Below are 227795 nucleotides of genomic sequence, written 5' to 3'. Positions count from 1 at the left end.
TGTAGCACATTATCCAGCTCACAGGAGCCACGTGTGGATAGGCACACTGTGATCAAAAGGAGATAGATATCGTCAGCAGTAATACTCAGCTAGGCTGTGGCATTTAAACGATGTGCAACTGAACAAAGAGGCGAGAAGTGTGCCAAGAAAATATTGTCCACACCATTAAACCACCACCACTGGCCAAAACCAATGGCAAAAGGTAGGAAAGAGCCATGTTTTCAAGTTGTTCACAGCACATTCTGACCTTCCATCGGGCTGTTGCAGCACAAATCAAGACTCAAAGACATCAAGACTTAAATCACCCTTTTCTGCAATTATGATGCTCAGTTTGAACTTCAGCACATCATCTTGAGCTTGTCTACATGCCTAAACGATACTGCCATGGGATTGATTAATTACATATTTGCATTAACAAGCGTTTGAGCAGGTGTACCTAATAAAGTGACTGTGAAGTGTATATATGCTAGAAGCCTACAACACAAGGAAAACATTAGAGTGGCCCTTTAAATGCATCTCCCCTCGTGGTTTTTTTAAACCAGATAGGCTGTTAAAAATGTAACTACCTTAAAATGTGTTTAAACTGGGGGAAAGTTACTGTTTTTGAGACAAAGGAAGTCGGTTAGCGTTTTAGAAGACAGGCTTGTTTTTTACAGTGTAACCCTGCTGGATAAATGAAGTGTTGTAGGCGGCCACTAGGTGGCGATAGTCACAAAGACTGCTTTTGAGGCGTTGCTTGGCGCCTTTCAAAAGCAAACAACTGGTTTACCCTTTAGTTAAACACTTCTTGGCCATGGCCTACATTTGATGCAATATCAAACGTGTTCGCTTAAAGTGTTTCATAGGAAACTGAGTTGAAATGAGAATAAAAATAAAAATAAAATAAAAAAGTCCAAAAACCACAACCAAAGAGCAGCAGGAACACATGAGGAAAGTCTAGTCAAGCAGGCCATTCTTCTGCTTCTGCACCCTTTACTCTGATGAGGCAGTGTGGGAGGTCAGAGTTCACACTGACAGATGTGTGGGAGGTTGTGACCTGTCTGGCCAGTTCTGCTGCCTGTGACTACAGCTCTGATGTTGGATTTCCATATTTTAAACTGTCAGTAGCATCAAGCTCAGAGTTACTGAGGTGTTTGTGAATCAAATATATTCCCCTCCTCTGATTATCAATCTTAACAATACTTTAGATTAAATTTTTTCCTCCCTTACACTCTTTCTTTTATCTATGAAAAAAACAGTATACATTGTATCAACATGTTAAAAGACTGCCTTTTCTTTTATATATGCAGCAGCAGAATAATAAGATGAACTGAAATAATCAGCGGCATGGCCCTTGAGGGCAGAGCCGTTTTCTCTTCCCACTTGTGGTTTTTGGTTTCTTGTTGTCCTCCGCTGCCCCTGACGCCTCAGACTGATTGATTGTTTATGACGTCCGTTTTCTACAGGTCACTTCAGGCCATTTTCCTCATCTGAACTTACTCTGCAGATATTGTGGAATCAGCTGACAGGGTGACTAATAGTAAAGTGGCTTCATGTGAGTGGATATTATTTCATGTCAGTTCAGATTAGTCCTGCTGGGTCACAACACAGAACAAATATGGTTGCTTGAATGAAAAGCATTCAGCATTCAACTCTAAATTGTGCCTAATGCTGTAAATTTGTTATTTTAACAACGAAATGTTTTACCTGGACGTTTTTTGGTGTATATCTAGCAGAATACATGTTAGAAGTTGTCATCTACAAAAATAAATAAATAAATAAAATAAAATTAGTCATTAATTAGCAGCTTTGTTTGTTGGGTTTTTAAAGACATATACATATTTTAAAACATTATGAAAATATGAATAGATTTTTTTATTAAAATGGCACAAATGATTTTTTTATGCATTATATGTTTAAAAAGTTATTTAAATCCCCATACGATGCTGCTGACTCTAGCAAAACTAATCTGGTTTAATGAGCCTTTGGCTTAAGTTAATGAATTGGGTAATTTATTAAGTTAGGTAATAACTACAATACACAAAGTGTGACAGAGACATGCAGAATGTAAGGCGATTGTTCAGGTTGGGGTCTCACATAATTGAAAAGCTATTATTCATTTAAATCCACTATAAAGTAAAGTGTTTTCTTTAATGGCTTTTTCGAACTAAGCCACAGAAAATATCTACATGTATAACCTCACTGTTTTCTGTAGTAAATCCCAGGTCTTCATATTCAACTTTTAGATTTTCTTCAGCTAAATAATATAAATTAAATTAAACAACAATCCCATTAAGACGAAAAGTTATGCACAGTTTCTCACAAGCACAGTAACATACTTATACATTTAATCTAAACAGAGACAGCTGTGTTCAAAGCCACACGTCACTGATTCCACCTTCTCGTGTACATGAGTTGCATGTCTCCTGTTCACTCAGCTAATCACAGATTAGTGTGTGCATGTATTTTTCATAAGCGTGTCTGCAGAATGCATGCATGTGACGTGAGCAAATGTGTTCAGTGTGTGCGCGTGCGCGTGCATGTATGATCACACATATTGTAGATTTACAGTACAGTAGGTCAGTTGGAAAAGATTTGCTCACATGCTCATGGAGACATATTTCTAATACGTCTTTTGTTGTGTTCTCCTGCGTGTATGTGCTTTGCTAGTGTCTTAGCGTGCGTCCTGCAGAGCTCGTGCATCAGCAGGTCTGTGCTGTAACGGTGGACAGATGGGAAACATAGCTGAGACTAATCCAAAGGGGTTAATCCCTTAATAACCAACTACAAATGACTGCAGGTTACCTCACTGATTCCAGCTCCAACATGTTGTTTGTAGCCTGTCGGGCTGCTGGAGCGCCATTAAAGTTTGAGTGTGAGGAGAATGCTGACTGGGCATTTATGTGGTTAAATAACACATCGCCAGCTTTGTGCACTGTATTGTGAGTTTTTTTGCAAACACTGCAGAAATGTAGAAGAGCTCAAAAAAAACAAAAGAAAAGAAAAACAATGTATGGACATGACCTGAAACATCATCAGAAGTGCAAAAAGTGCATTAAGAGAACCCGTTTGAACAAATGAAGAAAAAATAATATTTTCAGTAATTATTTTATAAAAGAAAAGACGCAATATTGCATATATAAAAGGGTCAAACATATGTGAACCTTTTCTTTTGGTGGCTGACGTGACTCCCTGTGTACCAATGTTTCTGTCATGATTGTATTTGAGTTTCTTTTGTTCAGCTTTTGATTTTATCGATTTTTTTTTTTTGATTGTCTATGTCTCTCTTTGTTTTTACACAGGGACAATAGATTTTATTATTTTTGGTAATAACTCAATTTTGTGTCTCTGGTTCCTTTGTTGCCTCTGTTTTGTTGTCTTGGAGGCATTTACCCAGACTAACCGTTTCAAATCTGTGATTTTTGATGGTTTACTGCAATGAACTGCAATGAACTAAATCAAAGACATTTAGTGGAGTGAAATCAAGACTTCGACTCGACAGTGGTGTGTGTGCGTGTGTGTGCGTGTGCGTGTGTGTGTGCGCACTAAGTGTTGCTGTCTTGGTGCACGACCCGCCAGCACGTGGATAGTGCTGGATAGTGTTATAACGCTTTACTGCAAGCTTCAGCTTTTCCCCCAAACGTAATGTCTTATATTTAAAACAAAAAGCCAATTTTGTCTCATCTGTTTATTCAGTAAAGTGTAAAAACTGTGGTTACACCATCATTAAGCATCATTCTGATGGTGGACTGATGATTGATAATAACCTGTGTAAAAGAGGCCTTTAGCTTCTTCAAAGCTGCCCTGGGCTCCTTCATGACTTCTGAAGTTGTTGCACATCTTGCCTTTGTGTGAGGATGACAAAACTCTTTAATCTTTTCATCTCTTTCACTTTGTCTGATTGTATATTGAATTATCAATGTATTCAATTACTGATTGAATTATTTCTAATGGCCTGAAGAAGGCCATTAGAAATGCACTGGGCTGCAAAAATAAGTCCACAACAGTTGTACAACAGCCCTTGGCTCCTTTCTCTCGCTCTCACTAAACACTTTCCTGAAGATTATGTTCTTGCTGAATTCAAGCCATACTGAAAACAACATGAACATTTTGAAGTTTATTAGTGTCCAGAAAGCCTGCTTTGTGACTGACAACCCACTACTGCTGCAGGCCGGTAGTCTTCCTCGGCTTCACAGCCAGATCCATTCTTTTGACATCTGGTTTCAAAAAGCTGAGATAGCGATAAGGAAAACGCTCACCCACGGTGGCATCATTCATTAGTACGCAGAGTCTCTTTTTAAAACTTCAAGTGATTCCTTTTATTTGCTTTGCAAAGATCATGCTTTGATAGTTCACCATTCCTTAAATAAAAAGACTTAAACCTGAGTCAGTCAATAACGGGAAACCCCCTGACTCCAATTTATCATCAAATGAACTTTTAATCATAGAGGTCTGCATGCTTTTTAATATTTCCTCAATACAGAAATGCCAAATAATGGAGTTTTCAGTTACCTTCTGCTCCCTTTATCAGCTTAAAAATCTCTTATGAATTTATGCAGAAATATAAAATGCTGTGCCAAAGGGCTTACAATCTCTTTCAGTCTTGCAGCTGCATGATTTTGAATACTTGCATGCCTCCATGAATGTCTGTTATTATTTTTCCTTTCTGTCCTAACCTTGATTAAATCTCTAAAGCAATGGGGGATACGATCTAGTCATTTTGAGTGGAAAGGTACTCTCAAATAAATCTGAAAATTAGCACGTTGAAGCAAATCAACTGGATATCTTCCAAATAATCTGAAAAAAAAATCACTTTTTCTATTTCACTATATAGCTTCTTTGCCACGCACATCAGTGGAAAATACTCCCTTTATTAAATAAACCTGCTCTCGTGAGCATAACTTGAATTTAAGCTGTAACTTTGTCCTCCTTAGATCCTATTTCTATTGATTTAGAAGGGATGTGTACCAAGAACCATTTGTCTCTGTACGTGGACCTGTGAGTTTTACTTCCCCCATCTATACTGTTTGCTCACACTCATGGCTAAACTATGTATTTTGTGATGTGCTTCAGTAAAGATTACACAAGAATCAGTAAACCAGAACGTTAGAGATGAACATCACATTCCAGAGTATCTTAATCATGGTGTGCAAACCTGGCTAACAATTAGCTGGATGCATCCACACGCCGGCTATTTGACCAGCAGGAAACATGTGGGCTTGTTTCAAAATGAAAGTTTAATAAAGAGTGGAAAAGTTTGGTTTTTCACTGGTCATTAAAAAAAAGATAAAAAGATAAAACTTACACACCTTGGTGCACTGCGGGGATATTAAACTGTTAAACGTCCTATCAGTATTGAGCCAGTTTTAATTACAATCAATATATAAGCCCTTATTGCCATCCTGCAAATTGTTACTAGAAAACTTTGAAAATGCAGGTAGCCTCCTCTTCTGTGTTTAATTAACTTTATTGATCGGCGATGTTCCAGTTAAAATATTTATGGAGCACTGTAAGAGCTCTGATTTAAAGCTATGGACTCGAACCAACGTGTTAGAGGACCATTAGAGTTCCTTAGATGTCAGTAAAATATTTGAATTGTCTACACACAGCTTACAAATATGAATCTTTTTTTAATGTGGAAACAGGGAAGAGACATGCATAATGGCTGAGTCAGAGCTCTCCAACAGCTAGGTGGGAAGCCAACATGTCTAGACTGAATCAGGAGCTGTTTCTCTCTTAGGTAATGTGAATCTTTTACTGTGCAGATCTGCTGAATAACGAAAGGTTAAAGAGCGTGAAGAGTATATTTCTGAGATTTTGATCAAATAAGAGCTAAGAGCTTAGAAACAGTGTTGGGGATATTTCCCATGCTCTCAACTCTGGAAAACCTTTCTGCAATTGGATTGTGACAAGTGGCAGAACCAAGCCAGTTTTATAGTGGTGGCCAGGATGAGATCATTACTTACGCTGAGGTTAAACATAAACAGATGATTCATTACAGTTTTTCTGCATGACAAATCATTGGTGGCCAAATGATTTGTGGTCACTTCCTGTTACCGGGTATGAGTGCCCTGTTGGAGTAAACCATTACCACGACAATCTTTTTGTGAAAAGCTGAACTGATTAACAAAATGTGGAATTGTTGAATGTTTGGTGATTTGAAACTGGCCGTGGTTTGAACGTGAGCACAAATGTTTGTATGTCTTACAATTAACTCGACAACAGACTGCAGGGCTGTCCAGGATGTAACCTTGTCTTTCACTGTGTGACAGCTGGATAGCCTGCAGCCCCCGCTGAAATGCATAAGCAGTTTAAAGAATAAATGGATGGATATTTGTGTAGGGAAAGAAATGAAACTACCATACTACATCGGACAGTGAGAGAAGTTCAAAGCTGGCTGTAGGATGGGGACAAATTTCACAGTGTTACACAGTTTATATGATTGTAGCATTAAATAATGCACAGATCATGGTGACACCTGGCATTCATGGAAAAAGAAAGACAAATGGAAAAGATGGAGGTATCTAGTTGAGTTGTGGCATTAGTTCTATCTTCCAGATCTTGTGATCTGCGTAAGCAGGGGGTAGCATGGAAACAAATACGGAAAAAAGACGTGAACCTCTGCTCTACATACTTGAAATTTAATGCCCTCGCCAAGTTTCTTTTTAAAGACAACACAGTGTTCCTGAAATCTCAGTGAGCTGGCAGTGTAATGGGTTTCACTGTTGATTGTTTGGCGTGGCTGTTAGTCAGTGGTAGCCATGGCCACCCCTGGCTTCACCTTGGCTCCACCGGGGATCATGACCACGATTCAACATCGAAGAGCAAAACTGAATTAAGCTTTAGGAAAACAAAATTACAGCCCATTAAATTCAACGGGCACATGATGCATCGCTGAAGTCAGAGTGAAAGGGTACGACTCTCTGTACCCTCCGTTTGGACAAACACGCCTACAGCCTTCTTCCTGTAGCACAAGGGCACAAGATATGGTAATACGTGGTTTAGCATTGCATAACATGGAGCTGATTCATCTCTCACACATGCGCATACCAACACGCACACAGTTCTTCCCTGTGGCCTACTTTCATTTCAGAAGTGCACAACTTTCTTGTGTCCTATTTTAAGGCTATGATGTAAATGCTGTGTATACAGATGTGTGTCTATGTGTGTGCTAAAGTGTGTCACTGAAGTTGGCAGTCCTCAAATCATTGTTCTACACACATCTGTAGAATTAGACACACATACATTGAGTGACCTATTTTACAGTGCTCTGGCGGTCAGAGGCAGCAGAGACTGAATGGGTCATGGCAAGCAACATAACTCTGTCCTGAACGGCAGCCAACCAAGCATGTTCAACAGAGGAGTCATTTTTCTCCCTTTTTCTCTCTCTGGCTTCCTGCAGGCATGCACCAACTCTAAGCCCCATTTGTTGTGTTGCAAATAAAATATGCTACATTTTGTTGATATCACACTTTTATGTTGATTTAATTTAATACTTTGAAGGTGTAACTTTCAAGTTGCAAATTCACTGTCAGCAGCTAATCACGACCCCAAATCTGAATTCAGATCATTAGAGTAATCATAACAGGAAAAGGCACAGGATGTCAATAGCTCTAACAATGCTCAGAGAAGGAACTTGAGACTCTCCTGGCCACCATGTCTAGTCATGCTTCAAAGAGTTTAATAATTGATTAGCTGAATTCCAGAGTTTCTTCAACAATCTCTCTTCTGTGAACCGAGCTAATATCTGATTGTTTTTGTAGAAAAACAAAATCTAACCAATTGCAATCAAATCAAGACTTTTTGGGGGGCTTTTAGCTCATAATGGTGCTATTTTTCTTTTTTTTTCAATTTGACATGCTCAAATCTTTTTATAGGCATTAGAACATTCAAACTTTTGCTATTCAAAGTTTATGAGGACTTGAAGGTAGGTACATTTGTCTTCACTGCAACGCAGCAGCAAGCTTCTTTCATCCTCTTGGCTTGTGAATTTCAGCTCTTTAAGAAGATTTTTCTGATTCTGATTGTATTGGATACCAGCTTGGCATCATTTAAAAATTTGCACATCCTCTTTATGTGGAAAAGGGTTTAAAGAAAGGATTCAGATCCACACATACCAACGCGGAAGCTGAAATACACACTCTTCAGCTTCATCTTCCTTACCCGATCGCTGCCTCTCCCTGCGCTGCTGACCTACATACTGCAGCATCTGAGTTACATAACCAGCCGGGGCTGTTGATCACTGCAGGCAGAGCAGGGCCAACACCCCCTTGCTCACTCTCTTTCATAAACACGCACATATACCTCTCACTACAACTTTTAACTTCTTTCATATTTTATTTTAGCAAAGTTTCTGTCGTGGGTCATGTAGCCACTGCTACTGTGCACACATGGGGGGCAGGTAGGTGAGTCTGTGGAGTTTGTGTCAGGTAAAAATAAACTATAATTTGAAATGAGGTCAACTCAAATCAGAGCTGAGTATCTAGCTCATGAGTCACTATCAGATGTTCTGACTCGGTGGGAATGTTGCAGTGACATTTATCATGGTGGATATTTACAAATTCCTGCAGGAGATTGAATCTCGCAGACAAAAATATCCACCTGCTCAAACTATGGTTATGTAATGAAGTAAAATATATGTGTATCAATTACGTCAAAGAATGGATTAACTGTAATATAATAAATCTCTCAGAGCTTTCCACTGTGTGTGCATTTTATACATATATATATCTATAAATTTCAGCTGGAGCAAACGCAAACTTGACTCCAGTGTGTAACTGTGCATTTGTGTACTTGTGTGCTACTGACCTGCTGCCTCAGGCAGTAGCAAGAGTGCTTTTTATGAGTAGTTTGCTCAAGTTTATGCTGTAGAGGAATTTGATGTAACTCTATTCTATTCCTTCCCCCTTTCTCTTTGTCTCCCTCCACTCTGAATAACCCCACTCTTTCTCTCTCTCACTCCTCACCCTCTTCTCTTCTATCCCTCCTCGCTGACCTACTTTTACTCTCCTGGCTTGTTTTCACAAGCCTCTGCACAATACAAAGCAGTTTTTACAGCTCAAAGATGTGCTGGGGAAAAAAGGAGGGGATAAGAGAAAAAGAGCAAGCGATATTGATGACAGGGATGAGGGAGGAGAGGAAGGAAATTGGGGGTGGATGGAGCGCGAACTACAAGGCACTGCGGTTTTCTCGGGAATGTCACCTTGTTAGAGTCGGTTGGTGGTTGGTTTGGATAGCTGAAATAAAAACACATCAGTGTCAAATTGCTGAAAACAGGAGGTCACTCTGTGGTCAGCTGCCTACATCCTTATTCCATTTTTGTGAAAATCACATGGAAGCATTATGTGCTGTGGATGCAGCGAATCTGCGTCATAAATTGCACAATGTGAACTACTTAGAGGCTGAAAACATGTTGATGAGATATTTGTTGGGGTCCCTCCCATCTTTGTTGACCTTTTCAGACCAGAGTTGCTTTCCCTTGAGATTCTTTAGCAACTTGGGTGTTCCTTTCACATTGCAAAACCTCTCTATCTGAAAGGTTCTCCTTTTTGTTATGGCTCTTATGTAACCCATGTCAGTGGCATGCACTCAGCATGCCAGCCTGCTGTTCCCATTAGCTTGTGTTTCATTAACGGCAGGATTGCTCGGAGATGTCAGCATTTAGTCTGATGCAGTTTTCTCCCAAGAGACTTGTGTAACTTGTTTTGGCTTGTTGCACGTTAAAACGCTTTTTTTTTTTCTCCCTTTATTTCTGCAACTAAAACAAGAATTGAGCAATTCTGGACAACACCAGAAACAGAATTTATCGCAACCTCGACTTTGATTTTCTGATGAAACACAACTTAATGTGCAGTATGAAAATTAATTTCAGCTGAGTATCTGTAAAAAGTCTGACTTTTGGTTCAATCCATCAAGTGAGGCAAGGCTGTACTGGTGACACATACTTGCTAACCAGTACCTATTTACATATACAATAGCATCATCAATTTGACCTGTGTTCTTTGCAATATTACCTGCAATTCTCTTTTTAGGATTGTTTTTGTGGTAAATTCTTGGCAAAAGTGCCGCTAAATGCTCCATAGTGCTCAAAAGCTACTTGCAAGTTTCGTCTTTCCTGTGGCACACATGACGTAAAAACAGCAACCTCCATGTAAATGGGACCAATAAATGGGCAAAAACCTCAAACATTTAGTCCCTAAAACCAAAACCACTGAGCTAAAAAGCTTAAAATGAACTGAGGTTGCAGAACATAAGATATTTCTAGGTATAGCTTTACTAAATCTCTTCAAGACTATTGCCTAGTTTTGGTTAAATGTTACCTCCTATTAGTTGTTGCATACAAACTGTAATTGCACTGACACTGTATTCCTTGTCAGCTTTATTTCCTAACAGGTCTTTAAATGAAATTAAAGCAATAAGTCTGATTTTATTGTTATATTGTTATATTTGATCTGCTGAATAAAATACTCTCTGGGAGCAGGTGTGACTTTGAAAGGTGATATTTTTGGTTTCCATCGCAGTCATGTTTAGTTTGTACCTGTCAGTATAAATACATCACATGAATATTCAGACCGAGATCTGGGTTAGCCAACAGATGCCCTGCTGTACTGATGTGCCACAGTCAGTAAATGTTTGCCAGTCGACAGTATGAAGTGATGACGTGTTGAAGTGGTTCCACACCGAGCTGCGCTGGCAGACTGGGAAGTGACCATCTGAGTGCTGTGAATCAGCTAGTTGGATTTCTCCTTGTCTGGATAATTTCCTGTCAAATTTCATAAGAACTCCAAAAAAATCCAAAAGAGACGTGTATAAATTCAACAACATTTTATTTTTTTTTCCCCCCATTTTGAATCTTTCACAATCGAAAATGAGTGTTTTTTTCTAACCATTTGCATATCCACGTGAAGTATAGCATTACATAATCACTTCTGGCCAAGCTTTATTCATTTTTTTTTCTCTTCTGAAAAAGCTTTTCAGCAAAGGTTATACAATAACACAGAGTACAAACGGTAACTGGGGCAAAGGGTAGCATGAATAAATACACAGCACAACCAGAAAGAGTTTAGAGCAAAAATGACACAAGTGAATGACAGAAAAATACACATAACAGCGAAAAGAATAACCGAATACAACAGAAAATAATATTAATAAAACAATAATAAAATAATGACAGCAGTATACAAGAGATAGACAACTTTACATTTATACATAGTGGCCAGAGGCAGGCACCAGGAAGTGAAACAGTTAAACTTGTACATACTTTATGATCTACTGCAGCTACAGTTGCTAAAACTCAGTGCGGAGGTGAGCGGGATCGTTAAGACGCTGCCAACGTGGGGACAAGGAACAACACAATAAAGAGGCACCTTATGAAGAGAGAGAGCAGCTTTGCTGGTTGTGACTGGAGAGCCATTTCATTTACTGGACAGACGATTTTTGTCTTGAAATGAAGACGTATTGATTTCTGTTGGATGGCCGGCAAACAAGGTTCACCTTGTGCTTGCCAACAGGAAAGTGTGACTGCATAGCCTGGACTGATATGCGAGTAACTGGCCTTCGCTTGTTTTGACAACTTTGAGTGTCAAAGAGGTCAGATCCTCTAAATAAGGACCCCGATCTGAACTCAAACTTTTAAAAAAGAAGGGTACCTCACTTATTTGATTTTTTTTTTTTTTTTTTTTACAAGTTGTGGCTCATACTTTTAGTAAAAGAGAAACTTTGAGGCGTTTTTTGTTTTTTTTTTTAAACAAAAAAGGACTGTACAAGGTGTCTCGAAACAACAAACAAGCCGATCGCTTTAAAGTCTACGACTTCCACATCCCAATGCTTTAATTTTTATTGTTTTTGCCACAGTTTTCTTCTTAAAATATATATTCCATATATGCAAATTTATATGTCACAGTAATATACAATCTAAGTGCTTCAATAGTGAAGAGGACTTGTGTGCAGATCGTTCAGAGAATGGAGAGGAAGAAGAGGGACGAGAGGGAGGAAGAATGTAACTCTTTGCCAAAAGGGGAGATGTTAAAGGAAGGATGTGTGTCTTTGGTTAAAGGAATGTTCCCATAATGCCACAATAAACACTGGCCAGCCACTAAGGCAGTTTACAATAATGAATAATTGAATAATGTTTGAATTTTCCATGAGGGAAATATCCCAAACTCCAGCTCTGAAGAGTTTCATTCTGTCACATCCCTCGTTAATCTACCTGGAGGGATAGGCGGGAGGTAGGAGAGAGTACAGGAAGGGGTACAGGTGACACAGTGAAACTTGGTGGTGAAATCACATCCTAACTACATCTCACACTGATCACTGGCTTCTTTTATACCTCGCAAGGTGCCAATGTGAGTCACAGTTCTTTTTTGTCTGTCCACCGCAGACGACAGCTGCTCCTATTTGTCCTTAATCTCGCCTCTTATTGCGCCCACCCCTCCCACCGCTGGATCCCCTTTTACCTCCCTCATTTTTAGCCTCTGGCCTCTCATTCACCTGACACTTGATGTCTTCCACATACTCTGGCTCATTCTCAGCATCTTTGCTCTCCCCGTTGCCATTGCCACTGTGAGGGTTGCTGGACAGAGCTAGGTAAGGATGCTGAGGCAAAGTGGGAGAAGGGGACATCGAGGTCCTGACCAGTCCCTCCACCTGTGCTCTCGATGCCCCATTGGACAGAGCTCTGTACTTGAGGCGGAGCTTGTGGGGAAGGGCAGTGCCTTTGACCTCGGCTTGGCACTCACCGTACAAACCACCAGTTCCCTCAATCTTCTGGTGGTAGCTGCTGATATCTGAGGAGGATGAGGAGGGGGATTCATCATCTGTGGAGCCCTCCTTATCAGAGCTACGAGGGTCTCCGTCACTTGAACAAGTGTCTTTAGCAGAGGAGTTCTCCTGATAGAAACCATCAGCTTGGGGACCTCCCTCATAGGTGAGCACCGGGGGCTCTTCATCCAGTGTGTTGAGGTAGCCATTGTGCTGTATGAAGGAGGACCTCCGCTCCTCGTTGTTGTGGATCAGATCAGGGGCGAAGGGGTTCTGGTGGTTTTCAGTGTGCTGAAGACTGTGGTTGTCATGCTGCTGATTATACCTTTGCTGCAGTTCCTCTATTGACTCAGAGTGACTGTTGGTGTACTCATACTGTGGAGAGTCCAAGGTCTTCGTTCTCTCCAGCTTCTCAGCGACCTCTGTGATGGTCATCGAGCAGTCGGAGAACTTGGAAGTCAGCGTGTCCTGACAATGTTGAGGAGCTCTGCTCTGCTGGGACTGCTGCTCCTCCGACCTCTGGCTCTCCATGGGATAACAGCCACTGCTGGAGCGATACAAAATGACGCTCCTTTGAGCTGAGGTGGCCTGAGGAGCGGGGTTGGAGATCTCCATGTGGCACTGCTGCTGTTGCTGTTGATGATGATGCTGGAAGTCCATGACATTTTCAGCCAATGGGGGGCTTTGCTGGTGAGGAGAAACCAGAGCACTGTGGCTGCCATGGTAAGCCCCATTCTGCATTCCATTGGGGATCCCATTAGTGATCCCACTGGGAATCATGTTGTTTTCCAGAACAGCCATCTCCATGCTTGTGGGCTCCTTCTTTATGTTGTAGCCCATGGGTTCAGGGCTGGAAGAGCTGTCAGACATGTCAGACACGGAGCCACGGGGGGAATATTTGGGGAGCGTGGAGTGGCGCTCGCCGAGACTCGACTGTTCAGCTTCTGACGAGTCTGAATTCAGCATCACCTGGGACGCGCTGGAGTAGCCGCTGCTTGAAAGGTATGCGTTACCATTCGGGGTGCCGTTGGTGCTGCTCCCATTGCCGCCAGTGTTTCCATCAGCGGCGCTGTTGGAGATTTGCTGACTTTTCTCCATGTAGGAGGCTGTGCTGATGAGGCCAAAGCGCAACTTGAGCTGAAGGAGCTCCGTCTTGAGACGAACATTCTCCTCATTCAGTGCCATCACTCGGTTTTCCAACACCATGTCATTGAGGCGACGCTTTTCTCTTGAGCGCTTGGCTGCTTCGTTGTTCTTTCTCCGTTTTTCCCAATAGCAAGCATCTTTCTTCTCATCAGAAATGAACTCTCTCTTGCGACGGGAGGTGACGGTAGGCTTGCTACCTTTAGACTGGCGGCTAATGCGCGCCGATCCTTCGGGAGAAGGGGATGGCAGGCTCCCATTGTACGGGGAAAAACTGTCACCCTCCTCGTCATTGTTATTGCTGGTGGATGGGAGGTGTATACTGAGACTTTCCATGTTTTCTTCCCCGCAGGGTGCTAGAGTATCACTCTAGCAAAGGGCAAAGGGGGAGTAGGGAAAAATGTAAAACTATATGAGCCTTCTGCTTTGTTACTAAGACGTCTGACCTATGTCGCAGGTTCAGCGAAAACTTCTGGATGAGGTATTTGTGCTCCTCGAAACGATAGCCTCATTGATTTCTGTTACTTAAATTATAATATCGAAATGTTCAAGTGTCTAAATTAGCCAGGAAGATTAAAAAAAGGTGGAACTCCACAAAAACCTCAGACATTGAAGTAGTGTTCCGAGCAAGAAAACTAAAACAAGAAACTGTATTTTGTGCAAACGGTTTTCCAGCTGTCTTGGCAAGTAGTTCAAAGTAGTCTCTGGAGGTTCGTTTGGGGTGACTTTGAGTTTATCAGTGTCTTCCTCGATCTTCAGCAGAGCTGTGATGTCTGTCAGACCCGCTTCTTTCGGTGTCTTACATGGGATGTAGGTCGGTCTGTCTACTTTTGGGTTCTTTAAGGATCCAGCTTCAACGCCGCCGTTAGTCGACCACTAAATGGGTTACTGAAACAGTGACAGAGGAAGGGAGGGGAACAGAAGCAGAGAGGGAGTTAGATTAGCTGTAAAATTACTCCAGTTCATTGTGACATGTATTTACATGCAAGTCAGTTCAGGTTATATGTATTAACTGTAGTACAAAGCTTTACTCTGTGTGCTTTTGGTCTAAGGGTTGAGATCAATACACCGCCTATTCAGTTCAATTCAGCCAGCACAGAAAAAACTATGACATAACCCCCGAGGGTTTAGACAGTGTTTTTCTTTCTTGTCTGTGTTTGACTGACTTCAGAAAGAAAATGAAGCTGGTTGCAGAGTCTGGGTAGCCACACACACACACACACACACACTCAGGGCTGAGTCTGGGAATAAACATGTGTATGTGCTCCTGCTGCAGAGCTCTTGTGTAAGACGGAGCTCCATCACATAACTAGAGCCGAGGCAGGCTGACCTGCTGCCAGCTCTGCAGAGACTGACAGATAAAAAGCTAGAGGGGGAAGGATACAAATGTGATCTGCACACTGATTCGGCTTTACCATAGTTGTAAAATGACAACAAACTGTGCATTTATGGTTTCTACTTATAGATTTCATTTTCTAAAATATGGGGAAGAGGGCAAAAAGGGGTTTGTCTTTTGCCACAGCTTCTCTGGTAGTTCATCTCACTGACTGAATTTACTCAACACCACAAGCCGCTGAACTTCCTTGTGCGGTGTCAACATCTTATCAACAGGAAGCCTTGCCCACCCGACCTGTCTTGCAAAGTTAAAAACAATGGCAAACGCAGCGCAGGCGGATGTTGACAGTCGTGGTGTGTTATGTAATAACTAGATCTGCCCTTATTTTTCTTTGCCTCACTCACTCCATTGGATTACACAGATGATATGCATTAATTAAGAACACGTCATTACACAGGGCCCTGAAGTCCTTTACAAACATAAAAACATCCTTTTTACGACACACACGCACACACACTGAGCAAATGCAATAATCTAGGTCACTGTGCCTGTGGGCAACAATGGCTCTGGTGTCGCTTTTCATTTGCAAAAACGGAATTAAACAGCGCACAAACATGACCTTCTTCTATCATTAGGAGCGCAGGAATCCCCGCTGAATATTCTCTGCTGCTTTTTGACTTGATTACTGCAATTCTACTGATTACGTTTTTATTATGTAGATTTACAGATTTATTATCGCTGCCCGTCCTATTTGAGTCCTTCTGTTAGTAAAAATAAGACGTAGCACAGAATTTAAAAAACAAAACAGAAAGCAGATCCGGTTTTGCTTCGATATTCGCCTTGTGCTCTTTCAGTGCAGTGAAGCCTTAAATGAGACAAAAACCAAAAGAAACAGACTGTTCCTGTTATGTAAACGATGGACCGAAGTCAATGAGAGGAGAACAAAAGCTCTCACGAACAAGACAAGTTCATATCTACCTCTGCTATTGTGTTTTTTTGTTTTCCTATAACAAACCACTCATTTTGTACCAACAAGACAGTGCTGCATAACTATCTAATCTAGTGATCTCTTCTCCCGACCGGTGACTGCATTTCTTCTTCTTCACTGCGAGTCAGTCACCCTGTTACATAATCTCACTTTAAAAAAAAAAAAAAAAAAAAACCCACATTGTGACCTTGGAACAGCTTGAAAGCTGCCCTGAATAACTAACCATTTATTTAATCATGTGTTATGTTGTAACTCAGGGGCAAGGTCTATTGTAGATATGCTGCAGGCTGTTCTTATAATTGAGTTGGCTTTGTCTTGTTGGCTGCTTCTTCTCAAAAAACTTGTGTAAAGCCCCACTGGACCATAAGCGCTTTGATTACCAATAGCAACAGATGTGGAAACACGTAGGATGACCCCTCCCCACCCACCCCTTTCCAATCCTGAAAATTTTTTGTAAAGACATGCAGGAAGAGTGTGTGTGTGTGTGTGAGGTGGTGGTGCGAGGGTGGTGCGAGACAAAGGAGGGTGGGAAGGAAGCTCACATACGTCTATGCTGTCCCAGTGACCTAGAAACGACGCTAAGCGGTAAACACTCCTCCTGTCTTTGACGGTGCGCCATAAAATAGGTCAGTGGGACTGCAACGAAGGGAGGGCAGGAGAGGGAAAGAGAGTATTAGAGTGCACTCTAAAAATAGAGCAACAGAAAGGTGAGGGAGTGAGACGCAGAAGCAGAGAGAGATTTCTTTTTTTTTTTTTTTTTTCTAAAGGAGGGGGGGGGACATGAGAGGAATTTTACAGAATCTGCAGCGGGAGCAAAAAAAAGAGCCCCACTTGAATACGTCATGTGCCTAAAAATCATATTACGAAAGCCTCGGTGATTTTCACGCAACATTAATTCCTGTCCGCTCCAGAAACGTTGCGACGCCTTTTGCTGCACACAACAATAAGAATCGGCAGCAAAATTGATAGTGAGCGATACAGCGCTGACGTCAGAGCACACACCCATCTCTGCAGCCAAATTCACATATAACAGGTTCTCTCTTAGGACTGCAAGGGGAGGGGCTGCTGTTGTTGCTCGTAGTGTACGTGCTCTGAATTTCTCTTGCTACAGAGAAAAGCTTGTGTAATACATGCGTAATACACAGAAGCAGGAGCTACAGGTTAAAGTCTCTGAATGTCTTCCAATCTCTCTTACCCAAGACTAATGCTAGAAAATAAAGGGATACTCAGCGTGGTATAATCTAACTGGCTTTTTCTGCAGAAGCTAATTTCCCCCATTAAGAAGAATTATTCACTCCAGCTACTGTACGGATTGTTTCCGTGTTTTTCACTGAGACACAACTTTGAAGTAGTTCCCAGACACTTGCCGCTCCAGGAGGAATGCTTCACCTCTGACCCCTCTGAGGCAAGCGTGAGTAAAACACATGCCGTCCTCTTCCTCTCCCCCATCTTTTAAATGATCCAACACCACACACGTGGAGGGGCCCCAGCTAGGAACCATTTTGCCCTGCGGCTTTGTGTTAAACAAAACTAAGAGACGGGAATCCAGACATTCCAGGTCAGCTACGGGGACATATATACGACTACGTGCCATTTAGCAAGTACCCAAAGTAACAAGTGACTAAATGACACTTTGAACTGTGGGCTAAAGACAACAAATTATTCTTGATTCACTTATCTGTGAAAATTCTTTATTCATATGCATTTTAATAGCCTTCTGATTTGCATTAAAGTATGTGTCAAAAGTTTTTGTTACTTACATTCACCAGATAAGTGCGGTGCAGATTTGCAAAGTAAAAAAATAAAAGTTGCCAAAACCATGGAAATAGCTGAACTTAGATAAGTCTTCTGCCATCTGTGTTCCTGTATTCCTCAGAGCAACAGACAGAGCAGCCAAAGTAGTCCACCGCTTGCCCTGTTAAACCTCATGTCTCCTCACCCAGATACAAGTCTGACCTATATTCAGAAAGCTGGTCGGGACAGAGAGCAGTGGCTCTGAAACCAGACCAGCTGGCAGTAGGTGGACTAACCAAAACTGTGCCTGCTTTTGCCAGACAGGGGTTTCCACACATTGCATCACATCCTGAATGCTCACTTGTTATTCTAACTTTACAAACGGTCTCCCTAAGCCCTCACTGGAATCTTGTTTGAGACACAAAAATAAAAGAAAACAGTGTTATATCTGGTTCAGCCTTCTGCTTTTTCTGCTCGGTGCTTCCTTTGTGGTGGAGAAAAAAAAAAAAAAGACTAAGCAAGTTAAAAATAGCTCGCAGACACTGAGTAGCTGGGTTACATCACTGATAGCAGCTTTTCTGGCTAAATGCCTTCTTTAGATACAAGAATTTTGTTGTTAATGTAGATATAAATGACAGGGAAAAAGTGCAGGGTGGGAACGAGAATCAATTACAAAGCGTCTCTGTCCCAGGAGGGAGCTGCTATTTATTGCTTTTCCCTGCTGTGTGCTGGTTATGTCATAGCCTCCAACTCCCTCAAAGCAAAGCTCTGTGCTTTACTTAACGCACCTTATGAGTAAAAAAAAAAATCGCCCAGTGGCCCACTTTGAATAGAAATCAGACATTTCCCCCTTTGCATGTGAGCATTTATTTAATAAATCCCCAAAACCCAACCAAGTAATCTTTCTCAACGGAGAAAAAGCCCTAACATATGTTTACACACACACCCTATCTGCAAATCATTTGTCCAAAACTCGCTTAAAAAAATATGATTTTTTTTTCCTTTTATCATTTACTCTCACATGAGATTCCCACAGATGTCTGTGATAGACCTTCAAATTAATTCATAACCTCAAAACAGCCATGCGTTAATCCCAGCCTTTGCATTAGCTGGGCTGCCAATATCTGGGTAACTGAACTGATCCAATGACCTACATAAAAAATATCATGCCAATATGCCACGTGCAGGAGCTAATACGGTGTATTGACCGCACAGCACAGTCCGAGCCGAGCAGCAGCAGTCCCCTGCTCCCTGGAAAACACCACCATGAGAGGAAATTACATCGCTTTGACATTGACCTCGTAGTGTGCGGCGATACGGCCAACCACGTTTTTACCAAGCGGACTCGGTGTTTCGTAAAAGCATCAAAGAAACAAAAAAGGCAACAAAACGCCAACTGAAGTATCACACTTGCCCGGTGAGCTGCGTGTTTTACGTGACACAAAAAGAGCCGCATACGGCTGAAAGTCACGGAGGGACGCGGGATCTGCCGGCGCAGCCGAGAGTCGCCATGTGAACAATAACCGGCCATGAGCATCACGTCCTCGCCTCAAAACACACTCACACACACCCAGAGACGTATCTACCCGCACAGAATGATTAAAAAAAACATGCAAATAGGCAGATAGAAACAGCACACGGCAGCCAGCCGCTCAGTTATAACCTACCTTTCCACGCAGGAGAGGGACGAAAACATTCAGGCTTCCCCGACACAAAAGCTGTCTCGCTCCCGTTTCCTCCTTCCCGTGTCCCTTTAGAAGAAACCTCCCGACTGAGAAAAAAAAACTTTCTTCTCCTTTTCCTGTCGCTGCTCGGGTCAGCTGTCGTTGAGTCAGTGGGTCGGCTGGATGTCCTTTCTGTCTTTTGGCTCGGACTGCCCGTGTGTTGTGCGCTGCAGGACACTTTGCTCCAGTTTCTCCGGTTCCCTTTCTAGAAATATGTGTTAGTAGGTCAGCAGTTGCATAACAGCTCTTAGGCTGCCTAGTCACGTTTCTGTCCACTGTCTCTCCGCGCGAGACTCTCTCTCTCTCTCTCTCTCTCTCTCACCCCCTCTCTGTGTGTGTTATTAGCCCCTCTCTTTTTGTTCTCCTGCCCGCCCCTTAATCTCCGGGTTCTTCCTTACTCCACGTTGTAATGTCATCTCATTTACAGAATTGGTTAATTTTCTAACTAGGCCACGAATGCCTTTAAACAGACGCCATGGCCCAACAACAGCACGACCTGTTAATCATCAAAAACACCCGTATAAATAAACGAATGACACCAAGGAAACGAAAGAAGAGGGAGGAAAACACACTCATTGTTAACTGACAATATATAGGATGAAGCGTATTACACATACCGGGAAACAAAAGTTTCATTAAAAATCATAATAATAACTGATGTTTGTTTACCACTCTGGCTTGTTTATTTATTTGTTTATTATTAATATTAATTTGATCCAAAACTATTTCTCACAAAATAAGAGCACATTGGGTGCTTTAGTAAGTACGTTCACTTAAAGAAGTAAAAATCAGTTTTCACGTGCTTTTCTTGTGATACAAAATTTAATTTTAGGGCTAACCTGGACTTCATGGTATGGCAAAGGAAATACTGTACACTAGTGTTTTTTTCTTGGTGTTTTTTCAATTATTTACAGAGGAAGACTTTGGATTTTGTCACTGATTGCCTGCAAATATGGGAGTTTGAACTCAATTCCAACACGTTGTCCTATTACTACAATGCACTATTACATTTAGGTATATACTAATATTCTTTGTGGAGTATGAAATATGAGTGAAAGTAACAACTTTACTATTTTCTTTTTTATTCATCTTTCTTTATCTACCTTCCCATATTTTTATATATGTTCTAATTTAATTTTAATTTTATTGAGTGACTGTGTCTTCTTGTTCACTGAGAGAGCTCCACCTCTACAATGACAGATAAGATTCTGATTCCTTCCTTCCTTCCTTCCTTCCTTCCTTCCTTCCTTCCTTCCTTCCTTCCTTCCTCCCTTCACTGTGGAACCATAGGCCAGTGAGTTTAAATCCAGGCCTGTAATTATTTCCCTCTTCTACCTGCACATTCTCCCTATAATTTAAACCCACATAAATGCATGTTCCGTTTTTAAGCATATATGCAACAGATTTTTGCATAAAGGCTATTAATATGAAAATTCAATGCTTAGATAGCAGTTACAATACCAGGGTGAATGAGTCTGTGTGTATGTGTTAGATCTTAGGGGTCATTTGTATCTGGGTATGCATGGAGGGGCAGTTTGTTAACCCTAATCTTAACCCTTCAATCCAACCAGATTTTATACTGTTTTACACATTGAGGTGTTAGTTTTATTGTGATAAAACCTGCGGTAATTTTTCAAATTGTTATTATTTTAAAGGGACCATTCAACCCCAAATGGCCTGCAGCACTGTTATTCATGCTGCTTTTTTCTTTGATGTAAGCATTTTTATGATACAATATACCTGGATGGCTTATGCTGCACAAATGGATGTGACAAACATAAAAATGAGAGATTTGGAAAAATATAACATCAGTTTGTCCTGAAAAGACACTGAGTTTAATGTAGAATCTGCTTTGTTTCTAACTGCAAGCACTGACTTTAGCATTAATATACATTTCTCCTGGATGTAGTAGTAATTGATTTTTACTATTCTTTATTATTTTTTTTAAAGCTTTACATAAATTCTATATTCATTAAGCTTTTGATTGCATTATATTTGATCATTGCACTAAGATTTTTGGAATAATTACTGTTATTGCAAAACCCTAAAGTGAAATAATCTCACTACTCATGGCAGTAAGGCAGAATTTTATTCTCACAGACTAAAAATGATCATAAAATTGTTTTGTCTGCATTTTTATTTCTCTATACAGGAAGTGGAATCTGCATAGGAGCTTTTTCTATTATCCCACAAAACCCGTTGTTCTCATCCTCACCATTTTTCATCTACCGTTACGTCAGCCCTGCTTTGTATCAGACACACAGCCACTTCCAAGCCACTTTCACACTCGTGTCCCTTCCCCCTGCTTTATCTGAATCCACACATGTACACCAGTTACACACACACACACACACATCATCACCACCACCACCATTACCATGCAGGGGAAACAGCGGCCTTGAACTTGTCTGGCTCCTCCCCCTCCCACCACCAGTCCTCATTTAGAACCACCAACCCCCAACACACTCCTCCATTTCTCTAGCTGCCTCTGCATGCAGGCATTCCCCTGGCAACTGTGGTGTGGTGGTGTCTGCCTAGCAACCCTTCTACTCCATCTTATATGGCTTATGGTATGGGTGGAGTGGTGGTGGTGGGGGGCGGTAGCAGTCTAATCACAGACAAAAGATCTCATAAGTATGTTGTGGTTTTGTTGGGGAGAAAGCGAGAGAAGCGGGACCTAAAGGATGGGTCTCTGCAGCTGCACAGGTCTGCAGAGAGATAACCTCATATTTCAGCTTTAAGCCACAGTTTTTGAGGTCAATATGACTGTTATTAGTACTGTTACTGTTTGGTTTGGTCCTTACTCAATCACAACTCCACTTACCAATTTTTGCTGGTCTATTGTTGTCTTAATTATGATCTCTTTAAAATCATATTTCTTAAATTGATTTATCTCTTGAATCCAATTTACTATTTTTGTTTTTTGGTTGTTTGGGGGGGGGGACAAGTCATATGCCACACCTCCCTTCCCTCACCTTAATAATTTCTATGTATTTATTCACTTATGTCTGTTTTCTAAATGATTTTGTGGCTGTAAACTCCATTATAGCTCATGCTTTGTGCAGCTCATTGTGTTTCCACCTGAAATGAAATGTGCTTTTAAAAAATGAGCAAGCAAATTTGTCTTGTTCAGTTTGTTTTCATTTTGTTTTCTTGCCTCATACTCGCACTGTGCTTTGTGGGGTGAAAGAAGTCAGTAAACAATGCTTTGCAAATCTTGTTGTTGTGCGTGTGCAGCATGTGTTACTGTAGTAAGCACAAAGGAGTAACACTGCTGTGAATGAATGGAATGACTGAATGAAAGTCATACAGCATGCTGCTAAAGACACTTGGCGCCACCTGGTGCTGGTAAAAAACAAACTAAAAGTGAAAATGGATTTTTCCAAGAATACAGAATTATGCCATTCAGTCATCTTCTGAGACAAAATGCAATCATTCATTTTATCTACAACTGCATTTCTGGCTCTGTGCTGTTCTCAGAGTGTGTTTTACTATTACATTTCATATGTCTGCGAGCTCATTTCTATTGTTTTCTTGTGTTACTAATGTATTCTGAACCTATATCCTTCACTTCCATGTGGGTCGTTCAGTCTCCACCGCAGCTGCTTCGAGGCTAAAAATAGCTTTTCTGCTGCTGACGTGATAGATGACTCATGCAGTGTCACACTGCTCTCCCTGCATTCACCCCTCTCTCCCCAGCACTGTCCCACACACTCCACTGTCCATTTTTTTCAGTATCCTTAACTCAGTGCAAATGGATCAACAGTGAGGTGGTGTTTACAGTTTTAAAGTCTTTGTTGAAGGAGGAAAGGCCATAAACAAAACTGAAATGATATTAGTTTATAGAAAGAAGAAAACTTTGGTTGTTACACCCCTCTGCAGCCCCTAATCTCTTTGCATTGGCAATGCAAGAGTCTTCAGCTGCAGCTAATTGACTACACCCAGTCAGGTGTGGATAAAGGCATACCTGAGGCAGGCTTTCATGGAGCCTCACTAGTCTTTGTCTTAGTGGTACTAGCTTTTTAGCTAACTTGTTATGTTATTTAAAATAAAATCTCGTCTCTGTGAAATTCTGGTGTTAGTCTCCATATTTATGTTGCGGCTTTTGAGCCGGATTGCAACATTCAAAGTCTGGCACAGTGGACCCTACACAGGTCCAGTGCCACACCATAGCTCCTGTTGTGCCCAGCATTAGTGCCAGATGTGGCTTAAAAATCATTTTCTTAAAAATATCTGTCATTCAGAAAAATGCAACACAGTCATTCACTGTTAAACTATGATCAGTCTAAATTTATTTGGAGTTTTCAGTGTTTGTGATTGTGCATATGCAGGCCGATAGGTTGTCCAAACAACATTTAAGTTGACTGTCTAAGGTAGCCAAAGATAAAGACAATTAAATATCAATTAAAGACAATTAAATTATTAAATACCTTCAAATAAACCCTTAAAAACCCCTTTAAGGTGTGTTGAGGGTTAAGCCTTGGTTTTAGTATTAAAAGCCAACTTTTAGGTTAGGATTAATGTAAGAATTTGACACTTATTTGTGATGATTATTAAACAGATGGGGATGTGTGTGAGTGCAAAACCAAATGCAGATTGTTTGTGATTTTAAATTGTAGTAAAAAAAAAAAAAAAAATTGCAATTTCTTATCATGAAAAATGCTCACAGTGGTTTACATAAAGCAGGATTTTATTTCCACACAGTTGAGTGCACTCACAGTTTTGAAAAGTAACATCGAGGTTACGATAGTGAATGGCACAAAAACCACAGTACACTCCAAAACGTCATGTGAATAACAGCTTAATTTTACACACAAAATAAGTGCCAGGTGTCTCGAAATATGACGAGATTGAAGATGAGGTTGAATCTGATGAGAAAGAGGTTTTTGCAGATGATGGACACATTCCTGTGTTTCAGTCCAGTATATACAGTGTTGCGTATACGTGATGACTTTCTTTAATTCTGCTCCTGCTGTATTGTTCATCACTGGAGCAAACAGGCCACTAAAAAAATGTCATGCCATTTCAGAGGTAGCTGCTTATGCTCATCCCACTCTGGGAAAATGAGTTTGATTATTTGGGGAAATATGGTGTGGATCTGACCGTCCCCTCATCTGGTTTTAGGCCATCTTAGGAAGCAGCTGTTGAGACAGGAGCTTCTTGAGCTGAGCCACTTCCTGGGACAAACTGCTGATCTGCGACCTGAGGCTGTTGTCCTCTGCTGGATATCTGTGGTCGCTTGAATTCTGCGGAAAAGATGAGTTATTATATCCTGAAGGTGAACCCTGATACTGCACACCCCAGGCATCCTCTCTAGACCAAGAAGCCTGGCTCTCCACCTGGCCGTCCCACCCTACTTGCTGGTGGTTTCTCATTTGGATGTTTGGTCCCACCATGGCTATAGGCAGGCCACTATTCCTGCTGTCAGGTGATGCAGAAATTTCCCCTCCATTGCTGCCTCCCCCAGGGCTTTTGAAACGAAGCTTGTGTGGAAGACTCCTCAAACCCTCCGATGAGTCTTGCCTGCTTAAATACTGACTCTCACAGCACTGCTGCTCCTCCGTCACATCCCTCGGAGAAGGCCTGCCACTCTCACCCAGTGTGTCATCAAAAAACACAGGGCTACCCACGTTTGAGCCACATGAGGTCACAACCCCAGTCTCCTGCGATCCACTATGACTCAACTCAGCTGTTCTTGCACCATAGATGGCGCCCTGCTGCGGAGCCTGAGAGAGGATCTGGTGAGTGTTGGCACTGGCCTGTGTGCCGACATATGGGGAGCCATCGGTGTGAGCCTGGTAGTGATTTGTTGATCTGGGGGTGGGATGAGGACAGAAGGGCGCAGTCAACGGTAGGATGGACACATTAGAGGGGTCCTTAACAAGCCCAAAGCGAAACTTGAGGGCCAACAGCTCGGCCCTGAGGCGGGCGTTCTCCTCCAGCAGACCCATCACCCGCCTCTCCAGCACCATGTCATTCACTCTCCGCTTTTCTCTGGAGCGTCTAGCTGCCTCGTTGTTTTTTTTCCTCTTGTCCCAGTAGCCATCATCTTTTTTCTCATTAGGGATGAACTCCCGTTTGCGACGTGCATTATTACCGCTGTCTTCGTCACAGCTGTTGCCAGCCATGGCTTCAGCGTTGTTAAAGCTGTCTTTGCGTTTGAAGGCAAACGTGTGACCCAGGAGGCTTCGGGCCAGCTGACTCGTGGAGGTCAGGATGGAAACAGCCTCCTCGGTGAAGGAGCCGGTTTCCCCCTGAGGCCTGGACCCCACACCCAGCAGAGAGGGCACCGACAGATCCTGGATGACGCCTCCCACAGTCTGACCCGTCATGTTCACTCACTCCTGACTGCAAGGAGCTGTAGGGCTGGCAGCTCCCGGTGAAATATGCTGTAATGGCTCCACCTAGAGGAGAGAAAAAAAAGAATCCACGTGGTGAGATGAAAATTTGTAATGTAAAATTTAAACTGATTGTCAAATTAATGTTAGCAGGAAAATATTTTTAAATACAAGATTTAAAGGGAAAAGCTTTCAAAATGAATAATTACAAACGTAAAAGCTGGATGAATCTTCCTTCACTTAAACTTAGAAATACCAGATGTCTTATTTGATTCTGTCCAAAATTATACATGAAAACTTTGATTTACTGCCATCAAATGGCCATAAATGTGTAATGGGTCATTTAGTTCTTCATGTTTACCCCACACAGAATAATAAAATATAGCACACGTATCTTAACAGGTTTAAAATAATGACTGTAAAGGTTACTTTAAAAGCCGCAAATGTATATTACTTACAAATCAAGCAGCTGCAAACTGATAAAAACCTTCTGGCTCGGAGAGGAGACTGCAAATCTCTGCCGGTCATTCAGACGTTTCCGCTCCTCAACACACCGCATCTCCCTGCCGTTCCTTCCCCCGCTCACTGGTTCAGCCGGGGTCGGAACCTCACCCCGGGTAACACACTCCTCCTCCTCGTTCTCTTCACCCTCCTCCTCCTCCTAACGGGAAGCCAGCCGAGTCAAAACAGACAGGCAGGGGGGAAAATAAGTCTGATGGGCTTGTTAAATTTATACTTCCACGGCAGCTGTGATCTGCGGCGCTTTTAACTCTCGTGTGACGTGTCTGACTGACACGCAGAGATGGGACTCCGATCATAACTGACACATCTGAGGTTACTAGAGGACAAAAAAGGAGGACAAATTAAAGCGTCATCATCAGAAACACATTTACGATGATGTACGGCCTTAATAAGACAGAAGCTCTACGTTCAAGCTTTAAGTACTTCAATTATAGTTTAATTTATCTCACCGAGTAATATTGAGGGGGCGTGGTTAATGGCTTGTACTGCAACCAGCCACCAGGGGGCGAATAAGATTTTTGGCTTCATGTTTGAACAGAAATAAGATGAAATGTCGAAATGTTTTTAAAGTATAAGTAAAACTTCTCATATTCAATTAAAATACGTTTGGTTCTGATAAGTTTCATCATGATTATTGATAAAAGAGTTTGAGACAGTTTGGAGTTTCTTTTTATGGGCTTAATTTTTGTAAAGTACCTTTCTATAAGTATCAAGTTGATCACCATGGGTCACTTGACATCGTCTAACATTTTGATTTTAGGCATGAAATATGCACTTGGATTAATAATGTGGAATGATGTCCTTCTTTTTACTCACAGACTGTATATAAAATATCGATGTAGTTTCCGGGCCTGAAAAGTAGCAGACATACCTTAAATTAGAATTTTTTTTCTCCTCCCAGGAGGGTCCAGTTGTTCAGAAGTTTACCAGAATTTATCAGACATATTTTTTTATTAAGCTTCAGCAGATACAGCAGTAAATCCCACACCATTCCTTTTTCCTCATATTTTTGGTCCCCTCAAACCTCCAACTAAACAAGGTAAATGGCTTCCCCTATGGGACCCTGGTTTTGCTGAAGACCCCTTCCTGTTTAAAAGGCATTCTCCTTTCCCACTCTTGCCAGGTGCTTTGTCATAGGGGACTGACTGAACTTTGATGTTTTCTTTCTAAAAGTGTCTTTAACCTACTAAAGCAATATTTAGATAACTGTTGTTAAGAACTGGCACTATATAAATTTATGAATCAATCACAGTCAGCAGGATTCCTCTAACAGATTAAAATGATACACTCCAACAGCTTTGACCTTTGGAGGCACACAACATCTAAAAGTGTCTTGTTCAAGGGGATAGCAGCAGATCCTTTAAGTCCTGTAACCAGTGGCCGACATACTATACATAGATGTTTGATCTGATTGAATCGAGGTCTGTGGTTTCTCTTTGGCATGTTTAGACCATGCTTAATCAATTTTGCAATGTCACATTGTCCTGCTGAAAGAGACCACTGGGAATAATGTCACTATGAAGGGCTGTAAGGTCGTACAAAACCATGTTAAAGAAATTTCACCAATTAGAGAGGGCACCAAAAAGCTGAAGACCAATTTAAATGTGTTTTTACTAATAGGATGTGACAGTAGGTTGAAAAATAACATAGTCAGTGGAATAAATAAACAGTAATCCACAAAAACAGTGGACTAAACGGGGGGGGGGGGGGGGTCAGTCAGGACAATTAGCAGACAAATAGGAAGCATAACAAACGCAGGACAGAAAGAAAGAGAAACCTTCAAAATAAATCAGGAGATAACCAAAGGCGACTGAACAAGTACAAGATAAGGAAACACACTGAACATGTAGAGAAGAAGACTTACAGTAAACATTAAGACAAAGACTAAGCAACACTGGATGATACACAGCGGCACAGAGAGAAGAGCAGATAGGGAAACACTGAGGGAACTTTAACTACTACCAACAGAAACCAAAACATGAACCAAAACATGGGATACAAAGCTGAAACTCATTACTGGAACAACCACATACTAAAACAGGAATTAAAGACTCAAAGATGTCACTAGAAACAAAACTTGCATTTTACCAGAGTAAAGAAATCAAAATAGAAACCCAGAAATCCAGCAACCACAAAAAATGAAAATTTCAAACACTTGGAGTGACAAAACACCACAGAAGCCCAACTCAAACATATTAACCAAGAATAATAAAAAAATAAAACAGTAAAAACCTGAGGCCAGTGACCTTGTCATCATATTACCTCCATAAGCTTGTTCTCGTCACATAACACTTCCTGTTTCTACTATTTCACCAAGTAAATTATGTTCCCAGTGACCCACATCATGTAAAAGCCTCTCAGACTAGGCCACCTTGTTCATGGTACCCTGGTCCAACGTCATGCCAGGAAACACCTCAAAAGACCCGAGAGTCTCTGACAAAGAGACTGAATTAAAATGTTTCTAACAGAATAACTGGAACTATTGCTGTGCCTCAGGGGTAGAGTGGATTGTCTGCTAATCAATCAATAATCACTAATCAGACAGGTTTAAAGGAACACTGTTTGTACAGATGGCAGCTTAGACACATTGTCAGTGGAGAGCTGTCAGACTTTTATCTTCACACACTCGACTCATGTCCAACCCCCGTGCTACAGCACAGTTCTGCTCTCTTGTTCTAAAGCCGCTTGGAGGCTTTCTCCAAGTTTCAAGAGCAACGCTTGCTCTAAATACACAGATGTTAAAACTAAGTGCTGCTGTGGATAAAGTCAGTGAGAAAGTATGAAAGTGTTTGAGATATTGAACGCCAGTCTACCCCTGATTCCCATCGGTGTGGGTGGGTGTGTGCAATGCTTAAAGTGCACATAAAATAGCACCGTATGAATGTGTGCGATTGGGTTATGCGCTTTGGGTGGTCAATAACATTAGAAAATGTCCTAAAAATTTAGTACCCATCTGTAGATAAACACTCTTTAATATGGCAAAAAACTTGTATAGTTTACTACTCCTTATTCTTTGCATCCCTGGGCTATGAGTCATAGACTCCTAGGAGTCCCCAGACCCCACTTTGGAAACCATTTCTGTAGTTATCACAGTCTGGGCCTCATCAGAGGTGCTCTGATGTATCGAAGTCCTATTATATTCAGATAATGTTATTCACTCTACCTTTCAGGGGCTTTAAGTGTTGAATACTGTATGTTCTACAACAACATCAATTTTACCCTTATAGCTGCGCCTGGAAGTGCTGCTTTAGAAATCTCCGAAACTGCATGTCATTTATCAAGTAAACAAAATATTTAATTTAACTTGATAGTTTAGGTTTCCATAAAGGCCTCTCAAAAATAAGAATTGGAATGGCTGTGTAACCTAGAAGATATAACTAAGGATAAATATTTGTTATGGAAGCTTAGGGAGAAAAGCAGATTTTCATTAACTGCTTTGTTTCGTCTAATTATATTTTTACATGAGGTCATAAGGTTTGCCAAAGCCTGTGCGGGCAGTGCTCGTGGTTGCTTAAGTTGTCCTCATTTGCTCTTTCCAAGTAAGCACCACTAACGGGCAGTTCAAGGTACACAGAAACATGGGAAAAAAATACTGTGCACATGCTTTTTTTTGTGTCTCTTACATTCAAATGAGCACATAGACAATATGATTCTGTTTTTCTTTCCATTACAACATCAGGTTATTAGGCAGCATAGTTGTGTAATGTAGCTCACCATGTATGTTTTCTCTCTTTCAGGACTATAGCCTTGCTGTGTTAAGAACAAGAGAAGCTAATCACAGAGTTACTACACCTATGAGCTAATCTGTAAATTATTTAATCCTGTTAATGAAAAATGTAAAGACATCTTTATGGAGACTGTGCCCTGAAAGCTAGTGTAAATGGAGAAGCAAGCTGTTGCATAATACTCAGAGAAAGTGCATGTGAGGACTGTGCCATGCTGAAAGTTCAGTTGGGGTGAGTTTTTGCAGAAAAAAGGAACACTGTTCCATAAGCGTTGTGCCACAGTGATACTTCCTCCTTGCACATGGGACTTCTTCACACTGAACCTCTCCTTTTTCTGTGTCGGCCTCTTTAGTTTCCATTAAACAAGGCAATACTTTTCATTTAATTTATGCAGATCTACGCTGGGTGTCAAAGACTCGGCCCAGAGCCAGAAACGACTGGTCAAAGGGTTCAATCAAGGCAAAAGTTGGATATGTAAAATGGGAAAAGAGCAGTGCATGAGAGCATCATTTTTCACTGTATTTGGCACAAAGAAGCATCATGTTACAACATCACATCAAGTCATGGGAACTGTTGTCCAAATTTCATAATTTCATCCAAGCCAGAGGCCTGAATTATTGTTAGTTTTGAAGTTTTCTCACAGACATAAATATGACCTATGTCCTGTTATACCACATCAAAGCAAGGTAGTCAGGCCAAGGAGTTGTGTCAGTGTTTGTGTTTCTTTGTAATATACACTGACTGAATATGGAAAGACTGAGACATACAGCTGGCAATGCATTTATTTTTCTTAAGATTTCTCATGCTGCTGACATGTTTTGTAAATGAAAAAGCAGTACTTGTATTCCTTTACTATAAAATCAATGCAAAAACTGAGTGGTGTTTATTTCTCATAGGGTATTATGCAACGCAGCAACTGGATGTTCCACTTTATGTAGGACTGTACAGCACTTTTTATCCCTTGTCCCACTGTCCCAAATATTGAGACAATGTTCCACATTCTGTTTAGCATGAAGACAGACACTGAATGACTTTAATGAGAGGATGCTATCATGGTTCTCAGGCAGGTTGACAGACCATCATTGTACACTATCTGCACAATGTACAATATGGAAAAATGCAGGTCACCACATTGCTTCGGTGACGTTACTAAACAAAATAGCAACTTAAAGAGTTCACAGCATTTTTATCCATCCATCCATTTGCTTCTGTTTATCCTATTTCAGAGTCACGGGGGGTGCTGAAGCCTATCCCACCTGTCTTAGGGTGAGAAGCAGGGTCTCCCTGGACAGGTCGCCAGTCTGTCGCAGGGCAAACACATATACACAGGCAGCCATTCACACTGACATTCACACCTATGGGCAATTTAGAGTTTCCATGTCTTTGGACTGTGGGAGGAAGCTGGGGGACCTGGGGAGAGCCCACGCAGCTCCATACAGAAAGACCCTGGCCTGATGGTGGAATTGAACTCAGGCATTTTTATTTTGTGGAAATACTTTCAAAAGTATTAGAAGAAGATTATTGCACAAAACTAAAATTTACTTTCCTTTAATAGTGTTTATATTTACTTAGTGTAGTAAAGTTTCTTGTTGTATTTACCCATTTCCTCACTCTCTCACGCCTCACTCACTGTCTTGACTTTCTCATCACTGATTGGTTTCTGAGTTTCTTTGTACCTTAATTGAACTCAACTGGCACACATTATATATGGACTGTGCTTCCTGTTACCCACTCTTTTCACTCCCACAGTGGGTGACAGCTGAGGTGAGTTTGATTTGTTTTTCTGAGTTTAAACCTTTAAGTTAATTAGTTAACGTCCAACTTTGTTTTGTCTTTCAGAGTTTAGCAGCCCCTGTGTGTCTTTAAGTTAAAGTGAAATAAAGACAATCCCACTGCACAATCATTGATGGCTGTTTTCTTTGCCATGGTGACAATAACTTTATCTTACCTTCGAGCTTTCTAATAACACTTGGTAAGGTTGCATTCAAATAAAACATGACCTTTACACGTCAAATGCCTGTCAGCATTTTTAATGTGTCCAGCATTGTCAAAACCAAACATACTTTTTGCCCCATACTCCATTTGCAAGGTCCGGTCACCCTATTATGTAACAGGTTTGCTGTTCCCCGCTTGAGAGAAATGTGGACTCATGAACTAAAATTCACTATTTGGGGGTTTTTTTCATCAAAAGTTTGGTGACAACAGTGTGACTGTGGAAATGTTTCTACGAACTTTACAGAGCAAATACGATCCAGGGGTGCATGCTGCAACGTACCGTGGAGGTTTTGGAGGCTGGAGCAAAAAAATTGAGCTGAATGAGCAGCAAACTGTAAATAAGGTTAAATGATGGATGTGCAGCACTCTTTCCCTATGTTAGAGCAGCAAGTCTGCATGCTGGTATGTTAACTGGCTCCTGAGGGATTCTGGAAATGTTATATCATGTTAAACCTGGTGGTGGTTCTAGATGAAATAAAAGGGGTCACAAGCATTACTATAATTCACACAGAAGGGGAGCTGAACATGAGTGTCAAAGTCCATGGTAGTCTTCCCAGCAGGTATTGGTACATTTCCATGTAGGCCTGAGGTACAGCTCTGCCATCACAAGAGTCATGATGGATATAGAATCTGTAATGTAAACTGTTTCCAATTTAAATGGAGCTTTTTGGAGAAATGTCCAAAGTTAAGTGTCCTTTAGAATTAATTCAGCACTTTGTGTTCTGCATTTTCAAAACAGCTGGATTCTTCAGTACCAAATGGATTTGCTTTAACTCTCTCATGTCTGCCAGAACAAAGTAATTTCCAATAAAGAGGAGAGTTTATAATCACAGACTGTGTAGGTGTGCATACACACTCACCTCTGAACACCTGCTCTGATCCACCACGACTCTTACCGTGTCCCTGTGTATTGAACTAAAGATTAAAGTCATAACATCAACCAGCATCAGTGGACATGCTTCGTTGGCGACGTGTCCACTCTGCACCGGGGATTATGTAACCGAAATATTGTGCAAAATATCAACGCGCGTAATAACATTTTGAGTCCTCATTTGAACCTTGTAAACCACCTGATCTAGCATCACAGAGTTCACCAGTATAAATTTACTCATAAAAATGTCAGCGTTAGAAACCAGTAACACATGTCCACTCTTAGCAAAGAGTGTAGGCTTCCAGAATCTTACAGTATTGATTCTAAAATACTTTTACTTTGATACAAAATCTTATAGTCTTGGGTCATCTTCTATCTTATAGTTTGACGACCCCTGCCAAATCATAAGCTACTAAATACTTTAGCTTTTGCAGTTCATGCTCTCAAACTCCAGAACAGCCTACCTCAAAATCTTAAGGAAGCAAACTCTGACAGCAATTTCAAGATAACCCTTTTTTATTCTGACATTTAAATACCATTTTAACTTAATAATACTACTGTACTGATAAGAATCGTCCCCATTCAGGAACATGGCAGATGCAGAGAACAGTTTTGTTTAAAGGTCTGTCAGCTTGATATGTTTTTATGCCTGTGATGCCCTTTTAACCTCCACATGTGACATTGGGGTATAAAAATAAATTGAAGTGAACTGAAATCACATAGCTGGTTAGCACATTTACACTATTATGTATACTGTAAGTAACCAGCAGTATGTAAAAGCAGTAAAAAAAAAAAAAAGCTAATAAAAATTACATTTATTTCCTCTTCAAAAGCATGTTAAAAAAATGAATAAGGGGCATATGAAGCTTTCTGAGAAAACTAGAGTTTTGCATTACAATCATTAAGTGCAGAATAAATAATCTGGGATGCTTTTAGTTACCGATTTCTCCAAAAGAACAAGTATGCTGTATTTAACAAACTCATCTGGTGACCTTTTTATTTTACATGTAATGTTTTACTGTTGGTTTTAAGTTTCAAAACTTATTGTTGTTTGACCAGAAACCAGGGACCTGCACGGAGGCACAGTGGAAGATAAGGATTATTATAAACTGTGAATCATGCAAAGCTACCCTGGAGTTGGAAACAACTGTAACAGGTCAATGAAAAGTCTAAAGACTAAAAGAGGATCATTTTGCCTCTGCTGCGGCCATTTTTATTGTAATTATGAGTCTCCTGGTTTTATCGAGTTGCCATACTAAATGCATGTATTAAAATTTTAAAACAGGCAGTTCATTATGTCAGCGAAGCCTCCCTGTTGCATATGCATTCATGTGTACGCAAAGCCTCATTAGCTCTTTGAAAAACAAAGGTACAAAGTAATTGACTGCCGGTGCACAGAGTGTTCTGTGGCCTTGTTTGACTCTGTGTGTGTATGCTCAAGTTCAAATCAGGCGGATAACCCCCACCCCCGCTCCGTCTTTCTCCCTCTTCCCTCTCCCAGCTTTTCCTTTGATTCATTTGGACTCGCAGTCCCTCTCAACAGTCTCAGTGCTGCAGCGGCTTTCAGCGCTCTAATCCTCATCCTGCTCTCGGACAGCAGGCCAAGATTCTCATTATGTGAGGTTGTGTAACTGCAGACAAAGAGTAAATAATTCCACACATTCATACTGGCTTAAAATAATCAAACTGAATTCGATGAGAGAGAGAACAAACGCACTGAGTGGGACTACTTTGTCATCATTTAGAAATCCTTATATTATATACCATACGGACAGTTACCAGTCCAAAATCATGCTACATTTTTTTCATAAAAAATACAGATGTTGTAGAGGCCTGAAATAGCGGGGTTTAATAATGCAGAGAAAATCCATTTATAAAATGCTCATTGGAGAAGCAGTTATCCTAAAATATTAATTCTATAATATACTGTGTGTATATTGCATGTGAGAATGTTTCCACGTGTTTATTTTAGTGATATGAAGGGTTGCAGTACAGTTGATCTGCAGAGTTCAGACAGCGTTACTATTCAGATGATGTGTTTTACCTTTCCAACACTGCAATTCAGTTGCAATTTAGTGTTTAAGTGTCTGAAAATGTCCCAATTTTTCTTGACTTCTGACCGCACATTTTCAAGGAAGCTGAATCTGAGAATCTGTGCAATAGAGTCTAGAGCAGCTGTCTAAGGAGTTTATAATTTTGAGTCTTAATACATTAAGACTCAAACTCCTTAAAAGCTGCCCAATATTTAAAGCAATATAAAAGGATGTAAACTATGAAAAAAGCTTAATTAAATATATTAAATGCAATTAATGAAGTATACAATATTTAGATGTGAGAGGGAAATCAAGTAAAACAGGTATAGAGAAAGTATTTGTTTTTCTGGTTTGAGTTCTAAAGTTACATTTTGATTCTTGTTAAAATATAACTGTCAGTACTTCCAGATGTGAGCTTGCTTATCTGGAAACTACCCTGTTTCCTTCTCCCTCTCCTTAACTTGATTAAATAAGTGACTGAAATGACGTATCTTGTTAGGGGGGGGAAACAACAAGAAAGAGGAGGATTTAATTATGCTTCTGTCGTCAGTAAACCTTCTTCCACTGCAGCATTCAAATTGTTTTCTGTGGTTCATGTGGGTGGTGGGGAGGAAGAAAATATCCTTCTTTATATAAAACAATCAAATCAAATTATTTAATGAGTCTTTTCCATTAATGACCTGGCATTGGGGATTTAGAAAAAAATGTGGTGGAATAAGCTTAAAGAATCAAATGCACTGAAAAACATTACATTACCGTCATTGTTTATGCCACATGGTGTTTAAGCCTTGGCCTGGTCACATGCATTATAATAATGTCTTTGTTTAGTACACTCTTGTCATGCTCAGAGATAAGATCACTCCAATCAAGGGGTTAGCTATAACATTATGTAACCATGAAAGGAGGAAGTAGAACATGGAAGTAGAAAGCAGATTTGTTTCAGAGTTTGTTTGTTCTTTTAGGGCACTACAGGCCAGAGCCTCTATCCTCATGTCACCTCTAAATCCCAAATCACTTACCCTTGAACGCTGCACTAAAATAGACTGCAGATGGAGCCTCATGACCATCACTAACATATTTGTGATTTATCTGATGATGTGGAACATCTTTTGTATGAGTGAAGAACAGATTATTATTAGCTCTAAAATTATCATGATTGCTTGAGGGCAGTGTGTGAGTAAGTGTATGAGCCCTTGATTATGTAATGACATACGGTCAAGGCCAAAAGAGGCCTTTTTAATATTGGTCATATTTTATATGTTAATGAAGCTGTGGTCACTAGTTTAGATGCACTTATCATGGGCATGGATGAGATGGTAATTTGGGGCTTTGAATTATTTAATTGTTCTTTCACAACTTAAAAAAGGGTGCAAAAGTTTGAATTTATGCATATACATTCCTTCGAATACTTGGTTAAGTGTCCCTTAGCAAGCTGCACCATGGCCAGAATCTTTTTGGTTGCTGTCTGCAAGCTTGTGGCATAATTCTGGTTGGGTATTTGACCTGTGTCTTGGCAAAATTTCTAGAGTTCACTTAAATTGGTTTGTTTCTTGGTGCACATCTGGATGGAGGCAAGGCCATTCCACAAGCTTCATGTTAGCTTGCATTTTGAGTCCAGCCTGCCTCATTGGTTATGACAATTTTGATGCGTGTTTGGGATTATTGTCCTGTTAGAAAATCCAACTGTATCCAAGTTTGACTTTCTAGCTGTTGATTTGAGGTAAAGTTGAAGAATTTGGAGGTAGATCTCCTCTTTTATTATTTCATCAACTTTGTGCAATGAACCAGCACAACTGGCAGTAAAATAGCTCCAGAGCATGATGATGCCACCACCCAAGCTTGTTAGTTGGTGCATCATTTTTAGGTTTGAAAGCTTGACCTTGATCTTTCTGAAACATACCTAATGTCTTTGTGGACAAATGGTTCAACCTTTGTCTTATTTGTTGTCCATGTGGGCAGCTGCAAATTTCAGTTGAGCTTGAAGGTGTTCATTTTTAACAGGGGCTCCTACTTGGTTGAGACCCTTTCAGTCTCAATCCAGTAAGTGTATATATCTCAATGGATTTCTTCAGGCATAGGAATCTAGAATCGGCTTCCAGTAGTCCAGTTCCTTGGAACTGTTAGTATGCTTGACTATGATCCTGCTTTCCAGTTCCAGTTGCACTTGTGGTTCTTTGAGCTGATTTCAGTTTGTGTGTCTGAGGAGGTAAATAGTGTTTATGGACATTACTTTTATTTTTACTGCACAAAATGATGAGTAAAGTGCAAATTGCATCCAGTACATCAAGCACAACAGTCGCATTATGCTGCTAACATAACTTCACCTCGCTGCAAGCATCTACACCAGTGATGTCCAAACCTCTAGGCCTCGAGGGCCGGTGTCCTGCAGGTTTTAGATGTGTCCTTGATCCATCACAGCTGATTTAAATTGCTAAATTACCTCCTCAACATGTCTTGAAGTTCTCCAGAGGCCTGGTAATGAACTAATCATTTGATTCAGGTGTATAGACCCAGGGTGAGATCTAAAACTTGCAGGACACTGGCCCTCGAGGCCTGGAGTTGGCCAAGCCTGATCTACACAGACAGCATGCTAACACAAAGCTAGCCAAGAACCCAGCGCAGCCCCGGCACAGGAGCCAGACTCTGAACTTCAACAGATAACAAACAGATGAGCAGTCAGGCTGCAGCCTCTATTTCTACCTGAAAAATGTTCTGTACAATATATTACCTTTTTTGAGTAATGACCCCAATGGTGATCACAATAAAGAGGGGAAATACCTCCAACATGAACAAACATTTGACCCACAACATGTCATTAATTTGCATGAATGTCTTTGATATGCTGCTTAGCGATGGTGTTTACTATCAAAGTAAAGAGAATAAGAGAATCAATAATGAATCGGAATCACTAAATTCTTATCACTTCGCTTCTGTAGTTCTCATTGGCTCTGCTCATTTCATTTCTGACCTCATTCTGACCAAAATTTCAAATAATGCATTAAGTGTATCTGCAAGAAGTCTCCAAAATGCTCATCTCAAGAACACAGCTCTGGCTGTGTGCACAGAAGCCCCGCCGACCTGCTGTTCAAGCCTTCTGTTTTTTGGAAGGCAAAACAGGTTATGGTAGACCATGATAAACTGGGAGGACTGCACCAAGACTAAGCACAAGGTAAATAAGGTTTATTTTGAACTGTTGGTCATGCAAAGCTACCCTAATAGAGTCCAAGAACATAGTTATGGAACTGGAAATGAGCATATTAGGTCCCTTTTAAGGACTTTCTAGCTCTTAGATTAAAAGGCATCATTTACTATTAACTTCATGTAGCTATTTCAGGCTCTGATTAAGGCATTTATGTGTTGATGCATGTACTAGCTAGTTAACATCTCTGCTCAACATTCATTATGTTGTCCCCGATTAGCAGGATTAAGAACCCAGTTTTAGCCATGATAGCACATCAAAGTGGACCTAGCTGCAGCAGCTCAGTCTTAATCGCTAGTACAGATCAAACTCTAAAACTAACCCTTGACTTGGTTGGGCTCCTGCAAAACATTTGTATGATTGCATAACTGGTCTCATGAGAGGTAAAGATATAACTGTTCCTGTTCACATACCAGAAAATCCAGAACATGTGGGTTAAATTAACTGTACGTCAGACTTCCATATTATTAAAGAGGAATTTCGTGGATTTTATTGAGTCTGTCGAAGAACTTAGTATTTCCATGTAAGTTTATAAAAAGTTACAAACAGGCTTTTGTACAAAATTACATCACTTCAGTATCACGCTCTGGAAGTTAAATCCATTTACAGAGTGGAAACTTGCAATTACAATAAATGATTTTAAAATGAATATCTCTCATTTTAAAATATGTTCATGCACCAAACCCTCTCTGTTTTTTGGTTTGTTTTTGTTTATTGAGGTTTTACTAAAGCCTCAGAATCTCTGTGATCTTTTATGCAACTAAAAATACTGTCAATATTAATGCTTTGTTTTGTGGATCACATTAGGCCAGCAGTGGTTTTTCTAACTTTGTTTACAAAGCAGTGCAGATTCATTGCTGAGTGTGTATGCTTAAGCATGTGTTGTAGATGCTGGTAAGTGTGTGAGGTTGTGAGTCTGTTTGTCTTCCCTGAGGGTATGCAGTACACAACATTCTATATATTTGTTAGATGGAGGGAGAGGAAGCTTCTTAATGTGATGATGAACTCCATCATCTGACATAATCAGGATGAATCAGTGCACCGTGTTACATAAGCAGATCCCCATCCTTACCTCACCCTTACCCAGATTAGAAACACAGCAGACACAGCCGCCTACAGCCTGCTGATACCTGCCTGCAGCCTGGAGGACCGACGTGATAACAGAACACTGACATCTAGAGGTCAAATGCTGATATCAAACATAGTGCTTTCTCTCTCTTGGAAAATGAAAAATGTGTTTTCACTTTCTTTGAAAACCCCAAATGACTTGAAACGGACAATTCTTCCTAATCTTGCTGTAAAGCAAACAATATTTAAGGGCAGGGGTATAAAACATTCAGCCCACGGACCAGAACCGGCAACCTGGAGGGTCCAGTTTGATGTACTAATGACTGAAAAATGCAGTTTTGCAGTACTGACAAAAAGAGTAGTAAAGTAACTAATAAACCATTAAATGGAAAAAAATAAATACCATTGCTGACAAATATCATAGTATTTCTCAATAATTTTGAAGTCCCAGCTTTATGGTTTTGTGATTTTATTTGTATTTATTTTTTATTTATTTATTTATTTTTAAATCAGGCTCGACTGACCAACAGTTTTACAGAATTAAAAGTCTTTATTGTTGGAATTAAAACAATCTTAAAAATTCTTAACACAACAATGCTAACAACGCTCTTTTGAAATAAAAATATTTTACAAATAATATAGTATCTTCTGCTGTTGTAAAAGATCGTGACAATAAATATGTTGCTTATTTTTAATGACAATAGAGAGCTCAGAAAAATACTGATTATTTACAGCTTTAGCAAATGCTTATTTTTAAATAAAAATATGTTTAAAAAAAAATAAACCAATATTAGTTTGCTTCACATATAATTTAAGTCATATTTCTATTACCATTTTGGACACACCAGCTCATGGGTATGGGTCAGTGTTTCTCTTTCTGACTGCATGATGTTTAACTGTTGTGTCACATCAGTTTTGTGGTCCTTTTAAACTGTATAGAACCCAGTGTAATAGATTTATAGTTATCAGATACTTTGTAAGGACATAAAATCATACTGCAGTGCAGTATTCTTTCTTCCCCTTGCACAAAAAGGGGGAATTTAAAAAAAAAATATTAATTAAATTAAACATTGATATTTGCACTTGGCCAAAATCTGCCAAATATCAGTACTTCATCTTTCTTTGCCTGTAAGGGGAACAGAATTTGAGATGACTATATCATCTCAGTGCTGACATAATTAAGCATGGCTAATAAGCACTCGTGGCTTTGTTCGTAAGCTGTGAGTTCTGGATACACTGTTGTGTCATCTTGTAACCAATGTTACAAACACTTTTAGGTCTTTTGTTAGTGTTTAAGTCCACTGTCTGTAAACCCACAGTGTGTACAGTGTTTGTAAAAGCGGCTCTTATAGTTTTAGACATGCTTATTTTACAAAGGTTGTCTTCTTCTGGTTGACATGCTGCCAGGTTAAGTTAGGACTTTTATTTAAGGTTTAAGGTAACTGTTGTGCTCAGATATGTAGATGTGATGGTTAAAGGGTACCCAATATTATCTGTCTATCTAATATTGTCTGTCAACAACGGTGGATGCTCATGTTAAATAAGGCTAAGGTTTCACGTATTGAGGTCAGTGTATGTGTGAGTAATCCTATCAGCTAAATGTTCAGGTGTCAGACTCTCAGTTTCTACAAGTTCTTTTGTATGATGTCACAGAGGTAGATATCTCTAAAACGGTCATCTTAGCACAAAAGCCCCACACGAGCAGCCAGTCATGGTAAAGCTGGCTTCTTTGAGACCAGGGATAACATGAGGCGTTGCACCAAGATTTAATATAAGATGAAGTTTTGTTTTGAACTGTGACTCATGCAATGCTACTACAGCAGAGTTTTATAATAAAAATAGACGTGGTGCCCTTCAAGAACAGGGAAACACCACTGAAGGTTCTCAAAATTAAAATATGTGTAATAGAGAGAGACAAAGGAGATAAACTTGCTACAATGCCTGCAGCAAGTCCCCTGCTCCATCTTTTTTCTGTGGAGTACTCCTCTAATTACCGGTGCTTCAGCAGTTACTAATGGCCACTCTTTAAGTGACGGATATCAATCATTTCTGAAGCTGAAGGGTTTTCAATTAGATTTTGAGTTAGACCTATCTCATTTGTTTTGTAAGTATACCAAAAACATCTACACCGGATGAGTTTTGAGGTCCTACATTCAGACAAAATTTGTCTACTTTTTAATTAAAATGTCCTATAATGGCAGAGGTGTAGATTTGTGTATATGCGAGAGCGTTAGTTGTGTCTCTTCATGTGCAGAGCCAGGTGGTCTGAGCGAGAGAAGGCTCTCTGACAGAGCATACACTGGTACGGTTTCTGACCCGTGTGCTTGCGGTAGTGACGTGTCAGCTCATCCGAGCGGGCAAATTTCCAGCTGCAGCCCTCCCATGAACAGTGGTAAGGCTTTTCACCTGATAAAAGATAATAAAGCAGATAGCAGTTTTTAAAAAAAGCATCATTCAAACCATGAGTTAAGATCAGTTGTTTCTGTTGTTGGTTACCTGTGTGGGTGCGGAGGTGAGCCTTGAGGTGCGAGCTCTTGGTGTAGGTCTTGCTGCAGCCGGGGTATTCACAGCTGTGGATGGCTGGTCTCTTTTTCCCCGTAGCTCTTCTGCCACGCTTCCCTTCCAACCCACTAGGGGGCACCTGTTGTCCAACCAGCAGAGGCTGCTGGTGCAGGGGCAAATGCCCCTGGCTGTGGTTATAGTCACAGTAAAGGCTGGCAGTGTGGTTAAAGTGGGGCAAGTAGCGGTAGTGTCGAGGGTCAGGAGTCACAGGCTGAGGTCGGATGAACCTGTTTTCAGGGATGGCCACCACGGGAGGCTGCTGCTGTTGGTGGTGGTGGTGATAGTAGGGGTTGAAGTCCCATGATGCAACCTTACTGAGGCTTCCTCTGCTGTGTCTTTCAACACTTCCTCCTTGGGAGAAGTCAAACTGATTTACGTTATGCACATTAGAAAATAAAGTTCGACCTGTTTGATCGTCATTAAAACTACGCTGGTACAGCTCTGGCTGGACTGTGGTGGTTTCAGCAGGGGACATGAGCTCAGCCATGAGGCTGCTGCTGTTCATCTGCAGACTCTCCTGTCCTGATGGGTCCTTAAGCACACTCGTCTCTTGGTATGCAGTGTTTGGGTCAAACTGCGGAAGCAGTTGGTTGCTGTTGTTGAGAGAGGGGCTAGGGTCGGGGGAAGGGCTGCGCCACTCTGACAGCAGAAACTCAATGTCCCATGATGCTTGGCTGTCATCATCCAGGAGCTCCTCTGCCATTTGTTCAGAGACCTGCAGTTGCTCAGAGCTCTTTGGTGACAGTTTAGTGCTTGGGGAGTCCAAAGGGAGAGACCCATCTGACTTACACACCTGTTGGAGAGAATTTTAAGATCATGAAAACTAAGAACATCCTTAAATGTTCACAGAGGGTATTTTCCAAATATACAAACAAACTAGATTACTTATTTTGTCTACCTCAGAATAACCAAATAATAATATAAGCCCATAATAAATTCAGCTGCATTTCATCGAATGAGTAGATTTTCCTAGCATTTGCACCAGTGAGTCAAGCTTCTTGCTTAGGGCCACAAAGCGCCTAATCTGATTTAAATACAGACCAGACCAGTAAAACTGTTGCGTAATAACCACTGTGACATGGTTTGAGAAAACTGTGCAATTTCAATAATATGTCTCAGTTTTTCTATGTGCAGACAGACTTCTGTTATCACATGTACATTACAATTTGTAGATCACAGTGGATCTGCAAAGCCACAAATCCTCAAGTGTAGAGTATTTTTGAACTTCAACAATATTATTTTTAGTTCTGTATAAAAAGAACAGCTTCCGTCTCAACATACTTGTATCTTTATGGACATTTCCACTCTGTTCTGTTACAAATTTGAATTATTAATGACTGTTATTCAATTGTAAAACTTTCAGACTTTGCAAAGTCACTGTTCTTTATTACTGATTTCATTTAGTTTAGTTTATTTCACATAATAGTCATTTTTGTTTTTCAGATTGCCAGAAATAACAAAAAAAATGAATTAATTTCTGCCCACTGTGGTAATAGATGCTGGTGGCTCTCACACACGTGTATTATTCTAATACAAATCCAAAGCTATCGTTAAAGATATTCAATAAATTATTTATTAAGCCAAAAGTTTTGCTCCCTGCAGACTTTCTTTACATTGTGATTTCATTGCTTTTTCATATAAAGCAGCACAATCCACAATACAATAAGCGAACTCAATTGGAACAACGGCAAAATTTTACAAAAAGCTACCAAGTGTAAATAAGATTTCATTTAACTTCATCTTGAAACTGTATGCAGTATATTTTTAGAGCCCTTTAGAACAAACAAAAAAACTTACAAGTCATTTTGGTAGCAGTTTAATTTTGAGCATTATTCCGTCACTTTTGTAGTAAAAGCAGACACATAAATATTAAATGGTCACACTACATGAAAGGTGAGTCACTATATTTCGCTAAAAGAATCAAATATTTGATGTGAACATGCTACTTACTTTCATATTGTCAGTGGAGTGAGAGAGGTTGGAGAAGGAGCTGAAGGAAGGGAGCACAGCCTGGGTAACAGCCATCAAGCAGTCTGATATGGCAACAGGTGTAACAAGAACAGGAAAGTTTCTCTTTTCTTTTGGATACTTCTGTATTTTTTTTTTTTTTTTTTTACATGCCCACCTCACCCTCAGCTAACAGGAAGTCAGACTCCAGCTCACCAGGCCTCTCATCCCAGTTACAGTCCACTCAGTGCAAACAGGCCACAGAGAACTGCCTCCTTTTCGTCATTGCTTGCCTGCTATCTCTCCCTCCTCTCTCTTGTCTATCTCTGTCAGCTGCAAGTCTAACTTCAAATCTCTCGTTTTCATGTAGGTTTCGACCGTTAGGAGGTGGAGCATACGTGTAAGTTACTTCTCTGGTTCCTTTAAGACCGGTCATTTATAAACCCTAAGAAACTCTACTATCTGACCTCAGCACACTGTCTTCCAGTTGTGTGGGATTCAGAGCAATAAAACCTGAAAAAACATTGAGCGTCAGGCTGTTCTCTCACCTTTTACATGTGAGGAAAGACCAAACAACCTTCGCTTATGCAATTAAAAGCTAAAATTTGATGAATCATTATCAGTGAAATGGTCACTGACGTGAATATGCTCAACAATCATTTTACACTCATGTTTTTAAAATTCTTAAAGTATGTTTTTACAGATGTTTATTTCACAGAGGAAAAAGTTGGGATCAAATAGCAACACACACATTTTTTAAGGCTTCACAGGGAGTCAAATGATGATGAGGATTAAAGCAATAGTTGTTAACTGTTTACGCATTAAACACGAAAGAAACATTTTTGATTTGTCACTGGAAACTTTTATTTTGTAAGTAGAATATGTCAAAAAGGGAAAGGGGGGTTTTACAAAATTAAACAATAAATTAATATAAATTTGCGTATGTGAGTTTTAATTTGTATCATTTGGCATTTTTGTAGCACTGCACGTGTCTGACAGTGTACATCAGGTATTTCAGGGAAACAAAATCATGCTAATGATGTAGAGCTAAAATGTATCAAATATGATACACTAGCCTTAACAGGATTAAACAGCTGCTCCATCAAAACTGAACGAGTAGTTTTAAAATGATACACAAAATAATAAAATCATGATAATTAGATGGTAACAGTCACTGCAAATAGTTGCAAATAAATAAAAAAAAGGGGATAAATAATGCTGAAAACATCTTCTAAGTTTACTGAACTACCATCCATACTTTTGAATGTCTACACAAATGCCTTTAAAGTGCAGTAAAATTAAGCCTGTAGACAAATGGCGCACACTCAGTTATTTTTCATTCACAAGTAAACAGATCATTGGCTGTTATCAGATGAAAGGCCGCTATCTATTTAAGCACGCTTTGGCACAAAGTCCAAACTGTGTGGGCACACATACAGAGACGTTTTATGCACGTTTAATGTTGATAGACATGTTAATTGAAAAAAGAAAGCATACATGATTTGAAAAAGCAGCTTGCATACTTTTAATATGATTGTGTAAATACCTAAAAACAGGTGACTGGCATATAAACATATACTAAAACAAATAATGGATATGTAGTAATTTTAATTGTTTGACTCTACAGCAGAAAGTGAACCTCTTCTGTTTTTGCTGCTTATAGTTTAACACACTTGTGCACACAGGTTGTGTCTGTATTCCCAGCGAGGACGTGTGACTTCTGAGAAGACCTATGTGTGAAAGGTGATTATATTCTGGCTGCTGTTTATCTGCAGACATTCAGCAAATGCAGGCTGCTGTATTTCCACAGATAATGATGCCCTGACTGCTGCTGACCCCCGATGACTTGCCCGCCACTGATAAAGACTCTCTCTTGAGAGTCTTCCGAGTGACGACTACACATAAGACATTCACTATGCAGGTTGAAAAAATATGCAGTGATCGACTGCTTTATAGACACATTGAATCGTACATGTACAATGACAATAAAGGGCCATTCTATTCTATTCTATTAAACAAGTTCAATTTAGGCTGTTTATTTGTCACTTTCAAAGGCATTGACTGAAAATGCATTTGTTTGAGTCTCACGATTGGTAATTAGTTTGCGTTACTCATAATTATTTTTTTTTTTTAAATCCCTTGTAGTTTTAATGATAGAATGTCAATATCTTAGGGATCCATATGAGTTTTTTGTTCTATAAAAATGGTATTTAGCTATTAATTAGCTAGTAATTCCTGACTTCCTCTCTGTGTATATATATTTTAACAGAATAAAAAATGTTTAATAGACTCTTGGTGACAAAACTAAAATAAATGAAAATAAAATCAATAACTGATGGAAGCCATTAAAACGGTAATAAAAATAATAATCTGTCTCCCTCTAGTGGCCATAGTTGACACTGCACCACTGTCTTAAAACCATTGGTAAGCGTAAAATATCTTTTAAAAAAAGATTTTAAAAACGTGGAGTCTTATAGTAATAATTTTCTGTCTTCTTTTTTTCTTTTTCTTTTTTTTTAAAAACATATTTCAGTGAGTTAAAACAGGGCTTTTGTTATTTAGTTGCTATAGCAACATAGTGTTACTGCCGTCTTCCTGAGTTTGAAGTTGGTCTCCTTTTTTAAAGACTGGCCTTTCCTTAAAAACCAACGAGGTAAGCTTTAATAATGTTATTAGTGTTTAATATTAGATTATTAATATAATATTTAGTTACAATATTTGTCTCGTAGATTAACGGGTTTTTTCCGAAGCTTTAGGTCATGTTGAAGTCATTCATAGATCACAGCGATGAAGTTCACGTTAAATTCAGGAATAACAGCATCATAAATTGAACTAAAACAATGGTTTTCTGGGTTGTAATTTGTGTGTTTTAGTTTGCAGATGGAAACTTCCTCACAGGCTTCAGCTAGCAGGGGATTGTGGAACAGCCCCAGAGCCACACAGTTCAGCAAGGAGACCCAGGACATGCTGAGATGTAAGCTGTGCTCCAAAAAATCTGAGCTCACTAAAGAAACATTAATAAAAACCTTAAATTTTGCTCTAGCATATTCTAGCATGCATGATGATATCAGTGCAGCAGTTTGAACTAGAAATGCAGTGTTGACAGGCTGGAATCAGCCCGCCACAGACTGCCCAGCTTTGTTCAACCTTGATGTGTTGATAGTTTTGGATTACTTACTACGTCTTCAAGCAGTTCTTCCAAAGGTTTCAGGCATGTTGGAGTTCAAACCTCAGATAAAGTGTCCTGGGTCAGAGGGAAGTTGGGGTTTCCAGATTTGAATATACCCACCAGCGTCTTTCACTCTGAGTGTGAGGCACTTCAGTGTCATTGTCAGTCCTGTAAACACACCATGTGAGCTTTTCGTGGTCAGAACATTTGTTCTTCATTTTGCATGTCCTCAAATTTTATGAAGATATGAGAGATTTTCAGCATGGTCTCAGAATTTATGATCCCGCTATAGAGCTGTGTCTGTGTTTCATTTACCGTTGCTGAGGCCTGTGCTGTGTACTCTTATTGTTCTGTTTCTGTGCTCAGTGTTGAAGCAGGAATCAAGGGTCACCAGCCTCAAGAGAAAACAGATCAACAATCAGCCAAAGAGTAAGTTTGGTAAAGGTCTGATACTGTCTCATGGAGTATTTTCTTATATTTATACTTAAAATATAGTTGTACCAGAAGTCAAAATTTTAGAAGTTAATAACAATATTCCACTCTGTACATATGACCTATTGCTAAATACCATCATGATTTTGGCCCTTATGGTGCCATATACTGTTACTATTGGACTTCAGATTGATTTAACACTCGGGCATGATGTCCTGAGAGCAGGTGTACCTGATATGGTTGCCTAAATTATGTGGTTCACGTTGTAACTCCCACCTGCTGTTCAAATCTGTTTGTAAGGAGCAGACACCCAGGGTCTGGATTGGAGGGACAGTGATCTAGGCAGAGATGCCCAGATCTGCCTCCTCCCAGCCACCACCTCTTATTCCAAGTCATTCCCTGGCAAGCCAAGTGACACAATGTCCATAGCTTGTCTGTTCCGGGTCTCTTCCCAGACACTACCAAAACACCTCTCCGTCCTATTCAGATCCCCAACCTTCCTCAGCTGACTCCTTCTAGTGTGGAGAAACTATGTCTATACTCTGTACCCCTATCAAATGATCGAGAACCTCGGCCTAGCCCAGTTCACTGTTCAGTTTCTTTAAACTGTGAATCATGCAAAGCTTGTCGGGAAGAGTCCCACACTTCAAATATGGGGTTTGAAAAAAAGCATCCACAATTAGCAACGCTTCATTTTTTGTAAACAAAAAACTTTTGCTGCTGTAAAATTTTCTCCTTCAGATGAAACAGCTTTGCCTTTCACCTCTGATCCGGCACAGTCTTCTCCTCCTGGTGAATCTGTCCAGAAACACTGGCCAGTCCACACTCAGAAACGCACCGCCGAGGCATGTCGGTCTGGGAACAGCTACGAGAGAGAAAAGTTTCGTCCTGGTCCAACACGTACGTTCTTGAAACTGACATAAATTTCAGTTTATGTGTATATTGCATGTCATTGATCCCTTCAATTTTCCCCATTTCTTTCCTTTTCTTCTTCATTTATTCCATTTTCTGCACTCTGAGAAAAAGTCAGGCTCTGTTTTGCGGAACTTTTTCTTCATGTCACCCAAGGAGACCTAGAGAAAGAGAAGAGGAAGCTTCAGAACATCTTTGCACATGGGACCGAGCAGCCCGGAGCGGGATCTTCTCAGAAGCCTCCTCAACATCAGAGCTCAGAAATACCAAAGAAGATGGATCGCTATCAGGAAGGTGAGGCTGACTGCAGAGCAAAACAATGAGGTGGAGCGGTTACACCAGCACCATATTTGAATCTTAAAGGGACAGTTTAACCCCCAATTTTTCCTCTTGCCTGTAGCGCTGTTTATCAATCTAAATTCTTTTATTGGGAGTTGTTTTGAAGATTTCAGCTCCAGAAATGTCTGCCTTCTAGATTGTAATAGAAGTGCATGGAACCTTGGGGTGTTTTTAGTGCAACAAAAGATACATTTGAAAAACGGAAATTTGTTTTTGTAGGGAATATTTTCTGAGCCTTATGACAAGATCAATATGCTCACTGACCCTCAGAGTAAGAACACGTTCTGTTTTTCCTGCAGTTCTGAATGAAATACAGGAAAGACAACAGTTTCTGGAAGACATGGCCTCCCTGGGCCAGGAGAAAGATTATATCGACATCATCAACACTGAGATATCTCAGGTAAACGTGCTTTCAGCCACTATTATGTTCATTTAGTATTGTATTTTAATATATATATATTTCAGTGACGAGACAGATCAGTAGCAGTTTAAATTGAACTAAGATATGATCAGATTCACTTAAATGTATCCTGACTCTAATAACAGAAATTGCGAGAATTGGAGATAATGGAAAAATCCCAAGTTCCCACATCTGATACAAACACAGAGAGGGACAGAAAATGCAGCCAACAAAGAAGACTGACTGTTGTCTGTGACGGGGCGGTCTGCTTCTCTTCAAGCAAGCGACATACCTTCAGTCAGAGCAGAGACACACGCGCACGCCAGTGAATACAACACACATCTACCCAACTGTGTGAATTTCTTTTATTCCTCTGCCTCCCAGTGTCAGTATTTCACACAGTCCTGCTGCCGTTTTAGGACAATGTACAAGATGACAAAAATGTGGTGGCACAGAAGCCCTTTGTTTCAGCTGGACAGGAAGTTAGGCACAGAGCAGAAACAGACAACAGACACAGCCACACAAGACAAATACATCATCTAAGAGACGAGAACACGAACAGAATGAGTAAACGCGTTTACATTAGCTCGAACTAACGATGTATGCAATAAAATAAATGGCACTCGATATAAACTACTTTAAGGCAAAACACACACGCACAAAAAGGCATAGTAAAATATAAATTAATGATTGCATACCTCAGGTCCATCCTTCGATAGTTAAAACCGTTATAAACTGGGCTTTTGCTACAGTTGATAAAATACTGTATATTTTCTTCTTCTGAAATTCAATATTGCATCTGTTACCTTCCATAATAAAAGGACACCTATCCTGCTTTTCCTTGGAAAATGAATAAGTCCCGTTTAAAACTAACCGGCAGTTTGTTTTTTGTCTGCAGTTCGTTACTCGTCTAATTTTCTCCTCCAGTCTAACCCACTTATAAATACTATATCTATGTTTGTGTAATGCTTTGATGACAAGCACCAACACAATTGTAAAACTACTACTGAAGAAACTAAAATCCACACAAACACAAATAAAATATGTGTGTATATATAGCAGCTAGAAGTCTTTGATTGAGCTTTTCAAGAGTAGATGCTGCAGTTTTAAGCAAGTTTCATCGGGAAAAAACAACAACAAAAAAGACAAACTTATTGCTACTAGTACCATGGGCTCAACCCAAACATGATATAAAACCTCAAATATGTGCACCTTTGAAGGAGCAAAGGAGACCACTACTCAAGAGGGTGTAAGTAAAACTAAAAACATTAAAAACTCAAGGATATCAGGGATCAACGTAAGCTGACATATCACATCTTTGCTGAAGGCCTATAGAGCAGAGTCACTGTGCAATGCAGGGATGTTAAAGCAAAAAGTAATCAGTGCAGTAATACAGAAACCCACCCAACATGCCACTAGTTTGAATATTCAGAGCCTAAACTTTTTAAAGCACTTGCTGTCAGACACTAAAAGGCAACTGAAAATAGTCACTGAATGAGTCTTGGTGCTTAAAAACTGTTTGAGGAGATGTCATAATCTTCTATCAAAATTCTTTAGTCTTCTTAAAATAGTAGTCCTTCAAATCTCCTCTTGAGCTAGACGTGTCCTCTGCTGTTCAGCTCTTCTCCTTACGCGGGCTGGGACTCTTTCCCGGTTCTCCTTTATGGCTCAGACGCTTGAGCACCTTGATGGGTTTAAACTTTGCCCCTTTTTTCTTCTGGTGATCGCTGTCTGGATCCTTCTGAAAGTCTGATGAGGATTAAAATAAGAAATAAAACTGCATTAAAAATTTAAAGGAAGGAAAAGAGTGCCTTCATGAATCTAATGAATCTAATCATCGCACCTTTTTTCTTCAGCATCTCTTCCATAAGTTTGTCCTCTTCTTCCTCCCTGTGACAGAACCACAGTTAGACTCCTGCCAGTCTCTACACAACACAGATGCACATGAACTGTCTGTACTCGATTACCTCTGCCTGTCCTCGTCCATGCTGTTGACTATTTGGTTGCGCTGTTCAATGATGGTAACCAGCTCAGCCATCAGCTCCTGCTCCCGACTCTTGTCATCCTCGGTCCAGTCTTTCTCTGATGAGAGGAAAGAAGAAATGGAAGAAGCAGAGCATGATTAATAATTTAATCTGTTGTTTTATTTAAATTATGTACACTTTGTAGGTGTTCACAAGGTTTATAAATTATTGATGCAAAAGCAGAGCAGCATTCACTATAAACTAAATGCACATCCACCATCCTGTCAGGTCAGCAGGGAGTCCTGATTAATAAGTCTTGGAGTGCTGGAGATACTGACATTTCATTCATTGCACAAACTAACCAAGAGATTCTTAATAATTCAAACTGAAGATTGATTTTTTTTTTTTTATGTTCTTTGAGTACTTCAATAATGTAAACAATAATTTTACAGAATATAGTTACTGGGAGCCACTGAAATGAAACTGGATTGGGCATTTAATGGTTTTTACCTTCCTGTACCACATGTGAGAAAGGCCAGTCTGGATAACGTTCTAACCCAGTTATTATACAGATGATACTAGGAGAGAAAAGATAATGACTGAGGACAGATGGAAATGTCTCAAATACCTGGTTTGTTGAGAAGACACCTCAACTCGTACTCCACATCAGCCTGCCTCTCCTCCAGGTTCTGCTGCTTCGCCCTGCAGAGAGCAACACATTAAGCAACAATAAGTTCGAAAATATAACTTCACGCTTACTATTCTGAGCATCTGTCTAAAGGGTTTATATGTAAAAATAAAAACCAGCCATGACGTTCCAAAACTGTAAAATTTATATCTTACGTGTAGACCAGCTCAGCTTCCCGTCTGACAAGAAGGTGTTTATCATGAATTAGGGTGAACCAGTCCACCAACAAGTGCTCCTCATCTTCATCTAAATGAAGGGTGAATAACAAATATTAGTACTCCTGTCATTTCTGACAGAGAAGCAGATTTGCTTTTATTACTTAGAAATGACTATTTTAAAAAAACAAAACAAAAAGAACAGAAAGCTGGTCTTCACTGGACTTAAAAAGTGCTGTAATGTGATACCGTTTGGATTGTCTCTGAGCTTCTTCTCCAGCTCCACTCCCCTCTGCTCCAGCTCATCCAGCTGCTTCTCCAGCTGACTCATCTCCCCATGGATGTCCTCAACTGGGATGTATTGATCTGACTGCACCTGGAAGGATGTTTGAATCACATGACTACTACTTCATCTGTTTTACTCTTAAGTGATGATGTCATTTCTGTCGGGTTTATTTCTGTTTTTAATTAGTCCGTTTTTATTTTGGGGGGTTATTTACCTTGCGTTTAATAAGTGGGAAGCCATGACCGGGAGCCGGGGGTCTAGCAGGACGGGGGCCTTTTGGCGGTCTGGTTTTAGAATTGGCAGGAGAGGGCGAAGCTTTTCGGTTGAAGGGGTTCTCTTTACATATCCGCTAAAAAGAGAAAAGATGCAGTTGGATTTTTAGTATGTGCAAAGTGTATTGATATATAAATTGTCTTCTGTTTGGAGGTGGCGCCATTACCTTGTTTTGTGACTGGGTGGCCTCTGAGGCCAGTGGGCTGGGGTTGCTGGGTCGTGGTGGTGGAGGTCGAGGAGCCTTGGTCACTGGGTTGCGACTGGTCTGTGGAGTGGCTGGAGCTGAGCTGGCATTTGCTGGTACTGGAGAAGGGGCGGGGCTTGGAGAAGGCTGACGGAGATGCTCAGTCGAGGAGGAAGAAGGGGAAGGCTTGGAGTCGTTCGGTGAGCAGATGGAAGGCTCGGAAACGCTTTTGGTGAAGTTGTGTTCCTGGTCGCTGCTGCCGACGCCAGCCAAAGGGAGCTGAGAGGAGCTGTAGTCTGAGCCTGAAGACAAACTCTCTGTACTGAGAGCTGGAGAGGGGGAGCAAGAGGAGGACTGAGAATGAGAGAGAACTGAAGAAGAGAAAAGGTTTTGAAAAAATTTAAAAAAACAGCAGGGACAGAAGAAATTCAAGAGGAATAAAGTAGTTGGGACAGATTGAAATGTTGGAATAAAGAGGATAAGGGGAAAGAAAACACAACATTATTTTTAGCATCTATTAGCAACACATCTCTTTTCAACTATTTTTAGTCTGTGACTCTTTAGAATAATTTTTTTTTATTATTACTATTTTTATCAGCTGTGTACATTGTTTCCGCTCACCTCTTTTGAAGTGACAACTTGTCTGTTAAATTAGAGGTTGTTTAATTTTACATCAGACAAACTAATCTAGGATTAAAGTGACAAACAACAGCACACACACTTCACACTTCTATACTGCACACATTTTTGAAGATTGGATGCTCAAAGTTGGACAAATGTGCTTTGTATCTATTAAATGGATAAAATGGAAAGTAAAGCACAATATTATAAATCACTGGGTTGTAAACTTGTAAACTTCAGTCTTGATCAATGACGATCAGGCTTTGCAACTGAAAATCAAATATGAATTTACTTTTGTCCTGTTACATGTAACTCCATATACCTGGCAGTTTAACTAGAGACATAAATAGAGAGTGAACAAATAAACTGAGGAAATTCTGTTGCACAATAGTGCTTGCACCCCTTGCAGAGCCAATCAACAACAAACACTTTGTCAGTAGTTGCAAATATCTGCCCGAATACATTACCAGGATGGCTCTGAATGGTGACCCTTATGTTACTATGAAAATCCCGTACCACGCACTGCGTGTTCAGTGTCTCTACTATTGTTCAGCATATTTAGACGCATCTGTCTTTTCCAGACACACTAGTTAGCTCATCACCAATCACTTCCTGAGAGCTGTGTTACAAGTTAGAAGCACATTTCCATGGTAAAATGACCTCATTCACGATGAGTCAAGTACTGATAAATTACAAAAATATGGATAAGTGACGTAAACGTAAGAGTATGCCCCCTGAAAAAGTCAATCCTAGTGCATAATTTTGGGCACAGCCATGTTTCATAAGGGACTCTGCTTTCATACAGTTTAACTGCACAGTCATATTGGTGTTTTCATCTATAAACTTCAAATTTCTCAGCTGTTTACACTGAGTTTAGAAACCCACTGAATCAGGTGGCACTAAAGAAAATAACCTATAATGTTTCTTTCTGTAATTTCTTTACAAACATTTGATAAAACATCAAATAGTTAAGTTACTGTTTGATACTTGTAAAGCACAAAGGGGATGCTCTTGGTGTTTGTGGTTCTGATAAAACCGACCTTGGTTACCGGTGGGTGGCCGAGGAGCACGAGGTGCAGGCCGTTTCTTGCTCTTGGTGCTTGCAGGACTGACAGAGCGGGATGAACTTCGTTTATTAGTGGGAGTGTCTGCACCCACTGCGTCTGCTGCCTGAGTGATGCTGTACCATGGGTGACTAGACACCACCGTAGGTGGAGGTGCTCCTCCCTCACTCCCTTCTTCCCCATTTCCCTCGTTATTTTCGTCGTCGTCGTCGTCCTCGAACGGGTTGGAGGACTGGGGGGGCGTGCTGGGTCTGGAGCCCTCCCCTTTGAGAGAGGACAAAGAGCCTGTGTTTGGAGGTGTTGCCAGTCCAGCAGGGGGAGGGGGAGGGGCTGGTGCTTTCTTCTTCTTGGGTTCTGACTGAACCAGTGCGAGCCAAGGTGGGTCTTTGGGTTTATGGGTGCCACTGAACAGTGAAACACAGATAGTGATGGAAGGGAGGGTCACACAGAGGAAGACAACAAAGTACATCCACATGGAAGCATGGAGGGTTAAACAATTACAGCACACACTGCAACAACATGACAAACACTATGGAGGTGTGATTAACGAACGTGAAATGGCATTTAAGATAAATTCAGCTACCTTGCAGGAGACTGTGACCTTCCTCTGGGTTTGGGAGGAAGTGGAAGCTTCTGAGTTTCACCTGTGATATTAGGAAAAGCGTTGAGAATGACTATAAACAAATGATTCTGCTATTTTTAGAAACTTACTGTGCAAAAACTACTTACCGACTGCAGGACCGTCTGCTGTGCGGGAGAGTCGAGCCCGTGGCACAGGGCGAGGTGGAGGGATGGGATCAGAAACCCGGCGGGGTGCAGGCACTGGCCGACCGGTAACCTCAACATAAGGTGTAGAAGGGAGGTCTCCATTTGCTGTGTGTTTGGCTGGTGTTTGAGTTTCTTCTTCTTTCTCTCCCTCCTCCTCTTCATCGTCGCTCTCATCGAAAGGGTTGGGAGGTGTGGCAGATTGTGGTTTCTCCTCTGCTTCGCTGGTACTGTCTTCATCTGTTTTTTCTAAACCGTCTTTGCTTGTTGTAATGGGAGCGACCGTGACCGAGTCATCGGCTGGAACGTCAGAATCGTTCGTTTCCTGTACTGGAGTCTTTGCCTGGCAGCCATCAGAGGGCGCCGTGTGAGGAACTGTGCTGCGACCGGTCCTAGCAGACTGTCCCGACGCTGGTCTCTTACTAAGATCGGGCTGGCCATTCTGGTTGGATAAAGCATTCCTATTAAGGTGATGTGCACAGACAAGTGCCCCAGAGTTGCTTTCTAATTTGTAGGATCCATGAAGCAGTGTCCTGTGACACTCAGTGCACCTGAGAAAACAAAGAAACAAAAACAGGAAGTGTGACGAAAAATAAACAGTTGTTTTTTGTGACCTGTTTGCAAAAAGGATTCACGCATTATTAATGTATACCAAACACCACCTACAGTAGATATATGAATTGAAAATGTTCAACAGGTGAAACATAAACATTTCTTTCTCACGATGTCACAGGAAACCGGACACACCTGTTCTGACACGATAGCTAATTTTAGCTGTAGTGTGAAGCCTATGTGCAGCTGCTACAACTCAGAGTGAAATATTAACTGTTGTGTCCACCAAAAATATGTGACCAGCTCTTTGAAAAGCTGAACTTCTTGCATCTTCAATCAGAAAAATAGCACCCATATCATAGTAACTAACACTAAGAGTAATCAAAACAAAAAGATTTATAAACAAATAGCTAAGGGGAATTTACTGACATTAAAAGAAATAAAAAATAAAAAGTAATGCAATGGCAAATACAGATAGTAATAACTGTTATAATATGTTATAAATGTGTAATAAGTTGTAATAAATGTTTTCTAATTGACAATTTTTTTTTTTTTTTTTTAAAACAAAAAGATAAAAAGCATCCAGTTCAAGCGTCTTACTCACACACAAATCTGAATCCATCACCCAATAGTGCACAATATCCTCTGTCACGGCTTGACTCGATAATTCGGGGTCTTATTTTATCAAGTTTTTAAATTGTTTGGCGGCCATACCCAGAGGGAGGGAGTAAGCCTTGAGGAGAGGAGGTGAGGACGTACAACACGAGAAATGAGTAGAAAGGGAGCGCTCACTTGAAACAGTTGCGATGGTAGAGCTTGCCGTCCACCAAAAACCTCTGCACCAGGTGGACGTGTTTCTGGCAGGCGGCGCAGGTGCTGCTGAGAGTGCTCCGCTTGACTGCCGCAACCGCTTCGGTGCCTGTCTGCACGGACTGGATCGGCAAGTACATGCGACCGGGGACGTTGTTCGCAGGAAGGGGGACAGGGAGGAGACATCAGGGGAAGGGGGAAGATGGAGAGTAATGGGGGAGGGGGGAGATCATATACGGAGTCAGGATTTGAGGATGTGGATTGTTCATTCTGTTTAGCTAGCTACATCTACTTGGTTATCTTATTTTTGGAGTTCAAGTGAAAACATAATTTGATTGATTAAAAGTGTGTTAAAAAAAATCAAAAGAATGAAATGATAAAAAGATGTTTATTAGTAAAAAACAATCCAAACAGCTTTGGTTAGTGGCTCTGGGAGTCACACATTTGGGATACAGTTACTCTTTAGGGCTGAGATATTGCGGGGTTTTTTTGTTTTTTTTTCTAGGTGTTAAGTAAATATAGGGGTTAGAAGCAGCATATTTCAAAACTTGGCACACAGTGTTAAGAAACTACAACTGTTAGTCTTTTATCCATAGGAGACTGTTAAGAAAGACTGACCTAACAGTTCTCTTTCACCTCCAAGCCCACCCTCCCACCCCCACCCTACTGCCTAGGCTCAGGACCAGAGAGCGGAGGGGGGGTGAGATGTGAGGACGGAGAACAGGAAGAGGAGGGAGTGGAATGAATTTCCATCTGAAGAAGGGAGGAAGGGCAAGTGGGGGAGTGATGAGGAGAAAAGCAGTACATGGGAGTACGGGATGGAGGAAAGGTGTTGAAGGGCATGCGAAAGAAAAGAGAGACAGGATACAGAGGCTATCTTTATAGACTTATTCTACCGCCATTGTTGGGCTTTTTCCCCTGCTGTGCAACACATAGCTCACATAAGGAAGTTGACATAAAAATCCATATTTGGATATTCTACACTTTTGTAGTAAAAATAGCAGATTTACACGATGTAATAACTCCACATAGTACATGCAAAATGATTGTTAAATCTTTCAAGGCTTCAAATGTCATTTCAGTGGGATTATCCACTCCATAACAGGCCATCATAATCAAAGTATTTTGAGTGATCTACAGCTTGCTACCATGCAAACTCTAGTAGACACCATGTCAAGCTCCTAGACGTTAATTAGGCCTAATATTCCCAAACAGATAAAAGAATAAAACGCTTCTCCTGGTGCCAAGTCTTATATACTTACCTCAGTCTTATCTTCCAGAGGAGTTACAGGCCTTTTCTGGGCTGGCTCATTGAGACCAGCAGTACTGAGCCTCTTCATACAAGGAGGGTTTGCTGTGGTAGAGAAACGAGGGGAAGCCAGTTAATGGCTAATTTCTTGTATACATTAACACAACATACATTCTAGTTTGTTTTTTCCTTTACTGTCTTTTGTTTTTTAAACCCGTCATAGTCCAGCATCTTTGACTGCAGCTGGGGATAGTAATCTCTGATATGCTCTGACAAGCCGTTTCATGCTGGAGGGCAACCAAAACCTGCTGCAGATAAAGAACTGGTGCATGTGTCACTACACTGAGCTCACGAGGCCGCAAAGGAGAACAAGGACTACTTTGACAAACTGCAGTTCAAGATCATGGAAAAGGAGTCAATCCAGGGATAAGGAAGATACTGGAGAGACCGCTTTTATATAATCACATTTACCGCAGTTTGCCACAAATGCAAAACATCTCTGCAGGAAACACTCATACCTAAAATATATCACTGAAAAAAAGAGCTTACAGAGTCTGTAATAGCATATACATTAACAAGTAAAAGATTATATATGTGTATGTGACAGAATTCACACAGTTGCACGCACCCTGAGACTTGTTGTTGAAGAAGTTGTAATACTGCGACACGTATGTGATGATGCTAAGCCGGTCAGGCACTTTCATAGACACCATGTCTTCTGGGTCCAACAGGGCTGGAATCCCCAGTTCAGTCTCGGCCACTTCAAACGCCTTTCAATGAGGAAAAGAGGATAAGGGGAAAGGAAGTAGAAAGAGCAGGAAACAAAAAGAGATGTTGGCAATGAGACAGGAACCAGTGAGCTTAGATGCAAGGCAAAACTTGAGTAACAGCGAGGTAAACTGACCTCTTTTTTTTATTAAAGATAAAAACCTTGATAAGCACAAATTTGGTAACAACTCAGCTTGTTCTTTTGTTGAGACCTAATGTGGTATTTTGGTATGACTTCTATCAGTATTTCATTTCTTTATTATTAGGAGTTGTAGTGGAAACTTGTGGGAGTGTGGTCTCTGTATTATTCAGGAGAATGGAAATGATTAGTGGTTAACCTTTCAATGCTTTAAGCACCTACAAAAAAAAAAAAAAAAAAATCCCCTCACTGCACTGAGCCTGCAGGAGAAATCTTATCTCAAGCCGAAATAAATAAAACCAAAACAAGTGGAAAAGCTTGACTGGATGTGGGTGAGAAAGTATGCAGTGAAAAAAAAAAAAAAAAAAAAATCCGCCGTTTGCATGATGTTTACATTTATTCCTTTGAGAAAAACCAGCAGTGAGAAGAAAAAAAATTCCAGTGAAGAAATGATACTGCAAACAGCATTACATAACAACATACCAGCACGGTTCTGAAACAACGAGGCCTACAAATGCTGCACATCACTATTAAAGTGAAACTAAATCTAAAAATCCCCAAACATGTGATTTATAAAAATCAGTCTTAACCTCCCCACACCTACTATTAGATAGTTAAATTGAGAAACCTTATGAACACAAGCACGCTCTCACACACACACACACACACACACACACGTACTCATAAATGCACACCATCTTGGTCGGCAGCTGCCTCCAAACACGTGTCATGTATCATTAATACTGTGTGCTGCTCAGTAACATTTAATATCTATTTATTATTATTATCATTATTATCATCATTATTATTATGCTATTATAGGTATTGATTTTATTGCAATTATCCACTTCACATGAGTACATGGTGATTCTTTGCAGTGATCAGACTCAGAGTAGTGAGATTTAATGCTGCAGAGGCCTTGAGTCAGATACTATCCAAGTGATGGATCTTTTAACACTTTTCAGCCCAAATCGGGTCAGGAAGACTTTTCTCTTGCATTTTGCACTTTGTAAGGCCTAGGATTTTTTATTTTTTGTTATTTTTTTGAGCATGGTGAGCGAGTGAAGTGAAACCAATATAGTTATTCCTGTAGTGGCAACCCAACAACGAAAACAGCTACTTGAGGGAAGCTAAAGTAGTTTCCACCTCGTGCTGAAAAATCTGTGGCTCACCATGACAAATACTTCTAACATTTTATTTTTGGATTTGAATCTAAAAACAGAGACAAAAACTGGGTGCACTGGATGAATGGCAAAAATGAGGTGACACAAAAAGTCTGCAGCTTCCTTCTGGCTCGAATTCTCCTCACCCTGTCACCTATGACTTTCCTAAACAGACCACTCTAAAGTCTGTGACCTAAAGTGTCACCCAAGTGACACATCAACCCTGACCAGGCATCATCAAAAACCTGAAAAGATTGTGTAACACAATAAAAAAAAAAAAAAAAAAAGGAAAATGTTTGCAACATTGACATTTGCTACCAATGTAATGTAATCCACAGTGATTCTAAAGGTTAACAATAACTTGAAACCTGCACAGTAGGAGCTCCTAGCTTGAGTCTCCATGTGACAGCAGTAACATCTAAACAGTGATTCAGCATTTAGTGAGTCTATCAGCACCTCCTACATGAAAGGGGACTCAAAAGTCATTCCAGGAGACAATCAACCCCAAATACACTCATGAAACTTACAAATTGATCTTACATGGTCAATCAAACAGAATGCTTTCCACATAATATTCACTCCAGACTAGACGTGACAATTACTTTCTTCCTTTATAAGAATTCTTTATAAGCTTTTCACTTCTCCTAACGCTGCAGGAATTGAAAAACAAACATTAAAAACAACAATAAAGAACTGCCAAAGCTGAGCTCAGACTGAAAGGAGACTTCCATTTCAACCCTCAATGTTCTCCTGGCTTCAAAGCCATGTGGAAAAAAAAACAGCCAAGAAAATAAGATTTTTAAAGTTTTAGGCTGTATTTGATGTACTGCTTTACAAAGCTGCAAACTCTGCAATTTTGCACTGAAAATCTTCACTTCATGGTTTCTCCACAGGCTTATGTCAAGAATTTAGTTTTTTCTGACACAGAGTGCTCTGGCTTCCTCCCTCTGACTCTCTGCCCTTCAGCAGAATTAAGTAAGAGTCTCTCTTCACATCACGCACACACTCCACTTACACCCACAACATCTATGAGGAGTCAAACACATAATATGTTTCTGGCTACACATAAGCTAGGGATTTCCAAATGACTCAGGTTTCAAAATGACATCATTCAACACAGAACAACGTGTGCACAAAACATATAGTTGTAAACGTGACTCACCAGGCGGTTGTTCTCATAGACATTCTCCTTAGTCAGTGAGCCAAAATCTCTGCAATGACAGAAAAAGGTTACAACAACATTTAGGATAAGGCAGCCAGCATAGTTCTATAGCAGCCCTGTTTCTACATACAACTTGCTCAACTATTTGCACTCATATTATAGACTATAAGCTATAATCGAAATAGATTATAAGCTATTATTTGCCTGACAGCATAACAAACTGCAGTGGTTAGCGGTTACAGCTCCCACCTACCACTGCTGACAATCTCAAAAACCGGCCTTAAATGATGCCTGATGCCAGAGCAAAAAGAAAGAAGCAGCAGGAGCGATGGGCCGATAATTACAAGGCTCTGCTCTAAAATGCCCAGAGCAGGGATCTAAAGCCAGTTTCTCACCAGTAAACATCCTGCAGTAAAACTGGAAAAAATGTCTGAGGAGCTGTGGGATGAATGTGCATAAGTAAATGTGTGCAGTGGTCTTAGACACAACAGTATGGCAGGGGGAAAAAATAAGAAAAACCCACCATGAACCCAATGAGTGCTTGTGGAAACCATGTGGAACTTTCAAGAAGGCAAAATCCTGTGAATGAGCTCCGTGTTGGAGCCACACAAAGTGACCTCTGTTCTCTCTAATCTAATTCCCGTGGCCACAAACGCACCGAGCAGCAACTTTAATATCAGGGCTGTGTCAGCCCGAGTCCACCGTGTCAGCATAACAGACATTGCCAAAATAAAAAGTGCAGTAACTCAAAAATAACAAAGATTTTACATTTTCATACCTCACAGAAAAAAAAAAAAAAAGAACTGACTGGGACGGTGAAATGCTGTGTGTGATCAGCATGCACATCTAATCCACAATGACTCAGAGTCTCACTCCAAGGTTTATTTTAGGTGAGAGCGAGAGAGAGCGAGAGAGAGCGAGAGAGAGGCGGTAATGACAATCCACATGATCAAAACCTGGCTTGAACCAGTACATCCGCTAAATCTGGTTTAGTCAGTTGGAAAAGCTTTGCAGAATAAGATTATCTGATGTTATGACAGTGAATAATTAAGCACTAATCAAGGAGCAGGTGAGACATCAAATGAGTTAGAGATTTTAAAAATATAAAACAAAAGCAGCAATAAATTAACAGAATTTTATTTAAATACAAGTTTTAAAAAGACACTTTATGTGCACTTCCATTAACTTTGCCATGAATGACTTCTGGGGCTCCACATCTACTCCATCTCCACTGGTCTGACTGACAGGAGTCCTCATCCAAAGGACGATAAGGCCATCCAAGTCTCATCTGCATCAGTGTGCCATTTTTCAATGAAGCTTCAGTGGCTGCAGAGTAAAGGGCAGCACTTCTACTACAAATGACCTGCACATGCATTAGAGCTAAATCCAGTTCGACAGGCAGAGGTCTCAGCCGCAGATTAGTCTGACGGGCTGTCTGTCTGGATCAGAGGGAGTTCAGCAGGGCCGCTGCAGCTAGAAAGAAAGCTGAACAGCGAGGCATGCTGGGACACAAATTAAAGAGGCAAAGCTTGAAAGCTCCCAGTTTGCAGAGTTTAGGATTTGTCTAATTCCTGTACTTTCAGCATTACTGCTGTGCTGTTTATGCAGATAAAGTCCACTTCACTGTTTAAGTGAAAGTTTGCTCTGCTTCCATTCAGTCCAGTTTGCTCACCTGAGAGATGAACAGCACGAGCCACATGCTTACTGTCCAAAATCATTTATCAGACCACTGGGATGACACGTGGTTAACGGTACATTTTACTGCAGTCTGTGGGAAAATTCTAGCCCTTCATAACAATCTGTTCAGAACAACGAAGCATCCATAGTTCATTTTTTCCCCTGATGTTATAAATCAAGTTCCCTCTTTTCCTGTACATTGGTGTGCCTTTGCCCTACCTCAGGAATTCAAATTCAAGGCTTTCATAGGTGAATCTATGGAAGAACCTGCCTTTGTCTCTGGCTCACTCAGGAACTCTTATGGCGTATGACCATTTCCAGTAACCTGTGACAGTTAGCTCTCAGCTTTCTGATGCTCACAGGTCTCTTGAAGCATGAAAGTCCTTTTTATCACCCCTGTCTGCAGGTAGGGCACTGATGACCACTGTGGACTGGCAGTTGCCCTTGAAAGACGGGCTTTATGGTCAGAAATGTCAAACTGGGCAAAGGGTTTATCATCTCTATGATTTGCTTCTTTTGTAAAAACGCTTGCTAATCGCTCATCTGTGGGGCTTCTGCTTTTTTTTGTAGCACCTTCAGTGGTTATACAGCATACCACCAGTGTTGGTAGGTTACCATCCTGACTGATTTTGTGTTTGTCAGACACCAGTGAAGACTTTTCTTATTTTTTTAAGCCAATTTTCCCAAAGAATAAACTCAATAAAATTGAATTGAAGACAGAGTGCTTCTGTGGTTTAATACAGTCATACTCGCATCACATGCCTAGCAAGTTTTCATGGGTTTTGTTTTTAATAACTTATAGTTGCCACAAAATCTCCAAGAAATCTGGACTTTTCTCAAGGCACACCATTGTATTGTGTGAATTCTGATTGAAGAGAAAAAAAATTAAATAAACACATTCACATTTAGTGTACAGCAGCATACGTAAAACACAAACAGGATAGCTTGTGTGCACTGTAAAGTTTCAGGCTGTCATTTGTACAGGTGGCTAAAGGTGGCTCACTGTCACTCAAGTAAAAAAAGAAAATTACTGTTTTGAATCTCTACTAAAAAGATGGCGAGTCATCATGTCCTCCTCCCTATACCCAACCCTTGTAAATCACATATACACGCTGTGGTGTTTTGTGGTAACCTCTGTACTCAGTGTGTAGGTGTGAAACACAGATAGAAGGGAAGTGTTGTTACAGGCAGAGCGTCGCTTGTCAGGATGACTTTGACACGCCACATTGGACACTCGCTCACATCGCAGAACTCACAACATTACAGGAGGCTTTTTTCTTTAAGTGGCTGTGACAAAATATAATTAAAACATAGAGAGTTGAAAAATGAACAGTGTCTTCCAAGATAACACTGCCATACTTAGGTATGTTAGTATGGTGCTTTTAGATTTTTACTTAAATACAATGAAAACATCTAATTTCACTGCAGTTAAAGCATTAATAACTGGATTTTTGTCTTTAACCTACAACACTACTCCTACTGTGGCAATGCCATCATTACTACATGGGAGCAGTAAATGTGAAAATGTATGGAAAGTTAAAAAGTACAAGTTGTTTGAATCATAGAGGCAAAAAATATTATTATAGTTTAGTCACAAAACCTTGACATGTGGTTTTGCATATTACTTTCTGCTGTGAGTTGAACTGGTACATTTTCTGTTGGAGAAGTGGGATCCATGACCGTACTCTAGTGAACCACATTATGTATGCATATGATCTTGTGGTATTTAGTTCTAGCAGTGCTGGTCTACAGGGGCACTTTACCACATGTCCTGTTTATGGTACAAAACAGGATACCACACAAAGTGTCTGTAAGAATGCGGTCATGATTTACAGAAGCAAAGAAGAGAAATATCTAAGATTTCCTGATTTCAAACAGTCTCATAACAATCGTACAGATTCCATTAAAGTAAAAATATCCTGGGCATTCTATTACAGATGAAATGACAGATGATGGAGATAATTATAGAAAATGATGTATGGTGTATGCACAAGCACACGCCCTCTTTTGCAAGTATGGATAGAGTGAATATGTCTCATACTGTACCCGTCTCTGTAACAAAAAAAGTTACACAGACTTCAAGTAGCTTATAATGATACTGTGGGATTACACATGTTCCTTAAGCAATCACAGATCACTAACTACATGACAGAAAAAATGGTTGGTTGGCTTATTTTAAAATGAATGGGGTAAGGATTGTTTTTCCCACTTGGGTTCGTGGTTTCGTCTCCATTTTTAATAGTTTTGAATATGGTCCAGTGTAGTTATTAAGATTATAAAACTTAAGTTATATGTTATTACGTAATGGTTTTACTTGAGATCAAACTGGGCTGTACGTGTATATGGCCTTTGAGTTTAAGGAGTCTGACAGCTCTTCTTTAGAGCACAGATGAGTTCAGATGGCTCTGTCCTGACAGGTTTTGTTCTACATTGGTGTTTTGAATGGATGAGTTACCCTTAGTAATCCTGAACCTCAATTCAGTCACAAAAGAAAACAGTTAGCAGCCTGTCACGCCTCAAAAACCAGTATACCTTTCAATGGAGGCAGCTCCTACACAAAAAAGAACCAGTGTACCACAGATTAACCTTACCGTTAACTTAACCTGCTTCTAACTTCCTTTTACAGTAGCGTTTATGTTACACTTGTGGTTACTTACATCAGATCTGGTCTGAAGCGATGAATAATGGCACAAAACGCCAGCCCGTCTCGAAAGGACGTAGACATGTCCTTAATTTGCACATCGTTGTAGTTCTCACACTGTATCCGACACCACTCCTGGAGAGCCTTCAGAGATCCCATCATGCTACAGACAAATCCGACGGGGAAGGTGGTGAACTTGGATTGATCGACCTTTATTTGTTGACGGGACAGAGAAAGCGACGACGGCCAGGCAACACCCGAGCTGCCGATACGTTACCTTCATGAGCAGCCACTGAGTCACATTGGAAAAAAACGAGCATGTCTTAGGAGCTAGCTGGACGATGCCCAACTTTACCAACTGCAGCAAGCACCGTGTGAAGTTCACCTCCCGTGTGCGGTTATTCAGACTGCGGTTACTGCGGAATGAGTGAAAAAACACGGCTGATTTCCCGAGCTGATAACGGGAGCTCGCCCTCAAAAGTTCTTGACGTAGCCGAGTTAGCTAACTGGCTGCAGTGGCTTGCTGTTTGGCCCCACTTTGCAGGTTTGCTGTATATGTGTAAACTGTTGTTTCACGCAGTGATGCAGTTTCAGTCGAAGCAGGTGCAGAATTTCCTCTGTGAAGGACCGCAAGACCCGCACTAGGCTTTTGTTTGTAAGTGCAGTGACTACAACGGCTAAAAGACTGGTTTTAAAAAAAGTCTCTTTAGTCCGTTGCCCGCGACGCCATCATTTATGTACCAATACAATTAAAAGTAACCTATGAAAAAAATAAAAATCCCGCACAGGAAGTGCAACTCCAGCCGAACAGCGCTGATTAAAACACTGACAGCCTGGCCAAGCTGCCAACCTACAATATCCCGTTTCTCTCCCTGCTCTTATCGCCCAACAGGGGGTGCTACACCCATTCAGGGGCTGCTGTCTTCTTCTTGTATTGGAGTCGACGGAGACATGCATCATCCCCGCATTGCTGCCCTCCTCAGGTAACTTGTATAATACAGGGTTGCTGCCTCCTACAGTGGGGGAAATAGCTATTTGAGCCCCTAAATTTGTTGTAAGCTTTCTTATTTACAAAGAAATGAACAGTGTCTATATTCTATTGTAGTTTAATTTCAATGGAAAATTACAGAACATCAACCAAAAATCCAGAAAACACATTTAATCAATGTAATGAATTGAGTGAGTTAAGGATTTGAAACTCCACAGTCCTGCCAGAATTCTGGCTCAAACAGATCAGCTGTGTCCAGTCAACTGGAGATAAACATATGTCCACGTGGGTCATAATAGAGCACCAAGGCAACAAAAGGATGGTTAAAGAAGAAGCATACTGAGGTGATGGAGTGGCCTAGCCAGTCTACAGACTACAGTGTTATGGAAAATTTGTAGAAGGAGCTGAAGCTTCAAGTTGCCAATTGAAAGCCAAGAAACCTAAAGGATTTCAAGACAGTCTGTAAATAGGAGTGTGCCAAAATCACTCCTGAGATTTGTGCAAACCTGGTGACTAACTTTAAGAAACGTCTTACTGCTGTGCACCCCAACAAGGGTTTCTCCACCAAATATAAAATCATCTTTTGATCAAATACTTATTTCACTCAATGACATGCAAATCAATTTATAACGTTTTTGTAATGAGGGGTTTGTTGTTGGGTTTTTTTTTTGTTTTTTTGGTTGATATTCCATTTCCCATATACAAGCTTATTTTGCCATTCAAAGCTTTTAAGGTTAAACCAAGAATTTGACTTCGAAATTTGAAAGCTAAAGCCTGGATTATATTCGGTTGCAGACACGGCCAGCTGGAGACCCAATGACCAAGTAGTGATCCCAAGTCAATACCAGACACTGACTTGCATAGATGGATCTTCTCTAAAATCACTGGGATATGTGTCAGTCTCCATCAGCCATTGAGCCCCAATGTACTCAGTCAGTCTAGTTATATCTGTCACTGCCGATGCACTAAATTTGAGCTTTATTGTTACTGAAATGTGGGTACAAATGTAGCATTTTTAAAATATTTCATTAATATTTCACTGATTTTGACTTAATTTTACTTATAGTTGTCAAAGCTTATTAGTATACAGTTCATTTGTGGGGCCGTGTTGACCTCTTTGTACAGGACTAATCCCCCCCAGCCCCGTCATTAACACAGACTCTGGTAGAATTTCATCAGAAACGAAGAAAGTATTCATGCATATCAACACTTTATAATGCTACCAGTAATATACCTAAGAGAACCTGTGTAGGGAAAAGAATATGAAAATATGAAATTGTTATCACAGTCAATTAGATAAATGGATTTGTGTTTGGCACATGTTTTTTCACCACCAGAATCAGAAAACTTTATTAATCGCCAATAATAAAATTAGTTGTTAATGATCTGAGTTCAGCTGAGCTGTAGTATCTTTCCCACCGCTGTTTGATGAGATCTTCTCAAAGCCCTTGAAATGTTTCGCTATTCGCGCGATATGTTACAAAAGTCTCGCGATAGCTTGCTTCTTGTTTAGAATTCCCGAAAGATGGCGGCGGCGGCGCCTCCAGATGAGGCCAGTCTGCAGTCTCGCATCAGTAAGTTAGCAATTTATTACAATACTCGATTAGGTTTTGAACGTGGATAGATAACCGAAATGCCCCTGAGGTACATCGACATATTTAGTCATTGTGAATTTTTCGCTGACGCTTATAGCTTCCTCCCCCGGGAGCAGAGAGGAGTCAGCGAAAGCCATTAAATTAAAAAGTGCAGCTGGCGATGAGGAACAAACTCTAACAGTTATATACGGTTTCATAGTTGCTTCATTATGAGTTTAAAGGTAGTTTACTGTTGTCCGCTTTAGCTCAGTGATACTACAGAAAGGTGACATTTAAATTTAAAGGTGTCAGTAACGCTCAGCTGAAGGCTAAAAATCAAGCAACTAGTTAGCTTCTGGTTGTTTCCTTGAGGACCAAGTTTAGCAGGAAACCTGTCAAACCTGGGCTATAATCTGACACACGTCTCCAAAAGCGAGCCACCCTCTTCATCTGCTCCAAGCAAGAGAGCTGATTTACATATTGCACACGCTCACAGGCCACAGCTGCTGCACAGAGTCAGGTGTAAAGCGACAGGTTTGACTGCCTTCACAGATCTACAAATAACAATCCGATTTAAAGTGGTTCTGTCCCAGTTTTCAGGTCTGAAATTCAAAAACACGCCAAGCATTTAAAGCAAGTTGAGGATATGTTTGTTTGTTTTCAATTTTACACAGATAAGGCCACCAATCCTCTGAATAAGGAAATTGACTGGGACTCAATAAAGGGATTCTGTGATCAGCTCGAAAATGAACCGGAAGGGTGAGTCGATGATGATTCATTTGTTTCACAATTTCACACTGAAATGGAGACTAACGTGGTGTACCAGCGGTTGACATTATCATCCTGACAACTTGTGTCCCTTTGCTTTCAGTTTTTTAGAGTAGTATTGATTTAAAGGATTGTGATGCATTTTTTTAACAGTTTGCTTGTATGTGACATTTTTAATTAATTTTAGGGATGCAGGGATTTAATGGTGAAATGTCTATATTGACTTTAAATAATTTTACTTGGAGCACTTCGGAAGTCTTGAGCCACCCCTAATTTCTTTATATTTGGCAGGAAAATGGGAAGCGGGTGTAGGGAGTTATTAAAATATGCAGAAATAAATGGAAATGCAATATACAAGAGGAAAAAAAAACAAAGTTTGTAGAATTCCAACGTGGTTGAAAGTGACCACCTTTATTCTTCTATACAGGCTTGATGACTAAAGAAGAGAGATACTGTTGCTCTTCTTTAGTTATCAGGAACAGCTCTCCATGCTTTTTGAAGAACATTCAATGCCTCTTCTTTGGATGTTCCCTGTAAAGATAATCCCACGTTGCATCAATAATGTTGAGGTCTGGCATCTGGGCAGACTATTCCATGATAGTTTTCCATAGTATGTGTGTTTTTTGGGTTTGTTTTTTCTCTTTTTATCCAGGAAGGCTTTTACTGCATTAGCAGTGTGTTGGGATTATTGGCATACTGTTGATCAGATGCTTTCCAGATTGTACTGTGTGTTGGATAAAAATCTGACAATAGTTTTCTGTGTTCATAATTACAAGATCTATAAATGCAGCCCCAAACCATGACAAAGCCTCCACTGCGTATTATAGATCCCTGTAAACACTCACTGTTGTACTGCTGTCCTGACCGTCTATGTATTGATTTGAACCAAAACTTTTACATTTGGATTCATTGCTCTCTGTTGTCACAGGCTTTTCAGTCCAGTTCTTGTGTGATTTGGCATACCTCAGCCTTTTCTGTTTGTTTCCTTTCCTTAAGAATGGCTTATTCCCTGAGTCGGGTGCCTTTTTAATGCATGAATTCACAAGTCAGTATAAAGTGACAAAAAACATCCCTGAAAATATTCAGGTATGAGGACTGAACTGAAAATGAATGAAAAAGCAGCCGAATGTCCAAAGAAAGACCTTTAGAAAGCCTGAAGAAGAACTGCTCAAGATCACTTTTAAAAAAAATTACACTGAAATTTTCCTCCTTGGAAGAAAAATGTAAAGACACGAGGTGGCTCAAGAGATTTCCACAGTACTGTAAATTTGCTGATGCCAGTGGCAGATGTTGGTTCAAAAAATTGGTAGTGTTTAAAACCAGAGTTTTATAATTAGTATATCACTAAAAATTTAAATTAAGGTGTTGTACAACCTCCTAAGTCTGTCACTGTAGTGAAACCTTTTTGTTTGTTTTCTCAGGCCTCAGCTTGCAACCAGACTTCTGGCACATAAAATTCAGTCTCCTCAGGAGTGGGAGGCGATGCAAGCGCTAACGGTAAGATCGTCCTGCACACAGCATCAACAAGTGCAAAGGTCTGTAGGATGTCATGTTAAACTCTGCATGTCTGTGCAAATGTAAAACCAACAACCTTTGAACACAGGTTCTTGAGACGTGCATGAAGAACTGTGGAAAGCGATTTCATAGTGAAGTGGGGAAGTTTCGCTTTCTCAATGAGCTAATCAAAGTGGTTTCACCAAAGGTAACGACTGTTGTTCTATGTTTTGCCTCACCAGTTTGGCTGTAACCAAAGATCCATGAGAAGGTTTTTATAGTTTAGTATAACTACTGAAAATGACAGCTATTTGATGAATCTCACAAAAGATTGAGCTGTATTTAGTTTACAGTTTGTTTGAAAACACAGCCTGGATAAGGTTTTAATGTTAAATCTTGTACCAAATAATTACTTTCTTCTGACCCTTCTGAACCCTGTTTTTCTTTAGCAGTAGTTAATACCCATTCCCCCTCTCTCTGTAGTATTTAGGAGCCCGAGCTCCAGAGGCAGTGAAGAAGAAGGTCTTAGAGATGATTTACAGCTGGACGGTGAGACTCCCAGATGAGACCAAGATATTGGAAGCATATCAGATGCTGAAAAAACAGGGTGAGCTCTCCTGGTGTTTTAGAGTTTTATGTGTAACCATCAAGACAAATGACTTCTACAAAGTTTAAAATAATGAACTTATGTGAAAGCTCAGATTCAGCCACATTTTTCTTGTCTTGATGCTGTATGATGTTGGTGACACAGATGTCTTTAATAATGGTTGTCACAGCAGCCCTTCCTGTCTGCTGTTCAGGCCTTTTGTTTGTGAGAGGCAGCCAGTCAGGAAAAAGGTGCAGTGTTTCTCAAACTGCAGATTGCAAAGAGTAAAATTAGGCTGAATTAAAGATCCTTTTCTTGAGAACAAATAAGTGTTTTCTTATGATTCTGACTTTTATTTGACTTTAATTCTAGTTTTAATCATGTTAAAAAAAATGTGGCTTGTGGGTCGATGGATTCTTTTGGTTTCTGACGTGTGGAATACCAGAAAAAGTTTGAAGGGAAGGTGGGCCTAAAGGTAGAGGACAGGGCTACTCCACCTGTTTGAAGAATGAAAAATAATAGGCCCCCTTTAACAGTCTATTGTTCTCCATGGTTGCACATTAGTTCATCGTACATGTTTTATGGATGTTTTTAGTTCCCCCCTTTTTTAGTGTTAATGTATTTTTTGGTTCCCCATTCTTTTTGATTAGTAGGGAGAATGTGTCAGTTCTCCTTTCTAGCACAAGCATGAGACTGATGTCCTTAGTCATGGTCATCTGAACCCAGTCTGATTGCAGAAACAGACTTTCCCCTCCAACAGCTGTCATAAGTTCCTGGATTATATTAGCATCAAACTTGTTTTTTGTAGTTTTTTTTTATATTTGAAGACTCATTTAAAATTATTTAATGGGTGTAGAGTATTAAAGCAGTAGTATCACAGGCATCGTAGTTGAAACAGAGGTCAAGGTGACCGCGATTCTTTATCTGTGATTTAGAAATAGAACCGATATTTAAAACGCAGGTGGCCCTCTCAATAGATGTTGTATTTTTCCAAGGTTAATGAGTGTTCTTGTTTTTTCCAGGCATTGTCAAGCAGGATCCTGTGCTTCCCGTTGACAAGCCCCTCCCACCCCCTCCACCCAGAGCCAAAAGTGCCATCTTTGAAGATGAGGAGAAATCCAAGGTGTATATATTACACAAGTAATCAGGACGCACCAATCACATTCGATAGACTTGTGAAATCATGGATGTGTATTCCTGCACCAACGAGTTGACATTTCAGGTTTTAGAAACAAATCCGTCATTCATTTTCTGTCCTAGGATGGGCTTTGTTCCAACAGAATCATCACGAGTTTGTTTCCCATCAAATGATGTAAAGTTGAACTCCTGGGAAAAACTGGGGGAGCAGCAGTTTAAAGAATTCTCTTCCTCTTTCCTTTCCTCTCCTGCTTCTGTCTCATCCTGTTTTTATAGACGCTGTCCCGCTTGTTGAATAGCACTCACCCTGAAGATTTAAGAGCAGCAAACAAGCTCATTAAGGAAATGGTCCAAGAGGTGAGTCATCAGCTTTGTTTGCTGCGTGAGGTTTACAACATGTGCTCTCACATACACGTCCCTTTGTTTGACTCGGTCTTCTTCAGCTTTTATGGAGATGGTGTATTCATTTAATATTTATGGCTTTAGTGAAATGATCAAACATCAAGGCTTAAATGTTTTAATAAATTATTGAGAATGACTGTGCAGAGTAATAAAAAACTAATACTTCCCACTGATCAAGATTAATGACAGTCAATCAGATGCCACGCATGAATTTTGGTGAAATAAAACTTAAATTCATTATTAAATGACTTAATTATAGGGTTTTAAAATGTGCACTTGCTTTACTTTCATATTTTGTGGCATTAAATATTAGTCGTGAGCTATAAGATGTTATTTATTATCATTACATCTGTCCTTCATGGCCTGATTGAGTGAAAAAATTAAGGTCTGCAAAAGTTTCTTTTGATCTTGGGCACTGTGTGATCTCACCGAACGTTTCGTTAGGACCAAAAACGAGTGGAGAAAGTGTCGAAGCGAGTGAATGCCATCCAGGAGGTGAAGGAGAGCGTCAGCCTGCTGAGCCAGCTGCTGGAGGGCTACAATAAGGAGAGCTGTTCCCAGAGCAACCAGGAGCTCATTAAGGTTTGTAGGACGCAGCACATTAAAAAGAGCTGCTGCAGGTCTCGTGCTCCCACTGGTACTGCTCAGCGGGTGTGTGATTTTAGGGTTTCATGATGTATTTTTTATTGCAGGATCTCTACAATCGCTGTGAGAAGATGAGGCCTACCCTATTCCGATTAGCGAGTGACACTGAGGACAATGATGAAGCTTTAGGTAAGATTGTTACCTATACAAACAGATAAAAATTAGGCCTCAAAGGGTAAAATTTTTGTCTTACTGATTAGTTTTCTGCTTACAGCGGATATCTTGCAGGCCAATGACAGTTTGACGCAGGTCATTAATCAGTACCGACAGCTCGTAAAGGGAGAGGATGTGTCTAAAGATGTCATAAACTCGTCTTTACAACCAGGTGTGTGCCTTCAAAGTCACAGCTGAAGATTGCAATAAAGTCTTATTTACCATCTATTTGAGTTTACCCTAATTCTCCCTCAGTTTCTGAGTCACAAATGAGTATTTTCTTTCCAAATCAGGCAATAGTAGCTCAGCACTTGTGGATCTGACAGGCCTTAACATATCAGCCAACACCGCACCGTCTAACACAGACTCCTCCAGCCTGCAACTTCTGACTCAGAATATGGGCTTGAGCCTCTTGGATGATGAGCTCATGTCACTTGGTAAGCAGGAAAAATCATGTGGTTTGTGAGCAAAAAGTTAGAAAGCCAGGAAGCACATTCCCAGTCTGCTCAGCACAATTCTGCCTTATTTTCCACTGATTCAAGCGCAGCATCCTGCAGAGACAGACCTCCTCTGTGATCCTGACCTCATTTTCCAGAGACACCTGTGTATAGACATAATTAAGGAAAATACGAAAGAGTGAAACATAAAGTTTTTAGATTTTTGTTAGCGCTCATTTAGTTTTTAGGCAGCACAATTGGAACTTTTTTTTCATTATTTGAGTCAAGTTTTTCTGCATTTAACGTGAATAATGGCTACAGCCAATGTTAGAAAGTCACGTCACTTGACATGCCAAGTGCTGCAGAGCAGAGGTCATTGGGCTGTTTTCAAGTAGACTTTTTTTTAAATAAGAATCATGCATTTCTGCTCCTTTCTCCTTTATAAGGAGGACAATCCTACAGTTTCATTTAAGACTACAAAAACAGATGAGAAAAGTCACCTGTGATAAAATGCAATGTTCTGTAATAAATTTTGAACAAAATTATACACTTTAATGTGATCTAATACCTAGCGGAAAAGAAATGTGTTGCTGGCCAGATCACAAGTCTAGTCTCTTTCCCTTAGTACAGTATAAGACTGTAGTGTATGTAAAAGATTGATTTCACCATTTTCGATTCATAAAATTCATCAATGTTCAACAGGGCGTGACTCTAGTTAGAGCACATTATATGTGATCTGACTTCTTTCTGCACCAAGTCTCTTACTTAGTATATTATATTACACGTAACACAAAAAGGATGATAAAGCAGGGTAGTGTGGACATACCTTGTGTGCGTGTCTTCAGTTGCAGTGACTGTGTCTGTATACAGTGTGTGCGCTCTTTGTTTTTCCTTTAAAAAGGCTTCAGTGATTCCAAAAAAAATGACCTTAAATTGGATGTAATCTAACTTTTGTTGTCTGTTCTCTCAGGACTGAATGTAACCGAAAACGGTGACTCTCAGAACACTTTTCAGGTGCGAAGTAAGATGATACTTAATATGCTCACAGTAAAATTGTGTGACATGTTTAAAATCTTAAACTTACTTTACTGTTACCCAGCTGTGGTTCTAAATAAATCATAGCATGTAAGATCTTACACAGTGGATTCCTGCCACTGGTTTAATTTTCTGTTTTTATGCCATCTTCATCTCCTTTTACACTAAAATAACTCTGTTTTTCTCTCTCAGTCATCAGATATAACAGAGGTATCTACTCAATCTGCACCAGCTTCAGTGTTGCTACCAGCTGTAGTTCAGAAACCACGGGCTCCACCAGTAGAGGGGGCTACTGCTCCTCCTAAAGCCATGGAAGAGCTGGACCTGTTGGGAAAGGCACTGCTGCAGCAGTCTCTGCCTCCAGAGAGCCAGCAGGTCAAATGGTAAGCGCTTTTGTCATCACCTTTGTAGTGTAACGTGCTGTTGTTGGAATTTGACATGCACAGAGCTGCCATATAACATGTGTCCTTGTTCTTTTTCATGTAGGGATAAGCTGCAGCCTCAATCAAGAGTCCCTTTACGAGATCTCCAGGCTAAATCCAGCTCAAAGCCCACACCTGCTGCGACTTCCACCTCCACCTCTAGTTCTGCTACTGCTCCTGGGGCCAGTTCCGTCATCCATTCAGAGCAGTCTGATGCTGTGCTGCTCTCCAATCTTACACTCACAGTTACTGACAAAGCCTCATTACCTACTGCTGACACTTACGACAGCATCTCTCTAGCTGATGTTACTGTGCCTCTGGAAATCATCAAACCTAGTAAGCACTGGAACAAAAAGTTAGCCTTAGTCATGAAAGGTTTTGTGAGCTAATATGGAGGTAACATAAATTGAAATCCTTTCTTTTGATTTCTTTCAATCTATTTCAGGCACCGTGTTACCAGTCACTGTATTTGATAAGCACAGTCTCCGGGTTTTGTTCACCTTTGCCCGCGACTGCCCTCCATCACGACCTGACGTGCTGGTGGTGATCATCTCCATGCTGTCTTCAGCTCCTATTCCCGTTACCAACATCCGCTTCCAGGCAGCTGTGCCCAGAGTAGGTTCCTGTTTCCTGAAATTCGTACTGATGGTAGCAATGGCCATGTCTCATGCTTTTGATCCAGAAATTCTTCTTTGTTGAGATTAAGTCAATCTCTGTTATTAATTTGAGAGCTTTTGTTGTTTTAGCCAGCTGGAAAACATGTAGGTTTTAATGTGTCAATGGGTGTACATTATCTAGGTGATGAAAGTCAAGCTTCAGCCTCCCTCCAGTACTGAGCTGCCCGCCTTCAATCCCATCTTGTCTCCAGCTGCCATCACACAGGTTTTACTGCTAGCGAACCCTCACAAGGTAATCTACGTCTTCAACCGCCTTGTTTATACACTGCACTTTGCTTGAGATCGCCTCTGGTCAGAATATGCATTTTATTCATTTTATACATTTACCAGTTACTCGTCAGTGTTTTATCTACAGTAGATCAGTCAGCATGCCCCTCCACAGTTCGAGGTAGCAGGCAGGACTACTGTCACAGAAGCAAAGCTTGTGTCGTTTCTTTATGTGTACTGAGAATATTTTTCACTGCTTTAATTTGCTATAATTTCATTTAATTTGATAGCTTTCATTTGCAACACGACACTAAAGCAGTTATTTCCTCTAAAGGCAGACTCTTTTGGCAAAAAATGTACATTTATCTCAGAGCACGGGTTACTGTTTAACGTTTTAAAACACAAGTCGCAAACAAACCGATGAATGCAGCAATTGCCACGTTCTCTCAGGTAAAATTACTGTTATTAAAGGAGGCTGGTGGCTTTAAAGAGAACTTCCCTGTGCTTAATTGGTGTTTGTCTGGAGCTGTGAAAATACTGTAAATAAAACTGGAACACTTTAATTGACATTGTGTTTAGGTGGCTAAAATATATATATTTCTTTTTTACCTTCCTTGCAGCAGTATATTGCTCACCTTCTGTATCTGATCAAAATAAACTATGCCTTTTTAAGGAGAAATGTTGATGATTGTATACTAAAAGTGCAAATGCAGCAAAGAACAGTGATAGGAGTGAAACTGTATATCACTGATGAGTTAACCTGTTTGCTTTTGTGTCGTCACAGGAGAAAGTCCGTTTGCGGTACAAACTAACTTTCAACCTGGGGGACAAATCTCACGATGAATCTGGTGACGTCGACCAGTTCCCACCTCCAAACACTTGGGGAAACCTTTAGTGTGAAGGACCAGTATCCTGTCATGTGATCTGCTGCTTCCTTTACATTTAGGTTGAAGCTTTCCCTCAATGCTGACTGAGGCCCGGAGACCTTTACGCTTCAGTGGTTTCAAACTCTGGAAGCAGTTGCGGGAACCAGCTTCCACCGCGTGCCTTGGTTCACAGCCTTTTTGTCCTTTTTTGATCATATCCATGTTTCCCGAGCGGTGTTGCTGATCGCTTTTCTTTTCCTGTCCAACAATCAGTCCAGCGCAGCGACATAAAGCCGACATGATTCAGTGCAGCGGCTTTTGGTAAAACATGTTTTAAAAATTGAATGTGTGCATTTGTCCAGTATACATACTGCAAAGTGTTAACATGTAATAACAGCTCATATCTGACATTTATGTTAAAGGAGATGTTCGATCGGAGACTGCATTTCAGCAGATGTTTGAGCGTTCATGGCAGATCTGTCACTTCATACTCACTTAGGTCAGCTGAATGTTTCAAGTGAGGTTTTTAAACAATCTTACCAAAAGCCAGAAAACATTTTGGGATTTAGAATATTCTTTGTTTTCTTATTCATTTCTTATCAAATGATGGAATTTAGCACAGCTTTGGTGCAACGCGTTAGCAAACCGCCTCCAGTTTAAATGAAAACTTGAAGAGGAAAATAAGACAAACGTTCATCTCCCACTTATGACACCACCGAAGACGTTTTCCATTTGAGCCAAGGGGTAGAGCTGTTTAGCGTATGAAGATAATGATCTGTAATGATGCAGTAACTAATTCAATGATGAATTGGAATGTGATTTATTTTTTTTTCCTTTTAAAGAATAGTCTGAGTTTTAATGTATTTGGAGGTATTACATATGGTTGGTGTGGGTGTCAAAGCTGTGAGAATGCGCCTGTTTTCATAGCAGCAGTGTTAGCGGGTCGTAGTAGGAAAAGCACAGGTGTGACTGAAAACTCGAAGGAAAGCTTTGCTTTGTTCAGCTGGACCAATAAGTTCGGATTTGTGAGCCAGCATGGAGAATACCAGGACCCTGAAACTGAACCGGCTATTGTTTACTTTTTTGCTTTTTAAGATTATTTACAGCGGTGCTTTTTCTCCTGTTGCGTCAAAAGGCCCACAAATGAAATCGCTGCCTCTAAAAATATCTGCACTTTTGTGTTATTAAAAGATTGGGACACTTTATCACCTTATGTTACACTCAGGATTTTGAGTTAATCTTACATGCACTTATTGTGTCTAAATTTGGCAAATGAAATCATTCCCGTGTACACTACATGGTCCTTTCGTTTTTTTTATGCCTTTATATGGTTGGTTGACCCAAAGATTGACCCGGTCTTGAGGTGACGTCACTGGCATCTGGTTTGATTCTGCCGTGTGCCTGAGATGAAACCTTTTCTTTTTTTCCCTTTTGTACATATGTATACAAATGGCTGATCTGATCTTTGTTTTCATTTGTTCATATACTTACCGGGAAAGACTTTGTGAAACAAATGACACACAAAAGTGAATTCATGGGATTATCCTGATAACCACGGCTGTTGAGTTGATTGGAGCACAGTCTGTTAAGAGGCAATTTAAGAAATCACTCACTGTGTAATATTGATTCCGCTGTACATGTATTAAATTTAATTTGATAAATTGACCCATGTTAAACTGTGCAATTTTCCCTTTTTAAGATGGTTCTATGTTATAAATCTGATGTTTTAATTTATCTACAGGCAGTTTTACTGCTAACATCTGGGATTAAACGGAAGAAAGCAATAATAAAGGTAAACACTCCAGGTTTTGATGCTCTAGCAGTTTGTCAATAAGGTAGATTTCATCAATTACGGGTAGTTGGTGTGAAAAACGCTGAAACTGATTTGATTCCATTCAGATTTGCATTATAAAAATACTAAGGACAAGCAGGACTGCCATAACGGTATCAAACATAGTTTGTTTTTGTTTTTTTAGATAATTTTTTGTCTTTACCAGTGAAGGCAGATAGGAAAGTGGGGCCAAAGAGAAGAAGACTTGAACACAGGCCGCTGCACTCTGGTTATGCAGCATATGGCTGGCTGCTGACCCACTGAGCTAAACTGGCACCCTTCTGCTACTACTACTGACATGTAGGTGTGGAGGAGGCTTTCCACTCGAAACAAATTTAATAAATTAAGTCGATATTCTACTTTTTGTGGCACACTCTGTAAAAACTAGAGTTCACAACTGTAAGTCTTATTAGGCTCATCCATGCTCCACATGCTGTGGCTTTGTCAGACTTTTGAGAACTGCTAGGTTTGGGTATTAATAGGCCAGCTAAGATTTGTTATTATTGCCACAGCTAATTGCACGTTTTCAACAAAAAGGAATAAGTAAATGCTAAAACCGAGAGAGCAATTTGTGGTATGGTTATAAGTAGATCAGAGCGGATTCCCCCTTTACCAAACCTGTTTCAGATATAAATACTAGGCTGAAGTTTCTAGAAACCATTTTCTACAAAAAAAACTGCATGTAGCACATTCCTTGTAACCCATGTCCATGTTAGTCATAATTTTGTGCACCAACTGTAAACAGAAGTCAACTTCCATCCCCACCAATATGCATTTACTGATCAAAAAAAAAAAAGAAAACGTGCATAATCCTGAGAATGTACTACAATAATGTAGTGAAGGTCATCTTAACAGGGAAGTAACCAGGTGTACACGCTTGATTAATCATTTGAAAAGTAGGAAACACTTTATTGGTTTGATTTATTTAGGAAAACGCAATAAAAAGAACACGTTGAGGGGGAAAAGGGAAACGAGCAACAATCTGCAGTTTAGTCAACAATGTGCTTAGTAATGCTGCGGGACAGCAGAAAGGAAAAGCATGCGTGACAAAATCTGAGTCTAGTACAACGATCACACTACAAACTCAATGATTGACTGGTATGACAACTATCGGAGAGAAGAGACAAACTTCAATGTTGCTTCAGAGAATAAAGCTATAATGTAAAGAATAAATAAAATGCAATGCTAGCCAAAATGTCTCAAACTGAACAAGTGTAGACTAATATAGCGCTCAAGAATGATATGAGCCTGGAATGTGACTATTAATGAATTTATAGTAGACCGGCCCAATGATCCACATAATACTGAGGCCTCAGTCTAACGTCGCTTTCATTTTAATCAAATCCTTTAAGTAGATCACATCCTCTGAGGCATTTGTTTGGAATAGAAACACAATACTTATGGTTCATGGTGCAGGTGCAGTGGCAGTCTACTTTAGAAAACCCTTGGTAAATTTTGAAGATTTCCTTTTCTATCAGACAATTTAAATTCCACATTTTGGGTGTATTAAAAAGTACAAAACAAATAGAAAATATAAGCCCTTACCTCCTTACACATATGCCTTTGAAACCCCTGCCTCTACATGATTTCAAGAGTTTTTAAAAAGCCCACAAAGGTAACCTGTGGATGCACAAGTAGCACAAATGAACTCGGTGCTTGTTCAGTTTACTTCCTGGGAGGTGGCAGGCCTGGGGGAGGAGGGGGAGGCGAAGGAAACTGGTACGGCGGTTGCCCCATGAAGCCCATGAGTGGGGGCTGTGGTGGAGCAAACTGCTGAGCCATTAGGGGCTGCAGGCCCCCTGATGGTGGAGGAGGAGCCTGGCCAAACTGACCCTGCGGTTGGCTCGTCTGATCCTGACCTCCGATGCTCCCGGCCTGGCTTCCACTGCGAGAGTTGTAGCTGCCGCCACTTCCGCCGCCACCGCCCCCACTGTTGTAGCTCTGGTACTGATCCGAGCCTGAGTTGTAGTTGTTTCGGTGATCCCGGCTTCGGTCCCTGTAGGAGGAAGAAGAGGAGCGGTCTCCGTCACGGTTGTTGCGGTTGTCACGGTTGAAGCCGCTGCGGTTGTCTTTGCCCCCGCCGCCGCTGGAGCGCATACGACGATCACACTCTTCCTGGTACATCAGGTTCGGGTTGTTGGAGTTGCTGCCACGGTAACGCATTCTTCCACCTGAAAAACAGCAATTCAACAATTTTCAGGTAAGAACATACTTAGATACATTAACACACACAATATACTGGAAAACTCTTGTTTTTTTATCCACCAAATCAAAAAAAAAGGTGAAATAAAGTAAAGTAAGTCAATAAAATAGAATATGATAAAGTAAAAAAAAATACAGAGTAATAACTTTGTAAATATAATTAAGCGAAAGAATAGAAGGCCAACCTGTGGTGGCCAATCCATGTGTGAGAATAATGTCGCCTGAAGCACACTTTCAGCCTGATAAATCCAGGCATTATCATGTTAAGAGTACACAAATAGGAAAATATCCATTGTTAGGAAAAACAGGTAATCTGACATATTTAGGTAGTCAACTGACCTCATTTTTAGGAACTTAATATTGCTGAACCTAAATTTGACCACCACAGGAACCCCAGATCGAAACACTAACCCTACAAGCTTATATGAAGACACTAAGCATTATGGGGGCATCGTTTCATGAGGGATGCCTTCTTTCCAGTTAGCATCACTGACGAGTGGTTTTCTTAAGGCCACACAGGTGTTTCACCCCAATCTTATGAGTTTACTGTGAGTTCTACTGATAATATTTAACAATCTGAAACGTTTAAGTTATCACTGATGGTCATCATTCAAGATTGTTTTCTTATTTCTTCCTCAAGCACCGTGGTTCACCATTGCTTCCATGTGAAACATATTAATCACTGCAGTAGTTATTCAATAGAACATTCTTAACTGTTTGCTTATTTAAATCTAGGCAGCGACTTTCCTTGACCAAGCTGTGTGTGAAGTTTTTCAGTAGTGTTTCCTGCACTACAATCAGGCTAGTCAACTGTCACTGACCATACTGAACAGGTACCTGTGTTGCTCTATTGACTTACATATTAAAACTTAAACAGCCGCCTAGAACCAAAGGTGTATAAATATGTAAAGCACAATCAGGACAAACAGATTCACAGGTAACAAATACGTTTTAAGACTGATTTCAGTACTAGGAGTCTAAAACAGAGTAACAAAACTCATTAATCATCATTAAATGATAAAAAATAGCACCTTCTGTTGTATGATAAATATTTATGGATAGCCTTTTCACACACACAAAATTTGTGTGATTTGACTGAGGTTTAAGAGCGTGACAGAGTCCTTCTTACCGCCTCCTCCTCCACGGCCCGAGTCCACAAGCTGAAGTAATTTAGGATTGATGGCCTGGTGTGCCTCCTCCAGCACCCGGACAAGGTCTCGTGCCTGTCGCAGGTTTCCTGGGGTGAAGAAGGTGTAAGCAGTGCCCTTGTTGGTACTGCGAGCTGTACGTCCAATACGATGGACATAATCCTCAGAGGAGCTTGGATAGTCATAGTTGATGACGAACTTGACATCCTCCACATCTTTTGAATTAAAACCAATATTAGAGGAAGGGAGAAAGTAAATACATGAGAATCTCAAGATCAGGACTTCTGGAGAAAAAAGGTAATTTTATTTTAGCCCAAATATATAATTACAACTAAATATTTTCCAAATGCATTATTAGGAGAATTTCTAAACGAATAACTTACCTGCTTATTTAGACATCGTGCAAAAATCCAAACGACATTCAAAAATAACTGAAAAGTAGCTTTTTGTGCTCAGCAGATTTAAAGTGAGCATGGCATTCAGCTGAAATCATGATTTGGATTTGTAATCTTCACATTAATGTGACTGCTGCTCAGAATGTGCGAGGACAACGAGTCTGTTTCTCATTACAGAAGATGTGGGGCTCTGACAGCACTGCTGATCAATAAGTCTCCCTTCTCCCCTCCATCGTGACAGAGGGAAGCCACTTAATCAACCATTACCTACTACATAGGAATAATAATGTACCGTGATTGAATGCTACTGATTTTAATGAGCACTAAGGCAGCACCTGAATGTATGGTGAGCTCGTGGAGGAGTTAGGACAAAGGGGTGGTGAGGTACTTACCCCCTTCATGTTGTGTTTACAAAGGTAGTCAGTCCCCCCTGATCAGTCCTGGTTCACAAGGAGGGGCTGAGGGAGAGGGAGACAGGATTCCTCCCTCACCTTCTGCTCACACCAGCAACGTCAGACGGGAGCAGAACCGTTAAATCTCCAGAGACACACCCACCCCAGCAAACACACACACGTATACACAAACACACACACACAACGGGTGGTTCTGTTGCTCTCTCGCCGCATTGCAGGGCCCTCCTCAGACCCTGGCCAGGACTGGATCCAGACGAGCCCGTCTAACTCTCTCTCTCCTGTCTGTCTGCTTTTTGGGACGGACCGATGGGCAGACATACAGGAACCTCAGGCTGCTCCCAAGGAAGGCTCGTTGGATTTACAAACTCTGACAATACTGGGCAGGGGGGATCTTTTTTAGTCGAATAAGAGGGGCTGTAATCCCTCTAAAACTAGCGAAGCTTCTATTTTAACGTGAATGAGGGGGCAGTGACAGCAGCGCAGATTGTTACAGCTGCCATGTGCTGCCAAACCCTGAGAGGAGAAGAGGGGAAAAGAGAACAAGGATTCGGTCATGGGGATTTTGGAAAAATTAAGACACTTTCACTTATCCCCCCTTCTCAAGATTATCCTGTCAACAAGTGGATCTGAGAAAATTCATCTGTCTTTATTCTACACATATGCATCTGCAAAACATAGCAAACTTTAACATTTTTGCAGAATAAAGGGACAACTACACAATTTATCTTTTAACGCTTAGATTTTTAAAAAAAAAGTGCAATATGTGCGACATCCTTAGTAAATTTGTACTGACACCACAAAGGAGACATAAGAAAAGGTGCACAGGAGCATCTGTCCCACACACCCCTCCTTTCAGGCAGCGTGCCAAAGAGCCCCGTTTGAAGGAAGCCTTTAAACTGCAGTAACAAGAAACAGACTATAAACCCAGTGGACCAGAGGGCCTGCAGCCTCCATACTGGACAAAATGGTCCGTTAGACTGTCACATTATTACAGTAAGGGCGGGCGCTTTAATATAAAGCACTGATTTGTTTCATTGTTTATCACTAAATTCATTCCTGTTATTCCTTTCAGTTTATTTTCACACTTGTGGTTAATTGCAATAGTACATGTACACACTGTATAATACAATTACTGGTGTATTAATCTATGTAAAAGCTCCTGTAACTAATGTGCTAATGTCCTGTTTAACCGAGTGACCACATTAATAGGTTAAAACCAGAACCAGAAGTGTTATTAGTTTTGTATTTAACTTTTTTTTAGATTTTAGTATGGACTTACTCATTGCAGGTTTTTTTGATAACTTTTAGTTGTAGTAAATTTTTATTATTTTAAGCTTTAGCTTTACAAGTTTTTTTTTAAGTATTATACATAATATGGAGTGTAATTTTCAGGAAGAAGAAGAAGCTTAGAATATATTTCACAATACAGACACTGGTACACAGTGACATAAGTATGACATAAATACCCCCATATCTCAATAAAGATCTGTACCAATACCGGCTGTATTGGTAAATTTCGGCCAACCTGAGAAATACTAAAACTAAGGACATTTCTTGGATATTTTTATTTTGTTTTGTTTAGTTTGGTATGTGCAAAATATAGTTTCAGTTAACCTTTTTCAAGAGTTTTATTTCAGTTAACTACACTTTAGCTTTTATTTTATTCATTTACTATAATGACACTGACTCATAATAGAAACATAATTAAAATGAATTTTTAAAAATCTATTAACCTTAATTTTTTAAATGCAAAAATGTTAACAGATCAAATGACATACTTGTGATCTTCCACTAGAATTAAGTACATGTACTGAAAGGCAAACAATGAGTTTTTGCAAAATATTGGAGCCTTTTTTTTATTTTTATAGCAGATGTGTACTTAGTGTATTTAAGTGTTATTTTGTAATTATTGTTGACCCAAATTAATACATTCCTAATAACAAAAAACTGACATAAAACCACCTGAGTGTAATTGTTGGAGGACAATTCTGCAAGAAAATGTATATTTTGTGTTTTGATTTATATCTGCCAATTGCAAGAAAGGTTGTTCTCCAGCTGTCCACTTACAGACAATCTACTGGCCTACTTGTAAAGATATTTAGCAGAACAGAGGTCACTTTAATAGGAACCCACCAACTATAACTGTGTTATTCTTTTATGTATATATTATTTAAAAGTTATTTCTGAAAAAAAAATAGATTTAAAAAAAAACAAATCACAATGACACAGTGAATACAGAATTACATGAGATATTATGAATTATTAAGATAGTGAGATGTTATGAACTATTGTGTGGTGAGACATACCCAGACCACGAGAGGCAACATCAGTGGCAATCAGAATGGGGGCTTTGCCACTCCGAAATTCTGTGGAATAAAATCAAACACTTTACAACAGAAGAACAAAATGAAACTGAAGAAGAGGATCATTTTGTAAAATAATGGTAACAGATGAACGGGAGGAAAATAACCCACAACAAAGACAAGACAGAAGGTGGCACCACTTTATCCTCACCTGTAAGTACCCAGTCTCTTTCAGGCTGGCTCTTGTCTCCGTGAATGCACATGGCCGGCCACCTAGAAAACAAAACCACATTAAAGTAGCACGATTACTCCACCTTCAGTATTTTAATGTTCAATATTTCTCCTAGAAATACTTTGTAATTATCACAAGAGAGAGTAACTCCTCACCCATCACGCCTCATCCTCCGTGTAAGATCATCACAGCGTTTCTTAGTCTCCACAAAGATGATGGTTTTGTTCTCTTTTTCAGCCATTATCTCCTCCATCAGCTGAATGAGTCTTCCAACAAAGAAAGAGCTCAAATTAGACCTATAATGAAAGATTACAACATGCTATTTTACTCTAGTCATATTTTTGTTTCTTACTTGTCGTCCTTTTCAGTCTCCATGCAGACATCGACTATTTGCAGGATGTTGTGGTTGGCGCTGAGCTCCAGAGCTCCGATATTGATCTGGATGTAGTCCCTCAGGAAGTCCTCAGCCAGCTGCCGAACCTCTTTTGGCCACGTTGCACTCCACATCAGAGTCTGTCTGTCAGGCTACGAGACGGAGAAGGAAATAGATTTTAACTGAAAAACACTTCTACGATAGGGTTTTATCCAGAATCTTAATAGTAAACCAGCCCTCAGCCTTACCCGAATTTGTTCTACTATCTTGCGAATCTGCGGTTCAAAGCCCATGTCCAACATGCGGTCAGCCTCATCCAGCACTAAGTAGGTGCAGCGGCGCAGATTGGTCTTCCCTGCCTCCAAGAAATCAATGAGGCGACCAGGTGTGGCAATGCAAATCTCAACCCCTAGAGTCAAGAAGACCAGAAAAAGCAATACACATCTTGAAAGGTGCTCAGGCAAAGTGACAATCGTTCTTGTGGGATATAGTGAACAGAACATTTCATAGATTTCCTGGATTTTATAACAGTTTTCAATAATCCACTGCATATCCTTATCTACACCCAACCATACCTCGTTCAAGGTCTCGAATCTGTGGTCCTTTTGGAGCTCCACCGTAGACACAGGTGCTTTTGATACGGGAAGACTTCCCATAGTCATAAGCGACCTGTTGTACCTGCTGAGCCAACTCTCTGGTTGGGGCAAGTACCAAACACTACGAAGAGATGAGGATAATAAATAAGGAAGGTTACAGAATGACAGAAGACCTGCACTAATATCATGATTTAAATAAAATCTGTATTATATTATGGTATTATATTACACATTAAGTTTAAACTTACAATTGGACCATCTCCCCTCTCCAGATAGGGTTGGTGGTTGATGTGTACAATAGCTGGAAGAAGGTACTGCAGGAAAAAATGCAAAAAAATGAGTAAAACCAACTAATGCCCATTTGAAAGTCTTTTGGTATAAGCATAAAAATTATTTTCTTCCTACTTCTGTAGTTAACCTAGCAACATGTGCTACATACAGAAATTATTATTAACTTTTGAATAAAGCGTTAAAAATTCTGTCATGGTCCCAAATGATGAAGGATTCTCACAGCCAGTGTCTTTCCCGATCCAGTCTGTGCAATCCCCACCATGTCCCTGCCACTCAGGGCCGCAGGAAAACCCTGGGACTGGATTGCTGTGGGCTCCTTGAAATTCTGTTGCATCAGCACATCCATCACGTACTCTGTCAGGAAAATGAGGGAGACAATCAACAAAAAGTTGTGCAGATGTTTTGATCTTCTTTGTTTCCTTTCATCAGAAGAATTGTTTGTTTAAATATACCTGCAGTATGTGTAAGAAACATTTTGATAATGGCTTTAAAACAAATTTATGAGATTTTATAGTCACTGGATGTTTGAGTTTGTGAAAGAAAAAATTACTAAAACTAATGCTTTGCTAATGTTTTATAGAAATGATCTGTGCCAGCATCATAGTTTATGCAGTGTATTTTTTACTGACGAGGAAACTGCGCGTGGTGAAAAGCGGTGACAGGCTTTGGACAGCCGGACCCTCTGATTGTGATCTCCTTTCTTTTGCGGAAGTCTTCCACTTCATACTGTACATAACAAGAAAAGAAGGGGAAAACATACATGAGGGGATGGTGTGTAAATTGGTCACATTTTTCAGAGTATGTTCTAAAGTTTTACCAAAGAATTACAATTTTTGCTGCTTTTATTGTATGTTTCCACTTTTTCTCACACAAGCAAAAGCACTATTTGAAACAGAACTTATTACCAAAAATACCCTCCAAAAATTAGGTCAATCACGTTTTCATATTACTGATGTAGAAGAAAAACAGTAAACATTTACCTGATTCACGTGTTGCACCTCAAGATGTTCAGTGTAGAAGTTCTTCTCAAATTTTGGCAGCTCATCCAGATTCCACCTCTTCTTTCGAAGACGCTCCCCTGGATTCCCAAACTTCATTGGTGGAGGTCCACCGCGACCGCTCATGGGCCCAAACCGTGGCCTGAGAAATAAGAGCAATGAGATAAAGAGCACTGAAGACTCAGAACCGCAAGCTGCAGCAAAGGATTGACTGTTGAGCTAATGCTGCAATTATGATCCTGACCAAAATATGTATGGCTTACTGAAAATGCATGTAACAACACTGTAATTTTATTATAATCATCAAGTCTACAGTGCCAATCCTATATTAGTCCACAAAAACTGTAGGACTTAAACTCCTCTACACCAGTCAATAAATGCTCTGTTGTGCTTTGTTTATATAACCTAAAGCTTTAGGGTTATTTTAAGATAGTTATAATACCTTTAATCCTTTACAGAAATTATGTAATGACTGCAGCAGATATAAACCTAGGGTTATAATGTTCAGTTAAGTTCAGATGTACAAACACCACCGAAGGTGAGCTAGTAAGTGTAGTGTGATGACACAACGATTACTTATGTACACCGGTAGAAGTAACAAACCCCAACACTTTACCTTTATAATTTCCTAAGTAATAAAATTGAATGTTAAAATACCAGGTAGCCCTAAGTTGTAGTTCCTACTGATATTTAAACAGCGGATACTGGCGACCTGAACTTTATCATAATTTATCATGAAATTATCATAATTTCCCTCGGGATTAATAAAGTATTCTGATTCTGATCCTGGCATCAATTCAACACCATTTTTAAGCAACTGTTGCATTTGTACTGCTGCAAATGTACTATAACCCTCGACTCTGTGCAATCATTAATAATGAAGTAAAAAAATAATAATAATTATTATTATTATTAACAATAATAATAATAATAATAATAATAATAATAATAATAATAATAATGGAGTAACAATAAAATTAAGAAAATATTGAGGAAGTCTAGGCTTTATCGGTTGTGGGTTTAATAAAAAATAAAAAAAACAGGGCCTCAGGTCGAACTTCCTCCCAGGTCCAGGTCTGTAAAGCTAATTGTGTGTAAAATATGTTGCTGTCACATATAAACTAAAAACTCACCTGTCTCGACCACGGTCCCTGTCTCTGTCTCCATAAGATGAACCCCCTCTCATTTTCCCGTTCTGTTGTGTTTGTTATGCTAGCTTTGACGTCGGAGAGCGGTTTGTTTTCGTTTCGCTCGGCGATTGACGGCAAAATAAGCGCAATTTACGAGAACAACAACAAGAACGTCGCAACCTTCCGTTATTTTTCTATTGGACGATAATTACGTGTAAATGTCGGGATTATTACACAATTATTGTGTACGTCACGTAGCTAAACGGCTAGCTCGCTCCTTTCCTCCCTGCCCTCTTTCTCGACGTGACTTCAGCTAGTAAGTTTACGTAGCCTCGTCTAAAACGAACCTTTACTACGTACGCATATTCACTGGCCGCAATGGTGAATATGATAAGTGTAAACAATGCGCTTTTTATCGCTGTGTGGCGTCAAAACCTTGGGCCCTATTTCACGGTGAAAAGGCAAAGTGAGATGGAGGGACCTTAAAATGATCTCCACAAAGAAGTTAAAAAAGCTCTGTGTTGACACAAATCTCATACTTTTAACGAAGAACATAAGGAATCTCTAACTCAGCAGTAGGGGGCGCTAATGCTTCACCTGGTGCATCCGACTGTGAAGCGACGAAGAAAAGTCTTCCAGGAAGTTCAAGCAGATGGGTGGAACCAATGACTGTACTGAGTAATGAATTCAGTATGTGGTATTTAAAGATAGTAATATGAAGTTTTTGCTCTTTGTGACAACCACTGTAAAGTTCACATAGCCTGAAGAAATGCCTTTGTTCATTCAAAATAAACCGCTTGACCGCATAAGATCGACAGCGGACCTGTTCGACAAAAATCCACATTTACAGGTTTGTTTTTGCAAAAGTGTGGCTGCTATAGTTAGCTAATCCTTTTCATTTAATAGGAATTGTCTGTATATCGTTATGCTAACAAAATCGCAGTTGATAATTTACTAACATAGCAGATTTAACTGTCTCTAAAGTAACCAAGTAAGTGTCAGTGGTTGTAAATCTGTGCATGAAGCAAAAAACCAAACCTAATAAGTTACACAGGAATGATTTATAGAACTGCACTACGACTACGTTTCAGGTACCTTAAATATAGATTTCGTTTATAGATATAGATATCCAGTGTGGACTAATAACGAACATGAAAAAGATTCAAACCCTCAATAACAGTAACATCCACATAAACAAATACTTTACACATAAATGTCGCTTTGCCAAATCCCAATTCCATCCCAAATCCTCGAGATGGGTAGGATACCTGTGCTTAGCTCAGAATAAGATTCATTCTAGCCTTCTTGCTTTGTTCCTTTATTTTGGTAATCTAGTCTTCAAATCTTCTTTAACTGTATGTCATTAGTTAGTTGTTTTTTGTTTTTGTTTTTTGGTAAGGGGAAGTTGAAAGATAAATAAAATAACAAGATAAATGAAAAAATAATAATTAAAAAATTATTCACTTCGTTTATTGCACTGGTCTCATTTCAGCTCAGTGAGAGAGTCTTCACTGCACCTTGCTTTTGTTTATGGTCACACTATTGTGTCTCTCAGTCATACTGTGAGAGTGGAGCAGACAGTGAGAGGAAAAGTGAAATAATATTAAGCTGCTGAAAATTGCAAATTGTTGCAGGAAGTGCAATAAAACTACCCAACTAAAGTTTCACCGAACATAACTACTAGTAACCCCCTGTAAACCTGCTGGCCTGCATCCCGTCGTCCCCAATAATTGATCCGGCTTTACAAGTCAGGATCAGAACAAATATCCCAGTCAAATACTAACCATTTAACTATTTTGCTTTCATGTCACAGGAAAAGGCAGAAGCATTTCGGTCTAAGCCGCTTGTTGATGTTGATCCAAAGTGCCTCCTGTATGTCCATCAGAGGGAGTTTGCTGCAACAACACCAGCAGACAGTGAGTAAAACGAAATACTGGAAACAGATGACCTCATCGCAAGGCTGTATACACACTGATACCTAAGACTTTTATTATGTCTACACGTTACCCTCACACAGCTTTGATCTTTTAGGGCCCACATAACAGAGATGGGTGGAGATGCTGTTGAACCAGTTTTAGCTTGAAAACTCAAGGGTTATGTTTTGGGAGGCAGAAACAGAGGCTACTGAAAAAGAAGACATAGACATTTTCACTTACCAGTTTTGTCATATCAGTTACAAAAATGAAGCCGAAGGCCTTGCAGCTAAGCTCTCACACATTTTGTAATCTTACTCCGCTTGTGTCTGCACTTTACTTTAATTGCCAAAGCATTAAAGTGATGGATGGATAACGTGCCTGGTACCCACTCTAATATGTAGCAGTATGTGGAATAAATCCCAGTCTATGTTTTCTGCCTTATATTCATGAATTACTTTCAGTGACAGTTCCACCTCATCATCACGCTAGGTGAAGAAATCTTTGGGGTTACTTTTTGCCGTTGCTGCTCAACCTCAAGTGGGAAAACTCTTGGCTCCATCATGTTGATTGGTTGCTTGTTGTTAAAACTTGTTGTTCTACAAGGCATTCAGCCAACAACAGAAACCTTAGTAGTGTGTGATGAAGTCTGACCACTGAATAGCTTTTGGATCAAGAATTATTCTAAGCGTCACTCTGCTTTTATTTATTCATGGACTATTTGTTATAAAATTCAGCACTTCAGCATGTTTACTTGGTCTTCCAGATCATGTACTGCACTATAACAGTAACATGCTTTGTTGTCTTATTTTTAACAGAATGCGTTTCAGTCATTGGATCTGATGATGCCACAACCTGCCATTTGGTTGTGCTGCGGCACACTGGTGAGAAATCCTTTACCATATTTGGGGCGATCGTGGCTCAAGAGTTGGGCGTTAGTCTTGTAATCGGAAGGTTGCCGGTTCGAGCCCCGGCTCCAACAGTCTCAGTTGTTGTGTCCTTGGGCAAGACACTTCACCCGTTGCCTACTGGTGGTGGTCAGAGGGCCCGGTGGCGCCAGTGGCGCCAGTGTCCGGCAGTGTCCGGCAGCCTCGCCTCTGTCAGTGCGCCCCAGGGCAGCTGTGGCTACAATGTGTAAACATCACCAGTGTGTGTGAATGGGTGGATGACTGAATGTGTAAAGCGCTTTGGGGTCCTTAGGGACTAGTAAAGCGCTATACAAATACAGGCCATTTATCATTTTACCATTTGTGCTAAGGCATTATAAAAGGAAACTGTATATTGAATTTGTGGTTAACAATTACGTTTCATTATTTCTTAGGAAGTGGAGCAGTTTGCCTAGGTCATTGTGACGGTTCCAGCACTTGGTCTGAAGTACCACTCCTCGTGAAAGCGGTGACATCACTGAGTGATGCTTGTAAGGAGGGCAGGTATGACACACACATAAAAAAGCAGTAAAATTCCAGATTATTCAACTAATTAATTAATTTACATTTCTCCTCTCCTTTCCAATATGCAGACTTGAGCTCCATCTTGTTGGGGGATTCAATGACGACTCAAAAACATCCCATAACCTCAGCCTTGATATATTGGGTATAACCTTACAAACTTACTTCATGTTGGACTGCAGTGTAACGCAGCAGCATAACTTAAATGGCTTTTTATCACTTCACAGCAGCGTTCCAGGTACAGAAGGAGGATATTCATCTGGAAACATGCTGCATCACAGGTAACTTTGATGTTTGTTTTAACTGTTGAAGACTGTTTAGATACACCTGTCAAAACAAAACCTTTGCTCTAATCGTGCCTTCGATTCGCTGTTGTAGAAATGAACGATGTGGTTGTTAATGGAACTCACAGACCTGTAGTATATGGAATTGGTAAGTGATACCGTTACAGAACAGGATCCAGTGCTTTCGTGGTATTCAGCCTTTAATATGTTGTGACTTTGTTTCTGAACAGGTGTAGATGTTAAAACAGGGGACGTTTACCCCGCCTCCTTCCCTCATAAAGGCCCTGCGGAGGAGCTGCGATCAGCACGGACCTTCACGGGAGGAGAGGTGCTCTGCAAACATGACATGATGGGATTTTTTTGAGAGAAAAATGCATGTTTGGCTATACACAATTTTCAGTTGTCTACCTCATTTGTAATCAGTCTGTTAATTTTGAAAGAGATCCTCAGATTACATCATCACTGATTTTTTTTTTTTTTCTGACTTCCAGTACTTACTGAAGTGACTTAAAAATGTTTTCACAAGTCTGTGTTTTAATGGATAACGGATCTGGGATCTTGAAATTGTTGTTATTTTTATGTTTAGTTTTTGTTTTTTGCTGGCAAAAAACTGAAACATACCAATTAAAATAATCATCCCTTGCAGATGGTTAACATATATGACTCGAGTCGGGGACTTTTTCAAATCGGCCCGTGCACATGGTCTCAGAATCTGGATATTGCCTTCTGGTTGTCACAGAATGACGACACAATTTTAAAGGTAACGTTATTGGAAGTTATTGTCTTTGGTTGTTAACCAATGACAAGAAGCTTTTTTTGTGAGTATATAAAACAGACTATGACTTTGGTATTTCGTCCTCTTATTTAGTACCTGTCCACCTCTCCGAGGGCTGAGCCACCGCACTTTGTCCAGCATATGAAGTCCACTATTCAATTCCTTTTAGACCACCCCAACTCTGAAAGCCTGTTTCCAGGGGGTCAACCACAGTTCTACCACAGGACGGAGACTGGGGACTGGGAGAGGGTTGTCCAGTCATAGAGTCCAACTCTTTTCTTGCTGAACCTTAACCCAGTAGCTGACCTTTTTTGTCTCTCAGCTCAGTGGGATGCACTGTGACCCTCTCACCTGATTTCTGTTCTGTGTTTATTGTGTCTTAAAATGGAGTTTACTTTACTTGAACATGTATCTGTTGAATTGCTTTCCTGACTCATCTGGCTGGTCCAGTGGAATGAGTAGAGGCAGTCTCTTTGTTCGTGCCTCTAATAGTTTTTCTCACTTTCAGGACTTCATACGAAGTGTGCTTTTCTGCAGCAAGTTCAGGATAAGGTCCTACTGCTTCTCTGTTTTCCCTTTTTAAAGGAAATCATTTACAGTGTTTCACCAGGTGTCCAAGTGCTGACCTTTTCCACATCATGGGTCCAGTATTAGTCAAGTGTTAGAATCAGTTTCAGATGTGACACAGCTCTGATTGATTACCTCCTCTCCCAAAGCCAGAAGACAGTAGACATATAAAAGTTAAGAAATCGATGTGCAGCAACAATTTCTATCATGTATTTTGATGAACAATTAAATTCTTCATTGTGTAATAGTTAAAGTCTATTTTTTGACTAAAAACACATCTACCATGTAAAAGATATTTTATCATAAACTATATTCTTTTGCAGACCTGGCTAAGAATATGTTTGTTTTACAAACTGCATGTGTACATGTGTATGGTATTCTGCAGTGTGGATGTTATGGATTGTTTTTTAATTAAAGAAAATGCGGTTTTACTAGTTTTGCCTGATAAAAATTTCATTCATGGCCTTTTCATCAGTTGTGTTTTAAGGTGCTTGATAAATTCAGTGTAAATTGTTGGAACTTGTGAACATGCTGTATTTGTTGAGAAATAAATGTGAATGAGGAAATCTGTTTTGAATGCTCGCATTGTTCAGATCGAAAAATACATTTTTGGTTGATAATTTGCAACAGTTTGCTCAAATGCCATTTGTAAAAAGTGTCAATGTGTTTTATTAGATAAAATGTGTGTGTCTGTGCTCTAGATGCAAATCAGTACATTCCATTATCATTTTAAAACCTAGAAATCCCTACATGACCAGGTTCCTGCTCCTACAAATCTTCTGAGACATAAATTCCAGCAGTCGGCACCTCTATTCATCGGATCAGGACCTTTTTCCGTGATCTAATTATGAATCCATAGCAGAACACGTTTGGGAGGTGTTGGCATCTAAACTTTGGAAAGGCATTCTTCCTTCTGTCAGGTTACTTAAATAAATGCTTCATTTTCATTTTAAATGAGCTTTTCCTGCAACATACCCCTTGGGTTACACAGTAGGTTCTTTGTAAGTATGCCTGTGTGAGTGCATGTACTTATGATTGAATGTGTGTTTGTGTGTACTTTATGCCTAGGTGTGTACTGTGTGCTGGGTTATGTGTAGTGCTTAGGTTTTTTTTTTTTTTTTTGGGGGGGGGGGGGGTATCCTAAATGGAAAGCTCCTTATTAGTGGCTTCAAATGTGCTATACAGACTAAACTGTTACTTTCACAAGAACTGATGAACTGGGGTCTGACAGTTCACATTTCTTAAAGAATCTGTGTCTTCTGCTGGACTGCATTACGCATGTATTGCAGGGGGGGGCAGTAAATATAAGTCCTCATTCCTATAAATTCAGCAATATCTACAGTTGTTTGTGTCACTTTTAGATCAACTTCTTGTAGGATTGGTTTGATTCAATTCTTCTTCTTCTTTAGCTGTTCTCCTTAGGGGTCACCACACAGGACCATCTGCCCCACCTTATCCCTAGCATTCTCTTCTGTCACACCAACCCTATTATGGATTAAACACAATGGAATTTAGTATAATTAGTCAAGTATTTTACTGACTTACCCTTTACTTGACTTTTGCATTGTGCTACTTTTATACCTCTACTCCACTTTATTGTGGATGTAAATCTTGTACTCTGTTCTCCAAACGATTTATTTGAAAGCTTTAGTTACTTATTATTTTGCTACCTATTAATGTTAGACCGTCATAGATTTAAATTAATATAAAGTTAACGTTATATACACATTTGTAAAATCATACAATACATACATAATTCTTCGATCCTGGGAACTGAAAAACACAGTTGTAGTCTCCGTCCTTGGTAGCCTGTGTTATTATAGCCTGTGTTATTATAGCCTGTGTTATTATCCCCTGAACGGACCCTGTCAGTACTGCCAGTGATTTTCTGCAGAGAAGATTTAGGTTTGAAGTCGAGTCTTTGATCTGTTGCCCTTGAGATGATGGATCTATTAGCCTTGCCATGATGTAAAGAAGACATTATTTGACAGAGAAGCCTTCAAGTTCGCACTTCACGGTCTGGTTGTTCATAAAAGCGTCACTTGAGGTAAGATCCTCGCGGTGAAGCGGACATATTCCTCTGGACGTTCCAGCCCCGCCCCTTCAACGCTGTTCTGTTTTTCACGTAAAAAAGGGGGCGTAGTAAATTTAAGCAGAAGGAAGCTACCTTTGCGCCGGCTGTCAGTCCAGTGCCGGTGTTACAGCTGTATGGTGTTTGCCAAGCAAGTATCTTAGCTATGATTTTGTGTTTTTATAGCGTAAATTACACGAGAAACGTAAAGACTCGGTGGTAGGTGAATACTGTGATGTGGAGAGAGTGAAGACCCGTGTGTGACTGTTAAAGTATACGCGTTTAGCTAGCACATCACAGTCAGTCGTTTTGTGGTTAAAAGGACTTGAAATAGGTTTTTATTTTCACTTCACGGGGTAACGGCAGCTAAAAATAATGCTAAAGCTGTTTTTAAGACATGCCCGTCGCTTTCCGTGGGTTACCAACGTGACACTGTACGGCTGCCTGTTCGCCGGGGGGGACTTCGTCCACCAGTGGTTCTCCGGGAGGGAGACCATCGAGTGGAGACAAACACGGAACGTCGCGGTGGTCGCGTTTAGTTTCCATGGCAACTTCAATTTCTTCTGGATGCGTTTCCTGGAGAGGAGATTTCCCGGGAACTCTATCGGGATGGTGATGAGGAAGCTGTTCCTGGACCAGACGACGGCGGCGCCCCTCGCCACCAGTGTCTTCTACACAGGTCGGTGGGCTGTGGGAGGCACAGGCTGGAGGATTTCTGACGGCGGTTAATGGTTAATCTCACAGCTGATCGCCTCTCTGTCCATTTGTAATCAGACCCATGCCCTCTCTGTTCTCCTTTCATGTGGCGTAATATCACCGCTTGTTCCTTGTCTCGTGACACAGACGAGCAGAGGTCAAGTGAAAGACATGAAGGAGTGGATTATTACCACTAACTGGGCGGACTACGACTGATACTGCCAGCAGATATTGCTTCATTACAGTGGTTTACTTTAGATGGGAAGTGATAAAATTCCTCCCTATCAGAACCCGGATCACAAAGGGACCTCAATCCTAGCAAGTTTTTAATAATAAATCCACAGAGGAAAAAATCAAAGAACACATGCTTATTTAAACATTTGACATATCTGCTGTCAAAGCTTATGATTACAGCTTTGAGAGTCGAGTCAAAGACTTAAATAACATTTAATTAAAATAATCGGATGAACAAAGACTTAGAAAGCAAGCAGAAAAGGAGAGCCAAGTCAGATTAAATGGAAAACAAATACTGAAAATAATACAAATATGAAAAATGAAATCAGAATTGCATACTTTTTTGCTAGATTTAATTAGATTTTTATTATTCATCCAGAGCTCAAAAGAAATCCTCCAGAATGTACAAATAAGATTATAAGCGGGTTGTAATTTTCCTTGCAAAATACATTTTTGTTCATCAAATGACTAAAAATAACAGGAAACTGATTAGAATTTGATTTAACATGCAGACCATTTGAGTTCTTGTATGTAGTCACTCCCCTAGAATGGCTCATTACAAACCAAAAAAACCCCTGATTTTAGTAGTTATGTTCCCCAGTATGTGCTGATGTCGCGACATAATGCAGGGGGAAAAGACTTTTTGGGGGGTACCGTAGAAATGGTTTTATTCAGCAGAGCAGAGCAGCTCAGTTGTTTTACAGTATTCATTACTGCTGAGCAAAAGTTGTTGTGGACTCGGGCAGTATTTTCACAATAAGTTATTGTGTAGCTTGTGCTTTCATGAGGTCCAGAAGTGTCAGTAAGGCTCCAATCCACTCAGATACAATCATAACAATATACAGCAATATTGCTGGTATAAATTTATCAGAACTTGTTATTGCAGTCTGTCACAAAACCTTTCTTTTGTAACTTCTTCTCTAAAATTGCTTCTACTGCTCAAAAAAACTACAGATTTTATAACTATAACCTTAAATGTTGAAAGTGGAATAATCGGTTTTGGACATAAACTATTGAAAGTTAAATTAAAAATTAACTAGAATCAAGATAGTATAGTAAAATTAATATTTTCCCTTTTTTGTTAGGGAATAATAACCAATACATGCAAGACAGATTAAAGAATTTATTCAGAAATGGAGATGGATGGATTTTTTGAAGCCAGACCAGCACGTTTAGTTAAACACTTAAACGACCTAACATGGACCTATTTGACTCACTTCAAATGTGGAAACAGTTGAATCCTTAAAAATTGAGATACAGAAATTAATGTATTTGGGGATTAGACTCAGATGACCCATCATGCCAGAATGAAATCCCAGCGGAGATATGATTTAGGACAGCATGCCCCGGAGTCTAAACGCTGCTGGTGGTGAAAATGAATACAGAAGCTTTAATAGAGTTCTGGCTGAGGGGTTTAAACAAGATGGGGTAGAGGTGGGGTCTGTGGGAACAGAGATTTAAAACATGCAAAGCAGAGGCTGATTGGCAAAAAGAAGGCGGGTGAGAAAATGATTGGACTAGAGTAATGACGTCAGTATTGAGATTGACGGTACAGGGAAGCGGTAGCCGTGTAGAAAACAGAAAAGCAGCTGAACACTCACGGAGGCAGGCAGATAAGTGATTACAGATCCTCATTGAACTTACGCATACGCTTCATAAACTCCATAATGATAGTGGAAAACAGTGTACACTGGGTTATTGTACTAATTTTTGTTTCAAATGTGGCTATATGTTTATCAAGATCTTCAAAAAACATGACATGATTATTTAATATGTTTATACTGTACAAACTGCATTGATCTTCCTGCACTGCTTATAAATCAGTCAAATCTCATGTGCCTCCAGGTGTCAGTTTCTTGGAGGGCAAAGAAGACATCTTGGAAGACTGGAGAGAAAAATTCCTGAATACTTATAAGGTGAGTCACAGACACAGGCTGTTGTTTTCTAAAGTCGTGACAGTTAACAGTACCTGTTTCAAAGCAGAAGAGTCCAATGTGTTGAGTGCTCAAATCCCAAACATCTGCAGTTTTATTGGTACAAACCGTTTATTAGGTGCTCTTCTGATTATGTTTTCTAGTTCTTATTTTGTGCTTTGTTTGTATCTCTCTTCTCAGACAGGGCTAATGTTCTGGCCATTCATGCAGGTAAATATCAGCATCATCATTATCAGCTTATGTCCATTAAAATAATTGGGTGAAGCTATGTAGAGTAATTGTGCAATAAAGTTCAGGGATGAAGGGTATTGAGAGGGGATTTCTTAAAATCAGCCCGCAATTCTTCAGCTGAGACACTTGAGTTAGAAAACACAAACACTGCACTTGTCTTTACTCGCAATGACAAGTGACAGAGCGCTCCTACACGTAAGAGACACTCACGGACTTGTGCTCTGTCACCGTCTGCTTTCTTTATTTATACAACAGGAATTAATACATTCGTTCAGTGACGTGTGTGTGTGTGTGTGTGTGTGTGTGTGTGTGTGTGTGTGTGTGTGTGTGTGTGTGTGTGCGTGTGCGTGCAAGGTCAGAAGTGCTTGTTCAACTTCTTACTATCGCTGTGGAAAGATTCATATATATATATATATATATATCATTTATTTAAAATGTTACATATTCTGAGTAAGTACAGTATAATTAGAGGGACAGCTCGCTTGGAGCAACTGTGACCACATATTTTTCTCTGGGAAACATTATTCTGACTCTGATTCAATGATCTGCTTTGCTACATTTGAACTATTTTCATCAAGCAAAGACCAAAAACAGATACCATCAGAAATCAAAATCCATACAGTGAGATCAGCAGAGCAAGCGGCACATGAAGGTTCAGGTTTAGACATAACAAAAAATAAGGACAATGCCAAGGTAGGAAGTAACACATGAAGAAAAACCAAGCTTAAGAAATAACCAAAAGACAAAATGGTAAATGTGGAGAAATGAAGGCTCACACTAAACACGAAGACAGAGACGAGGGAACTTGGAGGACAAATGCATTAGCATTAAAGGATGAGGCAAAGGAGAGAACTGAGAGGGGAATCACTGACACTTAGCACAAGTAATAAACTCAAAGTAGAAACTGAAACTTAAACAGAAACCCAGCTAAATGGGCATCCAAAAAACTCCATGAAAACCAGAGAAGAAACCTAAGTCAAATACCACAATAAAGTTACAGTTCATTGTACTGCATTAGCAGCAGAAACATGAATCAAAACACAGGATTGTAAAATGATAGTTTATTATTATGAAACTATGAAGTAAAAACAGAAATAAAATATCCTGTAGTATCACAAAAATCAATCTCACCTTCAAAAACGGCGGTGGGCTCAGTGGGTGAGCAAGCGACGATATGCCGTATGACCAGAGAGCAGTAGGACCGGGTTTGAATCAAACCCTTAGCCCTTAGCTACATGTCTTCCCCTCTCTCTCCCCGCTTTACTGTCTATCTACACCCTCTCTATCCAATAAAGGCTAAAAAAAATAAAGGCTAAAAAAAAATAAAGGCTAAATATGTATCTGGGGAAGTGTTTTTCTGTGTTTCTTACGTACTGTATTGGGTCATTGTCCACACCTTTTACCCTCCAGTTGCTATCCATACCACTGTGTTAAATAGCAATCAGTAGACATTTATGACATAATAGTGATGACGATATGCTGTTATCTCAATTTCTCTCAGTTTCTGAACTTTGCCTTGGTGCCTCTGTATGTGCGGACCACCTTCACTGGCTGCTGTGCCTTCATCTGGGCCACTTTCTTGTGCTTCTCACGTCAGACCGGTGACGGCACAGCTGGTGCTGCGCTGGCGTGGATGTTCCCTCATAAAGACGATGATGCCGAATACACTAAAGAGAAAGACAAGGTGGATGCCCCCAGCAAAGGGGCATGACTATGTAAACCCACACATTAGCAGAGTCAGTCGTTTTTATGGAAGGTGACAAAACGTCAGCTGGACTAGTGGACTGCGGTCTAACTCAGCTGATGTTACACTAACACTGCCAAGGTCACAGGTCAAAGACTCGGTGAGATAAGAGTGAAAGTGCTGAAAAAAAACTCCAGCATCTTGAATGTATATGCGGAATATTTTTATTATTTATGCAGTATATTAGCTCTGTGGGAAAACATTAAGATCTATCCTTCCATACCACAGTGACTATGACCATTGGCTCTTTTGTTCATTTTTATTAATGCCATCTTGTGTTTGTTCCACAAGTAAGGTCCTTTTTTTAAAATTTTTTTTAACTTGATTTGCTTGATTTGCATCAAAGTGAAAAACTGAATAGTGTACAAACGATTTCCACCATGTGGACACTGGCAGCTAATTTATTAGCTTAGAATTTTAATTAATGATGATTTGAGTCACATTTTAAACATTTAAATCTCAGCTTAACCTTTCATCTTTGGCTGAAAGAGTGCCTGATCGCTAAGAAATATCCCAAATGTTTCCAGTTTACATTTTAGTATATGATGTATCGAATACAGACATACCCAGGTACCAGTTAGGATTGTCACAATGTACGATTTTTACCTCGCATGATTTTCATGGTCAAAATAATTCACTGATATTATTACAAAATCCATAAAAAAACATCAACAAAAATAAAACTAAAGCAACAAGAAAGTCTGTAGGAATAGCTGTACAAACATGAAACTAATAACAACTACAAAATTATCATAATTTCAGTTTTAAATATCACTGTTATTATGAATAACATCTATCATGACACCTCTAGTACCAACAATATGTGATATTGTTTTATATGTTTGTATTATCAATTTATAGGTGGGTCATTTTTACATAAGAACGCTAATGAACTGAGTGCACAGTATGAATCCATTCAAGCACAAGAAAAATGTAAGCAGATCTGAAAACACAGTTTTGATTTGCACATTTTCAGTTATCGTCATTTCACTGTTTAATATGCAGTACTGAGAAAGTTAAGGGTTATGCCGTGTTGGTCTAATAAAAACTGGGAAAGCTTGTCTCAAACATCCATTTACTTGAAAGGAAGAAATGTTGCCTGCCTGTTTTTGTAACCTTTCTTAATATTATACCATCGCATGGGCTCAACCATCTCTATAAATATTACTTTATAGATACTTTATAGAACTTGCCTGCATAAAAAATGTTAAATCACACGCCTCTGGCTTTTATAAATCGAGTGCAGCTAGAGTACAGCAGTTTGTTATGTTATATATAGACTTTAATGGCATACTTCTCTTTTCTGTTTCACACAGATAATTAACTTTTTCTTTCTGTTTCCATGTACTACTGGAATTTATGGAGAGCTTTTTTGGTACGCACATTTGGTGCGATTACATATTCATTCTGAGTGTGTGTGGCTATAGCATTTCATCTGTCTCACAAGACGAAATTAGTGCTGTTAATAACATATTAATATATGAAGCACTGCTGGATCTGAGGTAAAGAAAAACATTTTAATCACTACTGTATCTTTTATCAGAGATTGGAGTGTATGTTTCTTAATAATAACTTCCGATTTCCTGACTATATGTGTGCTGATACCCTGGAGCTGAAATGTCCAAGAAATGAATATTCCTTTTGTTTCTATGCTATTTTTCCACAGTCAAAACCTTCTGTTTTTACTGGTTTTGTTGTCACAGAGCACAAATGGCTGCTGTTGACTGTGAAAACTCATCTAATTACTTCTGCACTAACCGCTGTAAATATAGTAATAATATTTATTGTTGAATAAATCGAGAAAATTTCATTAATTTATTGTTGGATTTTTTTTTCTTTTTACTGAGCACAGTGACAACACCATTGTAGCTACACAAATGAAATGGACATTAATGAGCTTGTTCTTGTACCTACAACAGAACAATGGTCAATAGCCTCACAGGTTTCTTCACAAAAGGTGCCTTTTGTTTGTTTTGGCTTGAGTTCAAGAGGAAAATCCCTCCTATGGATTACTTGCCATTTAGATGGACTACAGGTATTTTGAAAATCAAAGCTTGTAAATAAAGCACTTCCCACTCACAGTCGAACTCTATAGCCTTTGTACGCAGTTTTGCAAGTTAGTAAACTTAAAAAATGAAGCTTCCCTTTTTTCCATTAAAGTGGTTTCTAAATTTGTAACAGATTGTTCAAAAAGATGTTTGCCTGATTTTCCGTAAAGAAAACTGACCAACTGTGTGAAAACACCAGCTTGCAATACACTGAATACAATCATCAAAAAAATTAATGTTTACTAGGAAATTGAGTGGGCCTATTGTTTTCAGATAACGTATCCTTTACTTATCCCTTAAGTTGGGAAACGGATTTATTACAACAGTTCACTAAGTTCATCATAACGAGTAACAAAATAGCTGAAAAAGCAGAATAATAAAAATATTTCAATAAAATGACAGCGTTGTTCACACACACACACACACACACACACACACACACACACACACATATATATATATATGTGTGTGTGTGTGTGTGTGTGTGTGTGTGTGTGTGTGTGTGTGTGTGTGTGTGTATGCGCGCGCACTTCTATTCAGTGGAGAGCCTGCATTTGCGAAAGACTGATAAGTGGAAGAAGAAACATAAATAAATTTGTATATATAATTATATATATATATATATATATGAAATTTCAATTACTAAATAAAACATAGGTAAATATTTAGATTAGGTTGTGTGTTTTATTTTTTAATTTATTTTTCCCTCTTCTCTCAATGCGTTCTCGGTGATAGTGGGTGTCTCCCAGCCTTTACATTCCTGGCCGCACTGCGCATGCTCTCTACATCCTCTCCATCCACACGTCGAAGGACTTGAAACCTCGAATAAAGATGCTCAACGTCTCGGGTCGCTGGAGCCTTGTCACCGGGTGAAATTTGATTTATCTGAAAGGTCGCACAGACTCAGAGACGAGACGCAGAAGGACGACATCGTTTCTCGGTTTCGGCGCGCGTGCACTCCACCGACATGGAACTGAAGAAATCTATATCGGACACCGAGCGCGCGCTCAGGAGCTACGGAGCTGTGTCGGAAACGGCGTGGACAACGGACAAAGGTGAGCGTCGTCAACGAAACACAATAAAATAAAAGGGAATAAAGACAAAAACGGGAGGTGTGTGGCGGGAAACGGGCAGCTGTGGTCTCAGCTTTTCTTCAGTGTGTGCTTCGCTGTCAGGATGCCCAGTCAGCACTTAGAGTTTAAATGGTTAAAGCGTGACTCACAAAAGGTTTGGGATGGGATCAATAGCGCTGCCTTGGTACTAAAAAGCGTATTACGTCCCTTATGTGCAAACCGTGGGTAGCATATTGCGCCCTTTGTTAATGAATTTTAACCACTAAAGGTCTCGGACGCAGCGCATTTGCAAACTTGTGGATATTTAATTGTGAGCTGATAAGATGCAGCAGGAGCACTAGCTCTGAGTGATCACCCTGCTCCTCTGCTCTAACCAGTGTACGTATATCTATATGAAAGGGCTCAAGAGGCAGCTTTAAAAAAATGTTGTTATTAACTCTATTCCCCACTTTCAGTGATTATTCATGGGATTTATTTTGCGTAGCTGTGTTGGTGAGACTCACAAGTACCAATAATAAAATATAACAACAACAAATTAAGGCTAATTTGTTGTTGTGATAATAGAGCATAAGCTGCAAAAACGCCAAACAAGACATTAAATTCAACATCACACGATCCTGTCTTATTTGTTCTATTCAAGGCTGCATATAAAATGCACACTCTCTCATTTATTAAGTAGTGTCTGAAGTAGCTCAGAGCTCTGTCTCCTCTTCAGATAGTTTTTTTTTCTTCAGCAACTGATGAAAATCTATTCAAATTAAAGTGATATGGAAAAAAAGAGGAAAATCCTCCCCATGGAAAGCCAGAATCAACAAAATATTTGCTTGGCATTCATGGTTGTTAGATAATTGATTAATCTATTTTTATGTCACATGCCTAATGGATTTCATCGTTAGTCAATACCACGCATGTTAGATGATAAAATGAAATGGTTGTTTAGTTTTAATGCTGATTTGGATTTGTGCCTGTGGCAATATTAATGCACAGTCATGATCAAATGAAATCATTCAAACGCAAAGCTTCGGGATGGGCATAAAGCAGCAAAAACAGAGTTTGTTTACATCGTCTTAGATGTTTCTGTTATTTTGTCCCGTTCTCGTGTGATAAAAAGTGTTTTAGTGACGTAGCTGAATGACGAAGCTAGAGAAATATAAGAGACTTCAGAAGTGTCCCTCCTGATTCCAGTCATCATCATCACAGGGGAGTAGTGTGTGAAGAAACTTCCAGATTAAGTCTGAGAAGAAAATGCAGAGGATATTTTTAGAAACAGATCCAGCCATTGCTCTCTCGCGCTCTCGTTCTCTTTCTGCTACAAAGACAAACATACAGGCAGAAAACAACACAGAGGTACAACAAAGGCAGCTCCCTGCAGGTTTGTGTCCATCTATTAGGCAAATAGCACACGTGTTTGCCTTGCACTTTCTATTTTGTGCCCACCATCTGTTTTTTTTTTCTTCTTTTTTTCCCACTGGAGGGGGGTGTGGTCCAGCAGCAGTGTGTACAGTGTGACTGCAGCATGTGTCAGGGGGTGTCTGCATTCGATGTCATACAGGCACTGACATTTCCCTGTTGTTAAACCCCATGTGGCTGCTGCAGTACACACGATCCTGACTCTCAGGGTTGTTTTAGCCTCATTAAGTCGTAATCCTGAAGTACACCAATGAGCCAGTTAGTTTTAGTGAAACTGGGGTAGTTCAGGTGTGGTTTACATTGGCTGGATTTTGTTGTCAACCTTACCTGTCTCTGAGGAAAGCGCCACTTTTAATTATATTAGCATTTAATTACTTATAGTGTTTTTAGTGCTCAGTAGGTGTTAGCGGCATGTTGGGTTCAGAGAGAGCTGTTAAGACATTATTGAGCTGGCACTTTGCCACTTTTAATGGTCTGGTCAGGACCTAATGCAGCTTGGTGTTATTGATGATGAACACGTGGCTGTAAGCGAGGCAGAGGAACGTGCGAGGAAGAAGCAAGAAACAGTAAAAAAAAAAAAAAGAGGAGATAGAGGAAACGCGTGTAAAACTTTAGTTCGTATCTCGCTGATACAAACTTTCGCAACTGCGTCTTTTGTCAGCAGACGTGTCAGATGGTGATTCAACATCAGCAAGGCACAAACAAAGTGCGCCCTCCTGTGCAGACTTCTGTCTGCTGTGGTGAGTCAGCTCCATCCTCAGCAAGCATCCATGAAAAGTATCACAAACGCACACTGCAGTTAGTGTTGCTGCAGGAGGACGGAGGACTGATCCCAACCCTCTAATATTACCGTACATACTTTGAATAAATCATGCGTCAGAGTGTGTTACAGACGCAAATAACTGTTTAATCAGGTGTATTGTGACGTGGCGTCTGTAGACTGGACATTATGTCCTGTTGTCCTGGCATCACTTCACAGCCTGAGTGGGAAGAAGGAATGACAGACACTTAGAATCCTTGTAATTTCTATATGGAGAAGTGAGTATTCATATGAGAAGATCAAGTAAGGTACACTATATAACTGTCTTTTGAGACACTTTTACGCAATAGTATTTTTATCATAACAATACTTTTATGTAATTTCCAGCTTAGTATGTTTATTCATTCATTCTACTAGAGTAGCTTTGCATAATTAGCAGTAAAAAAAATACCTTTGTTTACTTTACACCGAGCTCCCCTTCAGCCAGGTACAACACTTCCCATAATGCAACTTTGTAAAGTTCTTCATTGGTCCCTTTGTCAAAGCCTTGGTGAACCAGGCTTTCTCTTCTGAGGAGGGAATCAGCACACCACAGTGCTAAACACTTTCACACACAGAGAACATAGATAGGTTTTCCACATTGGCTCGATTTATGCTGTTGTCCGTATGCTGAGCCGCTTCATCAGGTGTTGCGGCATTTTTGTGGTCGGTGCATTGACGAGTGCAATAAGTGGTTTGTCTGCATAGTAGCTGCAATGTTTCTGCATGTTACTGGCAGAGATGGAGTGTGAGGTCAGTTCCAGCTTGGGAAGAAATCAACGAGAAGCCACATCTGGTCATCGGTCCGTGCTGAAAGTGCTTTTTCTGTCTCTTTGGAAAATACTTGTGATATATTCCTGGTTAATTCCTTTCTTATGGGCGATTGGGAGCTTTCAGAAAAAAAATCTGTAATTTATGGCTGAAGCACTGCTTTGATTTTAAACTTCAGATCACTTAACTCAATTATCCACACCTCTTTCTCACCAAATATCATGCTCTTGGGTGCAGTGATATGACATGTCACACCCAGAGGAGGTGAGAAGTGAGTTTGCCAAGCTGACGGTATGAGAAAGTTTTCAAGGATGAAACGAAAGGAGTGAACTTTCCAATGCACATGTGACATCAAATCAAAGGAATGAGGATTTTACATTTTAGAGCTTTAATTAGATGCGGCCAATGGAAGTAAGCCATGTGTAGTACTTGTTCTCTGTAATTTAAACCAAGCGGGCATGGTTGAACTGTGAAGGAGTGTCCAGAGTGAATAAAACTATGGTTCAAGAATGTCTTGTAGGTCTGTCTTCTTTTATTGCATTGTTTTTCCTCTGTTTGTCTTCCCTCCCTCTTCCTCTCAGGTCACTCAGATGTGTCAATGGCAGAGAGCACGATGTCTCCAGAGGAGATCGAGGTGGAGATGGCTCGTATCCAACGCCTGCGGGAAGTCCTGGTGCGCAGAGAGTCAGAGCTGCGCTTCATGTGAGTGTCTGTGTTTTTTCTGAGACCAGAGGTTCGCCTTTTTTTGAGGTTTTTTTTTTTTTAACCGAGACACAGTTGATACTCTTAATACAACACAAAGGCATGCGTGTTACTTCCTTCACACATACATTAAGCTTGGTGCTCAATATTTAGGGAAGCTGTCGATTTGTCCATTGATTATTCCGAAGGCTGGACATGCATGTAGCAGCTGAATGAGTCATCACTGATGGACTCACTGGCCGCTAAGCTTAAAGGATTATAGATCACTGCTGAAAAAGAAGTTTTAACAGCATTATATACCCGCTCAGTGTATCGTTTTAAAACTAAAAATGGAAATACAAGGCTTTGTTTATTTTTGTGCAAAACTATTTCCAAATTTCTCACCAATGAACCATGTATTTTGGGGGGTAACTGCATGTTTAGTATCTGCCCAGTGATGGTCGAAGTATCAGATGAAGCTGATAAAGATTTAAAAATTCCCACAGTGTTGCACTGTAATAAAAAGCCTACTTGCAGGGCTTAATTAGGCCACCATGCTGCTTATTGTTATCTCTCTGCTGTCCGTCCTCACGTGCAGGCACAGACACACCAAGTAGCAGATGGCGTGTCAAAGGTTGCTGGAATCTACTAATACCGATGAGAGAGTAAAACACAAGGCAGAGGAGGGAGATATACGGAGCGAGGGATCTAGGAGGGGAGAAAGGAGAAGGAGGGAGGTGTAAAACACAGCAACTGGGATACATGCAGGGAGGAGGAGGAAGGAGGCAGGAGGCTGTGGATGAGTCATCGTCCTGATCTATCACAAGGAGAATTAAATCTGCTACACACACACACACACACACACACACACACACACACACACACACACACACACACACACACACACACACACACACACAGACAGGGATTTAGGTAATAAAAAGGGAAAATGCCGAGGCCCCAAGGGTGAGACATGAGGGCTACAGGAAGCACAGAGAGCATGCAGGATTGATTTTTTTTGTCGTTGTGTGTTTTCCGTCTCGACACACTTAACACACTCACTCCTGATGTGTGAGCTCGAGGCTATGAAATCTTAATGACAAGAACAAGAGCGGAGTTTATTCAACAACATCCAGCTAATGGTGATTATTTAGAGATTAACACTGAAACTGTTTGCTAATGAATTAATAAGTTCAGTGACAGAAATGAATTGAATGTGGGTAATTTATTCTGAATAATAAAAACCATTCAGAGTGCTTTGGTGGGCTCGCTTTTTAAAATGTTTGTTAACTGAATGTGTTTTGAATGGCTTTTTATATCAAGAGAAGTGATGTGAAGACTCTGTGTTGTACTGTGTGTTGTGCTCGAGGAAATTGTGGCAATCGTTTTTGTGTAGCAAAACTGATAAAATGGCAGGTTCGGAAATTGGCAGCTTTAGAGATAAAGTCAGAAAATTAGTTGCAGAAAGCTAAATTCTTCACCTCATAAAGACTTAATAAAAAAAAGCTCCGCTTGTTAGATTAGAAAATCCTTCAAACTAATTATCCAGCTCCTCTACATCAGATTATTATTTATTTTCTTCAAGATTCCTTATTATACAGTGTAGGTCTGCCTGACGTCATGTCAATCAGATAAATATGTCAGAAATGGAAGTGGAAGCAGCTAATAATATCAGTTTGTCTATAATCTGATGGAAGCCAGCGCTTTACTTTTATTTCTCCCTTTTATCTTTTCAGGATGGATGACATTCAGCTCTGCAAAGACATCATGAGTTTAAAGCAGGAGCTAAGGCAGATTGTCGCAGTACCAGGTACAATTAACAGTCACTCATGGAAATTCTGCATCAAAATCAGGCGATAAAGAACTCACAGTTGTTCCTCTGCATGCAGAACTGTCCACACTCTCTGTTTAGACTTGACCAAAAATAGATCTTTTGATAGAAAGTGCAGCTCACAGGAGGCCTATCGCCTCTGCGAGTATCACACTGATTTATAGGACGTGTCGTAACAATAAACGACGCAGGATTGATTGTAAGTCCCAGGGACACAGTGAAGTTATGAGGGAGAGATAAGCATACACACACACACACACTCACAAACACATAAACATCCATGCATCATCACTTTGAAGGAAACACAAGCTGAGGGAGGTTTTCCAGGCAAAGAGTCTAAAATGAATTTCAGTAAACACTCATTTACTGCCTGCATGTTTTCATTGTGCAAAAACGGAATCAAATATTAGCCTACAGTCACTTCCAGCGTTGCCTGTATCAGAAATGCAGCGAGAATGTGCTGAAGTGGCTGACTGACGTCAGCTGCATCGCACATAGCAACCCAAATGCGTACATGAGGCTATGCATAGAGAGAACCTGGCAACAGCAGGAAAACACGCCTCCTCCGAGCGCATGTACATCATGTGTCAGTGTGTGTCAGTGTGTTTGTGCAGGAGGGGCTGGTGTCGTGTTCAAGGATGCACACATGAGGATCAGGACTGACCTGTCAAACGCTGTCTGGATTTTATTTTACCACTTTGACAACCCAGCAGCATATACGAAATAACAGAAACACCCTGACAATACAGTAACACATCCAGCATGAGTAGTTCTAATTTAGCCTGTGTGAAGGCTAAATTTTCCCCGCAGCTTGAACGAAGTAAATCCCTGAAGGGAATCTGGTTCTCGACTAGTTTGATGTGTTTTTTTTAAAGAATTTTCTCATTTAAATTCCTTGTGTATTTGTGGAAAATTTATAAGGAATCTTCAATTTTGAGATCCAGATAGACTTAAAAAATAATCCCTTTTAATGGGCTCGGACTCACCTCTGACAGAATTACTTCTTTGGGAATGCGGCTAAGAAACAAGAAACCAAATCAGTCAAATAGCCCCCTTTGGAAGAATTGAAAAAGTACAGCACAAACGTAAATCAGATAAAGAGTAGTATATAACTAGTTTTGCCAACATTGATCAACATAGAAGGCTGCGCGAGAAAAACAGAAGTGTCTTGAGTTGAGGTGTGTTTTATTTTTTTCTAGCTTTAATTCATAGGAGAGAAGATATGTTACTTTCTTATCACATAAATTATTAATAGGATCGCATTATAACATAGTGTTCCTTTTATTTTGTCCACTTGCCACCTAGTCTGCACTGTCCTGTAAAATCTCCCTGACATTCCCTTGTGCCAAAAGTGTTGCGTATGCTGTTAAGGGGGTTCTGGTATCCCGTTACTCCACTCCAGGACAAAAGGAGTCATGTGACAGACCCAGCTACCTCTCCTGCGCCTGCTCCTCTGACTTTGGATTATGTGTCTAACCCGTGCATCCTTCAGGCTGTCCTGCCCCCTGGGAGCTTCGCTCTGTAGCTGCACTGCTCCATGTTAGAAAAAGCTGGTTTTAACAGTCATTTTTCATCCGCTTTTTCTCAAATAGCCTAGATATCAGCATTGCCAGACAGCCTACCTCTGCAGCCATGTGTCGATGTGTCCTTTTCTGTTTTTACATACATCTGATTTGGTCTGTTAGTGTATATACTGTGCTTTGGAGTGTGAAGGTTAGCTCTTTGAGGCAGGACAATTCTGATGCTTGCAGATGCTTAATCCTTCAGCCAGCAAAACCAAAAAGAAGGCTCACAAACATTTGCATAATTGAGTGAGTGCCTTATTTGTTATAAATTATGCATGAGTCAGAATTAAGGATCTGTTTTGTGACGTGACTCAGTGTTAAAGAGAATCTGACATTCCTGTAGGGTCGGTCTGTAGACATCAGATGAGTTGCTGCTGTCCGTCTTATTTTCTTCCTTGTTTTCCCCCCAGAGAAAGAAAAAACCAAGAAGCACAGGCAGCGAGAAGAGGAACTGATCCTGAAGATCCATAAACTGGTGCAGAAGAGGGATTTTCTGGTCGACGATGCCGAGGTGGAGAGATTAAGGTACGGCCCTCCTAAGCTCTGAGCACAGCTCATATCTGGGATGACGTCTCTGTGTGCTGACTGTCTGTTTACTCAGATACCGCTGGCTGTTTATTTCTTCATTTGATCCTCATAGAAGAGTTGAGAAACAGCAGGAAGGAGACTCATTAGAGTAAATGTGTAGCGCGAATGTGAACTTGACTGAAGACGGCGAACAGGGGTCACTTCATCATCACAGCAGTGTTTAGCTGTGTGTGTGGGAGGGAGGCTGACTGATGACTGTGGCTCTGCATTGTCTGCTCCCCCAGATAACCCACAGAGTGTGACACAGAGATAACTTTCAGATAGGCAAGATAATGGGTTTAAATCACAGCGTGAACAAATGTCTGTGGGACTCAAAAGATTAATTTTGAAACTGTGCCTTCAGATTGTTCTGGGTTATTTCGGTGTCATTATAATCATTTTTTGTGACAGTACTGAGTCACAACCAAAGAGTCTTAAAAGTGATTATCTTCTATCGAAATCAATGCCACATGTAGCATTAGATTACTTTCAATCGTGTGTTCTCTTTAATTTCAGGTAACAGAGCTGCAAAGAGAAATCTCTTTAATAATTTTACAGTCTACTGGGAGTTTCCCCCCACAGACATCTCTAGAGTTTATTGAGAAGATATCCAAAATGCCTTGCTGAAGCCCGAGGTCAATAGCCAGACTGCTTTAGGCTCATAGGAAGGCGAAAGTAATTCAAATAATAACTTGTTACAACACTATGCTGAAGAACATGTCTGAACATACAACATATTGAACCTTGAAGCAGATGAGCTGCAGCAGCAGAAGACCACACCAGGTGCCACTACTGTCACCTAAGAGCAGGAATCTGAGGCTACAGATTGTCAGTTGGGCTGCTGCTGGTTATGTAATGATGTGAGGGATATTTTTATGATACTTCGGGGCCATTAGTACTAATTAAACATGGTTTAAAATGCCACGTCACCCGAGTATTGTTGCTTACCGTGATTTCCTGAACTTTACTCAAATTGTCTCTGCAATCACCCGATCTCAGTCCAAAAAAACACCCCTGGGATGCGATAGCATCATGGATGTGTGATGCCATCATGTCAATATGGACCAAAATCTCTGAGCATCATGTTGACAAGCTGTTTGTTGTGCTACAAGAATTAAAACAGTTGTTAAGGCAAAAGAGGTTCCATAATGTTACTAGTAAGGTGTCAATAATGGCGTGGCTGGCGAGTGTATGTTTCTATATTTCCTATAAATTTGTTCAGAGGAAGCATATTGAAACAAAAGTTCTCATTTAGGTCAGCAGATGTCATTTTGTTGAGTGTTTGAAGTCCTGTACAAAACTAAATGGTAGCCAACAAGGGTGCAGAGCAAGCTCCTTCCTAATATAATTTAGTGAGATACATGATTAAGTGTCTGAAAGACAGAGCAGATACAGAACCTAATAATAATCTTAATTTGTACTTCAATAAGGATGAAAGCACATTTATAGATCCTGATGACCAAAACGTCTCTGAATGTAGACCAGAGAAGGACAGAAAAACATTTTTATTATGCCTCTCTAGCTTCTGTATTCCAGCCAAGAATCTGTTTTCTTTTTTCGCCTCTTTTTGTCTTTAAATATATTTAAAACTGACCTCCGCCTCAAAGTGAAATTAACAGAAAAAATGGATTATTTGTTGATTTCTTCATCTTCATATTTTATTGCAGTTTGCAGGTTACAAGAGCTCATGACTGCTTTGAAAACAGAAATATTGGATATATAAAATGTGCTCAGTAGAGCTTACATTTTATTACTAAACTAATTATAGTTAATTCAGGACCACTGTAGTCCAAGGATTATTATTTCACTGAGCAGTAATTCATGTTTAGCAGCGTAGCTCTGTTCTGGAAGAGGCGCTCAAAATATTCTCAGCTTAGCTGTCAGCTGATCGGGTCTGGACTGTATTTGACAGATTTCTTTTGGACTAGTGTGAGTCCAGATACTGGTGGAGTTGATGTAGTTGGGCGACCGTGGCTCAGGGGGTTGCCTCTCTGCCCTGGTCGTTGTGTCCTTGGGCAAGACACTTTACCCTACCGCCTACTGGTGTTGGCCAGAGGGGCCGATGGCGCGATATGGCAGCCTCGCTTCTGTCAGTCTGCCCCAGGGCAGCTGTGGCTACAACCATAGCTTGCCTCCACCAGTGTGTGAATGCGAGAGTGAATGGGTGCCTTGAAAAGCGCTATATAAATCCAATCCATTATTATTAGTAAAGTCATGGAAACTTTGGCATCTAGGAGGATGAAGTGATGATTGAGGAGGTTAAACGTTGGTAGGTCTGAAAAGGAAGATTGACAGAAGGAGCAGAGAGTGATTGACCTGAAGAGTGTGAGCAGAAAGATAACATGACAAGTACAGTGATGTCAAAAGAGTGAAAGAAGCGATTTTGACAGAGTGGGAAAAAGAGGCAAGAAGGAGAAAGCGACAAATAGAATAGAAAGAGACAGAAAGTGTTCATACATACTCGGATAAAGACAGGAAGGAGCTGAACTGACTCCAAAGCTTCAAAACAAGTATATATGTTCCACTAGTGTATGTAGGCAGTGAGAGTGGATAACCCTGATATGATTCTGACTGAACACGTGGCAGCCAGTTAGATCAAAGTCTGCACAAAGGAAGGGGAAAGGTAACAGAGATGAAGCCTGTTTTTATGAAAGATAAGTCTGTAGCTGCTCAAAGTAATAAAAAAAACCCTGGTTGTTTCAGACAGTAGGCTTCACCAAGGCCCACTATAAGATGAGGATTGTGTTGAACTGTAAAGCATGTGTGCTCATTTTAATAGAGATTAAGAAGAAAAATGCAGAGCTTGAAATGAACAGACGAAGGAATTTTAAAAGTTGGTAGTCTCTTAAAACAAAACACCCCCCCAGATGTTTAGCTTTGAAAATACCAAAAACTGTGGCGCAGCCATGCTGTCCTGTCAGTCAGTCAGTCCAGTAGTGCTGCTTCAGTCAGATAAAAGCAGACATTTTCTGAATTTCATTCAGACTAAGATGTGGATGTTTTGTACCTCAGGGAGAAGGAGGAGGACAAAGAGATGGCGGAGTTCCTCAGGCTGAAGCTGATGCCTCTGGAACAGAAGCTCAAAGTCACACAGAGTGAGTGAGAGGTTAAAAATAACTCCTGCACACCATCTTAAAGAGACAAGAGCATTGTATGTGATTATGTCTCTTTTTTCCCCTCTCCCTTTACGACAAGATCCTCCAAAGCCCAAGAGACAAATCCCTGAGCCGCCTCCCAACAAGCCATCCATCACCAAGTCAGGAGCGGCCATCATTAAGGACTGCTGCGGAGCCACCCAGTGTGCTGTAATGTAACTGACCCAAACCTGCTTATGGCCCCGACCCTGTGTCAGACACCACACTTACATCACACGACATGACGTACATCACTTCCTGTTACTCGGAGAGTCACAGTCAACCACGAAACTGTTCAGGTATCAGATTCGTAGCTTAGTTTGCAAGAGGTTGGGAGCTGATCCCCGGTCGGTATTTAAGGGAAACTTTTATAGTAAGGAGCTTTTAACCAAGACCATGAAATAAAGGGAAAGGAAGCTGTGAAGAGAACTGTAAATAAAAACTATGTTGAAAGTGTTGATTTATTTATTCAGTCAGTTTTCAGATTGGTTAATTCCATCATGACAGGTTCAATGAGGATGGATCTCATCTGCAGAGCTACAAGCACAATGTCCATAAAGTGAACTGAATGCTGGGGTTCTCTGACAGGAAGAGAAAAGCTGATGTCTGACGACGGGTATTCATTCATTTAGTGCTTAAAATCCAACCAGTGAATCTCTCAGTTGCTACATTTTATCATTTTCCCCAGATGGGACAAACACAAGTGGCTCTGAAAAACAATATGGCTCCCTGCTAAGGGACTTATGCAAACTGATTTATATATGCTAATGAGGAGAGGGAGCCAGTGGATGATTTTTTCTACAAGTGCTGAGCAATATTATCAAACAGCAGTTTAATTCTTAAGGCATTTACAAATTAAACAAAGACTCAATGCTGAACAAACTAAGTTGCCTCTTTTCCACTGACGTGCTGCCAGTGCCCGTGTTGAACTGGTTCTGTATGACAGAGACTGAAGTCCGTGCCAAAAATCTGATACAATACTGTTGCCAAGCCGGAAGTTGAAACCACTAACATCGGGGTGGAGATACAAGAAATATATAGCATCCGGTTCATTCTCAAACCTGTGGAAATGTCAGCTGGTTCGCAAAGGCTCTACGCAGCACGGCATCAGTGGAAACCAGATTAAAAATGAGCTTATATTAGGCTCGGTGCTAGTTAGCAATGTGCGTCCTATAGGAGAGGTCCAATTATGTTTCTAGAAGTCTTCGAAAGGACAGTTTTCTCTATCCAATCTGGAGTGAGATCACCGAGAATCATCAAAAGAAAACTCTTGTATATCAGAACAACATTTAAATGAAAATATGATGGGAGAAAAGTTTACAATTCATTTTGAGATAGAAAAAAAAAAATCCATTTACATCTTGAGGTGTTCTGGGGAGTCCTCTAAATCAAATGTTATAGATGGTATTAGAATAAAACTGGAACAAAAATGCATCTAAACTTTTTCCAACACAATTTATAGAGAGTGCCAACTAGCATCCAGCCTAATGACTCACCTTTATAGTTTTCAGGAACCCCTTTCATGATGACTTTAATGCCTGTATATGCCAACACTTGATCTTCCATCATCACATTTACCCTCCTCCCCAAATCAGCACATCAGAGGCCATATTAAGATCTGCATCATCAGCTGCCAGGAAGTGTTCACTGTGGTAGTGAGACATCATTCATCATCATTCTGGATATTGCAGAGAAACAACATGCATCCTTTGAACTTAAGTCTTGCGTTTTTAAAATGATAAACTCCAGGAAATGAATGCAACTCTGCTGTAAATGCCTCCAATAGATGGTGTGTGTTTGAGTGTATTTAGGACTTTAGTGTGACTCATGTCAAGCAAAGTGTTGCTCTCTGTCACTTTACCTTTGTTCTGATAACTTAGCATTCTGTAGTTGTAGTGGATTTACGAAGGTCCTAATGTCAAAGTATTGAACAAATATGCAGAAAATAAGCTGAAACTACCTGTACATATATGTTTAAATAAAGAGCATCTTTCAGGAACTCACCGTGTGTATGTTTGAATAATGAGAAGAGGCAGAAATGATGCTTGTGAAATTTATTAACGCAAATCTTTTTTGGTCCCTTCAACAATGTGACTGTTACAGCAACTTTAGGTGCAGCACAGTGGTAAAACAGTGCAGTACAAGGAAGGGGAGGGGGAAATTAGTTGGGCAGTTTAAAAAGAAAAAAGGTTAAAGGACACTGCTGAATAAATCAACTTCCTTTGAGAAGAAGAACAAATGTGCAATATTAAAGTTCAAAGTAAGACAAGGTGAGATACACAGGCAACGAAGAAACTTGTTTAAACCACCATGCAAACGCCTCACATTCATTAAACCAAAACTATGCATAAGTGCATATGTTGACTGGTATAAGAGCCTTTCATTGATGTAACTGAATCAAAGTGAAAACTAAATAAAATCAGAGGTAGTTGTCACTGCAGTACACCGAGGAGCTGCTAGGGTTTGCTCAAATTCACTAAAAAGTAATGTCTTCATTTCTCGTACGCATTTTAAGCTCGTTTCTATCATTACCACTTCTAAATAATGATTTTGAACCAATGAGTCTTTAATCAAAGTGGCTTCCAGACAGTCAACAAAACCCTGCAGGAGAGATAAACAATAACAGCCATAATTAAAATCATTTTGACTTGTATGTCAGACATTTTGGTGAGTTGTTAGGGGAAATCTTTCAATTCATGTCTGACAGAAAGACTCATGTTATGCTTCTAACACTGACTAAACAGGCAGAGAACGCAAACAAACTGATTAAATGGGCTGCTGCCCATTCTCTAAACTTTTCTCTGAACAAAAACAGCTTCAACCCTCTGACTTCAGTGGCACCCTGGTCGTGCTCGACGTCACAGGCAGTCAACATTGTTTGGTGGCAATTCAGTAGCCAGCAGCCTGGTAAATGCTCAAGACAAACGAAATTTGAGAAAACTAACCCACAACAGTAAGTTAAAACTGCTATTAAAGTGGGTGGGGAGGTAAAGATGGCGAGTCCTTTCAGCACCGGGGCAGATACAAACCATTGTAAAAGCCCGGCAGATTCCAGAGAGCCTCAGTGGGGCCTCTGTGTGCACATCAATCTGTTCAGGAGGCTTCCCAGAGCCCCCTATGCTGTTCCTCAAACCCATCACCGATCACCTTCTTTCCCTAAAAACTCAACTATTCAGTCTCATTAAAAATCATAAGCTCAGGAGTGCTCACCGCTCCCCTCAAGATCTCAGACCGAGTGGATCACCAGTGATACAGCGGCGACCAGCTCCAAGGTTAAAGCAACAAACCTTGAGCACTTACAGTATACAGCAGCTGCATGGGGTGATGCCAACTCTGGGATCTAAACATCACGGTGGAAATAAAGACTGGTCTTAAAGAACGTCTTTACAATCCTTCTGTTTGCCTCTGCTTCTCCTGGAATTACACCATGCATAAACTCAGTTATGCACAACATGCACATTTCACACCACCTACTCCAGTGTAAACCACACACACACACACACACACAGACAAAATACTAAAACAAACACACAAACCCCGGCTGCTGACTAAAGACAAAGCTTAAGTCAGTTTCTGCTGCCTAAGCACGCTCATGGCTGAAATACTGAAGTGCCTTTTTTTTTTTAATAACTTTTGAGGCCTTCGTTAGAGGCCCTGAAGACACAAGCCAAAGTCTTTGCTATAAATTAAGTGAACATACAACAATAAAAAGTTCCGGAGAGCAGCAATTGTTGCAAAACCAAAACTGTTCAAAGACCGACAGCTTCCATCAACACAGTCTTAACAGTTAAGACCTGGTTTCTCTTTAGTCCCAGCATTTAATTGCCACTCAATCCGCTACACATTTAAGCCAAACTCTTCTACCGGTGACCAAATACTCTACACAGTACAAAAAGGAACTGAAAACACTATGCTGAGGCTACTTCCTTACACAGACAAAATACAGAAGAATACCTGATTAAAAAGCAATTTCTTTAGAAACCTGAAAGAAACAGGTGGATGCTTCAGCTGCTAGTTTGGGTCAACATATCTGGGGTTAGCTACAAAGAAAGTTCTAAATGAAATTTTATATCTTGGAGATAAAGCAAGGAAGTATTTATGAAGGTTTCTCAATGTGGTTCATTAACAAAAATCTCTTTAAAAACCTTCTGTCGTGTATTTTTGTAAACAGTGAATACCTACACTTCTTTGATGTAATACAGAAAACCTAGTTACTCATCCCTAGCATTTCTCCCATTGTTTTCTACCACTTTGTTCACAGTGACAACAAACTCAGCTCATTCACTGAAAGTGTTCGACACAATATGGCTCTAAACTGAAAATGCACATTCATGGATATTAATTGCCCTTGGGAGGAAACTAAACACATGTTAGAGCAGATGACATTTGGCAAATCAGAATTGCAGAAAGTCTGCAAGAAGCAAATCAGTTTGGTGAACTTAGAAGACTGAACTGAAAAAACAAACCAAAAACAAACTAAAATGGCACAAATGTGATGACGAAGAACGCAGAATGCAACAGCCTGTTAGGACATAAAGGGTCAAGACCAATGCTCTTCTGTGTTATGTGTTTAGTGTAGCCGTTCAACTCTTTTATTTAGAGTTACACTGTATGTAAACTTGTATTGCTGTATGTGAGACTGTATGTGTATATATGAGAGGATCAGAGGCCTGCCGTGAATGAGAAGTTGGCTGCTAACTTGATTCTACTACGTGAAGCTCTTCTGCTGGGACTGTCCATGGACAGGAGGGTCTTTGTGTCAGGTGGTGGTGGTGGTTCTCTGGGGTCTGCAGAGTCATCTGTGCTGCCATCACGCTTTGCAGGTAGATCAGCTGTGACGTCTGCCAGTGCCACCACATGTTCAAACAATACAAACAAACAAGCTCACACTTAACTACAGATGGAAAAGGTGCAAATAAGACTGAGCCTTTTAATTTTATACCACAAAAACAGTATAAACCAGATGGACCACCTGTTGGTAGTGGAGGAGTTCTCTCCTCAAAGTGAATCAGATCCGCCTGCTGGACGACAACGGGGTCGGGGTGAAGCTGAGGCGACGGTAGGCAGGATGGAACAGGGCCACACAGCAGGTCCACTGGAGACGACAGACACAGCAGCTCTGACTCTGCAGCTGCATCAGCACCTGGAAGGTAAAACAAAATAAAATCAATTAAAAAGGCTGGCCAACACATGAGGTCTCGACAATAGCCAATTAAGAGGAGGAGAGGATGATGCAACATAAAAAACTGAAAACTGAAAAAAGGCATTGAGCTTTTTTCGCCATCATTTTTTTTTTGTAAAGCTAAGAAAAAGCTTATTTCAGAACTCCTGATTTTCTTCAGTATATCTTTAAAGACTACAAAAACCTTGAGCAGTCATGTATGACTTCCATTACCTGGACTCTGAGCTCCAGATGTTGCACTGCTAATCGGGCTGTCTCTCGGGCTCTCAGTGTTCTCCGGCTGGGGGCTGTTGGAGACTGAACAGCTTGGTTTTGCTACAACACACAGACAAAGCACTTTAATTACAATTTTCTTACAATGCACAGCCGCCATCTCATGAAATCACAACCCAAAAATCACCTTTTAGTTTGATCACTTCAGTCAGCACAGTGGAGCATGTCAGTAACCTAAAGTTCAATCTGAACTTTCAATAAGAAAGACTCCCAACACCTTTACCTTTCATATCGTTCTTCAAAACGATAATCCTCTTGTGACCATGCCCTTTGATCCAGATCACCTGATGAGAACAAATCAGAAACTGAATGGTGAGAACTGATAGAAATAAACAATTATCACAAAAGTTCAGGACATTAACAAAAGCGATCAATAGAGAAAAGGTTTAAGAGTTTATTTAGATCAGTGTTGCCCACACAAAGATTACTTGGGCTGGTTGCCCATGTCTATTATCAGCCACCAAAGTATATAAGGTTAAAAATATTTTCTACTATGAACACAACCATGTGCCATCCCTTTACTAGTGAACTGCTCTTCCTGTCTTGCATTTTTCCCCACCACTATCTAGCGTTCTTGTCCGGTTGCCATACGGTGATATTTAATATTTATAACCTTCCCTAAAATGGATTTTTAACTCAAGCTCCACCATCTTAGACGGTGCTGGTGATATTAGTCCGTCTCCTACAAACTGGAGGTCCAATCTCACCAGAACCTGCAGCAGGTGGAGAACTACTTCATATATGCCCTGAACTCACTAAGCTGAGTTCAGAACTTTGACTACTATCATCAGTAGGTGAAGCTGAATTCATCCACATAAGGAGATTCTTGAGAGGGAGCTGAGTTTTTGAAGGAGAGAAACAAGTAAATACAAGCTGTTTGGGAGTCCACACTCATATGCACACATAAGTCCATGTCACATATAAGGTGCAAATCTGAATGAAAGCCTGTTCATGTTTTAGAATGATTCCTTATAGAGGAGCTCCAGTCTCTACTGCAGTAACTATACCTGTGGAATCGCACTGAGCAGCTCATCAACGCTGGTGTACCCACAGAAACGTGGATCAAGGCTGCAGCCTGTGAATTTGTTGTATGCTCCCTGGAACTCAGTCAGGAAGATCTGGTTGTAATGGTAGGTGTGGAGCAGCGCGCGTACATTACGAGCAAACTGGTAAAGCCTGGTTAGCCTCACAAATTCTTCCCCATGACTGCTGGCAGCTTGAGTGGCATCATCAGTTTCCTCGTGGTACAGCTGTGAAAAGATGATGATTATGGATCAAGCACAGTAAAAGTATTGAAAAAAGAAAAAAGAAAAAAAACCCACCAAAGAAAACTCTCGTACTCACCTCGACCAGGTATGGAAGGCTCTTCAGTAACTCGCTGAGAGAAAGGAACCCATATTCACATGGGTTTAGCGCAACTCCGTGAACGCTTAGGTAATACTGGCTCAGCTCCTCCACCTTCAAACCTTTGGTGATGTTCTCATCTTCTTGGGACATGAGCAGTGCCAGTAGCTGTGAGGTCAGAGAGCGCAGAGACTTCCTGTTGATCAGCTGCACTTCCCGACCATCCGCGCCATCCACCACCTTTCAGAAATGCACAAAGTGGGTAGTTAAGAATATCTGAAAATGTGTCTTAAGTTATATGAAATGAGACTTTTCACCGTTTACTGTGATTTTAAAAACTTTATAACCTCCAGCATGACTGACAGGACTTTTGTGCGAGACTTCATTTTGTGCGTTTAATAAACTGGCTAATTTATAATGAAGACAAAACCCCTGAGACAACAAATCTATTAATTTTATTTTTAGCAGACATGACCACATGCTTCTGCCTTTACAAAAAACATCTGACTGTCAAGTGAAGCTCTATTTTTATTATTTTATTAAACTAAGCAACAGCGAGCTTCTCAGCAGATAGATTTACACAGCTTCCCCTGGGGATGTTTTCTTCTTTACCTTGACAACATGGCAGAGTTTGGTCAGCAGAGCAGGCAGGGAGCTTGCGTCGAAGTCTTGCAGGCGTAGCCCGTAACCAAAGGTTTTGCTGTACTCTGTGAGCAGCTGACTCACAGGCAGACTGGAGTTTTTCTGAGCCCGCAGCAGCTTGACCAGCTGAGCTGCCAGAGCTTTGATACGTTCAACCTCAGTGAGAGACAGCGCTTTCTCCTCACCGCACTCCAGCACCTGATGAAGGACGAGGGCATTAAATGGTAAGTTTGTTTTTCATGAAGACCAAGAGTCCCAGACATCATAATTATATTTACAAAGACAGTTCTATCCAAGCACTCAAGGGAGATGCAGGAAAAAGAAACCTGGCCTGATCCACTGACTGAAATCAAAAGGCATGGCAAATCCTCTTAAGTGAAAAATAACCCCATGCCATTCGTTCCCAGAAGTCTCATCACCAAAGCAGCATCAGTTCACTGTGACTGATGCTGGCAAAACTTCTTATGCTGTGTACATACTGGAAGTGATTCGATCGTCGTGCATCGCCTTGAAGCTGCCAGTAAAAGTTTGTTTAAACTCCCTTGTAGCTGAGCACTGACGAGTGCACAAAAGCAAAAAACCTACTGCACGCCACACTCACCATCAGGACATCAGGGATTGCCTCAAAGAGCTCAATGAGCTTGGTGAACCCATAGTGGCTGAGCTTACACTGGCGACCAAAGTGGTGGTGGTAAGTTGGTATAAACTTGCTGAAGGGCATTCGACAGTGAGGCTGGTGGCGAAGCAGGTCCACCACCTCCTTCCCAAACTGCTTGGTACGCTCCAGTTCTTCCATAGTACGCTCTAGTAAAGAAAAAAAAGAAAACGACTTTAGTGATAGGCAACCAAAAAGAAATGCATCATTAAAATAAAATAAGGTTTCTATGGTTAGCAGTTTCTGCAGGTAAGTAGATCCTTTTTTAAACTCAAGTCTAATGCGCTTTTAAATTCTACTTCCAAATTGACAGTTATGCACTCACCCCTCTTAGGAACTGAGATGACTGTGTCGGTGGGCTGTTGTGTGATGGTGATGGTGGTGTCAGGGATCTCCGTCAGCAGATCCATCAAGTCACATATCCCATAGTCAGTTACTCTCCAGTCTCTGGAGAAGCACCTGATTCACAAAAGAATGCATTACAGCACCCACAACACTAATAATTCAAATAGTTTTTCCGCTCCCACAAAACTAACACATGTGTCCCATTTATGTTTAATTACCAATGGTATGCCTGCATGAAGTCCTTGATTGCCACTTGTTTGCTGGCTTGAAACTTAAGCAGTTTAAGCAGGTCTTGGGTGAAGCGTTTAACTTGAGCTCGGTGAGTTAGAGTCAGTAAACGCTTTGTACCCATACCCAAGATCTGTTGGTTAGAAAAATGAAAAACGTATAAAATAAACAAAGACAACATGAACAAATACATTTGTTCAATCGGAAGATCATCACTGGGTGGTCCTCATTAAAAATACCTGCAGAACATGTGGCACAGCCTCGAGGAGCTCCAGCAGCTTAGAGAAGCCATAGTCGGAGACGCGGCACTGCTTGGCAAAGTGATGATGATATGAGGGAATGAATTTGCTGATTGGCATTATGCATGACGGCTGACTTTTTAAGAGGTCAATAATCTCCCGGCTAAACTGGATGAGCTGTGGATTGCCGACTGGACTCTTGCAGCGTTGAATCCATGGCTCTGTGTGACAATTAAAAAAAAATAAATTAATTGTTAAGGTGAAATGGGCTGCCTGAGCTAAACGCAAACTGCCTGATAACTTTACAAGAACTCATATCAGATGGTTAAAGAGTTTAAAACAAAAAACCAACAAAAAAAAACCCCAAAACACACCCAAGATGAGAGGTCTGAACAGCACTATGGAAAATGAAAATGAAACTCCAATAAAAACCAGATTTGTAAATGTACCTACCAGAGTTTGGCACCGGAGGTTTATTGTTGATCCACTTGATGACTTTGAAACCATTTTGAGCTGTGACTACTGTGATACTGGGAACACAGGTGACGAGGTGCTCCAGAGGAACACCACCTTCCAGTGACTCATTGCCAAGCTGAAGTGGTCTGAATTTTGCTGCATAACAGTCTGGAAAACTAAATGGAAATTAAACTTTTTAATAACTTTATAACGACAGAAAATATACTCTAACATTAAAAATGCGTACACGTAACAGGTAATAAACCAGTTCTTACCTGAGGAGTGGAAGTGTGCCCTGATGTGACTGCAACAGACTGTGGACCTCTGAGGCTAGTGTGCTCAGAGACATCACAACAAATGGGATTTTATAGGAATCAGGGTCAAAGTCGGCCTCACTGCAAAAAAAGAACAACAGTCAGTGATGGAAAAAGGTCAACTTACGCTACAATATAAAGGTTTCGAACTGTTGTATACCTGAAGTCCTGCAGTGAATAGTGCTGTCTGCAGACAGGCTCATGGTACTCCAACTCCTCAAACACAACAGGACTCCCACTTGCTGAGGAGGAGCCCTCCTGGGATTGGGAAGATCCCAGTGGACTCTGACGTATTTGGCTGTTGGACAGAAGGCACACAAACCTTGAGCCTCCCTGCTCCCGCACTGCAACCAGCTCTGGGAGCCGATACAGATCGCCAACCACGAGCTTACGGGAATATCTGGAGAGAGCAGGGCAGAGTTGGAGTATATACTTTTACTACATTTTTTTGCCATCTCATTTTTTGAATGCTATACTCAAACACCAAATGTGTATGCAAAAATTAGACAATAACGAGTTTAGAAAGATACTGACTTTTTCTCATAAATCTCAGTGAACTTGAAAAGAGGAAGGCAACTGGCAGGAGCATCTTGAAGAATGGAGATTATCTCTGGGCTATAAAATAACAACCACAAATGTCACCACGATAGACCAAACAACAATTTAAATTTTAAAATTTCACAATGTAACCAACATATTAAAGCTCCAAACTAAAATATATATAAACTGTACCTGAGCATGGCAAGAGATTTGCTGCTGCCACCGGTGATCAGAGACACCTGAATGCGTTTGCCTCCGATCTTGTAACGGTGTAGGCCGCTGACTGCACTAATGGCCTGCTGCAGGGACATCATCTGAATTGTGGCCTTCAGCTGGTAGTCAGTGTGGGGGCTAAGCTCCACACTTTTTACCTAAACAAAACAAGTTACACCACAAAGTGATTTTGAGAGGAAAGGGTAGGTAAAACATATACAAACTACTTAGATGTGAGCAGAACACAGATATGCATTGCATGAAATATTGGCATAATTTGACTACGCTTTACCCTTCCGTATCGGGAGAAGGTGTCATTTAAAGTTTGCTGCAGATCCTTGCGAGACATTCTGTAGTCCAGGTTGGCAACCTGGATCTCTGCTCCCTCTGAGAAAGGCTCAGAAGCTTCAGAACAAGGGCTACGAGGGGCAGCAATCAGAGGTGAGGAACGGCTGGATAGGCAAGGGGATGCACTCCTTATGTTAGAGAATGGAGAGATGCAATAAAAACATAATTAAAATTACATTTATCATTACACATGGTTTATAATTTGCATGCAGCAGTAGGTAACCTGGAAGACCAGGAGCCCTGAGATAAGACGAGGGGGCTGAAGCTTCTGTGTAGGTTCAACTTGCTGAAGGCGGAGGGTGTGCTAATCTGGAACTCCCCTGAGTTCCTGTCCACTTGGTCAACAGGGGATTCAGTTGCACTTTGAGGGCTGGAGTCCTCTCTGCTATACAGAAAGATGAACAACAGGCACATGCAGATAAACAACATGACGCAAACATGACAAACATTTTATTTTCAGTTGAAAATTTATTCCCGCCATCTCTGTGTGTACCTCTGGCTGTAGATGGATTCTACAGTGAGACCAGGCTTAGTTAGTTGCTCCAGTGCTCCAGCCTCACCATTATTCTGGGTCGAAGACGAGGCAGCACATCCCTTTTCCAAGTGCTGAAAGTTCATTCTGGCCTTCCCCTCCAAACTGCCCAGCTCCTGGATCAAGCAGGGAAGGCAGAAGTTAAGTTGTAGATATTGACCTGCTAGATAATGGTGGTATCCATCCTGTCCATGTGTGGAACAGGATGGTCAAGCGATTAGTTCAAGTTGTTACAAAATACGAATACAAGCAGAACAGAGAAAGTCAGAAAAGACCATGGACTGCTGTTTAACTAGGGATGTACATTCAAAATGCCAAAGAAAGGAAAAACTGCTTTACTGTAGAGCTCATTTTCAGGGAATTTCTTACATATTAAAAGCAATAATAATAATTTATAATTAACAAAAAGGTTTTAGATTGGCACCAAAGAAAATCTCCAGGACTATGATCAAATATTTTAGACATTTTTTATTATTTTTCTCCACAATATATTTTTGTTTATCAAACAGAAATTTCATAGACGTCAGTTAAGTAACGTAACTACGTAACTGTGCTTGCTTATGTTCTAAACTCACGAAGGGCCCATACTGAGCCAAGGAGAACTCTTATTTTTTTAAATTAACTTGACTGCATTAAAGGGTGTAACACTGTAAATTGCTCTGATATAAAAGGAATACTGAGACAGTTCAAACTTTTCTGCTACTTGCCCTCGCAGCAATGAGAACAGCACACTGAAAATACTGTGGTAGTCCCATAGCGTTTCTTTGTTTTATTGTGAGCCTCAAATATAAAAACCTCTAAGGCTTTATATAAAAACAAACAAATAAACAAACAAAACTAACAAAAAACCTAGGCTTTAATGTCTTCATCCAATTTTGGTGCTTAAAGAGAAATTTTAAATTACATTTTCTCCTTACTGTTTAACTACAAAGAGACTTAAATGTCCATCCCAGTTAATTTATGGGTCAGCTCCCCCCCCAATTTGTCACACTGGTTACAAACAAACCAGAAAAAGACAAACCAAATCAGCCACTAGAGGTCATTTTTAATCATAGTAGAAATCAGCACTGTCCAAATTTCTCCAAAAGTAAATTCATTAATTTGAAAAATAGAAAAGAAAAGAAAGAGCTTATAGCAGCACATAAAGCAGAACCTGGACAAAACACACAAAACGGTAGCTCACAAACTACATCAGCACTGATATACTGAGCAAAACCACAGACACAAAGCTATATGGCGTTCATGCAATAACACGATGACTGACGAGCAGGAGAGGAGTGGATTAATGAAGGACAAGCAACACATATTACATGCGCAGGCAAAAGGCAGGAGCTAACAGTTACAAGCTGTTAGTTAAAGCAGCAATTAGAAGGTCACTGGGGGGAGGAGAAGCTACAGTGATTTACAAAGCAGCCCAGACAAAGAGAGATGGCAATGGAGGCTGAGGGGAAGCAGGCACAGATGAGTCTGCTGACCTGATGGGGCTTGGCTGGAGCACCACCGGGAGGCCCACTGCAACCCCTCCTGGGGCTATAGGGCCTTTCAGCCACCGGACCAGGGGTGTGGCAGGGGCGGGTTGCTCGCCGTGGCCTTCTGGGTGACCTGGGTGTCTCCAGGGGCAGAAAAGAGAAGGAGGCTATAGATGGGGGAGGGCCGAACAGTGAATCCTGGGTTTGAGAGGTCCGGGCCAGAGTCTGAGGCAAGTGATGGGGCTGAGAACGAAGCTCAGACTCAGGACTTGCATCGTCTCTGGGCCGCGGGGAGAAGGAGAGGCTGATTCTGTGGCCAAACACATCCTCATTTTCCATTCGCTTGCGGGCACGTGTAGCTGCCTCAGGGCTGCCAAAGCGGAGGACTGCTGTGCCCTGGGACACACCAAGTACTCTGCCGCCACAGTTGTCTGACAGCCGGCGGAGCCTGAGCTTCACAGCGTTCCGCATGTTCTTGTCACAGTTGAGAGGGAGGTTGTGCACATAGAGGTGGTTGAAACTGGGCTGAAGGAGGGGAGGAAAAGACACCGCGGCTGCCTGGTTTGTATTATTTACACTCAGAAAATAAAACGTTTATTTATTTTTACTTGGGAAAAAACAAGTGGGAATGGCCGACAATATTAACGATTAGCAACAATTAATGATTTCCAATTCCCACTATTAGATTAGTAACTCAATCGTGTGTGAAATTCACATTCCAGCTGCATCGCTCTTCACATTTGGCAAGTTTACATTAAAACGAGATTGTCCTTCGTTAATTTTGTTAGCGTATACTTACCTTAATAAAAGGACAGTTTAAAAAGTACTCTTAAAATCTTAATGAAACATTTATGAGGCCTACCTGCGCTTTGACAAGCATGCGTGGTGGCAGATCTGCTGTTATCTCCTGAAAGGGCACATGGCTGTTGGCATGCTGCAGTAGAGCTGAAGATGTATGGCTGCCATGAACCAGGATTACATGGAAACCATGGCGATGACGCAGGTCACTCAACTCGCTTGCAAAATTCACATCAGCTGTTAATAAAAAGGTGACCTGTGTTATCACAAATGTATGTGTGGTAACATGGCTGTAGTTCATTACAGGTAATCAGAGGTGAACTTACAGGATACCAGTACAACAGTTGCAGGTGCAGTGTGCGTCTCAGCAAAGCGCCGTAGGCTCTGACGAAGTTTGTCATCTGCAGCATTCTTGGCTGTGGCATTAATATGTGCAACAGTAACCTGTAAAAGTACAATTATTAAGCGTCTGAATTATTCCTCCTTTTAGGCAGTGACTGAATACACACTCAACAAACTGTATGGATATTTTAAAAGTGTGTGATGTGTTAAGACAAAAATCACAAGCTGATCAGTCAAGCTAAAAATACTGAACGCACAACTTTTTTTTTTTAACCTCTCCAGGACAAGCTATACTTAATGTTATAGAACCAATTACCAGCATGAAGAGAACTCAGTATTTGTATTGTCATAATTAGGGTAATTTCAGACTGCTTTTATTGTTTGAATATTACTGATACCTGGCAGTTGTTGAGCTCTTGGATGACAGCTTTACTCTCCTTGCTAATATCACAAACGCAAATGAATTCTGCCTCACGATGACCCTGGAAGAAGCGGTTGCGAATTCGTTGGACCACAGCTCCAGCAGAGCGTCCACTGGGGACACTGCAGTTCTCAATGTCCCAAAAGACCCCGACCGGAGGGATGTTCTCGGGACCAGTACCCTCTGGTGATCCTAGCAAAGCGATCATTTTAAAGCACACTCAGGTTTCTTGGAAGTTTATAGTTAATAAAATCAGTTCAGTTTTGTTGCCGATTTGTACTGCTGCATTACTGACTCCACTAACCATATTTCTGTCCAGTCTTGCCAAGACTGGTTGATGGCATGAGCATTTTGCCATCGGAGAAGGTGCCACAGCCATTACAAATAGGAATAGGAATAGGAGCAGTCTGAGGAATAGGAACACTTGGGTGCACCTTGTCGGACTCTACCATCAGACCATTCATAGGCTGCAAAAGGGTACAAATTCAAGATGCTCAAACACACAAAAAAGCAATAGCAAGAAATATGAAAAGCGATAAAAGCTTAAACACACATGATTCAGCTCAACATTTTGTAAAAAAATACCTGCATCTTTAGGCCACACAAATTGAATGAAGAGAGATCAACCAACCTTAAATAAGCACTCCTGACAGTAGTGTGCCCCCTTCACACAAACAGTGCGTTCAACATTTAGGTGCATAGGATTAGAGAAGAAGTGTGCTGAAGTGGCTGTAGTAGTGATGGTGCTGGTGCTTGGGTGACCACCGAGTATACTTCCTTGGGATCTTCTGGCTGATGCGCTGCAGTCCACACCACATGTGTAAAAGCCAGAAGAGGTCAGGCAAGAGCCATGCAAGCTAGCAGGTAGAGAGGAAACAGAGGGGAGAGAGGATGCCATCGGTGCTGAAGAGGGAAAGAGGCTGGCTTGACTGAAAGAAAGAGGTACAGCTGGGTAGGTGTGGAGAAGCCCTGAGCAGCAGGGGAGGTAGGGGTGTGATGAAATAGGTTGAGAGGTAGCAACAGAAGAGGACAGCTGAGGTTTGCAACTAAGACTGAATAAAGGATCAAAAGCTTCACCTCCAGTGCCACAGCTAAATTTATGTTTATACTGATGAACAGATGAGGCTACAGAACAAGGCCCAGACCTACTAGTACTGATCGGTGCTCCCAGAGACCCTGGGGCCATATAAAGCGAAACAACTCCTGCAGCATTGCTGCCGCTACCAACAACACCTCTGCCACCCAACAACCCAAAGCCATCTGTGTTGTTGTGGTCACAGTGCTCGCAAATGCTTACTTTGGGGCTAGCCCCCTCTTGTTGCTGATGAGGTGGTGGCGGTTGTTGGAAGGAGTCTTGTGCAAGCTGAGGGGGAGGCGGCGGCAAGCAGGGAGGAGGCAATGGGAGAGAGGACAGAGAGAAGGGCTGGGATAACTGGGAAGAGGAAGTATGGTGCAGTGGTGGAGGAGGGACATCTTTCAGATCCAGTACAGCCTTTCTGTTGTCCATGTGATTGCTCTGAATAAGAAAAGAAGAAAAAACAAAATCACTTCACATTAGTTCTGTAAATTTCTTGTGACTTCTCAAAGCCATAATAAAGACATATCTATATGAATTAAAAAATATAAATAAAAGATTACGATATTTAAAAAAACATCTAAAAAAGATCAACAAGCAAATGTTATTATTGGAAAAAGACAAGATGAACTTTTTAAATGATTATTTTTATTCAGAGAAAAAAAAAAGTTATCTAACACTACCAGGCCCTATGTGAAAAGGCAACTGTCCCCCCTTCTTAAATTAACTGATTAACCACATGTTTTGGAAAGCTGAATTCAGTTTCACTAGCCAGAGTCATGCCTGATTATTCTCAGGTCAGATGAATTGGCAATTTCTTCAAATAGAGCATGTCCGACAAAGCGAAGTAAGAAACTAGATCTCAAAAAGCAACATTATGCCACAGTCTAAAAATACTCGAGAACAGATGAGAAAAAGTAACTGACATCTATCAGTGTGTAAAGGATTACAAAGCTATTTATAAGGGTTTGGAACTCCAGTAACCCATGACAAAATCCATGAAGTGCAAATGGAGAAAACTTGGAACAGTGGTGAAACTTCCCAGGAGTGGCAAGCCTCCCAAAATTATGTCTTCACCCAGCATGTATAAAATAAAATTTAAAAAAAAACAACCAAAAAAAACTGCAGGCCTCACTTGTATCAGTTAAAGTTACAGCACACATAAAACTATCAGCATTTTATAAAAAAGGATCATATCAAAAGGTGTGATGGCCCGGGGCTTCTTTGCTGTTTCAGGACATGGATGACTAGATGTAACTGACAGAAAGTCCTGAATGAGAATGTCCCCCAATCAGTTTGTGCTCTGAAGTTCAAGTTTACTTGTTTTATGCAACAGGACAACGATCCAGAACACAGTAGTGAATCCACCTCTAAATGGCTCAAAGGTTTTGGAGTGGGCTATACAAAGCCTATATTTAAATTCAATTTAGATTTTTTTTGGCATGACCTTAAACAGCCACCAATGGTTTAATTAAAACAATTCTGCTACAGAAGAGTGGGACAAAATTTCTCCACAGTGATGCATCTCATTCCCAGTAAAGTGTTATCCACAAACACTTTACTGCTGCTCTTGCTGGCAAGGGTGGCACATAGGGCCTGGTAGGTTAGCTACCTCTTCCCTCACTTAATAAATTAACTCCTCATTTTAAACATTGCATTTTGTATTTACTGTTATCTTTATCCAATATTAAAATGTGATAGATATGAAACATTTAAGTGTGACAACTATTTTTTCTAGTACTCAGTAAGGGGGTAAATAACACTGCGCAGCAAAATAAAATAAAAAAATTAGTTTACATTAATGGTTTGATAACATACCTGAAATATTTTCATTTTAATCTCTCATTTAGAAAACAGTTCAGTTTCTTCATTAAGCTCCATATGTCTGTACTGATAAATACATACTTTGTCTGTCTGATGAGGGGAGCTTGTTTCATGTGCGGAGAAGCAGTCCTTGAGCTTCCATAGCAGGGTTGAAGCCTCTGTTTCGGTGTGAGCGAGCCATGGGAAGGATCTAGCGCCACATGTTGATCTCTCCTTTCCCAGTCCTTCCATCATACGAACCACAGGAGTCTTTCACCATACTTGCATCTATCTCTCTTCTCTCTCATGCTTTCCCAAAGAAACGAAAGTTAAAAAAAAGTTTACTACAGTCATGCTGAATAATTCCCATATGCGATGTTGACACCGTGGTTAAAGTTCGTACCAACTCATTTATGATGACACAGATCGCAGGTGACTAACCGTGAGCCCGACAGCACAGCTTCAAAACATTACAGATAAATAAAAGGGTCATCTCCAACCCCAAACCTTTACAAATTCGACGGTTTTAACAGTTCCTCTTAGGCTAATGTCAGAAGCGAAGCAGTATGTAAACTAACCGATAAGATGATAACTTAGCTCGAGCTAGCTAACGTTACTTTCATTTAATTTACTCATTGGCTACGTCGGAACTGGCCTGCTAAGCCAACTAGTCTCACTACCTAAATCTAGCCATTAAAATAGAAACTTAATGGCTTGTCTTTAGCTATTTAAGCTAACAACTGGGTATTAATGTTTAGCTTGTTTGAACGCACCTGCACATACTTGCTCCCACAAGCTATCCTTCGAGATCCTTACGAGAGAATTGATACTATTCGGTAACAGCGAGGTAATGCCAAACAAGCTGATTATTTACCTGAGAAGCTCGCGTCTTCTACATCTTCCTCAAAGGACCATTCCCTATCTATCTCCCTAGAAACGCGCACCTTTTTGTAACCTACTTCTGCCGGAAAGCAATTACTGCTGTCGTAAAATGTGTTCCTATTGTCCGAATCTGGCTGTTTCTCAATACTCAAGTACGCAAGTCCGTACTCGCGTTCTTGCTAGTCCGTACTTCGTAAGTTCACGCGGGAATCTGGACTTCCCGAGAACGTCCTCGATCATCTCAGCGCCAGTTTTTACTGCCATCCCCTCTTAATTTAACTGCGATTAATATTTGCAATGGAAATTAGACATAGTATAAAAAGGTAAACATGATGTAGTAGATTTCAGATAGTATAGAAAGATAATTTAAAAAAAAAAAAGTATTTTAAGCACTTTGGCAAAATTCACTTTTACATATGATTTGTTTCATAATGTCTAATAAGGCACGATGGTAACAAACAGGTCTCATGTTAGAATGCTTTTATTATTATTTTAGTAGACACTCAAAACTTACAATAGGCTAATGGGGTTTGGAAGACAATTGAACAAATATTTAAAACATAATTTGATTATCTCTGGAGCTGCCTTCAGGATCATCACATATTAATATGCTGTTTCCACTCCCAGTGAAAATGTTTCCTCCTCAATTAAAAATATTTTTAATGTTTAATTCAGAGTCTGCGAAGTAAGAACGGCACATTTTCCATCAGGGGATATGACAGGTGAAATATTCAGTTCAAAATATAAACTGTAAGCTTTTCAAGTAAGACTTAAAGATTAAATAAAACACCCAGTTATGAAGCTTAACTTTCATTTCAGCCAAACCAGTTTGCTCAGGAGCAAATAAAGCACAGAAATAAACCAAACATTAAGATTTAGAAATGATCTAAGTGGGAGATGAGTGGATGATGGGGTGGGTGCAGTTTTTCTCTGTGGTTGGGTCAGGTGGGCTGCCCCGGGCTATGTGGGTCCGGGCAGCGCTGCTGAACTGGGCCCCGGTCCGGATGGGCCTGGGTCCCCTTGCCTTGGTGGGTTCCAGAGTGTGGGGGTGCCTACTGGGGTCAGCGGGTGAGTTGGCCAAAGGAAAGGAAGGGAGGGGCCACTTGCCCCTCCCTTCCTTCCCTCCCCATCTCCAGCTGCCTCCCTCTTGCTGCTCCACCACAATCACCCACACATGCAGGGCCTTGGGGTGAAGGTGTATCACCAGGGTGCAGGGGAGGCATCCCTCACCCCCCCCTCTGTCCCCTTCTGGCTGTCTGTGCCTCAATTTTATCCCACAACTTAGACATTCACATTACTCACACTCTCATAACACATACATATAGGACCTTAGGGGTGGGCACGCTACACGGCATCCAGAAGACCGTCAGGGTGTACAACCTCACCTCTGGCGCCGTTGCCCACCTCTCAATTTTAAATACACGTATATATTAAGGGCTCTCGTGAGGGGCTATGCGCTTACCTGCTGCTCAGGTATGCACAACCTCACTCCTGGTGGCTGCTTGTCGGGGCCTGGACCCTGGGGCTTGCTCGGGCCCCTTCGGGGGGTGGAGTGCCCTCGGCCTCTGGGCCTAGGGCTGGGGCTCCCCCCCCCCAAAAAAAAACACGAAAGAAATGATCTAAGTGACTTAGGAAGAAATCAGTTAAATTTGGACACTTTTTGGCAAATCGTTTAATAACCTGCAAAAAAAAACACTGAGTGAGTGATTTGTGTTTTTGTTGTTAATATGGATTGTTTTCAATATGTAAATGTTGAATTAATTCAATAAATTACAATTACTCAGGCCCTATAGCTTTTGAAACACCTGGAGCTGTTGCACATTTTTGAGATGAGCAGTGTTCAGGTAAAGTGGGCCTGATGAGCCACTCATCAGCTAAAATGAGTGTTGAAATCTCCCAATTCTTTTAATCTTTGGGCTGAAGGAAGGACAATACTCGGTGTATAAATGCTCAATCAACAATCATTTATTTCCATACAATTCAACACTTAAGAGCATAAGAACGTCCGGATGGGAGAGATGCTTGCAGAGGGTCACAGCATGTCTCAAAATGGTGACGGGCTACTCCGCTTCTTATAGCCTCTAGTGGCCCCCACCTAGTCGTAAAAGCCTAAACATTCACATTCTTTCTCTGTTACGGCGCCTAAGTTATGACCTCAGCTCCCTGTCTTTCTGCTCTCTGTAAAGGTGGGGGTATGGAATGTGGTCTGTGTCCCCTGTCCTAGACACAGAGTCTCCTGCATACAACCTTTCTTTTCATGATTCAGCAGTAAAACATGTCAAGAACACAGTGTGAGACATTCACAGCAGATCAAGGATACAGAGTGATGCACACTTATCTAATGAACTACTAAATGAATATGTTCTTTTAACCCAAAAGTATAATGAGAACTAAACTACATACACAGCACACCATCTAAACTAAAGGATAATATATGTCCCACAGCTGTTATCATAATTCAACTACTACAGATATAAGATAACATATGATAACAGAATAATCTCACATGAGCCATTTAAATTGTAAGAGAAACCAGTTATTTCTTGTAAAACAATTCAATAACAAATCAATCAGCTTTAATTTGAACTCATTTTCACAAGCATAACACATTCAAGTGTTGATTTAATAATTCATGAATAACAACACTGGCATTACAAAAACAACAAGAATTAATGAATTATTAGAGTATTTTCATAACAACTGCATCTTCCATTTTCAAAAAGACAGATTCTTAAAGACAGTCTTTAGAGAAGAATCCATCATCAGCACAGATGCCATTTTCTTCTCCACAAGTCTCATGGAACCAGGTGCTGCAGTTCGCAGCTGATCCACTCCTCAGTGGCCTTTGGGTCACTTTTGTCTCCATAGACTGCTTTACATGCTTTGCAGGGCAGGTCGTCCTTCTTTGCGCCTTTGCATCTTCTAGTCTTTTCTTTCTTTTTAGATTGCACTGCCTTGATGGAAATATAGTCTACATGTTCATGACTCGTGAGGACCAATGATGGAGGCTTAGCCCTCTTCCTGACAGTCCTCTGTCGTTTTGGCAGGGGACACAGATCACTGAATGTAACACAAGTTGAGGTTTGATGTGAACAGGTACGTACAATGAAGCTCTTTATATCTTATTGTTATAATCAATTTATGTCGTAAGTGACTATTTTAAAGATATGATTCTTACCTCTGATTTCTTTTTGTTTTTTTGTTTTTATCCTTTGGTGTTTTTTGAGATTTATATCTTTAAGGCTAATATCTCATACTTACACATTTGGGTTTTATTATTTACTGCACAAAGTGTATTGTAGAGAAGTTTGGGAAGTAGACTCTTACTGTTACAGGATATTATATTAGTTTTACAGTATTTTTAGGCTAAAATTGGAAGTGGAAATTTCTATGATAATATAAAAATGGATAAGATAATGTTTCTCATAGTTATGTAGGCTATTACCTGCAGATGAACTCTTCTAACTCTTCTTCATTGACTCCCTTTTAAATCTAGAATTTAATTTAAAATCCTTTTCCTCACATTCAAAATCCGATGTGCGATATTCTCATTGCTTTCTGGAATTTATCGTTAATCATTTACTTATGTAAATTTCATAATCTGTCAAAAAAAACAAACAAACAATATAATCCAAAGTACATCATTCTATTGTTCCCTTCCACATGTTTACAGCCCTCATATATATACATGTTACACTGCTCAAACAAATATAACGACTCAGTCCTACCGTGCAATATACCATTTTTCAGTCTTATTATTTACATCCCACATATGTTTATGTATCATGTAAGCACGTGCAGCTTTGTGATTTTGTTTGGTCAACGTATATCAAAATTCATGCTGGAAATAACTTTTACTTCCATGGCATGCCTTTACTTCAAAATATAACACTGTGCAACAATATAATTGAGCTTAAAAGATTCAGTCACCCTGGACCAACCATTGCATGGTCATAGACTCTAACACACTGACTGTTATTGAGCTAGACAAGTAATCATTAAATGTTACTTCTATAAGTGCTTACTTTTCTACTTACTGTTCTACAACGCAGTGGGTCGTAAATTTCACATGCTCTTATTCCAGCACATGCCCACTAAGACTATGGTAATATTTTGTGTTACACACACACACACACACACACACACACACACACACAGTTAAGAGATATACTCTAAAACACTTCTTCAGTAGAGACTCAGAGAAGAGAAACACACAGAACTTCTTGCTAGCAAGGGCAGCCTCCAGAACTGAGACTCGCCCTGAGGACTGCCCTGGTCTTTATTTATATGCTTCAGTGAGCATTTGTTCCTTACATTGGAATGTGGAGGTGTACGTGTGTGTATGTGTGTGTGTATGTGTGTGTCAGAGTGTGACCCCATAAACGACTTCCCTTAACCTGCTGGTCTGGAAAATCCAACAGTTCATCTATATGTAAAAAAGCACTTAGACTAAAGCTGACATAGCTACATTAATCCTACTGTAAAACAATAAGACAAGGTACAACCTCTCCCATGCTCCTAGGATGTGGGGGTGAACGCCAGAACACCCTGGAATGTTACAGACCTCCTAGGATGAGACATTCTTTCAATATGCCACCAACTATATACTTCTAAACACAAATGATTACATGCAGTATTCTACCATATGCAAACTTATATCATTAAAAGATTATACTGACTACTAAGTACAATTTTCCATTGACACACACACACACAAAAACGACATATAGTCACAACATCCAAGGATACATACTCAGACCATATACCGTCAGTATGCTTTTTATGTTATTATTGCTTATCATTTATTATTGCTTTTATAGATTAAACATTCAAAATATTAAGCAATGTTTTTTGTTGGTGGAGCATTATGTCTTTATGAAAACATAGCAATGCAGTGTTCTAATGGTGGTATTACATTCTGAAAGGAAGCACTGTTGAATTAATGGTTGTTTTCATTTGCTAGGAAGTATCTTAATAACATTGTTATTGATAGTCTTACTTATCTTCTCATGGAAACCCTCAGCCTGACTATCGTGGGCCTTTCTGTGGAGTTTGCGTGTTGTCTCTGTTCCTGCCAGAATTCTTTCCAGCTTTCTTCCAGAGTACGGTGATGTGGGTGTTAATTTAATTAATGATTCTTAGTTGGCATAGATACGGTGTAATGTGGAGTGAATGTCTGTATAGAAGCCCCACCTTTCCCCCCCCCAAAGTTTTGTTGTTGGTTTAATTTGTTTGTTCGTTTTTAGAAAAAGAAGCTTTGAGCGGTCGAGTATAACGGAACAATAGCGCTCCCTAGTGGCTGGCAGACACCCCCCTCCCCTCCCGTTGATGTCTGGGGTAGGCAGGGAAACAGGTTCAACCATCAGCCCCGTTGTGAACGGACGTGGGTCCGTTATTTTTGTCCTTTTATACATACACTATCCACCGTGAGAGCGACTCGACATCGTTGAAACACCAGAAGCTGTTTGCTTAATTGAAAAGAAACGGACTCTCCCATCAATTAGACGGCACCGACTTTTTGTTCCCGTCTGACATGGCGATCGCACACGTAGCCACCGAGTACGTCTTTTCCGACTTTTTGTTAAAGGACCCGACGGAGACCAAGTACAAAGGCATCCGTCTCGAGTTGGCTGTGGACAAAATAGTCACGTTTCTGGCGGTGGGACTGCCTTTGTTCCTCATCTCGCTCGCCTTTGCTCAGGAGGTCTCAGTGGGTGAGTTAAATGTGTGAAGAGACAGTTTCATTATGTGGGAAAATGCAATCCCGGCAGGGAAACTTATTGTTCCTTAAATAAAATCAAACTGACATAGAGTGTAGGGTGAAGATGAGTGTTTTACTATGCAGAAGGACAGAGGTGTGGAAGAAGGTGTGGTTTGAGTCTCCACCCGTCTGCTCCTTTCACTCCCAGACAGTGAGGCAAGCATCCTGCTGCCTCTGCAGCTGCTGCTGGTGCTGATGATGATGATGGTGAAAACCGTGGCATGCTGACACACGTGTTCTTTTCATGGATGAGCTTGTTTCTGCAAAGAGTGCGAGAAAAGACACAAACACATATGGAACAAGTTTGATCTGCATACCTCCCTCTGGAGTGTAAACAGAAATCAAGCTCCATCAGCAGTTTCACAAATCTACATAATCCCCTTAGGTCACAATGCTCATAGTCCAACACACTGTCCAGTCCTGCAAGAAAGCTAAGATAATCAGACCAGATAGATCATTACTCTGCAAGCCTTGTGGGAACTACTGTTGTGCTTCTGAGGTTGAAATGCAAAGTGGTTCAAAATCTATTATTAATGTTCCCAATTAAAAACAGTGTGGCAGTCACAAAAAAATAGCTGCAGGAAGGAAAGTCTTCTGAGCTATAGAAACACTGAGTTGCGAATTCGCTTATTTTTAAGCAGAAATGGGATGCCATAGGATGGGTGTCAAACATCAGCATGCCACAGGGTCCCGTGTGGGAATTTGGGTGGCTTGGCTAAGTATGAAAATTGCAGAAAAGCATTGAATTTACTTCTTAGTTCCAGTTTCTTAGTTCCAAAGGTTAGTTACATAAATAATAAAATACCAAACAAGTGCGTGAAAAGATGGGAGAGGTAAAACCCAAACAATACAAGTTAACGCATGGCAACAGGATCACAGACTGTATTTAAAAGAAGTCAGGACACCAAAATGAAGACTGTCATCTTACATTTTATTTTGTTTTATTTACAAAATTTCAAAATTTGCACTTTTGCTAAACATTAAAAGGTCATTGCTCTGATGCTGGAGCTCAAATAACTGATAGTTGGTGTGGTTGTATCTAGTGAACAGAAAACACATGGAAGATGTTCCTGTCCATTGAGTAGGAGGGGCATTTTTTTCTTAATTGTGCATACTTTGAATCCCTGCCACAACAGGCGATGGCGTAATTATTGGCTCAAAATATGCTGAAAGCAATTCAAAGCAACTGGACCATGAGTGCAGAAAAAAGAAGGCTGCATTTATTTTTCTGAAAAAACAAGCCGCCCATTAGCACTGATTCTTTGTTTTCCTCTGGGTCCTCAGGCACCCAGATCAGCTGCTTTCCTCCCACTAACTTTTCCTGGAGACAGGCTGGATACGTGGACTCTTTTTGTTGGGCAGCAGTGCAGCAGCAAGCAGACAGCTCGCCACTGTGGCTACACAAGGTACACACAGTATAACCAAACACAGACAGTAAATGCACTGGACACGTTTATAAAAAAGGTGCAATGTTATGTTAAAGTGCAGGAATTTGTATTGAAACATATACACACCTGTGCAATAAATCTTTTACACATATAGTATGCTCATTTATACCTGCACAATAAACATAATACTATGCTGAAATCGAATTATACTAGAAATCGAATTTATAACTAGTGCATTGCTGATTATATGTCAGTTTTAATTTAATGAAATGCTATTTTTTATCACTTGTTTTTTTTTTATCAGTTGTTAATGGGTATTTTTATAATTTATTGGCAGATTAATACTTCTGTTAATTAATTACCTCTTCATTTGTAAAACGGTCACATTAATTTTCATTTTGTAGGTCTTCGAATAGCTAAATTAGATATTACATTAACCATAATGAAATAAGTCTCATATTTTCAACAGATGCTAGGCACATTACAAATTTATTTAAACAACTACTTAGTAGACACTGAAACGAACTACAACCTTGTATATACCCACATCATAATCTGGTGATGATCAAATTAAACATAATAATAAAGTTTTGCCAAACGAGTGCTTCCTAAAACATCTGCGAGGGCACCAAAGAACGGCAAAGACATTATTTACTTTATAATATTAAAAAAAATAAACATTATAAAGTAATATTAGCCAAAATAAAGCTACTAATACATTTTTCTTCCTTTCTGTGACTTCCACAGTTCTTCCCATACATCCTGCTCTCACTGGCCATCCTCATGTACATCCCCGCCTTGTTCTGGCGCTTCACAGCAGCTCCGCACCTCTCCTCTGATCTCAGCTTTATCATGGAGGAGCTAGACCGCTTTTATAATCGTGCCATCAGACTAGCCAAGAATTTAGCCTCTTTAGATAGCAAGGATGCACCCGAAGGCACACAGAGGTAAACACCTTGTTATCACCTACAGTCAATGTACTCAACTGCTTTACTCTTGTAGATTTTGGCAGGTGATTAGACTGGGAGACTCCTTTTTTCAAAGTCTTCTGAAGGTATTTATTTAAAATGTTGGTCTACCACTTTTTTATTATAGTATGAGCTAGCTTGAACTTTGACGACAAACTACACATATGAGGCCATTAATTTACACATGCAGCCAGTTTATAGAGACGTCATTTAGAATAGAAAAGAATAGAATAGCCACTTTATTGTTACTCAGAACATACAACTGTTAGTGCACACCAGAACGAAATTTCGGTGCATTTACTCGCCATCGGGCTTTACAATATAAATAATAAATAAATCCAAATCGAAAAGGTTGAAAAGAATCTCAGATATGTACAAGTAAAAATATAAGAGAAATGTACTATATTTGTATTCATGTAGAGAACATTTAGTCATCCTACACTCACATTTTTAAAGCTGCTAAATGCTTCATTTATTTTATTGTTGCTAACTGGGTCTTCCTGCTATTTGGTGAAAGGTAGGCAGCAGTACACAGGACATCTGAATTCTTTTCATTTTGTATCTGCTGAAGAGTGATGGCATCTTTGGTGCCATCTTGTGGTAGTGTTAAAGAAGCAAAGCTGGCAGGGAGAAATGCTTGTCCTTTCACTCCTGGCATACAAAGTGGGGCATTTTTTGAATATTAATGATCATTAAAAAACCCAAAATGTAGTTTAAAAACTATTTTCCACAAAGTGCTATGAAACTGAAGTCATTTTTATCTCATGCTAATTGTTCATTTACCTTTTTCCTGCTGCAGTGCTTTGGACCTGACTGAAGGCTGTTTTAAATACCCTTTAGTGGAGCAGTATTTAAAGACCAAGCGCTTCTCTCACAGACTTGTGGTCAAGTACCTGGCATGTCGGGGACTGACTCTGCTGATCCTCCTGCTTGCATGTATCTACCTTGGCTATTACATCCTGCTAGCTTCTCTCACGGATGAGTTTCCGTGTGACCTGCGGACAGGAGTGCTGAAGAACGACAGCATGGTGCCGTCTCCTGTTCAGTGTAAGCTTGTTGCAGTTGGTGTTTTCAGGCTTCTCAGCTATATCAACCTGGGAGTGTATGTGATTCTTGCTCCATTAGTGGTGTATGCTGCTCTTGGGCCAGCACGTCAAAGCTCCAGCTTCCTTCGGCCTTATGAGATGCTGCCAGGATTTGGTGCTCTGGGTCTGGTCACCCCCGTCTACAATGACCTCAGTATCTATCTGCTGTTTCTGCATGAGAACCTGAGCGCACTTAAGTCCTTCAAGTGTCTGCAGGTGCGTCTCAACACTAAAACTGTGGGTGAAGCATGGGCACTTGTTTGTGTTGTTCCTTTCTTCTTAGGAAAATTAGAAAAATGTCTCTTCCACAGGTGCTTGAATTGTTGCAAGAGGCTGATGATGAGGGGTTTGACACCATGTGTCTACTGCGATCTCTGGGGCAGGTGAAGACTGATGTTTTAGACAGTAAGAAGACGTGCTCTCACAAGGACAACAAAGAAACGGATAAGGCTGAAGAATAGTTACTCTCATGTAAGGATAAACTCTTGAGTGTTCTGATGAGAGCCAAAAATAAATGTGTTGTATTTAACATCATACTTATTTTGTCTTCCTCCAGTGCCTTGTTACTTCTGATGAGATGACCTGATGAGGATAAACCCTGCTCTGATGGAAGAGAAGCACTGAGATGAACTCCTTTGGACTTGTTTTTATTGGAGCTGTTGTAGCGTGTTAACCTACAAACCTGTAGTTTGACCAATTCAGTTTACCTTACCTTCTTACTTTAATGCATGGAAATACTCCAGAGATAAGTGGAGCAGGTGTCGCAATTTTTTCTACATAGGATTTCCTATTTTATATTTTTTTTGTACACGTCTTTGCTCAGGATCCAAATTGCCTTTAAATCAAAGTGAGCCATGTTCTTCGGACAGCTGCTTCCTACCTTTTATTATAGAATGAGGGAAGCTTCGTACTACTTTGTTTTTATTCGTTTACATGTGTAATTATTGAAAATAAGCCACAATAAATTAAGACCACTTGATATTATAAAAACTGGAACTTTTGTTTGTGTTGTAAAGCATTTTTGTCTTCTAATGTGTAGCATACTGTATATGATGTACTTTGGTTTGCACTCACTAAAATTAAAATATAACCTAAACTGTCCAAATTATTGCACTAAAGCTTTCATTTTACATGAAAGGTACATTTATATTTTTCCAAGTACTGTAATACTAATGGTATCACTGCCAGAATGACCATTTTGGATTATTATCCTTTTATTTCTAACTTAATTAATACACACTCATGGCCACTTTAATAGGTACAACTTATTAGTAGCACGTTGGACACCTTTTGCATTCAGAACTGCCTTAATTTATAATGACATCTATTCAACAGGGTATAGAGATTTTGATCCATACTGAAATCATAGCATACATCAGCAATATTGAAGGTAGGCTGTGGTGTTTTATCAATGCCAAACTGGTACTAAGGGGACCAAAATGTGGCAGCAAAATATCTTCCACACCATTACACCACCAGCAGTGTGAACCATTGATACAATGTAGGATGGAGCCATGCTTTCATGCTGTTCATGGCAAATTCTGACCCTACCATCTGAATGTCTGAATGCAGAAAATGAGACTCATCAGAACTTTTTTCCAAACTGATGTCCAGTTATGATCAACCTGTGTGAGTAGCCTCAGTTTCCCGTTGTAAGCTGACAAGTGAGGCACTCACTGTGATTTTATATAGTTGTAGCCTGTCTGCTTCAAGGCTGGACATGCTGTACATTCAGAGATGTTCTTCTGCATACATTGGTTGGAACAAGTGGTAATTTGAGTTATTTCCTATTAGTTTAAAGTAGTATAGGCACTCTGTAAACCCTAGAGATAGTTGTTTGGAGAAATCACAGTAGCTCAGCCATTTCTGAAATACAGTTGTTGTTGTTGTTTTTTATAACACAAAGCATCAGTGGAGCCACTACCATTGTATGTTTCCCATACATAAATGATGACTGAATGAAAGCTCAAGAACATTTTACGCTTTATCATGTATTAAGAAAAAAGTGCTTCAATTCCATTTCACTTTCCCTGTCAGACAGTCGGTGTAGTAATACTGAAACAAAAAACAAACAAACAAAAAAGAAAATCTAAATCTAAATGTGAGGGCTATACAATAATTTCTTTTATTATAAATGCAGTGTATGAAATATCATAAACGCCTTACAAAGCAGAAACAACGGACTGTGCTTGAGGCTCCGCCTTCCCGGCCTACAGGTCTGCTAAATCATATGATTGGTTAATCTTTAAAAACGTCATCTGTGTTGCCCAATGAGCTTCACGAACTCAATGTTCGTATTTATTTGGTTGGCGAGACGATCGACGTGGTAACGAAGGATTAGTTTGTGCAATTCTCAATACGTATACTCAATAAATCCGGAAAAAATATCATCACATCGAAGTACATTCCCTTAGCTGTAGCATGCTTTAATCGTTCCTTCATATGCAGGTGAGTGTGTTTAGTTCCGTTTAGAATCACATATCGAACTAGATCTGTTAGCTGCCTATATTAGCTTAAGTTAGCTAAAAACTTAGCCGGGCCATATGCATTCTCTGACATTGCATTTAGATTTAAAAGTTTCCGTTTCATTTTTTACTATTCTACAAATAAACTTTAAAACTATTTATTTGGTTATCCCTTTTTTGGCATAAGTATGTGAAGGAAATTGTTCGGCGGAGGTAATTTGTGTTAGCTAATAAAGTTAGCACTCGCTAACGGTTTTGTAATGATGTGTCCCCAAGTGAGACAACCACGTAATTTAAGAAAGGAGAAAGCTATAATTTGATTGAATCCTCCCTCCATTCTTACTCGGAGCAGCAGACATGGTAGAGCCGACAACACGCAAGTTTGCATCCCTAGAAGAGGAGCTGGGCTTCTGGAAGGAGCAAGCAGAGAGATACGAGCAAAGGTACTAAAAAAAGGCATACAATCGGAGGACTTACTTTTAGGAAATTACTTTCTGCAGTTATTGTTATATAATTCTTAACATGTGCTGAGCTGATATTTTGGAGGTGTTGTACATTGCTCTGTCACCAGGGCTGAGGAGGCTCAAGAGGAGCTGCAGGAATTCCAGCAGATGAGTCGGGACTATGAGGCTGAGCTTGAGACAGAGCTGAAGCAATGTGAGGGTCGAAACAAAGAGCTCCTGCAGGATAATCACCGGCTTCGTGTAGAACTGGAAAACATAAAGGTAGACAACCTTGATTTTAAGTAGGCTGTGGCCCCTTAATAGAGGGACACAAGCACTGATGCTCCACTTAGTGACATTGAGGATTTGGAACAGACACACCCCACACAAGCAGCTTTTAGCCTACCAACATTCAGCTTGTTATTGCTACTGCCACTAGGAAAATTGCTGCCTGGGTATAAAGCAGCTGACTGCTATTTTAGTCAGTGGTCCATGGGGAAATAAGCATAGTGGAGAAAGTAAATGCAGTTTTGTGTTCAAAAAAATGCTCAAATGTGGGGAGAGGGAACTTTTTAAAGGGTTTATTGTCTCAACATTTAATAAAATAGTCAGCTTTTCTTATTAAAATATGAACGGCAGCTGTGTTGATTAATTTGCCATGACCTTGCCAAGCTGACACTGTCAGTTTCAGTTTATTTGTTCTTGTGCTTTTTGTAGGAGAAATTTGAAGTCCAGCATTCTGATGCTTTGAGGCACATATCAACACTTGAGGAAGAGCTGGGAGAGACCAGAGCAGTTAGAGATCATCTGCAGAAGTATATCAGAGAGTTAGAGCAATCCAATGATGACCTGGAGAGAACCAAAAGGTCAGTGCTTAAAAGTTGGTACATGTTCACACAGCCATGCTGTGCCTGTTAGACTTGCCAATATATAAACAATATTGCATAATATGTCCTCTCTGCTTGTCTCAGGGCTACCATCATGTCTCTGGAGGACTTTGAGCAGCGGATGAACCAGGTCATTGAGAGAAACGCCTTTCTTGAAAGTGAGCTGGATGAGAAAGAGAACCTGCTTGAGTCTGTTCAGAGGCTCAAGGACGAAGCTAGAGGTACACACACAATCATCCACTCAAAGCAGCTTCTCAGGTTCACAAGAACTGCTGATTTCTCTTATCACTGACTCAGTGAATTTTGATAGTTTGATTAATTCAGCAGTTCCTGTTTTTATTTATGTCCTGTTCTTCCCGTTTATTGTACATCTGACTGTTAATATATAATAATTTTATAGGATATGTTTTAACTAGTAACCTAGGTAAAATTATTTAATGGGTTTTATAAGTGTTTATGAGTCTATGCTTAACTGGTCTTCACAGACAGCTATAGGCATATATTTTAGTGTTATATGGTGTGTGGAAATTCACTTGGTGAATCTTTCTAAAGTGTGGAACGCTATCACAGTTAATATATTGTATGTGCTTTTAATGTGCTGTGAGAAACTGAACCGGCAGTTGGTTGTCAGGTTTCATTGTGCAACCAGCGTCACCTTTACTTTTGTTTTTGATCATGTTTGCCTGCCCCATATGCCAGCTTTTTCCACAAATATAAATTACTTCTGAAAAACTATGATAGGTGGTTGGTTAGAAGATGGTTTAAATTCTGTTACTTCTGTAACTTGCGGCAGACCTTCGCCATGAGCTGGCTGTACGACAGAAGGAGAGACGGCCATCCAGCAGCCTGGGCAAAGACACAGATCGTCCTGATACGATGTTACCCTCAGCTGGAAATCCTTCCATCCCCGTCACACCCTCCAAACCTATTAGTTCATATGTCACAACCCCAGCTTCCAACATCCGGAGAGGTAATATAAAACTCTGACTATCTTAATAAGTACCTCTATACTAAAAAAACCATGTGTTTATCAGCTTATGTGTGGTTGTTGTTTTAGGTGATAATCTAACAGGAACCCCGCTTACTACATCGGCTAGAATATCTGCACTCAACATCGTTGGGGAACTACTCAGAAAAGTTGGAGTAAGAAAGTTAATACTTGTACTGAAAGTGCTATGTTGGTTTGTATGTCGTTATTATTGATTTCTGTATTTATTTATTTTAATCCTGCCAGAATTTGGAGTCCAAGTTGGCATCTTGTCGAGACTTTGTGTACGACACATCCGTCAACAGACCGGCGCTTACAGTTGGTCCTGGCAGTCCTTCGGGTTTAGATGCAGGTGCTGAGCTCCAGGCGGTGGGCCTGAGCCCTCCTTCTCAGTATGACAGGTGAGGGAATGTCATCATGAGTTTACAGTAGAAGATCTGTTTTGAGTAATACACGTCTAGCTATCTGCATACTTTATGATTGGCCTTCTTATGGATCCAGATTGCACCTTGTTACTTCTCTGTTTGCCTAATTTCCAGCTCTTAAAGTTGCTGTTTGGTATTTTAGAGTTTTATTATTCTATTTTTGTTGATTGTCCCTGGAAAAAAGTTTAGTAGCTTATTGCATGCTAACAGAATTTAATAAAACTTAATGGCTATTTGAATATTTCAGAATCTGCATGATACTTTAATTTTACTTCCTTAAATTAGGTGCCTTTTATCTTTACCACTTTGCCAACTGGTAGTGATAACTGGTGATAATGGTGTTTGTAGCTAAACAATGTAATACATGAGGTAATGTGTAATTGAATGTTGGCATATATAGGTCTCTACACCAGTTATAACCTGTATAGACTATGCATAGTCTTTACCTTCTCCTAGGAGAAATTATTCAAGCTGTTTTATGATCTGAGCAGTTACTGTCATATTTCATGCCTACATATGGAACAAAATGGCCGGGTTTGCATCAGAAGTTGAGGGGGTGAGCTCTGCCTGTCCAGCTACCCATCACAAAACCTGGAAACTATTACAACGGTTGTTTTTCCACGTCTATCAATATATACTGAGGTGTCAAAACACCAGCACAGGGGTGCCGTCAAATGTCATCTTTATGGGGAACAGAGTTAAAAATGGATGTGGCCTCTGGGCCTGAAAAGCCAGATGAAGTTGGGCTAAACCCAAGCAGTGACATGTGTAATGTCATGATGTAATGGCCAGCAGGGGGCGTCTCCGGGGGTTGCAAAATGAACTCTGTAAAAGGTCGATGGGAGAATGATGCTCCCCTCTTTACTTTTATGACATGAGTAAAAATGTTCCTGATGACTTTATAAAGTCATTCATTAATTTGAAGTCTTACTGAACAAACATGATGTTTATTTTGTGCATTCTGGCTCCATTCAAGATGTGAAATGAATGATAAAGCAGGATATGCTTTAGGGTCTGGCTGCCTAACTTTGTTTAATAAGCCACTAACTCACAAGCATTGTTATGGGTCTCTCAGTCAGAACCACCCTGTGCTTGTTAAACACAACAAACAAAAAACAAGATGGCAACAGTCCAAATGCAAAGCCTTGAGGCTTTTGACTGTAACTACATTTGAAAAAAAGATTGTGACTCTGAATGTACAGCTTTAGCTCATGAGTTGAACTTTGTTTTTCAGTTTGGTGAAACGGTTAGAGTTTGGACCAGCTCCTCCAAGAGGGATCTCCCATGGTGCCCAGTCTCCACAGGGAGGGGTCAAGATACTGCTATGAGAGGGGAGGGGAAAAAACCCTTCCTTTCTCTCGCCCTCCTGACCTTCCTCATACGACACCCCTGGACTTTGAGCTGAGCTGTCTTCCTTGTCGCCGTACGTCCTGCTGATTGTCCTTGCACCGTGCCCTCACTGAGCAAAGAGAGAGGCTCCGCCCATTAACGCACGGACTTCTGCTCTCTCAGGCTTGTACCACACCATATCACAGGAGGCAGCACTACATCCTGTGGACCCTACCATTCGCAGCATATCTTCCACTATATCTCTAATGCTGTGGTGGCTAACTTCTTTAAAAAAAAAAAAAAAAACTCATGATGGACCTTCTGTGTTTTCTGTGGTTGGATCAAGCACAGCAGGGCTTTGTAAACATTTCTGCTCCTACATCACTAATGTAGTGCACTAGCCTATTAATCATTATCCATGTAAGGAACAGTTTTAATAATTAAAAGCACTGGAAAGTGACCCTGGTATAGGGACCAAGAATCTGGAGTATTGTTTATGGAAAAGTTGAGCAAATATTGTGTTTGTGACCAAGTCAAAACCAAAGCTGTGATAAATGGGAAAACTGAAAATAACAAAAGCAATAGGTTTGTTTTTCTTTGAGATATATATGAAAAACATGGTTGAGCTTTGTCACTGGCCTTTTCTGTGTTTATCGTTTCCCATCATGTCTTGAAGAACACAGATTGATATTTTGGTTTAAAAATATTTCAGACTGGGTGAATGAATGAGCTGACAATGAATTACTTCCTGCCATGAATTGGCGTTAGTATTTCAGCCAGCGCTGCCTTCATCACTGCTGTTACTTCTTCAGTTTGTGGGCTCTTGCTTTGCTGCAGTGCCACGGCTGATCCAGGTGTTAAAATACCGAAACAGATCATCGTCTCTGTCAGATTTTCATCGAGAAGGGTGCCACTTGACTTCATGGTGGTTAAAGTAATAGCATTTAGTATACCCCCCGACCCCATTTCCTTATCATTCGGGTCCTTCCTATTACCTCCCTCCAACCATTTCACACACCAACTATTTTCTGCTTTACTGGGCTTATAAAAGATAAAATTTATCATGCTGAAGATTTATGATCTAATGTTATCATAAACCTTTTTACTGATGGTAGCTGACAGTATATTTTAGACAGGCACTTGAATGTATAGTATCTCTTTCTGCCACTTAGACTTACATGGTGGACATATGGTAAACATGATAAGCAATAATAGATTTTGAAATGGTCAAATTAGCACTGTTCGTATATTTGTGTAGGTATAAAGAAGACTTTGAAATTAGGAAATGGAGCGATTCTGATGTGACAGCTATGCTTTTCCCTGAAATGTTTCTGTTTAAATGGATCTTGTTACTACTGCCATCCAGCAGCTCATTAAGCAAATATTAAAGTTGCATATCTAAATATGACCTTTATACAGTAGCTATCACTGTATACTGCACTGTAGCCTTTGTGTAGGAATTAACTTGTAACATCTGAAATCTGGAGGTCCTCCTGTTTGCAGGACAGTTTAAAGGGGGCCTGTAATGCTTGTTTCTACAGTCATATTAATGTTCTTGAGTGTAACCGAGGCGCTATGAAGGTCACACAGTTAAAAATAATCATCATTTGTCTCATTCAGGACCTTTTTACAGTCCGAGTTTATCCACTGCCTGAAACAAGTTATTGTAGGTCTTAATTTAGGCCAGCTTTTTTTTTTCTCTTATGTCTGCTCCCTCCTAAACGGAAGTTTTGAACCTCACTGAAATGAACACATTAAGGATATCCTCTTTAACGACATACAGAGTAGACAGAAAATAGTCTTTAGAGCAGTCCTAACACATATGCCGACCTCATGATTTGAAACTTTGGCCTTGTTTCGTCTACGAGTGTGACAGAAAGTAAAGGGAAGCATAACTGGTCCCCTTTAATCTTCCTTGAGCTACTTCCAGTTGTAATCCTTGTAATCACTGTGTACTGGCTGTTTGTGTTTAGGACGCCTGCAGCTGCTTCTGTATGCTGACTTTAAACTGTTTGTGCCTGAGGTACTATACCCAACTTTCGTCCTGCTGGTTTGCAGTCGTTTTTTCTTTTTCTACTAAACTGAGCAGATGTGAATAATGTGAGTGAGTTACTGACCAAGACAGAAACATTAAAAGGAGAAAGTCAAACTATTTTTTTTTTTTTTTTTTTTAAAGCTCTTTATTTCTTGTGCAGGTGGTTCAACAGGTAATGGATACAAAAAGTGCCATGTAAACATTTGTTGAATACAAAGAAAATTATAAAATGAGATTGACTCAGTTTAGGGTGATCAGGGACTTTTTGTTTCTAAGTACAGTAAATCTGGAGAAAGGAAAGCTACTGAAAGAAGATCTGAGCGTTGCTTAGTGCTCCATGTTGATATGTGACTCAGTTTTCTGGTTAACAGTAACCGAAAACCTTGTCTGACCTCAAACATTTCATAAACCGCGTCTCTAAACAGGTTTGGACACATGAGAGGCACAAATAATATGACGGAAGCTAAAAATGTTTTTCCTTGGTGGGGGTAATAAACAACACCGCTGACTAGAAGCAGACTGGGGCTTGAAATATCTGTCTATGCATCCAATCTGAAACCCTAGAGTGGTGCTCTGGAACAATAACAGCAGTCACAGGCAACAGAACGACGGTAACTGATAATAGTTCTACATCTGTAGATTTACACTTTGTCACTGCTTTAAGTACTAAGTGGGTGTTAATTAGAGGCTCCTATGTTTGTGTCAGTGCAGTAAAAAAAAAAAAAAAACCCAGTGAAAATAGAAAAGGAAAAAAAAAAAACCCAGCAAATCACACAAGCATAACCACTAGACGACCCCACTAAGTTGAAATCATGTCCTGATTGTTTTTGTGTCAAGAAAAGGTGCTCTGAAACAAGAGGACAGATAGATAGATAGCATAATAGGCTTTTGAAGTAATTCTTTAAGTGGCAGGCTTTGCCCTGAACAGTATTTCTCATATGTTTTTTTTAAAAAGTCCCTTAGTCAGCGGACTTTGTCCCATTGAAGTCGCTTTGGGAGTCGGTGTCCTCCTCTGAGGCATCCTCGACCACCCTTCGGCCTCCGCCTATGCGCCGAGGTGTGCTGCTAAAGGAGGGCTCATTTCCACGCCTAAAATAGGACAAAAAAGTACACAAGACACAAACACAAAGAAACATTGTCACAGTGAGGGGATGCAATAGGCTCTGTGCTGGTTAAGTTCATTTGAAAACCAGTTGGGTGTTTGCACACTGCAAAAGGAGCGTTGATGAAGTACAGAATGTACAGGTTGTGCTTCGGTTACGGGTAAAGCACGCTGGTTATCTTTGTAACTCATTTTAACTCCTTGGTCAGGAAAATGAGTTTGGTTTACGGCAGTTAAACCAAGCACTGAGGAAAAATATGACCCCAGGAAATGGGTACAATGGAAACCAAATGGTGTAATATGACTTGGGACTCAGAATTTTTCAGTTACATCTCTGATAGCCACATTTCCCTCAGTTAGGCTCAGTGAAAGAAATGAGAGCATTAAGGGTGTGCACGGGGAATGAAAAGTTATGGTATGTTAATGAGAAATAGTGATGGGGTAACTTTTAGGCGCAGAGATACCTGCTGCGTTACTCCTTGGGTTCAGGGTTGCCTCTGGAATAGAGATGGACATGATTGTTTTGTTTCCGCTCATCAAGTTTAGAAAGAATGTGAATGCTTCAAGTGTTCATTTACATCCCTTTGAATGACATTAATTATGCTCTGTAGCACTGAAATGTAGATTAACTGAGAGCATTTAAAACTAATAAATGTGCTTTAACCTGTCTACAGTTTGGCAAATCTGTAAACTGTTGTTTGTGTACAACTGTGGCTACAAAAAAGTTTGGATGCTTTATAAAATGTTAGAGCAGAATGCTAAGATTTGCAAATAACTTGAAACCTGTTTGACTGAAAGCAGCAGAAAAGACGGCATTTAGATTTTTGAAACTGAGCAATTTTGATAATTTTGCTTTTCAAATATACAGTTTTTTCAATTTTGATGCGAGAATCATGTCAAAAATATGTTTAACAGGTTTAGTTTCTTCTTCCAACAGCACAGTTTGAGACTCGAGGGTTTTACTACGAAGGAAGTTCAGCGAAGCCAGAGTTTCTTTGTGTTAGCTGGCTCGACAAAACCTAAAACCTCATTCAGAGGTAACTGGTACCATGAAAATTACTTAACAGTCAACTTTCAAGTGAAAGAGTTTCTGCTTCAGGCTCTGAGTGTTCTTGCATATAAAGGGAGGGGGCTGGTGCCATTTAGCTTCTTTACTTGCTCTGCATAAAATTAGATACATTGAGTACCACCAGTCAAAGGAGCTGGTGATAAAGGCCTCACTAACACTGGGGCTGCAAATAAGATGAGCATAGTGCTGTGTACAGTTGAGCTTCATTCAGGGGTTTTAGTAAGGTATGTATATAAAAACATAGTGCTTTACCACAGAGTCTATACTGCAAGCAAAGTATGGTTTAAAAAAACGTAATAATGAAAATGTGGTTCCTCCAGCTGATTTTAAGCCAAAACTCTGAAGTTAATCTGATCCCGACCAGGTTATGTCATGTTAAAACCTAAGTTACCATGGAGACCTAGCCTGTTGTCTTTGTATTTCAGGTTAAACTGATCTGCAAACCATTACATTCAGTTATTTACATTTTACACAGCATCCCAACCTCTTACTGCAATGTCTGTGTCCTGTTGTGGCATCATGGAAATAGCAGGTGAACATCACCTCCATCAGCAGAACGACCCTTTGGCGTTTTATCCTACCTGAGTTTGTTCTTGAGAGAGCCGATCTCGCGGGTCATGGCGTCGTTGGCCTCAGTGGCTTCATCCAGCTCCCGCTGCAGCTTCCTGCGGGCTGCTGTGGCGCGCTGAGACTCCTCCTCCGATTCCTCTAGCTGCCGCTTCAGCTGCTTCATGCGAGTGTTTGACTTTTCCGCCTGGTGAGTGAACAAAGCGAATATGCTAACTCAGCACTGACAAGCACAATCAAAGCTGCATTTATTTTCTTGTTCGTGCACGAAAACGTTTCCGTGACTGTACCTGGTCTTTGTACTGCTCTGCCTGTTTTCTTTCGTCTTCCACCTGCAACATCAGGTCCTTGAGCTTCTTGTCTTTCTGGCGCATATTCTTGGCAGTTGTCTGCTTATCCCTGAGACAAGATGGACAAGAGTTAAGAGGAAATGAATATGAGTACAGCTGATACAATTTAAAGAAGGTAAAACCACCAAAAAAAGTAAATATTTTTTTATTCATCAAACATACGGTATGCTCTGTGTTTATGTGTCCCTGACCTGTTCTCCTGCTCCAGCTGCTCCTCCAGCTGTGCCACTTTAGCCTCCAAGGCAGAGATGGAGGACTTGAACTTGGACTTGACCTGGTTCTCCATCTCCTGGAGCTTTCCCTTCAGCTCCTTGTTCTGGCGGTCCAACTGCTGCCGAGCGCTCTCGTTCTTCTGGGAGGTGGTGCGCTCCGTCTGCAGCTCATTGTTCAGCTGATCCACCTGTGGGTGGAGTACGTGCAAAGAGAGGGATGAGAACTCTGCCCAGTGCTTTAACACTTCATGAATCATGTCTGCTACAGTCTTATCACCTGTTGAGTGCTCTTCCTCAGCCTGTCATTGAGGATCTCCATGTTGCTTTGCTCCTCCTCCAGCTCCTCCTCTAGCTGGGAGATCTTAGCTTCCAGGCGACGCTTCTCATCTGACAAGGCTGACCTGAGCACAGAGAGCATGGTAAGAAATGCCACCATCTTTTTTTCATGGTTCACTTCACAGACAAAGCAACAGAGTGAACTCTCCACCTACTTTCCAGAGGCGTTGCTCGCCAGCTCATCGGACAGTTCGTCTCTTTCAGCCTCTGCTTGCTTCCGTCCTCTCTCAGCTGCAGCCAGTTCCTGCAAACACATACATTCATTATTTTGAGCCCCGGCTCCCAGAGAGGTTCTTGCCTTGTTAGGAATCGACAGCCTTACCTCCTGTAGCTGCATGAGCTCAGCTTCCAGACTCTTGGCCTTCTTCTCGCTCTCCTTTGCGGTGGTCAGCACCTCTTCTCGAGCAGCACGAGCATCTTCCAGCTCCCTCTGGTAGTCCTTCATCTGGGCCTGGAGGGATGAAGAGAAACAGAGAAAAGACATCAGATAATGTTTCAAGTATATTTACGATACTTGAGGCAGATGATCTGTGTTTGATGATACCAAGTCCTGTTTTCAAGTGCTTCTCTTAGTGATCATATCTTATTTTAGTGTTTTGACATTTCCCTTTAAAGTCACAGTTATTAGCCAAAACCGGGGAATTTTCCCTTAAGAAGATGTTTGTCTACATATCTACAAGTTTATTTCAAGAAAACAACAAGTTAAGTTTTACATGTGTTTGCTTCCAAGTTAAAAAAAAAAAATCCAAAAACATTTTACCTTTAAAATAAAAACCTTCACTACAACATATGCTTTAATGTAAATATGCATCTAAAAAATTACAGTGAAAACTAAAAGACCCATACAGTATTTATATAAATTCTTCTGTGCTGAATTTTCTCAGTGTCCTTTGCTCTGACCTGGAGCTTGCGGAGCTGCTTGATAGCCTCATCACGTCCCTTATTGGCTGTCTCGATCTGTCCCTCCAGATCTTTCATGTCTATCTCCAGCTTCTTCTTGGCTGCTGCTGCTGTGGCCCTCTGCTTACGTTCATCCTCCAACTCCGTCTCCAACTCACGGACCTGCAGCCAGTGTGCATCATTGCAATGATTACTGACGCTGAAATAGCATTCTTTGATAATAAATCATTCACATCCTTCTGGTATAAGAATGAAGGCTTTTATTTACCTGCTTGACCAGCTGCCTCTTCTTCTCCTCTCCCATCTCATCTCTTCCCTGGAGGTCTCTCTCAAACTGGGCCTTCAGAGCCTGCATGTTGACCTCCAGACGCAACTTGGCATCCTCAGCCGCCTGCAGTTCGTCCTCTAGCTCCTCCAGCTGCGTCTTCATCTCCTCCACCTGGGCTTCCAGGCCTCGTTTGGACTTCTCCAGCTCATGGACCTTCCATCAATACATTTTAAATTAACTGGAAAGCTCTAGACACTGTAAACATATACCTGTAACTACAGACTTTCAGCCTGCAGATCTATTGACCAGTGCCAAGTGAGTGAAAGATGTTCCAACACTAACATTTTTTCCCACATCATCCTTGGAGCTGATCAGGTCCTCCATCTCTGCTTTTAGGGCCTTGTTGGCTCTCTCCAGCTCCTCTCTGGAGTCCTGAGCCTCTTCTAGAGCCCTTGCCAGGGACAGAGCTTTGGTCTCCTTCTCTCTGGCCTCAGCTTCAGCACGGTCTCGCTCGTCTGCATATTTACTGGAGACACTCTTCTCTTCGGCCAGCATCTGGAGATCAAAGAAACAAATAACTATGAATTTAACAAATCTGTTTTACTGTGCATATAATCTTATATAATAAAGTCACAATCTTGACTTCAATTAACCGTGAAATTCTAAAAACAGGCTCAATCCCATGAATGATATTTAAAAGCTTGTTTTCTGGTTTAGCAGACCTGGTCAAACTTCTTCTGTTTCTTCTCCAGGTTTGAAACGTTCTGCCTCTGGTTGTCCAGATCCATCAGCGTGTCCTCCAGCTCCTGCTGCAGACGATTTTTGGTCTTCTCCAGCTTGTCGTATGCTGAGGCCTTCTCCTCATACTGAGTGTTCGCTGCCTCCAAATCTCTCTGCAGACGCTTCTTTCCTTCCTCCAGCAGCTCAATGTTGCCTGACATTTCATCCATCTTCTTCTTTGCATCTGATAGCTGCACACAAAGCAAAACTGTTATGTAACAGAGAGGAATCTTCTACATGGTACAAGAGTGTTTTCTTGTTATGAGCTTTAGCTTACAGTAAACCTTCACTCCAATATTGCTCCAGTTTTTTCCCATCATATTATCTTTATTTTGCTCCCGCCAATTTCTCTTAAAGTCTTAATCAACAGAGTTCGGCCTCTGACCTGGATGTTGAGAGTGGACACGTGTCTCTCCACGTTCCTCTTTGCCTCCATCTCCTCTTCAAGCTGCTCCTGTAGGCTGTTCTTGTCGTCTTCCGCCTGTCGCAGCTTTGTGGAGAACTGCAATTTCTGGCGTGTCTCCTCAGCCAGCAGCTCCTGTTAGACACAAGAGTTCAGTAGTCAGTGCTTTTGTTCTAAAGTTTAATATATAGCAAAGACTAAATGTTTGTGTGGTGTTATTAACAACATGTTAAGAGTAAACGTTCGGTTACCTGAGAGTCTTGGAGTTGGGAGGTAAGGCTGGCCACGTCTTTGCTCAGTTTGATGTTCTTTCCTTCTGCTTCATTCAGTAGGTTTGTCACACTCTCCAGTTCAATCTGTACAGGAATAAAAATGATGTGTTTGTTACTTTTTTAAGCGTAGTTTTGCGGCATTCTTTTTTTTTAATGATTCACATTTTTTTTCCAGTAGTTAAATAATTAGTGAAAGTGATTTACAGTGATCTTGGAACAGCGCTCTGTCAGCTCAGCCTTCTGCTTCTCGCTGTCGTTGAAGCGGGACTGAAGATCCGTCACCTGACCTTCTAGCTTCTTCCTCTTGTTCTCCCCATCTTGCTTGGCCTGGGTCAGTGAGCGCACCTCCATAGTTAGCTCTGACGTTTCCTTCTCCAGAGCTTGCTTTGCTTTCTCCAGGTTTGACTTGACCTGAGCAGAGGAAAATAAAGAGAATCCTCAATACGAAATTAAAGAAATAAAAAGCTAAATGACAGCTGGGTATTAAGAATGATTCATAAAATAGTGGCCTTACTCGTTTTGACTGTTCCAGCTGCTCACTGAGCTCCTCAACAGCCTGAGTGTGTTTCTGTCTCATCTCATGTATTTGAGCCTCGTGGGTCCGGTTCTCCTCCTCAATGGCTCTCTTCAGCTGGGTCACTTCATGCTCACGTTTGGCTCTGTAGGCAGATACATGGATAATGCAGGTATTTTTTTAAGCATGCACATTTTGTTTTTTGGTTATGTTTTGTTAGTCATCTTTTTCTTCTCTAAGATAGCTTCATCATCTAAAAGGTAAATGTATATACACTTTATAAATTCCTCTGAATACATATTTGTGTAACCTTAGTTCCTGCTGTGTGGCAGTGGTGTCCAGAGTGTCCTCTAGCTCAGACTTGAGGGCCTCCAGCTCCTCCCCAAGGTCCCGTTTGATCTTCTCGGCCTTGTTCCTGGCAGCCCGCTCAGAGTCTAGGTCCTCCTGCAGGTCGGAGATGTGTCCTTCCAGCTCTCTGATCTTCTTCAGAGCGTTGTTTTTCTGGGCAGACTCATCTTCCAACCTGTGAGAATCAAGAGTACATTAAACTATTAAAACTGATAGAACTTAGTGTTGTTTTGCAGAAATAAATACACCAGTCTGACACTACCTGGCTAAGGCGTTCTGTAACTCCTCCTCCTTCTTTGCAAGCTGAGCTTTGAGGTCAGCGATCTGGGCCTGCAGGTCAGCGATCTGTTCCTGTAGGTCATTTGACTCCGCCTCCAATTTGCGCTTAGCTTTATCCAGCTCCTGACGGGTCTTCTCCTCTTTCTTCAAGCGGACTAGTGCGAGAGAGATACCACTCAATGATGTGTATGAGAAATGTGCTATGAGTACAGTTCAAAATGCATACAAGGTGACTACCTTCTAATTCAGAGATCATGGATTCGTGTTTATTTTTGAGCTTAGTGAGATTCTTAGATTTTTCTTCTTCCTCTGCCAGGTTAGCACTGAAGTCTGCAACTCTCTCCTCTAGCAACTTTCGCTCCTACAAAAACATCACAAAGCCGGTGATGTATTTAGTTTCCCAAGTGACTTACTTTGAAAAATGCTGATTTCCAGTACTTACCTTCAGCAGCTTGTTGTTCTGGTCCTCCATTACCAGAATATCATCCTCCAGCTTTTTGATCTTCCCCTCGCAGGTAACCTTCTCGAGCTGCAGTTTTTGACGAGCGTCTTCCTCCTCTTCCAAATGTTCCTCCAACTCCTGCATGAAAAGACTGAACCCTCAGTTTCTCCAGCAGCTTTATCACACTGTGAAAGCACAGCTACCCGAGCAATAACAACTCCAACTGAACAACAGTGCGAAACAGACATGTTGACCTGCATCTGCTGCTGCATCTTCTTCTTTTCCACTAACAGCCCCTGAGAACGCTCCTCCTCTTCATCGAGCCTCGCCTCCATCTCATGGAGGATTTCCTCCAACTCCTGCTTCTTCGCCGCCAGACGGACCCTCATCTCCTCAGCCTCAGCATACAACTCTGTCTCTGCCTGAAGCTGCTCCTGCAGTGCGTTTCTCTCCTCCACAATCTGACAGACAGGCAGAATCAGCAGACTCTCCATAACTGGAAACTTTATCGAATCAACGCTGAACGGATTCATTAAAAGAAAGCAAAACAAGGTTTGTGTCATTGATGCGCATTTAATCCCTTACCTGTGTATGTTTCAAGGTGATTTCTTTTAGCTCTGACTCAAACTTTGTGGCAACTTCTTTGGCTTTCTGTAGCTCCTCTTCCTTGAGACCCATCTCCTCTTCCTGTCGGGTCACTTGCAACAGAGGCTTAACCTGTTGTTCAGAAGGAAAAGGCAGAATTTGTCATTTCAAAATAATTTTGTAGTATCTGGAAAGTTTCTTTCTCAAAAAACACACAGATGTACTATGGTGTTGTTGCATTTATATGCTTCTAGAGACTGATTAGCTGACCTTTGTGAAAAGCCTCCACCACTGCCAGTTCCTTAGTTTGAGGTAGGCAGCACAGTTCCTCTGGATCACTTTCATAGCTGTCAGCTGCTGCTGTCTCTTGGCGAATGCCCTTCAAAAAAAAAATACATAGTGCAACATGCAAAGTTTTATTTACGGTGATAACAGCAACAAATAAACTGCTTTAAAGGGGGGGCTTCAATTTTCATACTTTCTGGCCAGGAAGCCTCTAGCTTGGGCCTGGAAAGCAATGATGATCACAGTGATCTTCAAATCTCTCTCCTCCTCTAGTTGAGCAAGCACTCCCGTGCGGAAGAAGATTTTACTCTGTCCGATTCTGTACAGGTTGGGGTCCAAGTCCAGATGCTTGATCTACAAAGACAGGAGATCAGTAAATGATGTGATATATTAAGTTGTCACACAGGATAATTCTACCTTTGGTGTGTGTCAATGTTAATGAACACGGATGACAATTTTGAAGTTGTGAACTAACCATGAGGCAGCAGGCTTGTTTTCCGTCCATGAAACCTTTGGGAATAGCGTTAGCAGCCAAGATCTCATAACTGCAAGAAGCCAGAGAGATGTTACACTTAATATGGTGAGAAATTTTGACTGAAATAGTATAGTAGTAGCTAGACCGACCGCTGGCGGAACTCCTGGAAAACGATTCGGTTGGGGAAGCCTTGTCGACAGATCCTGATTCCTTCCAGCACACCGTTACACCTGAGCTGCTCCAAGACCAGGTTAGCATCCAGCTTCCCTGCCTGAGTAGAGCAGGATTGCAGTTTTATTACATAAAGTTTTCAAAAACTAAATACATACAGTATAACTCGCTTATGCTGACCAGTTAGTAGTAAATTCATTTTGTCTATGTTATGTGTGTGGGTTTTTTTCATGACTTTAGAAATACGGCCACATATGGAGTGAGATCAATTGCTAATTTATATGATGATGAAAAAGCTTTCCTCTCAATATGCATCTATAGTCATGTGAAAAAAAAGTTCTTATAGGGTTTTACGCCATCCTGTGAAATACTAAGTACACTTTTAAGGTATAGGAAATTAAGAGGATAGATAGCAGCCAAGAGCTGATAATCACACACACTTGATTAATTGATCATTGACCACCAGCAACCACCTCTAAAATTATGTTTTATTATTGCTAGTCTAGTAGTTTTGCTGCTAATTGTCTTTACCCTCTTCTCATGGTTCGGGATGATACATCTGACGAAGTTGGGTTGGGTGTTGTGCAGCGTGGTCATGAGTTTTGCCAAAGACTCCTTGTAGAGCTGCCCCACTGTGCGGAACATTCCCTTCTTGGTCTTTGAGGCGCTCGGGCCGGAGGTGTCTGACATCTTAGCTAATGTGTCAAGGCCGACGACTCTGTCCGCTGAAAAACACAAAACAGTGTGTAAAATCAGCTTGTCTTTGCCTTAATGCCTATTTCAGTTTTAAGAATCTAATTGCATATCTTTTGTGGGACAAACATATGGATAAAAGCAGGTAAAATGTGTGTGTTGCTTTCAGGTAATTTGTTTCATTGTGTACACGTCAGATTTGCTTTAATGTTCTTAAGGTAAAATAAATCTGAGTTGTCCCATCTAAAAATGATCAATATGAAAGAATCAAGGTGATATCTTTAGTTGTGGCTCCAAAATAGTTCAACAATCATTAAGGTTTCTTTTTTCCCTTTTATTTAACCGGGAAGTAAATAAATAGTCTCTTTTCTGAGTGCCTCTCAGGGCAAGATAGGAAGCCCTAACCTAGAAGTTTCTCCAAAGACAAAGGCAAAATGTGCAGAAAAACATTTCTAGGATTTCAGTAAAGAAGAAAATCTAGTTTAGTTGTGGCAGCAGAAGCTTGTGCTGTTTTTATGCCTTATCACTGAGGAGAGTTTGGTCCTTGTCTCAGAGTGGCTTGCAATAAACTTATGAGACATGTAATAAAATCATATGCATCTCACCATCTTTCCAGAGGTCTTGGACAAACTGGTTAGAAGAATTGGAGAGCAGTGCTGTAACGTTGTCATTTAGAGGGTCCATGTTCTTTGTCAGCCAGGCTGTGGCGTTATAGTCTACCTAAAACAGCAAGACGACAAAGTTATGTGAGCTTTCATGAGAATGCAAGATGATTGTCTTCAAGTGAAGATAAACATTATGAAGACAGAACATTTTTCCCTTCTCCTAACTGTCATCATTCTCACCTTCCCAGCATAATGAAGAATGGAGAACTCTGTTTTGTCTTTAAGCTGTTTAGGTTTGGCAAATTTCATGTGGTTGCCCTGTGTGTTTAAAAGTTTCTCCACAAAGGAGATATCTGTGGCTTTGGGGAACCAGCACTCTTCATCCAGCAGGGCCAGGATGCCTGGAGGGTTGTTCTGCAGAGAATATTTATGTGATTAAGAGGCTGTGTAGGATTTAACTGATGCTGTTATTTATTATTAACACTTACTGGCCTCTCAATGAGCTCGATGCAGGGCTGGAGGTCAAGGCCAAAGTCAATGAAGTTCCACTCGATGCCTTCTCTCTGGTACTCCTCCTGCTCCAGGATGAACATGGTGTGGTTGAAAAGCTGCTGTAGCTTCTCATTGGTGTAGTTGATGCACAGCTGCTCAAAGGAGTTATCCTGCAATAGCCAGAACACAGAGATGAAGACATGCAAATCACATCCACTATCTTTCCAAGCGCTCTGCACCGTAAAAAAAAAAAATCCTAAAAAACCAGTAATATTCTGGCAGCTGGGGCGCCAAAATAATACCAGAAAATACCAGAAAATAACTTTCTCATGAAAATACGGTTATTTCCAGTAATGACAATACAGTTTGTTGCCCTTATTTTACATGGGACTTTACCTTTTTCATTTGTGAATGTATTTTAACAATCTAAATATGCATATGTACAGACAAATACATTTAAAAATCAAGAAAATTATGTTTTATTACATTTACAGTGATTTTACGTTAATTTACATTTGAAATGTAAAATCGCAGTCTATTTATGTAAATTTAATGATATTCTAGAAGAACAGTACAAAACTGTAAAATACACAGTAAAATTCTTTTATATTACAATTTTTTTTTACAGTGTGTGATGATCTATACCTCAAAGATCTCAAAACCGGCAATGTCAAGGATTCCCAGGAAGGAGGCTCCTTGGCGTTTAGTCTTATCCAGGGCTTTGTTAACCCGGCCCAGGATCCAGCGGAACAGTCGCTCAAAGACAGCTTTGGCCAACGCTTCTATAGCGAAGTCAGCCTAACAGACACAGACACACAGAAGAACACAGACCAGACTGTGATTAACACACAGTTATTCCTGTGTTTTTAAACAGTTTCCTCCTTGCAGTACCTGCTCTTTGGTCTGTGCCTTCTGCACCACCTCCCTGCCCACTTTGATGCGAGGGGTGAGGATGGCTCGTGTAAAGTCTGTCACATTGATGCCCTGCAGGTGACACACCTTCTGCGCAGCTACAAAGACAGAAATTTTGTCATGTTGGACACAATATTATTTCACCCAGGTGTTCTTGCTGCTATAGATAATACATTTTTTAAGTTACAGCTGGCTTTGTAAAAGTCAATAACCCCTAATGGGATTTCTAATGGCAGGAAGAAGTTGTGTCTAACCAGTGTTGTCTGGCATGGTTGCCTGCTCCTGGTTCCTCTCTTTCTTGAATTCAATGTTTCCCAGCTGCATCACTGTGGAGCACACCTTCAGGATATCTGGAACAAGGAAATCAAGTGGTTGACTTCACGGGGAAACACTAATAATAATGTTCTTCTTGTTTTCTGGAACATTTCCCAAAAATCAGCTTGTTTTCTGATTTAAATGTAAATGAATGTTGCCTCTTCAAAGCAAATTCACAACAACAGTCCAGATTCAGAAGGTAAAGACCCGACAGTATTAGAGCGATGCTAATGCTATGCTTATTACTACGCTGATACCAATTCTGTCCTCTTCTGTGATGCCCATGATATTCATGGCCTCCATGGTTTCCTCATACATCTCATCGTCTTGCTGGCCAGGGATCTGGACGTGGCCTGCGCTGAGGAAGCGGTAATTACTGAAGGGCTCCAGAAGTAGCTCCTCTGAAAATAAAGAAAAACAGCGACTTATCATCATCATCGTTCTGTGGTCAGTAATCTGTGAATCAGTGAGGCTTAACTTTTTATGAAGATTTTGCTCTCGTGAGAAAGTAGCACGAGTGGTCATAAATAACATGCAGGAACGCTTTACTCAGCTTTATTTTGATTATTGTGGTTAAACATCAGTTGGAAGAAAATCTTCTTTGAGAGTTTGAGAAAATTCTTTTCCTCCATGACCTTAAAAAAACATTTTCATAATCCAGCTGGATAAATTGTGACATGCATGACAGTCAACGAAGACCAGAAGTGACTTCCTTTTTCCCTTCCTCCAGTTCCAGATGAGACTTCCACATGACGGTGATATGTACAACACACTGTCAAAGAAGCCCTGCTAACTGCTGAGCAGCAGCATCAAAGAAATCACACACATATTTTGGGTTTATAATCATCTTACCGCGCAGTTTGTCCTGGGCACCAGCAATCATGTAGTAGAAGATGTGAAAAGCTCTTTCTGTCTTTGCCTGTCTGATACAGCGAGACTTCTCCAGCAGATCTGAGAGCAGCTGTTAAAGAATAAAAATCTCATTTGTGAGTAGGGGAAATTTAGTTTACAAACCTCTGTTCAGCCTTAAATGGTAATTCTTGTTTTAACTAAATAGGAAGAATATAATTAATGCCTTGTGTTTTTTTTTTTTACAAGCCAGTCAAGTTTCAGTTTCTAATGATCTAATAATCTATCTCTCTCCAAAATGTCATCGAATGAGTGCCACCTATTCAGTATCTAGCCAAATGTGAAATATTTTCACAAGCCCTGATTTTATTCCTAAGTTATAGCACAGAAAAATGTGCAGAAGAGTATGACATAATGTTTAAAAATAAACTGTCATCAGATATTAGTGTTAATTTTTGCAGTAATCAGTGTATGAATTCTTGATTTAAAGCCAAACATTTATTTTCTGAGGTTATTGTGACTTTAAACAATCTAAACAGTTCATCCAAGTGAATGTTTGTGCCAAATATGAATACATTTATCAGCATGTTCAACAGATTTCACATTCGCACACACACGCACACTTACTTATTTGTTTTTATGCCTCTGCTGGCAGAGGCATAAAAACAAATAAGTAACAATGATTATCAACAATGGATGGATAATTAGCAACAAAGCTAGCAGTCGTTGTTTTAAAAATCTCATAGATGATGCAAGTTTGAATTATATACCTAAAAAAACGCCTTTTATAGGAAAAAGATGATTTATAATGGCCCGAAATAAACTGTTATTCAAAAGCTGTCAGCAGATAAACTTTGAAATAACCTTTTTGAAATCAAAAAGCAGCACACAGCATTTAACTTTTGGTGCAGATGAAAGGCAACACAAAAAGTCTTCTTACTGTAAAAATAATATGTCTAAGATTAAAAAGTAAAAAGGATACAAGTCTCAATGTTGGCTCCAACAATGTAGCCGGTCACGTCAAAGTTGATGCGGATGAATTTTCCCTGTGAGAGAGAGATAAACGAGCAGTGAGATCACGATACGTGCAAAAAACATAACTAAGAAAACATCTAAACAATGCGTTCTATAACTTCACAAAACTCACAAATCTTGAGGAGTTGTCATTTTTGATGGTCTTAGCATTTCCAAAGGCCTCCAGGATAGGATTGGCCTGCAGGAGTTGCTTCTCCAGCTCCCCCTAGTGATGACAGCAACACAGAAAAATGTGACTAAGAAAGACTGATTCGCTGCTTGTGATGCAGTGGAGTTGGAGTTTGGTGGGGATGAAGTAGTATAGGGTCAGTATTGATAGGTTAGCGTAGGTTTACCAGAATATCATCAGTGACAAGGGAAAAAAGGCAGAAAACAAGACGAAGGGCGCGGGTCCTCACTAAACAATGAATATTTGGACAAGTACATTTATATCAAGTTACAAAAGGTTAATATAATAATTTCACTGTAGTCTTCTTTGATTTTCTGATGAATACTGGATGGATTACATAACACAGACATGACCAAAACACTCCTCCATCAGTTCTGAGAAACTGTTAAAATCCAGAGAAGCTGTTGTTGATGACGAAGATCAGAGGCTGAGATGGATGAGGTGGGTTATGTTGGGTCACAGGCTTCCAAATACCATCTGAAAAGCTGTGAAAATATTCCAACAAAGTTTTTTTTATTCAGTGCGTTGGCAAATCAAAATGATTCTGATTCAGAAGCATCCTACTGGAGATGCGATTTGCTTCCAGCGTGACTGCAGAGACTGTAGATGCAGGTGGAGCTGGGCGATAGTCAGTAAATGAGGCAGACACCCCGTCACTCTGCATTGAGTTAATCCACCTGATCAAAGTGGTCTGTCCTAGTCTGTATCCAGGTCGGGCGCTGTAGACCTCTACCTAACCTCTCTTGCTTAAAAACACCTCCCTTAGCAACACTGTAAGTGAGCTAAAGCTAGGAAGAAGAGAAAGGAGCACGACTTGTAGCACAAAGATAATGAAGACAAACGATAGCCATGTGAAGCTGTTTGCCAACTTGTGTGAATTCGTTAAGCTCAGTTTCAAAATATGTGGTTTACAGATGTTTTTACTAATGCTGATATATATTTTTCCATATATTAGAGGACTGTTTTTGGAACTCACTGACAAATATGGAGGTTAACCACAGCCGTAATTAAAAATAGAAATAATGGATAATAAGTAAAAGACGTAGCCAATACTGACTGAATGTGAATTGAAGTAATATTCCCGATTTTCACATTATTTCACTTCATACTGTATTTTTATGTGAAATTTGGCAAAACTAGTGATATTTTGACAGATATTTTAAGCTTGCTTTAGCAAACCAAACAGACATATAGACATTTCAAAGGAACATGGGAAAATTTAAAAAAGAGAACTAAAATAATTTTGGAATTTGCCTCTTAGAAAAATGCTTTAATTTGGGAAAAGTTGTGTCCTCAATTAAAAGCCAAGTATTTATTTTATATGTAAGAAAAAAACAGGAGGATACAGACCCGCTGATGAGATGCAGTTCAGAGGTGGCAAAGCAGAGAAGAAGGTCCTGTTTATTTAAGTCTCTGAAGGAAAAATGAGAAAATAGAAAAGGAAAAAAGATGCAAAGCAAGACAGCATGAAAGAGAAAGTTACAGCTGGTGGGAAAGACTGATCCTTGAGACATAGTTTAAATACAAATATCTAAGAGTACAGATTAGGAGAAACTGCTAAAAAAGTGCTTGAGAATGAGCGGAAGTAAGAGAAAGCAGAAAAAAAAGAGTTTAATCCAATGCTATTTCTGCACAGGCAGTCCATGGGAGCCTCAAGGTCCTATAGAGGACAGTGTCCAGAGATAATTATTCCTCTGGGAGCAAAGACCTTCTCAGTGAGCAGGGTCAGAGCCAAAGGGAAGCGTTGCTTTGACTGACTTTTTCCAATTATTACCCGAGCACCAGAACAGCAACATCAACTTGTGAGGTTTGAGCTGAAGTACCGTTAAAATAATTTATTTATTTTTTGTGAAAGCTTCAAGTTTGTTGCTGATTTTAGTGAAGTCACAATGTTTAAAAGTCAACAGAGTTTCCCAAACTGAGTTTTAAAAACTCCACAAAGTAAAAGCTACAGGACAGCCTCACGGCCCACGTCAGGCCCGCTGGCAGTCGGATGAGGAAGTAAGGGAGGGAAGGAAGGAAGGAAGGGGGCGACTGGTGTTTGATAGGTAAAAACAGGGCATGCTCACACTGTGATCTGTGAGAGACCCTTTCACTGTCGGGGAGGCTTGCATATAATCTCCACTGGCAGTGAAAGGGTGTCTAAAGAAGATGGAGGTCAAAAAACTGAACGTAATGAACCGCTTGAGGAGAAGGCAAAACTGGATATCTGCCACTGAACAACACAAGGTTTGAAATGTGACTGAGATTCAGTAATCTGATGATCATGCAGCCTTAATAAACTTTGTTTGATGATGAATATTAGGGTAAACACCATCTAACAGAAGGAAAGTAACATTTGGCATCTGTACTTTTGGTATAAGAAAAATCAGTAGAAAAACAGGTATTTCGGGGGCAACAGTGACACTATCAATCTTCATGCACTTGTCTAACCTAAAGAAGGAACACACACATGAAAACCACACAGAAAAACACACTCCGGGTATTCCCCTTTACTCACGTAAGCCAACTGTGATCCTGCATGTTGCTATTTGGAGGAAATGGTAATATACAGGATTAAACTGGGTAGTTTCCTATGTCATTAAGAGTGAGGGAACTGGCTGACAGATCCTAACTATCATGGTTTCTTTACACAGATACTTACAGCACTGCTGTCTTTCTTGCCTTTGTGCGAGGAGGCCACAACAGCCAAATACTGGATGACTTTCTTGGTGTTTTCTGTCTTCCCAGCACCAGACTCTCCACTAGGGAGGAAAAAGTTACAGTGGGATTGAAAAAGAAATAGAGAAGGAGAGAGGACAATGAAGATAAGCAATACTGACAGGTTTCTGTTCACACTTCAGTAACCCAGTTTAATTGAATGGAAATCATGTGCTGCAGAGATAACTGTGCCTGACACAAAGCATAATGTTATTGTTCAGACTGTATACTACACACAGGTCCTGTGATAATCTACACAGTTTCAGGGAAAAGGTTATTTTAAAAGGGATTTATTACCCTTTTTCTTATTTGTGCATACTGATGCTACTCACCTGTTGTTCATAAGGGAAGAAAGTTGTCTGAGACAGATTATAAGATTTCCAAATTTAACTCATTCAGAGTTACTCTAGTTAAGTCTAACAAGGTCGTCTACTGATCGGAAGGTTGGGGGTTCGATCTCTGGCTCCCCCTAGTCTGCATGTCAAATATCCTTGGGCAAGATATTAGCCCTAAGTTGTTCTCCGATGAATCCATTGGAGTATGAATGTGTGTGAATGCTAGTTAGAAAGCATTTAAAAACATAGAAGACAGTGCTTGTGTGAATGGGTGAATGCGGCATGTTGTACAAAGTGCTTTGAGTACTCTGGGAGACTAGAAAGGCACTATATAAGAATCGGTTTTAAGATGCACCCGAAGAGACAGGAGGGAGTATTTCATGCAACCATTCCACTAGAGCTGAGCTAGCTCTTAGAATATGACCCGATACTTCATATTAATATACTTCTTATATTCGTTTATATACCTGATAACTTGATGAAAGTTATATGACAACGACTCTTAGACTAGACAAAAATCTAAAACATGTGCTACTGTATGCTTGAAAGGCATCTAATTACTTAAACATAAGCGAGACGATGCAATTTATTCCCCGAAAATGAACTTGGCTACTTCAAATAAAGTTGAATGATCCCAGAGCCATCAGCCACTAGCCAGAACACACAGACATGCTCGGTCATGGGTCCATAAAAGGCATCGGATGCTCTGTGTTAGGGCCTGGCAGCATAAAGAGGAGTGTAATTACTCAGTCCTGCTCAGGTCTGCTAAGGATATATGACATCCAGGCTCCTATTGCAGGCAGCTGTTAGTGCAGAGCAAATTCTGTTGGGATTTTTTTCCTGATAGTTTATCAAACTGTCTCATCCAGCTTATCCACAGTAAGCAGCACAGGTTTCGCTTGCTGTTATAAGATTATTTGAAAGGGTATGAACGATTACAGAATGGATGGCCGCATTTCTAATATTTGGGAATTAAATTTCATAAAAACATCATTTTTTTTCTACATTTTACAAGTGTACATGTGTCACTGAATATCAGGGAAGTAGTATCGTCTTTTAAAGAAGAGGTGGGCAATCATTTTTCCCAGGGGGGCCCCATGAGAAACTGGGACTGTGGACAAAAGTGATAAAATTAACACTGAGCAGAGTTCAGCATATTAATGTGATCTTCCACAGCAGTTCCAGTTTCTTGAGAACTTGAGGCCCCTTGAGAAAATGAATTGCACGCCCTTTTTTATTAGATTGACAAATCAAAATTACAAGAACAGACAGGAAGGCTAAATATTTGGCGTTCCTCATTAAAAAATTTATAACTTTGAGCCCTAAGCTAGTCAGAAGTATAGTGAATATTCTTGTCCCATCAGTCTGTTTTTCATGAAAATATACTGAACAGCAGACAAAAGAAACTGGTGACCTTGTGAAGCTGAAATGCCAAAAATTTCTTAGCATCCCAACTATTTCCCATGGCACGTTTTTACTATTATATGGAGCAATCAGGGAAATACAATAAATAATACATTCATCAGGACTCAGCAACCAGAAGATATAGTAGGAATCATTTTAAGATATAATCAAACCCACAAATAAAAGTCCAGACTGGAGCCGTTTTAATTTTGTTATAATAGGTTTGAAACTGTTTTGGTGTTTTGTATTAATAACACTGTAATTACTGTCTGTATCTTGATTTGCTTCACCTGCGTCCTGTTATCTATTCCTCTTTGGAGTATTTAGTTTGGATCTTCTTGTCTGCCATCCGACGTTTCTCTAATGTTCAAGCCTATTCCTCAAGTTTAGTTCCCTTTTTTTGGTCATCCGGATCTACTTATTTAGTCTACCCTTAGTCTATTTTTGTTTGTTTGATTACTCTAACCTTCACTTTCAAAAGTCACGCTTTTGAATCCTCTTTTGCCTTCACCAGATTTCAGACATGGTAAAACGGTGCATGTCCATCCACAGAGGAAGTATATGAAATTTGTGACAGAAATGTCACTCTGTGTAATTTCCCAACTAATTAACAGCTTAAAATCACACACACAAGTCTCCAGTCACAACATTAAAAAGTGCTTTCACTAAAAATCATTAAGATGCAAGCGGCCCATAATAGATTGTTGTAAAAACAATACCACAAAGCATACAAAGCAATTAAACACAAGTGCATCCACCCACAAGGAAGAATGTCATAAATGAAATTCCACGTATCATTGCTGAAACATTTTTGCCTTTTATGGGTCCAAAGGCCTGATGGGGCTCAGAAATCTTAAAAAGTGCAAGGAGTTGATGTTCCAAGCTGATGGTGTTTTGGCTCTGCGTATAAAACTTTAAACAGTTTTAAATATGGCCTCATGTAAATTAACCTTGTTGTGTAGAAGGTTATTCTTGTGATTGTCTTTAAATTACATTTATGACTGAGATATACATGTATAAACAGAAAGATTATATTGTGCAACTAATTTAAAATGGTACATGACAAAACGTGAAGTCACTCCAGCACACAAAGAAAAACTAATTAACTCACTTTGTTTACTATAAATTAAAAGTACAGTTCAGTTCAGGCCAGTCCAAATATCAAGCTATCATTAAGAGACAAAATGAGGCCGTTTGTCCCTGGATGTCCAATTGCCCAGTCAAAGTTCTCAATAATTAGTTTAGAACAAATAAACAAACAAAATAGAGCCAAAACATTTGCAGAGCTAATCTGGTTCTCCCATCAGGATCCAGGGCATACTTCCTGAGTAAGGGTCTGAGAGGAGAGAGGGGCCTCTGGGAGCACCGTAAAAGCATTAAAGCACATCCAGTTTAGCTGTCTTTGAATACAAGATGACTCCACGGTAACAAAATCCGACAAACAAAATCATTTCTTTTTGGCACTAATGGTTGAAACGGTGCTGAGAGACCAAAAAGGTATTTTGTCTGTTTAGATCTATGTTTACACAAGCATTATGTAACTGTTCTTGCACACAAACAGATGTAGCATTCACTCCTGCTTTTATGTGATGTTTAAAATGTTAAAAAACAAACATGCAGAGATGGAACAGGTGAGCATGGAGGAGAGAGATTTTCACTTACGTGCAGAGAATGGACTGGTCTTCACGATCTGTAGAATCAAGAGAGAGTCAGTGTTAGATTATTTTTATTACAACTTATGTTGAATACTTTTAAACATAAAATTCATGATACAGCTAGGTAAAGTTGCAGTAACTGTAGAATACATTTGTAATTTTTATTGTGCATGATAGACATGAGGGACTTTTATTTTCTTTCTTTTCTTTCTACCACTTATATTCACCATGCAAAGTAGTCAAATGCACTACTGTGAAACCACATGTAATTCTCCAGCAATAAAGATCAATCTACTATCAAACTTAAAACACCAGCTAGGCTTTGTGATTTACTCCCTTGTGCCAAAGAAAACATGTAACTCTTAAAAATACTTTGATTTTTACACATGAAAATGAACTCTGAATGCGCAAAAACAATGAGTCATTAGACTGTCTCCAAAAATACTCCAGGGAGATTACACGAAGACCATGTAAGGCTAAACTGTAACTGTATACTTCAGTACAAACCACCCCTGGGGGAGTGTGGTGCACATTGCTGAAAGAGAGATAACTTTTCTGGGCATTTGTGATCAGAACAGAACAAATGGCATGCTAGGCAGCCTCATAAACCTCTGTGCAACTGTGCAACAAAAATGACCCGGGGTAGGGTGAAGGACGGGAGACAATTCCTCATTCTGACACTGAAGAGTGTCATTTTCATTTTGATTATCATCCACATGTCCAGGACACAAATCTGATGACATGTCTAACTTTGTGAGGTTATTTACTGACACTTCACTCCATCTCTGTGGTGTCAAACGTCTCCCAAAGAGTTCCATAGACTATATAAAACATGGACATAGCGACCATGATGTCACCCACTGATTTGTGAAATTTCATCTCTGAAACTTTGAGCCACACAATTTCCAATTTCTTTTAAACCAGACATGTATTCCATAAGACTTGAACTGAGTTCATGCACTCATCAGTACAGTCTTTACTGAGGTCAGAGTGTAAGTAGTTTTCTTATACTGGACATCATCTTTTTTCAACTAGAGGAGTCACTACCTTGCTGCCTTTTAGAAAGAAATGTTTAAGGCACTTCCTCTCTTTTATATCTATTGTCCAATCTGACCCACTGCATAGAAAATTAAAATTGCAAGAGAGGAGGGCATCATTTTTGATGTTTTTCCCCATTTTTTCCCCATTTATTGCACCAGGAAACATTGCACTGACAGAATGGATAACGTCACAAACCAAAGCACTAATTGTTTTCAATTTTATAGCCCCCATAGCCTGTAGCCTGAAGTAAGATAGCTACGCCATGGAGACGTATCCAAAACATTTCTTTTTAGTGACAGTAGACTAACTGAAGGTGGAAAAGCTGTCTCACACGATATGATGATGTTTACTGTCTATTGGTTTTAACAGATATTCTATATTTACTTGTCTAATGTTTAATGAACTTCTTTCTACTAAAGAAAGGAAAAATGTTGGTGGTACTACAACAACTTAACTTGTCTGGCACTTGAGATTAAACTGGGCTTAATGTGATCTTGTTCAACAGAAATTAGTCTAACCGCTCCTCTCTAACCCTGTTGCATCATTACATCAACCTTAGTCTCAACAAAACTCTTTGAAGGTGTTTCATAAATTGAGTTTTCACTTTGCCAAACTGTCCTCTCTTTAGAGGTGGAAAATTTAAAGCGGTCCCCAAGACACACACATACAAGTACACACACACACACACACGATAAACCAGCAGCACACTCCTGTACAATTAAGGTGGAGCACTCATAATTTCGTCGAACAAGTACAATGACAATAAAGGGCTATTCTATTCTATTCTGCACACACAGTTACAGTGTCCAGCCTCCATTGAACTGTAAACTGGGGTGGATGCCTTTTCTCCATGTGAACTCCAGTTTGGCTGCTGTTCCACTGGATTCATTCCTTACATACAGACGAAATGTACCCTGTTCCCTCTCTGCACTTCCTAATTAAGGCAGAGTGCAAGACAGCAACACACATAGAGAGAGAGAGAGAGTAAGGTGGCCAGATTTGTGAATTCTTGTAACAAATCCAAAAACAACGTGCACTCACATTAGTGAATGAGACTTAAAAAAAATCTGTGAACCTAATTAAGTCATGAGAATTAAATCTAATTATATGAGTCTCTGCACCAGTAAATATACTGTGAGCACGGAAGGACAGCATGTCAATCATCTGCTGCTGGGGACAGAAAACTCCCCACGGGAATTTACATTTTTATCTTCCGGACATCAAAGACCAAAGTACAATTTTGGAGGAATGGGATCTTGGCCAAGACTGAAGAAGGAATGTTTCAGAGCTTAGGAGACTTATCTGGATTTGCTTCAGTTATGCACCACTTCCAGTTTACATGTGAATTGTTCATACTACAGCACTCAGTGTAGAACATCCTGCTTCATTAGTCACAACTTCATGGGAAATCCTACCAAAGCATCAACAATAACAACTCCCTGGCAGTCATAGTTTTTCTTATATTATTTTGGTGTATAGAGAACCCTTGAGACATTGATATTGTAAAGGTTTAAATTATGAAAAAGACTACGCTTCAAGCAATCAGACCCTATGAATCAAAAGGAGATATAAAACTTTAATGTGGTCCAGTTATGCTCATTTCCAGTTCCTTTTTTATTCCACTACAGTAGCTTTACATTACAGCTCAAAATCACTCTTATTTATCTAAACCATGACCCTCATTAAAGCTGCCTTTAAGACAACCTTCCTCTGACTCGCTGCCTCTCTCAAACTGATGCTTTTTCCCCAGCTTTAAAAATTAAACAGGACCTATCATACCGATTTCACACTCCATGAGCTATTCTTATTCCTGAACCACATGATTCACATTTCAAAATAATACTGGATCTTGTTGTCTCAAATCAAGCTGTTTAGCTGCCATCCCTTCCATTTAAACCAACTGTCCCCTGCCTTATAAACAGAAAGTTTAAACATCAGGTAGGTGGGACTTTATGTGGTAACAGCCTGCGCTGTGTGTCTTAGATCATGATATTAAAGATATCCAGTCTCGCTGACATCATGCAGGTCTAAGAGCAGGACAAACGGCCTGAAACAGTGCTGAGAATAGTTCGAAGCCTGAACTTTGGGCTCACATGGATTACTTGAAATTTCATTTAACATAATCATCACCATTGTAACAGTAACAGTGATAGAAAATAAGCACGAGGAAAACGTATCATGAGTTCACTTAAACCCATATGAGACAGTCTCTTTCACCTTTGCACGAGACTTGAGACATTTTGTTATTTTTAAAGAATGAATATATTTTTGATTAATTGTTTCTTGTCTTTTCTATGCTTTTCTTTATATTTCTCTTTGTGTTTTTTTTTTGTTCTTATTTTTCGCTGCCGACTTATCTTGATTTCTTTACTCAAGCACTTTAAGTCCCAGTTGTTAAAACGTGACAGCTAAATGGGTGGTCCAAGCTTAAATATCTACTGTCATATATATGATAAGTCCGAAAAAAATGTTTAGTCTGAAATAAATGCAGCAAATCAAAACACATTTTTTTCTTCTGCACATACAGACACACAGACTGAACAGCATCTGCTATGTTCCAGCGTTCGTTCTCAGAGATGAACAGAAGATGTATAATCCAAACGCCACATAAACACCAATCCTCCCTTCTTCTTGTTTACTCTTGATGCTGTGTTTACAAACTATAGCTTATGAGGTATTTTCCTGTATCCTGGTTTGTTGTAACGTTAAATCATTCAGTGCGTACACCTTATTAGTAACAGAAAAGCATTAGAAAGCATTAAGTTGCTTTATCAAAGACCAATTAAGTTATTTATATTGTCATTGCCAAACAAATTTAGCAAATTGAAGACAAACTGGTGTTTCAGTATATCTATTTCCAAATTTGTTCTACATATCGGCGCGATCACATTTGATAGGCTTCTTTATTTTCTTTGATCAGTCATCGTTGATCGTAATGCGTAATGCGATATATACGTGGACTTGCAACTCCCTGTTTTGTGGACTTGCATTTTGAACTTCCACTATGGTTTATAGCTGTCTGTTAGTTTTTTTAAAGCCTGATGTGACTATATCTGGTAGAGCCAGCAAACTGGATGCACAAGCTTCATCCATAAACTACATGAGTGCATCACACAGACACAAATACAGACAGCTCCTGGCTGCACTCAGCTTTGACCCCAGTGATGCAAACTTATCTCGATATGTTTGCATCAGTCTTGATATAATTGGGGAGATATTTAAAAAGTCTTCCTCCACAAATCCTTCGCAGGTCGCATTTGAAGGCCGAGTCGGTGTATCCTTCGTGGCCCAACCTATCCCAGACTTCATAGCGCGGTCTAGCCAATTTCAGTAACCAACAATGGAGGCAGCTACTTAGTTTTAATATTAGTCTTTATGGGTCACAAAATGTAGCTGTGTAAACTTCAAATATCTGCTTGGTTTATCAAGACATCACATATTTGCAAAAGTGCTCCGACGTTTTTGGAGACGTCTGTTACCCACCAGCTCAAAGCTGACCGGGAGGTCGAGGCCCACTAGAGCCGGGGGGAACACCGCACTCCTGGCACATCGTGCCTCGGCCTCCTGGTCAGCTTCGAGCTGGTGGCCTCTGAAGGATGCGGCCTATTTTGTGAGATCTCGCAAAACATTTGCAAGATCTTGCAAAAGTTCATCTTAATTTTTTTTTCTCCAATATCCCTTGCAGGGCTCCGTACTTATGCATGGGCTGTCCATACATTTCATGCAGCATTGTCAACACAAATAGATTAAGTGATGAATGTAGGAAAACCTAAAGCTGCTGGGAACAGTCTGAGAGGGTGTCAGAGGTTGGTGGTCTCGATGCTACTGACATTTTCTCAAACAAAAGTACCCCGGGTAAAGAAATATAGTTTCAAGTTGTTGGCTTACATCCTAGAACAATTATTTTGCTTTGTATATCACAGTGTGAATCACATACTCTCTAAAGGAATTATAATGACAACAAAATACAGAGCTTTAGAGTACCTGATTACTTGTTTGGATCTCTTCAAGCTTTTTAGCATTGAAATTCAAAGTTCATTCAGGTGTGTACTTCAATACTGTAATAATAACCCTATCAAAATTGACAGCTGTGCATGTATGTGTGAGGCCTGTACAGTAGTGGAAGAAATTATAACACAACTTTCTTTGATGGTTTCCAAACAATAACTCTCTAAATTACAGTAACTCCTGTCCAAACATCCTGTTTAGGAAGGAAACTCCTCAAACCAAAGGACAAAAGTCTCAGGCTCATTTAATAGGACCAATAAACTTGTTAAATCTTTGGCATTTACACTCCCTAAGAATTTTTTTTTAAATAAGCAAGAGGGTTTTCTGAAACAGGAAATGTTTTATTGCCCTCCACCCATCTCTCAACCATCTCACAATCCAGATGTCAAGTCCTCTGAGAGAACACATCGTCACATCAACATAAAATCCAGTGGGCAAGACCCCCTGAAAACACAGACTCTGATTCTATGGGAAACCAGCCACTCTGAATCACTGCAGGGACATTTACTGTAAGCATGACCAAGACTGCTACCATCACCTCTATGAGACCAAAATACTATTTTGGAGTTGTTTTTCATACCATTTTACATTTTAATGAGTGTATTTTTTGTTCTCACTACATTATAAACATGGCTCTGCATTTTAAGCCATCAGTTTCATGGATTAATTTGCAGTTTTGTCAACCACTTTGTCAACATGACAGTGTGATAAGCCTGTCGTCACCAAGAGCCACCACAACTCACCCACAACAAGCTCTTAAAGCTGCCAACAAACAGCTCAATTTGACACAGCTTACTTAAGAGCTTCAGCAGCTAACGCCTGCAGATTTTATTCAGTTATGTGTGAGGCCTGCTGAAGATATACTTACGTTTGTTGCTTTCTTGTCTCAGTTTGTTATTATTTATCATTTTGATCTGATCATTTTAGTTTAGAAATGTTGTAGCCCATCTCAGCATGTGCTGTGCAAAAGTCAAAAGTTGCTAGTAAAATAGCTACAGCAATTTATTGAAACAATTCTGAATTTATTCATTTATATTCAGTATATAAAGCAAAAACCGAGTTTGCATATATTTGGTATGACCTCCTTCATCATTCAACACAGCCTGAGCTACCACGGTCAAGCTTTCTTGTAATGTCTTTAATTAAGCTTCAAGAATAGTTCTCCAGGTTTCTTGAAGGACATTCAAAGCTCTTCTTTGGGTGTTGCCTGACTTTTGTTCTGTTGTTTTCCAAGATTATCCCACACTGCTTTAAAAATGTTGAAGTTTGGGCCCTGGGGAGGCCAGTCAGTGACTGATTACATTCAATTGTGTGTCTTTCTATTCAGTTATGCTTTTATATTGGATGCCAGGGAACCAATACTAGGCTTAATAAACAAAACAACAACAACAACAACAAAAGGTAGCCAATGTCCAGAGAAAAACTATGAAAGATCTTTAGAAAACCTGGAGAACCACTTTTAAAAATACTAGAGTCTGGCTCCTTGGAAGCAAAACATAAAGAAAGGGTTGCCTAAGACTCTTTTTCTATTGTATACTTTGGATAGATAACATAAAAAAGCCCCATTACAGAGCTAACATGGGTAGGAACATGTCTTTGCAGTATGAAAGCATCTACATCACAAGAGGAGTTTTGTAGTAAGCATCTTACCTTGCATCATGTTTCTATAGGCGTTGTCAGAGATGGAATAGATATGAGGGGGTAGTTCATGTCGTTTCTTTCCTTTGTACATTTCGATGATCTTCTCTGAGTAGATGGGCAGCATTTTGTAAGGATTCACCACCACGCAGAACAGGCCAGAGTATGTCTGAGAGCAGAGAATGCAGGAAAGGTGAGACAAGGACAACTTGCACAGTTTGCATGCTTGTTTCTGCCAGAGAACGAGACAGTAGTAGTAGTAGTAGTAAAAAGTACAATAATCTGAGGAAATTCATAGTTTGTCGTCATTTTTCTAGAACTTTATTTAGGGTCAGAGTTTGTACATCCCAATCCAAATAACAAAGGGATAACAAAGTCAACAAGTTGCCATAAGAATAAGGCATAAACTATTTTGTGAGCATGCGCTTGTTTTTAGTAAATACTTACATAAATGAGCCCAGAGAAGTACCTCTCGCGAAGATTGTGCAACACAGAGGCCTCATTTAGACAGGTGAGCTCGGCCATGTCCTCCACCTTGCTGAACTTGGGAGGGTTCATCTTCTGGATGTCATCTTTATTGACTGTTATCTTCTTGGCATTATCAGCCAGCTCCACCAGCACCTCGTCGCCATGCTCCTCCTTTATACTAGCTGCCTCAAAGCCATGCTTTTCTGATGGAACCCATACCAACTTCTTGGCTGACCAGTCAGCCTGAGCCATCGGGCTGTTGAGGAAGTCTTTGTCAACAAAGAGGAACTTCTCATCCTCGGTAGGGGCCTTCGTGGACATCTTGGCTTAAGGTGAAGGGCCAGCTGTCGATGACAAAAAATTAACTGAATGTTAGAAAAGAGGGAGCAGTAAGTAAAACAAAGATGGATGACAGAAAGAATGCAAGTAAGGGAGAAAAGAGGCAACGGCAAGTCAGTAGCAGCAGTCAGTAAGAGACAAGAATCACTTGCAGGTACTGGAAGTACCTGATTGGGCCTATAGATAGCAAAACCCTGTGTCAAGTAATGAGTAAGTCCTAGTGGGAGACATGCTATAAATTTGCCTCCTTGCTTGTGGTCGTAACCCAAAGAGTTAATATGCTTCATCTATCGGGGAGTTCCAGAGTACAGCCATTCTCACAGACCTCCACCCCCCCTCGACCCTGCACTCTCTCCCTGTCTCTCTCACACACCACAAGGGAAGAGCTCAAACAATTCCCCTCCCTACTGTAGATCCAATGACTGAGGCTGGGAAATTGATTTTAATTAACTCAGCAACAAAGACCGCTACGTTTTGTCAACAGCTCTATCTCAAATAACTCTAAACCATTAATACTTGCTGGCGTTTACTTATACTCAGTCAAGTCAGTGCTTAATTGTCAACATCCATTTTTTCCGGTCTTTCACTCTGCATCTCTCTCTCTCTCCTGCTCTCTCTTACTCTCTCTCTGTCTCCTGCTTGAGGCTTCAGTCTCGTGCTGTGATGACCATATATGGACCCCTTCTCTGGAGCAGGGCTCTTTTCTGCAGACCTAAACAGCAAGGCAAGTGAACTCCCAAACAAAGCCCATATAGGGAATAGTATGTCTCTTGCCGGCCTTGTCGTTTACTCCAAAATGATAACAGTAAGGCAGAGAGCCTGAGGGGGGCCCGGAGCTTTAACAATCGTGCTTCACACGGGGCCATAGTAGCATTCATTTTTAAATGCACTGGTTAAATCATGAACAAGTGCCTGGGACTCAGTCATGTCTGAAAAGGAGCATTCCCGAGCTTATGTGAAATGCTAACAGAAATATGTAGAGTAAATGTACATGCACTTAATTCTTTTCAAGTGTTATTAAAAAAAACGGAACCCATTAGGTCTAATTTAGGGACTGTTACATAACTATAAAACCATAATGTGATGGATAAAATGAAACAAGTTTGCACATTTTTGAGTGGGAAAAATGTTTTACTTTCTAACCTAAGATAGCTTATATATGAAATCCTGGTCTTAGACAAACTAAGTCACAAACAAACTATAAAATATACTGTAAAAGTATTAGCTTGAAGCAGAAGCAAACACTGTCTATATGTCAGTGGATGAAAGCAGTAAGTCAAGCACACGTCTGAGAAAACAAGGAAGGAACCCTCTGATGATCTGGTGATTTTCTGCAGATAAATGTAAACACACTTTTCCTGACACTCCCCGTATACTTAAGTGTGTGCAGCCAATCAAGTTGCTCCTCCTCACTCTCTTTAACCTTTCTCACCAACTTGAGTTAATACTTAATAGTTGTTTAAGTATTTCTGTGGTGTTGATACAGTTTGGTGCTCAGTAAGTGTACCTTGAAGACAGAACAGGGTTCAGAGGGAAAATGTCTCACAGTCACAACGATGGTTTGTCATCTCTGGCATCTTTATTCGTCATGAGACTAAACTACACATAATCCAGTATTATTGACCTGTCATAACTTTAACCACTAAATATAATATTAAACTCTCTCCTGTGTAATCATCAAACCAAATCAGTATTGTCTCGGTTCTAGTTTGTCAAAAATATCACACCAAGGCTAAAAATAAAACTTGTGATGAGACCAATAAACTGGATAGTTATTCCAGAGTCTCTATCAAAAATAATAAACAAGTGGAAATATCACTCGGGAGACTAAGTGACCTTTCTATTTGTGGCTGATCAAGTGGCTGACAATTTTACAACTTTTCTCTCTTCTTCCTGTTATCCTTTTATCAATAAACTCGGATGCATCAGGTTTTCCAGGCCTTTGCTCAATGTTTGCTATTAAAACATGAAAATAGTTTAATTGAATTTATTAAAATATACACTTGACTTGTTCCAGGAAGTGTTTCCTCTTATTTTCTGACCAGGAATATCCCAGTGCTTGCCAAACTGTTCCTTTAACTGTTCATCCAGAAACCTGTGATGCTGTGGCAAAATTACTCTGTTTAAAGCTGCATCCAAGTTTTACATATATATAATTGAGTTGAAATACTCAGTTATTAGACTGTCCATTAGCTTGTGTGGTTATGACAGTGAAAGCCCTTGAAATAAAACAGAAGGGAGACTACGTCTGCATGCCAAATATCCTTGGGCAGGATACTAGCCCCAAGTTGCTATGAATGTGTGTTAATGTTAGACAGAAAGCACTTAATCATAGAAAAAAGGCTTGTATGAATTTGTGAATGAGGCGTGTATAAAACGCTTTGAGTGCCTCAGGAGAGCAGAAGAGTGTTATATAAAAAAATCAGTCCATCACTCCTCCAAACCAATCATGACAAGATTAGTTAGCTGTATGTGAAAATTGTCACGAGTCTGTGCTATCTGCATCTTCAGGGAAAACATACTGGATATACATGCAGCCTAATACAACCATATTTGGAAAACAGGAAACTCAGTGGTCAGTGGGATGTGGTTCTTAGATAGACAGACCTTTCCCCTTTTCCTTATGATCGCGAATACTTTTTACAGTTTTTTTTAATATATGTATTTTTTTTTTTACAGTATTAACTGTAGTTGATTAACTTAACAATAATACTACGTCGTCTGTTGCACTTTATCTAATGCACAAATAAGTGTTTGCATACAGGAGATGTATAATTACATAATGAGCTGACGCCCAGATACGTAAACTATGTCATTGCTTTTAACTGTCAGAAGAAGTTATGAATAAAACTCATATGCTAGGCTACCATAAAACATTAATTACAGCATATTTTTAAAATAATTTTTCATAGTAGCTACAAAGTTCACAATAAAGCTCTGCAATTATCTACAGGAAAACACGCAGACTCCCTCTTCCTTAAACGCATTTAAAGTTATGAGGGGATGCCGATTGACAGGTGCACTTCATGACCGCCGCTGCACGCTTCCACTAAAGGATATACTTACATAAGGTGAAGAAACGGGTGTTCAGGGGAGCTTTGGCTTTGGAAAGTTGGAGTTTGGAGAAGCCGGCGTTGACGAGGTACTCCAAAAGCGAACAGTCCAAATGACCCTCGTCAATTTCAAAGCCTTACCATTTAAACTGCGGACTGTTGCGCGAAGGTGGAGCTGTACGAGGGGACCCTCCTCCTCCAGCTGCAGCATCGTCCAGTTGCAGTCTACATCTGTCAGCGGGGCTGCGGAGGCAACGGACATGCGCACTGCGGACACCAGCAGGTTCGAGGAGTCACAGGGATGTAAGATGAATGAAAAGGCGCTGAATGGAGTGGAGGGTGCTGCTGACAGAGAAGCAGAGGATTAAAAGGTCATATATAACAGTCAACAGTAAAATGGAAAACACCATAACTCCCTAATCTCCATGCTTACTGTTCCAGCACAATGTTTGTGTGTAAGACTAGCGCACACACGGGCTGTGAGGTCAGGTTATGGCTGTAAAATAAATTGGCGTGTAATACAGTTTCATCAGTTTTTTTTTAATATCTTGAAATTTACTGCAGCTAACAAATCCAGTACATCTAAACCCACAACATTTATGTTACAAAACTTTTTTTTTAAAGATTGTAATGTGCAACACGTTTATACATGTGACATATTTTTATAAATAAAATGATCCAAATTGATATAGAACTTCTCGTTAAAATTAACTACACCATGAGCCAAACTACATTAAAATACCCCCCGAAAAATAATCAAGCCTATGTAACACAGCAAGGTTCATTCTACGTCTTGGTTATGAGTCTACCTTAAGCACATTATTCAGATTAATAGACCGATTAACTCAAATTCTCACACACTAGATATTTTAGTGTCAGTGATACTGTGTTAAATTAAATAATAACTTGTTTTTTATTAATTAAAATGAGATCATTTGTATAAAACTAGATAACTAAACCTTGATATTTTAAAAGTAACTGCAGTTTATACTAAAAAATATAAAAGAAAACGTGTTATAGTATTACCTTACCAAAGGGAACATCCTCTCCCTCCTGTCCAAAGAATTAGTTCAATTACTTTACATTCTTGTAAATGGACAAGCCAAATGTGTGTTTGTAGGTAAACAGCATGGCTCAACTTGAATTTATGTGTTTATTCTTTATGCATCATGACAGATTTTAGGAACATTTCATGACTTGATTTGTTGTTTCCATTAATTGAATCATAAAAGCTGGACCCACAATAAACACAGAAGCCGAATAATTGGTTCAATTTGAGTCTAATCTTAAAAACATGCTATCACTTGCTGTCTTAACTAATTTCTTTGGAAAGAGTTGGTTCAAAAATATTTAGTAATTCAGCACTAATCAAGCCAAGTGTTTATTGGGCGCCTTGAATCATAATTAACTGTTGTTATCAGTTTGTATGTTCTCTCTATGTCTGTGTTTCTTCCAGGTGTTCCAGTTTCTACTGTTTAAAGACATGCAATGTTAGGTGATGTATGTGTTATTCTACAATGGCTGTAGGAGTGGATGTGTGGGATGGAGTTGTCTTCTGTCTGTGGCAGTACATTTTCAATATAATAAAAATGTATTTCTATGTACTTTCCCTGTAGAAAAACCTTTTTAACATAATTTACAGGTGTCATGTTTCAAAGAATTTATTCAAAGGCAATCAAGAAAGTCTTTACAATTTAGACAATTTAACTGCAGTCTAATAAAATATTATTTCAAATTGCAATCTGGGCTCTTTACCTCCTTATTTTGTATTATTTATTTCCACACACCTCTGAGTTGAATCTAATAAGGCTAAACAGTGGGAAAAAATGAACAGGAATCATAATTATAAAACTGTGCGCTTCACTCCTACACGTTCTAGGGTTTAAAGATTATGCAATGCGTTCCCACTCCTCATAAGGAAAACCAGCTGTCCCCTGCATAGGAATCCCCTTTTACTGTAACCTCCCTGGAGAGTTTCCCACCAGTACATAACTCATAATTCGCATAATGAATGTGAGTTTCTTTGTGTGTGTGTGTGCACATCCCATCTTTCTGTTGCTACACACACAGCAAACAGCTCCTCCCCTGTCCTGCTGCATCCCTCCTGTGTGCAGCTTCTTTCCAATGGAACTTCCTTTATAAGGACACTTTTCTGTTTGTCCCGGTAAATCAAACTGCTGGTTGATAACTGCGCCAGAGACATAGCATTGTGTTCGTGTGTGTCTGTTTGTGTAAAAACTGATGACAGACCTAAGACCAACATTAAGGGCCTTCAGGTTCCCTCTGGCCAACATCAAGGAGATGGGGTGGCATTCGTGGAAAAGGACCATGGGTTGAAAAAATCAGCACAGACAGGCAGTGGGAGGGATGAAGAGTGAAGAGGAGGGAAAGAGGAACAGATACACTGAACAGAGAAGTTGCAGTGTGTGCCATATAAGGAGAATGGCGTCTGTATGGAATCTCTGCAGCTTTCTGTGTTACTTTCAAAGTCTAGCACAGGCAACCACCCCAAGCTCCAGTGACTAAATATGGTTCAATAGCAACAGGGTTGTTCAAACAAAGTTACTCCTATGGCTCCAAACTCTAACTCCATTTACCTGCAGTTAGCTGTGACAGACAACTGGTTTATAGCTTCTGTTTAGTGCACACAAGAGAAAGACTTGTTATTTTCTTGTTATTTTCAGTGAGATAAAATATGAAATTAACAATTTGCAGCTTGAGGCTAATGCCTTTGAAATAAGTACACAGAGACTTGGGATTCCCTCTGAACTAAACAGTGTATAACAGGATCATTTTCCAGAATAAGAGCCATAATAATGGATGAAGGTAGAAGGAAGGATTATTATTTATTTGTATTGAAAGTTAATCTGTTCTAAACTTTGTCCTGACACACCTTTAAGGAGGAGGCAGCGGGAGTGAACGTGGATTTAAACCTCTGAGTGAATGATGGCAAAATCCCACTCCAAATGAAATAAACCTAAGCAGGATTTTCACTTAGAAATCAAATGTTAATCATCTGTATTTTATTTACACACAGCAAATGAATTAACACGCAGCAAGTGAATTCAAACAGGTCACTGTTTACAGTAAACCAGCCAGAATGGCTAAAGCAATTGAGCACGTACATGTGGAGGATTCCCTCGAAGCAATAAAAACAAAACGAGCTGTCATATTAAGATCTCGTACATACAGCATGTTTCATGTGTATTTTTTCTTCACCCTCATGTCCATAGATGGTCATCTATTGGAGAGAAAACATGTTTATGGATATGTTTGACCCCCAAGGAATGCAATTGCATTCTAATTTAAGCACAGAGGCAAACGTCGGTTCAGTCTGCAGCAGTCAAAGGATCACTGCATTTAACACTATTTATACAGCTGCCTGTTTTGCATACAACTAATTTATACAGTGGAGAAGAAATGCTACCAATTATGGGGCAAACTGCCAATTGAACAATCGTGTCATTGTTCAACTTCAGGAGCTTGTAAAGCCATTTTAAACAGAATGATATATCAGATGTCAGTGGAGTAGGTATTTGAGTACCTCAGCTTTAAGGAAAAATCAGGTTTGTTTTTGTAAAACCATGTAAATTCAGACATTTTCAGACGAACAAAGACATAGCGCTATTTTCATTTGATACTGGGAAACAATAAATTAGGACACCGTAGACAGTTAAGCTCTTCAACAAGCTGCACTAAAGGTACATCAATCATTTTGTGGCCAAATTCAAGATAATACACCATGTGCTCAGTATTATCACTTCACTGTTTCAGTGGATGAATCTGAGACTTATGATGAGCGGAAACAAATGTGTATAACCTAAAAATAACTTAGACGTAGAGCAGGTTACAAATGGTTTAAACAGTGCAACTAAGTGCCCAACATCAGTAATCAGGATAAGAAATAAAAGGCTGCCTCAGTAGATAATCACTTCCAGAAACTTAGGGCTTTAAGTTTGAGATAAAAATGTCAAGTTCCTTAAAACGGTGAGAAACTATGTGAAAAGCTCGATGCAGTGCATAATTAGTGTGGGATCTGGGCTACACACAGTATACACATAGATATAATTAAGTTTTGTTGATTTACTGTTGTTGTTTTGTGGTCTTTGGGGTCAGATAAAATAAAATTATCAAGGTAAGAAGGACCTCATTGCCTTTTCTCTTAAGCTGCAGCAAGCAAATGAGAAAAAGAAGTAAACAAGAAAGAGAGAAGCTACAGAATAAAGTCTGGAAGATGCATTACATCTTAGTTTAGGTTCATTTATATAAGCATATGTGGACCAATTCGCCATAGTAAATACAGTTAGACCAACTGAAGGGCACAACTTTGGATCATGGGTGGGTTTAGTTTCAGACAACAATACAATGACCGCTAAAACAATCACAGGAAAGTGTTATTTTGGTCAGCGTTGAGGAGCAGCTACTTTAATCACCCTATGATGAAAACTGTAAAAGAGAAAGTGCTTGCATTCACAATGAATAAGTCTTGTCAATTTGGAAAAGCCTGCAACATTTCATATCAATGTACAAGCTGCATGATCGCCTCAGAGGCCTGTTTTAATGCATGCAGCTTAATTAAAGTGCACTTGCTGTGGTCTCTGCTATATTTGCAACTTTTATGCCCAAGGTCCTGCTCTCAATATCTTCAATGGTGTAAGGTCTTTTAGGACCTGTTACAGTGTAACATGTCCATCCATTCATCTCCTTAGCTGTTTATCTAATTCGGGGATGCAGTGAGGCCGGATCCTATCGTAGCTATCAGAGTGAGATGTGGTGTGTATGCTGGGTAGGACACATGCAAGCACAGGGAGGCCCCAGTGAACCAGACCAACCAACAAGTCAAACCCAGTACTGTTGGTTTGCATGTTAGAAATGATTGGCTGCATAAGACTGAAAAAATAGGAAAGTTGTTTAATCCTATGAAAAAAGCAGACTTCAGTTTTGTCTGTGGTGACACTGCCACCATATGGTGGAGAATGAGATGAGCAGTTGGTGAATAAAAATAAAGATTTTATTATTTTTACACTGTTAAAAATCAGTCAAAAAATATCACATATTTACAAAATGAAACACCAAATACATCACAAATGTAATCTCAACAAAACAAAAACAATTAGGATGATTAATTATTAGGATTACACTGTGACTAATATAAATAAAGTGTTGAAGTCTGATAATAAATTCAAAATGGAAAAAAGGCCACAAAGAACATTTGGCTTTTTATAACAAAGACACAAAGATTACTGAGCTAACAAGACCTTACAGATTTTACACTGTAAAGGCTGAATAACTACAAGGACAGAGGCGAGATACAACATAGTAAGTCACTGCTGTATCATCAAACTTTAGGCATCAGTTCCAGGAGTGTTAATGGCAGCAGCACCTCGGAGAAACACCTTCCCTCCCTTATTACTGCTGTTCACAAAGTGGGACACTAAGCCATATAGAAGAGGTCTGCAAAATAAAAAAACAAAAGAATTGTAATTAAGTTTTCATTAGAGAAGGAAAATAGGTGACTTATAGTAATTATTTTAAATTGTACGCCTTTCAGTTTTTCCTGGTGGTACATGGAGATAAGTGCTAATTTATTTATTTATTTTTTAAATTAGAATAAATTCCCAAGTCATCAAGCCAGTGCACAACTATGATGAGGACTCATGGGGACACTGTCAAATTGTTACGCCCACTCTGAACATTCCCCAAAGAGTTCAGCTAATTTTTGAACATTATGTTCAGGAGCAGAATGTACTGGTATTTCTTAAATCCTGCTTTCTACACTTACACTGACTTGGAGCTTGGATCCTCAGTGACTTTCAGCTCATTCGCCAGGAACTGTCTGTCCAGAGGAACTTCGGGTTGGCCCGACTCTGAGAAAACAAACAGTGCTAAAAAATATTCACTTTTCTCAACAATAGTTGCTGGTTATGACAGCCACTGTCTTGACCAAGTCTACATAGTTGAGTCCACTGAGTTGCTGCCATGTGATTGGCTGATTATACATTTGTGTTGACAAGCAGTTGAATGGTCATAGGTAATAAATCATAATCATAATAATAGTAGTTACAGTTCTTAAAAGTTTGTAAAAAAAAAATTAAAAATTAAAAAATGTTGAGCTTGCACTTTTTTTGACCTCACCCACCTGCAGTCAGCACAGACGCTGTGTATCTGTACTTGTTGAACTCCAAGTACTCCCTGATGAGCTCGTTGATGATCAGGTTTTCGTGGGACAGGGGAGGTCGCGGTTCACGCTGGTCATCCAGGGCGCTGAACACCTCCGCCCGGATGCGAGCCTTCAGCTGGCCCAGCACACCGCGAGACTCCAGCGTTTCCCTCAAAGCTAAAATATTCACATTTTTAACACAGCAACAAAAAAAAAAAAAAAAAAAAAAAAAAAAAAAAAAAAAAGGATAATAGATTGGAAAACTAAACAACCCCTATGGGTACAACGAATCTGTTTGGTCAGTAAATTTAGCTAACGAATGAAAGCGGGATGTTTTTGTACGACGTACACCGTACAAAAAATTACCAATTTAACATATTCTTGGTATTTTTAAAGCTATAGACCGCTTCGATAACAACTCATATTCATGTCAATATCTTCACAACACACTCTTTAAATCGTAGTAATTCTCAACCATTAATCTGTTCTTATTTTTATGAAAATGTTTATTACATGTCCTCCTCCTATGCTAACTAGCCTAACTCTGAACTAGCTGGCTAGCAGCTGTTAGCGCCCACACAGTGGCTGCAGCCAGACCCTTCTCGTTAGCGCTGGCGAACAGCGAAAATTTCATGAAAAAATCTAGATCGAATAAAGTATATTACGTGTTTAGCTATGCCGAATCGAATTATAGGTGTTAACAATAAAGGCGGCAATGGGTTGATTCATGCTTAAAATATCCCTAAAACCACTGCCATTTAGTTAGCTGACTTATTAAACTTTTGAATGGAGGCTGGTAAGGATGTTTCTGTGTTTTATAGTTTGCCAGTGTTCGTAGCTTTTCGCTAGCTTGTAAAATAACATCTAAAATTATGTGGGTTGATCTGAGATCGTGTTATAAACAAAATAATGAATTATGCTAATGGAAGTGAGCTCTTACCGCACTTCAGTTCAGTGATGGTCGCCATCGCAACGAGTGTTCCTATACAACCCACATGAGCGTTTCCAAAAATAGCGCCCCAACAGGTGGCGAAAGACAACTCAGGAAGATAACATGAGAAGACTTAAAAAAATCATAATTTTTATGGAAGACCACATTATGTACAAGTGTATTTTTACTGTGATTTTTTGGGGGGTTTGAAGGACAACATGGCTGAGCTTTAGAGGTGCATTTGGTTCAGAGTTCTCAAGCACATGGCAATGAAATGATTGACCATATCATAAATATTATTGAAGTGAGCAGAGCATTCAAAAGCATTCGCATGGACAGAGTTTACTTAAAACTAGGAGTAGGCAAGGCACAGTTTACATCAAATGCAATAACCTATGATCATAAATAGTCTGTCAAAGAGAAAGAGTCTGACCACACTCATGTAAAATGCTGAGACATGGTTAGGTTAAGGGATTCTCATACACATCAAAATTCAGATGTTCAGCCTGGTTAATATAAATATTAAAATCAGCCATAAAATAGTTATAAGAGGAATAGAAGAAATAAAATCACAAAAGTGAAACAGAAAACTATTTTGGGTTTAGGAGAGCAATGCAAAAACAGCAAACATCAAGGTTGAGTGGTCCACCGCCCTACCACTTGGAGAACCTTTTTAGCTTTCCTCAGAGCTAAAAAAAAATGTATAGTCGAAGGGGCGTTCCTTGGAAAAAACACTCAAATTACCATTTCTGACCACTGTCTATGTTGAGAAGACAACGTTTCTGTTACTTGTTGAGATCAAGTCATTTAGAATAAAGCTTTTGTTTGACAGGAACAGAGGGCATTTTGTATTTCCACAAGACTCCAGTGAGTGTACATGTGCAGCAAATGCACTGGTATACCTGACACATTTAGGTAAATACTGTATCTTCTAAATAGAGAAAAGCAGTCCCAGAATGGGTCAAAGATGTTAATGAAACTAAGATTGCAAATTTTACAGCTGGCCTGTGAATGCTAAGGATCCTACTAAAACGTCTCACAATGTGACCCAATATTGGAATTGGGTTTGATAAAAGTGGACTGCTGACGAACAGTAACATTGGTGCTAGGATCACCTACACTACTCTCCTAACTGAAAGTATTTAAAATTTCTGGGAGCTTCTCCAGGACAGTGAGTGTAAAGCAGTGGGACACACACAGGCAACGCCAAAAACATCCCCCTCAATGGATCGTTCGCAGATACAGGTCCAGCAGTAGCAGCTGTTCATTTACCCAGATCTTAACATGTGTGTGGGAAACACTGATAGAAATGAAGGAGAGCGAGTTGTTGAGAGGAAAATGTAAAATAATGTGAAATATTTAACGGACATATATCCCTGTTTTATTCCGAACTATTGCCAAGTAATGATAGGCAGATATAATGAAATGCTGTATAATAGAGTGAGGTCTTTACAGTCCCTCAGAGCAATGTTTACTGAACAATTAATTAAAATTAAGTGGTTATACACTGCTGCTTTGTTCGAAGCTTGAACAAAACTAAGGTAAACAGTCACGTTGTCCTTCTTCTTGTTCTTGTTTTGGAGCTTTCTATCACTGATATAAATAATAGCTCTTTAATCCATTGAGTGATTTATGAAAATCCCCGGACTGGTCGTGACAGATGGCCGTCCCCTCACTGAGCCTGGTTCTGTCGGAGGTTTCTTTCTCTTAAAAGAAAGTTTTTCCTCCCCACTGTCGCCAAGTACTTGCTCAGAGGGGTTTGTCTGTTGGGCTTTTCTTTTTCATAGTGTAAGGTACCGAACCTTACAGTAATACAGGAATTACTGTAAGGTTAACTGTTATCTTCAATGTTGTGTTTATACTATGGTACAAAGTCCCTGACAGTTATTGGGTTGAACAGCAAGCTCCAAATTTATGTAGAGTATCTTGGCTAAGATTCTTCTGTAGTGATGGTATATTCAGTTCTTTTTACTGAATCGAGAAGGATTTTCATGTTAATCCTACTGCTAAGATGAGTGATTGAAAAAGAAAAACAACTGTTTTTATAGAGCAAAAAAGAGCAAAAACAAAAAAAAGATTTCTAAAGGGAACATTTATTTTATTTTATTAGTATTTTCCTCAAATGTGTCAAATATATATTTTCTCATCTAAATGAGGGGGTGAGTGAGTCCTGAGTGATTCGTTTACGCTATGATTCAGCACAGGAGCGAGGGGGTGAGTAACTCAAATGTGCTGTTAGCATGTTAGCAGAGCGATGCTACTGTGAACTGGGAAGCTATTGTCCTGATGTGAGCTTTCTACTCAGAGTTTTTTCTTCCAGTTCAGAGCAGAAATGCTTTTGTTAAGAAACTGGCTGTTGTTCCCCCCCCACGCACACAATTTTAATTATAAGCTAGATATATTTCTACTAATGAAATTAGTTTGCCAATAGCAACAGGAATGAGTCAGTGAGTCAGTTGGGCTTGTGAATCATTATACACGAGTCAGTAAAGTGATTCTCGAGTACTGATTCGCACATCACTATTCCTCTGCATGCCACAATATCAATAAAAATGTTTCAGTTTCATGCCCTGATTTCTGTTTGTTTTCATTGTATGTGAGTTGAAAAAAAACATCACCAACTTCCTGTTTCATTTAAATGTGTAACATATTTTGAAACCTTTCAAAAAATCTGAACATGGCAGAATAGGTTTAATAAAGCAGAATGTGATAGTTTTATAGCTTGACTTATTTCAAAACACACATTCATTCATGTGTGGAGGAAGACAATGTAGCATTTTTTTAAAGGAGAAAAAAAGAGCCAGCTCAGTCTGTTATTGTTAACAGACATGAATATAACTATACCACATTTTGAAATTTTAAATACAAGAAATGTTATCATTTGACATGTGATCAAGTGAAACATTTTGGATTTACTCAGTTTTGAACAATGAGATTTTCTGAAATGTAGATCAATGCATTTTTAAAGTAGAATAGAATAGCCTTTATTGTCATTGTACAGAGTACAACGAAATTGGAGTGCCACTCCCTTGGTGCAAGTTTCAATAATAAATATAAATGTAAAATATAAAAAGTACAAAAAAAAAACAATCGTAAGTACTCAAACAATAGTATGTACAATATATACAGGATAGCAGCATTAATATAATGACAGTATGAATAGCAGCATAATATAATGACAGTGACGGTATGGAATAGGTTCAATTGTTTTTGTGCTTATTTACTACGGTGATAGCTCTGGGAAAGAAGCTATCCTTGAATCTGTTTGTCCTGGTTTTATGTGACCTGTACCGTCGGCCTGACGGTAATAGTTCAAACAGTTGGTTGCTGGGGTGAGAGTGGTCCTTGATGATATTGCCAGCTCTGCTGAGGTACCGAGAGTTTGCAGTGACCTCCAGGCTGGGCAGAGAGCAGCCAGTGATCTTCTGGGCTGTGTTGATGACCCTCTGCAGTACTTTCCTGTCTGCAGCTGAGCACCCTGCATACCATGTTGTTATGCCGTACGTTAGGATGCTCTCTATGGTGGCTCTGTAAAATGTCACCAGCAGCCTCTCCTCCAGGTTGTTCCTCCTGAGCACTCTCAGAAAGTGGAGACGCTGCTGGGCCTTTTTAACCACCGCTGTAGTATTTGCAGTCCAGGAGAGGTCATCAGATATCTGCACGCCCAGAAACCTCATGGAGTGTACCCTCTCCACACAGCTCCCGTGAATGTAAAGTGGGGCCGGGTCTGCTCTGCCCTTCCTGAAGTCCAAGATAAGTTCTTTAGTTTTCGTGGTGTTCAGTTGGAGGTTGTTAACTGAACACCACTCAGTCAGTCTGTTGACCTCATCTCTGTAGTCCGACTCATCCCCCCTTGAGATGAGTCCAACCACTGTGGTGTCATCCGCGAACTTTATGATGGTGTTTGAGAGATGGGTAGGGGAGCAGTCGGATGTGTAGAGCGTAAACAGGAGGGGGCTCAAAACACATCCTTGTGGAGACCCGGTGCTGAGTGTGATGGTGCTGGACCGGTGGGGGCCGAGTCTGACAGACTGTGGTCTATTTGTCAGGAAGTCCTTGATCCAGAGGCAGATGGGGGTGGAGAGTCCCAGGTGAGACAGTTTCTGGACCAGGATCTCCGGGATGATATGATTGAGTAGACATCAAAGAGAAGGATACACTTCCTTTTAAACATCACACCCACCTTCAGAAGGCATCTGACGCTCCTTATTGGCCCACAGTTTTCACTGATTGATGTCTCAGGTCACAGGGTTGAGCGATGAACCGTAACGGTTCATCCCAATGATCTTGTGTAATTAGTTGTTAAAAGCCAGAGTTGTGATTTAAATCATAATTCAATTCATCTCCCAGCTCTGTGATTAATTACTGCTGTAGGATTATTAAAAGTATACTCATCACTTCAGTGCTCACAGACATATTCAATCTGTCCTTGGCCCACGCTGTGGTACCGGCCTGCTTCAAATCCACCTCCATCGTCCCGATACCCAAAAACTCCAACCCATCTTGCCTCAATGATTACCGCCCAGTAGCACTCACCCCCATCATCACTAAGTGCTTAGAGCAGCTGGTCCTAGCACACTTCAAATCCTGTCTCCCCCCCACCCTGGACCCCCACCAATTCGCATACCGCCAGAACAGGAGCACAGAGGATGCAGTCTCCATCGCACTGCACTCTGTCCTCTCACACCTGGACAACAACAACACCTACGCCAGAATGCTGTTTATAGACTTCAGTTCAGCATTCAATACAATCCACCCCTCACAACTCATCAGGAAACTGACAGACCTGGGCATCAGTTCTCTCATCTGCAAATGGTTACTAGACTTCCTGACCAACCGCCCCCAACATGTCCGGCTGGATAACCGCTGCTCATCTACAATCACGATGAACACCGGTGTACCACAAGGCTGTGTGATGAGCCCTTTCCTCTACTCCCTCTTCACCCACGACTGCAGACCTGCTGATGGTTCCAACACCATCATTAAGTTTGCAGATGACACCACGGTGATTGGCCTCATCAGTGACAACGATGAGGCCGCCTACAGGGAGGAGGTGGATCGTCTGGCTGAGTGGTGCGACACAAACAACCTGCTGCTTAACACCGAGAAGACCAAGGAGCTCATCGTGGACTACAGGAGGAATGCTGACCCACATCCACCCATCCACATTAAGGGGACGGCTGTGGAGCGTGTGAGCAGCTTCAAGTTCCTGGGAGTCCACATCTCCGAGGATCTCACCTGGACGACCAACTGCTCCAAGCTGGTCAAGAAGGCTCACCAGCGCCTCTTCTTCTTGAGGACTCTGAGGAAGAACCACCTGTCCTCAGACATCCTGGTGAACTTCTATCGCTGCACCATCGAGAGCATCCTGACCAACTGTATAACAGTCTGGTACGGGAACTGCTCTGCCTCGGACCGGAAGGCGTTGCAGAGGGTCGTGAAAACTGCCCAGCGCATCGCCGGAGCACCACTTCCTGCCATAAAAGACATCTACAGGAAGCGGTGTCTGAAAAGGGCTGGGAAAATCATCAAAGACCCCAGTCACCCATCACATGGACTCTTCACCCTCCTGCCCTCTGGGAGGCGCCACAGGAGCCTCCGGACTAAGACCACCAGGTACCGGAACAGCTTCTTCCCCACAGCTGTCAGACTCCTGAACTCTGCCTCCTGACATCTGACCCACGTTAACACATGGACTGAACATACACACACCCACAATGGACAACTCTACCCTCAAACACACAATAATAACATGGACTGAACCACCACTCACAACCACTAGCACTTTATATAGCCTCTGTAGAAACTATCTACACCCTCACTTATCTTAACTGCACTACTGTATAGCTCTGTGTAAATAATCATTCTGTACATTCGATAATCTTTAATCCTACAACTGTTTACAACTTGCATAGTTCCCATTTCTGTATAGCTGTATATCTCAGATTCTGTAAAGTTATTTATTTCATATTCTGTATAGTTTTTCATATTTATATCCTGTTCATAGCCTGTACATAGCTTGTACTCACTACAGCCTGTACATACTTATAGTTATAGAATATTCACAACATACTTCATACCGTGTACATTATAACATACCATAATAGACCCATTTCTGTAATATACTCACATATCTATATTATTGCTAATATATATTGTAATATATCTATATCACTAAAGCACTAAAGCAAGGATGCAAACTGCATTTCGTTGCCCTGTACCTGTGCATGTGCAATGACAATAAAGTTGAATTCTATTCTATTCTATTCTATTCTATTCTATTCTAGTAGTAAAACAATAAACTGTGGGGGAAAAATCTGTGGTCTCAAAGAATCACCTGTTAGCACTTTAAAAATTGTTGAGCTGGATATGGCCATCTTGTTTGTGTTGAGCTTATTCCTTGGCCATTTGGTGAAGACAGGATACAGAGCCAGAGGGTTCTGTGTGAACCTGTGATGACACAAGTGCTGACATTAAGTCGTGCATTTTTATTTTACTATGAATGACAAACAGGAAGTTGGTACATGCAAGAATGAAATGTCCCCAGTAAATAGAACAGAATATTTACTGGGTGACATAGTGTTTGTGTTTTTGGTTTAATATTGTAAGGTAGTGACTTGAATACGTCACAGGGTGTCGCTGTTGAGCTGGAAATGCACTGTAGATTCACCTAATTTTGACCATTTGTCTGCCCTCTTCTGTAGAGGGCGTCTGAATTATTGTTCAGATAAACACCAAGGTACCAGTAGCTGTCCACAGCCTCAATGTCCATACCTTGGATGCTTAGTGGTTGCAGTGGAGGATGTTTGTGCCTGCGGAAGTCTGATACCAGCTCCTTGGTTTTATTAGTGTTGATCTGGCGGTAGTTCTGCTGGCACCAGTCCACAAAGTCATTGGTCAGTTCTCTGTACTCTTTGTAATCCCTATCAGTGATGAGTCTGACTATTGCAGAGTCATCAGATAACTGCTGAAGGAGGCACTGGGTGGATTTTTGGGAGAAGGTCGATGGTGAAGAGGAACGGAGCCAGAACCATTCCCCATGGGGCCCCTGTACTGCAGACAACCCTGTCTGACACACAGCCCTGGGTTCTCACATACTGTGGTCAATCGGTGAGGTAGTCCAGTATCCATGTAGTGAGGTGATGGTCCACTCCTGTGTTCTCCAGCTTGTCCTTCAGAACTGTGGGAAGAATGGCGTTAAAGGCATTAGAGAAATCTAAGAACATGATTCTCACAGTGCTCCCAGCGCTCTCCAGGTGAGAGAGGAAACAATGTAGGAGGTGAATGACGGCATCATACACTCCAATTCCAGGCTGGTAGGCAAACTGAAGTGATGAGCTCACCAGGGGCCGAAGCTGATCCAGGACCAGCCGCTCCAGGGTCTTCATCAGGTCGGATGTCAGAGCCACCAGCCTGTAGCTGTTGAGGTCTTTTGGACGTGGAGTCTTTGGCACTGGTACAACACAGGAGGTTTTCCAGAGCTGTGGGACTCTCCCCAGTCTCAGGCTCAGGTTGAAGATGTGCTCCATCACCCCACACAGTTTGTCTCCGCAGGACCTGACGACCTGAGCTGATGCCATCTGAACCCGCTGCCTTCTTGGCTTTAATTCTCATTTTCCTCCTAACCTGGGTGTTTGAGAGAGACAGGCTGAAGCCTTGTGTTGAATGTGTATTGGAACTGTTGTTGGGGGTGGGGAGTAGTGAGCAGGGTGAGTAGAGCAGGTGTGAAGTGTCTGAGGTGTCAGGGGTGGAACAGCAGCAGTGGGGGTGTGTGAGTCTGCAGCCGATGTTGAAGACTGCCTCATGGATGAATCAAACCTGTTATTAAAGAACTGATTCAGTTCATTTGCCCACCTCACATCCCCCACGGGCAGAGGGTTCTGATCTTTGTGGCCTGAGATGGTTCTAAGGCCTCTCTAGACTTTGTTGTTTTGCTGAAGCTGGTTCTCAGTCTTCTGCCTGTAGCTGTCCTACCCATTCCTTATCAGTCCTCTCAGCTCTCTCTGCACCCTTTTCAACTCCTTCTTGTCTCTAGATTTGAAGGATCTCCTCATCTGCTTGAGGAGGGCTTTAATTTCTGGGGTAATCCAAGGCTTGTTGTTGGAGAAACACCGCACAATCCACAATCCTGACATGCATTAGTCCGTAATGCATGTCACAAGGCTGTCAGTGTCCTCACTGTGGTCGTCACAGATCACCTCCCACATAGTAGACTCAAAACAGTCCTTAAGAGCCTGCTCGCTCTCCTCTGACCATCTCTGCAGCTCAGGGGAGGGAGAGATGAACTTTATGCCCTTCTGCATTGGCCTACAGTAAGTCTAGTGTTTTATTGTCTCTGGTTGGGCATGTCCAATGTCCAAGTCCAGTGAGACATGATTAAAGTCCCCTGATATTAGAAGAAGGGCTCTCAGAGATTGCATTTGCAGTCTGCTGACCACAGAGTGGAGAGAGTCACAGGCTGCATCCACGTTGGCCAAGGGGAGGACATACTCTGTTATCGTGATAACATCCCTGGGGAGGTAGTACGGAGGCATGCTAATGTCTAATAGCTCAATGTTTCTGCTGCACAGTATTTCTTTCACAGTGATGTGTCCAGTGTTACACCATCTGTCATCCCCCCCCCCCTTCCTCTTAATAGTGTTGGTTTTCCTCTCTCCTCCCGTCCGCCCGCAGCAGTTGCAGTGTCACGCTCGTATCCAGAGTTAGTGGTTTTAGCCAGAACTCCGTTAGCATCATGATGCTACATTGCAGGTATTCTGACAAAACATCCTACCTATCAAGCTGTCCTACTTGTTGTTACTGCGCATGCGCATGCGCAAAACTCAAAACCGGCCATGTTTTCAGTGTTAATAGTGCACGCCTATTATTTGATCCGACCCCGATCTCGTGCGTGCAAAAAAGGGTTATTATTATATGTTTTACCATTTTATTACAGTTAATACTTGTTTTCCTTAAGCTGTTGTCAATTTGTTAACTTTTCAAGCTAACATGCGTTTTGTTTTGATGCTCTCGTTTACTGTTTTAGCTGTTTGGTGGTTGTTGAAATTTTGTGAGGTTTAACCTGAGATTCTGGTGTTTCGGGCAAAGTAATTTTATATTTAAAAAATCAATTCAGGATTTTAATGAATGATATCACGTTATCCAAGCTAGAATCGATTTTAATCGATAAATCGATAATCAAAACCCACCCCTACTCTGTACACCCCAATCCAACACAAAATTACACAATGCAGAGTCCGGGCTGTAGGGAGGCCCCTGCACTGGTTGGGTTACAATATTCTTTGAGTGTTATTCACAGTTTTGACTCTCTTTTATGTCTTAGGCTCTTATTGACTGTAGTTCTCCCTCCCTCTGTGTTTATCTTAGGCTGTGTATAGTCTGTCTCCGTGTTTTCTCTGTGCCGTTCCTGTGTTCCTCGTTTCATGTCGAGTCACCCTTGTCTATGTGTTTATTCATCTCCTCTTCTCTCCATAGACAGTGAAGTCTCCCTGTTCTCCATGTTTGCTCTGTCTCCCGTCAGACGTGTGTCCCTGTCAAGTCCGCATCTCCGTGCCTTTCACGTTGATAGTCTTGCGTCCTTTGTTAATGTTTTCAGTTTTGCTTCCTCCACTCCTTGTGATGTACGATTGCTCCCTGCAGTGCTCCCCTCCTGTGTCTGATTCCCTCATTATCACTCTTTGTATTTAAGCCCTGTGTTTTCCTGGGTCTGTTGTCCCGTGGTTACCCATCATGACTGCAGAAAACAGTAACTGGAAGGACAAAACAGTCATTCTGCAGTCATTGGTGTAAACGAACAGCTATTGTGCTTCATAGCTTGGATAACAGCTTCATAGCTGTCTGCCACCTAGTGACTGAGTTTGGTAACTTAAACTAAGTTTTGTGTGAATTTATATTTTACATGCACCTTTCCCTGGTTTTTATAAACTCAGCTCTGGTTACATGCAACAAACCACAGTAAATCTCACATTGAATGAGCTGTGCACAGGCTCTGACACAAAAATGTGGATGTGGATTAAACTACATACAGAACTTGACACATGAGGAGGCAAAAGTCTTGTTTAAAGAAACAGTCCTAAATGAAATAAGAGTCAGGCATTTTTGCCTCACTCTTTCAAAATATAATTATTAGGGAATACTTGGTTTTTACTTGAAATGTGTCTTTTTTTTTAAAATGATGAAGTCAGTGGGGCATAATATTATTTGATATAAATACATAGATATAATCTCATTCGACACCATCCTGTGATTATTTTAAGTTGCCTTAATTGCTCTGTAGCACTTCTTCAATCTGCGTTCACTTGGTTGTGAAAGCACCTACCATTATATACTTACGAATGCAAAGCCAGACATAACCATTGAGTCAAATAAATTTTATTTTCCAGCATGATGTATGGAACAAAAGCCATTAACAGTAAAAGGTCAGTGAAAATGATCAAGCTTGTTATAAAAAGTATAAATATAACATAATCCTCATAATTTTAAGGACACTTAATACATTTTGTCAAATGGTATAAATAAAAACTTGGGTTTCTCTTAGAATATATTGTCTAAACCAGTAAGACAAAACAGTAAATGCTTCTTCTCCTTGAAAAGTTCATAGGGTTCATTCTTTGAATAGAGAGTAAAATCAACATGTCAGCACCATAAAAAATAAAACAAACAAACACTGATTTTTATCTTCTCCGTGTGTGTATGGCCTGGTCTGTGTGGTAGACGCTGAGAGACAATCACACAGAGATTTATCACCATTGTTTTCATGAGGCATTCTCTTCATTCATGGTGGTTTTCACTACCGGTGTCAGGTTAAATCTGACCAGAAAGGACGCTATTGACAGTTTTATGTGTTTACTTTGACAGAAATAAACAATGGCCACAACATAGTTGGACGATTGCTAATGTGTTGGCTCACTTCAATGTTTTCCTCATTTTCCCTGACATATAAAAACTCCAAATTGGCTACCCCAAGCTCAGATTTTGAATGCAGTACAAACCTCATTTGCCCATCCTTTGCCAAAGTGAACCTTTTGAAGGTTAGTGTGTCAGAGAATTTCCTGACCCACTTTCTGAGACAAGAAGACAAAATAAGACTTCTATCATTTTAAAATTATAAAATTGCCTCTTCTTTCTATACAAGGCTAAAAAAAAGAGTGAGTAAACATCCATATTTAAGCCTGAGAAAACATAAAAAAATACACACTTATAAAACTACAAAAATAATATAGCTTCCATTCTTAAAGAGAATGAAAATCCTTAAGATTTGTGTTACCCTTTCATTCCAGCCTTTGGCTTAATCCTTTTTATGGAATAAACTGACTCCATTAATCGAAATACAACATTTGTAGTGAGACTCAAATATCCAGTATAGCATTCCTGTATAGTTTTCATCCTCTGAGGTTAACAATGTCTTTTCCTGACTTGGGACAGTGTGTCTGTCTGTTAAAAACCAACAAATGCTTTTGAGATTCATCGACAATGCCCTCACGGAGAGGTCTTTGGAGCTGCCACAAAGCTTGGAATGGCCCAGATTAATGTGTGTTGGAGAGCCATAAGCATAAGGTGCCACATCTGTACACCAGGTCATCAGTTCTATGGCCAAAGCCCAACGGAGACCTAGACCAGTCCGGCTTCCCGACACATTCGATAGAACTGCCCCCTCTGTGAGATGAGGTTGGCTGGAGAGTCCATCTCAGAAATGTGGCCTCTGTCCATGACGATAACTCTGCGAAGCAGCAAGAAAGAAAGTATATTGTTTATATGCAACATATAGGTGTGTAATAAAGCTGTGCAGTACAAGCAAATATTGCAAAGCACATCTGTATTCGTATTGGTACAAAACAGTCTCCATGTCATCTCACATGTCATCATTTCCTTTGCTGTATCTGGATATAGCATAACACTCTACTAGCATATAACTTGCCTGCATCACATAGAGAGTCTGACCTCAAACACTTTTGCATAGTCCAACAAATAATCTAGCTGTTTCTCATTCAGATCCACAGGCAGCAAGAGTCAGATCCATTTTTAAAGCAGTTTTTACAAACAGATCTTTCCTCTGTATGTTAATTCGTATCTACAAATGACAGAATATAAGTTAACAATTCATTGATTAAGTTAGTGCAGTTAAATAATGCAAAAACAATGCATGTCACTAGTGACCATGTTACACCTGGATTTGACTCTTTGACTCCACAAACTGCATAGATACTACTGGTTTAGGCAAAAGTTAATATTAACAAGTTTGTTTATAGGGCTACAAGAAAGAATATATTTCTTTAGAACCATTCCCACAATTTACTGTCTTTGAAATGGTAAATAAAAACAGTTTTTTTTTCTTCTAATAACAAATGCTCTTTACATGTTAGTGTCCAGAGTCCTCTCTTTTCAAAGACTTTTGGACTGTGACAAGAAATGGATAAAAGCAGCAATATTCCAGAAGCTGGGATCATCTAATGTGGGATCTTTACCTAGCCTCAGTCACTTAATGAATTCTTAAAATTGTCACCATTACTTTTTTGTCGATTCACTAAATAGACAATGAACATTAATATACCTGGTGTAGTCCATGATGGTATTAAGGCGGTGAGCAATGGTCAGCACAGTGCAGTCCTCAAACTGTGTGCGGATTGTTGACTGGATGAGTGTGTCGGTCTCCAGATCCACAGCAGCTGTTGCCTCATCCAAAACCAAGATTTTGGTTTTCCGCAACAAGGCTCTGGCTAAGCATACGAGCTGACGCTGACCCAGACTACGTATACAAAGGAAGAGAAGGGAAGATTAGAATATCATACTGAACGTGGTGCTGGAGTAGACGCTACCGTACGCTACTGCGTGTCATATTGGTGAGCTTATGTGTACCTGAGGTTTTCTCCTCCCTCTGTGCATTCATGGTTAAGTTTGTCAGGCAGATTAGATACAAAGTTTTTGAGGTGAGCAAGTTCCAGTGAACTCCACACCTCCTCATCTGTGTAGGTATCAAAAGGGTCAAGGTTCATCCGGAGGGAGCCTGAGAACAGCACAGGATCCTGTGAGAGAGGACAGAGATTTTATTCATCACCGAAATGTCAAAATTAGTAATATAATCACTAATCATTTTTTTAATGTGATGAAAGCCAGATCTCAATAAGAGTTATTGTACCTGAGGAATGATAGTAATGCGCGATCTGAGGTCATGGAGTCCAATGTCAGCAATGTCGACTCCATCGATAAAGATCTTTCCCTTTGCTGCCTCTAAGATCCTAAAGATTCCCAGGGCAAGTGAGGATTTTCCTGCTCCAGTTCTACCCACAATTCCGACCTGGAAAAAATTAGGTTTTAGAAATGATGTTTTAGATAATTATGCAGTTTACATCAAGGCGATGAACACTTTTAATATCACACAAAATGAATTACCTTCTCTCGCTCATGAATATGCAAAGTAATTCCTTTCAGAGCCAACTCAAGGCCTTTGCGGTACTGCAGTCCGTAGTCCTGGAACTCTATAGTACCGTTCTGGGGCCAGGCCTGGGGTAGTGAGCTGCTCTCTATACTCCAACTGGCCTGTATGAGCCAATAAGGAAGGATAAGTAGAGAAACAAAAGCCCTCCTCTAGTACAGTTTATTGTCCTAAGCAGTGATTGGTGTACGTGTGTGTGCGGTGGGAATAATGACCTCTTTAGGAGTGTCAGCGTACTCGTTCACTCTCTCAACGGAAACAATGTTGTTTTCCACATCAGTCCAAGATCGCACAATCCAGCTCAGGATTCCAGTCACCTGCAATATTTAGTGAAAAGGCTTTTACTTCTCCTGAAATGCGATGCATTTCCGGATAGAAATAAAAACAATGCAATTTTCACTTTTTCTAGTTTAACTCCCAAATGCCTCATTCTGTAGCTGTGTGATCAAAGAATATATACTGTGTTTCTGGTGGTAATAAGGTGGCTACTTGGATAACAGTATAACAACGTGACTGTGGGTAGACTGTATTACCTGGAGAGAATGTGACACAGCCAGACCAACAATGCCTGGGCTCAAGGTGCTTTTCCCCATCACAGACAGAATGGCAGCAGCTAAGACCACACCATTACCAACAAACTCCAGATTGACTGCCAGCCACCTGTAGATATCAGTGTTATCATTAATATCATTAATAACATTGTTATCTCATAAATCAACCACAATTCTTAATGTTATAAACCTTATCCAACCCTCATCAACTGCTAAGTGAGCAAATGGAATATGAATAAAGGCTAAGGCACTTTATAATGATTGCATATCCTCTCACCGGGTGGCCACAAATCGAGGGAAGTAGGAGGTCTGATTGAAGTCAACCCTCTCATTAGCCTGCAGAATGAACCTGGACTGCTCTCCGAAGGCTCGGATGACGCTGGCGCCTTGCACCGTCTCATTGAAATGGGTATAGATGGGCGAGCGGCTCACAGCTTCCAGCCTGCGCAGCTGACAGGATGTGGCAACGTAGAAGCTCTGTTGGCCACAGTGGAAAAGTAAAACACCATCTTTAATGAATGAAACAAGTGGGAACACTCAGGGCTTTCCCATAACTCAGAGTGAATGCATTCAAAGTCCATGTCAGCAGGTGGGGAACAAAATTCAAGTGGATGGCAAAATCAGCAGGTTTGGTTTTGGAGCCCAGAACTTTCCAATAACATACAGTAATGGAACCCAGCTCTTGCTAAGCAACATTCAACAGCATCATCTCAAATAAGAAACTAAAGATCAGAGTGGAGAGTTTATATTTTGGGGAGAAAATATACCTGGACAAAGGCATAGAGGAAAGCGAGAGGCAGGATGATCACGGCTGCAAAGGGTGTAGCCATCAACACGATGATGCAGACCTCCATGAGCTTGAAGATGTAGCTTAGCATCATCTTCAAGCCTTCAGGGACCATACAGTCAATAGCGTCAATCTCCTTAGCAAAGCGGTTCAGGAGGTTGCCACTTGGCGTGGACTCAAAAAAAGACATTGGAGAGTGCAACACGTTGTTCAGGAGGTCCATGTGCAAGTGGCGAGAGGCGATGATCCCGCAGATAGAGATGGCAACAGTCGTACCAAAGATAGCAACACCTGAAGGGAAGGGAGAATGAGTGTTTGTTATGTCCAAACGAAGTTAAATTGTTTCAATCATTTGAAGCATCATTTGAATTAAACCCACTAACTCACCCTGCACAAACCCAAGGGCCCCAAAGACAGTCAGTTTCAGGTCTGTATCAATTTGGGTGCCGTTAACAACAGGATCATCAGCCCACTTGCTGAGCCAGTAGTTGTAAGCCAACGAAGCGCCCTGCTGGAAGGCGTACAGGAAGACGATGGGAATGATGATGGCCAAACCGATTGTCTTGAAGTACTTCTTGTACATATCCAACCTGACCTGTTACAAACAGATAAAAAGCAGCAGGAATAAGAGAACTATCTTCACATCCATTCCCTCCATTTATCCAAGTCCAGATCAGAGATAATAAAACAATTTTATTCATAATTATTAAACCAGCAATAACTATTTTTGCAGACACAACCAGAACAATGTGTCTGCCATGACCATGTGTTTAACTTTACTGCTGTGTATCTGTTTGCCGTTTGGTGCTGGGCAGGTCATGTAAAATTGCTTTTCATTGAAGATGGCTTCTTGTTTTAGCCAAAAATAACATAAGGGGAGTGACTGTCTACCAAAACATTAGACTTGCACAATCTAAAATAACAACAATGATTTGAAATATACTGGCAAGCTAAGCAGAGTTGAGGGAAACTGCAGAGCATGGTAGGGAGTGGCACTGACACCTAATTTTAGGCCTTTTTCAGACTTACTCTTCCAGTGCGTGCCTTGTCAACTTCAGTGAGCTTTCCCAAGTCCTCTGGTACTTGTTCCTGGTCTGTTTCAGAAACAGGCTCCATATTCTGCAGGTTTGTATTAGTGGTGTCACCCCTAAGGAGAGGTCAGAGGTCAGTTTCATAAAAAAGTATGGTTTATATTCCAAATATGAGAATGAGGAGTGATGCATTTGTCAATGTACCCAATGAGCTGCTCCTGTGAGAGATCTCTGGAGAATGGCATGAAGTCGACCATACTGAGGCGAGCATTAGACCTCCTGGAACCGGCTACATGAAAAGTGTGCATAGTGTTGAGTTATTACTGGGAATTTAAGAGATTGTCTTAATGTAAAACAGCAAAACTAATGTCTGAAATGTCTTTTCACCTCGTTGTATGGCACTCTCTTTTCTCTCTGTGCTTGCAAAGGTGTGGATGAAGTCTGCAAATGCGCCGTGGTGGCTGAGGAGCTCCTGGTAAGAGCCACTCTCTGTGATTTCTCCATCTACGAGGACGAGGATGAGGTCGGCCTGCGGCAGGAAGCTCATCCCATGGGTCACCAGGATGCGGGTCTGTATAGCAAGCCACACAAGTCAGAAAAATGACATGTAAGCACAATCCAACGCTAAATTGAGGCTTTCTTGAAAACAAAGGTGTCAGCAAAGTGGTTGTTTCCATATTATGATAACAATAGAACAGAACTTGTAACTGGCGCAATTATCTTTGTGGTTGCGTTGAACTGGATAAACTGCACTTTGCAGACGTTATATGGCATTACCTTGTCTCTAAGGACTCCTTTTGGTCCAATGACTTTGTCGAAGATGTGTTGACCCACATGTGCATCAACGGCAGACAGCGGATCATCCAGCAAGTATACATCAGCCTTTCTGTAGACAGCTCTGGCCAAACTGACCCTCTGCTTCTGCCCGCCTGAGAGGTTAAGTCCCTGCATGGAGAAAAAACGTTTAAAATATCTGAGACTCAACATATGCATGAAGCAGCATTTTTTTTAAACAAAGTATTCAATACCTTCTCTCCAATCTCTGTAGCATCTCCAGCAGGTAGGATGTCCAGGTCAGGGAGCAGGGCACAGGCCTCGAGCACACGGTGGTACCATGTTTTCAGCTTTTCCCGGCCAAATATGATGTTGTCTTGGACTGTGGCATTCTGAATCCAGGCTTGCTGGGGAACATACGCCACAGAACCCTGTGAAGAGACAGTCAAAAGCGAGAATATCAATATTTATTACAAGTTGCCCACAAACTATGAATAGACCTTGTTATGGAACGCAAGCTTAGTACCTTGACAGTAACTTGGCCACTTCTTTTCTCCGTTTCCCCAAGCATAGCGGACAACAACGAGGACTTTCCACTGCCTACATGTCCTACCACAGCAACAAGGGAGCCTCGAGGTACACTGACACTGATCCTGTCAACAAAGAAGTGAATTTTCCTGTAAGCCTCAAATCTTTTATTCTGTTGTTGATTTCTTTTTTCAATCTTCTTTTTCCAAAACATATAAACACATACTTAAGACATACCGTTTAAGACATGGAGGACCCTCTGCAGACCAACTGAAAGTGCCGTTTTCTATGACCACATCTTCTCCGTCTAAACAATAAAGAAAAGATTGACTTAAAAGAACAAAACCTGCAGCGAGCACTGGAAAACAGATGTATTCTTTCATCCTTAGTGATAAACAAACTTTCAAAACAAAGCTTTTCCTTGAAGTTACTCGGCAGGGTGCAGCCGGGGCGTAATTACAAGTGAATTTTCTTAATCATACAAATTACAGAGCCGCTGCTTTTTCACAAACTGTCTTAGGAAGTGTTGACAGTTTACAGACAGAGGAGTGCAGTATATTTTTTTATTTCTTTCTGAATCATATGCCTGAATTCATGCTGTGATTTACGTTCAACCGCTGAAGGGAACATCCTATAATTACCCTGTCTACCAGTCAGCCTGGGGACCCAGGAAGTGACAGTGCACATGATCCATACAAGGTTGTGGTAGTCCACAGTTATAAACAACTACATCTTGTGGGATGCTTATATTGATTATGACAGCCTGTGATTTCAGGCAGTATGGGGAACCAAACTGTGGATATTTGTGAAACTGAAAAGTATAGAAGTGTATTCATTCAGTGTAATAGTGTATATATGGGTGGGGTTCTTACCAGAGCTCAGTGGTGCCTTTGAGACATTCTCCATTTTCAGTTCTTCTGAGCACAGGTACTTCCCCAGACGTTTCAGTGAGACTACAGCCTGAAACAGTCAGAAATGAAATGGTCGATATGTGCTGTTAAACTGTGGACTGTGAAAATAATCTCCTCAATCAGGGATGGAGAAGAAATGCAACCTACCTGCAGGGTTGTGCTTATTGCAAATGGAAGCTGACTGAGTGGAGTCTTCAGGATATTGATTAGCGCCATGGAGACAAAGACCTTCTGTGCATCCAGGACGTTCTTGTCATCAAGCATCACATAGACTCCAAACATGGCGAAAGCAATCTTGGGGGGGAAAAAAGGCACTAAATGTTACTTTTATGGGCAGAACCCTGCATGCTCTTTAGGCACAGACAGTTTTAAGAACAAGGATTGCACAGGTCTAAATTGTCAATATACTTTAACCCACGTCGAGACGAAAATCAGCAGCAATGCTTTAAATGTCTGATGCTACTTTCTGACTTCCCCGCCCTGTCTGTGGCACGTAACCCTAAGTCTAGCCGAGTCTTATTGTTCTGTAGACTTGAATCTTTAAAATAAGGCCACTTATGTATAATTTTATTTTTTGCGTCTCCAGCAAGGTGTTTGATAGAATAAGATGAAATTCTCTTCAGACATCTCCAGAGGATAAATCTTAATGATCTAACACAACCTTATTGATTTAACACTTGTAATTATTGTATTGTCTCAGCTTACTTTGTGTTTCTGGCATGGTAAGATGGTATAATGGTTATACCTGGTGGTTGCCAACACGTTAGCATGACTGAGAAAATACTAGTTACTAGTAGAATGCTACTATTTAAAGGTATGGTGCAAGAGCCGTGAATGAATGGGGACCTGTGGAGCTGTGGCCTAAATGTAATTTCATGAGGTACGCTTTATTCTTCTTGTATTTTTTCGATAGAAAAGGCTGAGACAATAGATACTACTGGCTTTGACTGATACCTTTCTGTAAAGATGAGGAAATTCACAGCACCACTAAGTTCTTCACGGCATCTGTTATTTAGATTTTAAGCATTAAATGAGCTGCAGCAGAGACATTGTAGCATTAGCCCCCTGAGAGCAATCACCTTCAGTCACAGATGACTGCTTGTTATACACGCATATACATTTCTCTACTGTTTAAGCTACACTCCTAGCCTATAGTTAGCATTTGGTGCTATCATGGGACGGTCATGAAGTGAATTCCTATCAAATCTAATATATTGCTACTGTACTTGAGAAACTACAAGATTTTTTTTTGTCTACATGTCTATTTATTCAAGACCGCCTCACTATCAAGACTGCAGACTATATAGCTCTTTAGCACAGTGGGCTTATTCAGACTTTAGACATGCAGGACTGCTTGTTAGTATCGTGGAGTTAGCCTCTGTATTGGAATGTCTATCAAATGATTGTTCTCACCAAGAAAGAAGAGGAGTTAAAGGATGCGATGGAGATGGAGTAGAGAATTTGAGACTTCTTCAGAGCCTTGAGCTCCTTTTCTCTGTAGCCCAAAACCTGCTCCAGGAAGGCCTTCTCCCAGGCATAAAACTTCAAGATTTTTATCCCATTCAAGATCTCATTCATCAGTCTGATACGGCCATCCATGAACTTCATTTGAATCTCCTGTTGACCAGACACAGGGGTTTTTACTCAGTATTGTTTGAAAAAGACCGCATGCAAAGCTGGAACTGAGGCACAGTGGATAGACAATTAGCAGACCACAGGATTCATGCATTTGTGAACATGGGTTTGACTCCCCTTATTACAGCTGTAGTAGTTTTCTTGAACATCACAGAACTTGTTTAATTCAGTAAGAATTTATTGCTTGTTACATTTTAGTGAATTTTATAACAAGGAAACAACAAAGAGCCAGGAATGTGGTCACTGCATTCAAGACTAAGTTCGATTAAACTGGCATCCAAATTTACAGAAGCCTCTGTTGTTTTTCCAAAGAAATGAAAAATTATGCCTTTCTACTGCCCACCCTTTCCTGTCATTGTTTTTCAAGCATGTTATATGGACCAGACATCAAAAGGACAAGGGAGAATGCACCATCCAGGCCAAACACCCACACAGCTCTTCAGTCACTATCTAAACCAGCTGTGGTATCCCTGACCTGACGTGCCAGATGTCTGGGTTACTGGAACGAAAGTGTGAAGGATTCCTGTAACAGCTTTTACCTGCAGCTTGCTTCTTTTCTTTGCAATGAATCCGTTGAGTGGAAAAATGAGAATGACAGTGGCAATTCCTGCCAGAGCTGACGGGCCAAGTTGCTGAAAAAAGGAGAAAGGATATGATTGTTTCAAGGTTTGTTTTCTCTTACTCTGTTAGGCCTCATTTGTGCATGAATTGGATGCTTTGTAAAAACACTGCATTTAAACATACCTGCCAGAGGAAGAAGAGACAAAGCGCAATCTCAATCGGAGCCAGCCACACAGCATTAAAGTACACCACAAAGTCCATGAGCTTCTGAGTGTCTGCTGAAACCAGATTCACAATCTCGCCCACAGTGCAAGTCCTTCTGGCAGAGCTGTTTATCACCAAAGACTGGATTGCCAACAAAAGAGACAGAGTTGTTTACAGTGTAATTTAATATCCTCGTAAAGATTTCACAAAATCATTCATCTTAGGTAAAACTGCTAATCACATACTCCATTCTGGAAGAAGATAAGGTTTTTGTTTGTGCCACTTGAGACATAATTTATGTTGTGTGTCTGTGTCGGTTAGTGGCTTCATGTCCGTAGATATAGAGTGACTCACCTTCCTGTAAACCAAGCCCATGACAGCTGTCTTCACCCTCATTCCCACTGTGAAGCAAGTATACATGTACTGATGGTTGAAGAGGGACTGAAGGCAAGAGAGGAGGAACATTAGCGTGGCGTAGAAATAGCCCTTCCACAGTGGTGCATCTTCATCTCTCATGAAATCCAGCAGAAGACTACGGAGGAGGACAAAGAGATACTTAATCGCAATGTTTCAGATGGTTGCACATGTTCAATTTTGTCTTCAACCTCTGTATTGAGGCTCTGTTTCTATATCTTTCCTGGAAAGTTGCGAATGATGCAAAGCAAAACAGGCACAGACAGGTTTTTTTACTCTTTTTACAGATTCAATCTGGTATTATCTGACTCTTTTCGTGTGCTTTTGCCAATGTCCTTGAGCGCTGCTGTGGCTGCTGGCTAACTGGCCATCACAAAGTAGCCTAGGTTGCACAACAGAGCTCAGCTTGTGGCCAGGCTGCCCTCACACTTGGCCAGCGGCTCCCTTATTGTGGTCCAACTGCATTTCTGCCATTTAGAGCCTCCTCTCTCTCTCTTCATGTCCTCCTTACTGGAGCAAAGAGGGCTGTGGTCTCGTCTACTTTTCTTGCTCACAGCTCTATGACCGTAATTAACACTTCCACTGCTTCTGTGCTTTGCATCAACAACAACATTCCAGTCTGACTGGTGGGATGGTGAGGCGGGTGGCGGGTCGGCCATGACCTGTTTTCACTGCTGCCAGCTTCTGTTGTTGTTTGGCAGTTGTCATAAATCACCAAATCCCTTAACGCTATTTATCTGTCTATCTCTATATTTAAAGAGATATTTTAGACGGTTGTATTTTTGTCTGCTGTTTCTTGAATTTTCCCAGCAGTAAAACAATAAAACTTTATTTTACCCTAGCCTGGTCTGCAGTGCATCCAGGTAATTTCAGTCAGAGCTGAGGTTTGGAAAGGTCTGGCTGGAGCTTTCCTTAATACAGTACACTCAATGCCATTTGGTTTGTGGGACACTGAGCAGTGAAAAAGCTATATTTGGGAACTCAACAACAGTATCTCATTCCAAATATAATGGCACAGTTTCTTGCACTAAGTAAACCTCTTTCTATCAGACTAGACTACTTCATTTCTATCTTTATGCTAAATCGTCACAACATTTGTGGATTATATAAATGAGAGAACTGCTATCTAGGGGATTTTCAGCAATGGAAAAAAATACTCATGGGCCTTATGGTACTAGCTGAGATACATTTAATATTTGCAAATATTGGCAACTCACACTACATCTACTTAAAGCCACATGTCTTTCATAAAAGCAGAATTTGAGGTTCTGGTGCACTCTTACCTTAGCACCTGAGGGATGGCGAACATGAAGGCATCGTGGAATATGATACACAGAGTACCAGTCAGGAAGTACGGGCCGAATTTGCGTGCCAGTGTTCTGAGGAGGAAGAAGCCAGAGCTTTGCTCCTTTTGCAACTTCCTGAGGAGCTGAGCCTGCTCTGGCAGTCGGCTTCCCAGCGCCACACCGGATGCTAAGGCTTTCTCCTGCCTAAAAGAGTGAAGACATGGTCACAGTTACAGACATCTATGTTAGAGATGCACCAACATGCTGCTGTCTTTCAAGTCTCCAATGTAAAACTCTAAAAAAGCACTTGTTTTTCGTGCCATCGCTGAATTTGTTGGCAGCTTAGAAAAGCATTATTTGCTGAAATAATTATTAGACTTAACAACTGCTTTCAAAGCACTGGATTGTGTTAACAAGCCTTGGAAATGGCACAGAGTCTCTAGTCTTGACATTATGGTATTGTATTGTCCTCAAATGACTCTCTTTGGGCCTATTTTTAGCCCTAAATGCCTGTGGTGATGAGACATCCCAAGTTTTAATTTACCACAGTTACAGCTCTGCTCTGCTCGGGTCATTAATTTGACCAGCCCCATGTTGAAGTTTGACCACATTGCAATAAAATGGAACTGATTTTTGGCTATGACAATAAGGAGAGGAGTACAGGGGATCACAGGCCTATGTCAAAATAGCAAGACACGTGCATTTCCTGCACATGTCGTGTCCTGTCTTTTGTGCTGCAGATTCATGCACCAACTGCTGCCTGATACATATCAAACATTAAACAGCTGAACATGTGGTTCTTTAAAGGAGTATGCTGACATTTTACATGCTTCTGATGTGGAGAACTATGTAAAAGCAGATGCCTTCTAAAATCTAACAAATAAAGCTGATGATCCCAGTAAAGACGTGGTTACCTAAGGTTAGGATTTAAATAAGAATTTTCAACAGAAAGTCAGAATGGCAGTTTGAGGACTTGAAAGATGACTGTTTATCAGGTTGACACAAAAATAATGCTATTGGTTCCAGTACTGTAACAGATTTTGTTATAGATTTTGCATCCACTAGTACACAGAGTCCACTAGGGTACGAATGATGTAAGTTTCATCAGCAGCAGCTGCATGTGAGGCTCAGCACGGCTGTTATTGTACCCTCCAATTTGCGGTGACCCCACAGACTTGTCCACCAACTGCACATGCTTCCCCTGAGCAGACTCCAAGTAGACTAGAAAGTAGTATAATGAGACCAATTATGTGTTTGTGGTGTCTGCAGATGTTTGTGTACGTGTCTTAAAGGAGCGTAATCCCAGCCATACTAGAGAGGTATACGGATGCATATGCAAAGTGCATTGCAGTACTACTGTAAATACCCAAAGTACCAAATAAAATTTATCAAATTTAAATAATTCTCACTTTTGAAGTTTGGCACATTCAGCTGTCCAGTCCTGTTCCAGATCTGAGATGATCTTTTGTGATCTGTCTTCCTCCCTTAGGGTCCACAGATCCCCTGCTTCCAGTGGGTTACGATATCCTTTTACGACAAGTCTGAGGAAGAAACACGGGAAGTGATTCAAACAGAATAAACATATTATTGTAAACAAGCACAAACTGTTGTCGCAGTGAGTCAGCCGATGCCTAAAAATGAAAGGGTTTTAAAGAACCATCTTACCCAGTGAACCACCAGAAGAGGATCTTTGACAGGAAAGAAGCATCTTTCACAGGACAGGGATTCTGCAACAGATTAAAGACCAGACTCACTGTTGTTTTCGCAGTAAATCTCTCACCACTTGAGGGTTTTTTGAGAAATACACATCCTAACAGAGTCCGTCGGTTGATGGTTGAATGGTGCACTTGTGCGGGCTGTGTTTAAGAATGCTAATGTGCGCAAACAACACTGCACACTCAGGTGGTCCAGTCTGAGGAGCAAAGGCCATGAACTCCCACAGAACAGCACAAATAGTGCTCAGTGTTAGCGCAGGGTGAATATGACGTTTTGAGGTCTGCTGCAGACAGAGTGGAAATGTGTCATCGCAAACTATAACAAGTGGATACACACGCAGAAAAACAGAGTTTGTCCCGTCACGCAAACTTTTTGGCATCTCCTCCACCCTGCCACCCCCTCACTGGGGTGTTTGCTCTCATCATTACCAGTGCTCTTACTCTCTGTCTCCCCTCTTCCTCTCTTCCTGTGAGTAACTCTAACCAGAGCATGGGGCAGAGCAGCGGAGGAGGTGGAGGAAAATGGGTGTGTCCACCACGCCAGACTGTGGCTTCTGCACCCTCAACCTCCTTGCTACTTGCCAGCAATTTCTTAGGGGACTTTTCCAGCTATTTCAATTGTTTACCACTGCGGAAATATTACATCATATGTCTGTTTGATAAGTTAGAGGCTCATTTTCATTCACCTGTGAGTTGCCCCTAATCAGCGTATTATTCTGAGCTCAACAACGTTTGACCAAGCTCATGTTTGATGGGGTAGTGAGATCTGTATTAAGTAATTGCTTTTCTGTTGTGTGGTCACAGACTCTTAGCAGTGGTCTCGATGTTATCTCACAAAGTGAGTGAGCAGTGCTGAAGGTATGCAGACACACAGGCACACACACACAGTCATTCACACTCCTCTCACAGGAAGCCAAAGTGGACATGTGAGAGTGAAAGGAAGGAGGATGTGAATCACATCATTTCCTCCAAAAGTGAAAAGTGTCTTCACAACAAAAGCGGAAAACCACAGGACAGCCACTCCGGCATTTTTCGTTCCTAGGTAATCATAGAGGATGTTCTTGACGGAAGCGGTTTACATTCTCCTCTGCCTACCTTTTCTGAGATGGTTTTTCCCTCTGGAGGCTGGTCAGCAAAACAGCACAGGAATAGCTGGGCCAACTGGATTGTGAAGTAGGAGAAGAAGGCGAGGTATCGTACAATATCAGAGGCAATGCCCTGTGGAATAAATAAATAGGAAAAGCAATGAAAAGGCAGCTGATAATGTCAGAATGCTGCAGTTAAAGTTCTTTGAGTTTACTGGTTTCAAGCAAGTTTTGCAATTTAGACATTTATTTTAAACTAGGGACACAATTAATTGGCTTTGCGGCCGACATGACGAGGGTTTTCATTTGGATCAAGATGTATTTTGGTTGTTTCATCTCTTTCAACATTACTTAACAAATCACACAACATCCTGACTGTGGTACAACGGATCATTTGTCACCACTGTGGCTTTGTGTGCAGTTTCACAACAGCACAAAATTCATTATATAGCTTTTCCTTTGAGCGCAAGCCGTATAGCGGAGGATGGTTTCTGCACCGGGATCACAGACACAATAAAGAGTATTTTGGACCTTTAAGCCAAATCAGGGTGAAAACCCAGAGTCTTTAATGGTGTGCTTTTTATAAATGAAACAACAGTTAAATTTGTCTCGCAGTCACGCTAAGAGCCCGTATCTGTAAACAGGGAAATTGTGGTTTCACAAACCAGCACTCTTACTTTCAATCAAGGGAGCAGCTGCAATATTAACCACTCAGAGACTTTTGTGAATTGTAGGACTCGCATGTTATTCTTGACATATAGAAACTTTGGGCTCTGGCACAGGCTTTGTTTACAACTGGGACAGAGCCACTGCCACAGGCTGTGTGCTGTGTATGTGCAGCAGTATGGCTATGCATAAGAGTTGGAGCCATGGTAAACAGTAAAATGATTTTCTGTGAAAAGTGTGGTGCCGTGCCCAGAAAGGCGATACGAAGAAGCCAAACGGATCCGGCCACACTGTGAAAAGCAGGGTCAGGATGGTCGGAGAGTGGGTGGGAAAAATGTAGGTCAAGCAGCTAAGAATGACCAAGGGTCCGCAAACATGAACTCCGTCAACTTGAGCTGTCAACGCTGCAATTTGAAATGGACACATTCTTCGTAAGCATTTAGAATACATCTCAGCGCTATATACAGTCCACACTGAATAAAACTGCTGAGCTGTGCAGCCTCCGCTTCTTTTATAGCTCATCACAGCAAAAGAAAACGTCTTACTGTTTGTATTTTGTCACGCAACAGTACTGATGTTAGTGATGACCGCTATAGTAAAACCCTCAGAAAACAAATACTGGCCAGGATAACTGGGAACAAAATGGCATTTTTAATTAATGAAAATTACAGACATTGAAATATACCAGTCAAAAAAAACACTAAAAATATTTTGTTTGCAATTTTGAAACTGTTAAACAGATCTATAACGTCACTATTCATTGCCTAAATCTTTCCTTTCTTTGGTTTTACTTCTGAGATCTAGTCCAATTTTTATTTACCGATGGGATCCTGGAAATTCCTCACTACTTCTGTTGCAACTGTATGAATATTAAATTCATATTTGTACATTCTAGGAAAAAGCACATTCAGTTTCCTTCCCAAGTTGGTTGAGAGGAGTGATATCGCTTGTGGCTGTATGCTTGATACCTAGCTCCACTATTTAGCATAAAAACAAAATCTGTCTCAGTAGCTGACACATTACATTTAATTTTTGTAATCAGTTTACTGTCTTTGTGGTAGACTAAGCCAATTAGTCTACCAGGAATTATAACTTCCTTTGTTTTATGAGTTTTAGGGGAGTTGCCTGCAAATCTGAAACTTTAAATGCCAGTCTTGACGTATAATACTTTCTAGCTGGCAGCAACAACAGTTTTTGGAGGAGAGGATGTGGTAAAAAGCCTAAAGTGATTAACCAAATTTAATACGTAGATACGGTTCATCATAAACTAGAAATATGGTATGGAGGATATAGTAAGAATTTATGAGTGGTTACATGTGTGCACCGTTCATGTGTCCGCATGTGTGAAGTGAAAACATCTGCGTGTAAATCATATATGGCTTTACATTATGTGTGAATGCATAGATTTCCATCTGGCCGTGGTTACAGCAGTGTAGGCCCATAAACACAGCGCTGACGTTCCTCTGGTCTGACCCTGGGCTGCCATGTCTCACCAGCATTTATCCCAGGCCCATCATTACTCTCCCCCAAACAGTATGGGAATGTCACACTGAGAAACGATAAAACAGAAATATGGATGTGTGTGTGTTTTTATGGAAATGCAAATGCGACTGCCCCACGGCTGCGTGAACAAAAATACAAACCTACCCCCATACAACAATGATTGCTGTGTTCGACGGGAGACACAGGAAGAAAAGGAAACCCTAAACACACACAGGCTTGACCAGAATTGGCAGTGTCATCCTCCAACACATTGTGTTAACTTTGGGCTACCTTGGTTAAAATTGGGGGATAGAGATAGAAATTCTTTTCTGACACAGGGTACAGCTCAAGCTGTGCTGCTGGAGTCTCGCGTCTAGACTACAGGTAGGAGCACAGCTGATTAGATACCTCTTCACGGTGTTTAGACATGGCAGGGTCACTAAGTTCAGACTGGGCATGCTAACAAATTCACTTTGGCATGAGCCTATTTTTGATTTCAGTCTTTTTGGATGCAAGATGATATCGTTTATATTAAAGGGTACATTTATTTTTATATTCATTAATAGGCTAAGAACATACCTCATCCATGGCTAGCTGGATCTTTGCTCTTAGAGGCACCAGAGCACAAACAACTGCCAAGACCCAGAACAGGAAGAGGAATATAGAGGAACGACAGCCTCTTATTCTTTCCAACTGGATGATGCACATGGCCAGGATCTAGAAAGAGAGACAGAAATACTTTAATTTAACAGTTAACATGTGTGGTTCTTGCAACACAGGACAGGAAACAACTCTGTCCCTGAGAGCACCATAGAGAAGAGAGCCAAACTCCAGTCTGTGATGCCACGTTGATACTGCCTGAAATTATTTCACGGACAAAAGGACCAGGAGGAATCAACTTTTGTAGAGCACAACAATGTTTTTCAGTCTCTGGGAAACTCAGATTTCATAGTCTGTGTACAGTCATGTCAACTGCTTTCTAATTGGCATTGCGTCTATAGATTGCATTATAAATTTAAAAACAGAGATCTTCCAAAAGGCTTTCCTTTGACTCTAAATGCCTCTGGATTTATGTCTATATGAAGACTTCAGGTTATTTGAATATTCTGATATTCTGCAGAAATCCAAAGAAAGTGATATTTATGCTCATCGTTTCTCACCTAACCAACAATGAGCCAAACTAGCTTAGAAATCAGTACAATAACTTCACAATCCACTAACAAATGCAGTGCAAACTTAATATAGCAACAAAATAAATTGCAAAAAATGGTGACAAACGTTGAAGTTAACTACGGTTAACATTTTACACAACATTTAATTCATGGAAAAACCTTCACTTGATGCAGGGGAATAAAACTGCCAACAAGCTGTTTTTTTTCTGGTTAATATTAACAAATGCTATCTTGCTTACTAAAACAAATGCATGACCCGAGGATGCTGAGAGACGATCTTTTAATGGCTGCGTGTGTCACCGGATGCCACTCGTGGAACCACAGAACCTCATTCTCTTCTATTAGCTGCAACTGTCAGTGCGAGTGTTTTCCACAGAGCACAGATTTCATGTGATCTAATGTAATGCGGTCAATGGTTTTATAAAAACCTCCAAAAATAGCTCTGATTCTGGGAATTCCCTGGCTGCAGACACGAATATGACTTGGCTCTTTTCTCTTTATAAAAATGACACATATATGCCGCATGCCACACTGTCCTATATACTTTCCTGTTTTCTCCAAAAAACAAACAAACAAACAAGCAAAAAAAGACTAATTTGGTTTAGACATGCTGGCTATCTGTCTGTGCTCAGAGGAGGCACGCATCGGCTTGTGAACCTCTGTAATTGGTCCCTCACCGACTGGTTGGCCAAGTGAGACGTCACTTCACCGTGCCAGCTCATCACCAAGTGGGGAGAAAGCGGATTTAGGTTTCATAATGAGCACCCACATTGGTTACCCCGGGACGAGCCGCAGTGCTGTCCTGTTATAAACTGCTGGTCTGTCAGTTATATAACTTTTTTCTTTTTGCATCAACAACCTGAAGCACTTTGTGTAAATCCAGTGAATATCTTTGTGCTAATATAAACAATATTCTTGCTGCAGTGATGATGAAACATTTGATTTGATTTGATTTCATTTGTTCATTCATTTTCCCCAACACATTTGATGCTCACCAGCCCATCAGGGAGAGAGAATATAAATAGACACGCACTTACAGTCACACATATGGGGAATTTAGAGTCTCTGGTCTACCTGACTTGAATGTGTTTGGGAAGTTGGAGGGAAAGCCATAGATACAGTAAAGAGGGGATGTGAACAACATGCCAACCCAAAACACACAAATGTCAAAGAATCTTGTGTGCTTTAGGACCGAAGCTATTCTAATTAGCAATACTTTAGTTAACTGAGTAGCTTCTTTAATAGTTTTCAATGGAATTTTATTCTGCTTTAAATGCATATTTGGTTTGTTTTTTAACATCAAATCAGCAACACTGGCCTGATTTATTCATTCACTGCTTTATATACATAGCATAGCAGCGCTGTTAGCAAAAGATTTTGAGCCTATTAATGCTTGTGGTTGCACGCGCCTGAGCAGTGCCAGTCCAGCCCTGTCTTAACTCAATTTTGTGGTCTTAGCCAACTAAACACGAAATACTTTAATACTACCTGTGTAGCAACTACTGGAGATTTAAGATTATCGTCAAATGAAGTTTGAGAAAAAGAGGAAATTTAATGCCACAGTTAATCTTCCAGTTACATAACAATAGATTAAAGTGCCAGTGAATGGTAAAAATGGATTTGTGGGACAGCCCAGCATGATATAAAGACTGAACAAATGCAAAAGTCAATAACTTCAACTGTTATTTAATACACTTTTAGAAGTATTTTCCTCTGCTGCATATGGGAACAATATTCTTAACTATGTTAAACTAGATATTGCTTGTGATCATAAAGATAAAATAGTTAGCTAAAAGATGCTAAAATGCTACAGTTTAGCGATAATTAGTTGATTAACACTGGGGATGAATCAATATAAATGAATGTATTTCATAGGTTAATTTGACCCATTAGTCAGTTCATCTTATTGACTGCTGGAGGAGTTAAGTAAGACTATGGGACTACTTAACACCATATCTATTAGGCACACTCTATGTTAGTGTGCTGTACCAAGCCCATGGGAAAAACCTTCTTTTTTTTAAAATTCTTTTGCTCCTAAACACATAAGATCACATCAGCCCCAGTCCAAACCTTAACACCAAACTGGCCTTAGGTCAGCGTACGAGAGGAAGGTCGATCTTATTCCTAGCTTTCCGCTCTGTCTTTCCACCATATTGCTGCAAACCAGAAGCCCATCTGTTTGTAGGAGTTAGTGGGTGGAACTAACTTCATCACTAGGCCTGAATCAAACCCCGACCTTATAATTACATGGGAAGTGTGCAGTGCTGGGGATGGAATAGGAGCTTTACGTCATGGCATTACTGATTATAACCGGTGTCATGTGTGTACTTTACATCCGTACTGACCACGATTCATTCGTGGGCTGACTGACTTGGGCGAAAGCGTTCCCATACACTAACTTGAGTTGAAGGGCAACAAAACAAACTGGTCAGAGCAACAAGAGCACAGTGTTCCGTTCCCGCACCCAGGGACTGGTTGGTGGTATGTGGCTAGAATCAACATCTAGAAAATTATATCCTTTAATAAAGATAAGTCTGGCACATAGATTAAAAGATTGGAGACATGTTCTTAATGTGATTTAGGAGTTTGTTGTCTGCCCCCCCCCACCCTCCTCCCCGGTGTGAGAAATTAGATATTCCAAAAAAGGGACCTTTTTTGAGATGTATCCTTTTGATACAAGAGACGTCTCAGTGTATTTTTAACACAAACACGTGCTGGTATTTACTCAAGAGTCTGAAAAGACCACAGGTGGGTAAAGCTGTCTGACTTGGAGAGTGAGACTGAGCAGAACGTGTATGAGGCTACAGAGAGAGAGAGAGAGCTTTGTACGTAAACTTATACGACTGTGTGGGTCGTATACGACAACTTTATAAGCTCACAGGACCCTTCCCATCTGGGCTCTGCACCCTTGCATAGCATTGTACTTTCTATCACTCTTGCTCAGGATAAACAGCATTTTAAACTTGCCATGCCACCCATGCTGAGCTGTACTCCTCTTCTCCTTTGCCTTCTCATCCAAGTTAAGTATCATTTAAGATGTACTGAAAATGAGTGGGATCGATGTTCTCAGAAACATTCAGGGACTTTTCTATCAACAAAGGCTAAAACATTTCTCTGATTGCACGCTGGGCCTTATTTTCTATAAATAACCTTCTAGCGCTCACCCTAGACACCACTGTGATCTGGGTCGTAGAGGCCAGTATGGTTTGCTTCGAGATGTTTTGAGGGAAGATACAAACAACATTTGTAAAGATTAAAGATCTCTTCCAGACTACGTACATCTGCATATGTCTTGCACTGATTCAGATCTAAACATTTGAGTCAGAGCTTTTTGTTTTGGGTTTTTTTGGATTTTGGGTTTGGTTTATACCCAACCGAGGATTCTTGTTGCTAGGGTATCCGGAGGGCTATTTTGTCTTTTATCTTTTCTTCTTCTTTGCTAAGGCGTTGCAGTTGAACCCACTGAACTTAAATACAGTTGTGGTCAGAAGAATTGTGCTCAGAGAAGCATCTGGCATCTAAACTTCCAATCCAACAGTACACCTGTAGGCTATATAAAGACCGAATCTTCCTGTGTAATTAGGGTTAACACAGACTACAATTGTGTGTCATCACCTTTGTATTTGCTGGATTTGTGTGTTTTTGTTTTAAAGACAGACCACATAGTTGGAAGACAGTCATATGGACTTAATTGGGATTGAAGCCATGCCATTGTCAATGTTCTTCGCCACTAAGCAGCTCATTTGAATTCTAATACATAATTGACCAATCATCATGATGCATGATGATGTGTCAGATACAAACAGTACATACCTTGGAAACAGTATACACTAGATCATCACCTATAAGAAATATTATGGTTTATGCAGTGTTTTTTCATTATGTAGTGTATAGTGTTTCCAAGGTATATACTCTGACACATTATATTCAGTCATATTCTTGCAGATTTTATATCCATAATGTAAAAAACAACACATGTAGACTCACAGAAGCAAGAAAATTAAAGAGGAAGGGTCCAAACTGGGAAAGGGGAAGTCAGAGGGAATGGACTTCCTCTGGTGTCTCATGAGCTCAGCTGAGAGGAGTTTGTGTTAAAAAGCCTAAATCACAGATGGAAACATGAAGCAATTCCCATTTTTTTCAGTGTCAGTTGTATATATTTTGTAAAAGAGGGATCCAGGCTGCAAAATATCTGATTCATTATATTTGGTTTATTTGGCCACTGCCAAAGTACCTAACAGTCACACTTTCATTGCATTGGAACTTTGCACATACATATGCAGTTACATTGACTCCACATGAAACAGTAAGTGATGTCATTATATAAGTGCTTTGCAGTCCGATGAGCGATTGTCAAATACAAGCAGGTTACTGTGATATTTGCATTGCCTGCTACACCATCAATCTAGCTATAGTTCTGCATCTTTGCACCTCAGTGTTTGACCAGCATACTGTATATTTGCACAGTGACATGTGAGCCAGCAGGACACAAGTTGAAATATTTCCCAAACATCTCTGTTAGCTAAAGCTACTCTGAATGAAGAACAAATGTCAGATCTACAAATCAACGGTGCATCTATATAAAGAAATTATGGACACCTGATGCACAATTAGATGATTGCTTTGCAGTAATATTAAAGTTGTTGTCTGTGTTTAATAACTGTGTTTAAAAACTTGCGTTGTAGTTCTTGCTTTTTTATTCTTAAAGGATTTGTTTTCAACACTGTGCCTTAATGTTATCACTCCCATTCTGACGACATGTAGTTTCCCCCCTTAGTACAAACACTAAGAACACAGTGCAGTGCTTTGGCTAAATAAGGAATCGATAAACGCGCCTTGCTCCTATCCTTGATGTTCCAAATGTCATGCAAGTTCTAAAGTGTGCGTAACCTTTTCCAGGTCAATAAAACATTAAATTAAAACAACTGGAGTTTGATTTGGATAGATGTGTACATGTGTGAGAAAAAAGAGCCACAGTATTTACCACAGTCATGCTGCGAATAATAGGGCTGAGCAGAAAGACCATGTGGTGTTGGATATCCTGGCTCCTCTCCAACAGGATGTAGAAGAACTCCACAAAGCCAAATGAAGCCAGCAGGAAACCCAACACCTGAACAGAGCAGAGAGTATGAGGAGAATGAGACGAGAAGCTAAAAACAAAAATAAACAAAACAAAAAAAACCAACACAAACTTAGCAAATGTTTCGACTTTTTTTCTTTTTCTGTCATGGGAAAAACTTAAACAATAAGCTGAAGACTGGCCAGCATTTAAAATGATGTCTCACCATCTTGGCAGAGCAGAGACAGGACATTTGAATGTGTCCGCGGTCATGGCAGTAGAGATGAAGACAGTAGAAAGGGGCCAGCAACCACAGATAGATACAGGGGACCCACACCAGCACTGTGTTCTGGAAACACTGGGTTAGGTCTGGGTTGGCTGTGTACCATGTACGGTTCCAGTCCTGCATCAGAGAGAAAACAAGAAGTTCAAAAGTTCAGATTGAAAGAATATACTTAAAAGCCAGAAACCGAGGTCAAACTGTACGATTATATTCATCATCTGACAGACTAAGCAGGCGGGACAAAGTGGCAAAAATCCCGACTTGGTGCAGGTCCTACGTTTCATCCATCAATCCAGTGAGAGCGAAACCACAGCAGGTCAACAGAAAACGTATCTGTGCTCAGTCCTGAGAGAGTGCGAGCTGGAAAAGGCCTCCTTTGCCAAAAAAGCTGAGTCAGTATTTGAATGTTTTATTTTTTTTTCCCCTCACCACGTCTCTGGCTTGTTTCCAAATTTGAGTAGGACAATATAACTGTCAACAAATCAAACGATGAGGTCAAGAACTACAGTAATAATGAAGCCCATAAACTATAAAAGTTTGTGCAGACGAGGTGTGTTGAGCAAATGCTGCCAAAATGTTGCGATTACGTAACAGTAGCGCAACCAAGATAGTCTGTCTATCGTTAAAAAAAGATACTTGGGGCTAAATGGCTTGTTGTTGTCAAGCTTCCCTTGTTTATCACCTCGCTGCCCTAATGAGGGGCAGGGTGTCTGGCTGTGCTAACAACACTGCCCCGGGGAGTCACCACAGGAAGTGGTTTTAAAGCTTCTAGCATGGCACATACGTCTGGCTCTGCTGGTAGAATTCCAACTGGGATAAGATAAAGTGGCCAAAATTGGTGGCAGCTGCGAGATTATTATGTAACAACCGTCTGTCCACACACAGGCTTTTGAGTGAAGCCCGGCAGGTGAGACGTTGGGCAGACCGACGCTGTCGTTTCTGGTAACTGTGATTAATTCAAGTTTACCATCAGTCAATACTGTTTACTGCCACATGGGTCTGAATCATGATCTGACTGCCAGGCTCTTGTTTCAGTTGCTAGCAATTATGATGATACACTTCTTTGGCTGCCTCGCCTTAAAAGTCTGATTCTCACATACAGCTTCACTACATATCTGGTTAAGGTTATGCAACGAGTGCATGATTTTGCACCTATGGTATAACAGCAGCTTCTGTGAGGTTTGGCATATCAAAATCCATTTAAGTGAAAAACTGCTTGAGAAGGAGCGAGTGGGTGGCTACTTTCACAGACCTGTCTGAGTTCTGTGGTCAGTGGCAGGCAGATGAGCACTTTTATGATGACATCCAACCCGTCAAAGCCTCTCTGCGCTCTTTCTTGTGCTTTTTGCTTGTTTCTGACCCTTGGCTGAAATGGTGTCTGGTAGATGCCAATAGTGTCTATTTTTACCTGACAAAGTGATTTGAGAGTGGAGAACAGAGACACTTACTGTCCTCTGAATCTGCTCATTGTTGCTTTTTACATCCCCTTTATTTCAGAAACCAATTCAGCGTGTTGCAATCCCCTTGAGTTTTGAGGAACTGTTAGAGGATTACCTATTGTGAGTATGTGACGTGTATAAACTATAGAGACTGTAATTTAAGGGAGCGTTTATCACTCCCCTGTCTGTCTCACTTTGGCCTGTTGTTCAAATTATAGATTAGGTTGATCTAAAAAGAAAGACGCTAAACACAATCCTAGCTCCTAAATTGGCCCCTTTCAAATTTGTCCTAAAACCTTTCAGGTCAGGTGTTGCTGGAACAGATTGCTGAGCTGGACTTTACAATTTCAGTTTTAGATCCATATAAATCTGCATTGCTGCCCCAAGGCTGTGACCAGTGAGTCAGCAATGATGTCATTTCCAAAACATGTAAAAAGGTCAGTGTAGTTAACAGCAATAGATATTTGTGGCCAGCAGAAGACAGAAACATCTGTTAAAACATCCCGTAAGAACAGCACATCTGTGTTTTGAAGTTTCATGGCAGCGAGGGCTGCACAAAATACAGTAACACGCTTTCACTTTCCCAACAGTGTTTGATGGCAGTTGTTTTGAGGTTTTGCAGGAGCAGAAACAGGGAACAAGAAGTAACGAGAACCAGAAACCGAGTGAAAGAGGAAGGACGAGGGTTGAAAAAGTCAAGTTGGGAATGAGTGCATTTAATAATCCTGGCATTCCAGTTGGATCACAGCCGTTCCTTTTATTTTAGAGCCGGGATTTAGAGTGTGGAGTCTTGCAAACATGCAAGACTAAAAACCTTTTCCAATTAGAGCAGCAGACTCACTGTGGTGCATTTCATCCAATCAGCATCTCGTTGTTATGAATTATGCCGCAGGATGACAATAAACACACAACTGTGGTATTCATCAAAGGTAAAGGCTGGCGTTCAGAGAAGCTTTAGATTAGAATTAGTAATACTGGCTGCGAATACTGAGAAGGTCAATGTATGGGGGTTTTCTCCCTAAACACGCAAAATTAGTATTACTCATTTGATTTATTTATTAGTGCCAGTAATCCTTCTAATCCCAATAAACAACAGGTATCCAAGGACAAAATGCTAATCTGGCTAATGCTAATGGCACTGATCATTTAAATAATAAGATTAAAACAAGTTTAGGAGAGTTTCACCAAGAATTATAACAGTGTGTTTATACACCAACACTTCTGTAAACAAATGCTAATACTCATAATATAATCTGCCAAAATAACAAAAATATCTTTGATTTCATATTTAGCAATTCATAGACAACTACGAGCTGAAATTAACAGACATCTTTGCAGGAATAAGCAGGAATTAAAAAGACATACCTCATTTTTTAAATGAATGCTGTTTAAAAGTGACCTTGGCTGAAAAAGCCACACACTCAGTAATGCGATGTGATTCCAGGGTCAGTGAACACATCATAAACTCACCCACAGAGGGTCCAGGCCACTGAGTCTGCAAAAGGCATCCATCCACTCGTTGGCTCCTTCCTCCCCGTTGCTCCACTTGTTGGGCTCGATCAGCACTGCTCCTCACAATGGGTAGCACAGACTCTCTGCAACAGCACCGGTGGGTGTATGTATGTGTGACGGGGGGAGAGACACTGAGTCCTAAAAGACTAATGGTTGTGTTTCTTGGGTTTAGCTGGTCCTGGCTTGTCTGTCTGTGTGGTACGCTGTGTTTATTAGTGTGTGTGTCTGTTTGAGTGTGTGACCTTTCCTGCTCTTTAATAAAACAGCTTCTCTCAATGAAACGCTGTTTCTGTCTGCCTCGCTGTTTGAACTGGTGCTGCCCTGAGATTCTGTGTCTTTCTGAGTCTCACTCAGTCTGCCTGCTGTTTATGAGTGTGTCTCCTTGTTGGGTGGGTGGAAATATTTCTCTCTCTCTCTCTCTCGCTCTCTCAAACTCTCCCTCTTTCTCTCCCTCATTTACTCACACCCCTCTTTTCTCTCCCACATCTTCTGGATTTTGATCAAAACACCACAGCTACTCCCCTCAGTGGGATGACAGCTCCACACCCAGACACACTCCTCCCAGCTTCACTCAGTGCCCCTCACCTCCTGCCTTGCTCCCTCTTTTCCCCTCTTTCCCCACATCCCAAACAGCCAGTTGTCTGACCACAAAGTGTCTGTTTGTGCATAGACATACCTTGTAAACTGAGACTAGCCACACTCAGATAAATACCATGCTTATAAGATCTCCACTTAGCACAAATCCAAGATATTAGCAGTGAATATTTTCTTACATAAGTTCACCAAGCCTAGGTAGCACCAACTTATAGCGTATGTCATAATATTTGAGCTGCTGTGTATTTGAAATGTTCTATTTTTTAGTCTAAACACTGTTTTTGTGGAACTATCTTGGTAGCACAAAGCATCACATGCATTTCCAAGTATTGGACAAATTGCTGATATGGCAAGAATATAATATATTTGGTTAATTAGTCATCTTCCTGAGCTAAAACATGCACTGTTAGTGGAAAATGTGACATCATCATGCTGAATAAGATGGGGGTTACATTTTAGTAAATCTGTGTCCCTTTCGTCTGTGAAAAAACTGAAAGACGAGAGGGGGACTTGGTTGCTTGTGTTACTGTCACTAGTTTGTTAAGGAATAGGTGCAAATACTTAAATGCAGCACATCTGTAATGTGAAACTGGGGCAAAATCTGACTTTAAAAGCTTTTATATAATTGAAAAGTGCAAAAAGAAGAGCGAGTGGTCTCAAAGCTGTTTGTAGTCTGCTGAAAAGCATCACGAAATGGCGTGATGCTGGTTAGTCCGGGTAATACACAAGGGAAAACTTCAGCACAGCAGCTGCGCAGGAAAGTATGACACTGTCTTGACTGGGACTAACACCACCGGCATCATCACCACAAAGAAGAAACATGGAAAGTTCGGCAGAGAGGCAGACCACCACCAGGCCCTGTGTCTCGCCATGTGCAAATATGAGATTATTATTCTTTTAAAAGTGACTCATCACTTTATGCTTCTCCTCCATGCAATCAAGAGCTTTTTATTCAGCACTTCAGTTAGCCTCTACTGCAAAATGTTATGCAACATGACATGCAAATTCATTTGAAAGTGACGCTTTTTGGTTTCAAAGCTGTTTCATGGAGCAAATAGAGAAGACACCAAGAGGGAGTCTGGAACTGTAATTGTGGTTAAAAATACTGGTTAGCAATAAATATTTTGTGTTAGGTATTTTTTTTTAGGTGTGGTCAGAGGGTTAGAAAGTTCAGATTTTCCCTAAAGCTTACCCTGCTGACTTCAACAGTAACCAATAAGCATTAAGAGAAAATGAATTCGTGTAACAATACTTAATGTAGCTGACTGTCAGATCTAAACTTTCACGGTCTAACCGAGTGTTGTGTTATGTCTCAGTCCTAAAGCATGAGTGGAGAGTTGCTGCTACCAAGAAATGGTCCGAAACACCACAGGCAGTGTATCACAGCCAATGAAGTGGGTGGTGTGTGTATGTGACTGTAGCTGCTGAAAGTGCACCTTTTGTCCCAAATAATACCTCAGGTCCAAACATTGAGAAAAAAAGAGATTTGGCATGTGCTCCCTTTTTGTTTTAACTCACATAACTGAGGCTTGATTCTCTGTGGCCGAGTGTGTTTGTGTTTTCTAATCAGCAGTAGAAAGATGACAACATCGAGTAAATGGCTTCAGAAGCGTGTGAGAAATCTTCCCAAAAGGTGGCTCTGCATTATGCTGTTTATGTTTACTTGATCTAGCCTGAAGTTTCTGTCTTATGCTCCTCTAAATGGGTCCTAAAAAAGCTTGTTAGTAAACGTGCTTATATATTCTATGGGTTTGCAGATTGGCCACAGATACACTTTAATATCCTTTCTTGGGTCAAGAATAACCTTCACTGCAGCCTCTCAACCGAGATCTCAGCTGATCATTCCCAGACAGGAGCTTGAGGTTGGGTTTTGCAATTCGTGGAGAAAAAGGAGCACAAAAACAACACACACATGCAGAACTGTGCACATGCAGTGAAGAGCAAGCGCTGTGCAAACTGTTGTTACAGACCCAAATGCAAACATATGCACGTCTGGCCTGTAAATGCGACCCAAATGAGCTTCGTGTCAGTCGATGGCCAGACTGCAGACTGTTTATACCGATGAGGAGAGAGAAAGCACCCAGCGTGGACCCAATGGGACGCTAGAACTGGAACATTGCCACTTGTGGTCATGGTATGTAGTAGTAGTAATGTGGACCTGGCAGGCGCTGGATGCAGAGGGTGGCTGTGGAGGTGGCAGTGCCCCAGCCAACTCGTGGTTGTG

The 227795-nt window shown here is 40.5% G+C and overlaps 16 protein-coding genes and 1 long non-coding RNA gene across 33 annotated transcripts; 7 read left to right on the top strand and 10 right to left on the bottom strand.

The window, feature by feature from the left end:
* Positions 1–10788: 10788 nt before the first annotated feature.
* Positions 10789–19985, bottom strand: LOC120716798. Of its 2 annotated transcripts, none has more exons than XM_040004422.1 (2): positions 19607–19985; positions 10789–14769 (listed from the first exon to the last, which is right to left on the bottom strand). In XM_040004422.1, exon 2 carries the CDS (start codon positions 14215–14217, stop codon positions 12382–12384), a length of 1836 nt encoding a protein of 611 aa, XP_039860356.1. In that variant the 5' UTR covers positions 14218–14769; positions 19607–19985; the 3' UTR covers positions 10789–12381. The 2 variants fall into 2 exon arrangements, with proteins under 2 accessions (XP_039860356.1, XP_039860357.1); XM_040004423.1 differs by lacking the exon at positions 19607–19985 and adding an exon at positions 17966–19600.
* A 4350-nt stretch (positions 19986–24335) lies between these two features.
* On the bottom strand, positions 24336–31620 carry LOC120716799 (nuclear factor interleukin-3-regulated protein-like). The gene is made up of 2 exons (XM_040004424.1): positions 26460–31620; positions 24336–26067 (listed from the first exon to the last, which is right to left on the bottom strand). Exon 2 carries the CDS (start codon positions 25993–25995, stop codon positions 24784–24786), a length of 1212 nt encoding a protein of 403 aa, XP_039860358.1. The 5' UTR covers positions 25996–26067; positions 26460–31620; the 3' UTR covers positions 24336–24783.
* Positions 31621–37761: 6141 nt separating this feature from the next.
* Positions 37762–49739, top strand: cunh22orf23 (chromosome unknown C22orf23 homolog). 2 transcript variants are annotated; one of them, XM_040004432.1, is made up of 10 exons: positions 37762–38316; positions 45609–45666; positions 46308–46347; positions 46457–46576; positions 46797–46897; positions 47459–47521; positions 48266–48424; positions 48593–48730; positions 49075–49175; positions 49322–49739. In XM_040004432.1, the coding sequence occupies exons 5-10, from the start codon at positions 46804–46806 to the stop codon at positions 49502–49504; spliced, it is 738 nt and encodes a 245-aa protein (XP_039860366.1). In that variant the 5' UTR covers positions 37762–38316; positions 45609–45666; positions 46308–46347; positions 46457–46576; positions 46797–46803; the 3' UTR covers positions 49505–49739. The 2 variants fall into 2 exon arrangements, with proteins under 2 accessions (XP_039860366.1, XP_039860365.1); XM_040004431.1 differs by lacking the exons at positions 37762–38316; positions 45609–45666 and adding an exon at positions 45768–45844.
* Positions 39061–44501, bottom strand: klf1 (Kruppel-like factor 1 (erythroid)). Its single transcript, XM_040004427.1, has 3 exons — positions 43927–44501; positions 41911–42769; positions 39061–41820 (listed from the first exon to the last, which is right to left on the bottom strand). The coding sequence occupies exons 1-3, from the start codon at positions 43999–44001 to the stop codon at positions 41645–41647; spliced, it is 1110 nt and encodes a 369-aa protein (XP_039860361.1). The 5' UTR covers positions 44002–44501; the 3' UTR covers positions 39061–41644.
* Positions 49527–66231, bottom strand: micall1a (MICAL-like 1a). 3 transcript variants are annotated; one of them, XM_040004416.1, is made up of 17 exons: positions 65614–66231; positions 65353–65499; positions 61019–61067; positions 58415–58556; positions 57800–57891; positions 56520–56659; positions 55140–55726; positions 54994–55054; positions 54387–54814; positions 52708–53096; positions 52483–52617; positions 52232–52358; positions 51983–52073; positions 51768–51841; positions 51143–51257; positions 51019–51065; positions 49527–50924 (listed from the first exon to the last, which is right to left on the bottom strand). In XM_040004416.1, exons 2-17 carry the CDS (start codon positions 65496–65498, stop codon positions 50791–50793), a joined length of 2757 nt encoding a protein of 918 aa, XP_039860350.1. In that variant the 5' UTR covers position 65499; positions 65614–66231; the 3' UTR covers positions 49527–50790. The 3 variants fall into 3 exon arrangements, with proteins under 3 accessions (XP_039860350.1, XP_039860352.1, XP_039860351.1); XM_040004418.1 differs by having other exon boundaries at positions 52708–53054; positions 65353–66230; XM_040004417.1 differs by having other exon boundaries at positions 54994–55057; positions 55146–55726; positions 65353–66230.
* A 1557-nt stretch (positions 66232–67788) lies between these two features.
* LOC120716796 (ADP-ribosylation factor-binding protein GGA1-like) lies at positions 67789–78531 on the top strand. The gene is made up of 17 exons (XM_040004419.1): positions 67789–67898; positions 68573–68657; positions 70088–70163; positions 70270–70368; positions 70644–70767; positions 71769–71869; positions 72160–72240; positions 72730–72867; positions 72978–73059; positions 73145–73255; positions 73377–73520; positions 74491–74534; positions 74748–74938; positions 75042–75313; positions 75423–75592; positions 75776–75886; positions 76646–78531. Exons 1-17 carry the CDS (start codon positions 67850–67852, stop codon positions 76754–76756), a joined length of 1989 nt encoding a protein of 662 aa, XP_039860353.1. The 5' UTR covers positions 67789–67849; the 3' UTR covers positions 76757–78531.
* A 912-nt stretch (positions 78532–79443) lies between these two features.
* Positions 79444–88929, bottom strand: LOC120716797 (probable ATP-dependent RNA helicase DDX17). Its single transcript, XM_040004421.1, has 13 exons — positions 88643–88929; positions 87492–87651; positions 87141–87237; positions 86732–86865; positions 86469–86534; positions 86200–86341; positions 85873–86033; positions 85604–85776; positions 85407–85517; positions 85231–85292; positions 85023–85082; positions 81890–82123; positions 79444–80729 (listed from the first exon to the last, which is right to left on the bottom strand). Exons 1-13 carry the CDS (start codon positions 88693–88695, stop codon positions 80224–80226), a joined length of 1959 nt encoding a protein of 652 aa, XP_039860355.1. The 5' UTR covers positions 88696–88929; the 3' UTR covers positions 79444–80223.
* A 155-nt stretch (positions 88930–89084) lies between these two features.
* ntan1 (N-terminal asparagine amidase) lies at positions 89085–94187 on the top strand. Its single transcript, XM_040004430.1, has 10 exons — positions 89085–89489; positions 90453–90555; positions 91371–91436; positions 91874–91982; positions 92072–92145; positions 92228–92281; positions 92379–92432; positions 92515–92612; positions 92931–93044; positions 93153–94187. The coding sequence occupies exons 1-10, from the start codon at positions 89409–89411 to the stop codon at positions 93321–93323; spliced, it is 924 nt and encodes a 307-aa protein (XP_039860364.1). The 5' UTR covers positions 89085–89408; the 3' UTR covers positions 93324–94187.
* LOC120716809 lies at positions 92219–95650 on the bottom strand. Its single transcript, XR_005692045.1, has 2 exons — positions 95379–95650; positions 92219–95111 (listed from the first exon to the last, which is right to left on the bottom strand). It is a non-coding gene; the product is annotated as an uncharacterized LOC120716809 (long non-coding RNA).
* Positions 95651–95793: 143 nt separating this feature from the next.
* LOC120716806 (mpv17-like protein) lies at positions 95794–102350 on the top strand. Its single transcript, XM_040004433.1, has 4 exons — positions 95794–96376; positions 98473–98543; positions 98742–98771; positions 100294–102350. The coding sequence occupies exons 1-4, from the start codon at positions 96073–96075 to the stop codon at positions 100501–100503; spliced, it is 615 nt and encodes a 204-aa protein (XP_039860367.1). The 5' UTR covers positions 95794–96072; the 3' UTR covers positions 100504–102350.
* Positions 102351–103532: 1182 nt separating this feature from the next.
* On the top strand, positions 103533–127509 carry bmerb1 (bMERB domain containing 1). 2 transcript variants are annotated; one of them, XR_005692043.1, is made up of 7 exons: positions 103533–103639; positions 107219–107339; positions 109055–109128; positions 111125–111239; positions 114294–114376; positions 114477–115478; positions 127499–127509. XR_005692043.1 is itself a non-coding variant. In XM_040004434.1 (6 exons), exons 1-6 carry the CDS (start codon positions 103552–103554, stop codon positions 114593–114595), a joined length of 600 nt encoding a protein of 199 aa, XP_039860368.1. In that variant the 5' UTR covers positions 103533–103551; the 3' UTR covers positions 114596–116412. The 2 variants fall into 2 exon arrangements, 1 of the variants encoding a protein (XP_039860368.1); XM_040004434.1 differs by lacking the exon at positions 127499–127509 and having other exon boundaries at positions 114477–116412.
* On the bottom strand, positions 116455–132683 carry LOC120716793 (meiosis regulator and mRNA stability factor 1). Of its 8 annotated transcripts, XM_040004409.1 has the most exons (28): positions 132509–132683; positions 132038–132094; positions 131737–131943; positions 129388–130272; positions 129061–129223; positions 128734–128948; positions 128320–128437; positions 128058–128230; positions 127202–127720; positions 125688–125842; positions 125418–125579; positions 125139–125322; positions 124826–125004; positions 124628–124708; positions 124254–124493; positions 124055–124174; positions 123777–123955; positions 123324–123544; positions 123075–123217; positions 122837–122970; positions 122458–122660; positions 121827–122054; positions 121215–121454; positions 120878–121120; positions 120094–120154; positions 119811–119912; positions 119388–119558; positions 116455–119256 (listed from the first exon to the last, which is right to left on the bottom strand). In XM_040004409.1, the coding sequence occupies exons 3-28, from the start codon at positions 131887–131889 to the stop codon at positions 119078–119080; spliced, it is 5451 nt and encodes a 1816-aa protein (XP_039860343.1). In that variant the 5' UTR covers positions 131890–131943; positions 132038–132094; positions 132509–132683; the 3' UTR covers positions 116455–119077. The 8 variants fall into 8 exon arrangements, with proteins under 8 accessions (XP_039860343.1, XP_039860341.1, XP_039860342.1 ...); XM_040004407.1 differs by having other exon boundaries at positions 132038–132683; XM_040004408.1 differs by lacking the exon at positions 132038–132094 and having other exon boundaries at positions 132408–132683.
* A 4709-nt stretch (positions 132684–137392) lies between these two features.
* Positions 137393–142664, top strand: LOC120716800 (pannexin-1-like). 2 transcript variants are annotated; one of them, XM_040004426.1, is made up of 7 exons: positions 137393–138230; positions 139562–139683; positions 140413–140612; positions 141433–141680; positions 141759–141934; positions 142030–142189; positions 142275–142664. In XM_040004426.1, exons 1-6 carry the CDS (start codon positions 138050–138052, stop codon positions 142177–142179), a joined length of 1077 nt encoding a protein of 358 aa, XP_039860360.1. In that variant the 5' UTR covers positions 137393–138049; the 3' UTR covers positions 142180–142189; positions 142275–142664. The 2 variants fall into 2 exon arrangements, with proteins under 2 accessions (XP_039860360.1, XP_039860359.1); XM_040004425.1 differs by having other exon boundaries at positions 137395–138230; positions 141433–141934.
* A 1343-nt stretch (positions 142665–144007) lies between these two features.
* On the top strand, positions 144008–151050 carry LOC120716802 (nuclear distribution protein nudE homolog 1-like). 2 transcript variants are annotated; one of them, XM_040004429.1, is made up of 9 exons: positions 144008–144166; positions 144460–144626; positions 144755–144908; positions 145344–145492; positions 145598–145734; positions 146307–146483; positions 146571–146656; positions 146748–146902; positions 148161–151050. In XM_040004429.1, the coding sequence occupies exons 2-9, from the start codon at positions 144541–144543 to the stop codon at positions 148252–148254; spliced, it is 1038 nt and encodes a 345-aa protein (XP_039860363.1). In that variant the 5' UTR covers positions 144008–144166; positions 144460–144540; the 3' UTR covers positions 148255–151050. The 2 variants fall into 2 exon arrangements, with proteins under 2 accessions (XP_039860363.1, XP_039860362.1); XM_040004428.1 differs by having other exon boundaries at positions 144009–144166; positions 144536–144626.
* Positions 150559–181505, bottom strand: myh11a (myosin, heavy chain 11a, smooth muscle). Of its 3 annotated transcripts, XM_040004404.1 has the most exons (43): positions 181373–181505; positions 177947–178311; positions 177512–177668; positions 170820–170847; positions 167363–167462; positions 167219–167245; positions 164662–164754; positions 164497–164560; positions 163518–163616; positions 162923–163066; positions 162605–162700; positions 162330–162448; positions 162084–162236; positions 161435–161608; positions 161187–161360; positions 160947–161061; positions 160180–160373; positions 159627–159748; positions 159478–159547; positions 159196–159356; positions 158988–159096; positions 158718–158849; positions 158387–158593; positions 158133–158270; positions 157928–158051; positions 157674–157845; positions 157374–157586; positions 157064–157208; positions 156754–156960; positions 156529–156633; positions 156260–156412; positions 155817–156065; positions 155437–155649; positions 155095–155307; positions 154827–154988; positions 154249–154377; positions 154082–154170; positions 153868–153991; positions 153570–153778; positions 153319–153427; positions 153043–153215; positions 151857–151889; positions 151267–151379 (listed from the first exon to the last, which is right to left on the bottom strand). In XM_040004404.1, the coding sequence occupies exons 2-42, from the start codon at positions 178286–178288 to the stop codon at positions 151865–151867; spliced, it is 5832 nt and encodes a 1943-aa protein (XP_039860338.1). In that variant the 5' UTR covers positions 178289–178311; positions 181373–181505; the 3' UTR covers positions 151267–151379; positions 151857–151864. The 3 variants fall into 3 exon arrangements, with proteins under 3 accessions (XP_039860336.1, XP_039860337.1, XP_039860338.1); XM_040004402.1 differs by lacking the exon at positions 151857–151889 and having other exon boundaries at positions 150559–151379; XM_040004403.1 differs by lacking the exons at positions 151857–151889; positions 167219–167245 and having other exon boundaries at positions 150559–151379.
* Positions 181506–186385: 4880 nt separating this feature from the next.
* Positions 186386–188590, bottom strand: cep20 (centrosomal protein 20). Its single transcript, XM_040004435.1, has 4 exons — positions 188460–188590; positions 187499–187696; positions 187142–187226; positions 186386–186813 (listed from the first exon to the last, which is right to left on the bottom strand). The coding sequence occupies exons 1-4, from the start codon at positions 188485–188487 to the stop codon at positions 186705–186707; spliced, it is 420 nt and encodes a 139-aa protein (XP_039860369.1). The 5' UTR covers positions 188488–188590; the 3' UTR covers positions 186386–186704.
* Positions 188591–198797: 10207 nt separating this feature from the next.
* abcc6a (ATP-binding cassette, sub-family C (CFTR/MRP), member 6a) lies at positions 198798–225556 on the bottom strand. Its single transcript, XM_040004415.1, has 31 exons — positions 224936–225556; positions 221970–222146; positions 221669–221794; positions 216092–216229; positions 213375–213497; positions 212230–212291; positions 211974–212105; positions 210562–210768; positions 209219–209396; positions 208844–209005; positions 208639–208731; positions 207878–208081; positions 206612–206758; positions 206426–206513; positions 205791–205860; positions 205552–205678; positions 205280–205456; positions 205029–205196; positions 204639–204822; positions 204456–204540; positions 204250–204367; positions 203608–203815; positions 203201–203511; positions 202711–202910; positions 202416–202542; positions 202098–202199; positions 201840–201986; positions 201586–201744; positions 201306–201472; positions 201001–201195; positions 198798–200169 (listed from the first exon to the last, which is right to left on the bottom strand). Exons 1-31 carry the CDS (start codon positions 224975–224977, stop codon positions 200061–200063), a joined length of 4533 nt encoding a protein of 1510 aa, XP_039860349.1. The 5' UTR covers positions 224978–225556; the 3' UTR covers positions 198798–200060.
* Positions 225557–227795: the final 2239 nt, after the last annotated feature.

Source organism: Simochromis diagramma, unplaced genomic scaffold, assembly GCF_900408965.1.
Source record: "Simochromis diagramma unplaced genomic scaffold, fSimDia1.1 OVJJ01000487.1, whole genome shotgun sequence".
In the NCBI taxonomy this organism is placed as follows: Eukaryota; Metazoa; Chordata; class Actinopteri; order Cichliformes; family Cichlidae; genus Simochromis; species Simochromis diagramma.
Note: the sequence above shows the minus strand (reverse complement) of the source record. Positions and strands in the feature narration are given on the sequence as shown.

Bases quoted from the DNA above. Each gene is read 5' to 3' on its own strand.
- LOC120716798 (XM_040004422.1), bottom strand. From the start codon at position 14,217: ATGGAAAGTCTCAGTATACACCTCCCATCCACCAGCAATAACAATGAC.
- LOC120716799 (XM_040004424.1), bottom strand. From the start codon at position 25,995: ATGACGGGTCAGACTGTGGGAGGCGTCATCCAGGATCTGTCGGTGCCC.
- klf1 (XM_040004427.1), bottom strand. From the start codon at position 44,001: ATGGCTGTTACCCAGGCTGTGCTCCCTTCCTTCAGCTCCTTCTCCAAC. The intron at 42,770-43,926 runs GTAAGTAGCATG...TCTCTCCAACAG, and splicing joins ACTCCACTGACAATATGAAA to GTGTGTAAGTCAGATGGGTC. The intron at 41,821-41,910 runs GTAACCAACAAC...ATCTTTTATCAG, and splicing joins TCACCTCCGCACCCACACAG to GTGAAAAGCCTTACCACTGT.
- cunh22orf23 (XM_040004432.1), top strand. From the start codon at position 46,804: ATGGAAACTTCCTCACAGGCTTCAGCTAGCAGGGGATTGTGGAACAGC. The intron at 46,898-47,458 runs GTAAGCTGTGCT...TTCTGTGCTCAG, and splicing joins GACCCAGGACATGCTGAGAT to TGTTGAAGCAGGAATCAAGG. The intron at 48,425-48,592 runs GTACGTTCTTGA...ATGTCACCCAAG, and splicing joins GTTTCGTCCTGGTCCAACAC to GAGACCTAGAGAAAGAGAAG.
- micall1a (XM_040004416.1), bottom strand. From the start codon at position 65,498: ATGATGGGATCTCTGAAGGCTCTCCAGGAGTGGTGTCGGATACAGTGT. The intron at 56,660-57,799 runs GTAAGTATATAA...TTGCCGATCCAG, and splicing joins CTCTGGAAGATAAGACTGAG to TCCGTGCAGACAGGCACCGA. The intron at 51,258-51,767 runs GTATTTGAGACA...TCCTCTCATCAG, and splicing joins GTGTCTTCTCAACAAACCAG to AGAAAGACTGGACCGAGGAT.
- LOC120716796 (XM_040004419.1), top strand. From the start codon at position 67,850: ATGGCGGCGGCGGCGCCTCCAGATGAGGCCAGTCTGCAGTCTCGCATC. The intron at 67,899-68,572 runs GTAAGTTAGCAA...AATTTTACACAG, and splicing joins CAGTCTGCAGTCTCGCATCA to ATAAGGCCACCAATCCTCTG. The intron at 75,593-75,775 runs GTAGGTTCCTGT...TACATTATCTAG, and splicing joins TCCAGGCAGCTGTGCCCAGA to GTGATGAAAGTCAAGCTTCA.
- LOC120716797 (XM_040004421.1), bottom strand. From the start codon at position 88,695: ATGAGAGGGGGTTCATCTTATGGAGACAGAGACAGGGACCGTGGTCGA. The intron at 86,866-87,140 runs GTCAGTAAAAAA...TTTTCCTGACAG, and splicing joins TCACCACGCGCAGTTTCCTC to AGTACGTGATGGATGTGCTG. The intron at 85,293-85,406 runs GTGAGGAGTTAC...TTTGTTTTCTAG, and splicing joins CGGAGGATGAGGCGTGATGG to GTGGCCGGCCATGTGCATTC.
- ntan1 (XM_040004430.1), top strand. From the start codon at position 89,409: ATGCCTTTGTTCATTCAAAATAAACCGCTTGACCGCATAAGATCGACA. The intron at 90,556-91,370 runs GTGAGTAAAACG...TATTTTTAACAG, and splicing joins TGCAACAACACCAGCAGACA to AATGCGTTTCAGTCATTGGA. The intron at 91,983-92,071 runs GTATGACACACA...TCCAATATGCAG, and splicing joins GATGCTTGTAAGGAGGGCAG to ACTTGAGCTCCATCTTGTTG.
- LOC120716806 (XM_040004433.1), top strand. From the start codon at position 96,073: ATGCTAAAGCTGTTTTTAAGACATGCCCGTCGCTTTCCGTGGGTTACC. The intron at 96,377-98,472 runs GTCGGTGGGCTG...ATGTGCCTCCAG, and splicing joins CACCAGTGTCTTCTACACAG to GTGTCAGTTTCTTGGAGGGC. The intron at 98,772-100,293 runs GTAAATATCAGC...AATTTCTCTCAG, and splicing joins TGTTCTGGCCATTCATGCAG to TTTCTGAACTTTGCCTTGGT.
- bmerb1 (XM_040004434.1), top strand. From the start codon at position 103,552: ATGGAACTGAAGAAATCTATATCGGACACCGAGCGCGCGCTCAGGAGC. The intron at 107,340-109,054 runs GTGAGTGTCTGT...TTATCTTTTCAG, and splicing joins GAGTCAGAGCTGCGCTTCAT to GATGGATGACATTCAGCTCT. The intron at 111,240-114,293 runs GTACGGCCCTCC...TTTGTACCTCAG, and splicing joins GCCGAGGTGGAGAGATTAAG to GGAGAAGGAGGAGGACAAAG.
- LOC120716793 (XM_040004407.1), bottom strand. From the start codon at position 131,889: ATGATGGAAGGACTGGGAAAGGAGAGATCAACATGTGGCGCTAGATCC. The intron at 125,005-125,138 runs GTAAAGCGTAGT...TGTTTTGTTTAG, and splicing joins CCTTCTCCCGATACGGAAGG to GTAAAAAGTGTGGAGCTTAG. The intron at 123,956-124,054 runs GTAAGAACTGGT...ATTTCCATTTAG, and splicing joins GGCACACTTCCACTCCTCAG to TTTTCCAGACTGTTATGCAG.
- LOC120716800 (XM_040004425.1), top strand. From the start codon at position 138,050: ATGGCGATCGCACACGTAGCCACCGAGTACGTCTTTTCCGACTTTTTG. The intron at 139,684-140,412 runs GTACACACAGTA...TGACTTCCACAG, and splicing joins CGCCACTGTGGCTACACAAG to TTCTTCCCATACATCCTGCT. The intron at 140,613-141,432 runs GTAAACACCTTG...TTCCTGCTGCAG, and splicing joins GCACCCGAAGGCACACAGAG to TGCTTTGGACCTGACTGAAG.
- LOC120716802 (XM_040004429.1), top strand. From the start codon at position 144,541: ATGGTAGAGCCGACAACACGCAAGTTTGCATCCCTAGAAGAGGAGCTG. The intron at 144,627-144,754 runs GTACTAAAAAAA...CTCTGTCACCAG, and splicing joins GCAGAGAGATACGAGCAAAG to GGCTGAGGAGGCTCAAGAGG. The intron at 144,909-145,343 runs GTAGACAACCTT...TGCTTTTTGTAG, and splicing joins TAGAACTGGAAAACATAAAG to GAGAAATTTGAAGTCCAGCA.
- myh11a (XM_040004402.1), bottom strand. From the start codon at position 178,288: ATGTCCACGAAGGCCCCTACCGAGGATGAGAAGTTCCTCTTTGTTGAC. The intron at 162,237-162,329 runs GTACTGCAAGGA...TGTGTCTGTTAG, and splicing joins AGGCACAGACCAAAGAGCAG to GCTGACTTCGCTATAGAAGC. The intron at 158,052-158,132 runs GTAAGTACTGGA...ATGTTTTTGTAG, and splicing joins AGAACAACAAGCTGCTGAAG to GAGCGAAAGTTGCTAGAGGA.
- cep20 (XM_040004435.1), bottom strand. From the start codon at position 188,487: ATGGCGACCATCACTGAACTGAAGTGCG. The intron at 187,697-188,459 runs GTAAGAGCTCAC...TGAATATTTTAG, and splicing joins CATCACTGAACTGAAGTGCG to CTTTGAGGGAAACGCTGGAG. The intron at 186,814-187,141 runs GTAAGTGTAGAA...TTTATTTTGCAG, and splicing joins GATCCAAGCTCCAAGTCAGT to ACCTCTTCTATATGGCTTAG.
- abcc6a (XM_040004415.1), bottom strand. From the start codon at position 224,977: ATGGATGCCTTTTGCAGACTCAGTGGCCTGGACCCTCTGTGG. The intron at 212,106-212,229 runs GTAAGATGGTTC...TTTCTTCCTCAG, and splicing joins CTCTTCTGGTGGTTCACTGG to ACTTGTCGTAAAAGGATATC. The intron at 208,732-208,843 runs GTATGTTTAAAT...TCCTTTTTTCAG, and splicing joins GTCTCTTCTTCCTCTGGCAG to CAACTTGGCCCGTCAGCTCT.